The sequence below is a fragment of the Paramisgurnus dabryanus genome, chromosome 23 (assembly GCF_030506205.2).
Source record: "Paramisgurnus dabryanus chromosome 23, PD_genome_1.1, whole genome shotgun sequence".
Taxonomy (NCBI): Eukaryota; Metazoa; Chordata; class Actinopteri; order Cypriniformes; family Cobitidae; genus Paramisgurnus; species Paramisgurnus dabryanus.
In genome coordinates this window covers 23,323,992-23,612,349 of record NC_133359.1, presented here as the reverse complement: position 1 = coordinate 23,612,349, position 288,358 = coordinate 23,323,992, and the positions used below count along the sequence as shown (strand labels likewise).

The following is a 288,358-nucleotide window of genomic DNA, read 5'->3' as shown; positions in this document are numbered from 1 at the left end:
TTTCGTCTCTTAATGTGAAAATATGGGTGGCTCTTAAAAGAGCCGTTTGGATTTGTTTAGAACTTCAGGCGTTTAACCTCCGAAACCGTACAGAGTGCGACCCTGACGCTTCAGAGCATAGACGACATCCATGGCGGTGACGGTCTTTCTCTTGGCGTGTTCAGTGTAGGTGACGGCGTCACGAATAACGTTCTCCAAAAACACCTTCAGCACACCGCGGGTCTCCTCATAGATCAGACCAGAAATACGCTTTACTCCACCACGACGAGCGAGACGACGGATGGCGGGTTTGGTGATTCCCTGGATGTTATCACGCAGAACCTTACGATGACGCTTAGCGCCACCTTTACCCAGTCCTTTTCCGCCTTTACCTCTTCCTGACATGATTTCAGTCTGACTACAAACAGAGAGTGAAAATAATAGACAAATGAGACAATACTTTCAAGCTGCCTACAGGACCTAGTGGAAACACGCAGAAATGAAGGCGGCGCTTTGTGACGCGTCACAGTAAAAGGACCTAGAGGAAACACGCAGAAATGAAGGCGGCGCTTTGTGACGCGTCACAGTAAAAGCCCAGACATATCTACATTGACCTAGCTACAGCTGAATTTTAGTTTTAATCGAGAATTAATGTTGTGATTAGACAATTTTTAAACGTTTATTTTAGAAAATTTTATAGCAATTGCATAAAGCTGTGCTTACTGAGTGACTTTTAATTGAGATGAGTGCTGTGCATTATTTTAATAAACCTAGTGCATATACTGTAGAAAAGTGGTTCTCATTCCAGTCCTCGGGACCCCTCTCCCAGAATATTATAGATCTCTCCTTATATGAAACACCTGATTTCACTCATCAGGCTCCTTAACACTAACGAGCTGATCAACTGAATCAGGTGTTTATATATACACAACAGTAACGTGTATGGGATTAAATAAACATGAAATCTCTCGTTTAGTGAAATTGTGGTGGCTCTTAAAAGAGCCTTTGTGTTGATGTGAGTGACGTCGAGTTTAGGCGCGTTCACCACGAATGCGGCGAGCCAGCTGGATGTCTTTAGGCATGATTGTGACCCTCTTGGCGTGGATGGCGCACAGGTTGGTGTCCTCAAACAGGCCGACCAAATAAGCTTCGCTGGACTCCTGCAGGGCCATGACGGCAGAGCTCTGGAAACGCAGATCAGTCTTGAAGTCCTGGGCGATTTCTCTCACCAAACGCTGGAAAGGCAGCTTACGGATCAGCAGCTCAGTGGACTTCTGATAGCGGCGGATTTCTCTCAGTGCTACGGTACCGGGCCTGTAACGATGAGGCTTCTTCACACCGCCGGTGGCTGGGGCGCTCTTACGGGCAGCTTTAGTAGCGAGCTGCTTCCTGGGCGCTTTGCCTCCGGTGGATTTACGAGCGGTCTGCTTTGTTCTTGCCATGACTGCAGTGAAAGCTCCTCTACGCGCAACACGAAATGTGGAAAGGTTCTCTCACAGCGGTTTTTAAAGACTGGTCGTCCATGAGCTCAGGGGGCGGGATTAGATCGCTACCATGTGATTGGCTAATGGATGACGTCTAAGGGGCCAGTCACACCAATAGCGTTTATGGCAGTTGCAGGCGCCTTTTTTGAATGATATTCTATGGGCAGGGCGGGTTTGCGCGCTGTTTATGCGCGCCGAGCGCCTTGCGGTTTTTTTGCCGCCTGCCGCGCACGCGTTTTTGAAGGAGCGCTGAGAGCGGAGAAGCGCCCGACGTCATTCGTGTCTTTCCATTGTCCAATCGAATGAGGGGAGAGGCGGGCCTTACGTTGTGGCGAGGGAAGTTTACAGTTGCTTTGAAGAACCGAACACCACTCGCTCACTCTCACCTGTGTGTTTGTGCACCTCTCACCCTCAAACAAGGTCAGAGCAAGCGTCCTCTTTTTAAAGTTTCTGCTGATATGACAGTTAACAGCAAAAGAGCGCTCACGCTTCAATATTTGATTGACAAGACAGCTGACTCGGTGGTTGCTTAGCAATATGAAAAGCCGCGTCGCACTGCTCTTTTTTTAAAAAAGGCAGTGCGTCGCGCCTTGCGTTTGCAAGCGTTTAAAGCGCTTTTGGTGTGACTGAAGCCTAAGTAGACAGCTGACCAATGACTTTGAACGTTTTTCAAACAAGCAGAGGCGGTTTGTTTCCCGCTCGAGATCTTTTGTCACTCTTTTGTCATGTTTAACCTCACATTATCAGTTCTCCAAACAGAATCTTTTATCTAAAAAAATATTATAATGGCTACTTTTTTTAATTAAACAGAGAACGACCATTTATATATATAATTTACAACCACTATCTAACTTAAAGGCCAATTTAAACAGTCATTCTGAGAAATAATTTTCCAACAAAATTTAACACTTAAACTATAACACTAATATTAATTTTATAAGGTCATGTCACACCCTAAAATTTCATGAAATTAAATCTTGATTGATACTCAAGACCTCTAGAAAAGTGGTATTCTGATTATTTCTCTCTGGCATAAGAAAAGGGTAATAGCTAAAATATGGAAACAAACGCACACATGCGTTTCTAAACCTTTACATCAAACAAAAGAGACCAAGATTTCACTCTTTTATAGGTAAAGTTGGTGGCTCTTAAAAGAGCCTTTATCTCATTCTTGAGAAAACTAGGTTTACTTTGCCTTAGCGGGCTTCTCGGTCTTCTTTGGCAGCAACACAGCCTGAATGTTGGGCAACACACCGCCCTGAGCGATGGTCACGCGACCCAAGAGTTTGTTCAACTCCTCGTCGTTACGCACTGCCAGCTGTAAATGGCGGGGAATGATGCGAGTCTTCTTGTTGTCACGAGCGGCATTTCCCGCCAACTCCAGGATCTCAGCAGTAAGATACTCGAGCACAGCGGCGAGATAAACTGGAGCTCCAGCACCGACGCGCTCTGCAAAGTTACCCTTGCGAAGAAGTCTGTGAACACGGCCGACGGGAAACTGAAGCCCGGCTCTGGATGAACGAGTCTTTGCCTTTGCTCTGGTCTTACCACCGGTTTTGCCTCTGCCACTCATTTTCGGTTTGGGGATTCATCGCAGTGTTGCCAAAAACCACTGAATGAGGTGTGGCAGTGAAACAGCAGTTTACAGTTGCCTACAGGACCTAGTGGAAACCCACTAGGTGCATGGCAAGGAGTTACGAGCTCAACTGCTGGACAACCGGCAAATTGCACATTTAGTCCTGAACAATGTGACTTCAATGTGATTGACTGAACATAAATGAATAAAGCAATGTAGAAAAACTTGATTGTTAATTTCAAATTGTAAGGTTCATAATGAGCAAAGGTTGTGCATAATATCAATATGCATGCAATGTATAGAAAAGTGATGGTAAAGCAAGTGTACAATAAACATTTTGTCTGCACCTATAGAAATTCAGAAGCTACACAATACAAAGCACATAATAATATAAATGATAATATAAACTAGATAGGTACATTTCCTGAAGAAAATGTGAAGTGGTGCTTGCCGTGGCAAATTTCGGGAAACAATATATGATTATACTCTAAGTCACGAGTCAAACGGTCCAACCCCCGTGTCTCTACGATGTTCTGATGCGGAGATATAAGGCTTTGTTTACTCTGTTGCTAGGGTACTGTATTTGGTTGCTAGGGAAAAAATTGGCATCCCATAATGATTACACTCTGATTCACGAGTCAAACGGTCCAACCCCTGTGTCTCTACGATGTTCTGATGCGGAGATATAAGGGTTTTTTTTACTCTGTTGCTAGGGTACTGTATTTGGTTGCTAGGGAAAAAATTGGCATCCCATAATGAATACACTCTGAGTCACGAGTCAAACGGTCCAACCCCCGTGTCTCTACGATGTTCTGATGCGGAGATATAAGGCTTTGTTTACTCTGTTGCTAGGGTACTGTATTTGGTTGCTAGGGAAAAAATTGGCATCCCATAATGATTACACTCCGAGTCACGAGTCAAACGGTCCAACCCCCGTGTCTCTACGATGTTCTGATGCGGAGATATAAGGGTTTGTTTACTCTGTTGCTAGGGTACTGTATTTGGTTGCTAGGGAAAAAATTGGCATCCCATAATGATTACACTCTGAGTCACGAGTCAAACGGTCCAACCCCTGTGTCTCTACGATGTTCTGATGCGGAGATATAAGGCTTTGTTTACTCTGTTGCTAGGGTACTGTATTTGGTTGCTAGAGAAAAAATTGGCATCCCATATTGATTACACTCTGAGTCAGGAGTCAAACGGTCCAACCCCCGTGTCTCTACGATGTTCTGATGCGGAGATATAAGGCTTTGTTTACTCTGTTGCTAGGGTACTGTATTTGGTTGCTAGGGAAAAAATTGGCATCCCATAATGATTACACTCCGAGTCACGAGTCAAACGGTCCAACCCCCGTGTCTCTATGATGTTCTGATGCGGAGATATAAGGCTTTGTTTACTCTGTTGCTAGGGTACTGTATTTGGTTGCTAGGGAAAAAAATTGCATCCACTAGTGATTACCCTCCGAGTCATGAGTCAAATGGTCCAACCCCGTGTCTCTACGATGTTCTGATGCGGAGATATAAGGCTTTGTTTACTCTGTTGCTAGGGTACTGTATTTGGTTGCTAGGGGAAAAAATGGCATCCTCTAGTGATTACCCTACGAGTCACGAGTCAAACGGTCCAAACCCCATGTCTCTACGATGTTCTGATGCGGAGATATAAGGCTTTGTTTACTCTGTTGCTAGGGTACTGTATTTGGTTGCTAGGGAAAAAAATGGCATCCACTAGTGATTACCCTCAGAGTCATGAGTCAAACGGTCCAACCCCCATGTCTCTACGATGTTCTGATGTGGAGATATAAGGCTTTGTTTACTCTGTTGCTAGGGTACTGTATTTGGTTGCTAGGGGCGTGGCTTGGGAGTGGCCAATGATGTGCCCAGTGATTACACTCCGAGTCACAAGTAAAACGGTCCAACCCCCGTGTCTCTACGATGTTCTGATGCGGAGATATAAGGCTTTGTTTACTCTGTTGCTAGGGTACTGTATTTGGTTGCTAGGGAAAAAAATGGCATCCCATAGTGATTACACTCTGAGTCACGAGTCAAACGGTCCAACCCCCGGGTCTCTACGATGTTCTGATGCAGAGATATAAGGCTTTGTTTATTCCGTTGCTAGGGTGCTCAAATTTGGTTGCTAGGGGCGGGCTTGGGAGTGGCCAATGATGTGACCAGTTGTTACACTCCGAGTTACAAGTAAAACGGTCCAACCCCCGTGTCTCTACGATGTTCTGATGCCGAGATATAACTGTTTGAATTTTATGTTGCTAGGGTGCTTAAAAGTGGTTGCTAGGGGCGTGGCTTAATAGCTCCGGGACTATCCTGATAAATTTATTGGATGTCTGAGTAAAATGAGCCCACCCCCATGTCTCTATGACATTGTAAAGCGAAGATATCCCGTCTGGGCATTTTATAATGGCAGTCTATGGGAGATGTTGCTAGGGTGCTCAAAAGTGGTTGCTAGGGGCGTGGCTTAATAGCTCTGAAATGATCCTGAGAAACTGATTGGATGCCCGAGTAAAATGAGCCCACCCACTTATCTCTATGACACTGTAAAGCAAAGATATCCCATCTGGAACGGTTTTATTCCCTTATATGGGCGTGTTCCCTGCCCCATTATAAGTCAATGGGGAATTTCGGGGGCCTCTTACACCCCAGGGATACAACTTACACCCCAATGTGATGTATGTTCTTACAGAGTCTACCACCCTCTTCAAATGTTATAACCCACATGTTTCTACAAAATCCTTGAGCGGAGCTATGACCCGTCAAAGTTGGGCCCAATGTTAAGTCAATGGGATTTTTCGGGTGGTTTTTCGCCCCCCTTTCGGAAATCCTGCACCCGATCCCTTATAAAAGTCATAGCAGACGTGTCCTCAATGAGCCGGTCATTTTGAGCCCTGTTTCATTGGTCTACGACAAACCGTGTGGGACGAGTTACGCGCCGAAAAAGTGTCCAGATATAAGAATAAATAAATAAAGATATAATAAGTATGAGCAATAGTAATAGTGATGCCTTGCATAAATGCAAGCACCACTAACGAACAGCATAAACTTCATTTTGAAATAAGACGTAAACAACCCCAGGCTCAAGATGTTGAACATTTATTATGTTTGAAAACTAATATCAGCCATATTGACTATTGAAACACTGTAATATACTGAACTGTTTCATTGGGCCTCATGTCTTGATTTAACAAACACATGGACATTAAAAACATTAAATCAAAACAGATTTGAGAGATTTGAGCTCGTTGTTTGTTCCCTAGGATCTGCAAAAGACATTAAAACCTACAAAATGAATTCACATAGAAGAAGAAATGATTGAAACATGATCAGATATGAACACATGTCATTTGTTACAACTCCTGGTTGTTTGTATGTCTTTTGTTTGTTTACAGAACTGGAGGCTGTTCATTGGTCAACTGTTACTGGCCTCTGATTGGTTTGGCTGTTCTGTGGGCAGGCTTGTCCTAAACAATCCCGTCCTCTACATTTACTGCTAGTTTGCTTGCTAGCATGCACACTTTTTGTCTCAGGCCTGTGATTTGTCATTTTCTGTTATTTGTAAGACAAACTTCTTGTGTTTGCTTTAAGCTCTACCGTGAGAACATGTATGTGACTGTTGTTAAAAAAGTTTTTTGGGACAGTAGGGCTCTGATGCCATCCTTTATTTTATAGTTTTTCCTCTTATTCTTTGTTTATGCAGGTTAGGGATGCAGGGAAGTGTTTTTGTAATACCACTATATCTTTTCTCTCTGTTACAGGTTATGTGAAGGGCTGGATAAGTTGTAGGTTTTGATTGTAAGTTTGGTGTTTTCGCAGTCTGAAAGTCGTGCCCAAATCTTTTAACTTTAATAAACTTTTATTATTTTAAGTCTTGGGACTTAGACAATTTTTTTGCAAGACTGGTGTGTAGTTTCTTGCATATGTAAATAACAGACTATACTCCATGCTTTAAAATGACTTGTAACACACACTTATTTTAAATGTTTAACCTAATGATATTCTCCTGATATGCATGAGGTAATATTAATTAATGACTATTTTTTAATATTTTTATTAAATTGTGCCACGTGAAATAACCTTTTCCATAATTAGTTAGGACTCATCCCACTCATTGTGCAATGTCTTCTGTAGTCATATTATTAGTTTATATTATTATCTAGCTTATTGCCTATCTTTGTAACAACTAGGTAATGCTATGGTAATATATACTGAATGTAATTTCATGATACTGTTTTTAAACCACATATTATAAGCAGTTATACAGACAATAACATTGCCAATTGTGTTGATTTAAAGGTATAATACGTCAGACTTTTTCATTTCGTCATGTTTTCGTCACCTAAGAGCCATTTTTAGCTAGTCATCGTCGCATTATCGTCATAAAAAAAAGGTGCGTCAACGAAATAATTTTGTTAACGTCATCGTTGATGAAAACAACACTGTCTAACACATCCTGAGGTTTGACTTCTCTTAATTTTATAAAATTAAAGTAAATCAGGTTTAAATGTCAGGAGTTCATGTCGAGATAAAGTAACACTTTGTTACTTTTGTCCTGCTGCTAATGTTCATTCCACTCCCCAAACTTTACCTGGTCAAAAAGACCGTTAAGCTGGCCTTCCAGGAGCAATGGCCTAGGGCAGTGGTTCTTAATGTTATTCCTCGAGGCCCACTGCTCTGCACATTTTGTATGTCTCTTTTATCTGACAGACTCAGTTCAGTTCATGGAGATCTCTTCTAATGAGCTGATGATTTGAATCAGGTGTGTTAAATAAGGGAGACATATAAAATGTGCAGGGCAGTGGGCCTCCAGGAATAACGTTAAGAACCACTGCCCTAGGGGACCACAGTTTGTCTCCCACTCCTGTAAAGAGTTGTGCTATCAGTTCAGGGCCTCAACTTTTTACCCTCAAACCTATGGGCAGGATCTGAAGCACCATCTTCTACCTCACACCTCCAGGTGGAGTAGTTGTACAGTATAGTGGATTGAGTACGGCTGTAACTCTGTGCAAGTCTCATCCACATGACATTTCCTGTTTCATTGTTCTTTTGGTTTTCAAATCCCATGTTGGCTTCGCTCTGTTTCCTGCACAGCTCTCTTATTGGCTTTTATATAACGAAGTTGTCACATCTAGAAATGTCAGATCTGGAAAAAGCAATGGCGTGGGCTAATATAGAAGTAGATCTGGGTAACCTCATATAAGTTGGCTGGTGATAATAATATACTCTTTCTTGTGCTTTGTAACCATTATAAGCTTGCAGAGTAAACAATGCTAACCGAGTTAACTTTCACCAAGCAAACAGCCGCCTTGTTTCTCTCCATCTTGTTTGTTGCGTTATTATGTAGGCTAATCTCACACATGTGAGGATTAAGTGTTCTTTCTCTCAGTGAAATGACCGTGGTTGTGTGATGTTGGATTCAGTGAAGGTGTGGTTTATGTCAGCGCTGCCGTACAAATGGCTTGTCAATGCATCTTGATTTTGCCTCATACCTGGAGGATCTTAGTGGGGCCCAGTTTAGGGCCTTGGCTCGCACTGGTTTAATAATGGAAATGTGACTAATGATAGTTTACAATTATGTATTTGCCTGATGCTTTTTTACAAATCGACTTGAATTCAAGATATTCATATTATCAGTATTTGTGTTCCCTAGAAATTGAACCCATGACCTTCTGGGCTGCTATCACAATGCTTTACCATTTGAGCTACAAGAACACGGAGTTGTACCGCACATTCAGCACCTTTAAGTCATTTAACCCTTTAGTAGGCCTGTGCAAAAAACAGAGCTAAATTTCTGGTTTCTACTTTGAGTTATATGGAGCATATTTGTTAATGCTTGAATTGTAAGGATATAAGAAGGTCATTTAAATCATGTTGAATTACTGCAGGTTTGGAATAACCTGAGGGTCAACGGTGACTGAAATCTGAGGGTGGGTTTTGACATGATTCTGTTAAGTGTCTTAAAAGAATTTGGCTATTTGTATTTATCTATTGTCAGGATCCTGCCAAGGAGTCTTGTTTTGTATTTATATCTAGTCATGATGGCAGGGTTCTGGCAGTCCCATGCTCTATGTGGAGGTTTATGGCCTTGATTATTGAGTCATGTGCCTCCGGTGTCTTGTCTCTTGTCCCCGCCCCTTCGTTCTCCTGCTTATTAGTAATCATTGGTTTTCTCCCATCACCTGTTCCCCTTGTTATCTTGTTTGTTTGTTTTTTCTATATAATGTCATTGTGTCCTTAGTTCTGTGCAGGTTCATTTTGTTTTGTTCTCGTTTTCATGTGGTTATCTAGCCGAGTTATCTTGTCAAGTTTAGTGTTATCTGTCTGCTTACGGTGTTGCCAGTTATTCACTGTATTGTTATAGACACAGTACTATACTGGCATCACTGTTGCCAGTAAGTCACCGTTACAGATGCTGTACAGTAAAAAGCCTGGTAAGGTTTAACAGTGATCTTCAATAGTTTTTATAGTTGATGAAAAGGTTCATGTTGCAGTAAATGTAAAATCCATCTCTTGTGATGTGAAGATGATCTCTGGAGACAGAGCTGATCTATTCTGAGTCTCTTCATCCTGACAATGTAAATGTGATTTTCACTTCTCAATCCCAGTGTCACTGTTTGATTGGTTAAATCCTCTGAACTGAAACAAACCAGTTTCACTTCTCTTAAATGAAGGGATTAATCAGTTATGAAGTTATTTGCATACCATTTTATAATTCTCATAAACATTTTATATTTGTCTAATGGATTGTGCTAGCCATTTCATAACAAAGTATAAAGTTTTTCTTTCCATTGGAATAAACTGATTTTGTAAAAAATAATTTCCTCTCTTTTATTTTCATTTGAAGTGAGGAGTCTGCATATGGTTTGATGAATAAGCAGTGTGAACAGAGGGATGTTAAAATAATCTGTGTTTATCTTATCATAAATAAATACCTGTATAAACCTTAGCATGATTTCTGATGATCATAAGATGATGTTGTGTTATTTGTGTGATCAGTGTTGTGTTTTATTGTGTTGTATGATCATCTGCAGTATCTGTCAGGTGTATGAGTGCAGTCACTGTGCAGTCTGACTGACAGAGGTTTTTGTATCACTCTTTATCACTGTGTCAACACATCACCACTACTGTGATAACTCTGACAGTAATAATCTCCTGAATCTTCAGTCTGAACTCCACTGATGGTCAAAGTGAAATCTGTGTTTGATCCGCTGCCACTGAATCTTGATGGAGTTCCTGTGTAAAGTCTTGTTGCAATATATATGAGGAGTTTAGGAGCTTCTCCAGGTTTCTGTAAGTACCAGTGTAAGTAACTACCACCATACACTGCACTGCTGACTTGACAGTTTATTTTAACTTGTTGTCCTGGTTGAACTGCTGTTATTGATGGACTCTGAGTAACAGTGTACTGTCCTCTACACACTGAAAGAAACAACAAGAATGAAATATAAGACAACACTGAAACAAATCAATATTTCACTCTTCAATGAATTAATGATCATGATAAAAATGTTACAACACAAACCTTGAGTAAAGACTGTGAGTGTCCAGATGAAGATGATGATGAAAGTCATTGTTGTTCTTTTGGTTTGTGTGATGATGAAGATTCTGTTCTGTTCTGATCTCAGTCATGAAGTGTTAAACTCACAGAACTATAAACACTCACACATCACTGAAGCATGACAACACAATGCAAAGAAGATGACAGGAAACTTCTGCTCAGGGTTGCCAACTGTCCCGGATTATCCAGGACGTCCCGGATTTTAAGCGTAATTTATTTGTCCCGTACGGGACGACCGCGTCCCGTTTTTTGACTGCTACGCTTGATCTAACCAGCGACTGATTCAACAGGCTTCCACTTCATGTGGCGCCGCAACGACAAGCAGATAACATCAAAATCCCGTGAGAGGGATTCGAGAAATCCTACAGAAGCCATTATCGAAATGCTCTCGCAGTACTTTGATGTCATCCACTGTCAGTCCTTGCGGTGCCACAAGCAGCAGCAGTGCTGATCACAACACCTTTTATCCAATCACAGATCCCCAGCACATTCAGTACATGTTTAAGAGGGTCAAATAATACGATTTCATGTTTGCTTTTTATATAGTCGGTTACTTAGCTGTGCTTAAAACGCATCAATCTGAAGGATTTAATCATTTTCAACTTTACTAGGACATTTTGGCGCTTCTGGTTCACATACTGTACGTGTGTTTTAATTTATGTTTTTGATGTTGACCCTAGACCACATCTTATAGAATCTATGTTTGTCACAAGATTAAAATGAAGGGGATAATGTTTTATTTACCTTTAGTGCGGGAGTCACAAGTGTTTTGTTTTAGACATGTAAAGTTAACTTAAAGTAGCCTTACTGTGTTAGAAGTAGGCTACCTGCTGTAAATTAACAAACTATTAATAAACCTACCCTGTATGTTCCCAGGGCATACGAGTTATAAATTAATATTTAATTAGGAGATTAGCTATCATTTTGACAAATGACTTAAATACACTGTATACAAAACCGTACACAAAGCCATATACGCACTGCTGCGACAGGCCACATTTTGTCCCGTATTTCAGAGTGAGAAAGTTGGCAACCCTAGACTACTACACTATTATTATTCAATGGACTTTCATGTAAGGAATATTCTGAATAATACTATTGTATATAAATAACAAATAACTATAAAGTTTTGAATAAAAGTATAAACAAATGTCCAAAATCTTCAGAATTAATTTGTCTAAAGCTTCAGGTTTGTGTATGCTGGTTAAAGAGTTACAAAGTGTTCACACAACACAAGTAAATAAATGAAAACTAAAAGAAACAAAGTAAAAACTGCAGAAAAACATTGATAACCAACATAAAAACATTTTATAGTTTTGTGCTTAGCATTTGTGACAATATTTGTTTGTGTTGTGTGATGTTAGTGTTGTATATTCTGCTGTAGTTTGTGTTCAGTCAAGTGTGTAGAGGTTTTTGTACAGTCGCTCTATTAGTTTGTATCACTGTGGTTCACATTCGGCAGCGGCACCAGACTGGATGTTGGCAGTAAGTGAATAATCCAATAATAATTTAAATACAATACATAACTGTTTCTAAGTATATACATCAGATATAAAACACAATAAGTGATGCATGTTTTAGCATATTTATTTGTATTAGAATGATTGTGTATACAAGACCACCCTGAAATTTTTATTAATATTTGTTGGTGTTTAATCATTTGTACATATAGATACTTGGAAAAGGGTTGTTGATTTTCTCAAACTCAAAATGATTTCCAATTTTTACATTTATATGAACTCAACATTTAATCTTATTTTGTTTAGGCTCACACTATGTTTTGTTAACAGCTTAAGTGCAGCTCAGTTTTATTATTTGGTGTGTAGTTGCAACTAACTGGGTTATTAAGTGGAATTTAATTTAGGTTTAACTAAAATTCATTTATAAAGCGTTATCAGGTGCAAGACTTAATGTGACAAATATTTTTTTTATGCTAAACTTGTATTCTGTAAAAAATCTTACTTTTTAATATTATTTATAAATGTTATACATATACAGTATTACACAAAAACTGTGAAGACTTTGACTGCCCTTTATACAATATTTCAAATTTCTTAATATATTTTTTACAATGATGAATATTGGTCAGTTTCCTAGACAGAGTTTAAGTTTTGTCCCACGCTAAAATATATGTTTGAGCTGTCTTAACTAAACATATCAGTGCCATTGTTTTGTCTTAATGTGCACGCCGGTAATGTTTATTGTAAGGTTTGTTTGATAAAACTAAAGTCTCTTTACATAATTAAGCCCAAATCCTTTATATATATATATATATATATATATATATATATATATATATATATATATATATATATATATATATATATATATATATATATATAAACCCTGTCCAGGAAACCGAATCTATATTTTTTCATTTATATTTTTATTGAAGTAACAAGAATATTTCAGTGATTCAAAGCCTTCAGATAAACATGAGAAAAGTTATATTAGCCAATTAATGCAGCTATATGATTACAAAAACTCAAAATTCTTCACCTAACTTTAATGTTTAACACAGAGAGAGTGAAGTTATTTTTCTTTCTTGTGTGAGTTATTGACTATTGATGTGATTGTCAGGCAACAGTCCCCCTAAAGTGAGCGTCCTGCCGCCGTCCAGTGAAGAGATTTCCACAAAGCAAACAGCAACACTGATGTGTGTGGCCAACAAGGGCTTCCCCTCAGACTGGAGTCTGAACTGGAAGGTGGACGGGATCAGCAGCAGGTCTCAGTACAGCAGTGTTGCTCTCCTGGAGAAGGACGGTCTGTACAGCTGGAGCAGCAGTCTGACTCTCTCTGAGCAGGAGTGGAGCTCAGTGATCTCAGTCAGCTGTGAGCTCACACAGAAAGACCAGCGTGATAAAGTCACTGGAGAATTGAGGAGAGATCAGTGTTCACAGTAGATCCACTCACTCTCACATCAAGACTAACAGACTAACTGTGTTTCTCTTCATTTCTCTCTCTCATCAAACAACACAAGTCTATGTCTGCTTTATTCATTCACTCATGATTGTGTGACAATTCATCAAATAAAATCATATTCTATCTTTATGGCTTTGACTCATTTTGTCTGTTTTGAATATGAAAGCTCACATTTTATAAATAAACCTGACTCAATGAAGCATGAAAACACCTGCAGATGAAGTAAATTAACATAACTGTCAGTCAAATGAAATGAAGAACCATGAACATGAAGTGATCAAAGGAAATGTCTTAAAGAAATATTTAAGTATGAATTTGTGTGACAAAAACACAAGCACACTTCAGTTAGTGTTGTATAGATGCAATTAAAAGTTTTTGCACTAAAACTGGATTCAGTTATAATTTAACCCTGTAAAACCCTCGGTTGTAATATTACAACATCAGTTCAAAATGTAATAAATAATTCCTGTACATGTTTTATTCTTTTTAAAACCACATTTACACAACTTAAAAAGTCCTAATGTGTAACCCTGCAGTGATTTTGAATGGTATACTTTGTAAATAGGTTTGTTTTCCTGGCCGTGAACTTACGAAACCTGCAAATCTGCCTTGATGAACATATGTACCAGGGCAACGTGGGGGTAACATCACCCTTAGCGCTTCCTTTTCAAAGCATGGGGTTCTCCTCTGTCATGCCAAAATGGGCCCTTAGAACACACCTCACATTCTCACATTTTTGGACTGATTGCACCAGATACCAGATACAATACACTGTCATCTGGGACAATGTGTCATTCCACTGCCCTGCTTTGGTCCAGAACTGTATTAAGACAGGTGGTGTACACCATTTTTAATCGCAGTATGCGACCATGTAAACACTTTAATCACATCTATACCACACTAACTGAAGTGTGTGTGTTTTTGTAACACACCTTAAGCGAAAATATATTCGCAAATATATTTTAAACTAGAGATTAGGATATTTTCCTACTCTGTCAACACGCCTCGCTGTAAGCAGTCTGCCTTCATCCAGACAGGCATTCTTATAATATTTCTGTATTCATCACAGCATAACAAAATATGTCCATAAGAACGTCACCTGTTTGTCATTTAACATAACTAAACTTGTTACTCCCAAATCATACTAAGATTCGTTCAAAATGAATGATCTGTTAATGAACCACCCATCACTAGTGTTAAATCAGGTCTCTACACCAGACAGTGGCGGATTTAGCAAATTGGGGGCCCAAGGCGAAGGTATGTATGGGCCCCCCATCCGATCTATAAGAGTTTTTTTTTTTTTAGTTTTATAAAAAATAATACACCAAAATGAAGATGAAAAGCAAAGAACACAAATCAATAGAGAATAAGTCAATGGGCCAAAAACAGCCACGAACAGTAAATGAGGGAGAAAATAATTAATTCTGATGCTGCACAAAAACTAGCAATGCATCAAAGCCAATGTTGTTACTAGTCTTTCACATGCCCAAGAATGTGATAAAAGGTAAAAAAAAAATCCAGTCCACAATAACTTTTTATACTGAAAATAAGTAATTGTATGTGTGTTTACCCAAATGTGACCAATCAAGGAAAGTGGGGACACAAGTCGGATCTGGGCATTTTGAGTTATTCACAGATTCTGAAAGTGCAGTTTCTAAGCTTTCCAAAGATGTGTAACACATGGAAATCTGATAAGATTTGGAGAAGTTGTGGCCATTTGAATATAGGAACTCAGAAATACTCAAACCGAGAAAATCGAGATGAAAGGGACTCTTCTTTTCAGCTGGGGGAGACAATAGGGCTCATTTACATCTCATTTAGCTAAGCCATGCCCCCTGTAAAACCCTTTTTGAGATGTTCTAGCATCATATGTAGTATTTTATGACCAAATGACAACCCGCAAAAATAAACATGACTCTTTACCTTTGTGGGGATCACAAGTCGAATCCAGTCTGTTTCAGATTATCCAATGACCATATTTGTCCACAAATGCGTATAATCCGTGAAATATAGATTGTTTACATCAGATTTCGCATGAATGTCTGGTAATACAATATAATATATAATCTGAAGACTATTTAAATCGTAACATGTAAGGGTATATGAGCTTACACTCCGTTAAACACATGAACCCGCCTTCAAAGTTTGTATTTAAAATAGGGAAGTAGTATAATAGATCATCCAAACAGCGCCGTCGAAAACGTGACGTCCTTTAGAGAGGTTACCAATGGCTCGCTCGTTCCTCCATCAGCCAATGACTTTATGGAAAATATTGATAGACAAAACATGTAGCCAATTATATGAAGAATACAACGATATCTGTGTAACTTCTGTGTGTTTGGACTCATGCTGCGCTGCAAGAACTGACATACAGATGACGTCAAAGTACCGCGAGAGCGAGTCGAAATTAAACTACTCCGTAAGATTTCTTGAAGAGCTCTCGCGGTACTTTGACGTCATCCGACTGCGGCGCCGCATAAAGTCAGTGACGCGGCTGACGTACGATGAGGCTGACTGTTATTTGTTCCGCCCCAGCTTCTTTTATTTTTCCTTTGTTTTGTGCGCCCGAGCTTTACAGTCTGGGGAGACGCAGGCTATAAGTTTGGAAAAAAAAAAAACTTAGCAAACATGTCTGAGGAACAGGGCAGCGCGTCACTACAGTCACGTGACTTCACGCTCGAGCCGGAAGAGAAGACAATGCTGAATAAAGTCGTAATTCTGCTATTTTTGGACCAAACTGTATTTTCGATGCATCAACACAATCTTACTGACCCACTGATGTCACATGGACTACTTTGATGATGTTTTTATTAACTTTCTGGACATGGAAACCATACATAGATTTTCAATGAAGGGGAAAGCTCTCGGACTAAATCTAACGATAAAACATCTTAAACTGTGTTCCGAAGATGAACGGAGGTCTTCCGAGTTTAGAACGACATAAGGGTGAGTCATTTCTTACATTATTTTCATTTTTGGGCGAACTATCCTTATTTAGTAGTCACGCTGTTCCCTTTGGGGGCGGAGGCGAAAACGCTTAGGTTACTCACGTAACCCCGTTTCCCGGAAATAACGGGAACGAAGCATTGCGTCAGTTTGCTGACGCTATGGGGGGAAACTCCTGTTTACTCCGTGATTGAAGCCTATTGGTTAACTTCTGTAGAAAATACAGACCAATGACGTTTGAGCCCGCGCGGGGGCGTGGCACACGTCCCTATATAAGCCGGTGAAATACGTCAAGAGCTCATTATTATTCGACTGAAGCGCGCAGCCGAATAACACTTGCTGCGTAGACGTTTGTAGCACGGCCAGCGACGCAATGCTTCGTTCCCGTTATTTCAGGGAACCGGGGTTACGTGAGTTACCTAAGCGTTCCCTTTCAATACGGTTCACTTCGCATTGCGTCAGTTTGCTGACGCTATGGGGGAACGTAATCCCATCCCGCCGTGCATACACAACGGACTGAGGTGCCCTTACCGGAGAGACACTGCATGTGGCCCTAACCCAGCATATACATAGCTCTAGCGAGCGCAAGTGTAAGCACCATATATGAGACAGTAATACGCATACAGTGAAGTTTCTAAACGCACCATGATGCATATACAATAGAGCACGAGACGGCGGGTTCCCTGAGCGCGCCGCGAGCTGTGCATGATTTATTAATAGGTAGCCATGACGGTGAGCTAGCAACGCACCGTGAAGGCATACAGAAACGCGGTCGCGTGAATCATTAAGCCGATAAGACCTGTGCTTGTAAGGCAGGGACATCCAGGCTATAAAATCTGACAAACGTAGACGGCGAGGACCAGCCGGCCGCGTTACAAATGTCAAAGATAGAAATCCCCGTAGACCAAGCCCAAGATGAAGCCATACCCCTTGTGGAGTGAGCTTTTAAACCAACTGGACAATGTTCATTCAGGGAGGCGTAAGCCAAAGCAATGGCTTCGACGATCCATTTAGATAGCCTCTGTTTAGTGAGCGGCATACCTAAGGAATGTTGTGCGAAGCTTACGAACAGCTGATCTGACTTGCGGTATGAGGCAGAACGGTCCGTGTATATTCTTAACGCTCTGACGGGGCAGAGCGTGTTCGGGGTTTGTTCGCCGTCCGCCCGGCGGAAGGGCGAGAAGTGAAACCACCTGAACTCTAAATGGCGTGGTCAAAACTTTAGGAATGTATCCCGCTCTCGGTCTAAGGATCACTCTGCTATCGTTAGGACCGAATTCCAGACACGACGGGTCAATTGAAAACGCGTGTAAATCGCCCACTCGTTTAACCGATGCCAACGCCAGGAGGAGAGCGGTTTTAAACGAGAGAGCGCGCAGGTCAGCCTGCTCGAGGGGCTCGAAAGGGGGACCGCGCAGCGCTTTCAGAACCATGGACAGATCCCAAGACGGGACCGTGTTAGGTCGCGGTGGGTGTAGTCTGCGAGCGCCTCTGAGGAATTTAATGATGAGATCATGTTTTCCCACGGTGCGACCGGCGATAAGGGCGTGATTCGCCGTTATCGCCGCCACATACACTTTAAGCGTCGAGGGCGCGCGACCGCTGTCCAGCATTTCCTGCAGAAAGGAGAGAATATGCTCCACTTCACAGGTGTTTGGGTTTAAGTTTTTCGTCGTGCACCAGTCAGAAAAAAATAGACCACTTTTGAGCGTAAAGGCGCCTGGTAGATGGGGCCCTAGCTTCAGTTTGAGTATTTAACACTCGTCCTGAAAGGCGTGATGGTTGCCGTTCAGAGACCAAACGTGTAGATTCCATAGCTCCGGCTGTGGATGCCATATCGTCCCTCTCGCCTGAGATAGGAGGTCTTTCCTCAGCGGTACTGGCCATGGTGCTGATGTTTTCAGCTGCCATAGGTCGGGGAGCCACGGTTGATTGTGCCAAAACGGGGCGACCAGAATTATCGCGCATTTCGTCTCTCTTATCCTCTGAAGGACCTGTGGTAACAGAGCCACCGGAGGAAAAGCATATAGAAGACACGCCGGCCATGTTTGCGACAGGGCATCGTGATGTCTCGAGAAGAAGATCGGGCAATGCGCGTTCTCGTCGGATGCAAACAGATCGATCTCCGCCCGGCCGAAGACGGTCCATATTCTCTCGACCGTCTGAGGATGCAGTCTCCATTCTCCCGGCGGCGGACCGTTGCGCGAGAGAATGTCTGCACCCGTATTGGCTACACCCGGTACGTGAGTCGCTTTTAACGAATGTACGTTCGTGTGAGCCCATAATAAAAGCCGTTTCGCCAGCCTGGATAGGGAGCGAGATCTCAGCCCTCCTTGGTGGTTTATGAACGAAACCACCGTCATACTGTCCGACCGCACTAGAACGTGTTGATGTTGGAGTTTCGGTCGAAAGTGTCGTAGCGCTAAGATAACCGCCCACATCTCGAGGTGGTTGATATGTAGCTGAGACAACTGGTTGTTCCACGCACCAAAGGCGAGTTCGCTGTCACAGTGAGCGCCCCAACCCGTCGCAGACGCATCCGTAGTCACCACTTTCCTCCTGCTCACAGAGCCGAGCTCCGTGCCCGAGAGGAAAAGGTGAGGGGATGTCCATATCGAAAGCGCTTTCACGCAGCTGTATGTGATTTTGATTAATAAGCGGCCCGACAACCAAGCACGGGGCGGAACTTTCGCTTTCAACCAAAACTGAAGCGGTCTCATGAACAGCATTCCCAACGGTATTAGTGGGGATGCTGCTGCCATCAGACCCAGCATTTTTTGGAATCGTTTGAGAGGGAGATGTGAACACGATTTGAACGATGCCGCCTCGTGTCTGACCAGGAGCGCGCGTTCCTGTGTAAGCCATGCCGGCATCTTTAATGAGTCGAGCGTCATGCCTAAGAACGCGATTCGCTGCGTGGGGGTGAGCAAACTCTTCTGGAGGTTGATTTTGAACCCTAAATTCTCCAAATGCTGGAGCACAACGGTCTTGTGCGCAGTAATTTCCCTCTCTGACTGTGCTAGAATAAGCCAATCGTCGAGGTAATTCAATATGCGGATGCCGCTCTGTCTGAGAGGGGCGAGAGCCGCATCCGCACATTTGGTAAATGTGCGTGGTGCCAGAGATAATCCGAAGGGCAGAACTTTGTACTGGTATGCTGTCCCGTCGAACGCGAATCTTAGGAACGGCCTGTGACGTGGCGCTATCGGAATGTGAAAGTAAGCGTCTTTCAGATCCACTGATATGAACCAATCGCCCGGTCGAATTAACGCCATGATTCGTCTGGCTGTAAGCATTTTGAACGGCCGTTTGGCAAGAGCGCGATTCAAAACGCGTAGATCCAATATCGGTCTGAGGCCGCCGTCTTTCTTTGGAACGAGAAAATAACGACTGTAAAAGCCTGATTCGCTTTGATCCGCCGGGACCGTCTCTATCGCGTCTTTTAGTAATAAAGAACGCACCTCTTCCCTGAGGATCTGCATACGATCGTCTGGGACAGTGGTGTAGAGAACGCCGCGAAACCGGGGTGGTCTCCGAGCGAATTGAAGTGAATAACCGTGTTGGATTACGTTTAGAATCCAGCCCGGCATACCGGGGGTGGATTGCCAAACGTGCAGTTTGACGGCGAGCGTCGATATGCTTATGGACGTTAAGCCGTGTGTGTGTGTTTGTGTGTACAGAGGAGGAAATTTGCTCTTTTTGTGAAAAGGTAAAAATTTGTGTTTCGCTGTTACAGCGAGGGTGTGTCCAGCGCCCGAGGGGACTGAAACACGCAGAACTTTCGAGGGCGGGCCGGCCGAAGCGGGACCAGAGCCTCTTTTCCTCCTCAGACTCTCTTCAGGGAGGCGGCGCCGGCGTCGGGTCCAGCGTGATCCGAGGACGGGGACCGCGGCGTCGAGGCGGGCCAGCCGGTCGTGCAGGACGCTGGCGCTTGACCTCCGGTTCAGCTCTCTGCTGGGGCTGAGCTGGTGCTGGCTTAGGGCGTTGAGCTGGCGGCGGTTTTGGGCCGTTGAGCGCTGGGTGAACCCCTCCACAGCAGAGCCGAAGAGCCCCGACGGTGACACAGGCGAGTCAAGAAGGGCAACCCGATCCGTGTCCTTGATCTCGGTCAAGTTCAGCCACAGATGTCTCTCCAGAACAACCAGGCTGGCCATGGCTCTTCCTACAGCCTGAGTGGCGACTTTAGTGGCGCGAAGGGCCAGATCAGTCGCGCTGCGCAGGTCTTTAAAGGTCGACGGGTCCGGACCTGCCTCGTCCATGTCACGGAGGAGTTTTGTCTGGTATACCTGTAGCACCGCCATCGTATGGAGAGCGGATGCAGCGTGGCCGTCGGCGGCGTAAGATTTCGACGCCAGGGTTGATGTCAGGCAACAGGGCTTTGATGGATGGTTCATCTTCGCTCTCCATCCGCCGGCTGAAGACGAGCAGAGATGGGCGGCGACAGTTTCCTCGAGCGGTGGCATTTTGGAGTAGCCGTGTTCGTCGGCGCCGTCCACTACGGAGAGGACGTGGGAGACGGCGCTCTGAGCTTGGGTGGAGTGGGGAGCACGCCAAGATTTGGTGAGCTCTTGGTGAACCTCTGGAAAAAACGGCGCCTGCCGTTGGCGGGATGATTGACGGCGCCCGGGCTGCAGAAACCACTCGTCCAACCGGCTGAGTTGAGGCTCTGACGGCGGCAACCACTTGATGTTGAGCTCCGCCGTAGCTTGCGTCAAGATGCGGATGAGCTCAGAGTCGTGAGGACGCGACTCGGTTGGTTCTTCAGCGGGGGCTGTGTGGGCGTCGTCATCCGAAGCCGCCCAATCCTCTAACTCCTCAGAGGATGACATCATTTCCAAGTTGTCACCGGACCCAAAGGAAACCATGCCGCTAGCACTCGGCAGGGGGCGTAGGTCCTCATGGGCGAAGGTGACAGGATGACGGCGGGGAGACAGAGCTCGCGGGGGAAGAGCCGGCGTGGACTCGGTCTCAGGGCGTCTTCCAGCTTCACGGCTCCGCTGCTGTTTAGGCGGGAGAGCACGGGAAGCCTTCCGTTTAAAGATTTCGAGGCGGGAGCGCAGCACCGCGATAGGAAGGAGCTCGCAGTGGGCGCAGCCCGCCTCGGCGAGTACGGCCTCGGCGTGGGCAGGACCCAGACAGATGACGCACTCCTTGTGGAAATCCTCCACAGGCAAAGGGGCTCGGCAGGAGCCGCAATGCCGAAGCGACATTATCTCAACGCGCTTCTGCTCTTTTAGATAAACTCTCTTTTAGGCTCACCGGAAAGCGGCAGGGGAACACGCTGGTGTGTTGTAGTCCGCTGCAGTGCTTGGATCGACGGCGAGTAAGGGCTTCTTCTTCGGAGCAGCGAGAAGGTTCGCGCTGAAGGAGAAAAGTAATGAGCTCTTGACGTATTTCACCGGCTTATATAGGGACGTGTGCCACGCCCCCGCGCGGGCTCAAACGTCATTGGTCTGTATTTTCTACAGACGTTAACCAATAGGCTTCAATCACGGAGTAAACAGGAGTTTCCCCCCATAGCGTCAGCAAACTGACGCAATGCGAAGTGAACCGTATTGAAAGGGAACACAAGCTTATACAGTATGTAAATATACACACAGACAATGACGCCCCCCGCTGCACGCTAGAATCTCCGGAAAAACAAGCCTATTTTAACCGCAAAATGTACGCTTTTAAATATACAAAAACTGCTATCTCAAACATGGAGAGGCTTCTTCGTGATCTCAACTAACAGATTCTGCAATAAAACGAAAATCACAAATTTCGAAAAAAAAAACTTTGTTTCTCATTTTCTCGAAACTTGTGCTGCCGACTTGAGTCCCTGGTTTCCGTGACGGGTCACAAATCAGTTTTTAGTAAATGTTTTATTAAACATTTAGCAGTTTTAATCAGGACTAAGGTTGATTAACAGATTTATGCAAAAAAATTAAACCAAATATTTTTTTGATTTGTACAGCAGTTTAATTTAGTGGATGTTTTCTTCACGAACATAATGGAAGGACTGTGAATTTGCCCACCATGTACTGTTGAAAATATGTGTGAAAGTAAGATTTGTCACCAAAAATCATTCCATTTGCTGAATCACAGAGAAAGTTGTTGCCAAATTAAGACTCAACGGCACCCCACAGTGGACGAAAACATCACCAACATAACATAAGGGTTAAATTAGTTTATTCTGTAGTAAAGTTATTTACCTCACCACAAAATCATTTTTATTAGTGTAGGGCTAAGGCTATTAGCAGAACGGTCGGGTTACTTGACTGTAACCTTGTTCCCTGAAAAAGCAGAACGAGATGCTGCGCTGCTAAGCGCTATGGGGAAACGTCTTTATTTGTTGACCTGCTGAATATAGTGAGTAAACACGTCAATGGAATTGACCCGGAGGTATATAGCCTCTACTGTACGGCAATATAGGACATCTACTGTACGGCAAGACAGCGCAGCATCTCGTTCCGCTTTTTCAGGGAACAAGGTTACACTCAAGGACCGCAAGGAAATCTCAGACATAAAAAAGCTAAAAATAGTGGATGTGTGCGAAAAGAATGACCGGATGTGCAGTCAAAAAGGGAACCTTAGGCAGGTAATCCGAGTAAGGATGCAAAATCACCTTCACCATTCCTGGGGCAAAATCTAGACAGGATGGCGAGATCGCCAGAGCCTGCATATCCCCAATTCTTTTTAAAGAAGTTATCGCCATTAGAAAATGCATCTTTAGTGTCAGAACTCTATCAGATGCTGACTCTAGAGGTTCAAAGGGGGTCTGAACCAGACCCTCAAGGACTAAAGCTAGGTCCCACGAAGGAATCTTAGTTCTTGCTGGAGGCCTCAATCGTTTTGCCCCACAAATAAAGCGAGCGAGCAGAGGATGCCTCCTGAGCGGCGCCCGTCCACCAAAGCATGGCAAACTGAAAGAGTGGCCACATAAACCCTGAGAGTGGATGGGCATAAGCCTGCTGACAAGTTTTCCTGCAGAAAACTCAGCACTGTAGCAATCTGGCAGTTAACAGGATCTGCATTATGTGTCATGCACCATGCTTCAAAGACACCCCATTTAAAGGCATAATTCTTTCTAGTGGAAGGAGCCCTAGCACTCAAAATAGTGTCAATAACATCAGGCAACAAGCCTGTGTCCCTCAGTTGGTACCCTTCAGGGGCCAAACATGAAGATTCCAAAGGTCGGGCCTGGGATAATAATAATAATAATTCCTTACATTTATATAGCGCTTTTCTCAGTACTCAAAGCGCTTTACATATGAACGGGGGAATCTCCTCAACCACCATCAATGTGCAGCATCCACCTGGATTATGCCACGGCAGCCATATTGCGCCAGAATGCCCACCACACACCAGCTTATTAGTCAACCTGATCTCACGAATTTCCGTGGCATAGTCACGGAACTTTTTGCTCATTTTTCCGTGGCATTCTCACGGATCTCCGCATATTTCCGTGACCCTGCCACAGACTTTCTTTTCCGTGGCATTCTCACGGATTGGTTACTCAACTGTTTTGTCCTATTTTCTTACCATTGTCGCTTCGGTTTAGGGTTAGATTTACATAAAATGACATCCCTATCCAAACCCAACTCTAACCCCAACGCCAGGCAACAATTGATTAAAGTTTAGAAAATATAAAAGAATACATCAGAAAAAATAGTATAAACCAATACTTAAAGTGACAAACTAATGCAAACACCAAATCTAACCCTAAACCGAAGCGACAATGGTTTGAAAATAGGAAAAAGCAGTTGAGTAACCAATCCATGAGAATGCCACGGAAAAGAAAGTCCGTGGCAGGGCCACGGAAATATGCAGAGATCCGTGAGAATGCCACGGAAAAATGAGCAAAAAATTCCGTGACTATCCCACGGAACTTTGTGAGATCATGTTGTATTAGTTGAGAGAAGATAGAGTGATATAGCCAATTAGTATGAGGGATGATTAGAAGGCCAATGGGCAAGTTTGGCCAGGATGCCGGATCACACCCCTACTCTTTTTGAAGGATATCCTGGGATTTTTAATGACCACAGAGAGTCAGGACCTCGGTTTAACATCTCATCCGAAGGACGGATGAATTATCATACTCCCCGCCTGAGACAGAAGGTCCCTCCTCTCCGGACTCGCTTTGAGGAGAGATATTATCTCTGAGAACCATACTCTGTTCGGCCAATGCGATGCTATCAGTAAGAGGCAAGAGCCTTGCTGGCGAACTCTGGCTAGAACCTGCGGGAGCAGTGCAACTGGAGGAAATGCATAGGGGCACTTGTCCGACCATATGTGCGCCATTGCGTCCAGACCCAAGGGGGCTGGGGGACTCAGAAGTAAAAGGGACATTGCGCTATCTGAAAAGAGGCCAAGAGGTCCACTTCCGCTCTGTAAAATCTGGTCTGATCATATCTGAGACACTATGTCTGGGTGGGGTTTCCATTCACTAGTCGATAATGTCTGCCTGGACAGTAAATCTGTTCCAACATACAAGTTCTCCAGGATGTACACTGTTCTGAGTGACAGGGACTTGTCCTGAGCCCAGAGAAAAATCTGCCTCGCTAACCTGTTCAAATTGCGAGAGCGCAGACCTCCGTAGTGACTTATGTATGAGACTGTCGCTGTGTTGTCCACCCACACTAGGACATGACAGCTTCTCAGTTGGGAGAGAAAGTATTTCAGGGCCAGAAGGGCCGTCAGCTCTAGGCAATTGATGTGCCAACTGAGTTGATGACCCTCCTATTCCCCTTGAGCTGGACGACCATCTAAGATTGCACCTCAGCCCGCCAGGGAGGCATCTGTCATTAGCAGTCTGCGATGACAAGTCGCCCATAGTGTGGAACCCAAGGCAAGAAACCGTTGTCTTATCCAAATAGTTAGTGTACGAAGCCTGCGGCGCATCACTCTTATTAGCCTTGAGGGTTGACCCTTGGATGAAACCCTTTGATTGTGAGTCACACTGAAACGGCCTCATATGCAACAGCCCCAAAGGAATCACCGTGGATGCTGATGCCATGAGCCCTAAAATCCTCTGATATTGTTTCACAGTGAGATCCTGGCCTAGCTTGACTCTGCTCAGGTATGCTGAATGGTCGCGACTCGTGCGGGAGACAGATGTGCCCGCATCATAATCGAATCCCAGACTATCCCTAAAAAAGTCATTCTCTGGGCAGGAGAAATAATGCTTTTCTCTACATTGAGTCTCAACCCTAGAGAAAGTAGATGTGCTAACACAATGGCTTTGTGTTGGAGCGCCAACTCTCGCGATTTTGCTAGTATTAGCCAATCGTCCATATAATTTAAAATGCGGATGCCTTGGAGTCTCAATGGAGCCAGTGCTGCATCCATACATTTTGTGTATGTGTGGGGTGATAAGGCCAGGCCGAATGGAAGAACCCGAAGATTTAAGATTGGACCCAGCCCCCCATCCTTCTTGGGAACCAGGAAGTATCTGCTGTAATAGCCTGACCTTCTCTCTGGAAGGGGAACATGTTCTATGGCCCCTTTCATCAGTAGAGTTTGTATCTCTTGCAACAGTATGTGCGTTCCTTCCGGTCTCATGGAAGTGAATATAACGCCATTGAGGCGCGGAGGATGAATCGCGAATAATTGGAAGTTTTCACACTGCCAGACTCTCTGATAATGGTATTAATTGTATTATTTCCTCTTGGGGAATGCTAAAAAACCCTGCGCCCTGAATGACAGCAGGAAGACGAGGGGCTTTTAACATTGAAGACAGGGGGCCTTTAACATTTCGCTGACCGCATGCTCCTCCCCCAAACACACAATGCAGTAAGTGTGTGTGTCATCCTTCGCCATAGAGCGAGAACAAACACAGGACTTAGACTGCTCGTGGCTCTTCTTACTCATATTTTCCTTTTAACTTAAACTCTTTTTAAATCGGATAGAGAGATGCACCCTATCTTGTTGGAATCTAACTCCTAACAAAGATCTCAAGTGAAGTTCACAAGGTAAGAGAGAGATTTGTATTTCAGTGTAGCACACACACATTCGGTAGTGACCTGATGACACAGCTGGTCCTCATCTATTTTATAGCCTCGCATCGGGTGCGCATTGATGTCATCATCAACCGAGGCTATATAAGTCCGGGTCAATCCCATTGACGTGTTTACACACTATATTCAGCGGGACAACAAATAAAGACGTTTCCCCATTGCGCTTAGCAGTGCAGCATCGAGAGAAGCTTTTGAAAGGGAACATAATTGTTTAGGCTTTTGTATTTGCACTGAATTGTAAGGCAGTAGAGAACAGTTCACTCTATTGCAGATTTAAATAGGCTACTGAGGATTTAATTATATCATTGTAAAATAGTCAGTCGTGAATTAAAGTGGGCCGGTCTAAGGCATGAAATGCCAGGGCTGAAACTGAGTCCCACTCCAGCCCTGACCACATCTGCCTTGTGCGAGACGATGAGGTCTTATGCATGTTATATTTGGGCAGGATACAAATTCACAGCAGGTATAGTTTTGCCCATTGGCCTTGTATTTGACACATGTACACTATAGAAATAGCAGAGGTCAGCAGATGCAGTGATGTGTTTTGTTGGAAAACCTTGTGTTTTAGCATGAATGTGGATGTTGACTTGTGTCAAATACCTACTTTTGTTCAGTAGATCACATTCACAGCAATTGTGTTATCTGATAATAGTTTTCTTTCAGCATGATTATGCAGCCTGTCACCTTTAAAAAATATTTAGGAATGGTTTAAAGAACATGATGAAGAGATTAAAGTGTTGTCCTGACCACCAAATTCTCCAAATCTCAATTTGATTGAGCATGCATGATTAAAAGTCAAAATGATGACTTTAAAAGTAATAGTTATGATATAAAAAAGTCATAATTATATATGTCTGTGTTTATCTTCATAGGTACTGCTGAACTTATTTGTGTGTCCCCTCTGATCAGTGTTTTGTGTTATTGTGTTGTGACTTCAGCATCTGTCAGGTGTATGAGTGCAGTCACTGTGCAGTCTGACTGAGGTTTTTGTATCACTCTTTATCACTGTGTGTACACCCAGCTATTACTGATATAGTGTTGACCCTGACAGTAATAATCTCCTGAATCTTCAGTCTGAACTCCTCTGATGGTCAAAGTGAAATCTGTGTTTGATCCGCTGCCACTGAATCTTGATGGAATTCCAGTGTAGAGGTTTGATGCCCAATATATGATGAGTTTAGGAGCCTGTCCAGGTTTCTGCAAGAACCAGTGTAAACGATTACCATCATGCACTCTACTGCTGACTTTACAGTTTATTTGAAGTTGTTGTCCTGCTTGAACTGCTGTTTTTGATTGACTCTGAGTAACAGTGAACTGTCCTCTACACACTGAAAGAAACAACAAGAATGAAATATAAGACAACACTGAAACAAATCAATATTTCACTCTTCAATGAATTAATGATCATGATAAAAATGTTACAACACAAACCTTGAGTAAAGACTGTGAGTGTCCAGATGAAGATGATGATGAAAGTCATTGTTGTTCTTTTGGTTTGTGTGATGATGAAGATTCTGTTCTGTTCTGATCTCAGTCATGAAGTGTTAAACTCACAGCACTATAAACACTCACACATCACTGAAGCATGACAACACAATGCAAAGAAGACGACAGGAAACTTCTGCTCGTACAGACTAATACACTATCATTATTTAACGGACTCGAATGCTAAAAATATTCTAATAAAAAAAATCTTAAAGAAATAATAAAGTTTTGAATAAAAGTAAAACATTAATGTGCAAAATCAATTTGTCTAAATATTCAGGTTTGTGTATGGGGAAAGAGTTACAAAGTGTTCACACAACACAAGCAAATAAATGAAAACTAAATGATACTGAGAGAAAATTCAACCATCTAAAAGATTTTGTAATAGTTTTCTGTTCATTATTTAGACATAAATCATTCAGAGATCTTCACAATATTTGTTTGTGTTGTGTGATGTTAGTGTTGTATATTCTGCTGTAGTTTGTGTTCAGTCAAGTGTGTAGAGGTTTTTGTACAGTCGCTCTATTAGTTTGTATCACTGTGGTGGACTTTCGGCAGCGGCACCAGACTGGATGTTGGCAGTAAGTAAATAATCCAATAATAATTTTAATACAATAAATAACTGTTTCTAAGTATATACATCAGGTAAAGATGGGAGGTGCTTTATATCATATTACTTTGTATTAGAACGATTTTGTGTAAGAGCACCCAGAAGTTTTTACTTATATTTGTTTTTGTTTAACAATTTGTACATCTAGATACTTGAAAAAGTTTGTGGATTTCTGAAACTCAAAATTATTTTCAATTTTTACATTTATATGAACTTAACATTTAGTTTTATTTTGTTTGTCCTCACACTATCATTAACAAAGTGCAGCTTTGTTATATTATTCGATGTGTAGTTAAAACTAACTGGGTTACAAAAATATTTTTTAATAGCATACGGTAAACAGTAAGTTAGACTTTGAAGCTACTTTTTCTTTAAAAAAAAAATTATTAAAAAATTATTTTAAAGTGTTTGTTAAACTTGTATTCTGTAAACAAATATTATTTGAATATTATTTATTAATATTATTTATAGTTATACATTTCTATACAGTATTACACAACTATGAAGACTTTAATTGACTGTCCTTTATACAATATATTTTAAATATCTTAATATTTTCTTTCACATTAATTATTATGGGTCAGTTTCCAAGACAGAGCTTAAGTTTTGTCCCACGCTAAAATATATGTTTGATCTGTCTTAACTGAAAACAGTTTGCATTGAAATATCTTAACATATCAGTGCCATTGCTTTATCTCAATGTGCACGCCAGTAATGTTTATTGTAAAGTTTGTTTGTTAAAACTAAATTGTGTTCATATAATTAAGCCCTAATCCTTTATTTATATGAACCATGTCCAGGAAATCGCCTTTATAATTTTTTTTCATTTACTGTATATTTTCATTGAAGTAACAAAATGTATTTCAGTGATTCAAAGCCTTCAGATGAACCTGACGGAAGTGATATTAGCCAATTAATGCAGCTAAACTCAAAACTCTTCAGGACACCTAAACATTCTTCATTTATTATTATGATCTTTAATGTTTAAAAGAGAGAGAGTGAAGTTATTTTATCTTTCTTGTGTGAGTTATTGACTATTGATGTGATTGTCAGTCAACAGTCGTCCTAAAGTGAGCGTCCTGCCGCCGTCCAGTGAAGAGATTTCCACAAAGCAAACAGCAACACTGATGTGTGTGGCCAACAAGGGCTTCCCCTCAGACTGGAGTCTGAACTGGAAGGTGGACGGGATCAGCAGCAGGTCTCAGTACAGCAGTGTTGCTCTCCTGGAGAAGGACGGTCTGTACAGCTGGAGCAGCAGTCTGACTCTCTCTGAGCAGGAGTGGAGCTCAGTGATCTCAGTCAGCTGTGAGCTCACACAGAAAGACCAGCGTGATAAAGTCACTGGAGAATTGAGGAGAGATCAGTGTTCACAGTAGATCCACTCACTCTCACATCAAGACTAACAGACTAACTGTGTTTCTCTTCATTTCTCTCTCATCAAACAACACAAGTCTATGTCTGCTTTATTCATTCACTCATGATTGTGTGACAATTCATCAAATAAAATCATATTCTATCTTTATGTCTTTGACTCATTTTGTCTGTTTTGAATATGAAAGCTCACATTTTATAAATAAACCTGACTCAATGAAGCATGAAAACACCTGCAGATGAAGTAAATTTACATAACTGTCAGTCAAATGAGGAACCTCAGACATGGAGTGATGAAAGGAAATGTCTTAAAGAGATATTGAAGTATAAACATGTGAGACAATCAAATATGTTTGATGTGTTAGTGTATTTAGTTTGATTAGTTATAGTTATTCTCATGTGACTCCTTCAGTATCTGTGATTGTGATGGAGCACGACTGTCATCCACCCTGAGCAGGCAACACTGGTGCACATACACATCCATACACCGCATACACTAACTTTAATCATACTCTGATTCGGCGGCGGGTGCACACAAAGCCGATACACACAGACATTTCAGTCTACAACTTTTCCCCAGTTAATCCTGTTATTTGGCTGGCTAAACAAGCAAACCAAACAAAGTGTGTGCATGTGTCTGGGTGTTCACAGCTGTTGACTGAATGACTTCATTTACCAATAATCAGAGTAAGGACTTCATCACAGTAACTGTTCACATGCAGTCTTTATTTTCTGATTATTCACTTTTGATTGTGATTATTATTCACACATAACATATTTTAAATATTGAGTAGATTGCTGTCTCTAACTGTCTAGCGATGTGTGTTTATATTAAAACTAAAACAAAAGTTTGTCTTTATAAAAGTTTGCATTTCATGAAGTTTATTGAGTAGGCTCGCGTGATTTTTGGTTGGACGGCTTCAGAAAAGGTCACGTGATTTCCGGTAAGGGAGCATGTGGACCATCAATGCTCACTGGTTTTTGCATTGCATTGTGGGAATTTTTAGGTAACTAACATTTCAGTGCACTGGAAGGATTTTGGGATTGAAACAGCACTAAAATGGCCGACTCCCTAATCAGTGCCCTGACTACTGAACAACGGTGTTGATGAGAGCTCAGCTCCTCTTCTGCACCTGCACTCACTCCTGTACAAAATAAATGTTTAAATGATTGTTAAGTAAAATAAAGTTTAAGGGACGGTTTCCCGAACAGGGATTAGACTAGTCCTAGACTAAAATAAATGTAAGAGCTGTCCAAACTAAAAACAACTTAAACTGCCATCTTAAAATACATCAATGACCTTTGTTTTGCTTCAAAATGCACACACGTAATGTTTTAAGTAAGGCATGTTTGTTAAAACTAGTTATATTTCCTAAATAAACTAAGGCCTAGTCCTGGCTTAAACTAATTCCTGTAACCACCCCTATAATCTTTAAATATCATTTGTTGCCCTTTTTTTAATGTGCCCCTCTGGTTAAACACTGGCCCCTCCTTGGCCCCCTAGTGAAATTTGTCCAGAACCGCCAATGGGAAAGAAGAAGAAACCCAACATGATACAGTCAAACTGACCAGTGATGTGCGGGTCAATGTATAAACAACATGCACACGACCGTTTTCAACTAACCCGCCTGCAAAAAAAAAAAATATTGTACCCGACCTGCTTCCTGGGCCGCATTTTTAAATTGTTTTAAATAGTTAATTGGCATCTTTATTTCAAATGACCCAACCAACCGTGACCTGAATATCATTTAAAATATATTTGAATAACTCGTAACAGTGGGTGACCGCAGGCACCCACTCATTTTGGATCAACCAACGCGCATCACTGAAACTGACCAATCAGAAGACCACATTTAACCCGCGCTGTACTGGATAAACAACTCTGTCAATAATCTTTGATCTATCATGAGCACAGGAATGCAGATGGTACAGGACGGGGTTGTGACAGAATAATAAATTACTACATTTTTAATCTTACACACGAGGTAAACTATAATATTGCAAAAATCATATTATAATCCCATCATGAGAGTTTAAGTAAATGTGGTCAATGATTCTTACTGACGTTTCTTTATATGAGTGATTATCATTCGTTTCTTATATTGTGAATTAAACTGTAGTACAATAATAAAAATCATGCTGCTTTAACACAGCAGACATTAATAGACAGACAATAAATTAATAATACAATTTTTAAACTTTTACAAAAATAATCAATTACCTGTATAATTGTCTATAAAGTTGTCATTTAAATAAACTATAGTTCAAAATAAATCATCTGTAAGTTAAATAAACTATCAGCATCATCCTCTGCAGTATCTGTCAGGTGTATGAGTTCAGTCACTGTGAGTCTGACTGACAGAGGTTTTTGTATCACTCTTTATCACTGTGTCAACACACCACCACTATGGTAACTCTGACAGTAATAATCTCCTGAATCTTCAGTCTGAACTCCACTGATGGTCAAAGTGAAATCTGTGTTTGATCCGCTGCCACTGAATCTTGATGGAGTTCCTGTGTAGAGGTTTGTTGCATAATATATGAGGAGTTTAGGAGCTTCTCCAGGTTTCTGTAAGTACCAGTGTAAGTAAACACCATTAATGACTCTACTGCTGACTTTACAGTTTATTTGAACTTGTTGTCCTGGTTGAACTGCTGTTATTGATGGACTCTGAGTAACAGTGTACTGTCCTCTACACACTGAAAGAAACAACAAGAATGAAATATAAGACAACACTGAAACAAATCAATATTTCACTCTTCAATGAATTAATGATGATGATAAAAATGTTACAACACAAACCTTGAGTAAAGACTGTGAGTGTCCAGATGAAGATGATGATGAAAGTCATTGTTGTTCTTTTGGTTTGTGTGATGATGAAGATTCTGTTCTGTTCTGATCTCAGTCATGAAGTGTTAAACTCACAGCACTATAAACACTCACACATCACTGAAGCATGACAACACAATGCAAACTCACTCTCACTTCATGTACATCTTTAACCTGAACAGACTTTTTCATTTCATTTTTCAACGTGTACGGTGCATTCATTCCCCCTCACCCCCCGAAGAAAATGTATGACAAACAAACTGCTCTCCAACTTAACATTATAATCAAACAAAACATTAAATTATACAAAGTAGTGCTGTTGGTTAGTTGCCTTATTTTTTTAGGTTTAATTACACAGAATTTATGATAAATTAATGTATTTTATAAAATGTCATGCAGACCTGTGTAACGTCACACTTTCAGATCTCACACATCTCTACTGAACTCCTCTATCACAGATCAAACATATTTAGATCAATGACAATCAGTCGTATCTCATGCCTACTGAAGATCATACAGGTTATCATAGATGAGCGTTTGGGTAACATCAACAACCACTGGATTTCAGTATCGCAATCTGATGTTAATGTCACAGATATTTGGATACAGAATCACACCTGGACATCCATCGTTTTTACTACATTCATGTAATGTTTTCTTCTGACATCTGTTGTTTGTCCACGAGCTCCACCTTGTGGTTCCAATACAATAAGACACACAATTATTTTCATTGCTCTTCAGTTAAAGGACAAGTTCGGTATTTTACATTTAAAGCCCTGTTTTCAGATTGTTTAAATGAAATAGAACGGTTTTGACTGAAATTTCGACATATGATGCTGGCCCGAGAATTTTCAGGTGTTTCTTGTATCACCTCCCACCTCTACAATGGCTGCATAGGTGCACTGGAACAATCCTTCCTAACATGCATTAAACTTTCGTTTACAAAGACGTGAAACTCACCGAGTGGTCAGAGGTGTTCACTGATATGCTCACACAAAAATCGCTGCAAAAGATGCTTTCCAACAGGTTTTATCGTAGTTTTTGTCCAACTCCATTGACTTGTATTAGATGTGCTGTGAGATACGGTATTACGGTTGTTTGTATTCTTGCATTTGGCAAAGGCGGATTATCGCCACCAACTGGGCTGGAGTGTCTATTATTCAAGCTCTCAACAGAAGAATATACGGGTGTGAGGCGTTTGGAAAAATAGGTCCACAAGTTTACAACGAAAGCTAAAACACCTCCTGGAAAGCATCTTTTGCAGCGATTTTTGTGAGGGTGGGATATTAGGAAAATTTAAGTTTGTGTCAAATATGTGTACATAGTTCTCAACAAAATAAAAACAACACAGTTCAAAAGTTTACATACAGCTGATTATTAACACTGTATGATGTTAATGGACAATCTTTCTCACATCTTTTACTGTTTGCCCGTTTGGTCACAAGCTAGAGTTACAACTCTGAAACCACTGCAATCACTTAACAAACAAACTGTAAAAATTCTGGATACGAAACCGAACATTTTTCATTATTGTCCAATACTACAACAATATAGATTACTCAGTTGAGAAAACATGGTAAAATTCTCAAATCTATGTCTTGCTTATAAAATTATTCATGGTTTATCTTCCCCTCCCCTCCATCAGTTTATCAACATCCGAACAGCTGATTATAGTAAAACCAGAGGTGCAGTGAGGGGGGATTGTATCATTCCCCTTAGGAAAAGTGTTTTTGGTCAAACCGCTTTTTCTTTTCGAGCTGCGACTGAATGGAACCTTACTCCTATAAACATCAGAAACCTGAACACGTACAGTACATTTAAGATCCAGTTAAAGAAATTGTTACTTAATAACCAGGGGCCTAATTTATAAAGAGTGCAAAGGTTGGGATTTATAAAAAACACACTTGACAGGAGAATGAGCTTGCAGGGTGGGATATTAGGATGATTCAAACGCACACTTGCAGGTGATCTGTGATTTATAAAGGGAACGTTGCTTTGTTTTATAAGTCTTCATATTTTTTAGTGTATGTCATTTTTGTGCAAGTGTGTGTGTGTGTGTGTGTGTGTTCATGTATTTGGCTGATGTTTGTTTGATTGTGTTTTAATGAACATTCTTAGTTTAATAGTATTTTTAGTAAATATACTGAGGTTGTTTTATTGTTATTTTAATATGTACTTTTATCAATTTTCTTGTTTTTAGGGTGACTATTACCATCTGTCTAGGGACTACAGGTGAAAAATAGCCATTTGGCTAAATCTGGCATATTGGCTTAAATGTCTATTAATATGCATTGTCCCTGTAATAAATAAATAAATAAAATAAAAATCAGTGAATGTTTTTTGTGATAGTTTCTTGTGAGTCTCTAGTTTTTGCTAAAAGAAACGGTTCATTGATATTCAGAAAAATCCTCAAAGTCCTCCACAAACTTTTACTTTTCAGCATTTTCTATACATTTGACCCTTGCAGCAACTGATGAGATTCAGATTTTAAAACACAAAAGTGGTATACACATCACAGAAGCCCAAATTGGGGCCAGGTGCAGATTTGCAATTAAATAATACAAAGTGAAGTCCGCACACTGAAAAGTACGGCTCCTAACAAGTGTTTATTTTCACTTCACTTTGTATTATGAGATTCAGATTTGAACAGCAATGACAACACTAAATATAATAGTTGATGCACAAGACTGCGACATCAAATAATAAATGTATGATTTTAAAAATGAATAACTGATATTCTAATTCGTTAAAATTAACCAAATATTATAAACAAACCTTTAAATCACAACTAAGTGACATAAAAAGTGAAACTTCACAAAACATAGAAAGCTCTTTAACCGATAAAATGGGTGGCTCTTAAAAGAGCCTTTGGGGTGTTGAAAGCTTCAAGAGATTTATTTGGAGCTGGTGTACTTGGTGACGGCTTTTGTTCCCTCAGACACGGCGTGTTTGGCGAGTTCACCGGGCAGCAGCAGACGCACGGCGGTCTGGATCTCTCTCGATGTGATGGTGGAGCGCTTGTTGTAGTGAGCGAGACGAGAGGACTCACCGGCGATACGCTCGAAAATATCATTGACGAAAGAGTTCATAATCCCCATGGCCTTAGAGGAAATCCCGGTGTCAGGATGAACCTGCTTCAGGACCTTGTAGACGTAGATAGCATAGCTCTCCTTCCTGGACCGCTTGCGCTTCTTACCTCCCTTTACGGCGGTTTTAGTGACGGCCTTCTTGGACCCCTTCTTAGGTGCGGACTTCGCTGGCTCAGGCATGATGTCTCCAGACAAAACGACAGAGTGTGTACAGATCTGTTCTGGGGAAGAAGTATTTATTCTCTGTTCATGCTAATTTTCAAAGACAACAGGCTCACGGTGCTGATTGGGGGTCTTCATTGGACAAACACCATGAATGGATCTCATTGGTATGGCTAAGACATGAGCGAGCCAATCAAAGTGGCTAAAACGATAGCCCCACCCATAGCCTAATGTTTGAATTTAATACACCCACGCATTCTAGCGCGAATGTACTTTCCCGCTCATTTTTAAACTACAATTTCTGTGAAATATAATCGTTTCTTTAAATAGTTTTTATAAAAGTCGGCAGCCTTCTGCTCTTTATCTTCATTTTGCAAGAAAATGTTTAACTATTACAAGCGAGATCTCTTAAGTATGCGTATAAAGGCAGTATAACATTACTAATGCTGGGGACACAACACTAATAAATTGCGAACACATTCTAAGATTCTCAACACAAGAGTGTTTCTTACATAAATTATTTTTATCTGTGACTGTAAACAAACACTAACCACAACTGGGGCAGGCTAGGCATAATCAATCGTTATGATCAAATTACATAATCAGTGCGAAAATTATTAGGGGTCCCCAACTTTAAAGCACAGTTTTTGGGAACATTTTTCGTTTTTAGGGAGTTAGTAAAGCGAACTTTGTTATGAACATAAAACACTTTTGTATTTTGGAGAAGTACCTTAGTATTTAAAGGACGGCCAAAACAACGCAGCGCCATAACAGGTCTGTGTAAGATGAAAAATTCAAATAATCCATACATGTTGCTAACTTTAAAACACGGTTTACTCCTTAAAGTCGCAATGAAATTGAAATGAAAAACTATATATATTTTTTTAATATTGTGGTATTATTAACAAATGACTTATCTGTGAGCTTCATTATTTTTTAAAAATTCGTGTGTGTTCATAATCTTTAATCAAAAATGCAAATCTCCTCCCCTCCTCAAAACGATCTCTCTTCACTTCCGGTCAAAAGTATGGCAGGTGGGCGGGGTCCGAGAGAAGATCGCAGCGATTAGCAATTAGCAACACGACCCAACTTCAAACGATCCAATCAGATCTCGATGGACAAATTTAAATCCAGCCCTGCCTTATTTCATCTCAAAAGCCGTTTCATTCGGATATACGTCACCACAGGGAAAACAAGGCAATCGTTACTTCCGTTTCATGGCGACTTTAAAAGACGATTTAAACGAACACAAAACAGAAACACCGAGCAAGTATCGACTCCTTATCTGATAATGTGGGTGGCTCTTAAAAGAGCCGTTTGGGTTTGTGTGGCGTTTAGAAGTTTAACCTCCGAAACCGTACAGAGTGCGACCCTGACGCTTCAGAGCATAGACGACATCCATGGCGGTGACGGTCTTTCTCTTGGCGTGTTCAGTGTAGGTGACGGCGTCACGAATAACGTTCTCCAAAAACACCTTCAACACACCGCGAGTCTCTTCATAGATCAGACCGGAGATACGCTTGACTCCACCACGACGAGCGAGACGACGGATGGCGGGTTTGGTGATTCCCTGGATGTTATCACGCAAAACCTTGCGATGACGCTTAGCGCCTCCTTTACCGAGTCCTTTACCGCCTTTGCCTCTTCCAGACATGATTTCAACTTCGTGTAGCAATAATGCATAACAGAAGACTGCGAAACAGGACTTTACGGTTGTCTACAGGACCTGATGGAAAAACACAGAAATGAAGGCGGAGCCAGCAATGTACTTTTACGTCACAGTTAGAAGACCCGAGTCACCCGACCCTATACGACTCTGGCCCGACCCACCTCCAGTTCATATTATTTGGAAGCTGCAGTGCATTGTATATTCTGTCAATCATTTTAATTGTTACGTAAAAATCATATTTTAAAATATGTATTTTGTTTATTTACAAATGGGTATTTTGCAAACACAACACAACATACAGCCACACATTACAATCAAAATTTGCTATTTTACAACTGCATAGCCTAAGCTTGTTATTGCCTTATGAATTCAGTTTGTGATTGAAAATTGTCCCTTTTCTGAATGTGAAGAATAAAGCAAGGACAGTCATTCATCACTGTAAGGAGTGGTCCGAGGGAAGCTGCTTATACTTGAGCTTGGCCCAAAGAAAATCCTGCTTTGTGGATTGTTGTACTTCCTGCTATGCTAGGAGCACAGTTTGTCAGTGAGCTTCATCTTGTGGAGTTTTATAGACAAGAACCTAAACCCAAAAACACAGAGATGGTTAAAGCACACACATATGTTTCAGATATGTCATTATCTCATGTTATAAAAAATTAATTAAATTTTACTGATGTGAACTCAAAAGAACATATTATGAAATAAAATTACACATGCAAATGCTCTCTCTCAAATATAATTTACAAATTTATTTCCAATAATTCAGTAGTTACTAAAGGACAAAGACAAAAATTGTAAACTAAAATGTGTCTCTATGCTATGGATTACTACAGAAAGTTATTTACCACTGAAACATTTAACCCCAAAGATAGTTTATATTAAATAGTATACAAAAAGACAATGCGAGTTGTATTTAATCTATAATAAACTTTTAAATTTCCCTGTTGCCAAACAATTCAAAACAACATGAAAACCAATAATAATAATAATATAACTTACAGATGTATATAACAGTAAGATGCAGATGATTTCATTCTTCATATTTGATGCAGATGAAGTTGCGTAGTTCAGTTTGAGGAAGGCTGATCCAGCGCTGATCTCCTCCAGACTGAACTGCTCCAGATCTCACAGTGTCACAGCTCTTATCTACTGTACTGTTCACCCAATTCTGATAGCAAACCATCTGTCCATTCATCCAGAACCAAACGCCCAGAGCACAGGAGTGACGTAACCCCAACCACACCTCTGGAGTAGAGGCCTGTTGAACCAATCCTGACACCCGGCGCTGAATCTCCTCTGAATCAACCGAAACCAAATCCACATGATTCAGTCTACAGTAACTCAGAGCATCAGACCAGCTCAGATTCTGATTCATCAATACCAGATTATCTGAACACACAATAAACCACAATGACAACAGTCAAACACAAACATGAAGGGAAATAATGTGGATGAATCTGACACCCCGCATCATTCCATTGACCCTGATGATCCATTTGGACTTCTGTACACATTGGATAAGAACCCCCGTTAGCTTCACCAGACATCCAGTATCTGAAGGTGGAGTCACTCTTATCTGACCACTCCCATGAGTCACTGAACAGACCGATCCAGACAGATATCTGACTGTTATTAATGATCTGTTGAATCTGTTCACTTTCATTTTGATTCCTCACAGTCACCAGATCAGTATGATGCTCTCTGCAGAAGATCTGAGCATCTCTCCACATTTTATTAGAAGTTTCATAGACGTATCCTTTGCTTGTCTCTTAAAAACGAAAATAATAGTTTAATGTTTATTTATTACTACAGCTTGAATATGAATCTTCTGAAACTATTTTTTCCTTCTGAATGTATTGGGTTACAGTAGTATGTCTGTGTGGCTCGCTGTTAGTAGTTTACAGGATGGATCTTTTTTTAAACGATAGTGACCAAGAGCTTACATGTCATAGAATACCCAACTCATAAATAATTTCAAATGAAACTAAATTCAACCTGTTATAAATCTGGATATTATTTTGGAGATAAGCCTGAGTAAAGCCCTGTCCAGGTTACTCTAATAGCAAAAGGCCAGGAGGCTTACGCAGGGCACTGGAAGGGGCAGCACCTGTGGCATTTTGGTAGGATTTCCCAATTCGTCTTTTATTAGCATGACATTGAAGTGACCGACTGAAGATGTCACATCCCCTCGCCACAGTTACTGAACCACCGCTGAGGCGACCGCGTCTCTTATGCTCAGCACCTCAGCGAAAACCTAAATAATGCTGTGCACTCTCCATCTATTAATACTCCCCTGATGCAAATATTGCATGCTAATATTCATCGGCTGTTTTAGTTACACTCAAAGCAGATTGGTCTCTATAGCGACTTCCCATTTTCATCTGTTATCGACGTGACGTTTTTATTCCCTACCTTTAGGTAATTAGGTTTACATCCGTAACTGAGACGTTTCTTCACAGTAGAGTGAATGTGTCAAACATAAACTAGTATGCTGTTTCTTTTTCTGTTTATTCAGTTTGATTATTGTGATCTTCAAAAGTTGACACATGATGTTTGTAAACATTTGCCGTAATATTATGAAGGTCCACTCACCATTGAAGCAGATGAACTTTGACCTCTCATTACAGGCCTGCTCAAGCCATTTTCCATTTGTTTTAAATGCATAGCATTTATTTTGGCCTTTTGGTTGTCCTTTCATCCAGTTCGTATAGGTCACAGGGTCACCCATAGACCACTTCAGTTTACTATAAAGTCCAATCCAGACTTTCATATTTTTATTCAGTTGACTCATCAGCTGTTTCATGTCGTTCATGTTGTCGACTGTGGCCAGATCTGTGTACGTCTTTCTGCAGTATCTCTGAGCTTCAGTCCAGTTCATATTCCTGCTTATATAGTGATAGCGGTGTTGAATGCATTCAGATAATGAACAGAGAGCTATGAAAGAGAGGGATTGAGTATTTATTAAAACAGAGTCAATTCAAATGACACTTTAAACAAATTAGAAACAAAAAACAACTCACCAATGACAATGAGTCTGAAATATAGAGTTTGTGCCATTTCTAAAGGGTTAAAGACATTTTAAAACTTTAGATTCATCTGACAATTGTAAGAAACAAAAGTACTGTTGCTTATTACATGGCTGTCTAATTATACTTAATTCTGATTGGTCAGATCATGACCTTTTAAGTTTATTTATTAACCAATAACAACAACTCAACTTGATTATCATCCAGATACTGCAAATCATCTTGATGTGATATAACAAGTAAGGGATAATGTAGAGGCAGCCGGTAGTTATTGGGAAATAAGCCCCGACAGTGTGATCAGGACCTGGCGCGAAGCGGAGGGTCTTGTATCACACTGAAGGGGCTTATTTCCCAATAACTACCGGCTGCCTCTACATTATCCCGTTTATTACACGGCTACTTGCCACATAAGAAAAAAACTGGACATGAATATGAATTTGAAACATTTTATTGGCATATTTGTTTTAAAATTAACATTTTTATCCTTCCGCGAAACTTTGCACAGATGCATAAAATGACCGTAATACCTTATTAAGATCCTCTGCTTCATACTTGTCTGTCTCCATTTTTTTCTCTTTAACCAGTCTTTGAGAAGTTTTAATGCCCATTCTGTATTTTTGTGTGTGTTGGCTTCGTAGCTGTCATGCTCTATTTTGTCAAGTTCAGTCTCAGTAAGCTGTCTGTGTCTTGTCGTGGTTGTCGAGTGTTTGTCACAAGATGGCGCCAAACAGACAGTAATCTTTATTGATCTTTATTGGCGCGGAGCGATTTTACTCGTGCAAGTAGTCCGGCTATGCGTTATTATTTTGGAGCGGTTATTATTTGAAAAGAACGAACCTGCAAATGTCTCAACTGACCAATCAGAATCAAGCATTCCAGAGAGCCTTGTAATAAATATGTATAAAGTGTCTGTTTTCTCCTACATAAATACCTCCTAATCAAAAACACCTTTACAGTTTTTTTCGATTGCTAAACGACAGTGAGCACAACTGGAGTCACATGTGCAAAACTCTAACTACAGTCTGCACAGCAGCAGTTCATGTGGACCAAACTCTAGTTCGTTTTTCATTGCTTGAACACAGTTTTCAAAACTTTACACACTTATTCCATGACTTTAACCACAACCTGCACAACACTGTGGATTTACAGCACTTTGTTCAAATGCTAACACACTGCTGTCAAAACTGTGAACCACACATTCAAAACAGAAAAGATTTCAGCCTTGTGCCTTTCAAACACTGCTGATTGCAATTTCATATAAATATAAATTCCAATTTCATATATATATTTCATTTATATATAATATTACCTTTCATGTACTTTAAGTTTCTACCTTTTTTCTCATTACTGTAATTCCGTAAATTACAGTTTTTTTCGATTGCTAAACGACAGTGGGCACAACTGAAGTCACATGTGCAAAACTCTAACTACAGTCTGCACAGCAGCAGTTCATGTGGACCAAACTCTAGTTCGTTTTTCATTGCTTGAACACAGTTTTCAAAACTTTACACACTTATCCCATGACTTTAACCACAACCTGCACAACACTGTGGATTTACAGCACTTTGTTCAAATGCTAAAACACTGCTGTCAAAACTGTGAACCACACATTCAAAACACAATTGATTTCAGTCTTGTGCCTTTCAAACACTGCTGACTGCAATTTCATATAAATATAAATTCCAATTTCATTTATATATACAGTAATATTACCTTTCATGTACTTTAAGTTTCTACCTTTTTTTCTCATTACTGTAATTCCGTAAATTACTACAGACTACTGAAGCAAACTGCTAATTTTCATTTACCTTAAAAAATTATGATGTTCTAGAAAAAATAATGTGATAAATCAATCAATAAATCATTCTTTAAAGAAAACATTACTTGGTGTGACATCACTGAAATTGTTAAAACTGTAAAGATATAAAGTTAGTATTTTGTGTATTGGTGTTTGAAGTTAGTGTTTTTCCTCTCAGTGTGTTGTGAGTGACAGTGTGTGTTATCTCAGTGAGGGTTGTGTTTAGTGTTTGGCTGCACGGAGCTGTTTTGAGCCATATGTTAAGAGTTGTGCTCATGTGACTTTTGGTAGTGCAGACTGTAGTTAGAGTTTTGCACATATAGCTCCAGTTGTGCCCACTGTCGTTTAGCAATCGAATAAAACTGTACTACAGACAACTGAAGCAAACTGCTAATTTTCATTTACCCTAAAAAATTATGATGTTCTAAAAAAAATATTGTGATAAATCAATAAATAAATCATTCTTTAAAGAAAACATTACTTGGTGTGACATCACTGAAATTGTTAAAACTGTAAAGATATAAAGTTTGTATTTTGTGTATTGGTGTTTGATGTTAGTGTTTTTTCTCTCAGTGTGTTGTGAGTGACAGTGTGTGTTATCTCAGTGAGGGTTGTGTTTAGTGTTTGGCTGCACGGAGCTGTTTTGAGCCATGTGTTAAGAGTTGTGCTCAGGTGACTTTTGGTAGTGCAGACTGTAGTTAGAGTTTTGCACATGTAGCTCCAGTTGTGCCCACTGTCGTTTAGCAATCGAAAAAAACTGTAATAATCTTTAGCACGAGGTTAAATATTTTACAGACAAATGCTGATTATAAGGGATAATATTACATATAACCCAACCCCTGATCATCCTGTTTTGTTACACAAATGAACACATTTTAATAGTAGCAGAATAAACTGAACACTGACATTAAATACAAAAAAACATATACAAATGGTACTTGAATAGAAATAATAAAATAAGTTGCTCTTACTTTTGATGTTGTGTGTTTCTCTCTTGAATCTGCTGTGTCTCTGTCTGCACATGTGATGACCTGATATCTGCCCTTCATCACATAACATCATTTGTTTATTTCCTTTAAAAAGTTATTTTCATATTGTGTGTGTGTGTGTGTGTGTGTGTGTGTGTGTGTGTGTGTGTGTGTGTGTGTGTGTGTGTGTGTGTGTGTGTGTGTGTGTGTGTGTGTGTGTGTGTGTGTGTGTGTGTGTGTGAGACGAAGATTAAAGATGTTAAATAGACATTTAAGTGTCTTTAAGATGTTAATGGTTCAGGTGGTGTGTTTGTGAAACTCACATTTGAATACACAGTGTTGCTGGTCTCTGTCATGGCCGATAATGACAATTCCTTTCCGGTTGCCTCCTGAGGCAGGGATGGAAAAGTAGCCATCGATCAGTGCTTCAGAATCTGGGAGGACACAGTACGGCATCCACGGATTTCTCACGTACTCTTTATAGAAATAATGAGGATTTTCTCATCAGACATAGGCTACCATTATTTTCATGTACTGCTTTCTCCTAATATGTAGTGGGTATTCATATGCTAATGCATCACTAGTATACATACTTCTGAATCTCACAAGAAATGGTCCCAAATCCCAGTAATTCTCAAGTACCCTTTAATGAATACATTCGGACATATTTGATCACCTACTACATAGGGAAGTATGCGGTTTCAGACGCAGGGTGGTGAGTGCTATTCATGTAAGAACAAAAGATTTTCAAACACCTGAATACAGGTGACCCATCACAAATGTCCCAGATCATTAGCTGATCATCCACAACAGCCTGCAGAACAATGGATGTCCAACCCTTCCTGTCAACATAATACCAACATATAACCATTATAACGAACATTTAATTTACATATGCATGCATCTTCACAGTAAATAACAATCAGTGAAAATCATTCCTTTAATACAGAGCGATAAGTGTGAACACTAGTTGAAGTTTACACACCGTTTTATATTGGTTATAAACCCATTGAAGTTAGTCTTCTGTCATCACTTAAGTTTAGGAAATATAGAAAACAATATTTTGAAAGTTTTGTGATAAATGATGAAGAAAATCTTTTGATAAATGATTGTAAGCACACAAGTGACATAACCCATTAAATTCCATCACATTTTTATTCCTACTATGGAAGTCAGTGGTCACTTTCTGCTGTGTGTTTACCATAATTTCTCAAAATATCTTATTTTGTGTTCATCAAAAAAAAAGAAAGAAATTCATACAGGTTTAGAACAACATGACGACGAGTAAATGATGACAGAATTTTCATTTTAAAGTGAACTATTCCTTTAAGTAGATTTAATTTGTCCAGACTAACAGTGTAGATTAAGTACTCTGTATGTCATTAGCAATAACCAATGTTAGGTAAAAAAAGATACACAAAACAATTTATTTCAACAATTTTAATTGTTTTAACAGAATTTTAATCAGGTTCAATTTGTGCATTCTATGCAAACAACATCAAACAACAAAATGTCTGTCCAGATGGGGATGAAGCCAGGAAACTTGTGCAATTACATGTTTGAATGCAGTACATTTTGAGACAACATTAACAACTATAAACTGCTTTTAATGGCTGGTCGTAGAATGAAACGCTCGGATGAAAAAGAATAAACTGGTCCATAATCCAACTCGCACTCTTTCAAATGAAGAAGTAGATGCATGTTGCATGCTGCAAACACCAAACGTCTGTTATATGCTCGCCTTGTACTGCTATATGAGTCATGGCCATGTCTTCGCACGTGATTGGACGATGGCGAGAAGCTCGTCGGGCTCCTCCAATCACATGCGAGGTTATTGTTATAAGGAAGATCTCGCGAGACGTGCGCGCATACGTATGCTATAAACAAGCGCGGTGTGCCGTCAGTTGAAAAATGGAAGTCCCAAGGCTGAAGAAACGACCTCGGCGCTTCTGTGAACATTTCGACACTGAACTGTGTCATACACAGTATTTTGACCACAGAAAGCGCTATTTCAAAAATGGAGTTTGAAAAAAAACAAAAGGGCTTCGTCAGATAACGTACAGAGCCCGCTGATATCCAGTCATGAACCCGCTGTGAGTGTTGTACCGTCAATGTGGAAAGACCTGGAAGAAAACTTTACTGAAGTTAGAGAGATTGATGAAAGTGAAATGCACTCCGAGTATATGGCAGGACGGCGTCTAGCCTTCAGCTCCCCTTCATCTCCGCTGCATGGACGCGACCAACCCCTTTCATCCAGTCCGCTGACCGATGAGAGTAAACTGCTGAATGCTTTGAGTGGACTGTCTCGTCAGCTTGATCTGCTTACTTCCAATGTGAATGAGCAGTTTGCCGTAGTAAACTCCAGGTTGCTGTCCATGGAGGAGAGGTTGGCTGCTTTGGAATCGAAAAACTGTAACGTTACTGTGAAAGAAAATAACTCCAAAAAGAGAAGACTGGTGCACAATCCCAATATTGCGGTAAGAATAATTGTATGTTTATATTTTTTAAGTAGCCCCGGCTAAAAGTAACGTTAGCACAACCAGTGTGTGTTTTATAACTTAGTGTTTTTTGTCTTGTAATTTTCAGGAGGATGTACGGCGTCTCCATAACTCTGAGGTAAACTGCAGGCGCTATGAACCATAGCAAGGGTAACGTAACGTTACGATTTAAAGAATATGTTTTTATTCTTGTTTAAGGAAATAGATACGTTAATAGATCCGAGCTTAAACCCGCACATTTTGTTTTGACAGACTAAGCCTCATAACGAAGCCGTGACCTCCTATTTGCTACAGTGGAAGTGCGCCACCATAGATCTCATGTCTGATGAGGAAGACGGCATTGTTGACGGGGTGTCTGGATTGTGCGGCCACCGCTCTCTCGCAGCCTGGAACTCTCCGAGCTCTGTGCCTCGCTGCAATCCGGATTAGAGGCGATACCAAAGGACAGGGCAACTCACCATATGCGCCTGCTTAAGTGATTTTTTCCCAACGTTTTAGTGTTTTTTTTTTTTAACACTTTGAACATTTTTTTTAGGGATCTTTTCCGAGTGTCTTGGGCACTTTTTGACATGTTTGGAGGACAACATAAGAGACATTATGCTGCTTTGTACATAGTTGTGTGTTTATAAATAAAGCTCTTTGTTTTCTCTTATATGCCTCGATGGTGTGAATAGTGTAGTTCATAGCACAATGACAGTCATATGTAATAAATTATAACATAAATTATAAATTAATTATTGGGGTTTACATTTAAAATGAGCCAGGGTGCCCGATACCCTTCCTCTTTGGAGTAACGGCCGACTTGAATTTGCTCAGTGCAGTGAAACAGGACTTTGCAGTTGCCTACAGGACCTGATGGAAACACACAGAAATGAAGGCGGAGTCAGCAATGTGCTTCTAGTTTGACCCACCTCCAATTTACTTCAAAGCTGCATTTGTTATCACATAATATTTACGTTTACCAAATTATGATTTTTGCACATGCAGCCATGCTTGTTAATAGTAAATGTGATGTTTTACAGATGCAGCAATGTTAACAAGATGTAAAACCAAATGTAAAGCGAGGATCTTCATTTTTTGTGGTTTATCCCATTTTTAATAGGCACTTACGTATGGTAGTGTTAATAGATGCAATTTTCACGAAACGAATATTTGACCACTTTATACTTAAGCGAAAACGTCTCGGTTACTATCGTAACCTCGGTTCCCTGAGAAACGGGAACGAGACATTGCGTCAGTAGCTGACGCTATGGGAGAGGTCCTCCTCTCTTCCGATTCTGAAGCTTTTTTTATAGAACAACGCCAGTGTACTGGCTAATGCCTGTCATGACGACGTATAGAGGCGTGGCTTTCGCCGCTATATAACGACCGTCTCTAAGGCATATCGACAGATCATTTCGACTGAACAACAGAAGAGCTGATCTGAGCAGTGACACGGCAGCTTACGCAATGTCTCGTTCCCGTTTCTCAGGGAACCGAGGTTACGATAGTAACCGAGACGTTCCCTTTCGAGAACGGTCTCTCGACATTGCGTCAGTAGCTGACGCTATGGGAGACTGTATAGAACCGCGCAGTGAGAACAGCAAAGAGCAGCCCCAGTGGAGTTTACTCAAACCCATGCACCACAGCGCTTAGCAGTAGCACATAACACAGTCCTAGCCCAGTCGGCGTAAGCCCAGTCGGCGTGAAAAAGACTGGATGCCTGTAGGGACCCAATCAGAAACTCGCCCTGACCCAGGGCAGAGTACATACAGACACAGCCAGCATAAAGATCTTATCGCTGCACTACCCAGGGCAGCAGATAAGCACAATGCAACAAAAGACCAACGGTCAGGCTTAGCACAACGCAAGCTATAGCAAGCATACCTGCATTCGGCATCTGCTGGCGTAGCATAAGATGCACATCAGGATAGCTAGTGCGAAAGAAACGAAGATGAAGTGAATACAGCTCCATACCTCGACATCAGCAGTAACACAGTAGTACTGGCAACATGCGGTACACACTGTGAATACACATTAACCACGCGACTGCTGACACACACCACAACCTGAGACCGGAGGCGATGTGTCGCCCTCCCTCAGCACCCAATCAAGCAGCTGACTGCAAGATGGGGCGAGAGTAACTCACCGAGAGAGCTCGGAAAGCCCCAGCAAATGCATCCACATCCAAAGCAATATCCTCTATTTACAAAGAGTCTGCTCCAAACACTGCCGCTGTGGCACAAAGAGCTGCTCAGACTGCCGTGTCGGGGTCGAGCACTCAGATGAACATATAAAGCCTAGCCGGGCATAGCTCATTTAGAGCCATAAAAGAAGGCAGATTTTAACCGGCTGCGCTCTAACAGCGCTGCGGTTAGATTGAGGCACCTAATCCCTAACTGGTAAACATAAGGGGAGCGAGGTGACCGCTTCACTCACTTAATTCTAATACCCGATGGTGCCCAGCCACTGCGTGCCCAGAGGCATTGTGCAAAACGCCACAGGAGCAGTGGCAAAACCCTCGAGGTAGATAGCCTGTATCGCGGCCAACTACCCGCTGTTGTAAAGGTAGAACACTCGACACGGAACACCGTACCGGGTCATATGCATTCACTTCACACCCTTATGTGTACAGCATAAGAGGGGTGCTGAGTAGAAAGGGCTCGCGACTCTCGTATGCGTCTCAAAGCACAACACGACCGAGTCTAAACCATCACATAACACCCCCACAAACAGAGTGTACAGCGTGCTGGAGTGCCCTTACAGAACCGCAGCTGATTCGGTCAGCTCGGGGACCTGAATAACTGATCCTCTCACCAGTTCCGCGCTTACCGGCAGCAGAACCCAACTGGGGCACACAACTGCTGGCGCTTGGCCAAGCATAATGTGTTCCCTACGGAAGTGCAAGTGGAAGAAGCACAAAGAGGTATTCTCTCCTTGTTGTGCACAGATCCAGTAAGCCCGAACCAAACTCAAATCAGCTTACACCCTCAGCCGCATCCGTGCCGCATCTGTGGCGGGCGGGACATGAGATACCAAATGGGGAGCAGATAGGCGAGAGGCTCCCAACACCTGACCACTTAACAGTGTCAAAGGGGGGTCAGGGCAACATGAGGCATACTAGGGGCGTCCGCCGCCAGCACAATAGTGCCCCGGGTGGAACAGCTCAGAGCAAACACACAACTAGTGCGCGCTCCTGAGAGAGACGGGTTCGCATCGAGCCCGAGTCCAAACCACAACCAAGCACACAACATATAGCTGGCGTGCAGACTGTCCTCCTATGCCCACACACACAGAGAAAACCACTCAAGAAAAAGAGTGCTCCTGCAGCCGGTCGGCAATATCTAGGAGTATGAAGCACAGCTGCCCACTCTTAAATGAGAAAGCGCCGCAGCCAGTGAACATGTGCGTCCAAACAATACCATCATGAAGCACCACCATAAGTGCACTAAACCGTGCACTTAGGGCTTCGATCCCAACGGAACCATCGCCCTAGGCCGAGATAGTAGCAGCTATACAAGCCGCTCTAACCCACTCGTCAGGCACGTACTCCGATGCACAGTCACAATTGCTGGACCAGGTACCGGCGCACTGCACCGAAATTGTGACGTGACCACGCCAACTTGGGTGGTCTGACGTCAAATTAACATAGAATCCCGAAAAAAGTAAAAGGATTCAGCCAAACCCATACGGCTAGGAAAAAAGGGGGTAAACACTGCCGAATGATCGGAGTGTTGGGCCCCATAAGAACATGTCTAGCAATGGCTCGCCGCACGCATGCGGGTGCCCATTACATGCTGTCCGCTATATAAGAACCCACCGCTAAACACACGCATGTGGGGTGGGTCAGGGATGCTACGAACCCATGGCAGACTGAGCGAGGCATGTATGTGCCTGTAGCTACGGCTGAACCACAGAGGTTTATATGTCGGGCACGACCAGTCAAACCTGCCACCGCACACCACTTGGGAAGGCTGGATGCAGGATACAAACGTGGAAAGATTAGATTCCACGCATATAGGAACACTTAGCAACAGCTTGCCGCGCACACGCAGGGTGCCAGTTGCACACTGTGTTTGGGAAACTATGCTGCTGTGTAACGCAGGAGTGTGGGCAGAACGTCACCGTAGTGCAGGGACGTTATGAACTCCTGAACTGTACTGCACAGTGCGCAACTCGGACGTGCATGAACAATGTAGCGGAGCGATCCGCTATTGGGCACAGGATATGTGCTGTAGATACACAGAACTGTAGAAAGAGCCAGGGTCTGCAGCCGCTCGCTGTTGGACACAGCTGGATACAGAACTCAGCGGAAAGAGAGACATATTCTCATACACTGAAACACAAAGTAATGGCCAGTTACATACTGTGGAAAACCAAGTGGGTCTGCAGCAGCTCGGCGCTTGGACTGAGCTGTGCGCAAAACCCGAGCAGAAAGGAGTGACATCTCCTTATGCACTGAATACGTAGTAACGGCTCGCCGCGCGTCCGCCGGGTGCCAGTTACATACTGCGTGCTGTGAACTTGGATTACTTAACTGAAACGCACAGAGCGTAGCACCGCTGTGTATTAACAGAGAAGTGAGCGAACACTGTTGCACACAGGCTTACGTGTATTGACACACATAGCCCGTGCATAAATGAGTGTAATCTTCTTATGCACTGAAACACATTTAAAGGGCTCGCCGCGCGTGCGCCGGGAGCCCGTTTCATATTGTGTGCTGTGAACTTGAATTACTTAACTGAAATGCACAGAGCGTAGCACCGCTGTGTATTAACAGAGAAGTGAGTGAACACTGTTGCGCACAGGCTTACGTGTATTGATATACAGAGCCCATGCATAAATGAGTGTAATCTCCTTATGCACTGAAACACATATAAACGGCTCGCCGCGCATGCGCCGGGAGCCCGTTACATATTGTGTGCTGTGAACTAGCCGTGAGGAATGCAGGGCAGAACGTCACCGGCTGTACAGTGACGCTGTGAACTCCCAAATTGTACTGCACAGTGCACAACGTGGACGTGCATGACAAAGTAGCGGAGTAATCTTCCGTAGGGCGTATGCATACGTGTTTAGGTACACAGTGTAAAACCATAACCACAAATAATCATGGCTATGACACCATTGTTTCAAACACCCATGGGTAGTATAGTAATTATGGCTTGGTGATATTAATCAATACACCATAAGACCATGAATACACTTTACTACAATTTCATAGGGGTAGGGTCTGCAGCCGTACGCTGCTTGACGGGACAGACCCAGCACTCGGAAAAAGGAGAGACATCTCCTTTAACACAGAAACACTTGCAACAGTTGGCACGCGCACGCAGGGTGCCAGTTACCCATGTTTTTGCGGGGTGACCGCTGTATATCACAGGCGCGTGAGGTAAAATATCGCCGAATTACGGGGACATTGTGTACTTCACCTACTTCATGCATTCTGCACCGACGTGCAGTACATGGCAGCAACCCGCTGCTGCACAGCTGGGGCATAACGCTTTAAAAATATGCATCCGTATCAGCTCGTACTAACTAGACACAGAGCGAGGAGAGAGAATATCTCTCTCCTCGATGCAAGACTACATAACAGTTACCCCCTTCGTTATGTAGCCCGTGTGACGGGCATATTTGCGAGTAGGGTTTAATGTTATGTATTAAACATCGGAAAGGATCGCTACGCTGGGCGAGGGATCCCACTCGATATAATTTGCCTTTTTTCTCTCCGTAGCGCGTGTGTAACGGGCACAACGAGAGCGAGGCCGGGCGCTATGCGCTGTGTTTGTCCGCAGGGGGTTATAAATCGTATATATTACACATATTGGTTCCCCACGTACACATAGTGAACTGAATAAATGCTGCTTGAATCTACGACGGTCCGCTGTGTTTCAGCGGCCATCAGACGCAACACATCAGAGCCCAACAGCCAACACGAATTCCCGTCGTCACCCGGAACAGCCAGGGGGACGCGAAGAATTCCAGAGCATTGCTGCATGAACCACACACGCTGAGGGCAATGTTCACTCTCTATTCACGCTGTTTCGTAGCTGATAGCCAAGTTGCAAGCAGACCCCTCACCGTATTACGTCACGCTCGACGGCATACGTAGCCTGAGCGCGCGCAAGGAAAGCATGTGCTTCGCAAGGCAAACCGCTATAAACAGGCTCATTTTTGTCCGAAACCCGTGAGAATCGGCCAAAGTGCGCTTTATTGTACAAGCAAGACACCAAAAAATGATGCTTACTCTAGTAAATAACAGTGAATAGCAGCGCTTGTACAGGCAAAACGACTTGTGAAAGCGTTTTGCAATGTACAAGGGGGCGCGCGCGCCGTGCTCGTCCACGACCGGCCCCGCTGAAATGAGGTCTGTCATGTCCGAGCAGCGACCGTAGCGCGCAGGGAAGCGGCCAAAGCACGCTGTGTTAACATAATACCGAGAAACCCCGGGATTTAGTTTATTGTGAATGTATTGTGCACACTGTGGCATATTCCGCACTGCATATGTGGGGAAGGGATGCTTATGCACGTCGCCGCCCCGCTTCCATAGCCTCGGCTCGGGGGAAGCTTATAGGGCGGGGTGTCTCGCACTGCTCGGTCTGCCCTTCACTGCCTGCAGCTCGTGTGTGACGAGCACATTCAAGAGCGGACTGAGAGCTGTGTGCTGAGACGGTTCGTCGACGCACCAGAGGTTTGGGGGCACTTGGTGTTCTCTCCAGGTTGGCTGCGACCCACCAGCGGCACGCTGGCGGCGGTGGTCCGCGGCCGAGAACACAGTCACGTGCGAAAACCTCCGGCGATTCTCTTCGCTTACCTGTTTTCTCGAGGAGCGAAGCAATATTTCCGCGTAAATGTCAGCCGGAACGCGTATAAGGGACGCGCCTACGTCCGTTACGGGTGCGATATTCAACGGCGACGCTTCAGTATCACGAAGTGAAGAGAAATGATCTGTCGATATGCCTTAGAGACGGTCGTTATATAGCGGCGAAAGCCACGCCTCTATACGTCGTCATGACAGGCATTAGCCAGTACACTGGCGTTGTTCTATAAAAAAGCTTCAGAATCGGAAGAGAGGAGGACCTCTCCCCATAGCGTCAGCTACTGACGCAATGTCGAGAGACCGTTCTCGAAAGGGAACTGAATTTTTATCTGGTTAGACAACATCAAGCTGCACATTTTAATCAGTTAACCAACTTACCATAGTTAATGTTGCACAATACTATAGTAATTATTATATGCCATATTACCATATCATTATATCATAACTCTTATACCAGATCACTTCTGTAATAAAACCCAGTGACAAGATGCTGTTGGTATTCAGCAGGGCTGTGCAGAGATCTTCGGAGGGGCGATGCTTAAAGTGTAAAAGCACATTCCTCACTGAAGTCTGACTAATCCTGTTCTGAATTTATTATTTTTGATTATTTAAATAATAATAAAAACGGCAATTATGAGGATAAATCAGAGAATTATAAAATCAGTATGAGTCTGTCAACCATTGATGTGAAAATGTTTATGCCACTCTACATTTTTTATTATATTTATATATCATATATTTTCATGATAGTAATTTGAAGTATAAATAGTTTATAGTCAAAAAAACAAAGACCAGACCCCTCAAAGCATGTGAATCTTTTATTTCCCCCCACAAAAAAAAGAAGTGTGTGAACATGTATGGATCATTGTTTATATTTGTGTGCTGTGTGTAGACGTTTAGCTGCTGTGCTAATGTTTCTTGCATCTAATGTTCTCGAGAGGTTACACACAGCAATATAAACAAAAGCTGTGCATACTCTCTTTACATCTGGATCGTCCCGGAAGAGATTGTCCGGTGAAAGGTCAATAGGTCAACATGTGACTCGTTTTATTTACAGCATATTTTTTATTAGTAATTTTACCTATAGATAGATTGGACAGGCCTTCACAAAAGGTCATTTAATTACAAAAAATGCCTTGACAAAATGGGCACTTTGATCATCCAGGGGTAAAAGGGCAGGTGCTCGGGCACCCCCTGCATGTGCATGGTATTCAGATATAGACTACATCATACACTGAAGGCAAAACTAGTAGTCGTAACCTTAAATTGTGCTAATTTTTCAGCTCCCCTAGAGTTAAATACATTATTTTTACCATTTTGGAATCCATTCAGCTGATCTCTGGGTCTGGTGGTACCACTTTTAGCATAGTTTAACATAATTCATTGATTGTGATTTTCTAGGCAGATATTGCTAGGAACTATACTCTCATTCTGGCGTAACAATCAAGGACTTTTTCAAAAAGTGGAGTGTCCCTTTAATGTAAAATATGCAATCTAATGTGACATCTTTGAGAGAGAAAAAATAAAAGAAACTAACTGTAGAAGAGAACACACCTTAAAACTAACACGTTTTGATTTTAAAAGAGCCTGTTTAACCTTAGCACATCTTGCCAAAATGTTCCAGATCGGGTAATGTCATTGAAACTGTTTAGAATGGCAATGTTCTCATAATTTACAAATAGTTAAAACATTAGATATTTTTAGTAATCAGCTGAACAAAATATATAACACTGGCCTAGTGGTTTTTGGATATTTTACTGCAAACATCTTACAAATTGTACCTTTAAACAATAAAAGTAGTCTATAGACTTCACACAATATTAAAACAATAGAGAAAAAGTAGGATTTTAACAACGTTTTAAAACAGTAGAGGATATGGAGCGATTCTAATGTGACGGCAAGCTGTTCCATAATTTAGGGCCTGCGTGGCAAAAGCTTTGTCCCATCTGTTTATTAGCGGTGATCTGAGAATCAGAAGATTTTGATCTCTTGATCTATAGCCTACGAGTATAGACGTTCAGACAGATAAAGAGGTGTTAGATATTTAAGGATTTATAGACCAAAAGCAGAATTTTGAAGTTGATACTGAAATGAACAGGAAGCCAATAATGAACATAAGATGGGCGTATGTAAGAGAGAAGCTCGCGCCTACCACAGTATTGAGCTGTTTATCCATTTTTAGGTTACTATCAAGAAACCAGAGAGACCACGGAGACTGTGACTCTGTACTGTACATAGACTTGAAGCCAGATTTAAATGTTTCATAAATACAATTATAAAGATAGGTCTGAATAGGTCTCTATCACCTTAGACATAAAAGGTCAAGAGCCCAACGGCGCAGGGAATCTTGGATGACCAGTTTCCTGACTATTTTCTTCAACCGTTATACTTCTTTGTTAGTAAACAACCCTTCATAGTTTTGTCCATGAACTGTGTAATATCAGAAGAAAATGTTCAACTTGCACCCCTCTCTTGACGTCCCGGCCTGCTTTCCTTCATCAGCATTGCCCCCATCTGCCGCATTGTTTTTTCTTGGACAGGCACAAATTAAATGACCTTCACAATTGAAACATTTTATTTTTCAGTCGTAGAAAAATTACATAATCAAATTCGACCACTTTCAAATGCAACGATAACTCCAGTTCATCCTCTTCTTTCAAAATCATATAAACAAATCAAACAGATTCCACTCCAACTAAACAAGCTCATCATAAAAGCCTTGATTATTATAGAAATAATCTCAGTCCAAGCAATACAACCTTTAGTGATATTTTATTAATTATAGTATTGGAGCAAAAGTGAAACTTCAGGTCAAAGGGGGGTCTATGATAATTAAGACATCTGTTTACACATCATCCAATCATTGGGTGAGCGCTGTAGCCTAATCAGATCAATTGGACCATTTGATTAAGTACTCCTTTGATGATTGTAAGGCATTGAGCCATTTACATCTTTATTCATATGTTATAGGGGTACAGCATTAGCATTTGGAAATGAGTACAAAGAGTGAGAGTGACCATTTACATTATTATTCTTGGTTTACATCTCAAAGGGTACAGCATTAGCATTAAGGGTGGGAGAACATTTCTGAAGCGAACCCAGTTCAGGACAACGATACAAAGCACAAGAAAATCAGTGTGGGTATACAGAGGTCCTTGCACAGGAATGAACTCAAAATTTCACAGATCTAGGGGGAGACCGGGTATAGTTGTAACACGGGGAGAGTTGTAACACTACCAATTCCAGGAATCAGGGATAAGATAGGAGTCATGTGACAGTTTCAGTTTTCTCAGACTTCCTTTATGATCCTACATGGAGGTGTTGCCATCTGTATTGCCATCTCTCCTAAAGCTACAGCAGAAAATCTAATTCTGAGTTAAGAAAGTAAAAAAAACTAACAAGATAATATTTTTTTTAGCACTTCCACTGTTGTAGATAATGTTGTATGCGCTGTATCAAGTCAAACTTCAGTTTCTCTTGTAAAGAATGGTGTATCAACCTTCTGCTAATTTCAAAGCACCATGCTAATACAGCTAGCTAAACAATGGGTGACAGTGATGGGGTAGGTTGTAACACATGTTTGGAAACCATACCCTTACATACAAATAATATTTTTTTTATGATTTTCACACCATGTGAAAAGCCAAAACAAGAAGGTAAAAATAAACTGCCGGGAAAAGAGTGAAGGCTGATAACTCCTCTTCAGATGAGGAAGATTTCTGGGTCGTCTGCATGGAACTATTTAGACATTCAAGACAATTCATGCACAAACACATACAATATACACATGCACTCCCCATATTCACACATATTTTATTGTTGCAGCTATTCATTTAAAATAAAACTGTTGTTGTGGCATAACACTTGAAGTACTCTTAGTTTTTGGGCATTTTGTCTACCTGTTACAACTTACCCCAGTATGTGTTACAATCTACCCCAGTAGTGGGGTAGGTTGTAACAAAGGACCATCTTGTATTTGTCGTCATCTCAAAAAGTCTGTGACATAGTTGTAGAAATTTAAACTGTTTCTATTTGTAGCAGACAAATGTGGGTACATTGTCTAAAAGTTTCAGACATGTAGCTACAATTAAAAGGTAGTTTTGGTGTTGGAGAAAAAAAGTGTTACAATCATACCCGGTCTCCCTATAACTTTGAAAATATTTAAGATGACAAGAAGTCAAGATGTGCCAAGATGACGATGTTAATAGGCCGGTAAAATCAAAACGTGTTAGTTTTAAGATGTGTACACTTCTGCAGTTAGGTCGTTTGATTTTTTTTGCATATTTTACATTAAATGTGTAAAAGTTCTGAAATCATTTATCATTGTTTTATTCTTTTACCATAAAAACCTGCCTTCAATGCAAATGAAGAAGTCCCAGATTCTGTGTGTATTGCTTTAATAAATTCTTCACCATGCAAATAAGATAAATGAATATATGTTTTTGTTTCACAGCATCACAAATGAATGACAACAATGTCTTTAACAATGCAAATATCCTCTGACAAATAAAAGGCTCTGGTAAAGCTCATGCCAGAAAGATATATCACTATTACTCATACAAATAGTTTACACTTAGTATAACATTTTGAGGTTGTAAACAATTTTAAGGTTAAGCAGTTTTAAGGTTAAAGCAACCAGTTTTAATTAAGTGTTTGTATGATGAAGCCTATATCTGAATACCAACAGCATCTTTCCATTGGGTTTTACTGTATTACATAAGTGACCTGGTAAAACTTTCATTATATGGCAAAGAATAATTACTATAGTATTGTGTAGTATTAACTATGGTAAATTAATTAACTAGTAGACAGCAGCAGGAGTGTTTCATGCTTAAAATGTGCATGTTTGTTGTGGACCGGACAAAATTGAAACTTTGTCATTGCTCGGTTTTCAAAGTGCATTAACATTGCAAAATCATTGCACAACTCAAACTAAAGTCTATATATCAAAACTTCAGCCTTCTCATTTAAAAGATATCTGAACACCACTAGATGCTTTATAAACATGGAAACTCTTCAAATGAAAAAGTGGGTGGCTCTTAAAAGAGCCTTTGGGGTGTTGAAAGCTTCAACAGATTTATTTGGAGCTGGTGTACTTGGTGACGGCCTTTGTCCCCTCAGACACGGCGTGTTTGGCGAGTTCACCGGGCAGCAGCAGACGCACGGCGGTCTGGATCTCTCTCGATGTGATGGTGGAGCGCTTGTTGTAGTGAGCGAGACGAGAGGACTCACCGGCGATACGCTCAAAAATATCATTGACGAAAGAGTTCATGATGCCCATGGCCTTAGAGGAAATCCCGGTGTCAGGATGAACCTGCTTCAGGACCTTGTAGACGTAGATAGCATAGCTCTCCTTCCTGGACCTCTTGCGCTTCTTGCCGCCCTTTCCGGCGGTTTTAGCAACGGCCTTCTTAGATCCCTTCTTAGGTGCAGACTTCGCTGGTTCAGGCATGATCACTCTGTTACAGTGACACAATGAATGAGATTTGCGTGTGTGAAGAAGCATATATACACATCCCATGCAAATTTTCAGAGACCGTAGACGTACATTCTGATTGCGGGATGTGATTGGACAAAGAAGACGAATGGATTTAATTGGAGTAGTTGTAAACTAAGCGAGCCAATCAAATTATCTAAAATGTAACCCCACCCATGGCCTCATGGCCACCCATAGCCTCAGGGAAGTTTAACTTTCCCGCTTATTTTTTTAAATACAGTATCTTTGAAATATAACTGGTTCTCTAAAAACATGATGTTCGTGTTGCACAAAAGCGTTTATTTAACCAATAAAGCAACATCTCTAATTACGTTTGCAATTTAAAGCATGTATGGACATTAATTTGAGCACAGCTTTTTTTTAAACATTTAAGATATTTGAGTGTGATATAGGCCTTAGGTCAGTGCTTCCCAATCCTGGTCCTCGAGCACTCCCTCCCAAAAAGTTTTATGTCTCTTTTTTTAACACACCTGATTTAAATTATCAGCTTGTTAGGGAGCCATGTTAACCATTTTGGAAGGAGGTTGATCATTTGAATCAGGTGTTTTAAATGACAAATCCAAAACTTTTTGGGAAGCACTGCCTGGTCATTCCAGCAACCCAATGAAGGTAAAAACCTTTGTATTTGGGGGGAAAGTACTCATAAAATTTTAATTCTGTGTATACATCATTGTCATGAAAGCACAGCGCAACGACACGACCAAAGTGTAGCTTAAGATACATTGGAAAGCTAAAACAGCTAGTTCATCTGTACACCCTGATCTGTATAAAATACTTTGATAACTTGCAAGAAAGCAAAGATGGGTGTCTCTTAAAAGAGCCGTTTGTGTGGAGATTAGGCGATTAACCTCCAAAACCGTACAGAGTGCGACCCTGACGCTTCAGATCATAAACGACATCCATGGCGGTGACGGTCTTTCTCTTGGCGTGTTCAGTGTAGGTGACGGCGTCACGAATAACGTTCTCCAAAAACACCTTCAACACACCGCGGGTCTCCTCATAGATCAGACCGGAAATACGCTTGACTCCACCACGACGAGCGAGACGACGGATGGCGGGTTTGGTGATTCCCTGGATGTTATCACGCAAAACCTTGCGATGACGCTTAGCGCCTCCTTTACCGAGTCCTTTCCCGCCTTTGCCTCTTCCAGACATGATTTCAACTACTCGTAACAAAAATGCGTAATGGAGTGCTGTGAAACAGCACTTTACAGTTGCCTACAGGACCTGATGGAAACACACAATAAAGGCGGTGCTAACAATGCTTTATGTCACTGTTAGAAGGCTTCACCTACCTCAGTTCTTAACAGGATATAGCCTAGCTTTAAATAAACACATAAACACTCTGAAATTAATATTTACTGAACTTAAGTGTTTATTATTTACACTTATCTGAAATTTTGAGAAGCAGACTTCTTTGTTCCTGTATAAAAACCTTTATTTTGTCAATGCAGATTTTTTTTTTGCAAAAGTTTGTTTATTTAGTAGTCCCTGAATAAACTACACAATTACTGTTGTTTCTAATTATCTGATAAAAGCAGTTGCAAATGTTTTACAAAATACACAACAATGATTGCAACAATGAAATGTACAACATTTTACTACTAAAATATTTAATATTCATTTATTTAAAGGTTATTAAAAGTAAAGTTATTAATTTAACTTACAAATACAAGTTTCGCGACATCTCGCGAGGTCTGAGGAAAAGTCTCATGGTTTGCATCCTGAACTTGATGCATGATGGGATATGCCTAACCTTGAATACTGTTCCGAAGTGAAATTCCGGATAGGCTGTTTCTCATTTCCAAGAATGTAAAGAACGGACTTGCGTTCTCATGAAGACTGGTCTTGCCAGATGACCTTGGAAGAACAAACTCAGAAGGTCGCGAGAACACAGAATGCACTTGTGAGAATTGAGATGTGTGCGATCTTCCTGTTGGTCTGACCTCCCCAGATTTCAGCGCGCAAGTCCTCAAAAATCATCCTCAAAATCAAGAACACATCCAGGTATTTTCATGCGTCATCTGTACTTGTGTTCTTAAGAATTGGCATTGAACTTCGACAGTTAATGATGATATAGACCGAGAACACAAGGACGTAAGATTGCTGAAGAACGCAGAACAAACTCATAAGGTCGCGAAAACACAGAATGCACTTGTAACTAACTCTTAAGAAAGAGAAACTAAGGTGATTTTTCTAAGCTCCTTTTTATTTAGTCTCCTTTGTTAATGTAATGAGTGCTCTTATCCCGCCCCCTAGTGGAACGTTAATTTCGCACCTAGAAAGGTGGGCCCAATTAGTGAGACGCACGCACGGAAAAGGAAAGAGCGCATGCTGTTTGAAAAACGCTCTGAAATTATAAATATCGTTCTAAAAGGTTCTCAAATACATGAATGGATAATTTAAGCACCTAGCTGGAACGGGAACAAGGTACTGTGTTTGATTTGTTTAATGTTTATATGTATTAATACGTGTGTTAATCTATTTGACTGTGAAGAAGTGTTTAAATGTGTTATCATCACTTGTGTCATGCAAAGTTTGTTAACATAAGTTTTTAACATTGTTAATATTGACTGATGTAATTTATATCTTTTTGTAATATGTTTGTTCATGTTGGATAATGTTTATGTTCGTAAGAGCTGATTTTATGTTATTTATCTGCCCTGTAGCTCTTACGGTGTTTCATGAAGAAAAGGTGTAACAAAAGAAAGGCAGATTTGTGTTTTTAAAGGAAAGGCTAACGGCTGAACACAAAATAAAGGCTTTTTGAAACATCAGTACGCTTCACCATTGTCTGGCTGGGGTTTTGCTACAGTAAGAGCTTGACCCGCATCGATTCCGACGACTGTTGTCTACAACGTGCTACGGAGGGTCTTTACCGCGCCGGTTACCGCTTCGGTTACATCATCGTCATCGCGCCTGACCTATTTCGGACAACTGTCTCACAGATTCGGTGCAATGGTCAAGTACAGTCACATTTACGGACACTGATGCAGGACTGTGAGTATTAATCCACTATTATATAGACAATAGTACAACAATACGGCGAGCAACGGATGAACGGCTTCTCAGACTGAACATTTAATACTCACTGGCTTACCAACAAGAGCAACAAAATAAACTGTGATTATATTTGCACTCATGCCTCTATGCATCTATATGGACTCTTTCTAATTAAGGACATATAGATTTTTTGTTTTTGGACTTTGCATTTATATACCTAGTTAACAGTGTTTATTGAGGATTTAATATTTACATTTTCCTCACTTTGGATTTAAGAACGTTGATAACTTGTTCATTGTGATTTTTACACTGACATTTATAATTTTTCTGGGGTCTATATGTACATGCATATGTGTCAGCAACTAGACTTGATGTTTTGATATTTTATGTTTGCACATTCATATCCAGGGCTTTACCATATCTGCTAAACTGTCTTTTTCTGCCATTAGAGTTTACAAAAAAATTCTTAAGTGATAATGTCAGAGTTAGGAAATGAGATAGAGGTGGAGGAGCAGATGGTTGGTCATCAGCATGATGATTTACAAGATGAAACCCAAATAATGATAAACCCATCAGAGCAACCAAGTCTAAAGGAAACTAATGAAGGTAAACAACAATGTCTAACTGATCGCCAAGGCAAACTTAATAAGGAGGATAATGCTCTTGAAGGTCCAAGACGATCTGAACGCACATGCCATCCTACAGAGAAGATGCGCACATATCGTGATGAAGAGGCCAAGAAAAAGGAGAAAAGGTTGTTTGCCATGTACGAACAGTGGAAGCTCCACACACGAAAGGCAAGAGATCAGCTAAAGACTTATATGTCAGAGAGTCAGCTCTGGCCTCTCATTGAAGAGCTTAAGAAAAGTAAAGAAGATGTAATGAACATTTATTTTGAAATTCGAAATCTCACTACACCCTCCACCGACATAAGAAGAAGAGTTGATACGTGTGAATCTGTGACCACAGAAATCATCAACATTGCATACAGCAGAGCTATAGATGAGGAAAGTGGATTTAATGAGCAGCAGGAGAGACACTTCTTCTTCTTTCGTGTGTCCTCATCAAATGTCCAGCTCAGTAGAACTCAGCCATGTTCTCATCTCAGGTCCCACATCGAAGAGGCCGGCCTCCGAGGGTGGTTTATACAATGGACAGATGGTGATTATGTGCTCAGCGGTCTGCTCTGGCTCCCCGCACTCACACACTGCACTGTCCTCCAGGCCCCACTTCCTCATCGATGCTTTGTAACGTCCAACCCCAGTTCGCAGGCGGTTTAGCAGGGTCCATTGCCGGCGTGGCAGATCCTCTCCTTCAAGACCGCCTCCAGGGTCAAAGATATAATGGTGGATTCGTGAGGGCCCTGTTGACTCCCACTCCTGCTTCCAGGCTGCCGCGAGCCATGCCTCTGTGGACAGGTCCTCAGGGATAGACCTGAGCAGATCTTGTGCCGCCTTGTTGTACGGGTGGCGGGACTTCAGTCTATGAGGTGGCAATGCTGTTATGGTGGTATTGTGCAGGATATGCCAGTTGTATCTTTGGGCTTTCCTTGCAAGAGCGAGGGTAGCAGCCTCTCGTCGGAGGCCGGCCGGGGCAATTCCCGCTAGTATTGGCAGATGGTAAACAGGGGTGGATTTCAGACAACCAGTTATGATCCGAAGGGCAGTGTTTATGGCAGTGTCGACTTTCCTGACGTGTGGGCTTCTGCACCAGGCTGGAGCACAGTATTCAGCTGTGGAGAAAACGAGAGCTACTGTTGATATTCGAAGCACCTTGGCAGTTGCACCCCAGCTAGTACCAGCGAGGCGTCAAATTATTGCGACCCTTGATGACACTTTGGCCGTCACTTCTTCAAGGTGTTGTTTGAATGTTAAAGATCTATCCAGACGTACGCCAAGGTACTGTGGGGCTTGCTGGAACTCAAGGCGCTTGTTATTCACGAATATGTCCAGTTCCCGTCTGGCCTCACTGTTGTTCAAATGGTAAGCTGCTGCAACTGTCTTGCCGATGCTGAGCTGTAAACGCCACTCACGCAGGTAGGCTGCCAAGGTGTCCATGTCCTGGTTTAGGCTGGCCTGCATCTGCTCCCATGTTTGTTGTCTCGTCATAATGGCCAGGTCGTCAGCGTAACCATATTTCCGGGATGTTGTTTCCGGTAAGTCGTGGATGTAGATATTGAATAACATCGGTGCGAGGACAGAACCCTGCGGAACACCATTCCTCAGCCTTCTAAGCCTGCTGCATTGACCGTCACTGGTCTTTAAGGTGAAGCTGCGGTTCGTCACCATCTCAATGATGAACTTCACCATGTGCCGGTCGGGAATGATCTTTAATAGCTTTAGGTGGAGTCCGCGGTGCCAGACAGTATCATAAGCAGCTGTGAGATCAAGCAACACTACTCCAGCCTTCTGTTTTTCTTGAAAGCTGTCCTCAATGTCTTGGGTGAGCAGTGTCACCTGGTCAACCGTTGACCGACCGCGCCGGAAGCCGGCTTGTTCCCGTGGGAGTTGAGGGTCCACTATTGGCTCGATACGAGTATAGATCAGTCTCTCCATGATTTTGAATGGAACGCAGAGCAGTGAGATGGGTCGGTAGGATTTGGGGTCTTCAGCAGGCTTGTTTGGTTTTGGAAGGGCTATGACAGCAGCGCGGCCCCATATCCTCGGGAGCTTGGACCTTCGAAGGCATGTCGAGTAGAATGAGCAGAGCCATACAGATGTTCTTGCACTCTGGTGGATCACAAACTCAGGGTGGATGTAATCATGGCCTGGTGCTTTCCCTTGTTTGGTCTTACTCAAGGCAGTCTGGAGTTCAGCTATTGTGAATTCCCCTGACAAGTTGGCGTCCACACTAGCTGCTCTACACAGGGAAGTCACCTGGTGTGAGGTTGTGCGGGCAAAGTTCTTATCGGCATCAGGAAAACAGCTGTTCTTAAGGAGCTGGGATGCGATGGCATTTGCTGTTATTGGGCACCGGGAGGTCGATGGTGTTCTACCTGTCAGCTGATTTATTGTCCGCCACGCCTTACGGCTGGAGTGGGTGAAGTCAATTGACTGAACTACTTCTGTCCACCTTGACCTTCGGGTGGCATCTAGCTTCTGAAGAAGTACCGTTGCAGATTCTTCAACTTCCTCCCTGGAGCTCGCCTGCTGATGGACATGCAGGAGGTGGCTACATTCTCCATCCCAGCCCGGGATGTAGTTTGTGTTAAAGCCATGGGGGATGGTTTTTCTTGCTGCCCCAAGGAGTACTCTACAGTAGGCTGCATACCCAGCGTCCACATCGGCATTGTCTGGTTCTGGGAGACAGGATGATGCCTTTTCTGTCTCCTCAGTGAATAACTGCCAGTTTGCCTTACGAAAGTTCCATCTCCTGACGGGTTTCCCAGCAACTGGCTGCACCAGGGATGGGACCTTTATGATGGACGGTCGGTGGTGTGAGCGGGGGAACCTATCAAGGACACGTCTCTCTGGCTTTTGAGCCGTGTGCCACACAGCGAAAGCCAAGTCCGGGTTGGTGTAGGTGTTCCAGCGTGCTGAAAAGAAGCTTGGAGGTTCTTTGGGGTCAAACAGCAGCAACGCATTGGCACTGGAGGCCCATTGGCTTAATGTCTCTCCATTCGGTGTAGTATGACTGTAACCCCAGTCTATGTGTTGGCAGTTAAAGTCCCCTGCATAGATGGCGGGTGCAGGTGCCGGTGGAAGTGATGCCATGGTCAGCATTGATGGTGGGGGCTTGTAAACATTGACAACCGTTGTGGTTTGCACCTTAGTGGACAGCCATTCGATACTCGAGCCTGGTGGAGATTGGCCAGTGGCTGTCCAACTAAGGTTGTTCCTTACGAAGGTTGCAAGTCCATGCTGTTTGCTGTAGGTTGACCCAGCAAGCTGGAAACCAGGCAGTTTGAGGATGTTATCACTGTCGCGGTGTGTCTCCTGGAGAAGGACGGCTGCTACTTTGTGGGAGTCAACGAGATGGTAGATGACTTCCATTTTGGCGGTGGTAAGGCCCTCTACATTAAGTTGGAACACCGACAGACCCTGGTACTCGATGGTCGGGATGGTCACTCGTCCTGACCTGGACGCACCATGTCCCTTTGGTCTCTTGCACCTCGGCCTGCCAGCTAGATGATGATGATGATGACTGGTTGGCGACATTAGTTTTGCAAGCTGGTCTTGCACCATTTCTTGCTACTTACGGAGGAGGCCACGTGAAGGCTGTCGTCATCTCCTCCAGGAGAGACACCGCCTTCATGAACTGCTCCGCCACGACTATGCAAAGTCGGTCTATGGATCCGCAGCCTCTTTCATAAGTCACAGCCAGTCTGATCACTACTCCACTACTTCATCCATGACAGCAAAACGTGCGGAGGCAGCAGCTGAACTAGCAGAAAAGGAAGCAAATTATCAGATGCTGCTGGAGGAAGAAAAGCAAAAAGAATCTATAAGAGAGTTAGAGGAACAACAACGCAAGGCTCTAGAGGTACAAAGGTGTGAGTTGGAGCGATTACAGGCAGCGAAAGAGATACGGGCTGCTCAAGCAAAATTGAAGGTTTATGAAAGGGAGTCTGAACAAAAGGATGCTTTCTATCTCAAAAAGGAAAGGAACATGAAACCAAAGAAAGTACCTGTAACTACCGCGCCCCTCTCTCCAGTTGCAACGCCCCATCATACAGACCTACCCTCTCTCACTCAGCTCCTTCAAGACAACATACCCTTAAATAGGCTTCCTGTTCCTGAGCCATTTGTCTTCAATGGGGATCCCATACAATTTGTTGAATGGAAGGCAGCATTCACTTCACTCATAGACCAAAGGGCAATCACGCCAGCCGAAAAACTATACTACCTGAAAAAGTATGTTGGTGGCCCAGCACGGCAGGCTTTAGATGGCAACTTTTACCGAAATGACAATGAAGCATATCAAGATGCATGGGACAAATTAAATCGTCGCTTTGGCCAGCCATTCGCCATTCAGAGAGCGTTTCGAGAGAAGCTCAGCAACTGGCCGAAAATACCATCAAAGGATGCTGAAGGACTGAGACGCTTCTCAGATTTTCTGAATGCTTGTCAAGATGCCATGCCTCATGTGAAGGGTCTCGACATATTAAATGATTGGGAAGAAAATCGGAAGCTCGTTCACAAGTTACCGGACTGGGCAGCTTTGCGTTGGAACAGACAAGTCACGCAAAGCCTAAATGAAAATCAAGAATTTCCAAGTTTCAAAGAGTTTGCTAGATTCACGTCGGATGAAGCTGAGATTGCTTGCAATCCCATTACGTCATTTCATGCCCTTCATTCATCGGATTCTTACACTGAGAAGAGAAATCTCAGAGATGTGAAGAGAAACAAGGCTAGTGTGTTTACCACTCAAATAGTCACTGACAATGAAAAACACAAGTCGGAACAGAGGAAAGTTAAGACTTCATGCATCTTTTGTCAAGATAATAGACACCAGCTACACGCATGCTACAAGTTCACTGAAATGGTATTGGTTGAGCGACGCAACTATATAAAGGAAAAGAAACTCTGTTATGGATGCCTGAAACCCGGCCACAGCGTGAGAGACTGCCGTCATCGTCTTTTCTGTGACCACTGTAAAGGAAAGCATCCTACAGCCCTGCATGATGACAACTATAAAAGAGAAAGGACTGCATCAGAACCAGAGACAAATATAGGCGCTGCTGCAACGTCACTCAGTATAGCAGGCGTAGGCTCATCAAACACATCTATGGTGATACCAGTTTGGGTTTCATCTAAAAATGACCCAACCACTGAGAAACTCGTCTACGCACTACTCGACACTCAAAGCGATACTACATTCATTGACCAAGAAGTGAGTGATGGTCTTAATGCTGACAAGTATCCAGTGAAATTGAAGTTGACGACTATGAGTGGCAGGGATACGGTGCTCACAAGCGAAGGAGTCTCTGGGCTTCGTGTTAGAGGATATAGTTCTGCAGTTCAAGTTGATCTTCCTGTCACCTACACAAAGGACTGCATTCCTGTCAACCGCTCTCACATTCCCACTTGTGAGACGGCTAAACAATGGAGTCATCTGGCCGAAATACCTGATGAAATACAACCACTGAAGGACTGCGTAGTAGGTCTTTTAATCGGCTACAACTGCTCAAGAGCCATGGCACCAAGACAAGTCCTTTTAGGAGGAGATGAGGAACCCTACGCTGTAAGGACTGATTTAGGATGGAGTATTGTAGGGCGCTCACTACATACCCAGGATACATCTAGCTCACACCATCTGTGTCACAGAACTACAGTCAAGGAGCTACCTCCATTAACTCCTACTGACGTCATTCGCATTCTAGAGTCTGACTTCAAAGATGGCAATGATGACAGTAAAATTGTGTCACAAGACGACATCACATTCCTCAACATACTGGATGAGGGAATAAAGAAAAATGTGTACGGGCATTATGAAATGCCTCTGCCCTTCAAAACCAGACCCAGCCTGCCTGACAACAAAGGCTCCGCTATGACACGCCTCCTTCACCTTAAAAGGAAATTGCAAAGGGATGAAAGGTATAAGGAACGTTATGTTGAGTTCATGGAGGAAATCATCGAGCAAGGAGATGCTGAGCAGGTCAATGACGGTGGGAGTGAAGGGGAGAGATGGTACATTCCCCATCATGGTGTGCATCATGCAAAAAAGCCAGATAAACTTCGTGTAGTGTTCGACTGCTCAGCCAGATACAAAGGAACAAGCTTAAATGACCACCTCCTCTCTGGGCCTGACATGTTGAACAATTTAAGTGGAGTTCTCATCCGTTTCCGACAGCACCCTGTTGCGTTGATGTGCGACATTCAGAAGATGTTCCATCAGTTTCATGTGGTCGAATCTGATTGCAACTTTCTGCGCTTTCTTTGGTGGAAGCAAGGAGATTTGAACTCACAGCCCATCGAGTTTCGCATGAAAGTGCATCTGTTCGGTGCAGCCTCCTCTCCGGGATGTGCAAACTACGGGATGAAACATCTAGCTAAAGAGAATCGCAACATCTACACTCAGGGCTCAAGATTTGTGATGAGGGACTTTTATGTAGACGATGGACTCGCAAGTATCGAAACCACTGAAGATGCTATTCAGCTTGCCAGGGAAGCACGTGAACTCTGTGCCATGGGCGGTCTCCGACTACATAAAGTTGTGTCTAATGACAGAAAGGTATTAGAGAGTATACCACTCTCTGAACGAGCCAACAACGTAAAGGATATGGATCTCTCATTTGATGAATTGCCACTTGAGAGAGCTCTCGGGATTCAATGGGATGTGGAGTCTGACCGTTTCAAGCTTAACGTCAGCCTCAAAGAACAGCCTGCAACACGACGCGGCATTTTATCTACAGTGGCTTCTCTGTACGATCCTCTTGGGTTTGTGGCGCCAGTCGTCCTCAAAGCAAAGATAATTCTTCAGGAGATGTGCAGACGAGGTACTGGCTGGGACGATCTTCTCACTGATGAGCTTAGACCAAAATGGGAACAATGGAGAAGTGATCTTGCCCAATTAGATCATTTCACCATATCCCGTACCTACTCACCTGCTGGATTTGGAAGGGTCTCCAAGACAGAGCTGCATCACTTTTCTGATGCCAGCATGAAGGGTTACGGCCAGTGTTCATACCTGCGACTTCAAAATGAAGAGGGAGATATTCATTGTGCTTTAGTTGTAGGAAAATCACGTGTTTCTCCAACCAAGATCACAACCATCCCAAGACTAGAATTGACAGCAGCAGTTGTTTCCGTGAAGATAAGCAACATGCTTAAGGAGGAATTGGGATGTATTGACGCAGAGGAGTTCTTCTGGACCGACTCTAAAGTGGTCTTAGGATATATAAGAAACGAAGCACGACGATTCCACACGTTTGTGGCTAACCGGATACAGAAGATTCAGCTAAGCTCAGCCCCACAACAGTGGCGATATGTTCCAACAGATGAGAATCCTGCTGATCATGCTTCCCGGGGCTTGACTGCCAGTGAGTTTTTGTCATCTACCTGGCTCACTGGGCCTAAGTTCTTATGGAACAAGGAAATAAAGGTGGCTACAGACGAAGTGCCAGAGTTAACAGTCGGAGATCCAGAGGTCAGGAGTGTTCTAGCGCTCATTACCAAAACCTCAGAACACGTAAGCCTCGTTGATCGCTTGTCCAAGTTCTCATCCTGGTCGTTGGCTACACGAGCAGTTGCACGCATTCTCCGGCGCATAAGGAATAACAGATCAAACAATCTTACCACTGTAACAGAACGAGAAGAGGCAGAACATTGCTTAATCAAAATTCTGCAGAAAAATGTGTATCAAGAAGAGTTGAACCTGCTGAGCAAAGGAATCCCTCTACCACGGCACAATCCTTTACATGCTCTTGACGCTTTTCTCCACAACGACGGTGTTCTCAGGGTGGGAGGAAGGTTGTGCAACTCCTCTCTTCCCAATTTCATCAAGCACCCTGCAATCATTCCAAAAGATCATCACATCACAAGGATGATTATTGCCTATAACCATGAGAAGATGAAACATCAAGGTAAAGGTCTGACACTTAATGAAATAAGGCGCAGTGGCTACTGGATTATAGGAATTAACAGGGCTGTTGCATCCTACATTCGTCAATGTGTCACCTGTAGACGGCAACGCAGACCTATGGAGGAGCAAAAGATGGCCGATTTACCTCCTGAACGCTTGGAACCATCCCCTCCTTTCACTTTCTGTGGCATGGACTGCTTCGGGCCATTCCTTACAAAGCAAGGAAGAAAAGAGAACAAGAGGTATGGTCTTCTTTTTACTTGCCTAAGCTCCCGTGCCATTCATATTGAGATTCTTGAAGACATGACGACAGATGCTTTCATCAATGGCCTTCGTTGTTTCATCGCCATACGTGGTTCCGTTCGTCAGATCAAATCTGATCAAGGAAGCAATTTTGTGGGAGCCAAGAATGAGTTCAGAGAAGCTCTAAAGGAAGTTGATGCAGACCGTCTTGCTGTATTTCTTGCAGATAAGCAGTGCGACTTTATCATGAACGCACCCCATGCTAGCCATGCAGGAGGGGTGTGGGAAAGACATATAAGGACCGTGAGAAGCGTTCTAAGATCCACTCTTGCCCTTTCCTCTGATAGACTAAATGATGCTTTGCTGCGAGCCTTTTTCTATGAAGCTATGGCAATAGTCAACAGTCGTCCTTTGACTGTTGACAATCTCAGTGACCCCCATAGCCTCGAACCACTCACTCCTAATCATCTTCTGACAATGAAATCGGTCCAGGCCTTACCTCCTCCTGGTGAATTCGTTAGAGAAGATATTTATGGCAAGAAAAGGTGGAGACATGTTCAATACCTTGCAGAACAGTTTTGGAGTCGATGGCGGAAGGAATATCTGGCCAACATTGCTCTTAGACAACGCTGGCATGCTCCAAGAAGGAATTTACAGGTTGGAGATATTGTAATCCTGAAAGGAGAGGATTTGCACAGGAACGAGTGGAGATTGGGTAGAGTTTCAGAAACCACTACTGACAAAGATGGACTAGTACGGAGAGTTAAACTCCAGCTTGGTGACAGTAAGCTTGGAAAGAAAGGAGAGCGTCTTCACAAGTTGTCAGAAGTTGAGCGCCCCATCCAGAAGCTTGTTCTGTTGCTGGAGTCTAACTAAATCTGCTCCTTCCCTCTATAGTGCATAATATTACATAGTTGCCGTTAAGTTTACAACTTTGGCATAAGTTGTCTTTGTTCTTATACAGGCTTTGGGAAAGCAATTTTCAGTTGAAATCATTCGTGCTTAATGTTCTCTGTGTATGTTCCATTATTCACTCATGATTGGTGGGAGTGTAACTAACTCTTAAGAAAGAGAAACTAAGGTGATTTTTCTAAGCTCCATTTTATTTAGTCTCCTTTGTTAATGTAATGAGTGCTCTTATCCCGCCCCCTAGTGGAACGTTAATTTCGCACCTAGAAAGGTGGGCCCAATTAGTGAGACGCACACACGGAAAAGGAAAGAGCGCATGCTGTTTGAAAAACGCTCTGAAATTATAAATATCGTTCTAAATAAAGGTTCTCAAATACATGAATGGATAATTTAAGCACCTAGCTGGAACGGGAACAAGGTACTGTGTTTGATTTGTTTAATGTTTATATGTATTAATACGTGTGTTGATCTATTTGACTGTGAAGAAGTGTTTAAATGTGTTATCATCACTTGTGTCATGCAAAGTTTGTTAACATAAGTTTTTAACATTGTTAATATTGACTGATGTAATTTATATCTTTTTGTAATATGTTTGTTCATGTTGGATAATGTTTATGTTCGTAAGAGCTGATTTTATGTTATTTATCTGCCCTGTAGCTCTTACGGTGTTTCATGAAGAAAAGGTGTAACAAAAGAAAGGCAGATTTGTGTTTTTAAAGGAAAGGCTAACGGCTGAACACAAAATAAAGGCTTTTTGAAACATCAGTACGCTTCACCATTGTCTGGCTGGGGTTTTGCTACGGATATGTGCGATTTTCCTGTTGGTCACCTGACCTCCACCATTGTTTTGCTGCAATGACTTCTGAGTGGCGTAAAGCAAATTTCAACCTGCAAGTCTGCACTCAATGCATCGTTGATATCAAAAACAAATCTTGTTTTTTTTCATTCGTCCTCTGTACTTGCGTTCTTGAGAATTGGAAGTGAACTTTGACGGTTAATGATCACGTATAGCGAAAACACAAGGATGTAAGATTGCTGAAGAACGCATATTGAGAAACAGCCCAAGACCGCAAATGTGGGTATTTGGACGCAGCTCGAATTAGGTCCAACTTTTGTATTGGTGCTGAATTATTTGTACTGTGAGCTGCATTACCACTAGACTTATATTATATTTATTATATTTATCATATTTATTAGATTTATACATCCCTACATTTACTAAGTAGCCATTTCCACTAATGAACAGCAGTTAACTTTGTTGATTCTCCTTATAAACATCTTCATGTAAATACATTTATTGGTGTTGCAGTTGCATCTGTTTCTTTGGCAATAAAATATGTGAATGCAATTTCTCATATTCTCTAAAATAAAATAAAAATCTTGCTCCATATTTAGTTTTAAAAGTCTGAAACGTCTCTGTTGCTGCGTCATGCTGACAGGAGCGGTGGGTGGGGCCAGCAGTTGATGCAGCCACCAAAGACCGAGTCTCGTCTTCAAAGTACACGTCCTTCAAAGGATACAACCTTCAAATTGGGATGCACACTGCATTTCAATCAGCTCCATTTTCAGTAGTCAGGGAACTGATCAGGGAGTCGGCCATTTAAATGGCTGTTTAAATAACAAAATGACAATTCCCACAATGCAATGCAAAAATGAGTGCTTGCTCACTTGACACTGGGACAATGTTCACTTATTTTTCTGTAAAGTGGCTGCTTAAGCACGTTGTGATCATTCACAGATGTTATTCATCAGCAACCGGCAAAACCAACATCTCTCTGAATGCTTTATTCTGATTGGTTGAGAAATTTTCAACAGGTGTTGATTAATTTTTCTTTGAATCTATGAAAATCTATGAAAATAATGCACACCCGCTGGTGACAGAGGCACATAGGTTTATGAGACAAAATTCACAAATTTTCCTTTCTGAGTTTTCATATTTGATGGCATTCTGTAGAAGCACAGCCCGGGATTGTCTCCTCGTCACTTAGTTAATTTTATTGCACAACAACTATTCAGTTTTTAGGCTAAACTAAAGAAATCACTGTCTTCCTAACCTGAAGTCAATGGCAGATCGCGCTCTTTTACTTATCAGGGGACTTAGGTGCCCTAAGTGCATGACGACACATGAAAACTATGGACTGGAAGATTGAAAAACTGCAAACAATGTAGTAAAAACTCCCAGTAAATATGCTGTAAATATTCCCACTAAATACTAACAACTTACAGTATTAGGTTTATTCCAAAAGTACTACTCTCTGTCGTTTTATGCTATGTTTTTATAATATGCCTATTTTTTGGTCATGTTTTTGGAAATGTTGTCAGTAAATATTTTATTATTTAAAAAATCTATTAAAACTTTAATTAATGTTAAAAGGCATGGTTTGTATTTTGATAACACAAATCAACAGCCAACTTGTGAGCTTTGATAATAGATAACATTGTATTATTCAGACTAATTAAATATATTATTGCTAAAGTTTTGATATAATATGTAAAAAAGTTGACCTCTTGGTAACAGTACTGATAAAAATTACTGATTGAGGAGAGAGAGGTTGTGATATTAATACTTGTGTACAGTTTTATTATGGCTTTATTTTGTATTTAAGTCTTTAAAGTTTTTTTCATAAAAGTATAAAATTTTATTTTTATGAGTATCATTGCATAATCCGTAACAGACAATTCAGACATACTGTATGTCAGCACTGATTTGATTGATGCTTTATACTGGATGAAAAATCCTCAACAGGTTTCAACAGTTTGTGAGGAAGATAGAAAAACGACACACAGTAAGATAAATAGATCATAAAATAACTTTCCAATAAGGGTATACGGCTCTGAAAAACATGAATCAGCATCAAATAACAAATGCACACACAAAAGCAAGAAAAAAAGTTTTAGCTCAGAATCAGAGATGAAGTCACAAATGAACAGGAAGCTTCTGGATGATGCGTGTGCTTCAAGGTGTCCAGAATAACTACTATATATAACAATTCACAAGTCCTTTAATGATGTTCATGTAATGAAAATAATTTTCCAAGTGTCTGCTACAAATACTGAAGACGCGTTTAACCTTTAATTAAATGTAAAATATAAAAATCACATGAGAAACGAACGTGGCTTATCCGGTGGCTGAAGTTGGTCTTGGAATTGATCTGAAATTGGCAAAATGTTTTTTTAATCGTGGCGTATTTTAGTTTTAAGATATAGCGCTGGACCTCTGCTCTGTGTTTACGCTGTTTTCATCGCGCCCATGTATTTTACATGTCAGTTTTTGTTGTAAAAGTTAGAGGAGAAAACACACGCGTAGCCGACTCGTGTAGGCGCACAAACACGCAGCTGTCCCGGTTGAGTCTATACGGTTCTCATGTGCTGTATAAAACTGCCGCGCGCTCTGCTGCTCGCATTACTGATCTTGTGTTGACTTTCTGATAATACAGATTATTTCTGAGAAAATGGCAGAAACCGCACCAGCTGTTGCCGCAGCGCCGGCCAAAGCGCCCAAGAAGAAATCCGCTGCAAAGGCCAAGAAAACCGGACCAAGCGTGGGTGACCTCATCGTCAAAGCTGTTTCGGCTTCCAAGGAGAGGAACGGCGTCTCTCTCGCTGCCTTGAAGAAAGCGCTCGTCGCCGGCGGCTACGACGTGGAGAAGAACAACTCCCGCGTCAAGATCGCCATCAAGAACCTGGTCACTAAAGGTACCCTGGTCCAGACCAAAGGTACCGGCGCTTCCGGCTCTTTTAAGCTGAACAAAAAGCAGACAGAGACCAAGGCAAAACCAGTGAAGAAAGCCGCTCCTAAAGCAAAGAAGCCTGCAGCTAAGAAACCCGCCGCTGCCAAGAAGCCCAAGACTGCAGCGACAAAGAAGACCGCCGCTAAGAAATCACCCAAGAAAGCAGCGAAGAAACCAGCCGCCACCGCCGCTAAAAAGGCAACAAAGAGCCCCAAGAAAGCAAAGAAGCCAGCGGCTCCTAAGAAAGCAGCGAAGAGCCCCAAGAAAGCGAAAGCTGCCAAACCCAAGACGGCAAAGCCCAAAGCAGCTAAGCCTAAAAAGGCAGCGCCCAAAAAGAAATAGATTTTCACTGAAAATGTATTTCCACTAAAAAGGCTCTTTTAAGAGCCACCCACCAGCCCTTTAAAGAGCAATGTTTCAATGTGTGTAATTTTTTTGCAGTTAAACTCCAGAATTTATCTGATTTATTAAAACAATCAATACTTCATAAAATAGTACTTCTACTAAGAAGTCTCTAAAAGTTTTACTTTAGTGCCACGAAGATTTTGCAGCGTCTCTGCCATAAGAAAACTTTAGTATTAAAGTTAAAAACGCTTTGTTTTTATGAAATGCAGTAGAGTATAAAGATGTAAGTAAAAGTTATTGAAGCATAATTACACTGCAGTACAGATACTTGTATTTTGTTCCCGAGTAAAGTAAAAATACTTCACTACTTTCCACCTTTGCTATTAAATGTGATAACAACAAAAACAAACGTATTAGTAAATTTTTTTTGTAGTTTATTTCTCCTCAAGCAACACATACAGATATACACATATAAAGGCAGGCAGAAAGATAGAAGGGGGCGGGATTTGGTATTTGGAGGGAAGTTCAGTGATTGGTTTGAAGTTTTCACAGACTTCAACCAATAGGCAAATAAAGCAGCTCTTAAATACTGGAAACAACAACCTCGAGTCACAACTTTTTGTTTTTACAAAAGTGAAACGAAAATGAGCGGCAGAGGCAAAACCGGTGGTAAGACCAGAGCAAAGGCTAAGACTCGTTCATCCAGAGCCGGTCTTCAGTTTCCCGTCGGCCGTGTACACAGACTTCTTCGCAAGGGTAACTATGGAGAGCGCGTAGGTGCTGGAGCTCCAGTTTATCTCGCCGCTGTGCTCGAGTATCTTACTGCTGAGATCTTAGAGTTGGCTGGGAACGCCGCTCGTGACAACAAGAAGACTCGCATCATTCCCCGCCATTTACAGCTGGCAGTGCGTAACGACGAGGAGCTGAACAAACTCTTGGGTGGCGTGACCATCGCTCAGGGCGGTGTGTTGCCCAACATTCAGGCTGTGTTGCTGCCAAAAAAGACCGAGAAGCCCGCTAAGGCAAAGTAAACCTAGTTTGACCAAGAATGACACAAAGGCTCTTTTAAGAGCCACCCACTTTAACTATAAAAGAGTGAAACCCGTTTTTCATGCTACATGGATGCTATCAGTTTTCTTTTCTATTGTGCCCTTTATATTGGTGGTGTTTATTATATTTTTTGTAAAGCTGCTATGAAATCGGATTTCTGTAATAAAATCGAATTAAAATGTTTTTTTTTTCAGGTTTGTTCATCCAAAGTGCAACCAACTATTTAAGTCCGAACAGAGTGTCTTTATAAATATCACTTGCTATTCATTTAACAGTTTAGATGTCTTATAAATGTTTCTTTGTATATAAAGGTTCCTAACATAATATATAGACTCTAATGCACACTTACATGGTGTTAAGGGACGTCTGAGATCACATTGCGATTATATTATTTGTGTCGCTTTCATACTGGTGATGTATTTTGCTTTTTACGTTTTTATGTAAAGTATTTTTTATCAGAACATTTTAAATTATTAATTTCATATGACATTTAAATATAGCTGCTTAAATGTGGCATTAAACTAAACAAAGGATGTCGAGCGGGAACAAACCGCTTCTGCTCGTTTGAAAAGAGCCAATGGCCAGTAGACGTCACACATTGGCCAATCACATGTCAGTTTACTGTCTCCGCCCTCTGAGCTCGTGGTCTTCTTGTCTTTAAAAGCAGCCTGCTGAGCGTAATTCTGTATTCACTTTTCTACGAGGAAGAGTTTTGACTTCAGTCATGGCAAGAACAAAGCAGACCGCTCGTAAATCCACCGGAGGCAAAGCGCCCAGGAAGCAACTCGCCACCAAAGCTGCCCGTAAGAGCGCCCCAGCTACCGGCGGTGTGAAGAAGCCTCATCGTTACAGGCCCGGTACCGTAGCGCTGAGAGAAATCCGCCGCTATCAGAAGTCTACTGAGCTGCTGATCCGTAAGCTGCCTTTCCAGCGTCTGGTGAGAGAAATCGCCCAGGACTTCAAGACTGATCTGCGCTTCCAGAGCTCTGCCGTCATGGCCCTGCAGGAGTCCAGCGAAGCTTATTTGGTCGGTCTGTTTGAGGACACCAACCTGTGCGCCATCCACGCCAAGAGGGTCACCATCATGCCCAAAGACATCCAGCTGGCCCGCCGCATTCGTGGAGAACGCGCCTAAACTGTGAAAACTTCACCCACATCAAAACAAAGGCTCTTTTAAGAGCCACCACAATTCCCCTGAACGAGAGAATTTCTAATCTAAACTTTAACTCCTGAATAGTTTTAAGAAAAAAAAAAAACATTAACTTTACAACTATCATTAAAAGTAATGAAAAGAAGGATTGGTTTTAAATTCAAGATTAAAATTAATAAGTTTGGAGTTTTTTTCCCCTGACTTTATCTGTAGTAACTTTTTAGTGGTCATATAAACAACAATCCACTGACTATTTAACCACCAACTAAAACGTTATGACATGTGAGTACAGCCGGAAAATAAGACCCGTTTAATTATTCCCGAGCTCATAAGGTAATGGTCAAGCATTTATAGTTCCCTTTCGAGAACGGTCTCTCGACATTGCGTCAGTAGCTGACGCTATGGGAGAGGTCCTCCTCTCTTCCGATTCTGAAGCTTTTTTTATAGAACAACGCCAGTGTACTGGCTAATGCCTGTCATGACGACGTATAGAGGCGTGGCTTTCGCCGCTATATATCGACCGTCTCTAAGGCATATCGACAGATCATTTCTCTTCACTTCGTGATACTGAAGCGTCGCCGTTGAATATCGCACCCGTAACGGACGTAGGCGCGTCCCTTATACGCGTTCCGGCTGACATTTACGCGGAAATATTGCTTCGCTCCTCGAGAAAACAGGTAAGCGAAGAGAATCGCCGGAGGTTTTCGCACGTGACTGTGTTCTCGGCCGCGGACCACCGCCGCCAGCGTGCCGCTGGTGGGTCGCAGCCAACCTGGAGAGAACACCAAGTGCCCCCAAACCTCTGGTGCGACGACGACCCGTCTCAGCACACAGCTCTCAGTCCGCTCTTGAATGTGCTCGTCACACACGAGCTGCAGACAGTGAAGGGCAGACCGAGCAGTGCGAGACACCCCGCCCTATAAGCTTTCCCCGAGCCGAGGCTATGGAAGCGGGGCGGCGACGTGCATAAGCATCCCTTCCCCACATATGCAGTGCGGAATATGCCACAGTGTGCACAATACATTCACAATAAACTAAATCCCGGGGTTTCTCGGTATTATGTTAACACAGCGTGCTTTGGCCGTTCGTGTTGGCTGTTGGGCTCTGATGTGTTGCGTCTGATGGCCGCTAAAAAACACAGCGGACCGTTGTAGATTCAAGCAGCATTTATTCAGTTCACTATGTGTACGTGGGGAACAAATATGTGTAATATATACGATTTATAACCCCCTGCGGACAAACACAGCGCATAGCGCCCGGCCTCGCTCTCGTTGTGCCCGTTACACACGCGCTACGGAGAGAAAAAAGGCAAATTATATCGAGTGGGATCCCTCGCCCAGCGTAGCGATCCTTTCCGATGTTTAATACATAACATTAAACCCTACTCGCAAATATGCCCGTCACACGGGCTACATAACGAAGGGGGTAACTGTTATGTAGTCTTGCATCGAGGAGAGAGATATTCTCTCTCCTCGCTCTGTGTCTAGTTAGTACGAGCTGATACGGATGCATATTTTTAAAGCGTTATGCCCCAGCTGTGCAGCAGCGGGTTGCTGCCATGTATTGCACGTCGGTGCAGAATGCATGAAGTAGGTGAAGTACACAATGTCCCCGTAATTCGGCGATATTTTACCTCACGCGCCTGTGATATACAGCGGTCACCCCGCAAAAACATGCGTAACTGGCACCCTGCGTGTGCGTGCCAACTGTTGCAAGTGTTTCTGTGTTAAAGGAGATGTCTCTCCTTTTTCCGAGTGCTGGGTCTGTCCCGTCAAGCAGCGTACGGCTGCAGACCCTACCCCTATGAAATTGTAGTAAAGTGTATTCATGGTCTTATGGTGTATTGATTAATATCACCAAGCCATAATTACTATACTACCCATGGGTGTTTGAAACAATGGTGTCATAGCCATGATTATTTGTGGTTATGGTTTTACACTGTGTACCTAAACACGTATGCATACGCCCTACGGAAGATTACTCCGCTACTTTGTCATGCACGCCCACGTTGTGCACTGTGCAGTACAATTTGGGAGTTCACAGCGTCACTGTACAGCCGGTGACGTTCTGCCCTGCATTCCTCACGGCTAGTTCACAGCACACAATATGTAACGGGCTCCCGGCGCATGCGCGGCGAGCCGTTTATATGTGTTTCAGTGCATAAGGAGATTACACTCATTTATGCATGGGCTCTGTATATCAATACACGTAAGCCTGTGCGCAACAGTGTTCACTCACTTCTCTGTTAATACACAGCGGTGCTACGCTCTGTGCATTTCAGTTAAGTAATTCAAGTTCACAGCACACAATATGAAACGGGCTCCCGGCGCACGCGCGGCGAGCCCTTTAAATGTGTTTCAGTGCATAAGAAGATTACACTCATTTATGCACGGGCTATGTGTGTCAATACACGTAAGCCTGTGTGCAACAGTGTTCGCTCACTTCTCTGTTAATACACAGCGGTGCTACGCTCTGTGCGTTTCAGTTAAGTAATCCAAGTTCACAGCACGCAGTATGTAACTGGCACCCGGCGGACGCGCGGCGAGCCGTTACTACGTATTCAGTGCATAAGGAGATGTCACTCCTTTCTGCTCGGGTTTTGCGCACAGCTCAGTCCAAGCGCCGAGCTGCTGCAGACCCACTTGGTTTTCCACAGTATGTAACTGGCCATTACTTTGTGTTTCAGTGTATGAGAATATGTCTCTCTTTCCGCTGAGTTCTGTATCCAGCTGTGTCCAACAGCGAGCGGCTGCAGACCCTGGCTCTTTCTACAGTTCTGTGTATCTACAGCACATATCCTGTGCCCAATAGCGGATCGCTCCGCTACATTGTTCATGCACGTCCGCGTTGCGCACTGTGCAGTACAGTTCAGGAGTTCATAACGTCCCTGCACTACGGTGACGTTCTGCCCACACTCCTGCGTTACACAGCAGCATAGTTTCCCAAACACAGTGTGCAACTGGCACCCTGCGTGTGCGCGGCAAGCTGTTGCTAAGTGTTCCTATATGCGTGGAATCTAATCTTTCCACGTTTGTATCCTGCATCCAGCCTTCCCAAGTGGTGTGCGGTGGCAGGTTTGACTGGTCGTGCCCGACATATAAACCTCTGTGGTTCAGCCGTAGCTACAGGCACATACATGCCTCGCTCAGTCTGCCATGGGTTCGTAGCATCCCTGACCCACCCCACATGCGTGTGTTTAGCGGTGGGTTCTTATATAGCGGACAGCATGTAATGGGTACCCGCATGCGTGCGGCGAGCCATTGCTAGACATGTTCTTATGGGGCCCAACACTCCGATCATTCGGCAGTGTTTACCCCCTTTTTTCCTAGCCGTATGGGTTTGGCTGAATCCTTTTACTTTTTTCGGGATTCTATGTTAATTTGACGTCAGACCACCCAAGTTGGCGTGGTCACGTCACAATTTCGGTGCAGTGCGCCGGTACCTGGTCCAGCAATTGTGACTGTGCATCGGAGTACGTGCCTGACGAGTGGGTTAGAGCGGCTTGTATAGCTGCTACTATCTCGGCCTAGGGCGATGGTTCCGTTGGGATCGAAGCCCTAAGTGCACGGTTTAGTGCACTTATGGTGGTGCTTCATGATGGTATTGTTTGGACGCACATGTTCACTGGCTGCGGCGCTTTCTCATTTAAGAGTGGGCAGCTGTGCTTCATACTCCTAGATATTGCCGACCGGCTGCAGGAGCACTCTTTTTCTTGAGTGGTTTTCTCTGTGTGTGTGGGCATAGGAGGACAGTCTGCACGCCAGCTATATGTTGTGTGCTTGGTTGTGGTTCGGACTCGGGCTCGATGCGAACCCGTCTCTCTCAGGAGCGCGCACTAGTTGTGTGTTTGCTCTGAGCTGTTCCACCCGGGGCACTATTGTGCTGGCGACGGACGCCCCTAGTATGCCTCATGTTGCCCTGACCCCCCTTTGACACTGTTAAGTGGTCAGGTGTTGGGAGCCGCTCGCCTATCTGCTCCCCATTTGGTATCTCATGTCCCGCCCGCCACAGATGCGGCACGGATGTGGCTGAGGGTGTAAGCTGATTTGAGTTTGGTTCGGGCTTACTGGATCTGTGCACAACAAGGAGAGAATACCTCTTTGTGCTTCTTCCAGTTGCACTCCCGTAGGGAACACATTATGCTTGGCCAAGCGCCAGCAGTTGTGTGCCCCAGTTGGGTTCTGCTGCCGGTAAGCGCGGAACTGGTGAGAGGATCAGTTATTCAGGTCCCCGAGCTGACCGAATCAGCTGCGGTTCTGTAAGGGCACTCCAGCACGCTGTACACTCTGTTTGTGGGGGTGTTATGTGATGGTTTAGACTCGGTCGTGTTGTGCTTTGAGACGCATACGAGAGTCGCGAGCCCTTTCTACTCAGCACCCCTCTTATGCTGTACACATAAGGGTGTGAAGTGAATGCATATGACCCGGTACGGTGTTCCGTGTCGAGTGTTCTACCTTTACAACAGCGGGTAGTTGGCCGTGATACAGGCTATCTACCTCGAGGGTTTTGCCACTGCTCCTGTGGCGTTTTGCCCAATGCCTCTGGGCACGCAGTGGCTGGGCACCATCGGGTATTAGAATTAAGTGAGTGAAGCGGTCACCTCGCTCCCCTTATGTTTACCAGTTAGGGATTAGGTGCCTCAATCCAACCGCAGCGCTGTTAGAGCGCAGCCGGTTAAAATCTGCCTTCTATTATGGCTCTAATGAGCTATGCCCGGCTAGGCTTTATATGTTAGTGCTCGACCCCGACACGGCAGTCTGAGCAGCTCTTTGTGCCACAGCTGCAGTGTTTGGAGCAGACTCTTTGTAAATAGAGGATATTGCTTTGGATGTGGATGCATTTGCTGGGGCTTTCCGAGCTCTCTCGGTGAGTTACTCTCGCCCCATCTTGCAGTCAGCTGCTTGATTGGGTGCTGAGGGAGGGCGACACGTCGCCTCCGGTCTCAGGTTGTGGTGTGTGTCAGCAGTCGCGTGGTTAATGTGTATTCACAGTGTGTACCGCATGTTGCCAGTACTACTGTGTTACTGCTGAGGTCGAGGTATGGAGCTGTATTCACTTCATCTTCGTTTCTTTCGCACTAGCTATCCTGATGTGCATCTTATGCTACGCCAGCAGATGCCGAATGCAGGTATGCTTGCTATAGCTTGCGTTGTGCTAAGCCTGACCGTTTGGTCTTTTGTTGCATTGTGCTTATCTGCTGCCCTGGGTAGTGCAGCGATAAGATCTTTATGCTGGCTGTGTCTGTATGTACTCTGCCCTGGGTCAGGGCGAGTTTCTGATTGGGTCCCTAGAGGCATCCAGTCTTTTTCACGCTGACTGGGCTTACGCCGACTGGGCTAGGACTGTGTTATGTGCTACTGCTAAGCGCTGTGGTGCATGGGTTTGAGTAAACTCCACTGGGGCTGCTCTTTGCTGTTCTCACGGCGCGGTTCTATACAGTCTCCCATAGCGTCAGCTACTGACGCAATGTCGAGAGACCGTTCTCGAAAGGGAACGTCTCGGTTACTATCGTAACCTCGGTTCCCTGAGAAACGGGAACGAGACATTGCGTAAGCTGCCGTGTCACTGCTCAGATCAGCTCTTCTGTTGTTCAGTCGAAATGATCTGTCGATATGCCTTAGAGACGGTCGTTATATAGCGGCGAAAGCCACGCCTCTATACGTCGTCATGACAGGCATTAGCCAGTACACTGGCGTTGTTCTATAAAAAAGCTTCAGAATCGGAAGAGAGGAGGACCTCTCCCCATAGCGTCAGCTACTGACGCAATGTCTCGTTCCCGTTTCTCAGGGAACCGAGGTTACGATAGTAACCGAGACGTTCTATTTCCAGGTTAAATAAAGGTATCTGTTCTAAATTTACCTTAATTCAACACTTTTCAGGTTTTTAATACTCTTGTCAACATGGGAGTGCACAAATATAGATGCTTCATGCAAATGTAGGCTATGTTCAAACGAGCCTATTTACATTTTCAACAGAACAGCCATAGTTTTGTATCTGAATTTTCATATACAACATCAGTTTGCTGCTGAGCAAATTTTCAAAAATTATTTATTTGTTATAATATTTACGCATTTTAATGGAGATGGATCTTTGCATTAGGTGTATTAATGTATTAAGCATTTTTGACGGTAGAGCTCTCAAAAAAAAAAAAAAAACGTACAAATAAAGATCATTTTAGATGTCCAATGACCATTTAGAGCATAGGATTGCTAGACGACAGCTTAATGTTCTTATTTCTATGAAAACCTCTAACTCATTTAGACGACACAGGTCACATTTACTTTGCATTGCATTAATTGAAGTAAATAAAATTAGTGGCGTTAAAATAAATTTACGCTAACCCATTATTAAAGGTGGAATACGTAGAATTCGCCACTAGATGGGATTTTTGTTAGGTCGGACAATGATTACCAAATTTCTCTCCCGTATTGCTCCTCATAACCACTGAAAACATTCGAACCAAAAGTCAAATTATTATGGACGGAAGTTAAAAGTGGTGGGTACAAAATGACTCATGACGAAACTGTCACTGAAATCGGCGCCTATGAAAACATCCCCCCCTCCGTTTTTTTCACAAATCGCACCCTGGTTAACAGTACAATGCCTCTTGATGTGCATTATATCGTCCGCGGGAAGACGCACTGATTACACCCACTGCGCAAAGTGACGTCGGAATTACGTCTTTTTCATGTATTTTTGGGACGTCCGAATCCGGTCAATAAAAGGGGTTGTTTTGTAATGCCAGGCGACGTCTTTTTTTCGACGTGTTCTGCACGTCTAAAAATGTTGACAACCGTAGGACCGCCGTGTAAGGAAAAGAGACATGAAAAAAGCGAAAAGACATGATTGCCTCTGCACTTCACCCATCCACCGCAACTCTTCAGACATTTCCTGCCGGCTGTGGGATTTGAACTCACGATCTCCGGGTTTCAAATAAGTCTCTCTAACCACTCGGCCACATGGTCACATATATGAGAATATTTTCATGTTCAATTGTTAGTATGGTCATATATATAGACTATTTATATGTATTAATCATGTTGGTACAATATTGCTGATATTTGTTAATAAACACATTTTTGTAGGCCTAATCATGTAATATAGACATTGGCCTGTCATAGAAGTCCAAATGACGTCCAAAAATTACCCAGTTTAAACATCAAATGTTGCCCGTCAATATGACGTCCAAATAAGGTCATAGTGGGACGTCCAAATAGTGGACCTAGTTTGGACGTCGAATAGATGTCCAGAATTGGTCATGGACCGACGGACCCAATATAGACATGATCTGCACGTCTATCCGACGTCCTGTGTTTAGTGGGCAGTCTACACACTAATCTTGTGATCAATATAATAGAATAAGATTTTTGAAGGGTTACGAATCAAAACAACTCACCCGTTGCGTAAAACGCAAGCAAGATCAGCATCTATGTCTAGTTAAATGTTGTCGCAAAGCTCTCTCCATCCAGATAATGCAACACCGATATTAATCCTCATTCTTTCTCTCATCTTGTCCCAAACTCTTCTTGGGTCGTTTGGTTTGCACAACCAGCAGCAGATGGTAAAGAGTATTCGTAGTCCATAAACAAGCGCGTAGCCCGACAGCATAGATCAGGGGTTCTCAAAGTCCAGACTCCGGTCCGGATCCGGACCAGAAGGGAACTTGATCTGGACCCGCGTACACTTCATATTGCAAGTGCATTAATTTCTATGTGATTGATTAAATGTGTGCATTTGCAAAATTCATATATAACTTGTAAACCATTCGTTTAGTTTTTTATCTTTTTTTGATTTTAGAGTATTCCTGGTCCGAAAATAAAACGAGTTATTTAAAAATTTCCTGTGTGACGCGCTGTAGCCATCACACCCAGATATTATGCACAGCTACTTCATGTACTACGTCTTTTAATAAGTAAGTCCTAATCAATCTGAAATCACTGTTTGTTTGAGTCGTTTAAAACATGCATTTGAAAAAGCAACACTCATCAAACATAATCATTATTCTTTATTATTATGAAAATACCTGAAAAGGTTTGAAGAACAGCAACATAAATATATCCTTAAGAAATTTCCTGGAGCTGTGTGTGTATTGTTCTTCGTCTGCAGCGAAAATTGAGTTTCTGCACGAGAGCGCCCTCTGGCTTTTGGATGTAGTGGCATTTCAACGTAATTCATTGAGGGTCTACAGACCACACCTATTTTGTCATGGTTTATGCATCTGATGGAAAACAAACTGTGACATTTCTCTAAATATGTTGCTCTGTATTTTGCACCTGGTTACTTTTGGCATACTTCTCGTGTTTCATGTTTATTTATTTTTTTTTACTTTAAATGCAAAGCACACTTGTTATGAATGTACTTTAATAGAAAATACTTTTTCCCAAACTATCCCTACTGAAAAATCCAGCTAAGACCAGCATAAGCTGGTGAGCTGGTTTTAGCTTGTCTTCCAGCTTAGTTTTAGCAGGTTTTGCTGGTGTAGCAAGCTGGTCTAGCTGTGTTTTGGTCACTTTTTAAGCTGGTCTAGTTGGACTTAGCTGATCAGGCTGGAAGACCAGCTGATCCACCAGCTTAACCAGCTTTGCCAGGCAGGGAGGACCAGCTTAAACCAGCTACTGGAACCTGAAACCAGCTAAAACCAGCTACCAGCTTATGCTGGTCTTAGCTGGATTTTTCAGTAGGGATTTGTGTTGATTTGTTATATGAACAAGTGATTTACATAAAATTATTACCATGCTTCACAATTTTGTAATAACCAGTTTTTCCGGACCTATGGAAATGATGAGAATTCAGATTTGGACCTTTGAATGTAAACTTAGAGAACCCCTGGCATAGATATATACACTAGATGTCGCCTTGGGGTTCTAAGTATGCGTCAAAACTGCCGCCATCTTAGAACAGGGGGTCTTGTCATAGGAAGTAGCTAGGTAAAGCTGCTATCTCCGCCTGTACTTCGAATTCATGGACATTGCCGTACTTTTGTGCTGCGTATGGATGTTAGGGCTACTAGCACTATGCATTTTAGTTAGAAAAAGTAGATTTTCAAAATATCAAAACTTTATTTTTTTCTGTACTCAATGCTAAATACATGTCTGACTGTTGAAACGAACCAAAAGAAAACCAAGAAAATTGCATTCATGACGATTTATGGTGATTTTATTTCCGTTACACCATTGCCTACAATGACACTGATGCGGGGTTCCCCTGTTTCAAGATGGCGGCTCTAGTTGACGCATTCCTGCTGTAGCCAAGGCGACATCTATCTAGTGTACATATCCATGGCCCGACAGGCATAGATATGTATAAAGGCTAGATGGCTCAAGGCGGAGTCAGCTGTGTCGTCACTTGGCGGCCATCTTAGGTCATTGCTGCCATAGTGCTGCTCCCTGCTGCTGTGGACGGAAGGTGAGTGACATACGCCAACTAAAATGCTCGTAACTTGCTGAATTCTTGACGGTTTTTTACAAACGTTATTAACGTGGCTATAATTCTGGATGCTTTAACATGTTTCATGAATTTTTTATTTATTTTTAGTATACGTACTCAGTGTCATAGGTACATCTTTGACGTTTATAACAAACCAATCCGTTTGAAAATCGGTAAAAAATAAAGCAAGTTATGGTCATTTAAAAGTACCTGCATCATTAAAACTCAATGCTACGAGTGAGCGAGCGCCCTGCCGTAAGATGGCCGCCAAAATGCGGACGTTCCACTCAATTGGCCATCAGCGCGGACGAGACATCTAGCCTTTATACATATCTATGCCGACAGGCGCTTCTTTTTTCTTCTTTTATTTTTTTATTGTCGGTTGACTCTACTAGGTGTATTACCGCCACCGCTGGACTGGAGTATGGAACAGGTATTGCACTTTACCTACAAACTAGATTCTTTTTAAAAGCCCTATGTCCCTTAAAAAAAAGAAAACAAAAAAAGAAAAATATTTTCTGTATTTTTCTGTAAAATGTTTCTCAATTCAAAAACCACTTCATTTGCCTCTACCTGAGCTTTAAATATTTAAATATTCATTTAACTCTTTCACCGCGTTTTTTAAAAAAGTTGCCAGCCAGCGCCAGCGTTTTTCATGATTTTCACCAAAGTTTAATGCCTTCCAGAAAATGTTCTTCTTTAAATATATAAACATACAATATACCAAAGGAAAGAACAGACCCTCTGCTTTCAAACAAAAAAAAAAAAACGTTTCATCCTACCTTCAGTGGTTCTTTTGCAATCAGCTTTTGAATATGGGTAGGTCTCTGCAAAAACACCACATTTTGAGCAAAAAGCAGAGAAAATTCCATTTTTGTGACGGCATTTTCATAGAGATCCCATTCAGAGCGATCTTTAAAACAGACACGGACATGCTGCCGCTTGCCATAGGGAAATACTTCCGGGTTTAAAAAGTTGCGGAAGGGCGCCACCCGGTGGATAATAGCGGTATTGCGGAAAGACGGAAAATCTCGTCATTGGCGGGGAAGTGTTTTCTCTTAATTGACGAGATATCTCGTCAATGGCAGGGAAAGAGTTAATTATGCTGTTATGTTAAGTTATAGGATATTTATTGCCATATGAGATGTTCGTTGTCGTCATATGCGGAATAATGAGTGCATCTTTTAATAACTGTAAGAATGCAGTTCCTTTGAAAATAATTGTTGTCAAAGTTTTGAGAAATAATAATGTTGTGAGGATATTTATTGTCACGCAGTTGATTACTCTCGTCTTTAATATGAAAATCACATAGAAGGAAATATATAATGCGATACTGCAAAGTTACCCTTCTATTTTTTTATTATAATATAGCCATATGGAGATAAACATTTGCAAATGTGCTGATTTGATCCATTCATGTCCTGACCACCAGGCTAGAAATTTTAAACATCCTTAATCCACACTTACTACTGGTCTATCAAATAGTCTATCCGCTTGATGGATCCGACCGCATATGTACTGCAATAAACAAGCATTCGGCGGCTTTTTACATCAAAGGCCGACAGGCTATGCCATTTAGGGAGGGGCCGTTCACTGATCCCCATATATTTTTAAAATCCTAGACATGGTTGGACCTGCTGAACAGGCTGAGCACTTTTATATACTGTGTTGAGCAAAGAGGCTGCACAATTGGTCGCCGGGAAGCGGCCGCACATCAGGCCGCCAGACGGGGTTGCTATATAACTTGCAATGTAGGCTGCCCTCGCAGCCTCAAAACACTACCGGCCCACCGGGAAATGTCCCGACTCTCCCGATGGTCACTTCGCTACTGTGTGAGTGCTTATACTTAAGTCTTTCCTCAGATTTGATTGAAAGTAATGCCTGACAGGCGCTAACGCATACTTCCGCATTTGTCCACGACACTGTTGTCATGTGGTTTTTATGTCATTAACGTAGATATTAACGTCATTGACAGGAGACTGCATTGCCCCGTGTCACTGTTTAGAATGGCAATTTTCCCACTATTTACAAGTAGTTGAAAACATTAGAGATATTGATATAGATATCAGTTGGACAAAATATATAACACTGGCCTAGTGGTTTTTGGATATTTTACTGCAAACATCTTACAAATTGCACCTTAAATGCATTCATTTTGACACTACAAATATATATGGTAAATGGACTACATAGGGCTTTCAAAGACCAATGGCCGTCCAAAGAGCTTTTTACAAGTGTGTTGCATCACAGATTTATCATGCTTTTAACATACTAAAAACTTTTAAAAACTAAAATTGTACACATTTTTGATATCATTACACCAGTTTTGGTTTTCTCTTAAATATTATTGTGAATGAAAATGTTATGTTTCGCAAAGTGCTTGTTTGTTCTTCTAAAGGTTCTGGTTCAGTAACCAGCCGGATAACTGGACTGGAGATAATCCATCTGGAGAGGACTGTGTCTGTCTGGGATTTAACCGTGAATTTTTGAAATCTTGGTTTGATGCATCTTGCAAATACAAGAAAAAGTTCATTTGTGAAAAAAAATTCATTGCACTTTAATGATGACTGACAGTTTCTATCTTATATTGAGGATCTTCACACGTCTCTCTGTATTATGCATTTAAATCTTATTAAATAAAAGACGTTGTGTTTTATACCAAGGTCAAGTGTGGTTTTGCATTTACATTAGTATAAAAGACACTGTAATATGTTTATCATTTATAATAACAATTTGACAAATTAAAAAGCTCATATTTCTACAGTCAGTGGTTTAATGTTTTCAACATAATCGCATTATTACATTATGAGATGCCTGGGTCAGATATTGTGAACCTGATGAAGGATTCATCTGGAGAAAATTGTGCAGTCTGTGAGACGGGCAGCATTAACCACTTACAAACTTGGTTTGATGGTTCTTACTGAAGAGGTTTATCTGTAAAAATAAATATTATGTCACATCCACATTTGATGAAAATAAGTCTATTTTCTAAATCATGAATGGAAAAACAGAGATATACAACTTTTATTTGTGTGTAAATTAAGGGGCTGTTTACACTTGGTATTAAGATGTGTTTTCATCGATCGGATCACAAGTGGACGAGAGAGACACATTACGTTTACACCTGGTATTTAAATCCGTCTCTTTTGTCAACTTTCGACCACTTTTGTCCTGAATACTGTGAGGGGGTGGTCTGTGAGACGGTGGGCGAGTCTCTCTGCTGTCATTCAAACGCGAGCGGGAGTAATTATGAGTTTATATGGACGCAAACTAATATTATGTCGGAGTCCACTGCTTGTTTAGCAATTAAACATGGCTGCACAGTGTTTTGTACGTGTGTATGTAAGAGCTTTCTCTGAATTTTCAGCGCAATTAATGAATAGGATCGCGCAACTTTCATGCTTTCAAAACGAAACTACGGAGAACACCCGCAGTAGTTTTATCAATGAAAGGCTAAAAATAGCGCTGTTCACCGTATGTTCACGCCAGAAGTAAAAAAAAGACGTAAAATTTGACGTTTAATACCTCAGATTAGATAATGGGCAGAGAGAAGGCGGTCGCGTGTGGCTGTTCGAACACATTCAACCACATTGCGTTCCGCAGCTCCAAAGCGATCCGATCGAAAGTGGTTTCGACTACCTCTGAATGTGGTTGAAAGTGGTCGAAAGTGGACGCGTTCAAAACGTTTTGAACACCGTTTACACCTGGCATTAACGTTGTCCACTTGTGATCCGATCGACGAAAACGCATGTTTTGCCAAGTGTAAACAGCCTCTTAAATGCAAAGATTTTCTGCACCTTTTCTTTTGAAGTAAACATTTGCAGTCAGCCATGATTTATTCATACTATACTTCCTCCTCGTTGGTTGCATGACTATGTCACTTAGAGGCTGTTTACACTTGGCATTAACATGCGTTTTCGTCGATCGGATCACAAGTGGACGACGTTAATGCCAGGTGTAAACGATGTTCAAAATGTTTTGAACGCGTCCACTTTCGACCACTTCAACCACATCCAGAGGTAGTCGAAACCACTTTCGATCGGATCGCTTTGGAGCTGCGGAACGCAATGTGGTTGAATGTGTTCGAACAGCCACACGCGACCGCCTTCTCTCCGCCCATTTATCTAATCTGAGGTATTAAACACAAATGTTACGTCTTTTTTTACTTCTGGCGTGAACATACGGTGAATAAGAATAAACTCCAATAAGACAGAGATACTTATTATTGAACCGAATCGCTACAAACATAATATGTCAGATTACAAGTTGCCCATAGAAGGCTGCACGGTTGTGCCATCTTCCACGGTTAAGAATTTAGGGGTGGATGTTCGACAGCAATCTAGCTTTTGATAGTCATATCTCCAACGTCTGCCGCACAGCATTCTTCCATCTTGAAATATCTCAAAAATATGCTATATTCTGTCTGCATCAGATGCAGAAAAGCTTATCCATGCTTTTATGACCTCTAGAATAGACTATTGTAACTCGTTACTCGGGGGATGCCATGCAAATCAGGTAAATAAAGCTACAGCTGGTTCAAAACGCCGCCGCTAGAGTGCTTACTCGATCTAAAAAGTATGACCACATCAGTCCAATTCTGGCATCTTTACACTGGCTACCAGTTAAATATCGCATACAATTTAAAATATTACTAATCACCTACAAAGCCTTAAATGGTCTAGCGCCCTCGTATATTAAATGATGTTTTATTAACAAAGTTCGGGAGGAACATGTCAAGTAAAATACCTAAGTGACTTCAGCTGTTTTCAATCAGTAGTCAATGGCACCAGCCGCTTTCAATCGGTAATCAACAATACACCCAATCAGCTCGAAAGCAAGCCATATATAAATCACAGTTGAACTCACTGAAAATCCTTCGCATCTTTCAGAATGGCATCTTTCAGAATAGTAAGACCAAAACTCAGTCGACCTCCAGGTAAGAGTACGAGCCCCCAGCAAGCCTGGGTCGATCCCCAGTAATACCTGCTACACCGCAACCTGCTGCTCCACGTCATTCAGCGGGGGCTTCCAGCACTCCTCGCCCAGCTTTACCAGCCACCAACAGTTACCGTCGCTCCGCTAGCGTGAGGTTGCCTCCGCTGGCAGGGCAGGCGCGAACTGTTGCCACTAAACAGCAGCGGTCCGCGGCTCCTGACGGGAGGCTGCCTCCGCCAGAGCCGCGAGCCCGGAAAACTTTTCCGGGTTATTCTCCACCACAGGCTTCCACTCCAGATATACCGGCCACCAGCAGCGACCGTCTCCCCGTCAGCGTGAGGCTGCCTCCGTTGGCGGAGCAGACGCAACCTGCTGCCAATATCCACTGTTCATGGCCCGCGGCTCCTGACGTGAGGCTGCCTCCGCCAGAGCCGCGAGCCCGGACAGTTTTAGCCGGTCCTTCTCACGAAGCTAACCCTAACACTTTTCCTCAGCCAGGGCCTACGGCAAGTGGTAGCGCGATGATGCCTCCACTAGAGGCGCAAGCCCAGCCCATCTACTTTCCACCTCAACACTCTCTCTCCTTCCCGTTCGCTTCCCAAACTCCATCAGCAGCGAGCACAAGACCACCTCATTTTTTCTACACTGAACTGTATTCCACAAAAGTGGTTGTTTTGAAAACTCCAGAAGCGCTCAAAGCTGCGATCTACATGTAAAATAATCCACTCATAACAAATGAACGAGTTATTTGTGTTATTTTTATAATAAGCGCCAGTGAATCCACCGCGGGTCTGGCAGCGAATCTCTCTCTCTCTCCCCCTCTGTGCTCATGCAGCCGGTCTCTGACGGGCAGAGGTTTCTTGAGGCGTGCGCAAAAGGTCGCCAAATAAAGAGTTCTTCTCGCACATAATGCTAATAGTTGTAAGTTTCTGAACTTTAAGCAAGCTAAGACAAAACTCTCATTTATATCAGTGACACATGCGCCAATTGAGCGATGTAGTTTGAGGCCTGATTTGCTTATAGTACAAATATCTTTGATCAGAAAGACGAGAAAGAGACGCAAATGTTAAAGGGTTAGATCAGGATTTTAGACTTGAATCTCTATAGCTTCCCCATAAGCAGTGTGGTGCATTGACCATGACTTACCCGCGACAGCGTCCTGTGAGCCGAGCTCCGGTCCAGTTTTTGTCAAGATTAAGTTAGTCCGGCAAGTTTGCTGGGGTCACGGCAATAAAGCTTTTTTCTTCACAAATCAACATGTGTTCAAAAGAGTGATATATTTGAAGCACAAAACCGCTGTCTATGGAGAGGTCAGACCTCGTAATGGCTTGGCACTATTTTCTTCCCTGTCATATCACTGCGCGCTGCCGCTACCTACAGCCAGCTGGGAGCCGCGCACGTGTCACTTTGTTTACAACTCGTAAAGAGAACGATAACATGTCTGACTACAGCAGCGACGATGACAACATTGACTTCGACACACAGCCAAAAGGATATCTTTACGAACCTGAATACACAGATGACGAGTTACGCCAGATGGAGTTAGAAAGGACAGAAAGAGAGAGGATGGACAGAGAAGTTGAACAAGTTGAAGCTGGAGCCACAGCTGCTGCAGTGAGACATCGAGTGGCCGACAAATGGTGGTGTACTTGTTTTAAGTGTGAACTAATGCAGACAGAAGTGGAGTCCTACTGCTGCCACGAATTTGATCTTATCATGCCACAGATCCAAGACCTTTCTATTGATGAGGACGCCAGCGTACCAGCTTCGGTCTGCATCACAAATCACAAGGACTTTCCTGCAATCCTGAATGCTGGTGTCTTGCAGACCTTTTTCCACATTCCGAAAATTAACTGGAAGAAGCGTCCCAGGCCAGCAGGACCCAACGGTCAGTTGTCCTCAGAGTAAGTACTTTTTTATAGTATTTTACAGTCTTATAATGTACAAATTTCAAATGACTAATTAGGGCTTATTTTATGCATTAGTATGAGTGCAGGTAATAGGCAACTACTTATTTTTTACAATCCCAAAGTGTACTACTATATATATAAATCTATATATATAAATCTATATACATACATACATACATACATTATATACGCATCTGCCATTGCCATTTATGTTGATGCTATGTCCTTACAAAAGGCTCTGTCATTGTTATATCAAGTATGTTTATGTTGTGTTTACTATTTCAGACAATACAGGCTGGTTGCCTATCGCATCGTGATGGAATGGGCCCTGAAAGGAGAGAAGCTCGGCCCAGGCAACAGGAAAGTTCTTCCCTCCTGTGTAGTGGAGCTAATAAGAAAAACATACCCATCACCAAATGGACAATATGCAGGGTTCAAAGAATCAGAGGACGCACTGCAATTGTTTTAGACATGCAATACACAAAAATACTATTAGCAACATTTTGTTTCATTTACCTTTATATGGAAAATAATTTAAAAAAATAATTTGTTTACAAAACAAATAATTCTGTACTGCTCAATAAAACTATGTTCACTAAGAGATAGATGTGATATTTATTATAAATCTTACTGTTATACAAAGGTTGAAGGTAAGGTTATGTTAGCTTATAAAAGCACATTTATTACAACATAAGTTTACCAAAAGATGCTATACAGTACTTAAAAATTATTAGGAAATAAATACAAAAATTAAAGTGTAATGGAGTAAAATATATACAAGAAGCAATATGGCCTGGTAAGAGACTGGCCAAGGCTTCTTCTGTCTCAGACATCCTCTGTATGTTTTTGGAGAAAACGTGATGCATGTTGGGCAACCAAATCGTCCTTGTTTGGCTTTGGAGTAGGAGCAATGTTGGTTGGTATGCTGACTGGAGGATGGATGTGGAACGCTGGATCTCCAAGCCTGACACTCTTGTCAATTCGCCGTTGAATGACTTGTTGCACCAATTCTTTCCGAAAATCCTGAGATGTTGACTCATACAGCTTCCTTACAACCCACTGCTTTGATTGCTTGGAGTAAATAACATTGTACTTTTCTTTTCCTGTGAATGAGGAGAGGGAGGGGACACAAGAATCATGAGGATAGTACATCACGGTACATGCTATGAAATTGAATAAACTGAATTGTGTGGCATGTGACTTGAGGAATGTTGAGACAAATAAAAAGCTGGAACTTTAAAATACAAAGAAAACATAGTAAAATGGAAGATATTCATCTCAAAATGTCAATTCTCAGTAAAAACAGCTCTACATATTTTATGTTTTCCTGATATTGATTTTATCACTTGAAGAGTTATCACTTGGTGGTTGGACAGGGAGAGTATAATATAAACTAGTATTGTTTTCTCTGAACGCTCAAACTCCCAAAGTTGTACAATTACTGATTTATCCAGTGAATGTATGGCATGACAAATAGTATATGTCTGTGTCCTTCATACTTACCAGACTGAGTACGGTCCTGCTGACGGTCAACATTGAGGTTGTGGTCAATGACACTCAGTTGAAGCCTTGCCTGCATACTGACATATGTGAAGTGGCGCCTCTTCTCTGCGTACTTCAGCATAGAGCTGTGGAACACTTCAAGGTTCCCTGAAGTAAAAAAACAAGGATTTACACATTTTCAACGTTACATGTCTTCAAAACATCCTACAATTATTAGTATGATCGCATTTCATTTTTTATATATTTTGGTAAAACATAGTTTTACTTTCATAGCTGTAAGATGTTGATTTCTCAAAGGACAAGTGAACAATTCAATAACTCGTGTTGCCCTTAGAAGTGTTTATGGCTATTTGTTCTATTTATGCAAACTTACCGGTATGCTTGAATAAAGTCAACTGACTGAAGACCCTCAAGAGATTTTTATCTAGTACGACAGCCTTGAGAGCATTCCAGGAAGCAGACCCCTTCTTCAACCATTTCTTTCTTATTTGTTGGTCATCAATGAGGTCGTCATGGTAACACCTGTACTCCTGCCCATTTTCTTCCCATCGGTGAACACCACACACATGATACAGGATAGAGGTCCACCGGCGTCTCAACTCCTTTTTGAGGACATTTAGACACCGCTTAGCAAATTTCACAAATTAAATCTTTGCCACAAAGTATGCTCATTGTGTAACAAAAATAATTTACATAATCATCAATAAATAAGGACCAGACCCGTTGCAAGAAATTACAATACCCGTAGAACAAACGCGGACTAAACCTAGTCTCAACCAGGACTGAACCTGGACTAAACCAGGACTAAACCTGGTCTGAATCTATTTTATGTGGTAGTGCATTTTATTCATCACCGAAGAACCATGGAGATGACCACGGTTCAAAGCCTCAAAATGTTTGGTTCAAACGTTTCCCTTTTTCTTGAGGCTTCATTTTGCCCATCACTAGTTATGTATAACCAAACAATTCCAAGAGCATCACCTTCTCATCACCACCACAAGAACTGCATGACCACCAGAAGTGATTGCCCAGAGACTTGATCCAAGGCTGCAGATCCCGGTTTTCCTTCTTCCTTGCTGCTGCAGTTGCTTTCTTCTTTACACCTATAATGCACAAAGATAAAAATGAAAAATCATAACGTGAACAATAATTTTGCTAAATATCAGAACATGAAAGTAAACTCTGAATTCTACAACAACTTCACTGCTTTCTTTTTCATATGCAAAAGCTCAACCATGATGATTACTAAAATAAAACACAGTGTATAGTAAGCAATGCCACCTTTAGCAACATGCCATGGGTCAAACTGATGTCTGAGCTCCGGATAAGACTCCCTCATGATCTTCCGTATTGATGGAGCCCGGTCAGTCGTAACAACATCAACACTAACTCCAGAGTCCAGCAGACGATCCAGACCCCTCCGGAAACCAACAGACTCCATTGCTGGTGAACTCGTAGTCTCAGATACCTAAATTGTTCATTGAAGAAAAGAAGTGCGGGGAGGCTTATAAAAGTAGAACATAGGGATCAGGGACACTCAGTAAAAGGACAATACTGGATATATTTTACCTGAATTAGGTCTGACATAATTATCTTCTTTGTTGCATCATCCATGAAGCTGTAACAGGTGTACTTGGCACTGTAGCCTGGGGAGTCAGATCTGCAGATGACAAGTAAGGAAGTTACTTGTGGGCTGAAGGCAATCGTGATTTGACTGAATTATAATATAAGACATAATATTGTAACAGTAATAAGCACATATACTGTATGATATTTAACGGAAATATTTACCTTGCATCACCACAAATATCTGTGTGTCCACCATGAGACGCTGCTTCCTGGAGTTGGGCGATATTTTTTTCTTGCATGTCAGTGTAGGCTTTGTGAATTACAGGTATCATATAAGTGGACTGTAGTGAGTAGTACGATGTCTTCTTTGGAAGCTGTAAATTCAGAAGATCGGCCCACTCTGCAATTTCATTTTGTGTTGTTCCAGTGAAAATAATGGCTGCTGAGGACACTAGGTTATTCTCAGGGATTCCCCTGACATCTGGACATGACTGCCACACTCCTGTATGGTGATTGAGACAAGTCCATTCTATTTTGATCTTTGATCCACAGCTGGTGATTTTCTTGTCAGTAATGGATACACCACATGTGTGACAAGTTGAAAACAGTTCCATAAGGGCCGACTCGTTCACAATCCACTTCCTCTCAGACCAATCACCTCTCCTTTCTGCTCCCACAATGCTCACGTCTGAGGAAGATGATCTTGTGGATGTACATTCACTACTCAGAGGAAGAAATGTGCAGTCATCCCCTACACTAGGTGCCTCTATGGAACTCATGCTTGTCTCCAGTGTCTCAGATGCAACTGTTGAGCTCGGGTTCCCTGACTAAATGAGGAAAAAGAAAAACAGTGAAGTGTTAGTCAAAGTAAAGTGGCAGACTGACAGCATTTATAAGGACCTCATTTAGGATATGCAATAAGGCTCATCTTCAAGATTTAACTTTATGAAATTGTTCGATTTTTTTAAGTGTGTTTAAAATAAAATTATATTTTTTTGCTAACCTTTGACTGTTCACAGGTGGGAGGTAGGGCCAAGTATGTACCAGATGTTGATGGCTTTGTTTTTGGAACGGTTTCTGGTGGGCTGGTGAGAACCATCTTCAAGTGTTTATGGTCAAATCTGCACTTCAGAGGGGTTGACTGAGGGAGTCCAGAGAATGCGTGGTACACTTCGTCAGGGATTGAATCAGTACTGCACCCAGACTGGGCTGCTGCAGCCATCACAACAGGAGTGCATGCCTTTGAAAATATAAAAAAATTTTGATTGTAAATATCAATAATTTCAATCATGTTTTACAAGCCCAATAAAAATTACAGTATATCAACATTTTACTATCTACAAATAGTAACAGTAACAAAGTTTTCTTTAAAATTATTTCACTAAAACTAAAACTTTTAAAAGGTAAAAAAACCTGCATCCACTTTGCAGTCTTTCTAACAAGAATATTCTCCCACAAAGCATACGTTTCTTGATCTTCATGTACGTTTTATGGACTAATTTCAAACTTACACTGAGCACCCTGCATACAGCTGACTTTATTGACTGTAATCCTGGATTGCAAAGACAACATTATGTGCACATGGTCGACGTAATTGCTGATGATAGTAATAATATTCTACATAATGTTAGTAATAATATTCTACATAATGTTCTGTTTTATAGAGGCGTAACTGGAAACACCACATTGAGCTATTTGCTTCACACAACGTTACTTGTTGTTCGTGTATAGCCTGTTTTCTTGATAACATCGAGGCAAAACTTTATTACCCTTCGGTCTATTGAAAATAATCGGGGGCCAAGCAGGCTTGACGCCGTTGTCCAGTGTACTTACCCAGGGTGCTGGGACAGCAGTACTCTTCAAAACACGTTTCTTCCTCTGTCCTGGGCAGGGAGAAACATAGTCGTCGTCGCTGAAGTGTGCACTGCAAACGCGAAGCTTCTTTATCTTCGCCAGTTTAGTGTTCACATTGAAGCCCAGAGCAATGAGCCAAAGTCGCCTCAGAGCAACATCTGCCACAGGAAATCTTTGAAATGTGTGAGGAGAAAGCGCCACATCTTTGTTTGTACAGTCCGGATAGTCACAAGTCCGCACCATTTTGTACAAAGCTTGTACAAACTGATCGCTCTTGGTGAGTAGCTATGTTAGCTCGTTCGTGTAGCTGTTTTGAGCACGTAAACACACCTGTAAACACTGCCGAACAACTGAAAAAGTGGTGTGCGCCTGCGCAGCTCCCAGCTGACTGTAGGTAGCGGCAGCGCGCAGTGATATGACAGGGAAGAAAATAGTGCCAAGCCATTACGAGGTCTGACCTCTCCATAGACAGCGGGTTTGTGCTTCAAATATATCACTCTTTTGAACACATGTTGATTTGTGAAGAAAAAAGCTTTATTGCCGTGACCCCAGCAAACTTGCCGGACTAACTTAATCTTGACAAAAACTGGACCGGAGCTCGGCTCACAGGACGCTGTCGCGGGTAAGTCATGGTCAATGCACCACACTGCTTATGGGGAAGCTATAGAGATTCAAGTCTAAAATCCTGATCTAACCCTTTAAGGTCTAATAGAAAGTAAAGAGCGTTAAGACCTTAAAACAGACTTCATCACATAATAGCACCTGTCATATTTATAATATCTATATCTAGAGATCCGTCTCTCAAATACAGGTATTTAACCTGTCTGTAGGTTTGTGCATATACTTATACCTGTTCATTTTACATATTGCCTATTTAATGTAATGTATGCATAAATACAAAATACAATGCATACTATAGCTTCAATAGTCTATAAAATTAATAACTCAAGACTCTGTCTATCAAGACTTAATCTGTATAGACGAAGGCTTGTTAGCCGCAACGCGTAGGTGTATTTGTCACCTGTTTTTAAATATTAAGCCATGTGAAATAAAGGCTTTTTAACTATTTCTACACTATTCGAGTGCCTTGGATTTTTCTTATAAATTGATTATAATTATCTCTTGCATCCAAAGAGCACCGAGAAGAGCTTTTTACACCCCATGCAGCACTTCGTTTGCATTTCTTTGCTTTGAAGACTTAATCTGTTGTTAGCATCTGGGCATTTTCACTTTAACATTATTAACTTTAAATTGTCCATATTTTAAAACTGGTAAAACTGAATCATTCCGTGGAATAGATTTTTGGTCATTCTGCCCACCCCTATCTGGCACCATTTCATGCTTTTTCAAAAACACGTATCTAGATCCCAAAGATCGGATCAGATCAGATGGTATCAAATCGAATAATGATAATCGATTCAATATCTGGAGAATCGGAATCTAATTGATTCTTGAAATTCGAATCGAAACCCGGCCCTAGCCAGTACCTCAGTATTCGGAATTAATCTTCCCGTAAACCATTCCTTGAGAACATTACTCGACGCTTCTCTCAACTCAATTTTCCAAGCCTTTTTCACCACTCTCCTATCATATCTAACAACCTGGAAATGTTTTTAAACCATTCCATCAATACAGCTCGCACATTGGATGCTATGTTTATTTTGCTTTTTCGGGTTTCTCAGATCCTCGGAACTCACCACGACCTAAAATTTTAACCCAAAGATTCATCCCACAACTTCAGATCTATCCCTAGTAGACGATGAAACTATCTCCTACTTTATTAAACAGAGGAAGACAGACAAATTCAAAAAAGGCCATTTCATTTATATTTTCAACCTCCATTCACCTATCCAACCTTACCAAACTCTCAAGTCCTACCTTCAATTCAGGAAATTAACAAGTAAAGACCCCTCAGACCCACTTTAGCAGATCCAAGCATTTGGGCGTTGGTCATCTGAAGCACCAAACCCTTATCAGTTAAATTAACTCCAATCACAAAGGGGGGCTTAACCATCCGATTGCAGCGAGTATTGAACTCCTGTCAAATTTCGCAAAACCCTCCCAATATGAAACAAACAGAAAGCCTTCTAATATAAATGATTCAATTTCCTCACCCATTGCCAGCGAGGCTACCTGTCCGATCGCAGCGAGTATTGAACTCCCGTTGGACACCACTAGAAAGCCTCCTAATATAAATTGTCATTGGCCATTTCAACGCCAGCAAGGCTACCTGTCCGATCGCAGCGAGTATTGAACTCCCGTTGGACAGAAAGCCTCCTAATATAAATTATCATTGCCCATTTCATCGCCAGCAAGGCTACTTGTCCGATCGCAGTGGGTATTGAACTCCCGTCGGGCAGAAAGCCTCCTAATATAAATTATCATTGCCCCTCTCATCGCCAGCGAGGCTACCCGTCCGATCGCAGCGAGTATTGAACTCCCGTCGGGCACCACTAAGCCTCCTAAATGAGCAAATTCCCTATTACCAGTGGGGGGCTACACGTCCAATCGCAGCGAGTATTGAACTCCCGTCTGACCCCGCTGAAGCCTCCCAAATTCAAAACGTGAAACAAACCATCAGCGAGGGCTTACCGCCCGGTCGCAGCGAGTATTGAACTCCTGTCGGGCTCCATAAGAAAGCATTCTTATTTAAATTATTAATTGCCCACCATCAACGGTGCTTACCCGTCCAATCGCAGTGAGTATTGAACTCCCGTCGGGCACTATTAGAAAGCATCCTAATATAAATATTTAAATTGCCCTCCATCAACGGGGCTTACCCGTCCGATCGCAGTGAGTATTGAACTCCCGTCGGGCACTATTAGAAAGCATCCTAATATAAATTATTAAATTGCCCACCATCAACGGGGGGCTTACCCGTCCGATCGCAGTGAGTATTGAACTCCCGTCGGACACCACAAAAGCCTCCTTTCATAATTTAATCAAATTACCCATCCGACCGCCAGCAGGGCTTACACGTCCGATCGCAGTGAGTATTGTACTCCCGTCGGACGCCGTAAAGCCCCTCCAAATCGTCCAGCTCATCGGAGGTGGCAGGCTCACCCATCCTACAGCGCAGCATATATTAATCTTCCATCGGAAACAGACTCAAAACTCCCGATTCCAGACTTCTCAGCAAACATCAGCCTCATCATTTCTACGTTTGGGGGGCACAGCTCCCGGCTGCTGTCCGAATAATCTATTTTGCCTTTTGGGGGGATACTCTGTGTTTCAGGCTCATTCCCTGCTCAGAGCCCTCTCCCCGGACAGCACGCCAAATACGTTTACTAATTTAATTCTTTTAACTTATTTGTAAGTGTGAACTCGTGAAATGATGTTTTATTAACAAAGTTCGGGAGGAACATGTCAAATAAAATACCTAAGTGACTTCAGCTGTTTTCAATCAGTAGTCAATGGCACCAGCCGCTTTCAATCGATAATCAACAATAAACCCAATCAGCTCGAAAGCAAGCCATATATAAATCACAGTTGAACTCACTGAAAATCCTTCGCATCATTCAGAATCCCTCCTCCACCCCGTCTCCTCTCACTTACCAAGTTATTTCCTTAAGGGGGGGATACTCTGTGTTTCAGGCTTATTCCCTGCTCAGAGCCCTCTCCCCGGACAGCACGCCAAATACGTTTACTAATTTAATTCTTTTAACTTATTTGTAAGTGTGAACTCGTGAAAGAACTACTATCAGAATACAATCCATCACGTAAACTGCGATCACAAAATTCTGGTCACTTAATTATCCCTAGAATATCAAAAGTGTCTAAAGGTGGTAGATCCTTTTCCTACTTAGCCCCTAAGCTCTGGAATGATTTACCAAATAATGTTCGAGTATCAGACACAGCCGATCAATTTAAATCTAAACTTAAGACATTCTTCTTTAACAAAGCATTCACATATATTGTCCAGTAAATGTACTTTTCCCGCAGTACACTGTAAAAAGTAAAACATGGCTGTTTTTCGTTTGATGTAATTTTTTTCATTCCAATAGCCTAAGCTTATTAGATTGTTAAGTAAAATTAAATTTTGTAATTTGTATGTGTCTTTCCATCTATTTTATTAGATTGATACAATATACATTATAACAATGAAATTCAAATTATAAATTCGATCAAACTACATTTATTAGATTGATACAATATAAATTATAACATAACAATTGAAATTCAAATTATACATTCGATCAAACGACTTTTATTAGATTGATACAATATAAATTAAAACATAACAATGAAATTCAAATTATACATTTGATCAAACTACTTTTATTAGATTGATACAATATAAATTATAACATAACAATGAAATTCAAATTATACATTCGATCAAACTGCTTTTATTAGATTAAGCACGGTTTGCGCATGCGCACAGATGAAAACTCGAGAGAGTTCTTTAGGGAGAGACTGAACGCAGTCGACGGTTATCTGCTGAACAACGCGAACAGGACCCGTTTTTCAGGTAAGGGGGAATTAACCAAAATTGCACGTCTGCGTTATCCTTTCCCTTTATTTCAGCACTCACACTATAATTTTTATAAGGTAGTTCGGTTTTTATAAGGTGACTGTCACCGTTTTACCTATAGCCAGGTTTACAGGCTAGCGTGACCTAGCATAATGTAATGGGGATAATATTATATAGACTGATTGAACAGATATTATGAAAGTAAAGAATATTTTCTCGCTCTGAATGTTGTAAAAAAGTTGTTTTCATGACTAAGGCTTGAGTATATTGCATTTCTCTGCCGACAATTAACGTTAAATGAATCACCTCAATATGTGACATGTAATGTTACACTGATTTTGCCGCTCGGAGTTCAGGCTAAATGCTCCGGGCGCTCAATGCCGATATGAACGTGGATTTTATATGCTTTATGTTTTACATTTGCGAAGGCGGAAATGAATGTGAGGGTGGTGTACTCATTTATTTACTCATGTGGGTTATTTATTGTCTCGCCAGGATATGCCAAGTGATGAAGAACTGGAGCAAAGGTCCTCAGTAACGTGCCCTCAACCGCAGCTGCTGTATCATGTTATTTGGACTGACATTTTCTTATTTGTTCTTATTTGATATATTCATTTTATTATGAAATTGAACTTGAAATGAACTGATTACTTGAACTGTCTTGGAATGCTGTATTTGTAAAACGTTTGTTTTGCCAAAAAAGTCTGTAAAAACAGTGATTTTCATGGGATTTAATAAATATTTAAAAGAACGTTTGATCTGACTCATTTAAACATGTATTTATATATTGAGATAATTTAAACATTTTAGATTATGTCAATTGTGAAGCCTTTTATATTGGAATGAATACATATTTCAGATTGAAGGAAACTGAATTTAGATCAAGTCTTTTAAAAATCTTTTTTTTAATTTAAGCCAATTTAAAATATTTGATTTACCCCAAAATCAGAAAAGAGATTGCATGAAATGCAAAAAAATAGTTTGAACTGAATGGTTTCTAAACATTAGATCAATGTAAAATCTTTATTGTGAATGGTTACTTCAATTTTATTAGGTTAATCCAATGTTTCACTTTTTACAGTGTAGTTATTTTTGTCTAGAGCAAAGCACTCACATACCTCATATGGGTAATATGCTATTGCCGCAATAATTAGCCTGTCTGGAACCGAGCTGAATTAAACCACTATAATGTATGACCCTTGCATTACATGCGAACGGCCCCTACGCTAATAGAATTCTGTTTTTGTCTCCCTGTCTCGTCCTCGACCCCGAGGACAATGAGACAAACAGACCCAGTTCCTGCTGCTGTGAAGGTCATCGCACACTGATCTACTGGCTGTCCTTCAACGTGATGCCCAGCTGATGCGCGACCAACGACCACCGGCTGAACCAGTTTAATCCACTTACCCGCTTCCTATCCTTACAGTGTCTATATATATAAATATATATTAATTTCTCCCTAGGGTTTTTTGTCCTTCTTTGAGTTTTTCCCACCGGGTTTTCTCCTAAGGGGTTTTTTTAGTCCCAGGGAGAGTCAGCCAACTTTGGCTTAACTTAGCACTTTACTGTATACGTTACATTATTAATACGCTCGCTTGTATGGTTTTAACCTTAGCCGCTATATTCTACTTCTTATACTATCTATTGATTTTCTGTGTTCTCCTCTACATCTTCTCATGTAAAGCTGCTTTGCAACAATTAACACTTGTGAAAAGCGCTATATAAATAAATTTGAATTGAATTGAACAGCGCTATTTTTAGCCTTTCATTGATAAAACGACTGCGGGTGTTCTCCATAGTTTCGTTTTGAAAGCGTGAAAGTTGCGCGATCCTATTTCATCAATTGCGCTGAAAATTCAGAGAAAGCTCTAACATACACACGTACAAAACTCTGTGCGGCATGATAATTGACCATGACTCCGACATAATATTAGTTTGCGTCCATATAAACTCATAATTACTCCCGCTCGCGTTTGAATGACAACAGAGAGACTCGCCCACCGTCTTACGGACCGTCCCCTCACAGTATTCAGGACAGAAGTGGTCGAAAGTGGACAAAAGAGACGGATTTAAATACCAGGTGTAAACGTAATGTGTCTCTCTCGTCCACTTGTGATCCGATCGATGAAAACACATCTTAATACCAAGTGTAAACAGCCCCAGAGTTCTAAAGACATTCTTTCTGATGTGCTAAATGAGAAATTCGTTATAGTTTAATATGCATGATATCAGAAGGTAATATATGGTTGCATTTGAATTCATTGAATTGGGTATAATTATTGAATTGAATTTCTATGGCACCAAAAATGTATGGGGGAATGTTGTGTTGTGTATTTGTCATTAGATGGCACTGTAGGCTGTATGTAGGGTTGCCAACTTTCTGAAATGGAAATAAGGAACGGGGGGGGGGGGGGGTTGCCTGGGTCTGGTGACATGCCCCCATGGAAGAGAATTTTGAAAACAAAAATAACCCCTGAAATAAAGACTTCTGGTGAAAATAGTGGAAACTAATTAATACATTTAGATAAATATATTTCATACAACTTCTTAGGCCTAAATATTTAATGAATAGCAAAGTATTACTAATAAGTATACAAGACTGAACCACATAGATGTGAAATATAAAGGCTATCATGATCATTTTGCCAACAATGAACCATGGTTTTATTAAAGTTTAATACGCCCTTCTTCAAAGACCCCACCCCTTTTTAAAACGTGAGCTATCTAAATCCATAATTATTTAATAAGAAACCCATCAGAAATGATTGACACATTATGAGACGGGAGGGAGCGGAACACAGGAACAGAGGGAGAGCACTGGAGAGATATATATGTGGATTGTTAGGCTAAATCTGTACTATCTCTTTTAATATAATCACTTTCTTATCAACTATATTTGAGTTTTAAAAATCCACATTATTACATACCATATGAGCCTCTGGAGACGACTGACGGACAATGAACCTTAACATTGCTCCCTCCTGTGCCCGCAGCCTCTCGCTCCTCTTGTGATTGTCTGCTCATGCGTGCTGCTTTATATCACACACTCCGCCGTGACAAACAGAAAAAACGCGAAGGCATATGGTAATTGGCCTTGTATTCATTGTCCCTCATGCATTCCAACCACGGGTAGTCATTTTCCCATTCAATTCTAAATTTTTGTGCTCGTTTCTTTTTCGCCGGCTGCTTGGATGCAGTCATTTTTACATTTCCCGCTGTTGTCACTTGTCGTCATCGTTGCTATGAGACGTGACATCACAATGACTGAAACGACCAATTAAAAGGGCATTCCCTGATGGGGCTGTAAGATGTTAAAACGCTACGCTGATCATAGACAAACAGAGGGAGAAATGACCGCACTGTCAGGGTTTTCTTATACAAATGACGCGGTCTTCGTTCATGGCTGACATATTATAAGCTATGTGTCTGTCATGTATTTGCACTGAATTAATTTTCATAAAATACGGAACAAACTGCGTTCCGTATCAGTTCAATACGGAACAAGAATTTTATGTGGCAAATACGGGACGATTCCGTATTATACGGAACGGTTGGCAACCCTAGCTGTATGTTATCTATTGGGGTGGTTGTTACACCTGCTGACAATTATGTAATGTATGGCGTGCTTGCCTCGTGAAGTGCTGGAATAAAACTTTAAGAATGAAGAACTTTCTTGATATTTTGGTTTATTTGAATTGAAACATAACAGATTGCTGTAGCACAACTCTGCAGTCTCGTTAAATTAACAAGGAGGGACGGCGGATGATGGTTTACAATGGCTATGATCCTGCAGAATATTGAGCAAATAAAAAAGGATAAAAATATCCTGACTAAATCACTAATATGAATGACAGTAAGGATAACTTACATACATATCACATCATATGATTCTGATCATTTCGGACGAATCCAAGAAACACCAGAGAATACATTGCAAAGTAAGCATCCAATCTTTAAAACATTCCACATTTATTCCAAAACAACAAAAAATATGGAAAAATCCTAAAAGATCCTCCTTTGTTTACTTTATATACGCGCTTCCAGTTAGTATGATCGATCATGTTTATTTTCCAAAAGATATAGATTCTTATAACTGAAAAGTCACGTCTTCCTGCTCTGTGTTAGAATCTTCCGACAAAACTACGGCTGTGTCCGAAACCGCATACTGTTTGTGACGTGTAACAGTAAGAGCAAAGAGCTACATACATTTTAAAGCTGAATTTTAGCTTTCCATTATTGACTGATCTAACAGACATCTATAAAAAAAATAAACGTTATTGTTTATTGTAGAAAAGTATATGAATTATATGAAATCAGCTGTGCTTGCTGAGTGATTTTAAATAAATGGGGTGCATGCTTCTAATAAACGTGGTGCTTATAATGAAGATGTTATTCTAATATCAGATCAATATCAATATCATTTTGTCAGTAATTTTTTTTATTCACAGAATTTTAAACAACAACTTTGACAAGTGCTTAGTTTATAATGGTCTTCCTTTTGCGATGCTTCTGCCATTACGTACCGGTCAAGATATTCAAAACTTTACACTACATTTCCTTATTAAAAAACTGGAGAAAAGTAAATTGATGTTAAACAATATGCCCATGATACCTATACAAATAAAAATCGGTATTATTTGAAAACAAAAAGATAATAATTAATTAACAATTTTATAAAGAACACATCCTTAAAAAAAAAAACACAAAAAAACTTTGTAATTAAATAAACAATGGGAAATTTCTCATTCAATGGAGTTGTGGTGGCTCTTAAAAGAGCCTTTGGTTTTGATGGTGAAGTATTGAGTTTAAGCGCGCTCTCCACGAATACGGCGAGCCAGCTGGATGTCTTTGGGCATGATGGTGACCCTCTTGGCGTGTATGGCGCACAGATTGGTGTCTTCAAATAGGCCGACCAAATAAGCTTCGCTGGACTCCTGCAGGGCCATGTGAATCTTGAGTGCATTTGTAAATGTCGTTTGCATTTCTGAATTGGTTGTGTATTCATGAATTTTGTGTGCATTTCTGAATTTTGTGTACATTTGTGAATCTTCTGTGCTTCTTAAATTTTGTGTGTGCATTTGTGAATTTTGTGCACATTTGTGTATCCTGTGTGTGTATTTATGAATCCTGTGTGTGCATATGTGAATGTAGTGTGTGCATTTATCTTTATTGAGACTCTTCTAGCTCCATACTGATCAGTCTTGAAGTCCTGGGCGATTTCTCTCACCAGACGCTGGAAAGGCAGCTTACGGATCAACAGCTCAGTAGACTTCTGGTAGCGGCGGATTTCTCTCAGCGCTACGGTACCGGGCCTGTAACAATGAGGCTTCTTCACACCGCCGGTGGCTGGGGCGCTCTTACGGGCAGCTTTAGTAGCGAGCTGCTTCCTGGGCGCTTTGCCTCCGGTGGATTTACGAGCAGTCTGCTTTATTCTTGCCATGATCACAAGGAAAACTTTGCCTTTCGACACAAAAATGCATCTCTGCAGGCTGTTTTTAAAGACAAGTCTGCTATGAGCTCAGAGGGTGGCTACAGTGTACTGGCATGTGATTGGCTAATAGGTGACGTCAAAGTATACAGCTGGCCAATGACTGTGCGTATCCTGAATGTATCCATATTGTACGGAAATAGAAACAGTGAAGCTGGTACTTCTGATATGAAGGCAGTACTCTGAAAAGAGAGAAAATTTGAAGAATGTAGCAAAGAGCTCTGTAACTTTGAGCAACCTGTTGAGTTTATCTGGAACACAGTCTATAAGCAAAGCAGTGATAGAGTATCTAAAAGAAACACAACTAGCAAAAGACTTTAGCCCAATTTAATTATTTATTTATGTTACTTTTATACACATTTATTTTTGACTTCCCAATGTGACCACACTTTAATCCAGTAGATGGCGATAATGCACAAGATTGTAAACTGCCAAAAATAATCACTGAAGAAGACGACTGTGCTTCTCCTGTTTTCAAACAAGCGGTGTTTCCCGCTCGAAATCCTTTGTTCACATACAAGCAGCGTTTCAAGCGGTTTTTATGCATCGACGTATTTTATAATGGTTCAATATTAAATACCTTACTGGTTTGGAGAGATTACGCTTAAATAATATAATAAAGCATTAGACAAAATTACCAGTATGACTGCATTCACGAGACGATTTTATTTGTTTTAATATAGGCATACGTTATATTATCATATGCCAGCACTGCATGTGAACTTTAAAAGCTACAGTTAATTTTGTGATTAACTCAAACACTGCATTGCACATTCGGGGGATTTTTTCTTTTGTTGTTTTCCTACAGCATATCATCCTACACACTGTAAAGAACATTAACATGGCCTTACAATAATTTTTTTTAAAGACTACATTAAAATGAAATCAACAACTTAAATGAAACGTTAGTATTATCAGTGATTCTCTTTTCCTGGAGGCCCACTACTCTACACTTTTTTTCGTCTCTCTTATCTGTCCGACTCCGTTCAGTACATAAATCTCTACTGAACTGATTGTTTTAATCAGATGTGTTAGATATACAAAATATGCAGGGCAGTAGGCCTCCAATAGATGCTGCCTTTAAATTCAGACCAGCATAAAATAACTAACAAATTTCACTCTTTTACAGCTCAAGTGGGTGGCTCTTAAAAGAGCCTTTTATTTAATCTTGGAGAACGGAGTAGTTTACTTTGCTTTAGCGGGCTTCTCGGTCTTTTTTGGCAGCAACACAGCCTGAATGTTGGGCAACACACCGCCCTGAGCGATGGTCACGCGACCCAAGAGTTTGTTCAACTCCTCGTCGTTACGCACTGCCAGCTGTAAATGGCGGGGAATGATGCGGGTCTTCTTGTTGTCACGAGCGGCGTTTCCAGCCAACTCCAGGATCTCAGCAGTAAGATACTCGAGCACAGCGGCGAGATAAACTGGAGCTCCGGCACCAACGCGTTGTGCATAGTTACCCTTGCGAAGAAGTCTGTGAACGCGGCCGACGGGAAACTGAAGCCCGGCTCTGGATGAACGAGTCTTAGCCTTCGCTCTGGTTTTACCTCCGGTTTTGCCTCTGCCGCTCATTTTCAGTTGAAGGATTTGCTGCTTTCTTGTAGAAATACAAAAATTAATGTAACTCCATGCTCTGCTGTTTTCAGTATTTAAGAATGCTTGCCACTCGCCGATTGGTTAGATTGTGTAGAAAGTTTAAACCAATCACTGAACTTCCCTCCAAAAGACAACGCCCACCCTTCCTTTTCCTTCTCTCTCTGATGTTGTTTGTATTACAGATATATTAATAATGACAAATAAACGACAAAATCTCAAAGCTCATGCCACAGTTTCACAGCCCTTCAGAAGCAGATCAGATGCAGATGTTAGACAGACACACATCAGCTGGGGCCCGTACCATGAAAATGGTTAAACAAACTCGGGGTTAGAGGATTAGTTTCAGATTGACAAAACCAAGCCAATGTGCAGGCCTTGTTGGTAAAAGCTATTTTCATGGTACCCAAAACCCAGGATTTGCACAAACTAATCCTAAACAAAGCTGGCTAACCAACTAAACCAGCTTCATGGTATAGGCCCCTGATGTTTGATCAGTTAAACACCTTCAGAAACAAAAAGCAGGTCTGTTCTGTACACTGCGTTTATTCAAACTTTCATGTGTCTTTGTGTAAAATGTAAATTTATATACTTGAAATGTTCATATTTCAAAGTAAATTTTATAATTTAAGTAACATATTATATTCAGTGCTTTATCCATCACCCAGCACCTTGTTTAATTCCACTTAAGTGTTTGTCATTGTGTTATTTTGTTGTTTTATGTACACGCTCATCCCAATAAAGCACCATTTCATGAATTCAAATATATGTGGCAGACAGTGCATTACAAATTGTATTTAATATGGTTTTACTACAAACATCTTGGCTAGTTAAAGACATTTGTGGCTACTGTGGTTTCACTACATATACTGTATCATGACACTTAAACAAGCTGTCTTAATTGTATTTATACACATGCAGATTGTTTGTTGTTAATAATTGCTGTTATCTTTACGCTTTGTTTCAATTAAATATAACTTAAATAGCATGAGCCAATCATCTGGGCTGTTAGGAAAAATATAATTAGTTTGATTTACTGATCAAATTCACCCCTGGGAAAGCTCTAAAATGCTGCTAAAATGCTGCTTTACTTCCTGTCTCCTGAGATACTTTTATCAATTAGATTTTTGAAGCCAGCGTGGTGTGCAGTGGGAATGTGATTGGTTAAGCATGGTCGAGTTTCCAGAAAATAAATCAGCAGCCAAGATAGCGGCTGGAGCACAGTTTTAGGTTAAATAAATGTATATTTTAACTTTTCCAGCAAGAAATTAGTATTGTAGTTTTTAAATATTCGATTAGTTATCACAAAGCTGCTCTCTGTTTATATTTCAAACAGAATTCCATTACGTTGCATATGAAGGCTGTCCGAATGCGTTTCCTGGGGCTGCCTTCATGTTAGGCAACACGTTAACTCCCTAAGCTTTGAATGAGACTTGAACTTCTCATTTGTGAACAACATCAAATGTCAAAACATGAAGTGCTGCATGCATGTATTTGAGGGTAGTGGACCCACCATTCCCTTCACAGACACAAGTTGGGAGAAATTCATTAAATCTGTGTTTCTGTGGAAAGACCTTGAATGCAGAGAAATCATTATAGCAGAAGAGGCACTTCAGACATACTAGTTACAAAGACAGGAACCTACAAACCAGTTAGTCAAACCAGCTAACACTGGTTACCACATAGAGTGCTACAGCCAATCACAAAGATAAAATGCACAAAAGGAGAGAGGAAGTTTTTATTGAAGAAACTGCAGAGGAAGGTTGGTATTATATTGTATAGACATGCAATGGAGACAGTAGTATACAGTAAAGAAAGTAGTATGTTTACAGTAATATAAATTAAATATGCAGTGTTTTAGCAGTAGCCTTTTAATAGCAGAGCAAAAATGCATCATAAACAAATGGTTTAAGATTATTATACACAAAAAATCGCTGTTGAGTGGCATATATGTATAAATATTCACACATGTGCAGTGAAGTAAAAGTATGAGAGTACAAATATAGATACAATGTATTAACAGTAATATAATTAAAACAACCTACAAAAATGTACCCTTGTTTTGGTCCTGATCAATTTTTATTGACTTTGTGTAAAATAATGGAAAGTTTTTCATAAGATCCTCTCAATGTGTTAGCATGACTGAAGCTTGATGCTGTCGTGTGAGAACAAGCAACAGCCAACATTTGTCCGTCTCCAAAAGTGCCTCTCGCGTAAATTATTTAATTTAGATGGCTTACATTTATTTCCCCTCACAGAAAACCACCACAGGTTTATCAATGCCATCAAAGTATTATTTTGTTTTTGTTTGTTTGTTGATCACGAAGTACAAAGTAGGAATCTGTGTTTATTAAAAGCGCCGCCATTGTTGTGGGGCCCACACCTGCTTTCAGTACAATGCATTATCTGCAAACATAAGATAAGATTCAGAAACACAGCAGGAAAAGTGTTAAAGAAAAATAAACACAGTGTGAAACTGTACTTCAACTGTCAATTTTGCTTTTCAAAAAAACTGTGTAAGAAACAGAGGGAGTAAAGATTGCAGCTTATAAAGTTTGTAATACTGTGAAAAGCATAAATTAAATCGAAATGTAAATGTTCGCTGCTCTAGTTATACCCACCCAAGCAGCTGTAGTGTACTCAAGTGTAGCTTGCCCATCGGTCATTTTCAAGCGCTAACTTTCTGAAATATCACCGGAACAACCGGCTGGGGGTGTGTCTCTCTTAAACAGAGATGGATGAGTGAGAAATGAAGACGACACCGATACATATTTTGTATTTATTCAGCGATCGGCGGTAAAAGTGAATCTGTACGGAACATCGTTGTTGTACGGAACATGGTTAGTCTACGTTAACCTACGTAAAACGACACTAATGAGACACATAAACGTTTGAACAAAACAGTGTACACAACAAACATTTTATATAGATATAATTTTCTAATTAAATGAATCCTTACAATCACACAAAGAATGTCCTTGGCGATGGTCAATGTGCTTCCACTGCAGCTTGTGTATGAATCCATGTAACAGCTGTTCTAAATAACCTACATCTGATTGGTTAATAATAATCCTATGTCAGTATCTTGCCGTCATATTGGTTTGACTGATTTAGTAGGCAAACACGTTTTTTTTTTTTTTAAGTAGGCAATGTTTGCCTGCATAGTTACAGGGAAATTGTGTCATTTCGGGGGGAAAAGTGCAATAAATGGGAGTGGCAACACTTTTCATATTGTTGAGAATCAAACAGAAGGTTCTCCCTCCATGGGGATCATCCATTTCAAAAGTAAAGCAGATACGGACCCTCAGACCACCCGTCTTTAAGGAAAACAGATAAAAATACAGATAAAATGACATATACATGACATTAGTTGGTAGTCAGAAACTGTAAAGCAAATAAGTCACAATGACAGTTTAAGTGAACGGAAGTGCAAATAAACATATGTATGAAATGTACATGTTCAACTATATTTCTTGAATGTATAAACACTAAAGATACAGAAATAAAATAGTATAAAATAAACATCTGTAGGTCTGACCAAAACCTGGCAGAGCGCTCCTTCTGTGCTCCTCTTTCTCTCTTTTGTCATTTTTCCCTTGGCATCTTTTGATAAGAGGTACGTCTCCAGAGGTTCGTCTCGGACCGTTTTCGTTTGTTTAGATTGGACGTTATCACGGCTGGTTCTGGATGATCGTGAAGACGTGCGTGCTGGGGCCTGCACACTTTTGCTCCCATCATTTTTAGCAGGAAATATTGCTGTAAACACTGTAAAGATAAATTTACTTTTCATTAGAAAAAATCTTTCACACTGAGGGCCATGCCACGATATCCATGAGGTCAATATTACACGGTTTTGTTTGTTTGTTTGTTTGTTTGTTTGTTTGACGCGCGCATTAAAAGCTGGCCGACCAATAAAATTGGCACTTTTGTTCACGTGCCTGAAGCTGCTGAAGCTACAATAAAACATGACTTGGTGGCGCTTAAGCACAAAATGGTCTTGCAGAGCAAATCATGTTAAAGAGGTAAACACAGACCAAGAAGATGCATCGAGGCAAGATGAGGAGCTGATGTCTTATTGTTTTATATAAATACATTGCTTATAAAAATATAAATATATATTGTTATAAAAACAAGGAACTTTATGACAAACGCGACATGGACTACAAAAATCTAAGAGAGAGTTGTTATCAAATGGGATTTGACGGTTAGTTTAAAGTCGCAATGAAATTGAAATGAAAAACTATATATATTTTTTTTAATATTGTGGTATTATTAACAAATGACTTATATGTGAGCTTCATTATTTTTTAAAAATTTGTGTGTGCTCATAATCTTTAATCAAAAATGCAAATCTCCTCCCCTCCTCAAAACGATCTCTCTTCACTTCCGGTCAAAAGTATGGCAGGTGGGCGGGGTCCGGGAGAAGATCGCAGTGATTAGCAATTAGCGACACGACCCAACTTCAAACGATCCAATCAGATCTCGATGGACAAATTCAAATCCAGCCCTGCCTTATTTCATCTCAAAAGCCGTTTCATTCGGATATACGTCACCACGGGGAAAATAAGGCAATCGCTACTTCCGTTTCATGGCGACTTTAATTTCTCTTATTACCTTAACCATGGTTTGGAAACAAAATAAAATCGTTGTGCTTAACCTGTGTACTGTGTGACCTCCTGTTGTGGGTCAATCACATTGTGTCATGTGGTGTGAACAGCTCAAGAACTTCAACACAACTTCTACAGTCATGTAGTGTGAACAGCTGGGGAATAGTTGGGGCCCACACTTAAAAGTCATGTAGTCTGTACGAGCCTTTAAAGGCTCCCAATGCTGCCTTTAAGTCCAGAGACAAAGACCTTTACAAATCTGTGCAGACCATCAGAGATGCAAAAGCAGAGTACAAAAGAGAGATGGAGGACCACTTAATAAACAATGACCCACAACGACTCTGGCAAGGGAATTCAGCACCTCATAAACTACAAAAGCAACACTCACAAGACCTTTGATGCCAAAGTCTCCCTAGCAGAAGAACTCAACTGCTCTTTGTTTGATTCGAGGTAAAATCGTCAGAGACCGTCACACCCACCCCCAACACGGAAAATGCATCCAGGATTTGTCCGGGATTGATTGATTTTGGGTTCATTCACACTGTCAATGATTTTTCAGAATCTGTTTGTGCGTTCACACCGTAAAGATCCTGTAAAGACACCTCACGTATTTAACCCTTATGTTCTGGGTCAATTTGACCCTTTTTGATTTTTAAGCTGTCGGATAAACCAGTTAACCTGTGATTTTTTTCTTGAAATTTTGTGACTTTTTCTCATTTACCGCCATGAACATGCATGGAAAGTTTGGACATGCTGATATGTTTTGAAGTACCAAAATAATTTTGTAACGATTTTGAGGTTTTGTTTTGTTCCAAAGCAACTGTATAGACCTAAATGAAATATATATTTTTAGTGTTTGTTGCTATATTGGTGTTTTACTATCCTGAAATGGGGGTAAAAATGCTTCTTCTCACTTTTATAGTACTGAAAAAGACTTTTACAGACACAGTTGGTAAAAGTGAGCTATCATTTCTATTCACAATGTATATGAAATACTACTTAAGTTACAGTTTTCTTCCAGACATTTTGTGACTTTTTCTCATTTAGGGTCATGAACATGCATGCAAAGTTAGGATACACTGATGTGTTTAGAAGTGTTTTTTTTTAAATAATGCATTTTTTTTTACAATTTTGATGTTTGCGGGTCAATTTGACTCATATTTGTTTGTTCCAAGGCAACTGTATAGACACAAATTAAAGACATTTATTGCGTTTATGTTGGTGTTTTACTACTCTGGAAAGGGAAAAGTGAGCTTTTTCTTACTATTTTCAGTACTACAAAAACTTCCTCAGACACAGAAAAGTAAATGTGAACTATCATTTCTGTTTAAATGTATATGAAATACTATGTAAAGCAGATGAATTCAGACCCACAAAAAATCCAGAGGTGAACACAGGTGATGCCAGCTGTGCCCCACAAAATATGACACCAAAATAAGCACCATTTGTGTAAAATGCAAGAAGTCAGAAAGCACATGCTTGATGTGTGCACATCATATAAACAGGGATTTCTTGAATTTGTACAATGAGCCTCAAGAAAAAAAGATGAGCATATTTAGAAAAATAAAAGCTTAATTTAATTTCACAGCAATATTAAATTGTTTATGTAGGATGTTTTAAACATAGGTATGTAAAAAAAACATGTTGAAAAATTAAAAAATTAAAATGTTGCAACAGTTTTTGTTAAAAATTGTGGTTAAATGCATTTTTTTAAATCATACTTTTTAATTTTAAGTGTTTGTAATGTGTGAGAAATACTGATACTAAAATGGTCCTGTTCATACCAAATTCCTTCTTGTTTTTCATAATTTGATATGTAAGGAATTGCATTGAATCCAATGCGGGTCAATGTGACCCGCTCCATCAAAATCGTCACGAAAATCGAACACAATACAAGGGTTAAAGTCCTGCACTTGGTAGGTTTTTTCTGCAGCATCTGAAGTTTGCTTATTATCCGTTATTTCTCTCTCCAGAAACCACTTGCGTGCATTTTTGTTTATGATAAGACTATAAAGGAGCGTGTGAAGTGCTATTTTTTATGCTGCTTAATAATCTTAGCTTTAGACACTTTTATGGGTATTTGCTGTGTGAATGAGGTTCATGTGAGGATGCTCTGTACTGACCACAGCTCTGCGTTCAATGCAGTCATCCCTGACAGACTACTAGCCAATCGGCTATACTAAGGTCTCTCCTCATCTTTCTGCCAATGGATCTTCCTGACCAACCGCCCCCAAATGGTTAGATTATTTCTCCTCCACCCTAACATTCTGCACATTGTGTGAATATTCCCGCCGTACCTTACTGTATAACACATCTATATACAGTTTAACACTTGAATTCCACTGTACAACTTGTAATATTGGGTTAAATGTTTATGCAGTACATTACTTTGTATTATGCAATAACACTTATGATGTGCAATAAGACCCTGCTGTATATATTTATGTCTCCCACAAACACTGAGACACTCCGCTATGTCCCAGCAGACAGAGATTTGATCCCATGGCCTACACGCTATGCCACTGCCTGAATCACTTCAAGCTTTTCATTGATTCTGATGCATGAAATCCTGCAGCATATTGGGGCAATGACAAACCTACATGGGATTCACTCATTTGCTGAATGGAAAGATCTTGGGACAATTTGATTGACAAACACATACACAAAGAAAATTATATCAACTTATATCAACTTATCATAGACAAAGTAACAGGAAGCCCCTGGATGGCGCGTGTGCTTCAAGATGATCAAAACAACTACTTTATATAACATTTCACAAGTCCTTCAGTGATGTTCATTTAATTCAAGCGATTTAACAAAGTGTCTGTTGAAAACACAGAAGACGCGCTCGACCTGTCAATAAACATTAAACGAGAAAAACTCATGAAAACCATAAGCAGCTTCATCCAGCGGCTGATGATTATCTTGAATTTTATATGAAGATGCCAAAATAACCTTTTGTTCACACGTGTTTAAGTTTCAATATATAGCTGTGAGCCTCTGCTCGGTGTTTACATTGTTTTCATCGCGCCAATGTGTTTTAATACTCCAGTTTTATTGTAAATGTTAGAGGAGAAAACACACGCCAGCGGCTCATGGAGGCGCATAGACACTGAGCTGTAACGGTTGAGTCTATATGGTTCTCATGTGCTGTGTAAAAGCGCCACGAGCTCTGCTACTCATCATTACTGATATTTTGTTTACTGTGTGATCCTACATACGCGTAAAGAAATGGCAGAAACCGCCCCAGCTGTTGCCGCAGCGCCGGCCAAAGCGCCTAAAAAGAAATCCGCTGCAAAAGCAAAGAAAACCGGACCAAGCGTGGGTGATCTCATCGTTAAAGCCGTCTCGGCTTCCAAGGAGAGGAACGGCGTCTCTCTCGCCGCCCTGAAGAAAGCGCTCGCCGCCGGTGGTTACGACGTGGAGAAGAAAAACGCCCGCGTCAAGATCGCCATCAAGAACCTGGTCACTAAAGGCACCCTGGTCCAGACCAAAGGGACCGGCGCTTCCGGGTCTTTCAAACTGAACAAAAAGCAGACAGAGACCAAGGCAAAACCAGCGAAGAAAGCCGCTCCTAAAGCAAAGAAGCCCGCAGCCAAGAAACCCGTCGCTGCCAAGAAGCCCAAGACTGCAGCGACAAAGAAGACCGCCGCTAAGAAATCTCCCAAGAAAGTGAAGAAACCAGCCGCCACCGCCGCTAAAAAGGCAACAAAGAGCCCCAAGAAAGCAAAGAAGCCAGCGGCTCCTAAGAAAGCAGCGAAGAGCCCCAAGAAAGCAAAGGTTGCTAAACCCAAGACAGCAAAGCCTAAAGCAGCCAAGCCTAAAAAGGCAGCGCCCAAGAAGAAATAAAGTCAATACTTTATTTTTTTTACACTCAAAGGCTCTTTTAAGAGCCACCCACCAGTCCTTTAAAGAGCAATGTTTCAATTTGTGCAATGGTTTTTGCAGTTAATTTTCTTAATTTGATTTATTAAAACAATCAATACTAAATAAAATAGTGCTTCTACTAAGAAGTCTCTGATATTTTTTACTGAAGTGCCACACAGATTTTGCAGCGTCTTTGCCCTAAGAAAGCATTAGAATTTTAATGAACTTGAGTATTAAAGTTAAAGAAACTTCGTATTTATGACGTCCAATAGAGTAAAGCTGTAAGTAAAAGTTATTGCAGCATAATAACACTGATACAGTACAGATGCTTGTATTTTGTTCACTAGAAAAGTAAAAATACTTCACTACGTTCCACCTTGGCTTGTTAACTTTTGTTCAGTTTCTTTATTTCAGTTTCTGCCAGTTTAAACATCTGTCCTCAGGTAACACATACAGATAAACACATATAAATGTATGCATTATAATGAACTGTAAGATGGATTAAAGCATCTGCCAAATGTATAAATGTGAATTTAAGCGGCAATTGTAAAACAAAGGCAGGCAGAAAGATAGAAGGGGGCGGGCTTTCGCGTTTGGAGGGAAGTTCAGTGATTGGTTTGAACTTTTCACAGACTTCAACCAATAGGCAAATAAAGCAGCTGTTAAATACTGGAAACAACGTCCTTGAGTCACATATTTTTGAAGTTACAAGAATAAAGCGATAATGAGCGGCAGAGGCAAAACAGGTGGAAAGGCCAGAGCAAAGGCTAAGACTCGTTCATCCAGAGCCGGGCTTCAGTTTCCCGTCGGCCGCGTTCACAGACTTCTTCGCAAGGGTAACTATGGAGAGCGCGTCGGTGCTGGAGCTCCAGTTTATCTCGCCGCTGTGCTCGAGTATCTTACTGCTGAGATCCTGGAGTTGGCTGGAAACGCAGCTCGTGACAACAAGAAGACTCGCATCATTCCCCGCCATTTACAGCTGGCAGTGCGTAACGACGAGGAGTTGAACAAACTCTTGGGTCGCGTGACCATCGCTCAGGGCGGTGTGTTGCCCAACATTCAGGCTGTCTTGCTGCCAAAGAAGACCGAGAAGCCCGCCAAGGCAAAGTAAATGCGGTTTCTCCACAAATAAAAAAAAGGCTCTTTTAAGAGCCACCCACTTGACCTTAAAGAGAGCGAACTTTTGTGAGGTTTTTTGTATAGATCATTTATAAGTGTTTCATACAATATGTAACACAAAAATGGTTTAAGAAATATTAATATTATGCTGAAACTGGTTTAAGCCGTAGTTTTCAAACTGGTCAGGGGATGTCCTGTTTTTTAGTACAAGCCTACTTTCAAAAATTATTAATTTCTAGTGTTTTCTACTTTGCTCTTTATCTTCGTGATGTAATGTTATATTCTCTGTAAAGCTGCCGTGAAACAGAATTTCTGCAATAGAATTGAATTGAAAATGTCTCTTCAGGTTTATACGTCCAGCGTTAAGTGCTATTTAAATTCAAACAGTGTTTTTATAGATTAGATTCCTTGTGTTTCTTTTTACATAAAAGCGGGTTCCTCACATAAACCTTAACCATATTTGGTGATTCTTGGCACCATAGTTCGAAAACCCCTGGACTAAAATCACTGAAGGCTCAAAAATACACACTGAACATTATATGCTGTTAAAGAATGTCTGAGATCACATCGCGATTGTGATTTGTGTGTCAGGGGCGCTTTCATACTGGTGATGTCTTTTACTTTTTATGTAACACATTTTTTTTTTTATCAGAACACTCCAAATTAGTAATTACACATGACTTTAAACTTAAATGTGGCGTTAAGCTAAATAAAGGATATCGAGCGGGAACAAACCGCTTCTGCTCGTTTAAAAAGAGCCAATGGCCAGTAGACGTCACACATTAGCCAATCACACGCCAGTTTACTGTCTCCGCCCTCTGAGCTCGTGGTCTTCTAGTCTATAAAAGCAGCTTTCTGAGCGTAGTTCTATACTCACTTTTCTACGAAGAAGAGATTTGACTTCAGTTATGGCAAGAACAAAGCAGACCGCTCGTAAATCCACCGGAGGCAAAGCGCCCAGGAAGCAGCTCGCTACTAAAGCTGCCCGTAAGAGCGCCCCAGCTACCGGCGGTGTGAAGAAGCCTCATCGTTACAGGCCCGGTACCGTAGCGCTGAGAGAAATCCGCCGCTATCAGAAGTCTACTGAGCTGCTGATCCGTAAGCTGCCTTTCCAGCGTCTGGTGAGAGAAATCGCCCAGGACTTCAAGACTGATCTGCGCTTCCAGAGCTCTGCCGTCATGGCCCTGCAGGAGTCCAGCGAAGCTTATTTGGTCGGTCTGTTTGAGGACACCAACCTGTGCGCTATCCACGCCAAGAGGGTCACCATCATGCCCAAAGACATCCAGCTGGCCCGCCGCATTCGTGGTGAACGCGCTTAAATTCAACGTCATCCGCATCAACACAAAGGCTCTTTTAAGAGCCACCACAATTCCACCGAACGAGAGAATTTCAGAAGTTAAACTCTTATGGATAACTTTAAGAGAAGTTTATTAACTTTAAAACTGTTGTTAAAAGTAACTGAACGGAAGTATTAGTTTGTAAATTCAAAGTTGAGTTCCCCTTGGTTTAAACTGTAATTCATTTTTAGTAATGTAAGCACTACAATCTACTGACTATGTAACCACTAACTTGAGGGTTAGTGACGTCTAAGCACAGCAAGAAAATAAGACAAATAAGAAATTGTCTCGTGCTCCGGGTTTACGAACTCAAAATGTAAAAGTTAAGGATTCACGGTTTTCGCTTGAGTATAAAATGGTTAAATATTAGTTTCTAGACAATTGCATCTGTAAACACTACCATACGTAAGTGACTATTAAATATCGGATAAACCACCAAAAAATTAAGTTCTTTACATTTGGGTTAACATTGCTGCATCTGTAAAACAACACATTTACTGTAAACAAGCATGGCTGCATGTTGTGTTGTGCAGGTGCGAAAATCATAATTTGGTAAACGTAAAAAAAAATCAAATGTGATGTCTTGTGTGGCAATAAATGATTGAGAAGGTGGGTCGAACTAAAAGTACGTTGCTGGCTCCGCCTTCATTTGAGTGTTTCCATCAGGTCCTGTAAGCAACTGTAAAGTCTTGTATCACAGCACTCCGTTGTGCAGTTTTAATACGAGAAACTGAAGTCATGTCTGGTAGAGGCAAAGGCGGGAAAGGACTCGGTAAAGGAGGCGCTAAGCGTCATCGCAAGGTTCTGCGTGATAACATCCAGGGAATCACCAAACCCGCCATCCGTCGTCTCGCTCGTCGTGGTGGAGTCAAGCGTATCTCCGGTCTGATCTATGAGGAGACTCGCGGTGTGTTGAAGGTGTTTTTGGAGAACGTTATTCGTGACGCCGTCACCTACACTGAACACGCCAAGAGAAAGACCGTCACCGCCATGGATGTCGTCTATGCTCTGAAGCGTCAGGGTCGCACTCTGTACGGTTTCGGAGGTTAAATGATTAAATCACGCAAACCCAAACGGCTCTTTTAAGAGCCACCCATTTTCTCAAATAAAGAGTTAACGTGTCCGTTTTAGTATAAATCAAGTTTGTTCTTTAAGATTAAGCTTTCTCATCACGGTCTTTCTTGGTATTGTGTATCTATTTGGACCGTTTTGGTCGTGATACTTTAGTTAATTTCGGACATTAGAAATAATGTGTAAGCCAAGCATTATGACACGTAAAGCCGGTTACAGAATTTTACAACTGAAATAACAATCCAGTTCTAAAGTTTTCTTCGTAGTAATGCTACATACATACATACTTTATAGATCTTGCTTACAGACGCTAAATATCATAGTCTAACTTTGTCACATAAGCTTTACATGCTATCAGTTTATTACACAAATGTAAAATGAAGGACAGGACAAGATTAGCATACAAACTTCATTACATGTTTTTCGACTAAAAGTGGTGGATTAATTTTTGTTTTCTTTGAGTAAATAAATCTTGGAATAGAATTGTGCATAAAATCTCCTTCATGCTCATAGTAAGTGTCATGTCAGTCTTATGAACACGCCTTCAAGTGAATTGTAACCAAAAACTTTATAGTATAATAAGCAATAGCATTGTGTACAAAATTGAGCGGGAAAGTAAAACAACCCTCAAACGCATATGGCGATTCAAACATGAGGCGGTAGGTGGGACTTAAGCTTCGAAGACACTGATTGGCTTACTTGGTTTACAGCTACTCCAATGACATCCATTCGTGTTCTTTGTCCAATCACATACCGCAATCAGATGGTACGGCTACAGTCTCAAAAAAATTTGCATGGCCAGTGTATATATGCTTCTTCACACACTCAAATCTTCATTCATTGTGTTAATTTGACATAGTGATCATGCCTGAGCCAGCAAAGCCCGCCCCTAAGAAGGGATCTAAGAAGGCCGTTACTAAAGCTGCCGGAAAGGGAGGCAAGAAGCGCAAGAGGTCCAGGAAGGAGAGCTATGCCATCTACGTCTACAAGGTTCTGAAGCAGGTTCATCCTGACACCGGGATTTCCTCTAAGGCCATGGGGATCATGAACTCTTTCGTCAATGATATTTTCGAGCGTATCGCCTGTGAGTCCTCTCGTCTCGCTCACTACAACAAGCGCTCCACCATCACATCGAGAGAGATCCAGACCGCCGTGCGTCTCCTGCTGCCCGGTGAACTCGCCAAACACGCCGTGTCTGAGGGAACAAAGGCCGTCACCAAGTACACCAGCTCCAAATAAATCTGTTGAAACTTTCAACACCCAAAGGCTCTTTTAAGAGCCACCCACTTTTTCATTTGAAGAGTTTCCATGTTTATTAAACTCTAGTGGTGGTCAGATATCTTTCAAATGAGAAGGCTTAAGTTTTGATAGACTTTAGTTTGAGTTGTGCAATTGTGTTTGCAATGTTAATGCACTTTGCAAACAGAGCAATTACGAAGTTTCAATTTTGTCCGGTCTACAACAAACATGCACATTTTAAGCATGAAACACTCGTGCTGCAGTCTACTAGTTAATTAATTTACCATAGTTAATGCTACACAATACTATAGTAATTATTCTTTGCCATATAATGAAAGTTTTACCAGGCCACTTGTACAAATGCTGAATGGAAAGCTGGTTGTTTTAACCTTAAACTGCAACATTGTTTACAACCTCAAAATGTTATACTAAGTGTAAACTATTTGTATGAGTAATAGTGAGATATCTTTCTGGCATGAGCTTTACCAGAGCCTTTTATTTGTCAGAGGATATTTGTATTGTCAAAGACATTGTTGGCATTCATTTGTGATGCTGTGAAACAAAAACATATATTCATTTATCTTATTTGCATGGTGAAGAATTTATTAAAGCAATACACACAGAATCTGGGACTTCTTCATTTGTAATGAAGGCAGGTTTTTACGGTAAAATAATAAAACAATGATAAATGATTTCAGAACTTTTACACATTTAATGTAAAATATGCAAGAGAGATAAAAAAATCAAACGACCTAACTGCAGAAGTGTACACACCTTAAAACTAACACGTTTTGATTTTACCGGCCTATTAACATCATCATCTTGGCACATCTTAACTTCTTGTCATCTTAAATATTTTCAAAGTTATAGATCTGTGAAATGTTGAGTTCATTCCTGTGCATGGACCTCTGCATACCCACACTGATTTTCTTGTGCTTTGTATCGTTGTTATTCTGAACTGTGAAATCTCTCAAAAATGTTTCCCCACTCCTAATTCTAATGCCCTACCCTTTGAGATGTAAACCAAGAATAATAATGTAAATGGCCACTCTTAAAGGCGATTTATAGTCATGCGTAGGTCCTACGCAGATTGATCTGATTAGGCTCCAGTGTTCACCCAATGACTGGATGATGTGTAAACAGAGGTCTTTAATTATCATAGACCCCCCTTTGACATGAAGTCTCACTTTTGCTCCAATACTATAATTAATAAAATATCACTTAAGGTTGTATTGCTTGAACTGAGATTACTTCTATAATAATCAAGGCTTTTATGATGAGCTTGTTTTAAGTTGGAGTGGAATCTGTTTAGAGTCCGTCTGTAATTCTTACACGTCATTTCATTTAGATGATTTGTTTATATGATTTTGAAAGAAGAGGATGAACTGGAGTTATCGATGCACTTGAAAGTGGTTGAATTTGATTATGTAATTTATAAAAATATTTTTAATTTTATAAAAATTATAAAAAAATGAAATGTTTCAATTGTGAAGAATGGGTCATTTAATTTGTGCCTGTCAAAGAAAAAACAATGCGGCAGATGGGGGCAATGCTGATGAAGCAGAGCAGGCCGGGACGTCAAGAGAGGGGTGCAAGTTGAATTTTTTTTTCTGATATTAAACAGTTCATGGACAAAACTATGATGTTTATGTTGGAAGGGTTGTTTACCAACAAAGAAGTATAACTGTTGAAGAAAATAGTCAGGAAACTTGTCATCCAAGATTCCCTGCGCCGTTGGGCTCTTGACCTTTTATGTCTAAGATGATAGAGACCTATTCAGACCTATCTTGATAATTGTATTTATGAAACATTTAATTCTGGCTTCAAGTCTATGTACAGTACAAAGTCACAGTCTCCGTGGTCTCTCTGGTTTCTTGATAGTAACCTAAAAATGGATAAACAGATCAATACTGTGGTAGGCGCGAGCTTCTCTCTTACATACGCCCATCTTATGTTCATTCTTGGCTTCCTGTTCATTTCCGTATCAACTTCAAAATTCTGCTTTTGATTTATAAATCCTTAAATAACCAAAATAACCTCTTTATCTGTCTGAACTTCTACACTTGTAGGTTATAGATCTAGAGATCAAAATCTTCCTCTGATTCTCAGATCACCGCTAATAAACAGATGGGACAAAGCTTTTGCAATGCAGGCCCTAAATTATGGAACAGCTTGCCGTCACATTAGAATCGCTCCATATCCTCAACTGCTTTTAAAACCTTGTTAAAATCCTACTTTTCTTTGGATTTTAATATTGTGTGAAGTCTATAGACTGCTTTTATTGTTTAAGGTACAATATGTAAGATGTTTGCAGTAAAATATCCAAAAACCACTAGGCCAGTGTTATATATTTTGTTCAGCTGATTATCTCTAATGTTTTAACTATTTGTAAATTATGAGAACATTGCCATTCTAAACAGTTTCAATGACATTACCCTTTGTTACCACCTTTACTGATGTAGAAAGCACATAACAATAGTGTCGTGGACAAATGCGGAAGTATGGTTTAGTGTATTTAGTGTCTGTCGGGCCACTCGCTTGTTTATGGTAAATTTGTTGATCTGAACATTAAGTGCCGTGTTAACACACAATTGAATTGGGCTAAAACAGTAACATCTATGACTAACAATTTAGTTGTAAACATTACATGAAAGCTTACATAATGAAATAAAACAATGTCATCAAACGCAACATTTATATAACTTAACATGATTTCTTGTTCCTATCTGATTGATTGCTGTAGGGATTGAGTTAAAGACAACAAATCCCATCTGGAACATTTTGGCAAGATGTGCTAAGGTGTAAACAGGCTGTTAAAATCAAAACATGTTAGTTTTAAGGTGTGTACTCTTCTACAGTTAGTTTCTTTTATTTTTTTCTATCAAACATGTCACATTAGATTGCATATTTTACATTAAAGGAACACTCCACTTTTTGAAAATATGCGCATTTTCCAGCTCCCCTAGAGTTAAATATTTGATTTTTATCGTTTTGGAATCCATTCAGCCGATCTGTGGGTCTGGTGGTACCACTTTTAACATAGCTTAGCACAATACATTGATTTTTACGCATAATCCATTGATGATAATATGCAGCAGCACCTGAAAATAGTCCTCTTGGACTTTCAATAGCAGGGGTCTATTTTCGGGGACTGCGTAGTATCATTGTGCCTCCTGCAGCCATGTTACATCAGCAAAGTCCTTGATTGTTACGCCAGAATGAGAGTATAGTTCCTAGCAATATCTCCCTAGAAAATCACAATCAATGGATTATGCTAAACTATGCTAAAAGTGGTACCACCAGACCCAGAGATCAGCTGAATGGATTCCAAAATGGTAAAAATAATGTTTAACTCTAGGGGAGCTGAAAAATTAGCACATTTTAAGGTTACGACTACTAGTTTTGCCTTCAGTGTATGATGTAGTCTATATCTGAATACCATGCACATGCAGGGGGTGCCCGAGCACCTGCCCTTTTACCCCTGGATGATCAAAGTGCCCATTTTGTCAAGGCATTTTTTTGTAATTAAATGCCCTTTTGTGAATGCCTGTCCAATCTATCTATAGGTAAAATTAATTTAAATAAAAAATGCTGTAAATAAAACAAGTCACATGTTGACCTATTGACCTTTCACCGGACAATCTCTTCCGGGATGATCCGGATGAAAAGAGAGCATGCACAGCTTTTGTTTATATTGCTGTGTGTAACCCCTCGAGAACATTAAATACAAGAAACATTAGCACAGCAGCTAAACGTCTACACACAGCATATAAATATAAACAATGATCCATACATGTTCACGCACTTCGTTTTTGGGGGAAATAAAAGATTCACATGCTTTGAGGGGTCGGGTCTTTGTTTTTTGACTCTAAACTATACTTCAAATTACTATCATGAAAATATATGATATATAAATATAATAAAAAATGTGGAGTGCTATAAAAATGTTCACATCACTGGTAGACAGACTCATACTGATTTTATAATTCTCTGATTTATCCTCATAATTGCCGTTTTTATTATTATTTAAATAATCAAAAATAATAAATTCAGAACAGGATTAGTCAGACTTCAGTGAGGAATGTGCTTTTACACTTTAAGCATCGCCCCTCCGAAGATCTCTGCACAGCCCTGCTGAATATCAACAGCATCTTGTCACTGGGTTTTATTATATTACAGAAGTGATCTGGTATAAGAGTTATGATAATGATATGGTAATATGGCATATAATAATGACTACAGTATTGTGTAACATTAACTATGGTAAATTGATTAACTGATTAAAAGGTGCAGCTTGATGTTGTCTAATCAGATAAAAATTCAGTTTTCATTGCTCTGTTTGTAAGGGGTGTACGAATACTTCAAGTACAACACCATCTAAAAAGTATATGCATCAAAACATCTTTGAAGGAGAAGAATTTACACATTTTTAAAGAAAATTGATATGGCATGTTTCTTTTAAGCATAGAAACTCTTTAAACGATAAAGTGGGTGGCTCTTAAAAGAGCCTTTGGGGTGTTGAAAGTTTCAACAGATTTATTTGGAGCTGGTGTACTTGGTGACGGCTTTTGTCCCCTCAGACACGGCGTGTTTGGCGAGTTCACCGGGCAGCAGCAGACGCACGGCGGTCTGGATCTCTCTCGATGTGATGGTGGAGCGCTTGTTGTAGTGAGCGAGACGAGAGGACTCACCGGCGATACGCTCAAAAATATCATTGACGAAAGAATTCATGATCCCCATGGCCTTAGAGGAAATCCCGGTGTCAGGATGAACCTGCTTCAAGACCTTGTAGACGTAGATAGCATAGCTCTCCTTCCTGGACCTCTTGCGCTTCTTGCCGCCCTTTACAGCGGTTTTAGTAACGGCCTTCTTGGATCCCTTCTTCGGTGCGGACTTCGCTGGCTCAGGCATGATTTCTCAAGACAGAACAACCGAGTGTGTAACAATCTGCGCTGGTGAAGAAATATTTATTCTCTGTTCATGCTAATTTTCATGGAGATCAGGCTCACGGTACTGATTGGGTGTCTTCATTAGACAAATAGCACGAATGGATTTCATTGGAGCAGCAAACACGTAAGCGAGCCAATCAAAGACGCTTAAACGGTAGCCCCACCCATAGCCGAATGTTTGAATTTAATACACCCACGCATTCTAGCGCGAATGTACTTTCCCGCTCATTTTTAAAATACAATTTCTGTGAAATATAATCGTTTCTTTAAATAGTTTTTATAAAAGTCGGCAGCCTTCTGCTCTTTATCTTCATTTTGCAAGAAAATGTTTAACTATTACAATCTCTTATAAAGGCAGTATAACATTACTAATGCTGGGGACACAACACTAATAAATTGCGAACACATTCGAAGATTCTCAACACAAGAGTGTTTATTACATAAATTGTTTTTATCCGTGACTGTAAACAAAGACTAAGCACAACTGGGACAGGCTAGGCATAATCAATCGTTATGATCAAATTACATAATCACTGCGAACATTATTAGGGGTCCCTAACTTGAGCGCACAGTTTTTGGGAAAATCTTCCGTGTTTAGGGCGTTAGTAAAGCGAACTTTGTTATGAATCCAAAACACTTTTGTATTTTGGAGAAGTACCTTCATATTAAAAGGACGGCCAAAACAACGCAGCGCCATAACATGTCTGTGTAAGATGAAAAATTCAAATACTCCATACATGTTGCTAACTTTTAAACACGGTATATTTATAAAAGACCATTTAAACCAAAACAAAAACCCCGAGCAAGTATCGACTCTTCATGTGATAATGTGGGTGGCTCTTAAAAGAGCCGTTTGGGTTTGCGTGATTTAATCACTTAACCTCCGAAACCGTACAGAGTGCGACCCTGACGCTTCAGAGCATAGACGACATCCATGGCGGTGACGGTCTTTCTCTTGGCGTGTTCAGTGTAGGTGACGGCGTCACGAATAACGTTCTCCAAAAACACCTTCAGCACACCGCGGGTCTCCTCATAGATCAGACCGGAAATACGCTTTACTCCACCACGGCGAGCGAGACGACGGATGGCGGGTTTGGTGATTCCCTGGATGTTATCACGCAAAACCTTGCGATGACGCTTTGCGCCTCCTTTGCCGAGTCCTTTACCACCCTTTCCTCTTCCAGACATGATTTCGATCTTTAGAAATCAAGAGTAATGAAGTGGGGCAGTGAAACAGGACTTTACAGTTGCCTACAGGACCTAGTGGAAACACACTAGGTGCATGGTAAGGAGAGTTACGAGGTCACCTGCTGGACAACCGGCAAATTGCACATATTAGGTCCTGAACAATGTGACTTCAATGTGATTGACTGAACATCGATTAATAAAACAATGAAGAAGAAAACAACACTGGCAAGTTATTGGTGGGGACAAAAGGACAAAGGGTTGCTTGTGACTGCTGCTGCATTTCAGGGCCAATAAAAATTATATAAAAAAGGAAAATAGCTAACATGTGTAAAACTCAAACAGTGTCCATGACAGCTACATCATAAACCTGATGTCTTTCTCTTACTCGCAGTTGAAAAACACTGTAGTGCACCCATTATTTCCTGTACTGAAGTGTAAACTACTACTACAAGACTACTAAAGTGTAAACTTCACAACAAACTATCATTTAATTGTGTAGAGCAGTGGTTCTCAAACTGGGGGCCGCGAGAAGGTGCCGGGGGCCCCAGTTTTATGACATTTTATCATGAATTCTGTGGAACTAAACCTAAAAAAAAATAAGGCTACTAACCAACAGGACTACTTTGTATCATTCAATGTGTTTTGTTTAATTAAAAGTTAAGTTTTAGAGCAGTTTTTTGTCATACATTTTCTTTGGGGGGGCCGCAAAGGAATGCGGCATACACAAGGGGGGCCGCACGATGAAACGTTTGAGATTCAGAAGCTACACAATACAAAGCCCATAATAATATAAATGATAATATAAATAAACAATATAAACCTCATTTTGAAATAAGACTTAGACAACCCACTTCCAGACTCAAGATGTTGAACATTTATTATTTTTATTATTTTTGAAAACAATTAACATTAGCCATTGACTATTGAAACACCGTAATATGCTGATTTCATTCGGCCTCACTGATTTAACAAAAACATGGAAATTAAAAACATTAAATAAAAAAATACAGCGGCTCTGAATAAACTTTACAAGCGAGCGTATTAATAATGTAACATATAGAAGAGGGTGCTAAGTTAAGCCAATGTCGGCTGACAATCTTATTAGAAAATGCAGCCCTAAGATTCCAACTAAGCAAAATATTTGACTGTTATGCAACTGCAACATAATCTGACGACCAAGCTAGGATTGTGAAAGTCTTTTATATGTTGCCACAACATCATTTCATAACAACAATATTTCATGATATTTGCAAATTACAATACCTTGTCATTTGTACTATTTACAGTAATAAAATTACAGTTTATTTTATATAAGATATATTATAACAATATATGTGTCATAAAGGCTTATATTATAAAAACTATGTAACATGTACATGTACATGGACATTTGGGAGAAACATGTTGATAAAATGTAAGAGTTTTATTAATAAAGCCTAGGGAAAATAAACACACAAAAAATTAAAAGCAAGAGATTATGTTCTTGGGATCACATTTGGAATTAAATGTGTTTATTTTGCTGCCTCTGGGTTGTAGGTAAGCAATAGCATTCTGTTAGACAGCAATTCAACGCTGCATAGCTCAAACAACAATGAAGGTCTCACAATCCACCCGACACTTCATCAACAGCATTGTCTTCTTCATCTGACATCATGTTAGCGGTGATTTCTATCAGACAGACAGACAGACGGACAGACAAACAGACGGACAGACAGAAAGACTAAGAGACGGACAGACAGAAAGACTAAGAGACGGACAGACAGAAAGACAAATAGACAGACGGACGATAGATAGATAGATAGATAGATAGATAGATAGATAGATAGATAGATAGATAGATAGATAGATAGATAGATAGATAGATAGATAGATAGATAGATAGATAGATAGATAGTATCTAGACAGATATAGATAGATAGATAGATAGATAGATAGACAGACAGACAGACAGACAGACAGACAGACAGACAGACAGACAGACAGACAGACAGACAGATATAGATAGATAGATAGATAGATAGATAGATAGATAGATAGATAGATAGATAGACAGACAGACAGACAGACAGACAGACAGACAGACAGACAGACAGACAGACATATAGAAAGACAAACAGACAGACGGACAGACAGACGGACAGTCGATAGAAAGATAGATAGATAGTATCTAGACAGATATAGATAGATAGATAGATAGATAGATAGATAGATAGATAGATAGATAGATAGATAGATAGATAGATAGATAGATAGATAGATAGATAGATAGATAGTATCTAGACAGATATAGATAGATAGATAGATAGATAGATAGATAGATAGATAGATAGATAGATAGATAGATAGATAGATAGATAGATAGATAGATAGATAGATAGATAGATAGATAGATAGATAGATAGATAGACAGACAGATAGATAGACAGACAGACAGACAGACAGACAGACAGATAGATAGACAGATAGTATCTAGACAGATATAGATAGATAGATAGATAGATAGATAGATAGATAGATAGATAGATAGATAGATAGTATCTAGACAGATATAGATAGATAGATAGATAGATAGATAGACAGACAGACAGACAGACAGACAGACAGACAGACAGACAGACAGACAGACAGACAGACAGACAGACAGACAGATAGATAGATAGATAGATAGATAGACAGATAGTATCTAGACAGATATAGATAGATAGATAGACAGACAGACAGACAGACAGACAGACAGACAGACAGACAGACAGACAGACAGACAGACAGATAGATAGACAGTCAGATAGATAGACAGACAGACAGACAGACAGACAGACTGATAGATAGTATCTAGATAGATAGATAGATAGATAGATAGATAGATAGATAGATAGATAGATAGATAGATAGATAGATAGATAGATAGATAGATAGATAGATAGATAGATAGATAGATAGATAGATGAACGGACGGACGGACAGATAGATAGATAGTATCTAGACCATGGGTCTTCAACCGGGGGTCCGTGACGGAACTGCAGGGGGTCCGCCAAATGATGTTCAACAACAAGCTATTTTTTGCTTAAAACGTAAAATATATGTACAAAACGTTACATGTCCCCTTTAAGTTGTGCACGTGCATGGCCGAATAGGTTTGAAGGCGCACGTTCCGTTTAGCCAGCGGACCAAAATAAAATATCTAAAGATTATAAATGTCCACTCAGGAAGCAGCAGTAGCGACAGAAAAGTCATCATAAAACAGGTAAATCTTATGTGTGTCTTTCTTTCAGAATGTAATTTTAGAATCAGTGCGACATGATGTCTCATCTATATTTCTGAACTTGGACGGCTGTTTCACGCGGTTCAGATTTAAAGAACTAATTCAACAGGCAAATGACACCACAACCCGTCTGCATTTTAAACTGTGACAAAACTATCGCTCGCATTTAAAATTAATGAAACGCGCGCCGTGATGGAGCTTTTATGCAAGAATCATAGTCAGGTTGATATTCAATTCAATTCAATTTTATTTATATAGCGCTTTTCACAATTTGGTAATTGTATCAAAGCAGCTTTACATAATAGATATAGTGAAAAGCACAGAAAATCGACAGATAGCATAACATAATACATGATAACACAAGCAGCTAAATTTGCTGCGGCTATAAATCAACATTATAAGCAAACGTATTACTAATGTAACGTATAGAAGTTAAGCCCAAAAAGGCTGTCTCCCCGGGTTGAAAAACCCCCTAGGAGAAAAAAACCCCGGAATTTTAGCCGGGGAAGTAAAAAAAAGTCCTAGGAGGAAAAAACCCTTGGGAGATATATATATATATACACATTGAAACGGAAGGAGATTAAGCGGAGATTAAGCGTGTTCTGCCGGTGGTCTTTGGTCAGGCATCAGTTGGACATCACGTTGAAGAACAGCCAGTAGATCAGAGGTGTGCCGACTTTCACATTTACCGGAGCTGGATCTGTTTGTCTTATTGTCCTCGAGATTGAGGACGAGACAGGGAGAGAGAAACAAAATCTTATTAGCGTAGGGGCCGTTCACATAAAAAGCAAGTGTCACACAGTAATGTGGTTTTAGTCAGCTCGGTTCCGGGCAGGCTAACTATTGCTGGTTAAGTGTATTACATATAGTTGATGATTTTAGAAACAGAAACAGAACTCGTTTGACTAAGGCCAGAGGCCCCACTGCCGTCGTTAATACTAACGTACAGTGGCAAACGGTTCTGTATGACATACTATTTTTAAGGCCAGGGGAAAAGGCCAAAAATTGCAAACCGACCATATTTGGCAATTAAGACTCAATCGACAACCAATGCAAAGTTTCAGCATATTACTAAAGAGTATTAATGACATTTACCATGCTTTGGAATGTTGACGAAAAAAAGGTTTTAATTTATTCATTAATTTATTTATTTATTAGGTTGTACAAGCTAGCTATTGGGAGATAAGTACTATTGCTTAAACAAACTATGTGAATGCCTTGTTAAAGAGAAAAGTTTTAAGTCTAGATTTAAAGTTATCTACTGTCTCTGATTTTCAGACGTCGGTTGGTAAATCATTCCATAGCTTAGGGGCTAAGTAGGAAAAGGATCTGCCACCTTTAGACACTTTTGATATTTTAGGGATAATGAAGAGGCCAGAATTTTGTGACCGCAATGCACATGATGGATTGTATTCTGATAATAATTCTCTAAGATATGAGGGTGCTAGGCCATTTAAGGCTTTGTAGGTGATTAGTAATATTTTAAATTGGATGCGATATTTAACTGGTAGCCAGTGTAAAGATGCCAGAATTGGGCTTATGCGGCCATACTTCTTAGATCGAGTAAGAACTCTTGCAGAAGCGTTTTGAACTAGCTGAAGCTTGTTTACCTGATTTGCATGGCATCCTCCGAGTAGCGAGTTACAATAGTCTATTCTAGAGGTCATAAAAACGTGGATAAGCTTCTCTGCATCTGATGCAGACAACATATGGCGTATTTTTGAGATATTTCTAAGGTGGAAGAATGCTGTGCGGCAGACATTGGAGATATGGCTATCGAAGGATAAATTTCTGTCGAACATCACACCTAAATTCTTAACCGTGGAGGTTGGCACCACAGTGCAGCCATCTATGGGCAACTTGTAGTCTGTCATATTATATTTGTAGCGATTCGGTTCGATAACAAGTATCTCTGTCTTATTGGAGTTTAGCATAAGAAAGTTATGTGCCATCCAGTCACTTATATCGCTTATATAGCTTAGAAAAATTGTGTGTTTCGCTAGGATGTGAGGAGATGTAAAGCTGTGTGTCATCTGCGTAGCAGTGAAACTGTATGTTATGATTCCTGATAATATCTCCCAGAGGTAACATATATAACGAGAACAGGATAGGACCTAAAACTGATCCCTGCGGTACGCCGTATTTAACCAGGGAGTGATGTGACTCCTCCTCATTTACATAAACAAAGTGATAGCGATTGGTTAGATACGATCTGAACCAGGCTAGCGCTTGACCACTGATGCCAACATAGTTTTCTAGCCTATTAAGTAAGATTGTGTGATCTATTGTGTCAAAGGCTGCACTAAGGTCTAATAATATAAGGAGTGATATTTCTCCACAATCGGATGTTAGGAGAAGGTCATTTGTTACTCTAAGCAGCGCTGTCTCTGTGCTATGGTGGGGCCTGAATCCTGATTGGAACTTTTCATACGTACTATTATTTGCTATGTATGTACGTAGCTGGCTTGCCACTACTTTTTCTAATATTTTGGAAAGAAAAGGGAGTTTTGAGATTGGTCTAAAGTTATTTAGATCTCCCTGGTCAAGGTTTGGTTTTTTAATGAGCGGTCTAATAACTGCTAGTTTGAAAGCTGTTGGAACGTAGCCTAATTCTAGTGATGAGTTAAATACATTTAGTACTGGGTTAGACACTACCGGGAATACCTCTTTGAGTAATTTTGTGGGAACGGGGTCTAATATACAGGACGATGATTTGGATGACGTTACTAATTTAGATAGCTCTTCTATTGTAGTAGGTTTAAATGACTCAAGATGTTCGTATGGTAAGCTAGCGTTAAATATATTACTGGGTGGAGTGGTGGCTGCTTGGGGACCTACAAGGTTTTCCCTAATAATCATAATTTTCTTAGTAAAGAAGTTCATGAAGTCGTTACTATTGTGTGGGAGTTTATTAGTGGGTTCTGTTTGTTCTTTATTTCTAGTCAGTTTCGCAACTGTGCTAAAGAGGAAGCGAGGGTTATTATGATTTTCTTTAATAAGATTGCTGAGATACGTAGATCTGGAAATTTTTATAGCCTGTCTGTAGTGTTTAACACTCTCTTTCCATGCTGCACGCCATACCTCTAACTTTGTGCTTCTATAGTTTCTTTCCATTTTTCTAGCAACCTTTTTAAGGGCTGCGGTATGATGGTCGTACCATGGAGCTGGCGTTTTTTCTTTGATTCTCTTTTTTCGAATTGGAGCTACGGCATCCAATGTGTTAGAACAAATACTGTTTAGGTTTTCTATTACAATATCTAGATCTTCAGGATTATCTGCTACATGTTTCATTTGGGACAGATCTGGAAGAGTGCTAATAAAGTTATCTTTAGTGTTGTTGAAATTATTGTTCTGGCTAGTCGGTAGCATATTGTGGATCGAGTGATCCTATCTAGAAGTACCGTGTATGAGACAAGGCAATGGTCTGAAACTGCATCGCTCTGAGGTGATATCTCGATTTCATTAATATTGAGCCCGAGTGACAGAATTAAGTCTAATGTGTGCCAACGAGTATGCGTGGGCCCTGTCACGTTTTGTCTAATATCGAGAGAATTTAGAATATCTATAAACGCTAATCCTAATGTATCTGTTGGGTTATCAACGTGTATATTAAAGTCACCAACGATAAGAGCTTTATCTACAGTGACTACGAGGTCAGACAGGAAATTTGATATTTCTTTAAGAAAATCTGCATGATGGCCCGGAGGTCTATAGATTGTAGCAAGGACAAAAGAGAGCTGTTTATGGTTACGATCAGTTATTTCCATATTTAATAGCATTATTTCAAATGAATTAAATTTTAGTTCAGATTTTTGGTTAACTTTAAAAATTTTGTTGTATATTGTAGCTACACCACCCCCTCTCCCCGTTAATCGAGGTTCATGTTTATAATAGTAGTCTTGTGGGGTGGATTCGTTTAAACTAATGTAATCGTCTGCTTTAAGCCAGGTTTCTGTTAAAGAGCACCAATTATGCTAATAAATTAGCACGTTAGCACGTTATTGTAATATCCCATAGTACATACATGTTATTAAAACTTGAACTAATGCACTGTGAGTCTTATAAATTGCTTACATACCTCACCGATTTCTGCATGTCTGGAAAACGCTCGGTTTAGTTCCTGTCTCCGCCTCCCAAAATGTCTAGTGTATTCGGATTGGTCAGATGACTACTCAACTGTTATTGGTCAACTGGGTTCGGCGTGTGTTTGAAAGGTTACGCCCCTGACTACGCGTGGATTTTCCGGTTCTGACTGAGAGTCACAGGCAACGTAAACAAGCGTTATATTTCTCTATAAACGATGGTGTCTGTACTGCCTTACCACTTCAAGCTCGATCCAGAGAGTTCAGACGGCCGTTACGATATAAACGATCTCCGTCAATGAACGCGATTGGATTTAACTTTTTTAGGTGTCCTTAGCTCTGCCAGAATGCTAAACGAAGACGAAAATGTGTTGCAAAGACATCCAAAAGGTAATTATAACGTACTACATTACTTTGCAAACTATATGGAAACACCAAATGTAGCACATAGAAGGTTTTATTTGAAATGATTATAAAACTATTTCACTTATTAACATTATTTTACTATAGTAAACTTTATTATAAAAGACCGCTTACATACTATATTACTGTGCAAACTATATGGAAACACCAAATGTAGCACATAGAAAGTATTTGTTGAAATGATTATAAAACTATTTCACTTATTAACATTATTTTACTATTGTAAACTTTATTATAAAAGACTGTTACATACTATATTACTGTGCAAACTATATGGAAACACCAAATGTAGCACAAAGAAAGTATTAATTGAAATGAATGTTCTACATTATTTCACTATGGTAAAGTTTATTATGAAAAACTGCTTACTTATAAGTGCTATGTTTTTACTTATTAGGTTTTAAGGAGAATGCAACAGGTTCCAGGGCCTCTTACCTGCGTGATTCATCATCCAGGTTTTGCACAAATTGTCTAAATCCCTACACACAGAACATTTATTGTACCGACTATAAGCCTTTGAGGTGCAGGACTAGAGTAAGTTTTATTACATTTTTAAACCAATAACACTAAAGTATCATTATAGTAACAAAGTACCCAAAAGAACAAAAGATGCAACTTAAAAGAAAATATAATAGTCAGTCAAAAGTTTTATTTATTACAAATATATATTTAAATGTTAAACAATATACAAATAAACATACTTTAGTAACCATATTGTGCTCTTGTTTCAAAAATTGTTCAATTCATTTCTTACAGCTATCTATTCAGATAAATGGCATATCAAAGCTTTGTCAGCTGGTGCTATCTAAGACGACACTATAAGGTTATCATCCTGTCGTGTGTTGTTCTCCAGATACGCTTGGAGCTTCCTGATCAGATCGGTCACAATTTTGGCTTTCGACGACCCCTGCACTGAAGATGGCATGCAATCACGTCCTCCTTTGAAGGTCTCTCAAACTGTGATGCCAGGTCCATTGGAATCGGGGTTTCCTTCAGCTTATCTTCAAATACCTCATCAAACACAAGCCTGATCACATCCTCCACATAACTGTACAAATATTGCAGTCAATAAATCTTTTGTTTTGATAATTTATTTCCCTGCTTCATACATTAAGTTTTTAATTATGAATGTATTTGAAATAAAACATTACTGCTTACAGGATGTCATTTGTGTTTTGGGAACATAGCCTTGTACTTTCCCTCTCCTGCTTTTGTTACGGCTTGGTGACATTGTAATGGATGGCTGCAAGGTACAAATACCTGTAAAATATAAACAAGCAATTAATTTATTGTAAAAGTAAATACTACTTTATTTAACACAGTTACTAAAATACTTAAATACCTGCACAGCATTCCAATAAATGAGAAAATCAATTTTTTTTGCTGCAAATCTGAAATCTCAGGCTACGGACGGCAAAGGCATCCACTGATGATGATGATGGAAACATTGTGAAACGATGCTACTGCGTGGGTTCCTATTATTATGCAGAGAAAAAAAACTTTGTCATCATCAGTTATACATTTAAGACTGGTAGTGGTTTCACTAGGTAAATACATAATATGTGTTAAACACCTTTGCTCCTCATATGCCAGTCTGACTCCTTGTACTGTGTGTAATGATGTTGCATGTTTGCATACAGTGTAGAAGGATGTGTACAGCTGCGAATCTAGGATATAGACAAATAAAACAAACATGTATTCAGTCAAAAAGACATATTATAACAATAGAGTACAACGACTATAAATCGTTAGACTATTCATTAAAACGTAAATGTATTACATATTACATGGCCCAACATTAGCAACACACATTACGTGTTTACTTCGTTTCAAAATCTAAGAAATCTTCAAGTAAATACAACAGTAAAATACATATAACTTTAAACAAATCATCTGTACTTAGAGTTTCTTGAGTTTGATCATGAGAACAAATTTTACCGGTAACAGTTTAGCTGGCATTTGTATTTGTATTTATCTTAGCAACTTAGCAAGTTTGTAAACATGTCTAAACCAACATCGATAAAAAAAACGATAGTCTGCATAATTCAACATACACGTGTGTAAATATGGTACGTTGTTTATGAAATACAGTATTACAACACAAAACAATTAGCTTGCAAGCTTAGCTCTACATGCACATTTATGTTAATCTCCGGTTACCGGTTACGTAATGTACAGTAAAAGGCAAATAATAAACATGAATACTTACAGTCTGTGATCCAGAAGTGCACAGTAATCCAACTTTCAAGAGGAGACGTCGCGCAAATCCAGCTTCGGTTCATGAGAAGCAGTTATTGTGAAAACTCCGTGAACAACTTCTGACTGGAATTTTCCGGAACCGTATTAAACATGATGTCCTCTGTGTAAGTCCATAAAGTGCTATTTTGCCCTCGCATCTAAAGAGACAGCGTCTACTCGAGAGATTTAATCGCTTAAACGATGAAACAAGAGTTTGCAAACAGAGGCAAAGCAGGGACTCCCAACCTCCGCCATTTTAGCTCTCTTCTGACTCGGCGCTCCCCACCCCACCCTCGTCTTTGAGGGCGTACCCAAGCAAAGCAGAGAGGGCTGAACTATGATAATGTTGGTCTTATCTACGTCACTAATCCCAGGAAGTAAACTGTTGCCTTCAATCCGAGTGTTTTTTGTAGTCCTCGAACGTTAGAGACGATAACTCGCGTCATCGTTTTCTTTGAGGTATGTACTTTTTGAATATCGTTAGCATGTACTAATGCACACTTACACACAAAAGGATGTTTAAAAACGTGTATCCCATAATAGGTGCTCTTTAAAGAGAGTGCATCTAAGTTTTGGTCAGTAATTATTTCATTGACAATGGGTTCCTTATTGGTAAGCGATCTAATGTTAAGAAGGCCGAATTTTAACATTCGAGGTTCATCTGTAAACGTATTGTTTTCTAATTTTATGTTAGTAAGATTTGTACGAGACGAGGTAAACGGTGCTCTGTATTCGTTTGTTCGAGGAACGCACACAGTTGAAATGTGTTGATACTCTGGTAAGTTAGACTCTAAGTTCTGGGATATATGTGATCTTGACATGTCAGAGCAGCTAACAGATGGACGGGTAGGCCGATCTATCTGTTTCCTGACCTATCTGTATCCGCCTCTCAAAAAGTTGCCCTAAAGAGATGCGCTCGGACTCGTTGCATGTTGTTCTCCTGAGTCTGATATGAAGCTATACAGAAAATAAACCTGCGTTACTTAAACTCGTGACAATGATGATACACGAGAAAGGCAACAGACCTCAAAGTTATAAAGTAGCACAACCTCTATCTCCACCAGAATAGACAGTCTTTGTGCCATTCACCATGATCAGTCTTCTTTATAAACTGAAAGCCCTTGTCAAATTCACAGTAAAATGAAAATATATTACACTGCAAATACCTTAAAATAATATATTATTATTATTATTATTATATTAATATAAAAACTAAATCTACTTTAACAAAAAAATATGCATTTTAATATAGTATGGCTGTGTGACAATATGGTTTGTTTCTATTTATAAAACAGTTCCAGTCCTTGATTCTGATTGGTCATCAGTTGTACTTTACTCAACTATGCGTTGTGCCTAATACGAAAAGGCAGACTCTCGTACCTTACTGCTTACTTAAATATCTTTGTTTAACACATTTAGTATTAGGGGGTCCCTGCTCAATGCCTCTCTAATCTAAGGGGTCCCCGACCCAAAAAACATTGAAGACCCCTGATCTAGACAGATATAGATAGACAGACAGACAGACAGACAGACAGACAGACAGACAGATAGATAGTATCTAGATAGATAGATAGATAGATAGATAGATAGATAGATAGATAGACAGACAGACAGACAGACAGACAGACAGACAGACAGACAGACAGACAGACAGACAGACAGAAAGACAGACAGACAGACAGACAGACAGACAGACAGAAAGACAAACAGAAAGACAAACAGACGGACAGACAGACAGAAAGACAAACAGAAAGACAAACAGACGGACAGACAGACAGAAAGACTAAGAGATGGACAGAAAGAAAGACCATCAAACAGACGGACGGTCGATAGATAGATAGTATCTAGACAGATATAGATAGATAGATAGATAGATAGATAGATAGATAGATAGATAGATAGATAGATAGATAGATAGATAGATAGATAGATAGATAGATAGATAGATAGATAGATAGATAGATAGATAGATAGATAGTATCTAGATAGATAGACAGCCAGACAGACAGACAGACAAACAGAAAGAAAGAAAGACAGACAGACAGACAGACAGACAGACAGACAGACGGACAGACAGACAGAAAGACAAACAGACGGACAGACAGAAAGACTAAGAGACGGACAGACAGAAAGACTAAGAGATGGACAGACAGAAAGACAAACAGACAGACGGACGGTCAATAGATAGATAGATAGATAGATAGATAGATAGATAGATAGATAGATAGATAGATAGATAGATAGATAGATAGATAGATAGATAGATAGATAGATAGATAGACAGACAGACAGACAGACAGACAGACAGACAGACAGACAGACAGACAGATAGATAGAGTATCTAGACCAGGGTTCTCAAACTCAAACTGGCTTGGGGCCATTTCTGAGACTGACATTTCATCAGAGGGCCGCCTTAACCCAATGTGAGGCCCTGGAGCTGAGATGTTTTGGAGGCCCCCCATACCCTCAATTTATAGTCTCATTTAAAAAAAAATAAGTGTAATATCTAGGTAATCTACATCAAAAAATGCATTAGTTTCTTTCAATACATAAAACAGTGAGTTTTCCCTCTTTGACCCAGAAAACACCATAATATCATTATTAACATATCACTGAGCCCACTTGAGCATAAACACAAGACACTTTGTTTAACAACCACACACAGCAACTTGTGGTGAAAATAAAACCAAAATGTGTGAGAGTATATGTTTATAAGCTTTATAGTTTTTGGAATATACTAATTTGCAGAAAATTGCCACTCACTAACTAAATGCTCACCACAGTTTTAAAAATATAAGAAGTTAAAGTTAGTTTTAAAGTGAAAATGCATTAATGTTTACAAAAGATACGTCTTTATAGACAGAATCTTGTTTTTTAATCAGTTATTTATTTTGTAGGCTATTGAAGATATAGTATGCATTGTATTTAGTATTTATGCATACTACGCATATAAAACGAACATGTATGAATATGCACAAAACAGACAGGGAACATACCTGTATATAAGATCTTTAGATAAGGAGATTATAAATATGAATGGTGCGATCAGGGGATGATCATTTGAGATGGTCTTGTCGCGCTTTGACTTGCACATTTACCGTTGCGTCGTCTTTCTAAACCAACTGATGTGTACTGTGAGCTAACATCGCGTCAAACTACATCGCTCTGGCTGCGCACGCGTCACTGATATAAACGCGAGTAAACTTAAACGTTATAACAACGAACAGCATTAATATGTTCGGGAACTCCTTTCTTTATTTGGCGGCACAGTATCTTGCGCACAGTTGGAGAGACTTCTGCATGCCAGAGACTCAGACAGCTGCACGAGCACAGAGAGAGCGGGCGCGCGCACGAAAGAGAGAGAGAGAGAGACCTGCAGTGCTTATTATGAAATTTCAGAAATTACTCTTTCATTTGTTGGTGGATTATTTCCTGTTTCTCTGTCACACTCAGTCTAACATGCAGGAATGCCAAGTTGACAACGCGCACTTAATTACATTACGCGGAATAGAAAAATCTGTTACGTCTCATATTTTATTTCACGGTAAGTTACCACGGACCAATCAGCAGCCGTGACGTGCAGTTAGAGTGATTGACAGATAACCTGACAAGTTACAAAACAATATAAACGTGAACTTGGGAGGCCCCTGAACTTGGGAGGCCCCTGGGCTTCAGCCCGTGCATTAAGGCGGCCTTGGCCGTGACAGAGGGAAGCCGGATCAACGCTGATCAAACTCTTGGATTAATAACTTTAATACTTCTCTTTACTTTACTTCATATACTCCAGAGAGGACCGCGGCTGCAGCACATCGTCATTTTAACTACTTTTGGTACTGATTTTAATTTTCGCAATAAATAAGTTGTGTGTGATTACACTTGTCTGTCTGTTATGATTTTTTAAACAGTAACGTTAAATGATTTTAATAAACTGTTTTGCGTAGGACTGTAGCACCTTAAAATATCTTTTGAATGCTATATTGTTACTAATATGTTCCTAAACATATCTGTCCATTACGTTGCATAATATAAAAAGAATACATTACGTATTTAAACATTTTGTATAAAAAGAGTTTGGGTTTAGGGTAAGGTTTGGCTTTAGGGTAAGGTTTGGGGTAGGGTTAAGGTGGTAACATATCGCTAAAGTGGTTAAAAGGAAATTATACAGTAATCTTTATGGAATGTAAGATACGTAAATGTTTAACGTTTTTTAGCTGTCAAAACGTAATAATGCTAGGTTTAAATGTTGTAAATACGTCTACATTGTACGTTTTAGACGTATTTAAATGTACAAAAAATACGTTTTTTGTTTTTAAAAGTTACGTGTAAATACTACGTATTAACAGTGAGACCAGGCTGGTTTTTGAGTGGTTTCAATTGCCAGATGTGTTTTGTATTTTGGATACATGTGTTTTCCAAATGGCACCCTGAGATTTCATTTTTGAATGAAGTGTCTTATGTATGAAATAGAGTGTAGTATGCAGGATCAAGTGTGTTCCATAAAGGAGTAAGTGTGTTGCAGAATTGCAACTAGAGTGCAAAGCAGCGCTTTGGTTTAAGGTATGAGTACATGTGTTTGAGGTATGGTAACAAAAGTTTCAAGTTGTGTTACTTTAGTTTAAGCATTTTAGTTTAAGTGTTCAAGCAACGGGCAAAAACTGTAACAGTACTGACTGCTTTACAGTTTTACATTATCACAGAAACAAAGGAATTTGTGAGATGCAGGGTACAGTAATGTAAAAATAGGGGTAAAAATCTTTAGATCATCTCTCAAAAGTACATGCACTGTTCATGAACAAGACCATGTTGTCAATATACCAAGTGTACACAATTATATGTGTCAGTATTTTTTTATGTAAACTGTGGATGAGTTTACATTTTCACCTTTCTTTCTGTAAACAAATTACACAAATTGTGATTTTGAAAAAAAAATGTTTACTGTACAAATAAAAAATATTCAAATTTCAGGATTCACTTGACAGGAATTTATCAATTCAGTTCACATTTAAAAAAAAAAAAACATGCTTCATGCTTATAGTAACAGATTATGACACATATGGTCAACAATTTTGCATGACATGCTTTGCACGATGAACTAATTCCTAAATGTGTTGATGTGTAAGACTATTCAACAGAAACCAGTATAATGTATTTTCATGAAAATTAAATTGAAAATCGAAAATCGAAAATGTATAAAACAGCAGACAATTGTATATAATCATCTGCTTGATTGTATCAATGCATTGGCAATTTGTGCAGTCAATGAGAATTAAACTGTACAAATGTACTTCTCCCTGAAAACTATGTTTTGAACAATATGTTTTCTATTTTTTGGTGAAGTGTTTACTCACTGTTTGGTTGTGTATATCATTATGATCACTTTGTTAATGGATTTAGAACAGTGTTTGATTTTGAACACAGGTAAAACTGTTTTGGGGCGAAAGTTTCATTTTGCAAGAGTCGTCAGAGGTTTTGCAAATAGTGCTTGATGAGGTTTTTTGTTTAATGTTTTCAGAAAATGGCGCAAGGTTTCAGAAATTGTGTTTTAGCAATTGAGAAAAACTGTAATATATGCTTGTTTCCAGTTATTTTCGGGCAGTATAAAGTGTTTCTGGTTGCAACTTTTTATTAAAAGGTTTGATTAAAAAAAAATCACCATCTAATTAACTTCATTCATGATAAAAAAAGAAACAGCGCACACGTCACTATGGCAAGCAGCATGTGTCTGGTTTGACGGTTCCATCTTTAGCTCCTCCCTTGACTGCAAGCGGCAAACCTTGCCGATCTGTCTGCGCATAATTTGGTCATCTCAAACAAATCTAACAGTGAGGGCTGCCATGACCCTGTCACATGAAACAAAGACATACAGGGCTGACAGGATCATGACGGTGAACAAGATTTCTGAAGACAGAGCTGATTTGATCTGAGACTATCTGAGTCTCTTCATCCTGACAATGTAAATGTGATTTTCACTTCTCACTCCCAGTGTCACTGTTTGATTGGTTAAATCATCTGAACTGAAACAAACCAGTTTCACTTCTGCTAAATGAAGGCATTAGTCAGTTATGAAGTTATTTGCATACCATTTTATAATTCTCACAAACATTTAAAATGTTCCTAATGGATTGTGCTAGACAATTCATAACAAATTATAAAGTTTTTCTCTCCACTGGGATTAACAAATTTAAGAAAAAAATTAAAAAAATGGAAATATTCTGTTTTATTCTCATTTGAAGTTGAGGAGTCTGCATATGGTTTGATGCATAAGCAGTATGGACAGATGGATGTTAAAATAATCTGTGTTTATCTTATCATAAATACATAACTGTATAAACCTTAGCATGATTTCTGTTGATCATAAGATGATGTTGTGTTATTTGTGTTATCAGTGTTGTGTGTTATTGTGTTGTATGATCATCTTCAGTATCTGTCAGGTGCATGAGTCACTGTGCAGTCTGACTGACTGAGGTTTTTGTATCACTCTTTATCACTGTGTCAACACATAAGTGCTACTTGGATAGTGAAAACTCTGACAGTAATAATCTCCTGAATCTTCAGTCTGAACTCCACTGATGGTCAAAGTGAAATCTGTGTTTGATCCGCTGCCACTGAATCTTGATGGAGTTCCTGTGTAGAGGGTTGTTGCTCTATATATGAGGAGTTTAGGAGCTTCACCGGGTTTATGTAAGTACCAGGCTAAAAAATCACTATTATACACTGCACTGCTGACTTCACAGTTTATTTTAACTTGTTGTCCTGGTTGAACTGCTGTTTTTGATGGACTCTGAGTAAGAGTGTACTGTCCTCTACACACTGAAAGAAACAACAAGAATGAAATATAAGACAACACTGAAACAAATCAATATTTCACTCTTCAATGAATTAATGATGATGATAAAAATGTTACAACACAAACCTTGAGTAAAGACTGTGAGTGTCCAGATGAAGATGATGATGAAAGTCATTGTTGTTCTTTTGGTTTGTGTGATGATGAAGATTCTGTTCTGTTCTGATCTCAGTCATGAAGTGTTAAACTCACAGCACTATAAACACTCACACATCACTGAAGCATGACAACACAATGCAAAGAAGACGACAGGAAACTTCTGCTCATACAGACTACTACACTATCATTATTTAATGGACTTGCATGCTAAAATATTCTGAATAATAGAATCTTGTATAAATAATCAATAAATATAAAGTTTTGAATAAAAGTAAAAACAAATGTTCAAAATATTCAAAATTCAATTGTCTAAAGCTTCAGGTTTGTGTATGCCGGTTGAAGAGTTATAAAGTGTTCACACAACACAAGTAAATAAATGAAAACTAAAAGAGTGAAAACTGCCGAAAAACATTGATAAGAAACATGAAAAGATTTGATAGTTTTGTGCTTAGCATTTTTCACAATATTTGTGTTGTGTGATGTTAGTGTTGTATTTTCTGCTGTAGTTTGTGTTCAGTCAAGTGTGTAGAGGTTTTTGTACAGTCGCTCTATTAGTTTGTATCACTGTGGTGGACTTTCGGCAGCGGCACCAGACTGGATGTTGGCAGTAAGTAAATAATCCAATAATAATTTTAATACAATAAATAAATGTTTCTGGAATGAAACACAAGAAAATAGGTACTTTATATCATATCATATTTATTTGTATTTATTAGATTTTGTGTATACAAGAATACCCAGAAGATTTTACTAATATTTGTTTGTGTTTAATCATTTGTACATATAGATACTTGAAAAAGTTTGTGGATTTCTTAAACTCAAAATTATTTTCAATTTTTACATTTATATGAAGTGAACATTTAGTTTTATTTTGTTTTGGCTCACACTATCGTTAACAAAGTGCAGCTATGTTTTATTATTCGATGTGTAGTATATTTTTTTCATAGCATTTGGTAAACAGTAAGTTAGACTTTGAAGCTGCAGTTACTTAAAAATTGTTACTTAATTTTTTTTTAAAGTGTTTGTTAAACTTGTATTCTGTAAACAAAAATTATTTGAATATTATTTATTAATGTTATTTATAAATGTTATACATTTCTATACAGTATTACACAACTATGAAGACTTTAACTGACTGTCCCTTATTCAATATTTTAAATATCTTAATATTTTCTTTCACAATAATGAATATGGGTCAGTTTCCAAGACAGAGCTTAAGTTCCACACTAAAATGTATATTTGAGCTGTCTAAACTGAAAACAGTTTGCACTGAAATATTTTAACATATCAGTGCCATTGTTTTGTCTCAATGTCCACACCGGTAATGTTTATTGTAAGGTTTTTTTTGTTTAAGCTAAAGTCTCTTTATATAATTAAACCCTAATCCTTTATTCATATAAACCCTGTCCAGGAAAGCACCTCTATATTTTTTCATTTATATTTTTATTGAAGTAACAAAGAATATTTCAGTGATTCAAAGCCTTCAGATGAACATGACAAAAGTGATATTAGCCATTTAATGCAGCTTTATGATTACAAAAACTCAAAACTCCTCAGAAGACCTAAACTTTCTTCATTTATTATTATTATCTTTATGATCTGTTTAACACAGATGGAGTGAAGTTATTTTATCTCTCTTGTGTGAGTTATTAATTATTGATGTGATTGTCAGGCAACAGTCCCCCTAAAGTGAGCGTCCTGCCGCCGTCCAGTGAAGAGATTTCCACAAAGCAAACAGCAACACTGATGTGTGTGGCCAACAAGGGCTTCCCCTCAGACTGGAGTCTGAACTGGAAGGTGGACGGGATCAGCAGCAGGTCTCAGTACAGCAGTGTTGCTCTCCTGGAGAAGGACGGTCTGTACAGCTGGAGCAGCAGTCTGACTCTCTCTGAGCAGGAGTGGAGCTCAGTGATCTCAGTCAGCTGTGAGCTCACACAGAAAGACCAGCGTGATAAAGTCACTGGAGAATTGAGGAGAGATCAGTGTTCACAGTAGATCCACTCACTCTCACATCAAGACTAACAGACTAACTGTGTTTCTCTTCATTTCTCTCTCTCATCTCACATCAAACAATACAAGTCTATGTCTGCTTTATTCATTCACTCATGATTGTGCGACAATTCATCAAATAAAATCATACATGTATTCTATCTTTATGTCTTTGACTCATTTTGTCTGTTTTGAATATGAAAGCTCACATTTTATAAATAAACCTGACTCAATGAAGCATGAAAACACCTGCAGATGAAGTAAATTTACATAACTGTCAGTCAAATGAAATGAAGAACCATGAAGTGATTGGTGTGTTTAGTTTGATTCTCATGTGACTCCTTCAGTATCTGTGTTACAGCTGTTGACTAAATGATACTGACTGATGTTTCTCTATATGAGTGATTATTATCAGTTTTTTATATTGTGAATTTAACTGTAGTACAATAATAATAAAAATCATAAATGTTGAAGCTGTTTTAACACAGCAGAAATTAATAGACAGACAATAAATTAATAATATGATTTACAACTATCAAAAATAAAATAAATAAAATAAAAAATAAATAAAGTTGTCATTTAAATAAACTATAGTAAAAAATAAATGATCTGTAAGTGAAATAAACTATCAGCATCATCATCTGCAGTATCAGTCAGGTGTATGAGTGCAGTCTGACTGACAGAGGTTTTTGTATCACTCTTTATCACTGTGTGTACACATATTTACTGTCGATATAGTGTTCACTCTGACAGTAATAATCTCCTGAATCTTCAGTCTGAACTTCACTGATGGTCAAAGTGAAATCTTTTCCAGTGTTTGCTGTTCCACTGCCACTGAATCTTGATGGAGTTCCTGACTGAAGAGTATTTATGTAATATATGAGGAGTTTATGAGCTTCTCCAGGTCTCTGTAAGTACCAGGCTAAGTCGTTGCTATATATTCCTTCATCTATATGACACTCTATTGTAGCTGTTTGTCCTTGTTGAACACTTTTTACTTTAGGTTGAGTCAGAGTTATTCCTCTCGATTCTATAAAAGACAAAATAAAACAATTAGTTCATAAAACATTACTATCATATAGTACAAAACACAACTACACCAGAAATATGTGTAACAACTCTGGTTAATTCTTTCATTTCTTACCCAGAATAAAAACTGAAAGAGTCCAGATGAAGATGATGATGAAAGTCATTGTTGATCTTTTGGTTTGTGTGATGATGAAGATTCTGTTCTGTTCTGATTTCAGTCATGAAGTGTTAAACTCACAGCACTATAAACACTCACACATCACTGAAGCATGACAACACAAAGAAGTGGGCAGGATTTCAACCAACTTGTGCTAGTAAACTAATATTTAAGGGATAATCCACGGCTAGCCATGCATTAAAGGGTTTTAATGGATGATGTAGAGAGGCGAAGAACCACCCGGCGTGTAGCCTCTGCGAAGTGCATTAAAACCCTTTAATGCATGGCTAGCTGTGGATTATCCCACTTATACCTTGGTTATTTGCCAAGGTAAAGTTATAATTTATGTTTACAGTGTCATTTTTTAACAGACGGGTAAAAATGACGTTCATTTTCTTAAGTTACACAGCTCGCACTCCGTCCGCTTCATATAAAGTAGTGCCATTGTATTGCTTTTATTTAAATGAATTATAACATTTATTTAAATTCATTATTAAAAGAGAGAGACGGAGAACTGAAATAGAGAGAGAGAGAGAGAGAGAGAGAGAGAGAGAGAGAGAGAGAGAGAGAGAGAGAGAGAGAGAGAGAGAGAGAGAGAGAGAGAGAGAGAGAGAGAGAGAGATGAAAGGGCGAGTTACCTGTGGCTGTGTACGTCTCTTCTTTAAAGTCTATTTCCTCGTTGCTTAAGCACAGGGGCGTCGCCAGGCGATTTTCCCGGGGCTTCAGCCCCGAATGTTTTGAGTTTAGCCCCGAATGTATTTTGAAAAGTTTACTGACAAATATGAAACCGGACAATAGCCTATGTAAACCTTTTAAATCAAGTTATTTCATTGTGCTTTGGCTTTACTGCATACACATATTTAAATCAGATAATTTAACGCATTATAACATTAAACGTAATAATAAAAAACATAATACCATGAAACCAAATAATATTTATAAAAACATTCCCAAAATAGTCCCTGTAATCTTTTCTTACACTGACCTCATTATTTATTCAATTACAACAGCCAATAGCAAGTCTCCAGCAGCAATACGTTTATATTTAGTTTTAGATGTTCTGTTTATATTATGTTTTAGACGTTCTGTATGTTAAATACATAAAATGGTTATACAGTAGGTATACAGTACTGTAGGTTTATTTATCACTTGATCGTTATTCCTTCGGCGCAGCAGTTTAATAATCTAATTTTGGCGGTTCTGTCACATCATCAGCTCATTCAGGTCATGTCTGAGTAAAACTCACGTGCAAAAATCTACTTCAGAGGAAAGATTAAAGTTCTTATAACATTTTACTCCTGCGACCCGCCGATATGCTACAGATCACGTTAATATTCTTATTATACACTTTATACACTCTTTGAGTGATCCCTGTATTTAATATGGTCTGGGTTAAGCCCCGAATGTTCTTCAATGCTGGAAACGCCTCTGCTTACCCAGCTAACACACGACGTACTAGTTACGTAATTTATTGGTCATTTTTGGTAATTTCGTGACTTACCAGCTGGCGACGTAACTGTTACATCACAGGGAGGTAATTTCATTACCATTACAAAACCAAATCACCACGTCGCCAGTACGGACTCCTTACGTCGCAAGATAACCAAGTACGTCCCAGTTAAGTAATAAATTGGTAATATTTTGGTAATTTTATAACTTACTGACCACGTAACTGTTACGTCCTAGGGAGGTAATTTCATTACCATTACAGTACCAAATCACCACGTCGCCAGTACGGGCTCCTTACGTCGCAAGATAACCAAGTACGTTCCAGTTACGTAATAAATTCGTACTATTTTGGTAATTTCATAACTTACTGCCAACGTAACTGTTACGTCCCAGGGAGGTAATTTCATTACCTTTAATTATATAAACATTCATTTCCTTTTCTATTTAGGTTAGCTTATTAACCCTCTAGGCGCCACGGTCGACTTTTGTCGACAAGATGCGTCACTGAATGTAACTGCCGATTTTGTCACATAGGGTGTCAAATTTCGTTCATCCGCCCCCTCCACTACACTGTAAACCCGAATGCTCAAGTAATTAATTGTATTTAGTACTGTTAACTTAAATCATTACAATTAGTTCAAATTAATTAACCTTGTTGAGTATTTAGAACTTTCAGCTATTTATGAGTTTGTAAAAATGAAACTTTTTAAGTTAGATGAATACATGTCGTTTTTTAATTTGCACGAACTGTCTCTTTAAATGTGCTCCTACTTAAACTCCCTCAGTATAGAGATTTTGCGTCTGACGTCATCTGTGTTCTCCGTAAGTTGCTTGCATTGAGTTCTTCGCATCAAGATGGCAGATCGGTCGCTTCATGCGGTGCTGTAAGTATCACCTTAGTGATGGCGAAGTGAAGCTTTCTTGAAGCAGTGAAGCTTTCAACCCAATTCTATCGGAAAAAGGTTCATTACTCGAAGCTTTTCAAATCAGAGCTCAATGAGGACCTCTGCTGGTGAAAGTGCTGTTTCACAACATGTTCCACAACCAAACAACGTATTAATTATAAAAGCAAAACTTAATGGATTGACAAATTAAGGATAGATTAATAAATAAATGTAACAATATATTTAATACATGACCAAAGCATGTTCCATTTCATGCAAATGGTACTCCAAACAAAAAACAAAACAAATTAAGGATAGACCATGTCTCAAAAGTATAAAGTAATCGATTCCGTGTAATGCAATACTCCAATACAACCAATGAGGGCGCGCAGCGCATCGCACAATTCTAAACCTTTGAATCAGATAACGAAGCAGTCACGTGGGTGTGTGTGAAACGAAGCTTCGGACGTCATTAGTCACGTGATTTTGCCAGAACGAATCAAGCTTCGATACAAAGCTTCAATGAAAATCGGTTCGTTTTTTTTTTTTACACACGCTTCGGAGCTTCGGTGTCACTGGTAACATCACTATATCACCTTTAAACTCAATATATCAATTCTAAGGGCCATTATGTTTACTTTTCATGTATGTAATTGTGTTTAACAGTTAATGTGATGTAGATACAATACTTTTAGATGCGTTGCAGGAAAGAAAACATGTGCTTATCCTGTTGCTAGCTGGCTACCTAGCTACTGTTTAGGCGGATTAGATAGCCAGATTGTGTAGTTATAAAATATCAACTTTTAATTCGAACCTTATTAAATGGCACAAATTATTTATTTGTTGAAACTGTATACAATTATAGTCCATACGAAGATATGGATATAGAACTTCATTTTTTATGTGGTAACTTACGTGTTTTTGTGACTTCATATCACTACATTATGACCAACAGTGATTATGTTTTATGAATGTTATTCCTGTGACGGACAAAATTATATTAATCATATTTAATAATGAATTAACAATTTCAATGCCCTTTCTGTGTTTGTGTAATGTTGAGATTATGCTGTAATTAAACACTTTTGCACAACGTGTGCGAATCAGTTCATACCTTTTAACTTTGTTCTTGCATCTAATTTGCTGTTACTGCTTAAATCATAAACCGGAACAGTTTAAATGTGACCCTCACATGGCATGTATTGTGTGCTTAAAATAAGGAGTAGAATGTGTGCACATCCAAAAATATTTTGAGACAGGTGCTCGCTCACAAAAACACTAAATCACGAAAAAACAAAGAACGGCACACTGCTACTATGGCTCTCAATATTTATTATTTAAAAGACAACGTTTCGACCAAAAAGGTCTTTGTCAAGTCAAACACATTTTGTATTGTGTGCTTAGCATAGAATGTAAAATTGTTTAATTTGAGCAGCATTTTGCATGGTGTGTATCTGTTTATTTTTTCACACCCTGCTTACAATTACTGTTTGAATTATGCTGTTTAACCATGTAAATGTTTGCTTTTCAGATTTCAAATAAGATGATGGACTGGGAGTGCAGGGTGTGCAAAAAGATTCATCGTTCAAGACTCCACCTCCTCAGACACTACAGACTACAACATAGACAGTGCTCAAAAATAAGTCCACTTCCATGTATGTATCCTGATTGCCCCTGCATGTTTCAAACATTCGGTACTTTCAAAAGTCACCTGAGTAGAAGCCATGTAACGGTTGGTAGCTGTATTACCAATCATACTCAGAAAAGCATTTCATTTAAATGTACTCTGTGCAGATGTGAACAGTCTTTTTCTGAAGGTGCACTTTTTAGTCACCTCAGAGGACATCTTAAGAGCCATGAGACTGTTGTTTGCCCATATAAGAACTGCAGATACACCACGAATGTGTATTCATCATTCAACGCACACAAGAGTAGGGTACACAATGCTGATAGTCTGTCAGATCTCCATGAGAGTGTTGCCTATCCAGAACCTGAGCCCTTCGCCTCTACTTCTGATGCAAATGATATTTATGAACTTGCAGATAATGAGGATAATGAACGTGTAGATACACAAGACAGATATGATATTGATGCACTGAGACTTCAGCTGAAACATAATGTTGCATCTTTATTTCTGAGGATGCAGGCAATTCTTCACATATCTAACAGTGCTACAAATGAAATCGTCGAACACCTAAATGACATACACTCATTGTCACAGCCATTGATAAGAGAAACGGTAAGTGATGTTTTGCAGAAACATGGCTACAATGTCAGTGAAGTTACATTGGATGAATTAGTCAGTGCTGTAATGAATTGTAATGTTCTGTTCAGTGAAACCTCTGAAGGTGCTGAGTTGTCCTCATTTAAACGCAGAAATGGATTCATTGAGCACAATTACCCACTTGTAATGCCCCTGGAGTATAGCTTGGCACAATCAGGACATTTCAGTATGTATGTTCCCGTTCTAAGAATGACTCAGTCTTTGTTTCGAAATTCTGACATTCTCAACAAAATTACTACAGAAAAACTAGAATTTGGTTGCTACAGTTCTCACACTGATGGAACTTACTACCAAGCAAATGAGTTACTGGCTGCTGAAGAACTAGGACTGTCACTGCAGCTATATATTGATGATTTGGAAATTGCAAATCCTCTAGGGACATCTCGCAAAATTCAGTAGCTGTGTGCGGTTTATTGGACCCTAGCCAATTTGCACCCTAAATATCGATCAGCATTACATTTCATTCAGTTAGCTATGCTTTGTAAAGTAACAGACATTCAGACGTATGGTTACTCAACAGTACTTGCACCACTGTTGCGTGATATCAAAGTTCTTGAAGAGGATGGGGTCTTTATTGACTCACTCGGTCGAAGTATTAGAGGAACAGTGTTTTGTGTTTCAGCAGACAATTTGGCTGCTCATGGACTGGCAGGCTTTGTCGAGTCCTTCAGAGCAGGGAATATTTGCAGGTTTTGTATGGCTACAGTTGAGGAACTGCAAGTAAATGCAGTGAGTGATGGTACATTTGTCCAAAGAACTAAAGCTGAACATGACATTCTTGTCCACAGTGTAATGCAGAACGACTTGGTTGCCAGTCACTATGGAGTAAAGGGAGAGTGTGTTTTACATGCATCACTAACACATTTCCATCCCAACTGGTTTCCCACCAGATATACTTCATGATCTTTTGGAGGGTAGAGTGCCAACAGAGTTGTGTCTTTGCATTAAGAAGTTGATCCATTGCAAACACTTTACACTGGAATGGCTGAATCAAAAGATTATGTAATTCCCTTATCAGTTCACAGATAAGGTTGATAGACCTAAGTCCTTACCCAAAACATTCATGTGTAAAGGCACCATAGGGGGAAATGGGCATGAAAATGCCACTTTGCTTAGATTGCTTCCTTTACTTATAGGAAATGCAGTGCCAGAGACAAGCGGTCCATGGGCAGTGCTGATGGAGCTAAAGGATTTGGTTGAATTGGCATTATGTCCATTGTTCACAAAGGAAATGATAGACTATCTGCGATGCAAAATTGCTGACCACAGGCAAGCATTGCAAGAAGCTTTTCCTGAGTATAGACTGCGGCCGAAGCATCATTATGTCGAACATTACCCTGACCTTATAAGGTGCTTTGGCCCCTTGGTACACCTATGGACAATGCGGTTTGAGGGGAACCATCGCTTTTTTAAAAGGGTGGTTCATGATGCACAGAACTTTAAAAACATTCTCAAGACAATGGCAGTCAGACATCAGTACATGATTGCTTACCATCTCAGTTCAGACTCCTTCTTCAAACCAAAAATACATACATACAATACATCCTTCTTCAAGTGCTGTTAAATCGGTTTCTGTGTCAACCTTACCAGACATTGCCCAAATTAGGATAAAAAATCAGACAATGAGTGAATCAATTTTCACCACCTCAAAAGTCACAGTTGATGGTACAGATTATGTAAATGGAATGTTTGTATCAGTGGGAGACTGTGGGGGATTGCCAAAGTTCTGCAAAATACCACAGATCTACTTGGTAAATAATGAGGTTTCTTTCCTCTGTACTGATTATGACTGTTGGTATGTGGAACATCTTCGATGCTACGAACTGACCCCTACAGTATTAGGACATTGTCTGTCTGTCCACTTGCACTCACAGTTAAATGACACAATGACACTGTGTGTGTACAGAGTTGAAGGACGCTTACTGCTGAGTCCAAAGAGGTTCATACCAGTTACACATAATGGACAGAAGTGAAAGGTGGGTTAAATATGTATTTTATGCTGTGTCTGCAAGCAGTAAAATTTCAGAATTACTTTGAAGCTTTGCACTGAAAATGATCCCATGATTTTTTTTCACCACCAATCCATTCTATGTGTATATTACTTTTTTTCTTTAGCCGAATCAATACTATTTAGTTTAATCTCCTGGTTTCTCCAAGGTTTATAATGGAAGGAAATGGTAAAGAGGCTTAATAAAGGCCTTCTGAAGTAAAGCATTGCATTTATTATGACAAATATATTTGTAAAACTTTATCAACAGCAATTTTTTGCTTACGGTAACAGCCGAATGTGCAAATGTGAGAAGTTATGCTGAACTGGTAACCTCTGACCCAACGTATGATTTATTCATCATCATCATTTCTTCGACGGTATCTGACTTTTTTTTATAAAAGACCTTTCATTAAACATTGGTTATGAATTGGAAGTGTACAGTTTCAGCATGTGCTTCCATGTTTCTCAGTTCTCGATAGAGTTTATTCTAGAAGTATAAATGATTTTCTTAAAAAAACACAGCGCTTTGCTTCAGAAGAATTGTATTAATCCTCGTGAGCAGTGGGGAGTACAGTACGTTTATAATGGATAGATGTACTTTTTTGCACTCAAAATATCCCATTCTCTTCCATGATAAAACTGTGAAGAGTCAGAATGTTATTTAAACTAACATGAGACCCTGTTCATCTGAAAGTAACAAGTGTCATATACTTATGGTTGGAGGGCGAGTAAATTATGGTATAATTTTCATTGTGGGGTAAGCTTTTCCTTTAATAATTGTAATGTTGGCTTTTTTTACACAGCACATCTGTAAGCATTGACTCTTGCGCAATGATCCTACGTGTTGTTCTGATCGTGCAAGGAAAATTAAACTTGATGCACGACCATCCTCTGTCAATGCTCTCGTTCAAACTCTTAAAGAACAACTTCAGCTGGACCTTGAGTTCAGACTACAATATGAAGACCCTGATTTTGATAATCAGCTAACTTATTTGGATGACATTTCTGACTTGCCTCAAAAGGCAGTTGTGCATATCCTGCCAGTGGAATCGGTTATCTCCACTACATCAACTGTCATTCTCTCAGATGTGTCAAACCCTGAGCGTAATAAGATATGGCCACGTGATGATTTTCCAATTCCACAGTTTTCTTATGATGTCGAGCTGAGACTCAGACAGGGAAATGCTGATTTTGAAAAAAACGGAAAGAGTCTAAAGTTGACCAAAAACATGACATTTTAGAGAAGCTTGGCTCAGCCCTCTATGATTTCAAGGCATACCCAGATGACCGAGAAGTAGGAAAGGTAGCAGAGGCCCTCATTAAAAAACACCCCTGTTTAAAAGAGCCAGGCTCTGACACTGGTTGGAACGGCTGGAAAACAAGCATTAAGTTTAAGATGGGCAACTTGAGGAGCAAAATGAGGAAAATTGGGTGTCTCGAAGTTGCTGTGAATGCTGGGAAAAGAAGCCAAACCCACCCTGAGAATGAACCATCACATTCCAAAATAAAGAAACCAAGGCTGTGAGGGTTTGAGACAGGAGACAAGAGAACGTCTCGGTTACGTATGTAACCCTCGTTCCCTGAAGGAAGGGAACGGAGACGTCACGTCGTGACCGACGAATTGGGAACCGCTCCGCGGGTGACCTATCTACTTTGAGAAACTATAAAAACGCCAATGAACTTGGCAAGCAGGTATTTGCATAATGCCGGCGCCGCCCCGCCAGGTGCATATATAAGCCGCAGGTGCACAATACCAAATTAGCTATATTATTGCTGAGTAGCCGAGCAACAGTGCCCGGCCTGAAAAACAGCAATGGAACAGCAAACTGTGGCGACGGGACGTGACGTCTCCGTTCCCTTCCTTCAGGGAACGAGGGTTACATACGTAACCGAGACGTTCCCTTTCAGTCGGTCACTACGACGTCACGTCGTGACCGACGAATTGGGAATCCCTACCAAAACGCCACTGCAGCTGAACCCTTCCAGTGTCTGTAAAAGCCCTCCGCCCTCCACATAGGGGGCGGAACCTAAGGCGAAATGCAGAAGGCCGGTCACTACCTGTTCCTTAACCCACGATAGTGAAGCAGCGAACTGGGGAAGCGTCTAAACTGAGCGGAGCTAGAACACTGCGGAAGCCATCCCCTAAGAAGGTTGAATGGATGACATAAAAATATGAAACAACCGATAGGTTGCTCATAAAAAGTCTCTGAACAAAACATAGTATGCAGAGAGATGCAGAGCAGGCTCTGCTAAGGAAAACGTGGAGGATTAGTACCCCACGGAGTATACACACAAATGAACCCCACGTAGGGGACAAATGTGGACGCCTAGCCTACACAGGTTTACAGAGAATACATCAGTGATAGGTTGACAGCGGATGCTCCGCAACACCAGCTATCAGGGCGGTGGAGGAGAGGCAAAAACAGTTTTTTAGACGTTTTTTCCCCGATGGCCTTCCATATTGGTGCAGATATGCAGCACCAAAATAGAGGCTCCAAGCCGACACACGAGCCGACCCTCGGCATTCTTAACTAGTTAGTAGAAAGAACCCGAGTGGAAACCGGTTCGACACGAACACTATAGAATCTTGTGAACGTATTAGGTGTCGCCCAGCCTGCAGCTCTACAAATATCTGTTAGCGAGGAACCGCGAGCCAGTGCCCAAGATGATGCCACACTGCGTGTAGAGTGGGCACGTAAATTAAACGGACAAGGCACATTCTGCTTTTGATATGCAAGGGCTATAGTATCCACAATCCAATGGGACATCCTCTGCTTGGTGACAGCTTTTCCTTTCTGCTGACCACCGTAACAAACAAAGAGCTGGTCTGAGGTCCTAAAGCTTTGCGTCCTGTCTATATACACACGTAGTGCACGAACAGGGCATAACAAAGCCGTGGCTGGGTCTGCCTCCTCCAAAGGCAGCGCTTGGAGGTTCACCACTTGATCTCTGAAAGGAGTGGTGGGAACTTTGGGCACAAAGCCGGGCCGGGGTCTCAGTGTTACGCTGGATGCAGCCGGCCCGAACTGAAGGCACGATTCGTCGACCGAAAATGCATGAATATCCCCTATCCTCTTAACAGAAGCCAAAGCAAGGAGAGTTAATGTTTTCATAGTAAGAAATTTAACACTCACACTATGCAGAGGCTCAAATGGGGCTTCCTGGAGTGATTTCAGCACCAAGGACAGGTCCCAAGGAGGAATAGAGGGAGGACGCGAAGGATTCAGTCTTCGAGCGCCTCTGAGAAATCTAATGACCAGGTCGTGCTGACCCACTGTCCTACCGTTTACGGGTGAATGGTGAGCTGATATCGCAGCTATATCGACCTTAATAGTGGATGGTGACAGCCTATTCTCCAAACGGCGCTGGAGATATAAAAGCACAACACTAATCGGGCATTCTCGGGGGTTTTCACTTTGGGAAGAACACCAGTCGACAAACAGGTTCCATTTAAGCGCGTAAGCCTGTCTCGTAGACGGCGCTCGCGCAGCAGCAATAGTGTTAGATACCTCTTGCGGTAAATCACTCAAATCCTCCGTGCCCCGTCCAGAGACCACACATGGAGGTTCCACAGGTCGGGGCGCGGGTGCCATAATGTGCCCTCTTGTTGAGAAAGAAGGTCCTTCCTCAGGGGAATCTTCCACGGAGGGGCTGTCGCGAGGAGAGAGAGTTCTGGAAACCAACTCCTGGTTGTCCAATACGGTGCCACCAACAGCACGCTCTCCTCGTCCTCCCGGATTTTGCATAGGGTTTGCGCAATGAGGCTCACCGGAGGGAACGCGTATTTGCGCATGTTTCGCGGCCAGCTGTGTGCCAATGCATCCACGCCGAGCGAGTCGTCGGCTAGTGAATAGAACAGGCGACAATGGGTCGTCTCTGGGGAAGCAAACAGATCTATCTGCGCTTTGCCGAAACGTCTCCAAATCTGCTGAACCGCAATGGGGTGGAGTCGCCATTCGCCGGGATGCGCAGCCCGAGAGAGCGCATCCGCCTCTACATTGAGCGTGCCCGGGATGTAAATGGCACGAAGAGACCTCAAATTCTTCTGACTCCAAGTGAGGAGATGACGGGCGAGATGCGACAGGTGACGCGAGCGTAAACCGCCTTGACGATTGATGTACGCCACGGTCGCAGTGTTGTCTGTGCGAACTAATACATCTTTGCCCTGTAACTCGTTGCTGAAACGGACGAGCGCAAGATATACAGCCCACATTTCTCGGCAATTTATGTGCCAATGCAGCTGGGGTGCCGTCCAGACCCCCGAAGCCGCAAGCCCATCGTACGTGGCCCCCCACCCCGTGTCCGAAGCATCTGTGCATACTATTGCATGCCTGGAGACCTGTCTCAGAGGCACACCGGCTCGGAGAAACGCACGGTCTGACCACGGAGTGAAAGTGCAACGACACGCAGGTGTAATGATAACACGGTGAATGCCGCGCAGCCACGCTCTCCTCGGGACTCGATCGTGAAGCCAATGCTGAAGCGGTCGCATATGAAGCAGTCCGAGCGGAGTTACAGCTGCGGCTGCTGCCATATGCCCCAGGAGCTTCTGAAATTGTTTCAGCGGGACCGCGCTCTTGCTCTTGAATGTATTCAGGCAAGTCAGAATCGACTGTACACGCGCTTCTGTTAGACGAGCTGTCAAATCGATCGAGTCCAGTTCCATCCCGAGAAAAGAGATTCTCTGCACGGGGCAAAGCTTGCTCTTTTCCCAGTTGACCCGAAGACCCAAACGAGCGAGGTGTTTTAGAGTTAAATCTCTGTGATCGCACAGCGTCTGACGTGTTTGAGCTATTATGAGCCAATAGTCTAGAGACGCGAGAATGCGCACACCTTTCTCTCTCAGGGGTTTTAAAGCCCCCTCCACTACTTTGGTGAAAACACGGGGAGACAGAGAGAGCCCGAATGGGAGGACTTTGTACTGGTATGCTCGCCCCTCGAACACAAAGCGGAGAAACGGCCTGTGCCGGGGGAGAATCGATACGTGGAAGTACGCGTCCTTCAGGTCGATGGATGCGAACCAATCGTTTGGACGAATGCATGGAAATATGCGCTTGGGCGTCAGCATCTTGAACGGCATTCTGTGAAGTGCACGGTTCAGCGAACGCAGGTCCAGGATCGGTCGCAAGCCGCCGCTTTTCTTGGGTACAATAAAGTAAGGGCTGTAAAACCCCGACCTCATCTCGGCTGGAGGGACCGGCTCGATCGCGTCCTTCGCCAGTAGGACAGCGATCTCCGCACGGAGGACGTGCGCATCGGCAGCTCTCACCGCAGTGAAATGAACGCCGGAGAATTTGGGGGGACGCCGGGCAAATTGGATCGCATAGCCGAGACGAATCGTGCGTAAAAGCCAACGCGACGGGCTGGGAAGCTGTTCCCACGCCCCCAGACACCGTGCGAGAGGGACTAAAGGCACGATCGGTGTACCCGCGGCGGGCGCAACGGAGGTGATCGCCGGTGTGTGCGTATTGGCCGCACCGACAGCAGTGTTGTGCATGATAACACTCACCTGAGTCCGCTGCTGGGTGGGTGAGTAAGGGAGGCTCTGCTGAAGACACCTCACCCCACTCGATGCACCCTCTGGCGAAGGGGGAGGAAGACGATGGGTTATGAGCCCGTGATTGTCTTCTTTCCCCTGAGAAGTCAGAGAGCGCGATGGGGTTATGAGCCCGTGCGTTGCTCTCGTACTCCTCTGATGAGTCGGAGAACGAGGGGGGGTTATGAGCCCGCTTGTGTCTCCGGCGCTCATCTGAAAACCTAGAGATGGAAGTGGAATTCGCTCTTTTTGTGGAATTGTGGGTGCCGACTGAAAAGTCGGCGGAACAGAAAATTGAAACAAAGGATTCCCCAACCGGCCCTCCTCCGGTGGGGGGAGGGGTGCTTTCACCATCTCCCGAAGAGCGATCCCCTCCATCTCTAGGTCGCCCGTCTCAGGGCCGCTTCGATTTTCTTTTTCCACCCTTTGAAGCGGGCTGAGCGGGCAGGGCGGGCTGCTGACGACCGGTTCCTCGCTTCTTAGAAGAGCCCCGGGGAGGAACGGAGGCGGCCGCCGCAGGACGCCCTCGGCGAGGAGCAGGCTGAGGTGCCGACGTGGACTCAGGACCATTTTAAAGAGGAGTCAATAGAAAAGCATGATGGACACATGCACAAATAAATAGATTAAAAAAATGTACACAGTAAGGAAGAAGTTACAGGCGCAGGACGCTTCCGACGTGGCATGATCTGAGCGATGGCCTCAGTCTGCTTCTTGGCTGCGGAGAATTGCTTGAACAGGCCGGTCTGGGAAACCGGAGCATTCAGGAGCCGGGTCTTATCAGCATCCTTCATGTCCGCCAGACACAGCCAGAGATGGCGTTCCTGGACTACCAGGGTAGACATCGCACGCCCGACGGCGCGTGCGGTGACCTTGGTCGCACGGAGCGCCAGATCCGTAGCCGCACGCAGTTCAGAGAACTCCGCCGAGTCGTGACCTCCCTCGTGCAGGTCTCTCAGAGCCTTAGCCTGGTGGACCTGCAGCAATGCCATGGCATGCAGGGCAGAGGCTGCCTCCCCACAAGCCTTGTAAGCAGCACCGGACAGCGCCGAAGACTGCCTACAGGCCCGTGAGGGGAGAGTAGGCTGGTCCCGCCAGGAGGAAGCGACACCGGCCGGACACAACTGCATCACGACCGGCCGCTCCACTGACGGGATACCAGTGTACCCCTTGGCATCTCCACCCTCGAGAGAGGTGAGGGGTGAAGGCTGAAACGGTCGGTTCCGGGCGGAATACGGGGTTTTCCACGACCGCGTCAGCTCTTCATGCACCTCGGGGAAGAAAGGCACTTTCACTGAGAAGCCCTGGCACCCCCGAAGAACCAATCATCGAGGCGGGACGGTTCAGGTGGGGGAGGTTTAGTCCACTCCAAGCCGACCGCCTCCGCCGCCCGGGCGAGCATGGCTGCCATCTCGGGGTCGAACACAGAAGCCGCAACCTGGCCCGAAGGCGGGAGCGACACCCGAGAAACGACACCCGTCTCCGCAAATCCGCCATAGTCATGCCCTCACAGATGGAGCATGAACTATCACGCAACGCTGTCTCTGCGTGCTGGAGCCCCAGACACGAAAGACAACGCTGGTGGCCATCCCGGGGGGCGATGAACACACCGCATCCAGAAACCGAACACGGACGGAAATCCATCTTTAAAAAGACGACCCCGACCGTGACACGAATGAGTGGCTGTCTTTAAAAAGACACAAAGCTCAAACGTGCTGCTCTTTTAGGGAAATCACTCTTTTGTGCGAGCTGGTGAAACACACAGGGAGAGGCAACGCACTCACTCGAACTCAAGTCCTAAATTAAAGAGACAGAGAGAGAGAGAGAAAGGGTGGAGAAAAAACACTGCGAGCCTCCGCTGAGGTGTCTTTGCCCAACCAACTTCAGCAAGCTGAGATCTTATTTTCTTCCCTTCCAGAACAGGATCTACGAAGATCAGATAGAAAGCTTCTCGAGAGCAGATGTCTGCCGGCTTCGAAGCAATAAAAGCTAATTTGGTATTGTGCACCTGCGGCTTATATACGCACCTGGCGGGGCGGCGCCGGCATTATGCAAATACCTGCATGCCAAGTTCATTGGCGTTTTTATAGTTTCTCGAAGTAGATAGGTCACCCGCGGAGCGGTTCCCTACGAGAAATAACGATAGCAAAGCAAGTGTAGAAAAGAACACGGAAAACTTTTGGAAATGGGTAGAAACTAATGACACGCGAAATAATAAAAGCAGTGGAGTAATGTATTACATAGTTAGAGAGCCAAAAGTTAAAGAAAAAAGAACCGTCTCAATCAGAAATTGGTACAGCGAGAAAATAGAAATATACGAGAGCAACAGTTATATCCAAGAATCCGAAAGGGAATAGAACGAGAAATTATTTCATCGGAAACACTTACCGAGCAGGGGTGAATGAAGAATTGGAAGGATGTTGGGTATTTAGGTCTAGTAAAAGGTTCAACCCGTGGGAAGCAGATGGCTGCGGAGTCAGAAAGAATTCCAAGAGACGTAAACGGGAAGAAAACGTAGAAAGACAAAAATACGCAGGAGAAATCCGTAAGAGCGTAGAAGAATGGATTAAGTCAAGCAAGATTTTAAATCCAGAAGGGGAATTCGTATTGCTAACCACCGTAAGGGACCGCTATTTGGGGTTCAACGGTTGGGATTATAAAGAATACGAGCGGTATTTCCCTAGTTCGTTAAATGTAGATTTATATAAAACAGTACCATGGATCTGGAGAGAAAAAATGAAACTACCCAGAGTCAAATACAATCATAGGGTGGGATTCTGGGAGATAGAGGAAAATAAGAAAGACGAAGACGTATATTTAATTAAAATGGAACTAACCGAAGCGCCGTCAACAGAATCGGAATTCCGGGATTATTATGAAAAAGAGGTAAAAGAAATGGATAGGTGCATAAGGGCTGTGCTAAATAAAAGACACGGAAAGAAATACTGGTATGTGAAGAACGATTACAATGATTTTTCATATAATAATCTATGTGACAAAGATAACGAAAGAATGGATTGCAGAGATATCGTAAACGGTACCGACCCAATAACGGGAAACCAAACAAAAGAAATTATCTGCGTAAAAAGAAAGCTGCTTATTAAAAGGGTTAGTCTAAAGAGACAAAAAGGTAAAGACGGGGTGTATAGACGAAACCTGGTCTTTCACGAAGACATCCTGTATGGGTTAACAGGAAAAGAATGCGGAGAGTTAATTAAGAGTTGTTCAGAGGGACACGACTCTGTGACCATTAACCAAATAGCCGCGGTGCTGTGTTACTGGAGTAAGGGTATGGTCCCACTACCATGGACGTTCCGAGAAGGTAAGACACCGAATCGGTACGAGATGACTTACGGCCTAGGAGGGGTGGTAAGGATAATAGACAAAAATCTGAGATGGAAATTATTCCACGGGCCCGCACGAATCAGCGATAATAGTAAAATAAGGTATAATTTCACATATGGAGGAGAAGCGGGCATTATGCCAAACTTAGACGCAATAGCTATTGATGACTTAAGTGACACCATAGAAAGAAAGAACTGGAAGAAAGAATGGTGTAATGGAAAGGACGGAACATACTATTTAGGTCTGAGCTGGATGAGAAATGTAAGCTGTGGTACTAGTAGAGAATTAAGAGTAGAAGATGATGGAGGTCCAAAATGGTATGAAGAACCGGTGAAATTTATGGAAGAAGGTATTAAAGGAGTAAAAACCGCAGCTACGGCGGTAGGTAATTTTCTTACTAAGGATATATGGCATGGGTTTGTTAATGCATTAATTACTGTAGGATGGTATGCCCTGTACATAACCCTAGTAATGATAGGGATAGGACTAATAATCATAATGGCAAAACGATGGCCCGTAAGAGCGCCCCAGCCACCGGCGGTGTGAAGAAGCCTCATCGTTACAGGCCCGGTACCGTAGCGCTGAGAGAAATCCGCCGCTATCAGAAGTCCACTGAGCTGTTGATCCGTAAGCTGCCTTTCCAGCGTCTGGTGAGGGAAATCGCCCAGGACTTCAAGACTGATCTGCGTTTCCAGAGCTCCGCCGTCATGGCCCTGCAGGAGTCCAGCGAAGCTTATTTGGTCGGCCTGTTTGAGGACACCAACCTGTGCGCCATCCACGCCAAGAGGGTCACAATCATGCCTAAAGACATCCAGCTGGCTCGCCGCATTCGTGGGGAACGCGCCTAAACTGTGAAAACTTCACCCACATCAAAACAAAGGCTCTTTTAAGAGCCACCACAATTCCACTAAACGAGAGATTTCATGTTTATTTAATCCCATACACGTTACTGTTGTGTATATATAAACACCTGTTTCAGTTGATCAGCTTGTTAGTGTGTTAATTAAGGAGCCTGATGAGTGAAATCAGGTGTTTCATATAAGGAGAGATCTATAATATTCTGGGAGAGGGGTCCCGAGGACTGGAATGAGAACCACTTTTCTACAGTATATGCACTAGGTTTATTAAAAGAATGCACATCACTCATCTCAATTAAAAGTCACTCCGTAAGCACAGCTTTATGCAATTGCTATATAATTTTCTAAAATAAACGTTTAAAAGTTGTCTAATCACAACATTAATTCTCGATTAAAACTAAAATTCAGCTGTAGCTAGGTCAATGTAGATAGGTCTGGGCTTTTACTGTGACGCGTCACAAAGCGCCGCCTTCATTTCTGCGTGTTTCCACTAGGTCCTGTAGGCAGCTTGAAAGTATTGTCTCATTTGTCTATTATTTTCACTCTCTGTTTGCAGTCAGACTGAAATCATGTCAGGAAGAGGCAAAGGCGGTAAAGGACTCGGTAAAGGAGGCGCTAAGCGTCATCGCAAGGTTCTGCGTGATAACATCCAGGGAATCACCAAACCCGCCATCCGTCGTCTCGCTCGTCGTGGTGGTGTCAAGCGTATCTCCGGTCTGATCTATGAGGAGACTCGCGGTGTGTTGAAGGTGTTTTTGGAGAACGTTATTCGTGACGCCGTCACCTACACTGAACACGCCAAGAGAAAGACCGTCACCGCCATGGATGTCGTCTATGCTCTGAAGCGTCAGGGTCGCACTCTGTACGGTTTCGGAGGTTAAACGCCTGAAGTTCTAAACAAATCCAAACGGCTCTTTTAAGAGCCACCCACATTATCACATTAAGAGACGAAATCAATGTAGTATTACTGTTTTGTGTTTCTGGAAATGGTCTTTGCGATATGAGGATTGTTTAATTCTAACTAACTCTCTAAATACAGCTAGGTTAATTTGTTGGTCTCGTAGCGCTTTGCTTTCATGTTTGTTTCAAAAAGAGTCTTCACGTACTGCCCAAATGGAAAGTTATAAACATAAAACCTTTTTTATACTATAAATCTTGAAACGTTTCTTATTTTTAAAGTAAAATCTAGAAATAAAATACTTGTATTTTTATGCCACTATATCAGATAAATGAGCATTCAATTTGGTTTAATTGTTTTAAAGCGTATGTTATTGTTTTTATTCAGAATAATAATTGAACAATGGGTTGCTGTGTGAAATTTATTTAAACACGACTCTTCTCAAAAACTCATCTTGTATTGTAATATTTGCTTCTATTCGTTTAATAAACGTTTTCCTGCTAAATAATTAACTAAATAGTGCCTTAAATTTGCGCATTCAATTACCAAAGGAACTATATTTCAGAGACATTGTATTTTAAAAAGAGCGGGAAAGTAAAACCGCCCTACAATACATGGGTGCATTAAATTCAAACATTAGGCTATGGGTGGGGCTACGGTTTTAGCCACTTTGATTGGCTCGCTCACGTCTTAGCCACACCAATGAAACCATTCAGGGTGTTTGTCTAATGAAGACACCCAATCAGCACCGTAAGCCTGTTTCCTTTGAAAATTAGCATGGACAGAGAATAAATACTTCTTCACCAGAGCAGATCGCTACACACTTTGTTGTTCTTTCTTGAATCATCATGCCTGAGCCAGCAAAGTCCGCACCTAAGAAGGGGTCCAAGAAGGCCGTTACTAAAACCGCCGTAAAGGGCGGCAAGAAGCGCAAGAGGTCCAGGAAGGAGAGCTATGCTATCTACGTCTACAAGGTTCTGAAGCAGGTTCATCCTGACACCGGGATTTCCTCTAAGGCCATGGGGATCATGAACTCTTTCGTCAATGATGTTTTCGAGCGTATCGCCGGAGAGTCCTCTCGTCTCGCTCACTACAACAAGCGCTCCACCATCACATCGAGAGAGATCCAGACCGCCGTGCGTCTGCTGCTGCCCGGTGAACTCGCCAAACACGCCGTGTCTGAGGGAACAAAGGCCGTCACCAAGTACACCAGCTCCAAATAAATCTGTTGAAGCTTTCAACAACACAAAGGCTCTTTTAAGAGCCACCCACTTTATCGTTTAAAGAGTTTCTATGTTTCATAAAAACTAGTTCTGTCATACCAATTTTCTTTTAAACGTAAATTCTGTTTTAAAAGACCTTTTGATGCAGAAACTTTTTTGATCGTGTTGTTCTTGATGTGTTCGTATACTTTAGGAATAGAGCAATTAACTTAATTTGAATCTGATTAGACTTCAAGCAGCACCTTCATGCATGAAACACAAGCTGCTGTCTGCTACAGTTAATTTACCACAGTAATTGTTATTCTATACAGTAGTAATTATTCTATGCCGTATAATTGAACTCTTTACCAGATCACTTCTGTAATCCAATAAAACTCTTTGACAAGATGCTGTTGGTATTGAGGGATGTGCAGAGACTTTTGGAGGGGCAGGTGAGGTGCTTAAAGTATAAATAGGTCACATTCCTCACTGACATGCAAGCACACAATTGAAACAAATAATAAAGCAAAACAGAATAGAAAAGACTATTTTAAATCTAATATTTTTATATATTCCTTGCAAATAGAGTGAAACAGAAACATCTATATAGACAGAGTTTTGTATCTATATATTTATGCATTTGGCAGACGCTTTTCCCAAAGCGACTTACGGTGCAGTACAATAAATTATCTGTGTGTGTGTGCACAGTATGCAGTTTTGATATTATAGGATTGCATTGTGACATTAAGATATTAGGTGTACAGGATTGTTTTTTTTATATATATGTAAAAGTCTATTCTAATCCTGTTCTGAATTTATTCTTTTTGATTATTTAAATAATAATAAAAACAGCAATTATGAGGATAATTCAGAGAATTATAAAATCAGTATGAGCACTCTACATTTTTTATTATATATTTATATGTTTCATGATAGTAATTTGAAGTATAAATAGGTTATAGTCAAAAAACAAAGACCAGACCCCTCAAAGCATGTGAATCTTTAATTCCCCCCCCCCAAAAAAAAAAAAGTGCGTGAACATGTATGGATCATTGTTTATATTTGTATGCTGTGTGTAGACGTTTAGCTGCTGTGCTAATGTTACTTGCATCTAATGTTCTCGAGAAGTTACACAGCAATGTAAACAAAAGCTCTGCACGCTCTCTTCACGTCTGGGATCGTCCTGAAAGAGATTGTCCGGTGAAAGGTCAATAGGTCAACATGTGACTCATTTTATTTACGGCAAAATTATTATTATTATTATTATTATTTAATAAATTTTACCTATAGTTAGATTCAGATATAGACTATAGATCATACAATCACTGAAGGGAAAACTAGTAGTTTTAACATTAAAGTGCAACATTGTTTACAACCTCAAAATGTTATACTAAGTGTAAACAATTTTTATGAGTAAAAGTGATATATCTTTCTGGCATGAACTTTACCAGATCCTTTTATTTGTTAGAGGATGTTTGCATTGCTAAAGACATTGTTGGCATTTATTTGTGATACAGTGAAACAAAAACATATATTAATTTATCTTATTTGCATGGTGAAGTATTTAAACAATACACACAGAATCTGGGATGACTTCATGTGCATTCAACAAAGATTTTTATGGTAAAAGAATGAATAAATGATCTCAGAAGTTTTACACTTTTAGGGGACACTCCACCTTTTTTTGAAAATATGCAGATTTTCCAGCTCCCCTACACTTACAGTTTTAAAATCCATTCAGCTGATCTCCGGGTCTGGCGGTAACACTTTTAGCATAGCTTAGCATAATCCATTGAATCTGATTAGACGATTCATCTGGCTCAAAAATAATAAAGAGTTTTGTTATTTTTCCTATTTAAAATTGCACTCTTCTGTAGTTACATCGTGTACTAAGGCCGACAGAAAATTTAAATTCTGCCTAGATTTTCTAGGCAGATATGGCTAGGAACTATACTCTCATTCTGGTGTAACAATCAAGGACTTTGCTGATGATATTACGCAGCGCCCAAAAATAGTCCCTTGCTATTGAAAGTCCAAGGGGACTATTTTCAGGTGCTGCTGCCTATTATCATCAATAAATTATGCGTAAAAATCAATGTATTGTGCTAAGCTATGTTAAAAGTGGTACCACCAGACCCACAGATCGGCTGAATGGATTCCAAAATGGTAAAAATTAAATATTTAACTCTAGGGGAGCTGGAAAATGAGCATATTTTCAAAACAAGGTGAAGTGTCCCTTTAGTGTAAAATATCTAATGTGACATGTTTGAGAGAAAAAAATTTAAGAAACTAACTGTGGAAGAGTACACACCTTAAAACTAACACGTTTTGATTTTAAGAGCCGGTTTATACCTTGGCACATCTTGCAGAAATTTAACATTTTAAACACGCACAGGCTGACCAAAGTTATGTACAAGAATTCATAAAAAGATAGAGATAAGAAAGATAATATTTATATTAATAAAATTAAAAGATAAAAGAAGAGCCACTAGAGAGCACATGATCAAAACAATAACACTGACGTAGATTAATGACGCTCTGAAGAAGTGTGGAATGATGGGATTTGTTTTTAACAATTTGTCTTTAACTCAATTCCTGATGGTAATCATTAAGACGATAACGAGAAATCATGTTAAGTTATATAACTGTTGCGTTTGATGACATTGTTTTATTTCATTATGTAAGGTTTCATGTAATGTTTACAACTAAATTGTTAGTAATAGATGTTACAGTATTAGTCAGTGTTCAGTTCAACAAACTTACCATAAACGAGCGAGTGGCCCGACAGACGCTATATACACTAAACCATACTGCCACTATTGTCATGTGCTTTCTACATCAGTAGCAAAGGGTAACGTCATTGACAGGCGACTACACTGCCCCGTGTCACTGTTTAGAAAGGCAATATTCTCATAATTTACAAATAGTTAAAACATTAGAGATTATCAGATGAACAAAATATATAACATTGGCCTAGTGGTTTTTTGATATTTTACTGCAAACATCTTACAAATTGTACCTTTAAACAATAAAAGCAGTCTATAGACTTCACACAATATTAAAACAATAGAGAAAAAGTAGGATTTTAACAAGGTTTTAAAACCAGTTGTGGATATGGAGCGATTCTAATGTGACGGCAAGCTGTTCTATAATTTACGGCCTGCAGTGGCAAAAGCTTTGTCCCATCTGTTTATTAGCAGTGATCTGAGAATCAGAGGAAGATTTTGATCTCTAGATCTATAGCCTACGAGTATAGAAGTTCAGACAGTTAAAGAGGTGTTAGATATTTAAGGATTTATAGACCAAAAGCAGAATTTTGAAGTTGATACGGAAATGAACAGGAAGCCAATAATGAACATAAGTTGGGGGTGTGTAAGAGAGAAGCTCGCGCCTACCACAGTATTGATCTGTTTATCCATTTTTAGGTTACTATCAAGAAACCAGAGAGACCACACGTATCCCGACACATTTTTCTTCTCGACTTGTATCTTTGCCAATATGATTTCACCGGACATAATTTCCCATTGTAACTCATAATTCAATCTCACAGTCGTTAATGATAATGTTATTATTCCAAATATAAACCATAAACATATACTTATCCATCTGCTCCATTGTCTCAGTTTTTTCCGCTTCTGGACGTTTTCCTCGGCCGCTCCTACTCCGTCCATTTGGCCTCTTTTGTCCGGTGATTTTCCCATCTCTGCAATTATATGTTAGTCTTAGGCTCTTCCACGAGCCTTGTTTTCTTCTTCAAGAATCCACATTTCTCTATTTTCAAATCAGAGGCTTTATGGTTTAACCCCACCTCTATGCCGCCCAACCAATCGAAATCGGGATGTGCGCATTTCAATACATTCAATTTGATGTGCATGACCACTTCCACTTGTATCTTTGGTTCCTCAGTAATTTGTTCATCATGATAAGGGACACCTGTTATATATTTCTTTTCTTCCTCAGACCACACCTTATGCTCATTCGTCGGGTTAACTTTCGACACAAGCAGCTCGACAAACTTCTCTTTTTTCTCTGACTTCCTCTTTTCTTTTGTCACGTTTGACCTCTGCTGATTGCCTCTGAAGTCTTTCTTATATTCTGGAGTGTCTATCCACTCCCCTCCTTGGGCTAATTCTATTGCTAATGAGCACCAACTTCTGACTTGCCATTTGTCACCCCTTTTAACGTAAATCCACGCTAGTGCTCCCTTATAGCCTAGTTTAGGGTTTACTTCGGGAAAGCATCTCTTTATCGGCTCATGCCATAGAGTGAGATGCCATTTCATGGTTTCATAGTCTGCTAACGAGAGGTCGCTTTCCCTGTCTTTATTTTTTATCTCTTCTATTAATTTCTCCCTCTCTTGGTTAGCTTTATCCCTAGCTTCTCTCCCATCACTAAAGAAGATCGGGATTCTTGCATCTAGGAATGCGCTCTTTTCGCATTCCCTCATCCCTAGGTAGGGATGTCTGGAGAACCGGAGTAGTATTCCTTCTTGGAATAGGCCTATGGGTTTCATGACCCTCATACTCTCCCATACAGCTCGAGATGATTTCAGTTCTCGGCCTTTGCTCCCACACGCTGCGCACTGCCACATTAGTTCGCCGTCCCATTTACAGCTACATTTTTCACCGCCATTTCCGGATACCTCATACGAGTCCACCCGTACTTTTGCGTGGTTTGACCTACAACTCCCGCATATTAGTACTCCACCTACTTCAATATGGCTTTGTTCCGTTACCAGCCATTCAGCTCCCATTTCTTTTCTTTCGAACGGGCTGATGTTTGGCATAGCTCGGACCTCATTGCATATTATGCACTGGTATGGTCGTACAATAACCTCTACCGGCGTGGCCGGTACCGCTTTTAGGCCCATGACCCTTTCTAATTCCGGGCCTAACCAAAGCATCGCTCTCGATCCGTGCTTACCGTGTTCTACCCTGATCAAACCCCTTCTGTTACACGTTTCGATGACCTCCTGCATGGTTTACACTTTAATCAGATCTTTATTACTGTATATGCCGTTGTTTTCCAACTCTACAGTATTAGTACCTGTTATTGTTTTTACTGTGTCAATGGTCCCTAGACCTTCACAGAATCTTCCTACCTTCCTTCTTCTAGTAATTATCACTTCGTCACCAGGTTGGAACTTCCAGTTCTCTTTACTCTCTTTCTCTCTGGGTCCCACTCTATTGCACCTGTTAAGATTTAAGAGACACTTATCAATAAGCGTATCCCACTCTCCTAGACTTTGATTCTTACTAAAGAATTCCTTAATTTCCCTTATCGATCTCTCTGCTATACCGTTCGTTTCAGGCCTATACGCGATACTTTTTGTTAGTATTATTTTATTCTCCCTGCAAAAATCCTCTACTAACTTTCCGCTTACATTGTGGGCCCCGTCCGCTCTTAAGCTTTGCATCTTTCCCTGCCACTTTATCCATTCCTTTAGGCAATCTACCACATTTGACTCCAATGCCGTTCGCATTGGCCAAATCATTTTCTTCTGTGTACAGTTATCGATGGCTAATAGAAAATAACAATTTCCTAATTTTGTTTTTGGCCTCAGTGGGCCTGCAAAGTCGATGCTCACTTCCTGCCCCTCATATTCTTGTGGCAGTTTGCTCTCTGCAGCAGCTTTTGCGGTCATGAATTTCCTGCATATTTCACAGTTTATTTTTACTTCCCTGTAACGAGTTCTCCAGTTTGGTATCTTTAAACATCTCAACCTCAGCTCCATCTGAATCATATTGTAGCTAGGATGGTTTAACTCATCGTGCATTCTTTTGAACAATTCGTTGATTTCTTTTCGTTTTACCTGACCTATCAACTTGTCCACCTCTCTGTTCCCCGTTGCAGCTTCAGTGTTCTGTTTTGTATGGCTGACCTGGTGGTAACAGTGAGTTTTTACCTTGGTCAAAAGTTCAGCAATCTTTTTCCACTTCTCTTGGTGGGCCATCGGTTTACCACGCACTGTGTAATACCCGTTAACCTTCCACGTTTCTAATTCTTTATTTATACCATCTGCCACATATTCTGAATCACATGTTAAAACTATCTCTTCGTGGCCTAGCTCTACGGCTTTTTCTAAAGCCATTTCGGCTGCCACTACTTCTGCTAATTGAGATGTTCCGGATATTTCACCGCTCTGTGATGTTAACAGTTTTCCATCTTTTTTGACTAAATATCCCCATTTTATCCTTCCTCCTCTCTCGCTACCGTCTGTGTAGTATTTTGGGAGGTTTTGATGGGTGTCATGATATTTGGTCATTTTGTCTTTTCTGTTTTGTTTAATCATTCTCCAGTCTAACTGGTTATCCATTGATCAATTCCATTGATCCCACCTATGTGAATGAATCCTTGCCTGATTCATCACGAGGTTTTTCTTTAGTCTTGCTAGTTCTCCTGCCATTGAGTGTATTATTATAGGTTGTTCTTTAGCCAGTGCTTTTAGTTGCAGTAATCTTTTAGAAACTGACGCTAAAACTCTCTCTGGCCCATTCTGTTCATATTTACACATTGCTGGCTCTTGTGTGTGGGTGAGAAAAGCAATGGGGCTCTTTCCTTTGTGGTTAGAGACTGTGAGAGTGACTTCCTGCTCGTCTTCTAATACATGCACACACAAAGCCACTTGTTCTGCTCTCCTCTCTAACTCTCCACTATCCAAAGCCATTCTTATCAATTTCAGCCGGGCTTCTTCCATCTGCTCTGTCCACTTCCACACGTTCCCTCTTGTGCCTTGATATAATACCCTAGCTTCCCGAGAATATTTGGGTATTAATTCTCTGACATAATTTAAAGTCCCTAACAGAGACTGTAGCTGTCTGCGAGATTTAGGGGGGCCGGACTTTTCTAGCTCCTCTAGCTTTTTTCTTGTGTTTGTAGTTAAGGCCTTCGTGTCTTTCCCTAGTTTAAATCCTAGGAAGTCCACCTCATGCTTCCCAATTTCCATTTTCTTCAAACTGGGTTTTAACCCTGCTTCTGTCAGCCTGTCTAGCGTTCTTTCTAACAGTTTCATGTGTTCTTCTTCCGTCTCGGTCGCGATCAAGATATCGTCAATATACACTGTCACAGGGATCCCTTCCAGTATTTCCAGCATCATACTCTGGAAAACGTCGGCAGCATTTCGATAACCTTGCGGGAGAAATTTATATATATATATTGTTTCCCGTTATACGTAAATGCGGTTTTACCCTGGCTTTCTTCGGCTAACGGCACGCTCCAGTATCCATTAGCTAAATCAATTTTTGACAGCCAGCTTTTGTCTTTGCCGATTTCCCCACTCGCTTCTCCACAGTTAATCAAATACCTGGTGTCTGGTATTGTAACTTTATTTAGTGCTTTGTAGTTTGTCACTAATCTCCAACCTCCGTCCGGCTTAGCTACTGCCTGGATTGGAGAGTTTGTGATAGCAGCTTCATTTTTCTTTAATTCTCTTATGACCCCCTGGTCTTTTAATTCTTTAATTGTCTCGTGAATGTCTTTCTCTGCTTTGGCATTGATTTTATATTGCCTTTGGGGGCTTGGAACCCCCCCCCTTGTATTACATGTTCATATTTTGTCTGCAATCTTCCACAGTCATTTTTGCTTTTTGCATATGAATCTTTGTATTTATGTAACAGTTTTTCCAGCCCCTCTTTGTCAGACATTTCAGATTCCGCCACGATTCTTTTTATTTCTTTTCTTTGTCTACTATTCCTAGTTTTCCAATCAGTATTAAATCTTCCGGGCAGAGTAAGTTATCGCTACCCATGATCACCTCGATTTCGCCTTTTTCCCAAACACTTTTTTCTCTAGCTTTACCTTCGAAATCTTCCACGGTTATTGAATCTACTAATTTACCATGTTTCTCTGTTTGTTTGATCACTGAAAAATCGGCTCCTGTGTCGATTCGGAACGTGGTTTCATCATACGTTTTGTATAACTTTTTCTTCCTGTCATATCTGACCAACGCCTTCCATAACTCTTCCGTCGTTGTTTCGGGACCGAGCAATAAAAACTCTTTCGCCCCTATTATGGTTTTCCCTTTGACTGCTTGCACGATTCGTTTAAGCGTCTTTTCCATATTTGCACCTTTCTCTGCCAGCTCACTGCAGGCCGTGACGGCTCCTATTTCGTTCCATCTTTCTTCTAAATTTCTCTGTTCTATTTCATCGACATCTAAGGGTATAATTGAATCTAACCGTTCTGCCATCCTTTTTCCTCCCTCCATACCATATTCGGTTAGGATGTGGTTGTCCACCGCTTCTGCAGATATCCCTACTCTCTCAGCATATCTCACTATTTCCCTGATTTTTCCTTTGACGGTGGTGTTTTTCAATTTAGTGCCTTGTAACATTTTCATTTCATGATCTAATCTTATGAGTTTTTTCCCACCCACCACTAGTTCCTGCCTGTGCTGTTCTCGCTTCGCTTTGCACCCTCTCTCGGCTCTGCGGTGTTCTTGGTGTTTGTGCCGGTGTACCTATGCATAGTGCATTTAATCGTCTACTAAACTCTTCGCTTTCTAGTGGTTGGTTTCTATTTGGGGTCTCTTGAAACATTACTTCTGGAGTCCCCTCTGCGAACTGTAATCTTCTAGGTCGCTGTGTTGTTTTAATGGGGGTTGGGGGCCTAGCTGGTGCTTCCACCACCAACCTTTCATAGTCAGGGTCTGTCTCTTCTTCGTCTTCTGACTCTTCGTCTGAACTCTCGCTTTCTGTAGCAGCGTCGGAATAATATTCATCGTAGGCTTCTTTGCCTACGGCTGCTTTTATGATTTTTGTTAATGCGGCCCTGTTTGTTAAATCTTTCTGTGCTAATATTGCTTTTTTAGCTCTCTGAGTTAGTGTGGTGTCCTCTAAAATTTTAATCGCGTCCCCGCCATTCAGCAGGCTCCACACTTGACCGCACGTTATGCCTGGTACGTAATCGGTGTACCATTTGTCTTCTCGATCAAGGGCCGTCTCCTCTTTCTCGCTCTTTGCATGTGTGGGTCTATACCACCCGTTATCTAGCCAGAAGGTGTCATAACCCGCCCCATGTTTAAGTTTGGGAAAAGGATTCTCTACAACCTCTTTCCTCCCCCGTGAGGTCTTTGTTCTATTTAACACTGGCCATCTCGGCCCGGGTTGATATTCTGTGGCCTCCGCCCTAAGGCTGTGGGTTTTCTGACTTTGCCTTATTGCTTGCTGTGATCTCCCTTCACCTGCTCCTTCATCTCTGTTAACCATGTCGCTTATTTTGTACAGTAACTCAGCACTTGGGTGGCAAATCATCCACAGCGCAGGCCATCCTGTTCTAACTGCCTTTCTCAGAAGTGTCTGTACTAGGTTTTTACCCATTTCAGCCTCCCCGAAACCGAAAATCCCTCCTGATATTATGGGCATTGCTATAGATTGATATCTATAGTCCTTAGCTACATCACAGATTTTATCTACTAACCTATCTAGTGTGCTAATCGCCTTTAATTCTTCCTCTATGTTTCTCCCGTGCCCTCTCCGGTGCCCTACAGCGTGAATCACTGGTTTCCCATTTGGGCCATACATCTTTTGTACTAAAACATCTCCCTCTTTTAGTGGGTATTGTCTTTGTTTTATCAACCTGCTTGATTCTCTTTGGAATTCTTGCCCTGCCTTTTCTCGGAGACTTGCAGCTACCCCTGCCCCGTGGTCGAGGTGTTCGTTAGCCGCATTCACTAATGCATCTGTTTCCTCCTCTTCCTGCAAGAGGCCTTGTTTCAGGACAACTAAATTTTTCCCTTTACCAAAATACAGTCTCACCGGCGTTTCGCCTTCGAGATCATATCCATTTACCGGGCTCCGTGGGTTATCGGGTATTGGTGCACTTGGATCGGGAGTATTTTCGCACCCCTCCGTATGAGCGGTTAACGCAGGGACTACTGACCCCCGTTCGGACCCTTCCTCAGGATCGCTTTCACCTAAGGTTGCCCAACTTTTAGTTATCACGTTTTTTATTTCGGATCCTTCATCATTGAACACTCTCACTCTGGGAGCTCCTAAGTGGCCTCCTTTATCAGAGTATATGAAGGTCGGGGCCTCTGCCCCTTCCTTCACTATTAAACTTACCACGGGAGCGATCTTTCTGATTTCTCCCCATGGTATATAGCCAAAACCACATCTGATTCGTGTGGATGATTGCCATTCTAGTTTTTCTCCCGTGTCTACGGGAACTAGTTCAATGGTCACCATTTGGCTCATTTTCCTTTGAAACCGGTTTCAACAAAAGTAACTCACTCCTCGCCTTGGGAGATTTTGAGTTTCTCTTTTCTCTGACAGGTCTTTACAAGCCTGTGCGCGCTTATTCAGAGATTCCGTCTATTTAGACCGATTTTTTGTGGCTGCAGTGTGTGGAGCTCTTCTCGCTTGTTATTGTTTTTGATTCTAACTTTTAAACCTTTATCGAGCCCCTTTACGTTAGGGCGCCATGTTGTATTTGATATACCGCCTGTATTCCCTGAATACCCTGCATTTACCTCATTCAACAATAAATTATCCCCCAAACACATGAATGAATGTACCCTTTATTACATCAACATCACAGCGTCAGATAATAGGTCTTTCTTACCGTTGGGTTGAGTGCGTTGGTAGGTATTCAGTAACCTTGGGCGGTGCCAGTACCAGCTTCAGCTGGATTCAGCCCCGGAGCTCAGGTTTAAAATCTTGCTTAATTATGAATTATAATCTTAAAATGAATAACTTCACTCAGAGACTCATTTAAAGAATATTTTTCGAATCGCCATTAATAGCTGGCTTCGGTTTAATGAACAAACTTTTCATAACAAACAATGAATCAAAAACAATAAAGCGATAAGTCTTCACCACGGGGTTCGGCCTCGATCATTCTGCAACATCCGTATTTATTCACTTTGGTCCAGGCATAACCGCAGAGAGGTTTCTTACACCTCCCCACACCCAGACGCTTGCTCTTTTCACCTTGCAGTTCTCTATGTGGCCGAAACCACACTTCACACTTTCTTATAATATCAGCAAAAATTAATAACTGAACTTCATTTCACCCTCATGTGGGTTTGGCAACTCTCCCGCCCAACATGTCAATTTAACTACCCCACAGTTTAAAGAGACTCATATGTCTCATGTTTACATATCTTAGCAAAGCAAAATCAGCAGAAAAATATACATGATTGGCATAAATGCTTTTCACACTCTTGCTTCTAAAAGCTTCTTTTCACTCTTCTTCTATATGCAACGCGTATCTGTTAAAACCCACAAACACAACTACATTAACACTCTTACATTTTTGTATGTAAAGCGTATTTACTGAAAACTACAGACCTCATCTTAAATTCAGCCGGCGTTGCATCTTTAAATTATTAAAGATGCAACCTCGTCTGTTACAATGTTCACTTCTGTCCCAATAGAGAAATTAGTTACTGACTTGGTCAATTCTCGTATCATCCTTATCAAAACCTTGTTTTGTTGTTCTTGTTTCTTTATTACTTGAATCATCAGGCTTGTTGTCTTGATGAACTCTTCTTTGTTTATAAAAGCGTTTTCTTCCCTTCTTGTCTTTTCCCTGCTCCTTTTTAATCCGTCTGTTTTTTTCTTTTTGCAGACCTTGATTGATCAGATCAGTGACATTAATTTCAGTCTGCTGTGGGCGATTAGTATATTGCATTTCATCTTGTATGTCATCTGATACAACAGTTTGTTTGTTTAACGTAAAAAGTAATACGAGGAGGCTGTTTTCACATTTAATTTCTCACACATGGGTAGCGTTATGTGGAAAGCATGATGCAGATATTTGACAGTTTTTGAAGGTACCTATACTCCCAGCAACATCGTCATTTTTGCAGTGGCTACTGACAATTTGCAGGCATGTGTTCATAATCACTTTAATGTTGATGCAAATTGCTTGTAATGTCTCTATAATAAATCATGTTTCATATCTGCAGTTGCCAGATGATATTCTCCAGAGGGTCTTTGTTGTTCTAGAAGACACAATCTAGCAATCCGGCTGGCTTTAACATGACAGAGATTCAGCAACATTGACAGCCAGGAGCATTTTCAGCAGGAGGAACACTTCAGCTGGCCTAGTTAAGTAAGTGTGGTTGCTCATTTTTTTTTTTGTGGTTATAACAATTAGGCTATTATGTTAATCATACTTCCTTTCATTTCCATAACATGACATTTTTGACTGTTAAAGATGTGTTAATTTATTGTCTGAATTGTGTGACTTAATATGCTGTTATGATTGTGTTTTGATACTAAACAGGTGTAGTGAACTGGAGTAGAGTAGACTGTCAGAGAGACACTGGAGAATTTACAGAGAACCGTAAACCATCTCTGAAAACTTGCCGCACTGTAGGCGGCTGCAACCAAAGACTATGGGACTGGCTTCTTTGGAAATGAACAACGTGGAGTGCTTTTGGGGTTTTACTCCTCAGATGACCACCCTGGCTACTGGGATTGCTTCATAGACAGAAGTGTGTGTGTGTGTGTGTGTGTGTGTGTGTGTGTGTGTGTGTGTGTGTGTGTGTGTGTGTGTGTGTGTGTGTGTGTGTGTGTGTGTGTGTGTGTGTGTGTGTGTGTGTGTGTGTGTGTGTGTGTGTGTGTGTGTGTGTGTGTGTGTGCAGGCACAATGTGTCTTTCCTTTAACACTTGTGGTCACTTAAAGTTCTTGTATGTTGTTAAAAAAGCATAAGATGGTTTTTGTATTTACTCAAAAACAATTAAAATTGTGGAAATTGTGGATTCTTGATTATTTCACTGTAGCTGATTTGTATGAGCAATTCCTTGCAAATGTCAAACTTATCACGAAAAGTAAAGTTTTTAATCACACTGGTATCTCATATGTCAATATATGCATGGTTTAAATACCCATGCAATGTCTGTTAAAAAGTATTAACCATGTTTTCCCATATTTTGATATTTTCAAAGAAAATGTCATAATTGTCATGTCTGTAAATCTTTTTATTCCTTATAAATGTGCATACAAAAATTAAAAAATATATATAGTTTGTTCATTGAAGATCCATCCCTTCCCCATTTCGGGGGGTATTATTGCTCCTGGGTAATTTTAATTTATAGAATTCTTACAGTGTATTGTCTCCCAAAACCAGTTTCCTTTTTGTCACAACCAAAACGCATACATGATATAAAATAGAAAATTTGAGTATAGACTGATAGCGGTTGTCTGGACTCTTAATATTAGATATTTAGAAAACTTTAAAAAGGTTGTTAAATGTATTGGTAATGACTGCATTCTATTGAGTTTTCACTGCAAATGTCACATCCATAACCCTGGGATGACTCATGTTGTTATTTAGCTTTAAATGCCAAATTCTGATTTCTAAATTATTTTTGTTTATAGTTTTCATTTTAATACAAATTCATTCATTTGATGTTCACATCTGAATATCACAACATAATGTTTACTATATAAAATGTGTGGAATACATTGCATTGGTAGTTGAACTGTATAGTTAAAAACAAACATGAACAAAAGGCAGAGGCACTGAAAGTACAGGTTTTATTTCCACTGCTATGTTTAAATGTCTAGTGCAAATTGCTGGAGAGAAAGCATTCAGCCCCTTCGTGTCATAAAAAACATAAAAGCTTAGTATACCGCCAACACTGACATTTTGTGACTAAAATGTTATGTTTATCATAATTTTAAATGTACATTCAGAAATGTTATTTTTGGCTTTCATGAATGTGAAAGGAAAAATTATATTTCATAAACCTTATGTTTCTGTTAGCCAAATATCACATTCATAAATGTACATTTTCAAAGTGCAACCCCTTTTTTAAAGATTTAAACATGATATGTATTTTAACACTATTGAATTTTCTAAAAACCTGAAAGATATTAGAACAATGGCTGTATTTTAGGACTTGGCACTTAATCTGGACTGAAACACTGTTGGACTCTGGCATATTATTTTATTGTTATATGACAATGATGACAATTTGTGTTTGTTTCTTTTTCTGTTCTTTCAAGCATTTAATAAAAACCCCGATTATTTTAACTACTTTTATTATGCGTGAAGATTAGGTGACGCATTTCCGCTCGCCCGCTAGTGGAGGTCATATGTTTCCTGTGGAGCTCCATTTGCCCGTAGTCGGGTGTGCCTCATAAGTCTTGAAAAGTGAAGCCTCTGGCTCTTTGATCGCCCCCTGGTGGCTGGCTGCAGTACAAGTCATAACCCCGCCCTCTCCATTCAAACAAATGGGACTCTGCTCTAAATAAAAAAATTATTTACACTTCCAATAAAAGTTTCCGAAAGATAGTTTTAGTCCTTTTAAGTAGTTGTATCACATTGATATATGTTCAAGTGTTCATTTTTGTGATAACTTTCATTTTAGCTAGTTATTTGATGCTATAGAAACGGGGCGTGTCGTTAAGATTGGCGTGGTTTAATTGGTCGCGTGAGCGTTAGGGCGGAAGTTTGATACCGCAGCTCCGCCTCTGGCTCCACGGACGATTCCTTCTGCGCATGCCCTGGCTCCAAACTGGCGTTTTTACGTAGCATGGCGGCGACCGTGGACGGACATTTTTGGCTTCAATTCATTACAATGGAGGGAGGCGACTTCGCGTCCTCCATCTTTTTTTACAGTCTATGCCCGTAGTCTGCAGACAGACTCTTTTCTCTTTTGTCATGTTTAACCTCACATTATCAGTTCTCCAAACATAATCTTTTATCTAAAAAAGTATTATAATGGCTACTTTTTTTTAATTAAACAGAGAACGACCATTTATATATATAATTTACAACCACTATCTAACTTAAAGGCCAATTTAAACAGTCATTCTGAGAAATAATTTTCCAACAAAATTTAACACTTAAACTATAACACTAATATTAATTTTATAAGGTCATGTCACACCTTAAAATTTCATGAAATTAAATCTTGATTGATACTCAAGACCTCTAGAAAAGTGGTATTCTGATTATTTCTCTCTGGCATAAGAAAAGGGTAATAGCTAAAATATAGAAACAAACGCACACATGCGTTTCTAATGGTACGTTTACACCAACCGCGGTAGAGGCGTGAAGCGCGAGTGATTTCAATGTTAAGTCAATGTGCAGACGCGTTGACGCGCGTCAGGAGGTCCCGCGGCGCGGAAGAGGCGTTCGGCGCGGAAGACGCGTTTCCGCCTCTTTCGCGCGTGAAGCTCGGGCGAAAGACGCGAATTGAGCGTTGTGCGTGGTACGCGCGGTAAGCGCGAATGTTGTTTTTGTGCATCTTGCGGTTCACGCGAATTTGCGGCTGACGCCCGAGTTGAAAAATTTGAACTTTGCCGGAATTTCGCGTCGCGTTAACCAATCAGGAGCCTGCCTGCTGCTGTGGTGGCAGCCCCGCCCGGAGTCACTCATTCAAGCAGTCACTCGGAGCTATATGACACAAGTTGTTATTTCTATAGAGGAGACAGGGATAAAAAGGACCTCGCTTGGAAGAGTGTCAGTAAGGACTTTGGGCAACTTGGTAAGTTGTAATACACGCTTCACTTTTGAGTCACGTGACGTTTATCTGCCCGCGCCGTTTATTTTTCCCCATAGTAAGGTTAACCAATACAAAACTGGTAACTCTCTTGATAAATGCACAAGTAACATCAGTCATCTTGCAAACAGACACTCGCACAGCAGTTGCCCCTCCCACAAGAAGCGGAGTTTGCCTCGGACGCGCGTCAAATGCTTGCTTTTTCCGCGCGTCTACTCCGCTCTACACGCGCGAATGCATCCAAAATGTTCAAGCGGCAAACCTGGCGCGGTAGACGCGATTTTGACGCCCAAACCGCGTTTGGTGTAAACTCAGCATCAGGCTTCAGTCACACCAAAAGCGCTTTAAACGCTTGCAAACGCAAGGCGCGACGCACTGCCTTTTAAAAAAAAAGAGCAGTGCAACGCGGCTTTTCATATTGCTAAGCAACCACCGAGTCAGCTGTCTTGTCAATCAAATATTGAAGCGTGAGCGCTCTTTTGCTGTTAACTGTCATATCAGCAGAAACTTTAAAAAGAGGACGCTTGCTCTGACCTTGTTTGAGGATGAGAGGTGCACAAACACGCAGGAATGAGTGAGCGAGTGGAGTCCGGTTCTTCAAAGCAACTGTAAACTTCCCTCGCCACAACGTAAGGCCCGCCTCTCCCCTCATTCGATTGGACAATGGAAAGACACAAATGACGTCGGGCGCTTCTCCGCTCTCAGCGCTCCTTCAAAAACGCGTCCGCGGCAGGCGGCAAAAAACCGCAAGGCGCTCGGCGCGCATAAACAGCGCGCAAACGCGCCCTGCCCATAGAATATCATTCAAAAAAGGCGCCTGCAACTGCCATAAACGCTATTGGTGTGACTGGCCCCTAAATCTTTACATCAAACAAAAGAGACCAAGATTTCACTCTTTTATAGGTAAAGTGGGTGGCTCTTAAAAAAGATTTATCTCATTCTTGAGAAAACTAGGTTTACTTTGCCTTAGCGGGCTTCTCGGTCTTCTTTGGCAGCAACACAGCCTGAATGTTGGGCAACACACCGCCCTGAGCGATGGTCACGCGACCCAAGAGTTTGTTCAACTCCTCGTCGTTACGCACTGCCAGCTGTAAATGGCGGGGAATAATGCGAGTTTTCTTGTTGTCACGAGCGGCGTTTCCAGCCAACTCCAGGATCTCAGCAGTAAGATACTCAAGCACAGCGGCGAGATAAACTGGAGCTCCAGCACCGACGCGCTCTCCATAGTTACCCTTGCGAAGAAGTCTGTGAACACGGCCGACGGGAAACTGAAGCCCGGCTCTGGATGATCGAGTCTTAGCCTTTGCTCTGGTCTTACCACCGGTTTTGCCTCTGCCACTCATTTTCGGTTTGGGGATTCGTCGCAATGTTGCCAAAAACCACTGAACGAGGTGTGGCAGTGAAACAGCACTTTACAGTTGCCTACAGGACCTAGTGGAAACACACTAGGTGCATGGCAAGGAGTTACGAGCTCACCTGCTGGACAACCGGCAAATTGCACATTTAGTCCTGAACAATGTGACTTCAATGTGATTGACTGAACATAAATGAATAAAGCAATGTAGAAAAACTTGATTGTGAATTTCAAATTATAAGGTTCATAATGAGCAATAATGTGCATAATAGTGTGCATAATATCAATATGCATGCAATGTATAGAAAAGTGCTGGTAAAGCAAATGTATAATAAACATTTTGTCTGCACCTATAGAAATTCAGAAGCTACACAATACAAAGCACATAATAATATAAATGATAATATAAATGAACAACATAAACTTCATTTTGAAATAAGACGTAAACAACCCCAGGCTCAAGATGTTGAACATTTATTATGTTTGAAAACTAATATCAGCCATATTGACTAATGAAACACTGTAATATACTGAACTGTTTCATTGGGCCTCATGTCTTGATTTAACAAACACATGGACATTAAAAACATTTATAAATCAAAACAGATTTGAGAGATTTGAGCTCGTTGTTTGTTCCCTAGGATCTGCAAAAGACATTAAAACCTACAAAATGAATTCACATAGAAGAAGAAATGATTGAAACATGATCAGATATGAACACATGTCATTTGTTACAACTCCTGGTTGTTTGTATGTCTTTTGTTTGTTTACAGAACTGGAGGCTGTTCATTGGTCAACTGTTACTGGCCTCTGATTGGTTTGGCTGTTCTGTGGGCAGGCTTGTCCTAAACAATCCCGTCCTCTACATTTACTGCTAGTTTGCTTGCTAGTGTAGCAGGACGAGGGGGATTGCCTAACTTTGACGAAGGCAAAGATTTTGCATAATATTCCGACTACGCCACCCCGGGACTTACACCTAGGGAAATATTCCTTACACCCAAAAAGGCAGTAAGGCACACAAGTTCGTTCCTCTTTAAGAGGAAGATTGAGCAAGAGACGTGGGTATAATACAAGAATAGATTTTTATTTACACATAATCTTTGTAAAAGGAGCACTCTAAAACATACACTCTCTCCACTTCAAAATGCACCACAATCAACACACACTAAAAAAAGTAAAATTAATAGAAACAAACAAACACATAGTAATCAGCAGGGCTGAGGTCCCCAGTGGGAGGGATCACTTAATCACGACTTGTTTACAAAAAGGCACACACAATCACCCCACTGTGCACTTAGATCACACCACACACACTTCAAGTGTTACACAGCACGCACTGAGGAGGAAGCACCACCACCGGACAGATCCATCCACCCATGGGACCCCAGCTCCTGCAACAAATTAAAACAATGTAAATAATTAGGTCACTCAAAACAAAATGGTGGCGCCTAGCCTTACTCACAAGGCTGATGACCACCACAAACAATAAAAGAAAAGAATCAAATAGAGAATCAACGACAATTAAACCACATCCATACAATAAGGCAGTATACAAGATGTAGGTACTAACAATGTAGCAGTCAGTATAATAAACAGGGCACAGTCCTCAAGAACCCACTGCAATGAGCAATCTTACATATTAGTACCTTGGATCATATGGACAGAGACAAGTTCACAGACAAATTGTTGTCTACTTAGACAATAAGAGAAAAAAAAGTAAACAAACCAAGTAAACAGATACTCGATGCATTAAAAACAAAGCTGATGGAAAGCTACTCGTTCACACACCGAGAGCGAACCTTGGCTTTGTAATAGTCACGTTAAAAGTGGAGCGTTACTTCTAGATGCCCAGCAGAACCAGACAGTGTACAGTTCAGATTATAGCAGTGCAGATAATGTCATGGTTAACAGCGGGGCAACACTGCAGCGCAATAGTTAAAAACAAAGCGCATGGAGAGACACTGAATGGAACGAAAGGGAGAAACCGAACAGTGGTCACCCCAGACGAATTAACATTTTACCGGCATATGTTAACCAACATCAGGTCAACCTAAAGCCAACTGAGGTTCAACAGTCACGTAACCCACTATAACAGCACAACGAGGGCACCAGCACGCTGGACAAATGACAGACTGCCGCTAACATTGCAAACACCCAGGGGGAAAACAGGACATGACGCATCCCGGGCAGCAGCCAATCGGCTCTTAAAAAGGGACTGCCCCTTCCTAATAGGTGAAATCAGCTGTCAATCACAGCTCACCTAATCCTGCTACAATCCACCCCAAGTTTCTGCAACGTCGCCCCGACGGTGAACTAACAAAACCCACCTCAGGGTGCTCAGCCCCAAGGTCGGAAAAAGGCACATTTACGATCCACTCTGCAGACACACTGTGCCCGCCATTTACAAGAAGTGGTATCAATTGGAGTACTAAACTGACATACTCTAATAATGCATAACTAAAACAAGAGCTTCCCGGTGCAATAAATCTCCGATGGTTTCACCTCAGACTCTGAGGGACCCCATCAAAAAATGACTGACCTGGGGAGAAGGTACATCTCCTACCAAAACCTCATCGGATGGTTCTACCCCAGACTCTGAGGGACCCCATCCGACCACAACTGGCATGGGACCGATTTGTACCTACCCACCCTTAAATAAAATTAACTAACACTGGGATACATCTCCTGCATAATAAAATTCGTCAGATGGTTTCACCCCAAGTGCTGAGGGACCCCATTTGAAATGACTGACCTGGGGGTACGTATCCTACCAATAAAATTCATCCGATGGTTCCACCCCAGACTCTGAGGGACCCCATTCGACAACGAATGACCTGGGACCGATTAGTACCTACCATTCCTTCATAAAATTTAAGTTACAGACATAAACCTTCCTCAGTAATACCCAAACTTCAGACAAAACTGTACAGATCATACAGATTGGATTACGACAACCAATTTTATGGTGCCTTTAATGATACGCCATGTCCAACATCCCCAGACTTTCACAACCCTGCCCATACAAACCCAGCTGGCCCTCTACGTGACAATACATTCAGATTCTCCCTTTCGTTCTTAAACCAATAACAAGTTCCACCTACCATAGGGCTACTGAATTTCTTACCCCAGATAACTTGTCCCCCATTAAAATACCCCAGGACTGCTTACCACAAACGATCGAACGCACAAACCCTGCAACAAATTGTGCTGGGGTCGCGACACGAAAACTGCCTCTGTCTGGTTCCTGCAAAAGATAAAAAAAACAAACCCACATGCACACGAAAACACAATACCCACGTCTTTGCGCTCTAAATCAGAGGGCCCTGCCGACTACGCCAGAATGTAGCAGGACGAGGGGGATTGCCTAACTTTGACGAAGGCAAAGATTTTGCATAATATTCCGACTACGCCACCCCGGGACTTACACCTAGGGAAATATTCCTTACACCCAAAAAGGCAGTAAGGCACACAAGTTCGTTCCTCTTTAAGAGGAAGAGTGAGCAAGAGACGTGGGTATAATACAAGAATAGATTTTTATTTACACATAATCTTTGTAAAAGGAGCACTCTAAAACATACACTCTCTCCACTTCAAAATGCACCACAATCAACACACACTAAAAAAAGTAAAATTAATAGAAACAAACAAACACATAGTAATCAGCAGGGCTGAGGTCCCCAGTGGGAGGGATCACTTAATCACGACTTGTTTACAAAAAGGCACACACAATCACCCCACTGTGCACTTAGATCACACCACACACACTTCAAGTGTTACACAGCACGCACTGAGGAGGAAGCACCACCACCGGACAGATCCATCCACCCATGGGACCCCAGCTCCTGCAACAAATTAAAACAATGTAAATAATTAGGTCACTCAAAACAAAATGGTGGCGCCTAGCCTTACTCACAAGGCTGATGACCACCACAAACAATAAAAGAAAAGAATCAAATAGAGAATCAACGACAATTAAACCACATCCATACAATAAGGCAGTATACAAGATGTAGGTACTAACAATGTAGCAGTCAGTATAATAAACAGGGCACAGTCCTCAAGAACCCACTGCAATGAGCAATCTTACATATTAGTACCTTGGATCATATGGACAGAGACAAGTTCACAGACAAATTGTTGTCTACTTAGACAATAAGAGAAAAAAAAAGTAAACAAACCAAGTAAACAGATACTCGATGCATTAAAAACAAAGCTGATGGAAAGCTACTCGTTCACACACCGAGAGCGAACCTTGGCTTTGTAATAGTCACGTTAAAAGTGGAGCGTTACTTCTAGATGCCCAGCAGAACCAGACAGTGTACAGTTCAGATTATAGCAGTGCAGATAATGTCATGGTTAACAGCGGGGCAACACTGCAGCGCAATAGTTAAAAACAAAGCGCATGGAGAGACACTGAATGGAACGAAAGGGAGAAACCGAACAGTGGTCACCCCAGACGAATTAACATTTTACCGGCATATGTTAACCAACATCAGGTCAACCTAAAGCCAACTGAGGTTCAACAGTCACGTAACCCACTATAACAGCACAACGAGGGCACCAGCACGCTGGACAAATGACAGACTGCCGCTAACATTGCAAACACCCAGGGGGAAAACAGGACATGACGCATCCCGGGCAGCAGCCAATCGGCTCTTAAAAAGGGACTGCCCCTTCCTAATAGGTGAAATCAGCTGTCAATCACAGCTCACCTAATCCTGCTACAATCCACCCCAAGTTTCTGCAACGTCGCCCCGACGGTGAACTAACAAAACCCACCTCAGGGTGCTCAGCCCCAAGGTCGGAAAAAGGCACATTTACGATCCACTCTGCAGACACACTGTGCCCGCCATTTACAAGAAGTGGTATCAATTGGAGTACTAAACTGACATACTCTAATAATGCATAACTAAAACAAGAGCTTCCCGGTGCAATAAATCTCCGATGGTTTCACCTCAGACTCTGAGGGACCCCATCAAAAAATGACTGACCTGGGGAGAAGGTACATCTCCTACCAAAACCTCATCGGATGGTTCTACCCCAGACTCTGAGGGACCCCATCCGACCACAACTGGCATGGGACCGATTTGTACCTACCCACCCTTAAATAAAATTAACTAACACTGGGATACATCTCCTGCATAATAAAATTCGTCAGATGGTTTCACCCCAAGTGCTGAGGGACCCCATTTGAAATGACTGACCTGGGGGTACGTATCCTACCAATAAAATTCATCCGATGGTTCCACCCCAGACTCTGAGGGACCCCATTCGACAACGAATGACCTGGGACCGATTAGTACCTACCATTCCTTCATAAAATTTAAGTTACAGACATAAACCTTCCTCAGTAATACCCAAACTTCAGACAAAACTGTACAGATCATACAGATTGGATTACGACAACCAATTTTATGGTGCCTTTAATGATACGCCATGTCCAACATCCCCAGACTTTCACAACCCTGCCCATACAAACCCAGCTGGCCCTCTACGTGACAATACATTCAGATTCTCCCTTTCGTTCTTAAACCAATAACAAGTTCCACCTACCATAGGGCTACTGAATTTCTTACCCCAGATAACTTGTCCCCCATTAAAATACCCCAGGACTGCTTACCACAAACGATCGAACGCACAAACCCTGCAACAAATTGTGCTGGGGTCGCGACACGAAAACTGCCTCTGTCTGGTTCCTGCAAAAGATAAAAAAAACAAACCCACATGCACACGAAAACACAATACCCACGTCTTTGCGCTCTAAATCAGAGGGCCCTGCCGACTACGCCAGAATGTAGCAGGACGAGGGGGATTGCCTAACTTTGACGAAGGCAAAGATTTTGCATAATATTCCGACTACGCCACCCCGGGACTTACACCTAGGGAAATATTCCTTACACCCAAAAAGGCAGTAAGGCACACAAGTTCGTTCCTCTTTAAGAGGAAGAGTGAGCAAGAGACGTGGGTATAATACAAGAATAGATTTTTATTTACACATAATCTTTGTAAAAGGAGCACTCTAAAACATACACTCTCTCCACTTCAAAATGCACCACAATCAACACACACTAAAAAAAGTAAAATTAATAGAAACAAACAAACACATAGTAATCAGCAGGGCTGAGGTCCCCAGTGGGAGGGATCACTTAATCACGACTTGTTTACAAAAAGGCACACACAATCACCCCACTGTGCACTTAGATCACACCACACACACTTCAAGTGTTACACAGCACGCACTGAGGAGGAAGCACCACCACCGGACAGATCCATCCACCCATGGGACCCCAGCTCCTGCAACAAATTAAAACAATGTAAATAATTAGGTCACTCAAAACAAAATGGTGGCGCCTAGCCTTACTCACAAGGCTGATGACCACCACAAACAATAAAAGAAAAGAATCAAATAGAGAATCAACGACAATTAAACCACATCCATACAATAAGGCAGTATACAAGATGTAGGTACTAACAATGTAGCAGTCAGTATAATAAACAGGGCACAGTCCTCAAGAACCCACTGCAATGAGCAATCTTACATATTAGTACCTTGGATCATATGGACAGAGACAAGTTCACAGACAAATTGTTGTCTACTTAGACAATAAGAGAAAAAAAAAGTAAACAAACCAAGTAAACAGATACTCGATGCATTAAAAACAAAGCTGATGGAAAGCTACTCGTTCACACACCGAGAGCGAACCTTGGCTTTGTAATAGTCACGTTAAAAGTGGAGCGTTACTTCTAGATGCCCAGCAGAACCAGACAGTGTACAGTTCAGATTATAGCAGTGCAGATAATGTCATGGTTAACAGCGGGGCAACACTGCAGCGCAATAGTTAAAAACAAAGCGCATGGAGAGACACTGAATGGAACGAAAGGGAGAAACCGAACAGTGGTCACCCCAGACGAATTAACATTTTACCGGCATATGTTAACCAACATCAGGTCAACCTAAAGCCAACTGAGGTTCAACAGTCACGTAACCCACTATAACAGCACAACGAGGGCACCAGCACGCTGGACAAATGACAGACTGCCGCTAACATTGCAAACACCCAGGGGGAAAACAGGACATGACGCATCCCGGGCAGCAGCCAATCGGCTCTTAAAAAGGGACTGCCCCTTCCTAATAGGTGAAATCAGCTGTCAATCACAGCTCACCTAATCCTGCTACACTAGCATGCACACTTTTTGTCTCAGGCCTGTGATTTGTCATTTTCTGTTATTTGTAAGACAAACTTCTTGTGTTTGCTTTAAGCTCTAACGTGAGAACATGTATGTGACTGTTGTTTAAAAAGTCTTTTGGGACAGTAGGGCTCTGATGCCATCCTTTATTTTATTGTTTTTCCTCTTATTCTTTGTTTATGCAGGTTATGGATGCAGGGAAGTGTTTTTGTAATACCAATATATCTTTTCTCTCTGTTACAGGTTATGTGAAGGGCTGGATAAGTTGTAGGTTTTGATTGTAAGTTTGGTGTTTTCGCAGTCTGGAAGTCGTGCCCAACTCTTTTAACTTTAATAAACTTTTATCATGGCAGTCTTGGGACTTAGACAATTATTTTTGCAAGACTGGGGTGTAGTTTCTTGCATATGTAAATAACAGACTATACTCCATGCTTTAAAATGACTTGTAACACACACTTATTTTAAATGTTTAACCTAATGATATTCTCCTGATATGCATGAGGTAATATTAATTAATGACTATTTTTTTATATTTTTATTAAATTGTGCCACGTAATAACCTTTTCTATAATTAGTTAGGACTCATCCCACTCATTGTGCAATGTCTTATGTAGTCATATTATTAGTTTATATTATTATCTAGCTTATTGCCTATCTTTGTAACAACTAGGTAATGTTATGGTAATATATACTGAATGTAATTTTATGATACTGTTTTTAAACCACATATTATAAGCAGTTATACAGACAATAACATTGCCAATTGTGTTGATTTAAATGTATAATACGTCAGACTTTTTCATTTCGTCATGTTTTCGTCACCTAAGAGCCATTTTTAGCTAGTCATCGTCGCATTATCGTCATAAAAAAAGGTGCGTCAACGAAATAATTTTGTTAACGTCATCGTTGATGAAAACAACACTGTCTAACACATCCTGAGGTTTGACTTCTCTTAATTTTATAAAATTAAAGTAAATCAAGTTTAAATGTCAGGAGTTCCTGTCGGGATAAAGTAACACTTGTTACTTTTGTCCTGCTGCTAATGTTCATTCCACTCCCCAAACTTTACCTGGTCAAAAAGACCGTTAAGCTGGCCTTGCAGGAGCAATGGCCTAGGGCAGTGGTTCTTAATGTTATTCCTGGAGGCCCTCTGCTCTGCACATTTTGCATGTCTCTTTTGTCTGACAGACTTGGTTCAGTTCATTGAGATCTCTTCTAAGGAGCTGATGATTTGAATTAGGTGTGTTAAATAAGGGAGACATATAAAATGTGCAGGGCAGTGGGCCTCCAGGAATAACGTTAAGAACCACTGCCCTAGGGGACCACAGTTTGTCTCCCACTCCTGTAAAGAGTTGTGCTAACAGATCAGGGCCTCAACTTTTTACCCTCAAACCTATGGGCAGGATCTGAAGCACCATCTTCTACCTCACACCTCCAGGTGGAGTAGTTGTATAGTGGATTGAGTACGGCTGGTGGGGCCCAGTTTAGGGCCTTGGCTCGCACTGGTTTAATAATGGAAATGTGACTAATGATAGTTTACAATTATGTATTTGCCTGATGCTTTTTTACAAATCGACTTGAATTCAAGATATTCATATTATCAGTATTTGTGTTCCCTAGAAATTGAACCCATGACCTTCTGGGCTGCTATCACAATGCTTTACCATTTGAGCTACAAGAACACGGAGTTGTACCGCACATTCAGCACCTTTAAGTCATTTAACCCTTTAGTAGGCCTGTGCAAAAAACAGAGCTACATTTCTGGTTTCTACTTTGAGTTATATGGAGCATATTTGTTAATGCTTGAATTGTAAGGATATAAGAAGGTCATTTAAATTATGTTGAATTACTGCAGGTTTGGAATAACCTGAGGGTCAACGGTGACTGAAATCTGAGGGTGGGTTTTGACATGATTCTGTTAAGTGTCTTAAAAGAATTTGGCTATTTGTATTTGTATTTATCTATTGTCAGGGGTGTATTCCAGAAAGCAGGGTTAATTTACCATCAGATTAACCCTAAACTTTGGGTTGATCAACCCCAAACTTGCTTACTCTGGGTATGTCGGTTCCAGAACACAGTTTAAGAGTTAGTTCAATCAACCCGCTGAAAGTAACCCAGAGTTTACGCGCGCTCACGGTAACAACATAAAGGCATTGTCAATGGATCACAGATTTCACGAGTCACCATGGAAACGTCAGATAACTTAGAAGTTTTTAAATGAGAAATAACATACAACGTTTTTTAACGTTATATAAGTGCGTGATTACAAAACAGGTAAAATTAATTAATTAATACGGACCTATTTTACCCCATTTAAGTCCAATATTATATGTGTCTCAACAAAAATACACATTATTTATATATTATTTAAATATATTAATTATATCGAATTAGATTTTTCTCTTACAAAAATTAACAATGGTTTTACTACAGTTAAAACAAAAAAAACATGGTTATAGTAAAACCATGGTAACCACAAAATAACCATGGTTTTGACAACCATGGTTTTCAAAAACCAGAGTAAAACCATACCTTTACACCAGTAAAACCATGGTTAATTTTCGTAAGGGTTGTGGCACATAAAGTGCATAAATCTGTCATAAGGCTTATTTACCGTTTTTTTTTTAGATATGATTGTGTTGTGTATGCATAAAATGCACTATGATTATATTCACTATATTGTACTTATTTCACTTCTGCTCCTTTGGGTGACCCTGTTTAGTTTTTGGACTTTCCACACTGTATCATCATTTTAACATTTACTGATAGCTGATAGATTAATGCACCCTCTTTTAATATTTTCAATAATTTTGTGTAATGCTTTTCAGTACACTACACTAAAAATTATCATTCATTTGCATTGGACGATTAGGATCTGCTGTGACAGAAGTGAAGAATAGAAATGTTACATCAGTGCTCATAGTAACATGTTCTAAAATGTCCTGTATTATCTAATATAACCAAATATCTCAATTTCCCTTTGGCTCAAAAATGATAGCTCAGGAATGCACAAAAGGCCAATTTTAAAGAAAAAAGGTGATTTAGAAAAAGACCAACTATAGATCAAATGTAGAGAGGGGGCTAAGGATCTGAAGTGCATGTTTAAGAAATAAACATTATACTATGAAAAATATATTTATAATTTCATTTCATTGTGTACATGATTCTAACTGATAATAGAAAATATCTGACCACTATGCCATGTCTGTGATTCAATGGTGTTTCACCTGATGAAATCTGTGCTTCACCTGTGTCACTCTGTGGGTCAGTGTTAAATCGTGCCTGTGCTTCATGGGTGTCATTCTGTGGGTCATGCACAAGCCTATCAGACACTGCAGGCAGGGGTAACTTCTGTCCCTCAGTAATTATTATTATGATCATGTGTTTCTATTTGTTATACCCATTTACTGTAACATTGCCACATTGTCACTTAAGTAACATAGGTTAAGATTTCTGGCTCAATAATGACAATGTATTTGCACACACATTTATTAGCACTTTAGATTCATCTCAAATTATCTAGTAAGTGAAAGATGAGGTTATTTATGAATTGACAAAATTGATATGGAAATGTACTTTATTGTTAACATTTATTAACTGATGGAATTGTGTTTCATACATCCACTGATATTTGGAGAAATATTAATAATGAACATAATTAAATGTATAGTATTTAGTCCGAACACAAATATGAATACATTTTTATTAATAATGGACATAATTAAATGTATAGTAATTAGTTCAATCACAAATATCAATCCATGTTATTAAAAAAAAAAATATTTAAAGAAATATCATACATTTTTGAAGACAGCAATAAATATTCGCGATTGTAAATGTAATAAAATAAATGCTTTAACATTGTAATATTATGCAAAATATATGCTTCCACGCCTGCTGCAAGCTCATCATAAGTAAACGCATGCGCAGACATCCTCCGGAGCCTCGTTTTATTATCTAAAATGAACTTACCCTGCAACATAACCTGCTCCGGAGCAGGTTATCTTCAGAGAGTCAGTTGCTATGGTTACTTACATAACCCGAAAGTTACCTCAGTTTTTGGAACCGAAAGCAGAGGTTATCCGCTTACTTACTCCTAAACTTACCCGGGTAAGTCACATAACCTGCTTTCTGGAATACACCCCAGGATCCTGCCAAGGAGTCTTGTTTTGTATTTATATCTAGTCATGATGGCAGGGTTCTGGCAGTCCCATGCTCTATGTGGAGGTTTATGGCCTTGATTATTGGGTCATGTGCCTCCGGTGTCTTGTCTCTTGTCCCCGCCCCTTCGTTCTCCTGCTTATTAGTAATCATTGGTTTTCTCCCATCACCTGTTCCCCCTTGTTATCTTGTTTGTTTGTTTTTTCTATATAATGTCACTGTGTCCTTAGTTCTGTGCAGGTTCATTTTGTTTTGTTCTCGTTTCCATGTGGTTATCTAGCCGAGTTATCTTGTCAAGTTTAGTGTTATCTTTCTGCTTACGGTATTGCCAGTTATTCACTGTATTGTCATAGACACAGTACTATACTGGCATCACTGTTGCCAGTAAGTCACCGTTACAGATGCTGTACAGTAAAAAGCCTGGTAAGGTTTAACAGTGATCTTCAATAGTTTTAATAGTTGATAAAAAGGTTCATGTTGCAGTAAATGTAAAATCCCTCTCTTGTGATGTGAAGATGATCTCTGGAGACAGAGCTGATCTATTCTGAGTCTCTTCATCCTGACAATGTAAATGTGATTTTCACTTCTCAATCCCAGTGTCACTGTTTGATTGGTTAAATCCTCTGAACTGAAACAAACCAGTTTCACTTCTCTTAAATGAAGGGATTAATCAGTTATGAAGTTATTTGCATACCATTTTATAATTCTCATAAACATTTTATATTTGTCTAATGGATTGTGCTAGCCATTTCATAACAAAGTATAAAGTTTTTCTTTCCATTGGAATAAACTGATTTTGTAAAAAATAATTTCCTCTCTTTTATTTTCATTTGAAGTGAGGAGTCTGCATATGGTTTGATGAATAAGCAGTGTGAACAGAGGGATGTTAAAATAATCTGTGTTTATCTTATCATAAATAAATACCTGTATAAACCTTAGCATGGTTTCTGATGATCATAAGATGATGTTGTGTTATTTGTGTGATCAGTGTTGTGTTTTATTGTGTTGTATGATCATCTGCAGTATCTGTCAGGTGTATGAGTGCAGTCACTGTGCAGTCTGACTGACAGAGGTTTTTGTATCACTCTTTATCACTGTGTCAACACCCAGCTACTGCTAGGATAGTGTAAACTCAGACAGTAATAATCTCCTGAATCTTCAGTCTGAACTCCACTGATGGTCAAAGTGAAATCTGTGTTTGATCCGCTGCCACTGAATCTTGATGGAGTTCCTGTGTAGAGGGTTGTTGCTTTATATATGAGGAGTTTAGGAGCTTCTCCAGGTTTCTGTAAGTACCAGTGTAAGTAACTACCACCATGCACTGCACTGCTGACTTTACAGTTTATTTGAACTTGTTGTCCTGGTTGAACTGCTGTTATTGATGGACTCTGAGTAAGAGTGTACTGTCCACTACACGCTGAAAGATACAACAAGAATGAAATATAAGACAACACTGAAACAAATCAATATTTCACTCTTCAATGAATTAATGATGATGATAAAAATGTTACAACACAAACCTTGAGTAAAGACTGTGAGTGTCCAGATGAAGATGATGATGAAAGTCATTGTTGTTCTTTTGGTTTGTGTGATGATGAAGATTCTGTTCTGTTCTGATCTCAGTCATGAAGTGTTAAACTCACAGAACTATAAACACTCACACATTACTGAAGCATGACAACACAATGCAAAGAAGATGACAGGAAACTTCTGCTCAGGGTTGCCAACTGTCCCGGATTAGCCAGGACGTCCCGGATTTTAAGCGTAATTTATTTGTCCCGTACGGGACGACCGCGTCCCGTTTTTTGACTGCTACGCTTGATCTAACCAGTGACTGATTCAACAGGCTTCGACTTCATGTGGCGCCACAACGACAAGCAGATAACATCAAAATCCCGTGAGAGGGATTCGAGAAATCCTACAGAAGCCACTATCGAAATGCTCTCGCGGTACTTTGATGTCATCCACTGTCAGTCCTTGCGGTGCCACAAGCAGCAGCAGTGCTGATCACGACACCTTTTATCCAATCACAGATCCCCAGCACATTCAGTACACATTTAAGAGGGTCAAATAATACGATTTCATGTTTGCTTTTTATATAGTCGGTTACTTAGCTGTGCCTAAAACGCATCAATCTGAAGGATTTAATCATTTTCAACTTTACTAGGACATTTTGGCGCTTCTGGTTCACATACTGTACGTGTGTTTTAATTTATGTTTTTGATGTTGACCCTAGACCACATCTTATAGAATCTATGTTTGTCACAAGATTAAAATGAAGGGGATAATGTTTTATTTACCTTTAGTGCGGGAGTCACAAGTGTTTTGTTTTAGACAGGTAAAGTTAACTTAATGGTTCAAAAGTAGCCTTACTGCGTTAGAAGTAGGCTACCTGCTGTAAATTAACAAACTATTAATAAACCTACCCTGTATGTTCCCAGGGCATACGAGTTATAAATTAATATTTAATTAGGAGATTAGCTATCATTTTGACAAATGACTTAAATACACTGTATACAAAACCGTACACAAAGCCATATACGCACTGCTGCGACAGGCCACATTTTGTCCCGTATTTCAGAGTGAGAAAGTTGTCAACCCTAGACTACTACACTATTATTATTCAATGGACTTTCATGTAAGGAATATTCTGAATAATACTATTGTATATAAATAACAAATAACTATAAAGTTTTGAATTAAAGTAAAAACAAATGTCCAAAATCTTCAGATTTGTGTATGCTGGTTAAAGAGTTATAAAGTGTTCACACAACACAAGTAAATAAATGAAAACTAAAAGAAACCAAGTAAAAACTGCAGAAAAACATTGATAACCAACATAAAAACATTTTATAGTTTTGTGCTTAGCATTTTTCACAATATTTGTTTGTGTTGTGTGATGTTAGTGTTGTATATTCTGCTGTAGTTTGTGTTCAGTCAAGTGTGTAGAGGTTTTTGTACAGTCGTTCTATTAGTTTGTATCACTGTGGTGGACTTTCGGCAGCGGCACCAGACTGGATGTTGGCAGTAAGTAAATAATCCAATAATAAATTTAATACAATACATAACTGTTTCTAAGTATATACATCAGATATAAAACACAATAAGTGATGCATGTTTTAGCATATTTATTTGTATTAGAATGATATTGTGTATACAAGAGCACCCTGAAATTTTTACTAATATTTGTTGGTGTTTAATCATTTGTACATATAGATACTTGGAAAAGGGTTGTTGATTTTCTCAAACTCAAAATGATTTCCAATTTTTACATTTATATGAACTCAACATTTAATCTTATTTTGTTTAGGCTCACACTATGTTTTGTTAACAGCTTAAGTGCAGCTCAGTTTTATTATTTGGTGTGTATTTGCAACTAACTGGGTTATTAAGTGGAATTTAATTTAGGTTTAACTAAAATTCATTTATAAAGCATTATCAGGTGCAAGACTTAATGTGACAAATAATTTTTTATATGCTAAACTTGTATTCTGTAAAAAATCTTACTTTTTAATATTATTTATAAATGTTATACATATACAGTATTACACAAAAACTGTGAAGACTTTGACTGCCCTTTATACAATATTTCACATTTCTTAATATATTTTTTACAATGATGAATATTGGTCAGTTTCCTAGACAGAGTTTAAGTTTTGTCCCACGCTAAAATATATGTTTGAGCTGTCTTAACTAAACATATCAGTGCCATTGTTTTGTCTCAATGTGCACGCCGGTAATGTTTATTGTAAGGTTTGTTTGATAAAACTAAAGTCTCTTTATATAATTAAGCCCAAATCCTTTATATATATATATATATATATATATATTTATATATATATATAAACCCTGTCCAGGAAACCGAATCTATATTTTTTCATTTATATTTTTATTGATGTAACAAAGAATATTTCAGTGATTCAAAGCCTTCAGATGAACATGACAAAAGTGATAGCCAATCAATGCAGCTATATGATTTAAAAACTCAAAATTCTTTAGGAGACCTAAACTTTCTTCATTTATTATTATGATCTTTAATGTTTAACACAGAGAGAGTGAAGTTTTTTTCTCTCTTGTGTTAGATATTGATTATTGATGTGATTGTCAGGCAACAGTCGTCCTAAAGTGAGCGTCCTGCCGCCGTCCAGTGAAGAGATTTCCACAAAGCAAACAGCAACACTGATGTGTGTGGCCAACAAGGGCTTCCCCTCAGACTGGAGTCTGAACTGGAAGGTGGACGGGATCAGCAGCAGGTCTCAGTACAGCAGTGTTGCTCTCCTGGAGAAGGACGGTCTGTACAGCTGGAGCAGCAGTCTGACTCTCTCTGAGCAGGAGTGGAGCTCAGTGATCTCAGTCAGCTGTGAGCTCACACAGAAAGACCAGCGTGATAAAGTCACTGGAGAATTGAGGAGAGATCAGTGTTCACAGTAGATCCACTCACATCAAGACTAACAGACTAACTGTGTTTCTCTTCATTTCTCTCTCACATCAAACAACACAAGTCTATGTCTGCTTTATTCATTCACTCATGATTGTGTGATAATTCATCAAATAAATTAATATTCTATCTTTATGTCTTTGACTCATTTTGTCTGTTTTGAATATGAAAACTCACATTTAATAAATAAACCTGACTCAATGAAGCATGAAAACACCTGCAGATGAAGTAAATTTACATAACTGTCAGTCAAATAAAATGAAGAACCTTGAACATGAAGTGATTGGTGTGTTTAGTTTGATTCTCATGTTACTCCTTCAGTATCTGTGTTACAGCTGTTAACTGAATGATTCTTACTGACGTTTCTCTATAACTGATCAGTTTGTTATATTGTGAATTAAACTGTAGTACAATAAAAATATAAATCAAAAAGTTGAAGCTGTTTTAACACAACAAAAATTAATAGACAGACAATAAATTAATAATACGATTTACAACTATCAAAAATAAAATAAATAAAATAAAAAATAAATAAAGTTGTCATTTAAATAAACTATAGTAGAAAATAAATTATCTGTAAGTGAAATAAACTATCAGCATCATCATCTGTAGTATCTGTCAGGTGTATGAGTGTAGTCACGGTGAGTCTGACTGACAGAGGTTTTTGTATCACTCTTTATCACTGTGTGTACGTGGGTTCATTGTGATAACTCTGACAGTAATAATCTCCTGAATCTTCAGTCTGAACTCCACTGATGGTCAAAGTGAAATCTTTTCCAGTGTTTGCTGTTCCACTGCCACTGAATCTTGATGGAGTTCCTGACTGAAGGTTTTTTATGTAATATATGAGGCGTTTAGGAGTTTCTCCAGGTCTCTGTAAGTACCAGGCTAAGTAGTTGCTATATATTCCTACATCTATATGACACTCTATTGTAGCTGTTTGTCCTTGTTGAACACTTTTTACTTTAGGTTGAGTCAGAGTTACTCCTCTCGATTCTATAAAAGACAAAATAAATACAATTAGTTTATAAAACATTACTATCATATAGTACAAAACACAACTACACCAGAAATATGTGTAACAACTCTGGTTCATTCTTTCATTTCTCACCCAGAATAAAAACTGAAAGAGTCCAGATGAAGATGATGATGAAAGTCATTGTTGTTCTTTTGGTTTGTGTGATGATGAAGATTCTGTTCTGTTCTGATCTCAGTCATGAAGTGTTAAACTCACAGCACTATAAACACTCACACATCACTGAAGCATGACAACACAATGCAAAGAAGTGGGCAGGATTTCAGAGATGGTTCTCACTGCGGAACATAACATCCAGGGGGCGGGTTTTTTTTACTGGGATTTCAAGCAACTTGTGCTAGTAAACTAATATACAGCAAATAATAAACATAATGTACTAAACTGAGAAAAAAACTCTTTGAACAGATTACAATTTTAAAACAATTTATTCTTTATTATGCTCATGAAGAACAGAAGAATCGTTATAAAGTGAGAAATCACAGCTCGAACAAACAACTGACCTTATTTCAACCAAATTTCAACGTTGAAGGTCAGTCATATGCCTGCTGGAAAAGTTTGGCTCAATCAAGTGTTATGAAGTTTTATTTTAATGGTGTGTTTTACGTAAGCAATAAGGTACGAGAGGCTGTGCTGTAGCCTCGGGCGTTGTTAGGCACGACGCGAAGCTTATTCGTTACTTATTCACGATACAGCACTTGCCTCGAGTACCTTATTGCTTTTATAAAACGGTTACCACACAATATTAAAGTAAAAAAAATTAGTGCAACTTTAATGAAGTTAAATCAATAAAAGCATTCCTTCCGCTAGAAAGAAATAGTTCCTGACCAGAACAACAACATTCTAATGTGTAATATGCATGAAATCTCAAATAAAAACAACAAACCGTTCTCAAACTTTGTTTCATTTTTTTTACAACACAATATTTGTGAAATTTCATCACACAAATAGGCATAGCTTATCTCTCAGCATAAGAAAACGTTTATTTTTTTGTTTATTCTGCACTAAACTAAATATTTACATAGCCTAAATAAAAACACAAGGGCACATATTTTGAAAGATAACAGTTAGGTCTTTAATCTATTTTATTAATGTTATTAATTTTGTTGCTAAAATGCTGCCTAACAAGAGATACTTTTTTATTGTTGTTTATTTAAATTTATTTGAACATCTCCGTTATTGTGCACGCATTAAATATTTGTCTCATCTCAATCGGCTCCACTGTGGTGATATTTAATGCCGTTCTCTTTAGTTGGGGCTCAGCACTATAAGCAGTGAATGTCGCTCCAGTGCTTTCTTTGTTTTAAGTTTGGCCTCCAGTAGCTCTGTAGTGAACTTTCACACTTATGTCCACTCACAGACATAATTTCCTTCTCTAGAGTGGCAACGGGACAAAGCGGGTTCCCAGTTTGTTGGAACATGAAGCTACGCCTGCTCTCCTTATGTCTGTCATGTGGGTCCTTATGGTTAGTTGTGTCTTCATTGAAGCTGATTGTGACCATTTTCGTTTGTTAAAATGCGGAATGAGTCTGGAATGAGTTCTCGGTTCCCCTCTTTTCCTCTACGTCCGAAGTGTAACTGCACGTCAAACCAGACTTTGTTTAAGAGCCCTTCAGGTGTGTTGGGATTAACCCTCTGGGGTCTAAGGGGTTTTTAGGGCCCTTGGGAAGTTTTGACATGCACTGACATTTGTGCTTTTTTCAGTTGCTTAAAAACATATTAATGGCAAAAGTCTCATAACACTGTGTTCATCACAAACTGGGCTACAATATCATATAATCAACATGTATGTACATGTTTGTATTTTTGAGAGAAAAATGTTTATGCGTGGTTTTTGAAAAAGCAAAATTTTTAAGTCACTGATATAACTCCACAAAACTCATTCTAAACATGTTTTCCCAAGACTTTCCAAACTGGATCTAGTAGTCTAGAGTTTTTTCTTCAAAATGATGTGAAAATCGTACGGCCTACTCAATCACATAAAGCAAGATATTGATTTACAATTTCTAAGACACTTTTGCTTGGGAAAGGCTGTATGCATGGAGGCGGGAAAGCTCCTGAATAATCAGTGATTGACAGCTGAGAGACAAAAGAGTTGAATAATGAGCCACTAATGAGCCTTGTGTGGATGTTCAACAGGAATAACTTTCTCTGTAGTAAAACCATGATTTACTTTTCAATATAATGTAAATACACACACACACACACACACATTATATATATTTATATATATTTCTATTGAAATATTTTCTATTAATTTCACAAGTATAAGGTTACCTTTTAAAAACCATAGTAGCTTAATCATGGTAAAGATACTGTTTGGCCATCTTAACATGAACACACTTCAACCCAGGGTTAGTGTTTGGTTGGCCAGCGAGAGGTTTACTTTTGTGCAGTAAAAAGCTCAAAAGAACAACTGCCTATCGTTGTCTGGACTTTTATTTGTGTATTTGTAATCATTATAGTAGAAACACAACAAGGGACACGCGTGGTAAACGTATCAATGTTTGTTTACAACCGCCGCCATTACCTCACGTGTTGATCATGAAAGCAGTGAATGTGTGCACACGCGAGTGATCCTGTGTTTAATAAACTTGCTGTGCGGAGATATGCGCTTAGACGCAACTAAATAAGGATTGTACTGTTTGGAATCGCGCATTATATAAGAATACCAAAAAGCGCGTCGAGTTTCCTGACTCGCGTGTTTGTGTATGTGTGTTCCAATCGCGTGAACTGTTTGACGGAAGAACAAAGAAAACACTCGCGTCTGGAGATACTGACACACATACGCAAGGAAATAAGGATTTATGTCATGTTTGGTGCAATCGGATGGAACAACAAGGAATGGAGAGACTGGATTGTGGATTGCATATCCATTGACTGCAGGAGGCACGAGTCATGCATATGGATGTTTCTGCTCATTCACTTCAATGGCGCGGGGGTGTGGCGATCCGATCTCATTACAGATAATGAGGTAACTGGCGAAATACGGTACTTCTCCTCCTTCTCATACAGTTTACACCGAATGACAATATCTGTTTTCAATTTCACTTATATCATTTAAAAGGAGACATTCCAAGCATTATGTAGACATTTATCTTTTGTTTCTACACCAAGTATTCGTTAAGTTACAGTTTATTTTTCTGACGCGTTTCTGAAAGGACTTCACTGAGGGAGAGAGAACAGAACGTGCATCATGTTTATTTTCTTAATTTTGCGAAAAGCACAACATTCTGTTTTTATTGGGAGTGGACAGAAAAAAACTAGACACTTTAACGTTTGAAATGATGTATAAATCATATCTGTGTGTCAAAAATCAGCAGAGTAATTTAAGTCTCTTTGCGGAGTGATTGAAAAATAAAGAGTTTGCGGCGCCCGCGCCACCGTCGACCCCAGAGTGTTAAGCGCATCGGACAGTTTTATGGTGCTGAAATCTTCAGTAGAAATTGGTGTGTGATGCTCCGTTTTATCACGACCCTCTCTTCTCATTGTCTGTACGATTCCAACGAAAACATTATTGGATGAGGTGAATTCGCTGTCTCTCATCAGACACCAGGACAAACTTAAAGGTGGATCATTCAGGAATCTGTTCAGACCAGCACGTAACGCTACATAGCTACTGATCCCATATTTTTCCAAGTAGTCCTCGCTGCAGACTGTAGCGCGGTGACATCACATACTGATGTCACGTATGTCTTCGGTACGCATGCGCAGAGTGACGCATGGTATGTCTTTAATATTCATGTGTTTTAACGACGTGTGACACGCCTCTGAGACGCATAAATACAATTATAGGGAATTACAGAGCAAACTCAGCATTATCGGTTGTATTTTGAAGTTACTTTTTTTAAACGTGTGAGTACAGAGCAAACTCTATTTTATAGCGGAACAGTGAACATTAATGACACCTTATATATATATTAATTTATGGTAAAGTACTTTAAAGTTAAATCAACTACGTACAGTATGTTTTCAGTCTCCGCATCCTTTATTTTGGAAGACACATCAAAATCTCAGTGATAACACAATGTTGCTTCGTTTTATAAACAGGACACATGAAACGATATACAAGGTATAATACACAGCGTTCCTATCGTAAAAAAGCTAATTATTTCGTATAACAATTTCTATTTGGTGGACCTAAACAGAAATCATTGAACTATTATAAGATTCATGAGTGATTCACAGTACAGAAAGATTTGACTATAAGACTTTTTAAAATATATTTTTAAGAAAATATTAGAAAAGGGCATCATTAAAAAACACAGTTAAGAAGCAAACATATATTTAAACCTGCTGGTGTCGCATATACTGGAAACAGGGCATTGCTTGATTGGCATTAAGTCACATTTGAGGACATTAAGATGGAGCCCAGAAGCATTAGAGAATGTTTTGATAATATTAAGAGCCAGGGGAATCTGATTTGAATTTTTAAGGAAAAGGATAGTATCATCAGCTAACTGACTAATGATGATCTCTTTTCCCAAGATACTAACGCCTTGCAGAGCACTATTTTTTATGTAGGTGGCTAATAATTGAGTAGTTAATATGAACAAATATGGCGAAATGGGGCATCCCTGGCGTATTCCCCGATGTAGTTCAAATCTCGGGGAGGTACCATGTTTGAGCTTAATAGAGTTTTAATCGCTTTGATGAAGAGGTCTCCAAAGCCGAATTTTTCCAAAGTTTTAAATATGAAGCCATGCTCAATAGAATCAAAGGCTTAGTAAAAGTCCAGAAAAAGCATATATCCATCATCCTTAACTAACTCTGAATAATCCAATAGATCAAAGACCAACCGAATATTGTTCGAGATGTGCCTATTTTTTTATATTGTGTCTCATCGATAATATCCTCTAAAATTGTTTTTAAACGTTTTGAAAAGATTGTAGCAATAATTTTATAATCATAATTTAAAAGACTAATTGGGCGGCAATTGTCAAGGAATAGTAAATCTTTTTTAGGCTTAGGGATAAGTGTTACTAAGCTTTGAGTTAGAGTAGAGGGAAGAGAACCCAAATTAATACTTTCATAAATAACTTCTAATAAAAATGGGGCTAAATCTTTAGCAAATGTTTGGTAAAACTCACAAGTAAGGCCGTCTACACCTGGAGATTTATTAACCTTCAAATATTTGATTGCTTCAAGAACCTCAGCTAATGTAATAGGACGATCACAGAAATCTTTATCTTGATCGCTAATGCATTTAGTGTTATCGACCGAGCATATAAAAGATGAAACACTGTTATAACAAAAATGGCTGCTATAAAGATTTTTATAAAATTCTGAACAGTGTTTGGCTATTTCTTTTGGGTCATCAGAGATAGAGTTATTGATTTTTAACTGATGAATGTTGATTGTAGTCATAGCTTTTTCCAGCCTAAAAAAGTAAGCCGAGTTTTGTTCACCTTCTTCAAGCCAACGTCTTCTGGATCTTACAAAAGCACCTTCAGCTTTAATTTTATAAAGCTCATCCAATTTTTGCTTACATTCAAAAAGAGTTATGTTTTCTTCCATAGAAAGGCTATCAGGGCATCTAGAGGAGAGGTGTGTTATAGTAGAAATAACGCTTAGGTTACTCACGTAACCCCGGTTCCCTGAAATAACGGGAACGAAAGCATTGCGTCAGTTAGCTGACGCTATGGGGGGGAAACTCCTGTTTACTCCGTGACTGAAGCCTATTGGTTAACGTCTGTACAAAGTACAGACCAATGACGTTTGAACCCGCGCGCGGGATGCACACGTCCTTATATAAGCGTGGTTCAAGCGTCAGGAGCTCATTATTATTCGACTGAAGCGCGCAGCCGAATAACACTCGCTGCGCAGACGCTTGTAGCACGGCAAGAGACGCAATGCTTCGTTCCCGTTATTTCAGGGAACCGGGGTTACGTGAGTAACCTAAGCGTTCCCTTTCAATACGGTTCTCTTCGCATTGCGTCAGCTAGCTGACGTTATGGGGGAACGTAATCCCATCACGCCATGCATACACAACGTACTGAAGTGCCTTACCAGAGAGACACTGCGTGTGGCCCTATACCCGGCATATTCACAGCTTTAAAGCAAATGTGTAAGCACCATATAAAATGTTGACGCGCACATGTGGGGTTTTAAACGCACCGGGGGCACATAAAAGACGGCGAGATACCGAGCGTGCCGCGGGTGTGCGAGATAAGTAAATTCAGGGTCACGTTGGTGAGCTTGCTGAGCGCACCGTGGTGTACACATAAAACGCATGAGCGTGCATGATTGAGCCGAGAGAACCTGCGCTCGTAGGGCAGGGACGTCTAAGCTGTACAATCTGACAACGTAGACGGCGAAGACCAGCCGGCCGCGTAGCAGATATCAAATATAGATACCCCTGTAGACCAAGTCCATCAAGAAGCCAAACTCGCACAGAGTGGGCTCTATATAGGACATAGCTCATAGAGGGGCGTGAGCCAGTGCGATGGTTTCAACAATCCATATAAATAACCACTGTTAGCAACAGACATACGTAGTGAGTGATCTGCGAAGCTCACGAACGGCCGATCTGACTACAATATGCGGCAGAAGGGTTCGTAGCGTGGGATTATACAGATACCACAATAGTGTGAACCCACGTGAGCCGTCAGCTCGGGGCGGGACCTTTGCTTAGTCAAACTGAAGTGGACAGAATGCCACGATATTCAGCTTTCTGAGGCTCGTTAGAGGGGTACGTGAGCCCGTCTTAAATGAGATGCCGCGCGTCTGACTGTGCGCGCGCTTTGAGCTTTGAAACTTATTGTGGCGGGTAGCAAGCTCACTTGAGGTTGATATTACCCTTAATATCTCCGAGTATTGGAGCGGAGCGGAGGTGTGAGCGTCTTCGAATCCGCTGATATAAATCAGCTATATGGCCGAAAAACGTCATAAACCGCTTGGCTGTAAGCCTTTGAGTGGCCGTCCGGAGAGGGCGCGATTCAAACGCTTGGAGCCATGCAAAAGTCTGAGGCTGCCGTCTCTCTAGGAAGAGAGAATAATCGCCGTAAGACCGTGCTCGTTTACGCCGTCAGCATCGTAGCGGAGAAACTGAGGTGGGCAGCGAGCGAATTTGGCAGAAAGGTGTTAGAGACAACATACAGCCGTGGGGTGTCAATACATAGTATATGGCCAAACCGGGGTTTTTTCGGCAAGCGTCGATAGAATTATGGACAGCGGGCCGTGTGTGCGTATTACTGATTGCTTGTCAGTAAGGCGAAAAAGTGTTTAGAGACACCGTTCAGCCGTGGGGTGTCAATACACAGTATAGTAAGCACGGAAATTACTCTTTTTAGAGGAATTCAATACCGTTCGCTACTATAGTGAGGTCGCATAACCGACAGTATTACACAGTATGTTTGGATAAACAGCACACAGAAAACATTTCAGGGCAGTCCAGCCGAGGCACGACTTAACCCCTCTTCTCCCAGACAGTTTCGTTCTCTGTTGATGCAGCTGTGCTGCGAAGACCAGAGCTCAGCCGTTCAGGTGCATGAGCCTCAGTAATGACGGTGACCCGAACAGCTCACGGAGCAGAGCAGTATGTCTAGGTGGTTTAATGTCAGACTGAACCCATCGCAGAGAGGAAGTCTGCCGTGAGGCCCGTGGTTTTGCAGTTTATTAAAAGGGCAGAAAAACCGGGTATATAAGAATGTACCAATATTCAGCGCACTGATATAGGACGGGACTGAATAAAGGGAGGTATTCGGGCCTCAGTATATTATAAACAAATTCGTTCTGCCTCTGATTCCATCTAAACCAGAAAGAAATGACCGGGCAGACGAATAGTGAGCTCTCCGAAGTGAGATAGACTCAGGCCGGTTTATGCTCTATAATAAGTGTTTTAGCGCTCCAATAGAGGCGTGTCCGCCTTATCGAGCAGACGAATGAGATCGCGCCGCTCCAGGAGGGGAGGGGCATGAAGCTCTGTATAGACGAATAGTGAGCCGGTTAGCTCTTATAATGAGTGTTCTTGGTTCTCCAATGGCGACGAATCCGCCCTATCGAGCAGACGAATGAGATCGCGCCGCTCCAGGAGGGGAGGGGCATGAAGCTCTGTAATTGTTGAACACTAGACAGCTGCATTTAGAGGCAGCGAGCCGTAAGACCGCGTGCTAACTAAGCCGTTAAGAGACCTCACCACTGTGGGGAAAGGAGCGAGGGACTCCGCGAGCGTGGAGCACGGGTGGCTGTGCTATAACAGGGAACAGGGGCAGACACGCCCGTGTTTGCTTGTCATATGCATCTATCTAGTTCTACGGTTCCCCCGCTTGTTCATCTCAACAAGAGAGGAACGGCAGAGGGGAGCAGCAACACAGACAGAACAGCCATGCGTCGTATGAACGGTATCACCCGATGCACTCGGGGGAATCATATATGTGCCAGAGATCTCGCCACTGAATGTGAGAGGAGCGAAGGGACTCTGTAAGCATGAACGGTTGCGGTGTGACAGAACACAGGGGGGGTTAGTCCGTGTGTGCTTGTCTATGCATCCATCTAGTCTCATGGCTCGCCGTGTGTTCATCCCGGCGAGAGAGGAACAGCAGGGGGAGCACGAAACATGGATAAGACAACCGAAGCATATAAGCGCGGTCCCGGCGTGGGAGGTGCCAGACCGGTGACGCGCTCGGGAGAAATTCATAGCAGGGAGGCTCACTCAAGGTGCTGTGCTGGACGCTATTACAACAGCGCCTGCTCTTTTAGCTTATAGCTTTATATTAAAAATATTGATCTTACCGGGCGGCCGCAGGGGAGACCTCATCAGGCATGTGTCCGCTGCACAGGGCTCGTACCACGGCAAGCGAAGGCTATCTTTGGTTCTCGGCCGGAAAGCGGCAGGGGAAGACGCCAGACCTGGATTCTGCTGTCTTCGGTTCTCAGCCGGAAAACGGCAGGGGAAGACGCTAGGCCTGGACTCCGCTGCAGGGCTTTTGTCGACGGCGAGGTAAGGCTTCTTCTACTTCGGAGCAGCGAGAGGTTCGCGCTGAAGGAGAAATTAATGAGCTCCTGACGCTTGAACCGCGCTTATATAAGGACGTGTGCATCCCGCGCGCGGGTTCAAACGTCATTGGTCTGTACTTTGTACAGACGTTAACCAATAGGCTTCAGTCACGGAGTAAACAGGAGTCCCCCCCATAGCGTCAGCTAACTGACGCAATGCGAAGTGAACCGTTTTGAAAGGGAACAACTTCTTCTTGGGCTCTTTTTAATTTGGCAACTTTACTGCAATAATTTCTGAAAAACTTGCCCAGTTCAAATTTAAGTAATTTCCACTGTTTACCATAAATACGTTCTGTTTTGGCTATAGTCCAATAACAACTAATTAATTTCTTTACCTCAAGAATAACAATCTCATGTTTCAGTACTGAACTGTTAAGTTTCCAGTAAGAGTTACAAAATTTAGCAGAGGACATTGGACGTAAATCAATATTAATTTGGATTGCTTTGTGATCAGTTAATGGGGTAGCTAAAATATCTGTACTTATATTATCTTTAAGTGTTTGAGACACCAACCAAAAGTCAATTATTGATTCCTTCGACCTTGAATTATTACACCAGGTAAAAACTGTTTCATGAGGGTGTTTAACTCTCCAGACATCGATAAGATAAAATTTTTGCATTAGCAGCTTTAGCTTTACATTTAAATTAGAATTGTAACCTGGAGGCCATCTATCAACCAGGTTTTCTAATGTGATATTAAAATCACCACCTAAAAGTATATGTGCATTAGGAAACTTGGATAACCAGTGAACAATTTTTTCTTCTATCTTGTCTAAAAAAGTATCATTTGGTGTAAAACCACATTGTGCGTTGTGTTCACTGCTGTTCGCTGACGCCATTTTGGTTGCACGTGCCTGTGAAAGACAAAAAGAGAGAGAAACACGTGAATGGACAGGCCAGGTTTTTTCCTTTTGTATGAACATTCCTTGAGCTGGATTTTCCTAATTGATGGCGAGCCTCCCATTTTGACCTGATTGGATCACGAATCTAGAGGAAAGGACAATTTCCTATTTTAAATATTTTTCTTCAGACAAATAAGAGGATACATTTCAGAAACTGTTTCCTTATTTTGTTTGTTTACTTTATTGAACTGAAACATTTCAGAAGCACAGTTCTGACAATTTAAGACTGGTCAATACTCCAATTGATAAGAACTTTGAACTTGAATACTGATTTCAGTGTGTTACATGTGATGATATATCATTTGTACCATCTTTGTACATTGATTGTGACTGTGATTTCTGTAAATGAGAAGTAATTTAGAGGGTGTACCCAGAGTGTATATATATATATATATATATATATATATATATATATATATATATATATATATATATATATATATATATATATATATATATATATATACAGTATTGTTCAAAATAATAGCAGTACAATGTGACTAACCAGAATAATCAAGGTTTTTAGTATATTTTTTATTGCTTCGTGGCAAACAAGTTACCAGTAGGTTCAGTAGATTCTCAGAAAACAAACAAGACCCAGCATTCATGATATGCACGCTCTTAAGGCTGTGCAATTGGGCAATTAGTTGAAAGGGGTGTGTTCAAAAAAATAGCAGTGTCTACCTTTGACTGTACAAACTCAAAACTATTTTGTACAAACATTTTTTTTTTCTGGGATTTAGCAATCCTGTGAATCACTAAACTAATATTTAGTTGTATGACCACGGTTTTTTAAAACTGCTTGACATCTGTGTGGCATGGAGTCAACCAACTTGTGGCACCTCTCAGCTGTTATTCCACTCCATGATTCTTTAACAACATTCCACAATTCATTCACATTTCTTGGTTTTGCTTCAGAAACAGCATTTTTGATATCACCCCACAAGTTCTCAATTGGATTAAGGTCTGGAGATTGGGCTGGCCACTCCATAACATTAATTTTGTTGGTTTGGAACCAAGACTTTGCCCGTTTACTAGTGTGTTTTGGGTCATTGTCTTGTTGAAACAACCATTTCAAGGGGATGTCCTCTTCAGCATAGGGCAACATGACCTCTTCAAGTATTTTAACATATGCAAACTGATCCATGATCCCTGGTATGCGATAAATAGGCCCAACACCATAGTAGGAGAAACATGCCCATATCATGCTCCATGCTTCACTGTCTTCACTGTGTACTGTGGCTTGAATTCAGAGTTTGGGGGTCGTCTCACAAACTGCCTGTGGCCCTTGGACCCAAAAAGAACAATTTTACTCTCATCAGTCCACAAAATGTTCCTCCATTTCTCTTTAGGCCAGTTGATGTGTTCTTTGTCAAATTGTAACCTCTTCTGCACATGCCTTTTTTTTAACAGAGGGACTTTGCGGGGGATTCTTGAAAATAGATCAGCTTCACACAGACGTCTTCTAACTGTCACAGTACTTACAGGTAACTCCAGACTGTCTTTGATCATCCTGGAGGTGATCATTGGCTGAGCCTTTGCCATTCTGGTTATTCTTCAATCCATTTTGATGGTTGTCTTCCGTTTTCTTCCACGTCTCTCTGGTTTTGCTCTCCATTTTAAGGCATTGGAGATCATTTTAGCTGAACAGCCTATCATTTTTTGCACCTCTTTATAGGTTTTCCCCTCTCCAATCAACTTTTTAATCAAAGTACGCTGTTCTTCTGAACAATGTCTTGAACGACCCATTTTCCTCAGCTTTCAAATGCATGTTCAACAAGTGTTGGCTTCATCCTTAAATAGGGGCCACCTGATTCACACCTGTTTCTTCACAAAATTGATGACCTCAGTGATTGAATGCCACACTGCTATTTTTTTGAACACACCCCTTTCAACTAATTCAACTAATTGCCCAATTGCACAGCCTTAAGAGCGTGCATATCATGAATGCTGGGTCTCATTTGTTTTCTGAGAATCTACTGAACCTACTGGTAACTTGTTTGCCACGTAGCAATAAAAAATTTACTAAAAACCTTGATTATTCTGGTTAGTCACATTGTACTGCTATTATTTTGAACAATACTATATATATAAAGTTCATTGTATTTTCATTGTTGTTTACTATTTTTTGTGATTGAGGAAAGAAAAAGGTTTCTCAATACTCAAAGTAAAATAATTAATTAATCAACTTACCTTCTGTGTCACGATCGGTTAACACCGGAAAGTGGAAACAAAAGGATGAACCCAAACGCAGAGGAAATGTATGAAAATATAACTATGAATTTATTTGCAGAACATAAAAGAAACACCCACGATGGGGTAAAACAAGGAATAACAAACAATGTGATGAAACACAAATAAACACGGGAATATATGAACAGGTCACGGAACACATGAACACTGAACAACGACAATGCACGCCCACCACACAGAGAACACAAGGGCATTATATAGACAGCACATCAATGGGGAACAGGTGAACATAATTAATCACTTAAGACACGAGTACATAAGGGAGTAGGGTAAAAGTGACAAGACACTGGGAACACGTGTCACACATACATGATGTGAAAACACACGTGTTCCCACATAGACACAATGCTGCCATAATCTTGCCAACATCCGACCTGGACTATAACCAAAGTCAGGCAAGACCATGACAGCCACAAAACACTGGGAACACGTGTTACACAGACATGATGTGAAACACACGTGTTCCCACGTAGACACCATGCTGCCATGATCTTGCTCTCTAACACAGACCTGAACCTATACTAAGGTCTGGCAAGATCATGACAGCAACAAGACACTGGGAACATGTGGAAACCACGCACACAATGTGATTCCACATGTCCCCACACAGAACATAATACTATCACGGTCCTGCCAGATGCACTCAGACCTACATCTAGCACAGATGTCTGACAGGACCGTGACAGTACCCCCCTCTTTAAAGGCGGATACCAGACGCCATGAACAAAAAAAAACAAAACATTAAACACGAGGAACGAAAGACTGCACAACAGAAGACAACCACGACAACATTACCACAAACAACAAAGGTAAACAGACATACGTAACAAACGGATTGGGGTGATTTAACAAAAACAATATATGATGAAGGGGTGGTGGGGCAAAAACAGGGGAAACAAAATGTCCATGGGGAACATGAGTCTTAAAGTCCCGCGGCTGAAAAGCCGACTGGTGACGTGTCTCCGGCTGCGCCGGCGGGTGACGTGTCTCCGGCTGCGCCGGCCGGTGACGTGTCTCCGGCTGCGCCGGCGGGTGACGTGTCTCCGGCTGCGCCGGCGGGTGACGTGTCTCCGGCTGCGCCGGCGGGTGACGAGTCTCCGGCTGCGCCGGCGGGTGACGTGTCTCCGACTGTGCCGGCTGCGAGACTTTCCTTGTTCTCCTCCTCCTTCGTCCAGACACCGGGAGCTCTGAAAGGCCACTGGTCACTGGGGTAGTCTCTAGCGTCGGGGAGACGGAATTCGACCTCCCCATCCTTATGGCGCCGGTCATAATCCCCCTCACGCTGGACTGAGTCTGGCGGGGTCCAGCAAGCCCAGTTGGTCGCCGCCTGGCATTCACCTCGGGTCCGCATACGAGTGGGTCATAAAACTCGTAACCCGACTCGTATGCGGGACGGGATCCTCTTCCCCGTATCACCAGGCGGCTGCCAGCAAACATCCTCGCTGGGTTCAGTTTTGGGGCGTGCGTTCTGTCACGATCGGTTAACACCGGAAAGTGGAAACAAAAGGATGAACCCAAACGCAGAGGAAATGTATGAAAATATAACTATGAATTTATTTGCAGAACATAAAAGAAACACCCACGATGGGGTAAAACAAGGAATAACAAACAATGTGATGAAACACAAATAAACACGGGAATATATGAACAGGTCACGGAACACATGAACACTGAACAACGACAACGCACGCCCACCACACAGAGAACACAAGGGCATTATATAGACAGCACATCAATGGGGAACAGGTGAACATAATTAATCACTTAAGACACGAGTACATAAGGGAGTAGGGTAAAAGTGACCAAGACACTGGGAACACGTGTCACACATACATGATGTGAAAACACACGTGTTCCCACATAGACACAATGCTGCCATAATCTTGCCAACATCCGACCTGGACTATAACCAAAGTCAGGCAAGACCATGACAGCCACAAAACACTGGGAACACGTGTTACACAGACATGATGTGAAACACACGTGTTCCCACATAGACACCATGCTGCCATGATCTTGCTCTCTAACACAGACCTGAACCTATACTAAGGTCTGGCAAGATCATGACAGCAACAAGACACTGGGAACATGTGGAAACCACGCACACAATGTGATTCCACATGTCCCCACACAGAACATAATACTATCACGGTCCTGCCAGATGCACTCAGACCTACATCTAGCACAGATGTCTGACAGGACCGTGACATTCTGTCTCCGCTTGTTGCTCAATATCACCGCTACCTCCTCCTTCGTACCGCAATTATATTCCTGTGTTTGACCTTGTACTCATCCACTACTCATAGATTGTACTCATAGTGGATACATTTTCAATTTTTCCACTGTAGAACAAATTTTCTAAATTCACATTGTAAATTCTCAGTTGATTCACTGTCAAACCTCAACAGACATTTGCTAAGCTCTTGGAACATCAATGGTGGAGGACGTATTTAACTGAGTGAAGTTCCTGAGGTCTTGAAATGCAAGGTCAGCATAGAGTGTTGCATGACCCAGAAACCTCATGTGCAGTGTCTCAGTAGCTGTGTCCATCATCTGATTATGGACTGTAACTTCATAAACCTTTTCTGGATTTGTGACAGTTTCAGCATGAGGAATCTCTCCAGGTCTGGACTTCTTGGTTGACAACCAGCTCTATTTCTTTGTCTTGCTACTGCAATTTTTCATTTGGCCACAGAACAAATTTACCTGCAGCTGCATTGACTGAGGGAAAGTCTCTTGACATGTTTTTCAGGCTTTCATGTGTTGCCATAACTATTCTGTGGGCAAACAAAATATCCATCTGTTGTGTTTGGAGGTATTTGGACAGTGGTGATGTCTGTTCAAATATCATGAGGAAAGTTTGTGCTATCAATATCATCTCATACTTGAGCAGAGCACCAACAAATCCTTGTGCTTGAATCTGAGCGGTTGTTTTTATGGTCATATCCTCTTGTATCACCATCAATGCAAGGAAGACATCCACATACAGACAATTATCTGGATTTGCAAATGATCCAAACACTTTCCTGAGAGCATTATCTTTGGCCCACCACCTTGTCTCGCCAAATGGTGAGAGTCGCCTCTGTTGCTTACTCTGGCACTCACTTTCCCACACATTCATCCTTTTGTAAGACTCACGAAAGAACACAGCAATATCATTGAGAACTGCAAACAGTAAACCACTTTCTATTACTGTTTGGGTTGTGTCAGCCAGAACTAGGTTAAGTACATGCGCATAACACCAAACATGCACTTGATTTGGTGCCACTTTGGACATCTGAGTATAAAAGCCTTTGTATTAGCCTTACATATTAGATGCACCATCTGTAGCATGTCCATGTGACTGAAATATTGTCCAGTCGATTTCTTACATTTGAAAATGCTGAAAAGCCTTTCATGAATTTTGACTAACATATCATACAACAACAGAACATTGATCTTGTAAGAACATTTCAGCATTCTTTATGTCTCTCACAGTGGTATCCTGGATAAGCTGCTAAATGGTGTTAATGACAGAATTAATGGTTCTTGCAGACAGTAATGAAACCATGGAACCTCTGCCTTTTGCCCCAGATTGATGAATCTTCTTGGATTTTTCGATACATTCCTTTAAATGTTCTTTTAGACAGATGTCATACTTGCTTTACAGGACTATAACCTCCAAGAAGTTACCATGATCAATATTGAAGTCATCAAGTATGTATGCAGCCTCATTCTCTGACCTATAGCTAAGGCTTCTTTTGCCAATCATTTTTACAACATCAACTACACGGCCAGTACTTGTAGGTTCTTTCGGATTTGTTTCCTGTGTGAGGACAACTGACTTCCAGTAATTAAGTCTTTCACATCAGATTTAGAGGCATTTAAAAAGTATTCTTCTGCACAAGTTTTGTGAGCCATGCTCTTTTCATGTTCCTCTAAGTGCTAATACACATGTTTCCAGTTGACTTGACAAATGCTAAGCAGACAGAGCAATGTAATGCATGCAAATGGCTTGGTGCCAGATACCACAGAGGTCTTGTAAAGTTCATGTCTTGAGCACACTGGGGGGACGTACACAATATTAGACAGGTGCATTTACATAGGTGTCATTTACACTGGGGACGCTGGGGACATGTCCCCACCACTTTTTGAAATGGTTGATTTTAAAGCATTTGGTTAAATTGTTCTGAAAAATCAAACAATACATGTGGGACGTGCACTGTAAAAATGACTTTGGAATAAGAAAAATGCTCATGATTTAAGTGTTCATGAAAAATGATACTTATTTCAAGAAAATTTTTCTTATTGCATTGGCAGATTTTTTGCTTGTTTTAAATGGATACACTGCAAAAAATTATTTTCTTTTTCTTATTATTTTGGTCTTGTTTTCAGTAGAAATATCTAAAAATTCTTAAATTAAGATGCTTGTTGAGCAAAATGACCTTAGAAAATAAGTTTAGTTTTTAGACCAAAAATATACAATTAAAGTGAATTTGTGATTGAAACAAGCAAAAATATCTGCCAATGGGGTGAGAAAAAAATCTAAAAATATTATTATATTTTCTTAAACAATTAATTTAAGCAAAATTTTCTCACCCCATTGGCAGATATTTTTGCTTGTTTTAAGCACACATTCACTTAAATTGTATAGTTTTGGTCTAAAAACTAGACTTATTTTCTTACATAATTTTGCTCATCAAGAAAATACATCTTGATTTAAGAATGTTTAGATATTTCTACTGAAAACAAGACAAAAATACTAAGTAAGAAAGTCAGATTTTCAAGAAAAAAAAATCTCAATAAATTCTAAATTAAGATGCTTTTTCTTGATGAGCAAAAATCTAGTTTTTAGACCAAAAATATCAAATTTAAGTGATTTTGTGCTAAAACAAGCAAGAAAATCTGCCAATGGGGTAAGCAATTTTTTTCTTGAATTTTTCTTGAATTTAGTGTTTAAGAAAAATGTTCAAGATTGTTTTGCTTACCCCATTGGCAGATTTTTTTTGCTTGTTTTATGCACAAATCACTTACATTTGGTATTTTTGGTCTAAAACTAGACGTATTTTCTTGGTCTTTTTGCTCATCAAGAAAAAGAGAATTTTTAAGAATTTTTAGATATTTTTACTGAAAACAAGACAAAAATACTAAGAATTTTTTTTCTTGAAAATCATTTTTTTGCAGTGTACGACCAGGATCACATATGTTGTGTTGTATGCTTATGGTGTGTTTTCTTTTACATATGTAATGAATTTCATTGTAACCATTGACTTAAGGTGCTGCTGTTTTCTACAGTATGGGGCTTTGGCACTATTCGGTTGAGCTGGTGTTGCAGGAACTGTTATTTTTGTGTTGTTGACCGGCCTACACTATGCCCATTTTTGATGCGCCATTATTCAATATTTTTCCCGTCCTGCTTTAATGTTTTTTCATCTGATCTTTTGTCCCCACCACTTTTTAACACAAAGTGACACCTCTGTGCATTTAATATTGTGGCTGATGAATGTATACTGACCACTATGAGGAGCTGTGAGTGTTTGTTTATTCAGTGAGATCAGGGGCCTCATATGTAAAATGCTTCATAGAAACCTCCTACATTTGATCTTACGATCATTTCTCAAAAGCACAAACGTGTGATTCACAGAACGAATGTACACACAGACAACGCTTGCAAGCCTTACTTGCAGATGTGAAATCTTTAATTCACAAATGATTTTGAAATTGTGCATAGCTGCAGTTTCAAATCTCCACCTCAATGCATAATTAATGTAATTGACGTATAAAAGAGCATCTGTCAATGTTTAAATCCTCGTCGAGCAGCAAGAACAACTTTATTTTCCAAAAATCTGCAGCACTTGGATAAGCAAAAGTGTGTGCTTGTATCCTGACGTGGCGCTAAATACTTTTCCATGTCAAAGACCGTTTTCATAAATAATGTTATATTATATTATATCATAATGTTGCAGTGGATTTTTGTGTGATGTATATGTGTATATGTGATTTTCACTTCACACTCTCAGTGTCACTGTTTGATTGTTAAATTACCTGAACTGAAACAAACCAGTTTCACTTCTCTTAAATGAAGGCATTATTCAGTTATGAAGTTATTTGTATACCATTTTATAATTCTCATATACATTTAATAGTTTCCTAATGGATTGTGCTGGACAAGTTTTGTTCTCATATTGGTATGAACACTGAACTCACTGAAGAAATATTGTCATTGCAAACATCAACTGTTGATACATCTGGTCATAATTACTCAAAGATCATCAGATCGCTGTAGTGCTGTTCCCTGAATTACAAGAACTGACGAAAAATAATTTCCTCTCTTATATTCTCATTTAAAGTTAAGGAGTCTGTGTATGTTGTGCTCTTAACAGCTTCATTATTTAATGGGGGGTTTGAAGCAAATAAAGCAGAAATGAGTTTGATATTAAACCTAAAATATGATTATATGGTCAAATAAATTTAAGCTCCTGCACTCCCAGTGGCATCAAAAGCAGTTTGGATGAATGGTTATTAAAATTGTTTGTATTTATCATCATACGTAGCTAAGTTGAAGCTGTTTTAACACAGCAGAAATTAATAGATATACAATAAATGAATGATACGATTTATAACTATAAAAAAATGTTATTTTATACATATTAAATGTATAATTATCTATAATGTTGTTATTTAAATACTATAGTACAAATGAATAATCTGAAAGTGAAATAAACTATCAGCATCATCATCTGCAGTATCTGTCAGGTGTATGAATGCAGTCACTGTGCAGTCTGACTGACAGAGGTTTTTGTATCACTCTTTATCACTGTGTGTACACATAGCTACTGTGATAACTCTGACAGTAATAATCTCCTGAATCTTCAGTCTGAACTCCACTGATGGTCAAAGTGAAATCTGTGTTTGATCCGCTGCCACTAAATCTTGATGGAGTTCCTGTGTAGAGGGTTGTTGCAACATATATGAGGAGTTTAGGAGCTTCTCCAGGTTTCTGTAAGTACCAGTGTAAGTAATTACCATTATACACTGCACTGCTAACTTGACAGTTTATTTTAACTTGTTGTCCTGGTTGAACTGCTGTTATTGATGGACTCTGAGTAAGAGTGTACTGTCCTCTACACACTGAAAGAAACAACAAGAATGAAATATAAGACAACACTGAAACAAATCAATATTTCACTCTTCAATGAATTAATGATCATGATAAAAATGTTACAACACAAACCTTGAGTAAAGACTGTGAGTGTCCAGATGAAGATGATGATGAAAGTCATTGTTGTTCTTTTGGTTTGTGTGATGATGAAGATTCTGTTCTGTTCTGATCTCAGTCATGAAGTGTTAAACTCACAGCACTATAAACACTCACACATCACTGAAGCATGACAACACAATGCAAAGAAGACGACAGGAAACTTCTGCTCGTACAGACTAATACACTATCATTATTTAATGGATTGCATGCAAGAAATATTCTGAATAAAAACTTAAATCTTAAATTTAACAATAAAGAAATAATAAAGTTTTGAATAAAAGTAAAACATTAATGTGTAAAATTAATTTGTGTAAAGTGCATGTGTATGCAGGTTTAAGAGTTACAAAGTGTCCACACAAGTAAGAGAAAACTGGAGAAAATACATTGATACAATAACAAACATGACAAGATTTTGAAATAGTATTCAGTTTCTGTTCATTATTTAGACATAAATCATTCAGAGATCTTCACAATAGTTGTTTGTGTTGTGTGATGTTAGTGTTGTATTTTCTGCTGTAGTTTGTGTTCAGTCAAGTGTGTAGAGGTTTTTGTACAGTCGCTCTATTAGTTTGTATCACTGTGGTGGACTTTCGGCAGCGGCACCAGACTGGATGTTGGCAGTAAGTAAATAATCCAATAATAATTTTAATACAATAAATAACTGTTTATAAACAGTTAAATTGCCTTTAACTTGGCAAATGACCATAGAAGAAGCGAGATAATCAATGGCCTGCATTGTATTAAAGAATGTAATGCACTCCACTTCACGTCAGGCGTTTGTGCAGTTAAAATCATTTAATGCATGACAGGTCATTGATATCCCTTACGTATTAACCCTCTGGGGTCTAAGGGGTTTTTAGGGCCCTGGGGAAGTTTTGACATGCACTGACATTTGTGCTTTTTTCAGTTGCTTAAAAACATATTAATGGCAAAAGTCTCATAACACTGTGTTCATCACAAACTGGGCTACAATATCATATAATCAACATGTATGTACATGTTTGTATTTTTGAGAGAAAAATGTTTATGCGTGGTTTTTGAAAAAGCAAAATTTTTAAGTCACTGATATAACTCCACAAAACTCATTCTTAACATGTTTCCCAAGACTTTCCAAACTGGATCTAGTAGTCTAGAGTTTTTTCTTCAAAATGATGTGAAAATCATATGGCCTACTCAATCACATAAAGCAAGATATTGATTTACAATTTCTAAGACACTTTTGCTTGAGAGAGGCTGTATGCGTGGAGGCGGGAAAGCTCCTGAATAATCAGTGATTGACAGCTGAGAGACAAAAGAATTGAATAATGAGCCTTGTGGGGATGTTCAACAGGAATGTAACTACCTCTGTAGTAAAACCATGATAAGGTTTACTTTTCAATATAATGTAAATACACACACACACACACACATATATATATATATATATATATATATATATATATATATATATATATATATATATATATATATATATATATATATATATATATATATATATATACATATACATATATATATACATATACATATACATATATATATATACATATACATATATATATATATACATATACATATACATATACATACATATACATATACATATACATATACACATACACATATACATATACATATACATATACATATACATATACATATATATATATATATATATATATATATATATATATATACATATACATATATACATATACATATATATATATATATATATTTCTATTGAAATATTTTCTATTCATCTCACAAGTATAAGTTACCTTTTAAAATCCATGGTAGCCTAATCCTGGTAAAGATACTGTTTGGCCATCGTAAAATGAACACACTTCAACACAGGGTTAGTGTTTGGTTGGCCAGCGAGAGGTTTACTTCTGTGCAGTAAAAAGCTCAAAAGAACAACTGCCTATCGTTGTCTGGACTCCTATTTGTGTTTTTGTAATCATTATAGTAGAAACACAACCAGGGACACGCGTGATAAACTTATCAATGTTTGTTTACAGCCGCCGCCATTACCTCACGTGTTGATCATGAAAGCAGTGAATGTGTGCACATGCGAGTGATCCTGTGTTTAATAAACTTGCTGTGCAGAGATATGACGCAACTAAATAAGGATTGTACTGTTTGCAATCGCGTATTTTATAAGAATACCAAAAAGCGCGTCGAGTTTCCTGACTCGCGTGTTTGTGTATGTGCGTTCCCGTCGCCTCAGCTGTTTGACGGAAGACAAAGAAAACACTCGCGTCTGGAGAAACTGACACACATCCGCAAGTAAATAAGGATTTATATGTCGGACATCGATCCCGTCACACTGATGAAGGACACACACTCGCGTCTGTCTGGAGATTTAGGCGCGAGTAAACAAGTATGTGATGTGTGCAATCGCATCTTTTATAATGATACCACAAAGCGCTTCAAATATGAGGCATTGTGTGTTTGTGTGTGCGTTTGGACGTCGATCGAGTCACACTCGCGTCTGGAGATAACTTTAGTTACAGTCACGAGTAAACAAGTAGATGTCATGTTTCCAGCACTCGAATTAAAACTCAACACAGCAGTGAATGGCTGGCTGCAGAGACGGAATGGAATGTCCATTGACTGTGGGGTTGACTAATGAATATGGATGATCTCTGCTCTTTTCTTCAATGGAGCGGGGCGTGGCTCATTATAGATAATGAAGCAACAGAAGAAAGACGGTACATCTCTCTCTTCTAATACAGTTAACAACGAATTACAATATTTGTTTTCGATTTCACTTACATCTTCCAAAAGCAGACATTCCAAGCATTATGTAGACATTTATCTTTTGTTTATATGACAAATATTCGTTAAGTTACAGTTCATTTTTCTGACGTGTTTCTGAAAGGACTTCACTGAGGGAGAGAGAACAAAACGCGCATCATGTTTATTTTCTTAATTTTGCGAAAAGCACAACATGCTGTTTTTATTGGGAGTGGACAGAAAAAAACTAGACAATTTTACGTTTTAAATGATGTATAAATCATATCTGTATGTCAAAAATCAGCAGAGTTATCTAAGTCTCTTTGGGGAGTGATCGAAAAATAAAGAGTTTGCGGCGCCCGCGCCGCAGCCGACCCCAGAGTGTTAATAATACATTGTTGTGATCACCTTAGAATTTTGACTGTAGTGTTTTGGTATAATGTAATGATGTGACTAATATTCATTTGTACATAAACTTTGTCAAATTTTCCAATCTGTTTCCAAGGTTTGTTGCAAATCTTATAATATTAATTTGGACCCTGACAACTAATCTTATTCTGTTTGGACTCAATATTTTTTTAACAAAGTACAGCTTCAATTATTATTGAGTTTATTATGAAATTTTAACTTTATGGAGCAACAAATGTAAAATTGAGTTACAAAAACATGATTATTTATTAATAGTTTATGGTGAACTGCAAGGTAAACTCTTTTAACTGCACTCGTTTATAAATGTGTTCATGTGTATTTAGGCAAATAAAAAAAAAATTGGTTGTTTTATCTGTAATATGAATGAATTTAAATTCACCTACAACTAAAATTTAAGTTAAAAAGTGTTGACAGAAGCACATCTCAAACTTGTTTTCTGTACAACATGTTTATATTATTTAGATTTTATATATTTATATTATTTACATATAATACATAGGTATTACATATAATTAAACTATAAATATGTGATAACTGCTATTTGTACAATTTTACTTTATTTTACAATGTCACTGGTACAATGTAATTATACATTTAAGTACTGAATAATAATGATTAACAAAATTTACTTAGTACAGGATTGGGGTTTGGTTTAGGGTTAGTTGAATGTAGTTATGCATAATTTACTGTAAGAATTACATGTAATGTGTAAGGCACTGTAAAATAAAGTGTTATCATTATTGTTTTTACAATAACCAATCATTTTCAAACTGACATATAGTATTTTAATGAAATAAAATACTTAATGCAATAATGTGAATATGAACTTTCACCTTAAAAGAGATAAATTATATTAGCCGTATAATTCAGCCATATATGATTAAATAACCTTAAAATTATTCAGGAGACCAAAATATTTATTATTTATTATCAAGATATTTTATGTTTAACACAGATTCTTGTTTGAGTTATTGATTATTGATGTGATTGTCAGGCAACAGTCTTCCTAAAGTGAGCGTCCTGCCGCCGTCCAGTGAAGAGATTTCCACAAAGCAAACAGCAACACTGATGTGTGTGGCCAACAAGGGCTTCCCCTCAGACTGGAGTCTGAACTGGAAGGTGGACGGGATCAGCAGCAGGTCTCAGTACAGCAGTGTTGCTCTCCTGGAGAAGGACGGTCTGTACAGCTGGAGCAGCAGTCTGACTCTCTCTGAGCAGGAGTGGAGCTCAGTGATCTCAGTCAGCTGTGAGCTCACACAGAAAGACCAGCGTGATAAAGTCACTGGAGAATTGAGGAGAGATCAGTGTTCACAGTAGATCCACTCACTCTCACATCAAGACTAACAGACTAACTGTGTTTCTCTTCATTTCTCTCTCTCATCTCACATCAAACAATACAAGTCTATGTCTGCTTTATTCATTCACTCATGATTGTGTGACAATTCATCAAATAAAATCATATTCTATCTTTATGTCTTTGACTCATTTTGTCTGTTTTGAATATGAAAGCTCACATTTTATAAATAAACTTGACTCAATGAAGCATGAAAACAACTGCAGATTAAGTAATTTTACATAACTGTCAGTCAAATGAAATGAAGAACCATGAACATGAAGTGATTGGTGTGTTTAGTTTGATTCTCATGTGACTCCTTCAGTATCTGTGATACAGCTGTTGACTAAATGATTCTTACAGACGTTTCTCTATATGAGTGATTATTATCAGTTTTTTATATTGTGAATTTAACTGTAGTACAATAATAATAAAAATCAGAAATTAATAGACAGACAATAAATTAATAATACGATTTACAACTATCAAAAATCAAATAAATCAAATAAAAAATAAATAAAGTTGTCATTTAAATAAACTATAGTAGAAAATAAATTATCTGTAAGTGAAATAAACTATCAGCATCATCATCTGCAGTATCTGTCAGGTGTATGAGTGCAGTCACTGTGAGTCTGACTGACAGAGGTTTTTGTATCACTCTTTATCACTGTGTCAACACCCAGATACTACTGATATAGTGAGCACTCTGACATTAATAATCTCCTGAATCTTCAGTCTGAACTCCACTGATGGTCAAAGTGAAATCTTTTCCAGTGCTTGCTGTTCCACTGCCACTGAATCTTGATGGAGTTCCTGACTGAAGGTTATTTATGCGATATATGAGGAGTTTAGGAGTTTCTCCAGGTCTCTGTAAGTACCAGTTTAATTCGTTGCTATATATTCCTACATCTATATAACACTCTATTGTAGCTGTTTGTCCTTGTTGAACACTTTTTACTTTAGGTTGAGTCAGAGTTATTCCTCTCGATTCTATTAAAGACAAAATAAATACAATTAGTTTATAAAACATTACTATCATATACTACAAAACACAACTACACCAGAAATATGTGTAACAACTCTGGTTAATTCTTTCATTTCTTACCCAGAATAAAAACTGAAAGAGTCCAGATGAAGATGATGATGAAAGTCATTGTTGATCTTTTGGTTTGTGTGATGATGAAGATTCTGTTCTGTTCTGATCTCAGTCATGAAGTGTTAAACTCACAGCACTATAAACAATCACACATCACTGAAGCATGACAACAAAATGCAAAGAAGTGGGCAGGATTTCAAGCAACTTGTGCTAGTAAACTAATATGTAAGGGATAATCCATGGCTAGCCATGCATTAAAGGGTTTTAAAGGTGGAAAAGAGGATGTTTGTTTAATACATTTTTGCAATATTACTTGAAACTGTCTTTACTAAATGATAAAAGACTATTTATTAGCTGCACTGAAAGTAATAATATTAATATACTTCATCTGTGCACAAGATAGGGCCTTAAAAACATCAGCCAATTGCTCATGCGGTCATCGCATAAGCGATTGGCCCTCTGGCTTGTCAATCACTGCCATTACGATCCTTGTGAGAGACGTGTGCGCTCCAGTAACTAAACACAGGCGAAGCATGCGCATAGCGCATGAAACTCCGTCTTAAGTTTCGTTTTGTTTTCATTGTCGATCCTGCTTTCCTCCTCGAATTTGCACCACGGTAGAGAAGAAACTCAAAGGAGGACGCAAAAGAAAGACTTTTTTAGGCCGTTGGGAATAGGAGAAAATTGTCAGAAGAACGTAATGTAAACAGAGTGGTTATTGGAGACACATTTTAACTCTTGAGAGCAATGAAGGAACAGAGAGACAGACGCGCAGTTCGCAAAATTCTTCCCAACAGGTAACAGTGATTATTCTTTCTTTGGGGAATAATTATTGTTGTACCTTTATTCAAGTATATTGACGTTGTTCTTGTACTGTAGCTGTAAGGCAGTGACCAGTCTGCTACATGCTGGTTGAAATGGGAGTAGCGTAGACTGATCTAACGTTTTAACGTCTTATGTGTTTATTATCATCATTTCACATAATGAATCCACTGACGCAAGTCACGCGACACAGCATATGCCGGTGTTAAACAAACACTCGTGTTCAAATATTCGTGCACGAGTTTTGGAAGGCGTTCCCTAGAAATGAGCTGTGAAGGAGGGAGGCTGTTCTTACGCATGCGCTCATTTAAAAAAACTCAGTTACCGTTTTTGGATTCTCAGTCGGCGAAAAACATCCTTTTTGCACCTTTAATGCACGATGTAGAGGCGAAGAACCACCCAATGCGTAGCGTCTGCGAAGTGCATTAAAACCCTTTAATGCATGGCTAGCCGTGGATTATCCCACTTATACCTTGGTTATTTGCCAAGCTAAAGCTGTAATTTATGTTAACAGTGTCATTTTTTAACAGATGGGTAAAAATGACTGTCATTTTCTTAAGTTACGTCCGCTTTAAATAAAGCAGTGCCATTGTATTGCTTTTATTTAAAGGAATTATGACATTTATTCAAATTCATTATTAACTCTTTCCCCGCCATTGACGAGATATCTCGTCAATTAAGAGAAAACGCTTCCCCGCCAATGACGAGATTTTCCGTCTTTCCGCAATACCGCTATTATCCACCAGGTGGCGCCCTTCCGCAACTTTTTAAAACCGGAAGTATTGTCCTATGGCAAGCTGCTGCATGTCCATGTCTGTTTTAAAGATCGCTCTGAATGGGATCTCTATGAAAAGTCCGTCACAAATATGGAATTATTTTTGCTTTTTGCTCAAAATATGGTGTTTTTGCAAAAACCTACCCATATTCAAAAGCTGATTGCAAAAGAACCACTAAAGGTAGGATGAAACGGTTTTTTTTGTTTGAAAGCAGAGGGTCTGTTCTTTCATTTGGTATATTGTATGTTTATTTATTTAAAGAAGAACATTTTCTGGAAGGCATTAAACTTTGGTGAAAATCATGAAAAACGCTGGCGCTGGCTGGCAACTTTTTTTAAAAACGCTGGCGGTGAAAGAGTTAAAGGTGCTCTAAGCGAATTGAAGCGTTTTAGACCATAAAACATTTTTTGTTACATACCGGAAACATCTCCTCACTATCTGCTTGCTGCCTGTCCGCTGATCAAACTGTAAAAAAACTCGATCTCTGTAGACAGCCCAGGCTTCACAAACGGCAATATCAACAAATGGCCAAACCTAGCATCACAAAACAAAACAAAGTAATCCAGCCAATAAACGACAAGAAGGATTTGGGGGTGGGGGTTGGGCGCGTTCATGAAAGCACGGAAGGGAGGGGGAGGGGGAGGAGTTAGCTACGCTCTGTCTGTTTGAAAACAGTTCAAACATCAACAGGAAGTGACGTCGCACATTATTCGCTTAGAGCGCCTTTAAAAGAGAGAGACAGAGAACTGAAAGAGAGAGAGAGAGAGAGAGAGAGAGAGAGAGAGAGAGAGAGAGAGAGAGAGAGAGAGAGAGAGAGAGATGTGTGGGCGAGTTACCTGTGGCTGTGTACGTCTCTTCTTTAAAAATCGCCAGGCGATTTTCCCGGGGCTTCAGCCCCGAATGTTTTGAGTTTAGCCCCGAATGTATTTTGAAAAGTTTACTGACAAATCTGAAACCGGACAATAGCCTATGTAAACCTTTTAAATCAAGTTATTTCATTGTGCTTTGGCTTTACTGCATACACACATTAAAATCAGATAATTTAACCCATTATTACATTAAACGTAATAATATAAAACATAATACCATGAAACCAAATAATATTTATAAAAACATTCCCAAAATAGTCCCTGTAATCTTTTCTTACACTGACCTCATTATTTATTCAATTACAACAGCCAATGGCAAGTCTCCAGCAGCGATACGTTTATATTTAGTTTTAGATGTACTGTTTATATTATGTTTTAGACGTTCTGTATGTTACATACATAAGATGGTTATACAGTAGGTATACCGTATTGTAGGTTTATTTATCACTTGATCGTTATTCCTTCAGCTCAGCAGTTTAATAATCTAATTTTGGCGGTTCTGTGACATCATCAGCTCATTCAGGTCATGTTCAATTCAATTCAATTCAATTTTATTTATATAGCGCTTTTCACAATTGTTAATTGTTGCAAAGCAGCTTTACATGAGTAGATGTAGAGGAGAACATTGAAAATCAATACATAGTATAAGAAGTAGAATATAGCGGCTAAGGATAAAAAACCGTGTAAGCGAGCATATTAATAATGTAACGTGTACAGTAAAGTGCTAAGTTAAGCCAAAGTTGGCTGACTCTCCCTGGGACTAAAAAACCCCCTAGGAGAAAACCCAATGGGAAAAAATCCTAGAAGGACAAAAAACCCTAGGGAGAGATTAATATTTATATTTATAATATATAGACACGGTAGGGATAGGAAGCGTGTAAGCGGATTAAACTGGTTCAGCCGGTGGCCGTTGGTCGCGCATCGGTTGGGCGTCACGTTGAAGGACAGCCAGTTGATTAGTGGTGCGATGACCTTCACAGCAACAGGAACTGGGTCTGTTTGTCTCATTGTCCTCAGAGTCGAGGACGAGACAGGGAGACAAAAACAGAATTCTATTAGCGTAGGGGCCGTTCGCATGTAATGCAAGTGTCATACATTATAGTGGTTTAATTCAGCTCGGTTCCAGACAGGCTAACTATTGCGGCAAGAGTAAATTACCCGTATGAGGTATGTGAGTGCTTTGTTCTAGACAAAATAACTACTGCGTGAAAAGTACATTTACTGGACATTCTATGTGAATGCTTTGTTAAAGAAGAATGTCTTAAGTTTAGATTTAAATTGATCGACTGTGTCTGATACTCGAACATTATTTGGTAAATCATTCCAGAGCTTAGGGGCTAAGTAGGAAAAGGATCTACCACCTTTAGACACTTTTGATATTCTAGGGATAATTAAGTAACCCGAATTTTGTGATCGCAGTTTACGTGGTGGATTGTATTCTGATAGTAGTTCTTTTATATACGAGGGCGCTAGGCCATTTAAGGCTTTGTAGGTGATTAGTAATATTTTAAATTGTATGCGATATTTAACTGGTAGCCAGTGTAAAGATGCCAGAATTGGACTAATGTGGTCATACTTTTTAGATCGAGTAAGCACTCTTGCGGCGGCGTTTTGAACCAGCTGTAGCTTGTTTACCTGATTTGCATGGCATCCCCCGAGTAACGAGTTACAATAGTCTAATCTAGAGGTCATAAAAGCATGGATAAGCTTTTCTGCATCTGATGCAGACAGCATATGGCGTATTTTTGAGATATTTCTAAGATGGAAAAATGCTGTGCGGCAGACGTTGGAGATATGACTATCGAAAGATAGATTGCTGTCAAACATTACGCCTAAATTCTTAACCGTGGAAGATGGCACCACCGTGCAGCCATCTATGGGCAACTTGTAATCTGACATATTATGTTTGGAGCGATTTGGTTCAATAATAAGTATCTCTGTCTTATTGGAGTTTAGCATAAGAAAGTTATGTGCCATCCAGTCCCTAATATCACTAATGCAGTCTGTTAGCTTAGCAAACTGGTGGGTTTCGCTAGGATGTGACGAGATGTAAAGCTGGGTATCATCCGCATAGCAGTGAAAACTTATGTTATGTTTCCTGATAATGTCTCCTAGAGGTAACATATATAACGAGAATAGGATAGGGCCTAGAACTGATCCCTGAGGTACGCCGTATGTAACGGGGGAGTGATGTGACTCTTCCTCATTTACATAAACAAAGTGATATCGATTGGTTAGATACGATCCAAACCAGGCTAACGCCTGACCACTGATGCCAACATAGTTTTCTAGTCTATTGAGTAGGATTCTGTGATCTATTGTGTCAAAGGCTGCACTAAGGTCTAGTAATATAAGGATTGAGATTTCACCACGATCGGATGTTAATAGGAGGTCATTTGTAACTCTAAGCAGCGCTGTCTCTGTGCTATGGTGGGGCCTGAATCCTGATTGGAACTTTTCATATGTATTATTATTCGCTATGAATGTGCGTAGCTGGCTTGCCACTATTTTTTCTAATATTTTAGAAAGAAAAGGTAGATTTGAGATTGGTCTAAAGTTATTAAGATCTCCCTGGTCAAGGTTTGGTTTTTTAATGAGCGGTCTAATAACTGCTAGTTTGAAAGCTGTTGGAACGTATCCTAATTCTAGCGATGAGTTAAAGATATTTAGTACCGAGTCGGACACTACATGAAATACCTCTTTTAGTAATTTTGTGGGAATGGGGTCTAATATACAGGACGATGATTTAGATGACGTTACTAATTTAGAGAGCTCTTCTATTGTAGTAGGTTTAAATGACTCAAGATGTTCGTATGATAATCTAGTGGTAAATGTACTATTGGGTTGAGTGGTGGCTGCTTGCGTAGTTTCTATGTTTTCCCTAATAGAAATAATTTTGTAAGTAAAGAAGTTCATGAAGTCGTTACTATTGTGTTGGAATTTACTATTGGTTTCTGTTTGTTCTTTGTTTCTAGTCAGTTTCGCAACTGTGCTAAAGAGGAAACGAGGGTTGTTATGATTTTCTTTAATAAGCGTACTGAGATAGGTAGATCTGGCGGTTTTAATAGCCTGTCTGTAGTGTTGAACACTCTCTTTCCATGCTGAACGCCATACTTCTAACTTTGTGTTTCGGTAGTTTCTTTCCATTTTTCTAGCTACTTTTTTAAGGGCTGCAGTATGATGGTCATACCATGGAGCTGGCGTTTTTCCTTTGATTCTCTTTTTTCGTATGGGAGCAACGGCCAGAGCCGGCCTTAAGCATCTGGTGGCCCGTTTCAATAACTAATACGGGGCCCTAAACATAAGCATAATAGAGCAAAAAGCAAGGATTCCTGTTGGTTTGCATCAATGGTATATTATTTTATTACGTGCACTTTCAGCTTCACGAACAGGCAGCTCAACAGAAATTTTCCAACCTTATTTAATTAACTATACAATTATATTTGGAATAAGCCTCGCCCTTACCCTTCATGGACGCTAACTTCTCTGCTTAATTGATTTGCGCAGTATATTTTCAGCTGTCTGGGCTGACTTAAAAAAAAACATCTCAAACATTCCCTCAACTTGAATTATTTAACAAAAGCAAAGAAGAAAGGGTGTCTGACTGACACTGAACCGAACTTATAAATAACGATGGGCTCCGCGTTTTTTCAGCACCATAGACAGCTCACCTGGCGGCGGGCGTAGATTTCACCTGAACCCTTTTTAGAAATCCACCCTTCTGTGTTTGAGTGTTAAGAATGCCCTGATAAGTTAATCTTTGTCCAGCGAATTTGTCACCTCGCGCTCAGTTGAAATCTGAACAAGAGCTGACGGCATATGTTCAATAGGCTATTATAAAAACAGTTTACATACTGTGATGCGGGAGCAAAAAAAATAGAAGATTTCCAAGCCACAGTAAAAAAATCAACCTCGTTTATCTAAAGTTCTTGGTCATTATGTTCATTTAATGGAACGTTGTGTGGATGTTGCGTTAGAGGAAAATGCAGTCATGTACAAAATATATTAAAGGCAGTCAGTAAATGCACACAGATGTTATACGCATATTTTAATACAATTAAATACTGCATTAAGGTTAGTATAAATCCAATCATATTATTTTTTAAAAAAACACCATTGAAATCAGCCCCTAAAACAATGTATTATTAAAAACCTGGAATCGCACTTGCACAGACAACCCAGTCTCACCCCATGGCGTCAATATTTGACGACACTTGACCATGCGTCAATATGTTGACGCGGAGGGTATACCTTTCGCGTCACTTTTTGACGAACTGGGGACTTCAATACTATCAGGTACGCGAAATTCTCTTTCCTATTTTCTTACCATTTTCTACCATTTTCGCGTCGGTTTAGGGTTAGATTTACATAATGACATCCCTACCCAAACCTATCCCTAACCCCAATGTCAGTTGACAACTGTTTAATTTCGCGTACCTAATAGTATTGAAGTCCCCAGTTCGTCAAAAAGTGACGCGAAAGGTATACCCTCCGCGTCAACATATTGACGCATGGTCAAGTGTCGTCAAATATTGACGCCATGGGTGTGAGACTGTGTTGGCACAGACAAGCCTGATGAGAGAGAGCATGGTCGAATTCAAAACTGCGTTTTTGCGCCCTTGAAGGGCACTTCGGTAAGGGAACGCCGCTTAAACTCACTCCAGATAAAATGAAAATGACGTTGCTTTCATTGCTCTATTCTCCAAATGTATTTTAACGGTCACAGTCACGCAATGAGACACAATTGCGCAACTCTCTGCACAGCTCTGATCTTCTAAGGGAATAAAAAGGGCATAGGGATGAGTACTTCCAATTGGAATTCTCTCCATTTGTGACGGAAAATTTGTCGGAATGAATGCGCACGGGCTAACTACGAACACATTTAAGAAATGTCGGTTTTCACAAAAATAAGGCTATTAAGCTCTCGTCTAGTGATCCCGATGCTAAAGAATAATTAAACCTCTAAAATTATCCACATGTGCACGTTTTCTGATAGTTTTTATGAAGCACTGTGATGCTGCTGTAAACGTTCTACATTGATTTATAAAAATGAAAGAATTTACTTTAAAAAATAATTTAAATGACATATAATAAATATTAATGCAGTTCTACAGTTTTATTGTAGACTAAATAAAATACATTCATTTCATATTAATAATCCGATTTCTATCGCAGGCTAAAGCGCGTATGAACGTCCGAGAGAAAACAAAGAGCAGAAATTAATTGATTTAAAATGAAAGATATGTGATTGCTTAACATCCACTGGCACAGCTACCCGTTCTCACCAAGATGCGTACAAATGACGCGCAGTGTGATTATCGTGCAATAGATACGCCAAATTCCGATTTTGCGTGCATATGATACGCCAGTCCTTCCCATTCACTTATATGGCGAATCGTTTCGTGACGTTTTATTTATTGTTTTCTCATTTGTTTTCTGTTTTTTAACCCATTTTCGCTTGGGTTTAGGGTTAGATTTCACATTTGTTTAAGCAGGTTATTTAATATACAGGTTTCTCTAAGTTTTTATCCATATTTAAGCCATGGTCGCTTGGAGTTGGGGTTAGAGTTGGGGTTTGGGTTAGGATGTCATTTTTATATAACAAAAAGTTGTTCTAACCCTGTCTGTTTACACTTGGCATTAACATGCGTTTTCATCGATCGGATCACAAGTGGACGAGAGAGACACATAACGTTTACACCTGGTATTTAAATCCGTCTCTTTTGTCCACTTTCGACCGCATCTGTCCTGAATACTGTGAGGGGGTGGTCTGTGAGACGGTGGGCGAGTCTCTCTGCTGTCATTCAAACCCGAGCGGGAGTAATTATGAGTTTATATGGACGCAAACTATATTATGTCGGAGTCCACTGCTTGTTTAGCAAGTATACATGCTGCATAGTGTTTTGTACGTTTATATGTTGGAGCTTTCTCTGAATTTTCAGCGCAATTAATGAAATAGGATCGCGCAACTTTCACACGCTTTCAAAACGAAACTACGGAGATAAGCCGCTTAGTTTTATCAATGAAAGGCTAAAAATAGCGCTGTTCACCGTATGTTTACGCCAGAAGTAAAAAAAAAGACGTAAAACTTGTGTTTAATTAAACGCATGTTAATGCCAAGTGTAAACAGCCGAGCTCCCCCGTGCTGGAATCATAGCCCCCCGTTCAAACATTCTTGCGCCAGGCTGGGGCCCTCCTTGGAGGGCGGGGCCCGTTTCAATTGAAACGGTTGAAACATAGCTAAGGCCGCCTCTGGCAACGGCATCCATCGTGCTAGAGCAAACGTTGTTCAGGTTTTCTATTATAATATCCAGATCTTCACGGTTATCTGCTACATGTTTCATTTGAGACAGGTCTGGAAGAGTGCTAATAAAGCTATCTTTAGTGGTGGAAATTATTGTTCTGGCTAATCTGTAGCATGTTGTAGACTGAGCGGTCCTATCTAGAAGTATTGTGTATGACACAAGGCAATGGTCTGAAACGGCATCGCTCTGGGGTGATATTTCGATGTCATCAATATTGAGTCCGAGTGACAGAATTAAGTCTAATGTGTGCTTACGAGTATGCGTGGGTCCAGACACGTTTTGTTTAATACCGAGAGAATTTAGAACATCCATAAACGCACGTCCTAATGCATCTTTTGAGTTATCCACATGGATGTTAAAATCACCAACGATAAGAGCTTTGTCTACAGTGACTGTAAGCTCAGATAGGAAGTCTGCTATTTCTTTAAGAAAATCTGTGTGGTGGCCCGGAGGCCTATATATGGTAGCTAAAATGAACGAAAGCTGTTTGTTGTTACGATCAGTTATTTCCATGTTTAACAGTATTATTTCAAACGAATTAAATTTTAGTTCTGATTTATGGTTTACTTTGAACATTTTGTTGTATATTGTAGCTACACCACCCCCTCTCCCTTTTAGACGAGGAACGTGTTTATAATAATAGTCTTGTGGGGTGGATTCGTTTAAACTGATGCAATCGTCTGCTTTAAGCCAGGTCTCTGTTAAACAGAGTGCATCTAAGTTTTGGTCAGTAATTATTTCATTGATAATAGGTTCTTTATTGGTAAGCGATCTAATGTTAAGAAGGCCGAATTTTAACATTTGAGTTTCATCTTTTAGTGTATTGTGTTCTAATTTTATGTTAATAAGATTTGTACGAGACGAGGTAGACGGTGCTCTGTATTTATTTGTTCGAGGAACAGACACAGTCGAGATGTGTTGGTACTCTGGTAAAAAAGGCTCTATGTGCTGGGATATATGTGATCTTGACATGTCAAGGCAGCTAACAGACTGATGGGTAGGCCGATCTGTCTGTTTCCTGACCTGGGCCCTGGATAGTCAGACTATATCAAAAGTAAGACTATTGGTCAGATTTCTAGAGAGTATAGCACTACCTTCCGGAGACGGATAGAGGCCATCTCTCTTTAGCAGGTCAGGTCTTCCCCGGAAATGCTTCCAATTGTCTATAAACCCTACGTTATGCTGAGGGCACCACTTTGACATCCAGCCATGAAGAGACACTAATCTACTGTAAGTTTCATCTCCCCGGTAGGCGGGGAGGGGACCAGAGCAAATTACATTGTCTGACATTGTTTTTGCAATTTCACACACCTCTTTAATAGTATCTTTGGTGATCTCCGACTGGCGGAGTCTGGTGTCATTCGTGCCGGCGTGAATAACAATCTTAGAAAACTTACGTTTAGCATTAGCCAGCACTTTTAATTTGGATCTAATGTCAGACGCTCTGGCTCCCGGTATACAATCGACTATGGTGGCTGGTGCCTCAATGTCAACGTTCCTGAGTATAGAATCTCCAATAACCAGGGCACTTTTAACAGACGTCTCAGCCGGTGTATTGCTGAGTGGAGAAAATCTGTTTGATATTAAAACAGGAGCGTGATTTGGGTGCCGAATGTGACTATGCCGCCTGACAGTCACCCAGTTAGTCAGCCGCCTTGACTCTGAAGTCGGAACCGAGCCATGTGTATTACGCTTAACACTAGGCGCACCCGAAACAGTGTTTGAAACAATAACATTAGCGGTCTTACTGTCCTCAACTAGCGTTCGGATGCGCGCTTCTAGTTCAGCAACCTTCTCCGTCAGCCTTACTACTTCAATACACTTAGCACATGTAAACCCCTCTATGCTGACGGAAGAAGCTAAACTGTACATGTGGCAAGTAGTGCAGGTTACAATGACAAGCGGAGTCTTACCGTGTTCATGCTGGGCGATGGCGTCTCCGTTCGCCTGAACGCGGTCCGTGAAGCTGCATCGAGACGGGTGCTGGCTCGCAGTACGCCTCGGCCGCCTACGAGTGTCTGTGGTCAGGGTGATGTGAGGTATGCTGACTCTGCGAAGGCCGGGCAGCACCTCCTTCACAGCTTCCCGATCTGGTGTGGACAGATCAGAAAAGCATACCTCGGATGAATCCGCCATTAGATCGCCAAAGAAGGCAGGTTTAAGTAAACAGACGGTAAGAAATGCTAGAGGGCTATATGCTAAAACTGGGTGTTACAAGTGATAAAATCGTTTCGCTTAGTAATACAATTCAGTAATCGTCAAGGTAAAGTATTCCTAAGATAAACTAATAAGTTATATTATATAGATAGGAATAAGATAGTGAAAAAATAGGATTTAGCTGATAAGCTCAACGGAGCTTCGGGCTTGCGACTCCTCTCTTCGTCTTTCTCTCAGCGTCGAAGTAAAACTCACGTGCAAAAATCTACTTGAGATGAAAGATTAAAGTTCTTATGACATTTTACTCCTGCGACCCGCCGATATGCGTCAGATCACGTTAATATTCTTATTATACACTCTTTGAGTGATCTTTGTATTTAATATGGTCTGGGCTAAGCCCCGAATGTCCTTCAATGCTGGAAACGCCTCTGCTTAAGGATATAGCTAACTTAATGATTCTTGAATTGATTTATTAAAATTATTTATGAATGACAGGCAACACTGACAGTGATAAGGCAATATTTATTTGATCTAATCATGTCATGTATTTATTTATGTAAAGTGTGAAATAAAACCGGCGCACTTTAAAGAGAGACGCATTTACGTCTCTCTCGCTCTCTCTCAGGGCCGGTTCTAGATATTTGGAGGCCCTAGGCAAAATTTATGTTGGAGGCCCCTCACACCCCTCTAATTTTCAGAATAATGTGAGAACGTGTTTTTCTACTGCGTAAGAAATCAGATGAGCACTACTAATAAACATGTTTTTTCCCATTACTTTTACTTTTTATTAAGTTTTATCAACAAATTGATTAACTATATGCTAAAATGTAATTAGAAATTATGCAAAACCACATGTGTTAAAATTTTTAAGGCAGTCAGATTTTGTGACGAGACTGACAGGTTAGGTTCTATTTGCAACTCTTTATTGATGTATACAACAGCAAACAGTAGTAAACAGAGGGCACATCCAAGTAAGCATAAACGTATAACAGACCAGGTTCGGGGCAGGCGGCTATCACTCGTAATCGTAATACAGTCCAAGATCGGGGCAGGCAGAAAGCAGTCGTAAGAGTAATCCAGTCCAAGATCGGGGCAGGTGGCAGTAATCAGTAAACCAAAAGACAGTCCAAATCACACCAGGAAAACAAACACGGGTATACACAAGGGAATAACGCTCAGAAATGCTGCAGGGCAAACAAGACTTCGCAAAGTTCAGGTGGCAGAGTCCCAGGTTAAATAGACCCGCTGATACGCTACAGCTGATGTGTAATCAGCGGGTCACAGTGCATGATGGGGAATGTAGTCAGAACTCGGGTGAGTGAGAAGTACCGGGAGCGTTGACGCTGACATCCGTCACACATTTATTAAAAACACCACCTTTTTGGGATAACACAGGATAACAGTTTTGCTTTCTCCAAAGACTAAAATTAAAAAGACAACAGTACATTGCAAAAACCCTAACCTCAAAAAAATTACAGGTGAACACCTCCTAGAAAACTTTTATTGTTTTTTATTTTAACTTGGTATAAAGAAGAATTTCCCTCTTACTTATCCAATACAGTATAAAGTTATCTATCAGACTATTGCAATACCTTTTTATAAACTACCTTAAATATCCATACAAGTCAGCTGCCACTGGAAGTTAAACAGACAAACTACTTTCATGATTTGAAAACTAAAATAAAGTGTAGAGGACTTACAAGATATACAGACAGTTTACTTTAGGTAACGCCAGTTTTGTTTGTTGTTCGACTTTAAATACAAACTTTTTTAGATACAAACTTAATTCTTGCAGTGGTGGCACCACATAAAGTTGAACTCACCTTAAAACTTTATTTAATGCTGTCAGTAGTAGTGATTTTCGAACCAGCGCACGGACTTAGCAGTTATGGAGGCCCCCCTTTCAAGCTTGAGGCCCTAGGCACTTGCCTACTCTGCCTATAGCTAGCGCCGGCCCTGTCCACGCATATCATTATATTAAAGGCATCTGTTTCTGCTGCTTTTACATGAAAAAAAAACTGTTTGTGAATCCTCAAAGCAGTTTTCTCTGTCCCAAAATCCAAACATCGGCCGTTTCTCAAACAGAAGGCTGCATCCTCTGGAGGTCAGCAATTTACTGGTGCAACCTCCCCTGTTCGTATTTTTTTCATAAAATAGGTTTTGCAGTTATTACTCATACAACATTTACTTTAAGCCTAAATAGAAAAAGTAATTATTTTTTTATTTAATAAACATATTTTTGTATTAATAGAGAGTATTAATTTAATAACTCAACAGCACTGAAGAAACATATTGTAAGCATATTCATTTAAAACAAATAAAACTCCGTCTGACGGTGGTGACACTAATCTGACGGTGGTGACATTGGCCTCATTATTCCAAAATGTATACCACTCAAGTCAATGGCTTCTTGCTTAAACTTTATGTAAATATTTGGCCCAAAAAATAACAATCCTGAGCACTGTGATGAACAAATATCAAATCATAACTTCCTAAAATACATAAAACCTGACAGAAAAGACAGAAAACCTGACGGTGGTGACAAAAAACTAAAAATTTCTTAAAAATGATACATTTATTTCATAATCTAATCTAAAAAAAAATACAAAGATGACGGTGTTGACATGTTAAGGTTGTCACAGTAGCAGTGTCCAAAAATATGAACAAGTTAACAAGAGAAAATACCAAACATACAGGAGCTTGAGTGATCTTAAAGCATGCAGTAGAGCTGAAGGTTTGAAAATGGGGTCCTCGGGAATGCAGTTGACCCTGTAGTTGTCTGATTTTATTACTTTTTATAAATATCAGACGGTGGTGACGAATATGTGGGACACATTTTGAGCAATTACAAAATAATAGTAAATATTGTTAAAAACTCACTGTTTATAGTTTTAAATACATATAACAATGTACCCTTTCATGTGGTAAATCTATTATTCAATCCAATTATTACTTTTGGCTTTTTTAATCAAGTTGAAATGATTATCTCTTAACTGAGGACAGCTGATTTTGTAGGCAATGGGCCAGCATATAATCATGAAATTAATAAAAAATATATTGTTGATATTTGCTTGTGTATACGTTTTCATCATTATTTTGCCTTTTTTGTTTATTTATTTGGTATTTTGGTTTTTTTGTCTGCACTTGTAAATATAAATATATCACTTTTGGTTATCTTCTCATACACTGTAAATAAACTTCACCTTGTACGAAAGTACTCTTACGGTTTGGGCCATCTTTATTGTGGTATTTTGGGACATACCCACGTCTCAAAGCAAACTGGTGGTGTTCGCTTTATCACACTGTACATCAATATACTAACGAATATATTTACGATTAATCATGGGCGTAGAATTAGGGTGGGACGCTAGGGACATGTCCCTACCAATATTCAGGGAAGACTGAATTGTCCCTAGAAATAATTTCGACCAAACAATTAATCTGTATTTATATATAACCACTGATGTCCGTCTTATTCTTGTGTTTTCTATTTTTTACTTATTATATTTTTTTCAGGAATCATTTAAATGAGATTAGAAATCTTTTGCAATCCCGTTCTGTAAAAATAAAAATGTGGTACACAAACGGTTAACAGCTTTTCGTTCTCTGCAATGCCCACCTCCGTAACTCACATCGCTAATATGATTGGCTTTGCATTTCTTTAGTCCTGCCTCTCTAACTCACAATGCTAATATGATTGGATTACCATTTCTTGAGTCCCGCCTCTCTAACTCACATCACTTTATGATGGGCTTGTCTTCACTCGCTAGTCGCTACGTGTGATAGGATGGTTTCACTTTGTACAACGCGCCAAAGTTCACTCAACAAGACGCGTGTGATTATTCGGGCTACAGCTAAGTGAGGAAGAAAGTATTATTATACCCACTGTAACTGTTTCATGCACAAAACACTGAACAAGTTGTGTCACATAATGATTCAGGACAGTGTTTTCACCAATACACGACAATCCCATGTTAACCTTGAGGAGTTGCAAACTTGTGTCAACCTTTTATAAATGGGGTGGCAAGGTTATTTAGGGGGTCCCTAATCCATAAAAGAAAATAACCCCAACATGGTAAAAACATGAATTCATGTCATGATTGCTGAATACTTTACATTACTGCACTGTGGTCATTACTTGTACAGATGTAGACATAATATAAGGTTGCATTTTAAATTAAAAAAATTTTTTTTTACACTGATTAACTGTCTGTTAATGAAAAGAAGATTTAATGTGAAATACAGAAACGTTAATAAACGTTATTCAGGAAACAGCATAATATACATACCTACTTCAACAAGTTTTTTTTGCAAAATTAAATTAAGAATTAAATATTAATTACATATTATTCAATGTTATAAAGTAAATACGGATTCATATTACAATGTGATTTTCTTTTTTTTGACAAAGACTTAAACAGTTAGTGTTTATTAGGCTCTAGGACATAACGAATAGGTTGGTTTCACGTGACGTCACATTGCTGCGTCGCGAAGGCGCGAAATTCAGATGGATGGCAGGAAGTAATGTAGCTGGATCTGCTATCTGTAAAAATGCCAATGTTTTGTGTAGTTTACGGCTGCTCCAATCGTTCTAACCGAGAAAAAGGAAAGGGGTTTTACAGAGTTCCAAAGATTGTCGTTCACAAAGGTGAGAAATGTAAAAAGCTCACAGAACAACGACAGAAAAAATTGATTTTAAACCTACGTCTGCGGTCGGGAGGAGCAGAGTCTGCTAATGCCCGTGTCTGCAGCGACCACTTCGTTGGAGGTATGTTAGCTAACTTATTATTTTTTTTGTGGCTGTGTTTATATAACATAAGGTTGTCGTTGAATGCTCGTTACATTTACGTAGTAATGACTTAAGTTACCGGTAAGTTAGTCTAATATGGACTTCATTGTGACTTTTCAGGCTGCCCTAGTGCTTTGGGTGACGTTGAGTCAGTAGACTGGGCTCCGACGGTCAACCTCGGTTACCAAAAAACTAAGCCCAAATCAGAGGCAACGAGAGCAGAGGATGAAGCTCAAGGAAGACAAACAAAGACGGTCGGAATGTGCAGAGGCTATGTTGGATATTCAGAAAATCACCGTTTAATTGAACTAGAGAACTTGAATATTTTTAAAATGTATTTCACCAATTCAATTTAATAGGTTAAACTTGTATATTATATAGAGTCATTACATGCAAAGTGACATTTCAAGTCTTGATATATTTGTGATGATTATGGCTTACAGCTTATAAAAATCCTAAATTCAACATTTGAATATTGTTAAAATGTTTCACCTCATAAGTTGAATTTCTGAAATGAACTTTTGCACAATATAACATTTTTTGGAGTGTCACCTGTAACTACTTATGCTCCCCACGGTATATTGCAGGCTATGTAGATGCCGGGTGTCAGACTGAGCTAACGATGGATGATATTGAGAAGATGGAGGATATTCTGAGACAGAACACAACAGAGCTGAGAGATCTTCGGACCAAAGCACCAAAAAAATGAAGAAAAGACAAAGTTCTACACAGGGCTCCCCAACTTCTTGGTTTTATTTTTTATTTTTGAGTTGTGCGAACCCTATATCACATGTGGTCCTATGTCTGTGCTGTCTAAATTTGAACAGTTCATTTTAGTTCTGATAAAGCTGAGACTAAATCTCTCGCTGAAAGATTTGGCTTTCAGGTTTAAGATCTCTCTGCCCACTGCTTCTAGAGTTTGGCATAAAGTAATTGACATACTTCATGAAAGGTTAGAATTTCAACTTGAGTGGCCAGAACGACATGTACTTCAAGCTACAATGCCAATGGCATTCAGACAGGCATTTGGATGTAAAGTTGCTGTGATAATTGATTGTTTTGAAGTTTTTATTGAGAAGCCCTCTAATTTACTAGCCCAAGCTCAAACGTGGTCGAACTACATGCATCACCATACTGTAAAATTTCTGATTGGTGTTGCCCCCCAAGGCTATGTCACTTACATATCTTGTGCCTGGGGAGGGAGAGTCAGCGATAAACAGATCACAATAGAGAGTGGAGTCCTAAAAAAACTGTTACCTGGAGATATTGTTTTAGCAGACCGTGGGTTCAATATTGGCGATAGTGTGGGATTTTACTGTGCTTCACTACAGATACCTGCATTTACCAAGGGGAGAAAACAGCTGTCAGTGTATGAGGTGGCAGAAACTAGAAAAATAGCGAATTTGCGTATTCATGTTGAGAGAGTCATCGGTTTAGTCAGAAGAAAATACCAGATTCTGCAAAGCAGGGCCATGCCCATAGAGCACATGGCATCAAAACCAGGTGAGGCACTAGCAATGATTGACAAGATTGGGGTTATTTGCTGTGTTTTATCTAATCTTTGTGAGTCTGTTGTCCCATTAGAGTAAGGAGAAGAGAGGAGGGAGGGACATCAGTCTGTTTAAGGGATAGTTCACCCAAAAATGAAAATTGTCCTCATTTACTCATGTTGTTACAAACCCGCATACATTTCTTTGTTCTGATGAACACAAAGGAAGATATTTTGAGAAATGTTTGTAAATAAAACATTCGTGGACCCCACTCACTTCCATAGTAGGAAAAAAGAATACCATGGAAATGGGGTCCAATTGTTTGGTTACACAATTCTCAAAATACCTTCCTTTGTGTTCATCGGAACAAAGAAATGTGGGATTTGTATTTTTGGATGAACTATCCCTTTAATGTTTTCAAATGAAATAATTGTATCCAATAATCAATTGTACTGGTGATATGTACTATATGTAATGAAACTGATTCCAATTTATTATTGAACACCATTTTCTTGTAGTTATAACAATTGTTGTTCTTGTAAATCTAATAAATAAACCACCATGTATTATTCTGTATTCTCCATTGCATTTAATCATAACTATTCAACATGTCATCTTATCTCATACAACAGTATTGATAACGGCAATATATCACACAGCCCACTTTCACAGCCCAGTGCCTAGACCAAGTTTCATATTACACATGTACGTTTGTAACTTGCTGTCCCAGTATTTCTGGAAGTAAGCAGTTTCTAAAAAAAAAATTAAACTTTAGGAACCACATCATCCCACAAATCAAAATCAGGCAAAATCCTTTCAACAAAAATATCATTAGAGGTCCACACAACAAAGTCACAGTACTCAGCATCTACAATGTGGAGCTGTGCCTGAACTTGGTAGTAGTAGTCATGACTTCGGTCCAGCGTGACATTATCCCCATCATTGATGAGGCAGAAGCCCTTTCCCCCAGCACACATGCGCAGATTGGCTTCATCTTGGTGAGAGTGTGGGCACTAAAATCACAGTGAGAAGGACATGTGAACAAAAGATCAACAAAGATATTTTCTGCCTTTTTGCTAAGTGTAATTAAATTTTATTTAGATTGCGCTTTTCACAATTGTTTAATTGTTTCAAAGCAGCTTGACATTATTAGATGCAGAAGAAAACGCAGAAAAATCGATGGACAACATAAGGAGCACAATACAGAGGCTAAGATTAAACAATACTAGCGAACGCAATAATAATCTAACGGTATAGAAGAGGGTGCTAAGTTAAAGGGACAGTTTACCGAAAAATGAAACTTCTGTCATTCATTTACTTACTGTCATTATGTTGCAAACCTGTATTAGGGCTCGAAATTGCGACTGTTTTGGTCTCATATGTGACCGAAAATTAATCTGTGCGACCTTAAAGGGATAGTTCACTTTAAAATGAAAATTCTGTCATTATTTACTCATCCTCATGTTGTTCTAAACCTGTATGAATTTCTTTTTTCTGATGAACACAAAAGAAGATATTTTGATAAATGATGGTAAACACACAGCAGTTAGTGACCATTGACTTCCATAGTAGGAAAAAAATATTTTGTAAGTATTGTGATAAATGACTAAGAAAATATTTTGATAAATGATGGTAAGCACACAGTGGACGCTACTCATTAAATTCCTTCATATTTTTTATTCCTACTAGGGAAGTCTATGGTCACTTACTGCTGTGTGTTTACCCTCATTTATCAAAATATCTTATTTTATTTTCATCAGAAAAAAGAAATTCATACAGGTTTAGAACAACATGATGATGAGTAAATGATGACAGAATCAAATTTCACCATAAAGTTCTTGTGTTTAATGAAGACCGCAGATTGGCTACTATGAATGTCAATCATTCCTTGTTGCCGTGCTATGTTGGTACGTAAAGCGTGAAAATGTGAAAAAACGAACCGCGAGTTCGACTACAGCAAATGTTACTACTGTATTAATTCATAACGACGGTCCCGATTTAAATGCAACTTCACCACCGGAAAATAAGGCTTAGCGCTAAACCTTTCGGAGAGAGTGGCTTAATGATAACGAGTGGCTCCGCTATGAAAATCCTGGCCATAGGATGTGTAAAGCCCAGTTGTGGTGTTTCATTTTTAATAAAATAAATCTATTAACTTATACATTGTAGTTGTTGTCATGGCTCACAGAACGAGGACTCAATTGCGGGTGCAGAGAATGAAATTTATTAATCACAAAAGAGAGGCACACAGTTATATCCAGATGAGAACAGCCGGCAGCCTGGTGATAAATCCACTGGCCAAAGGAAGCCGAGTCCTAGAGAGCAGCAAGCGTGATGAAGATCGCGCACCAAGGGGTGCGATGCTGCAGCTGTCCGAATCGGGCAGAAAGACTCCAACAGGAGAGCTTCAGGCGGCTGGCGGTGATTGAGGATACAGAGGTGAAGTGCACTAATAGTGAAAGAAACCCTGGAGCCTGGACGAGACAAGATACGGTGAGTAATAAAAGTGCATAACAGTCTTTAACATGGATACCTCGTGAACTTGGTCTTGACAATACTTAATCACTAAGGCTATGGGGATCAGCGAATCCACTAGATATTGAAAACCCCTGCCACGACGGCTATCCACCAAGGATCTGCCTCTCCGGGTTCCTTCTCGTAAGCTGGCACCCAGATTCATTGGTCCATACCACATCACTAAGATAGTCAACCCGGTGGCTGTGCGGCTTAAGCTCCCCCCTACTCTTGCTCGAGTTCACCCTGTTTTCCATGTGTCCAAGGTTAAACCTGTGTTCTCTTCCCAGCTTAATCCTGCCACGAATCTCCCCGCCCCCCCTCCCCCTCGTCTTGTGGATGGTTCTCCCGCATACACTGTCAGGAGATTACTAGAGGGGGAAACATCGGAGGTTTCTTGACGTGTCTCCGTGGAACGCCAGTTAGACCTGGAGCGGAGTTGCCGACGAAGCGTGAGACGTCCCTCAATCCGCAGCGCAAGACTGATGATATCCTCTAAAGCTCTTGGAATCTCGGTAGCAGCGAGCTCATCAGCGATGGCAAAACTGAGCCCCTCGAGGAACCGAGCCCGAAGGGCGGCCTCATTCCAACGGCAAGCAGCAGCCAGAGTTTGAAAACGGATGGCAAAATCGGTCACGGATGACCTGCCCTGTGATAATCTTGATAATCGGGCGGCAGCCTCATCGCCCTGTGCAGATCTATCAAAAATTCGGGACATTGCATGGCGAAACTCTTCAAATGTCCGGCAGCACGGAGCCCGGGCATTCCAGACAGCCACCCCCCATTCCTGAGCCTTGCCGGAGAGGAGGGTTATTACATAAGCAACCTTGGTCTCTTCTGACGCGTAGCGCCGCGGCTGGAGAGAGAAGACCAGCGAACATTGTGAGAGGAAAGCCTGGCATGAATTAGGATCTCCATCGTAAATAGGTGGGCTGTTGGCATGGGGTTCAGGGTCTCGACTTCTCTCGTGGTCATCTGGGTAGATCGGCCGCCGACCAGCCGCTTCAAAACGTAACTCCTCGACTGACGTTAAAAGCGCCGCAACCTGGGCGTTTAAAGCCCCGATCTCTTGGGTGGTAACATTAAGTTGAGTAGCCTGTTGACCAAGCATAATGCCTTGCTGGATTAGGGCTGACCGAAGGGGTTCTGGTCCCGCTGCGCCCGCTGAGTCCGCTGTATGGTCAGTCCATTCTGTCATGGCTCACAGAACGAGGACTCAATGAAATTTATTAATCACAAAAGAGAGGCACACAGTTATATACAGATGATAACAGCCGGCAGCCTGGTGATAAATCCACTGGCCAAAGGAAGCCGAGTCCTAGAAAGCAGCAAGCGTGATGAAGATCGCGCACCAAGGGGTGCGATGCTGCAGCTGTCCGAATCGGGCAGAAAGACTCCAGCAGGAGAGCTTCAGGCGGCTGGCGGTGATTGAGGATACAGAGGTGAAGTGCACTAATAGTGAAAGAAACCCTGGAGCCTGGACAAGACAAGATACGGTGAGTAATAAAAGTGCATAACAGTCTTTAACATGGATACCTAGTCGTGAACTTGGTCTTGACAATACTTAATCACTAAGGCTATGGGGATCAGCGAATTGAGCGTAAAGCTACAACAACGGACTGACAACATGGAGCGAGAGTGAGAGAATTAAATAGAGAGGAAGATTAGAGTAAGGGCTAACAGGTGCGGAGCTAAACAGGCTAATGAATGAGGGAGGGGGCGGGTGCGCACTGACAGCTGAGCGCGTGGCGAGCTGTCAAAACAAAAACCCACGTGCAGACAACAAGCGAACACACACACATAAAACGTCAGACAGAGGACATGACAGTTGTGGTGCTTCATAATTTCTGGATGGGTGCGCTTTAATTTTGGCTGGTGCTCCTAACTCTAAAGTTGGGAGCACCAGTGCTACCAAATAAAAAAGTTAATTTTGAGCCCTGCTGTATACAGTTATTTTGAGAAATGTTTGTAACCAAACCATTCTGGGACCCCATTTGCTTCTATAGTGTTCTTTTTTTCTACTATTGAAGTGAATGGGGTCCACGAATGGTTTGGTTACAAATGAAGGATCCTACCTTAGATCCTCACGTGCAGAATGTTTTATTATTGTTTTTTATGTTTAATCATTTATTTACATAATCATCATAATCATTTTATAATCATTAGTTTTTATCCATTTAATTATTGTATTTGATTATTTAATATTATTTTATCATTATCAATTTCATTATTATCATTTTTATTACTACATTATTGTTTATTAATTCATTAATTCATTGTATTTCTATATTTTACATGTCTCTTGGTGGTTCAGTTTCACATTTGGGAAGTTTCATAGAACTGTTCTGTCTGTGTGTAAACAAGATAGATAAAGAGAATGTTTATGGAAGCCCAAGGTCTAAGGGATGATGCAGCTGAGCAATTTTGGATATAACCGTGCATGCTGTATTCCTGGGGGAGACGAGGTTTGAACATTGAGGCATATGCAACTGAAACTGCTGTCCATCAATAAAACTCTGTTCTATTTTATCATCTAAAACCTCCGTCTCACGACTCTGTTTATGCTCTCCAGCAACGATTGATCAGCCTTCTGACAGATACTTTAACAAAGTAAACTTATATTTTCTGACGTGATCTGGTGTCCGGGGCTGGATCGTTCTTTTTTTATTTTGTCTGTGGTGTGGAGTCCAGATCTTACACAAACATTTCTCAAAATATCTTCCTTTGTGTTCATCGGAACAAATAAATTCATACAGGTTTATAACAACATGAGAGTGAGTAAATGACAGAATTTTCATTTTTGGGTGAACTATCCCTTTAAGCCAATGCCAGCTGACTCACCAGGGGTTTAACCCCCCCACCCCCCCCCCCCCCCAAAGAAAAGAAACCCTCCCGGCTTTTTTTAGTACGCTGATTCTAGAGGATATACTATATTTTAGATACTATTTTATCTAATATTAGAACTTGAGACTCCACGCATACTCAAGATTTAGGGAATTAACTACAGCAGAGACTATAATGTTACCTTAATCTCACAGATGCCAGTTCCCTGACAGTCACAAGCGACAATCCCATCAGGGGAGGACCCCATGTATGGCCACTTGGGGTTCAGCCAGAGACTGTCCATACAGGAGAAGCCTGCATGCTCCCGAACCATCAGCTTCTCATATACTCCTCTGGCTTGTGCTTCATGTTTGCATCCATAACTGTACACAGTACACATGGAAACAAGAAAAGGAAATTATTTGTATTGCAGGTGTAGAGCCTGTTCAGTAATTTAAATGCCATTACCCTAACCACTATACTTAGTTCCATTTCTGCATAACCCTAGCCTTATAACTCTATAACTAATGTTAATCCTTCAGGGCTGTCCATATGAATCAGCTATGAAAACAGTAAACATTTGTTCATCCCCATTTGTTCTTACCTCATACCCGAAAACTTACCTCTGCCTTATCCTAATTCAAACCCTAAATACCTTGTAGCAGCTGTGGTGAACCTATATGCTTCTGGGTAGCATATGCCCTTCATCAAGCTCTTGGATGGTTGCTCTGGGTTGGTTTACAGAACTTGTTTCAGCTTAGAGGCCGTTACGCGTCCTGGTCTTTGCCTACACCAAACCCTGCTTGCACTCTGACTTCGAGTTGCCCTCTCTACAGCCTGGACCTGAGACAGGGTGAGCTCTTCTAGCTGGAAATCTTGACATAGCTCTCCAAGCTCTTTGAGGGGTAGCTGCAGAGTCTCTGGTGTTCTGTATTCAAGAACAGTTTTAGGAAGCATGCAAGATTTGGGGATGAATTCTTTGTGGTAAGGCTCCCTAGACATCAGTGCTGCACTCCTTGGACAGTTTTTACTTAATGTTTCAAAAAACCTAGAGGCTATTTTGGGGATTTTCGCCTGGATTTGGCCTACCCAATTTCAAAAGCTTCTCATACCCACAAGCAGAGGTGCACATACAAAAGTTTGGTATCATTTTACAGGAAACCCTTTGAAATTACATAAAACACTGTTAAAAGTGCTCAACATGGTTATATGTGTTGTCAGTCCTCTAATAAACACAAAAATAAATAGGCGCTTTTTGATGTTTTTTTTCTAAAGTCTGTATTTAAAAGTGTATTACTCTGGCCCTGAGTGGTAACAAAACCTGCAGACAGTTTTGTTTGATAGGGAAAAATGAATTTTATTACATAATAAATGCAAAAGTTATTTTACTCCAACTGATGGGAGGAATAATAACCTTTTTGTATACAATTTCTGCCTAAAAACATTTGAAGTGCTCCCATAACCACATACAGTGGAATAAATGCAATTTCTTTATATCATTTTAAAGAAAACCCTTTGAAGTTACATAAAAAGCTGCTGTTTGTGACAAATTTTGTTATTTATGTTGTTTTTCATATGATAAAACACCAAATTTTCTTTTTTATGTTGTAAATACTGTCTTTGATAGTGTATAACTCTGGTTCCCCTTCGAGGGAACTCGAGCTGCGTCGCCGAAGCTACGCTATGGGAACGCCCTCTGCGTGATTGCGTCTGAAGCACGTATGTCAAATCAGTCCAATGGTCAAGTGACACGTCATAGGCGGGTGACGTGGGAACCAGGAAGCTATAAAAAGAGCACCCAGCAAGCCAACTTCAGCTCTTTGTGCCTCAGCAAGCGAGTGTGTGTCATTATCATGTCTAAGTCCAAACAAAGTTTTAAGGAGTGTGCTTCCCCGTGTCCTCGTTTCATTACGAGCGAGGACTCGCATCATCTCTGTGTTATGTGCCTCGGGGCACAACACGCACGATCATCTCTTGAGAGGGGTGGTTGTGCACATTGTGATAGGATGCCGCTCCGTACGTTGCGCTCGCGGCTCGCACTCTTCGAGGAGGGTGGGGAGCCACGTGTTCCCCACGGTTCTGGCCCCGCTGCTGCCGAGGCAGAGCGGGAGCTGCGATCGTGGGGATCACAACTAGATCTCGCGGACGAGCTTGAGACGGGTCTCCCCCTTTCTCAGCCTTCACCCGCGGGATCTAGTGCCCCGTCTCTGGATTCGGAAGCACGCGCTGCGGTTTCTTCCGCCCAGGGTGGGAGCCCAGATTTGCATTTATCGTCGTCCGAGGAAGTCGATATTATGTCTGTGGACGTGGTGGACGCTGAGGAGCCTTCTCATTCGTCCCCCGCGTTCGATGATTTGATGGAGGTTGTTACTAATGCCGTGGCTCGCTTAAAATTAGACTGGCCGGCGGAGACTCAGAGCGCGCGTCCTCAGAGTATGTTAGATGAGCGCTTTTTAAAACAGAAACCTCAACCTTCGCGGCGCAACATGCCTTTCTTTCCTGATCTCCACAGCGAGCTGTCGAGATCATGGAAAGCTCCGTATTCAGCCCGTGTTCATACCCCTCACGCCACCATGTATTCCAACATTGTGGGGATGGGTGAGCACGGATATTTAACGATGCCCCGGGTGGAGCAGACGCTTGCGAGCTATCTCTCCCCCGCTGCGGCGTCATCATTAAAATCGCCTTCGCTTCCCACGAAACCGGTTAGGTTAACCTCATCTTTAGTGGGTAAAGCTTATAAGTCTGCAGGGCAGGCTGGGGCTTCACTGCATACCTTAGCTGTCTTACAGGCGTACCAAGCAGAACTACTTAAAGATTTGGATACCGAGGCGGGGGGTACGTCTGATGTTTTTAAAGAGCTTAAAACCTCAGATAGGGCTTTTCTCTTAGACGCGCCCGTTGCGCCCTCCGGTCTCTTCGGCGATGCCGGTAATACTGTCGTCGAGAGATTTGCGGAGGCTCGTAAGCAGTCGGCGGCGTTCGAACGCTATCTCCCCCGCCGTGCTCTTGATTATAGGGCTGCTGGGCGGGAGCAGCCATCGACATCATATAGAGCATCGCAAAAGCATAGTGTTGCCACTCGTGGTCCCCCTCAAAAAAACTGGGGTTCGGGCGGTCGCGCTCAGACATCATCCAAGCCGAGGGCAGCCCCCAATCGGGGAGAGCCGGCAGTCACCTCACAACACGGTGCCCGTCTCTCCTCGATGCCCTCGGGATGCCAGTGTGTTAACCCCGCCGCAGTGTGTGTTTCGGGGCACAGCGGCTTCATATTCTTGTGTGACTCGTGCGCGGGGCACGCAACACCTCTCTCCGAGGAGGGAGGCATTAATATCACCCAGGTTGAACCCTGCCAGTTTGGTTCAGGGCACCGGGAAAAGTTTAAGCAGTACACAAAAAGCCAGTCTCGAGAGGCTGGTCCCCCTTATAGAAAATTTGGCAGCGTGGAAACTCCTGCCAAACGTGTCTCAGTGGGTTCTGCAAATAATAGAAAAGGGCTACAAAATTCAGTTTTGCAACCAGCCACCCCAATTCAATGGCGTGTTATCTACCATAGTGGGTGCTGGGCAGGCTCTAATAATGGAACAAGAAGTAGAAACTCTCTTGTGCAAGGAAGCCATAGAATGTGTTCCTCCTCACAACAGGGAGTCAGGGTTTTACAGCCGCTATTTCATAGTTCCAAAGAAAGACGGGGGGTTACGTCCGATTTTAGATCTACGTCATCTGAACCGGTCTGTTGCAAAACTAAAGTTCAAGATGTTAACTATAAAGCAGATCGTCACACAAATCAGATCCGAGGACTGGTTTGTGACGATAGATCTAAAAGACGCGTATTTTCACATATCTATCCTCCCGCAACACAGGAGATTCCTGAGGTTCGCCTTCGGGGGCGTGGCTTACCAATATCGGGTTCTCCCTTTCGGTCTATCTCTGTCACCCCGTACATTTACATATGGCAGCGCAGCATCGAGATGCTGTGCTGACCCACATGAGAGAACTGGGGTTAAGGCTAAATGCAAAGAAAAGCATGCTCTCTCCAGTACAGAGGACAGCTTTTCTTGGCGTTATATGGGATTCAACGACAATGCAGGCACATCTGTCCCCTGCTCGTGTGGAATCCATTCTTTTGGCTGTAGGCAGAGTGAAGTTAGGCCAGTCACACACTGTAAAACAATTTCAGAGGTTGTTGGGGCTCATGGCAGCAGCGTCCAAGGTGATACCCCTTGGGCTGCTTCACATGAGACCGCTACAGTGGTGGCTCAAAACCAAAGGGTTTTCCCCGAGGGGCAACCCGTTCCGTCTGATCAAGGTCACGCGCAGATGTCTTCGTGCCTTAGATCTTTGGAAGAGACCATGGTTTCTCTCCCAAGGACTGATGTTGGGGGCTCAGTACCGTCGAGTTACACTGACAACGGATGCTTCCCTCACAGGCTGGGGAGCAACTATGGGGAGCCATCTGGCTCATGGATTATGGGGGGCCAGACAGCTCAGCTGGCACATAAATTGCCTAGAGATGATGGCAGTGTTTTACGCCCTGAGATGTTTCATCCCTCACCTGCGGGGCCATCACGTGTTAGTCCGGACAGACAACACGTCGGTAGTCGCGTACATCAACCACCAGGGGGGTTTGCGTTCACGCCCTTTGTACAAATTGGCGCGGCATATCCTTCTGTGGACACAGGGGAAGTTGCTGTCCCTCAGAGCAGTATACATTCCCGGGTGTCTGAATCAGGGAGCAGACGTCCTGTCGAGACAGGGGCTGAGGCCCGGGGAGTGGAGGCTCCACCCTCAGGTGGTGGAGTCCATCTGGACGAGATTTTACCAGGCGGAAGTGGATCTGTTTGCGTCCAGAGAGACGACACACTGTCCGCTATGGTTTTCTCTCACACATCCAGCACCGCTGGGACTGGATGCCATGGTTCAGCCATGGCCGAGGCTACGGCTGTACGTTTTTCCCCCGATCGCTCTGCTCCCGGGAGTTCTGGAAAGGGTTCGTCGCAACAACGTCCGCTTGTTGTTGGTTGCCCCACTCTGGCCGAACCGAATATGGTTCTCGGACCTGGTGTCCCTCCTCGACGGCTCACCTTGGGAAATACCCGTCAGGAGGGATCTCCTCTCTCTGGCGGGTGGCTCGATTCTTCACCCCCGCCCAGAGTTATGGAAACTGTGGGTCTGGCCACTGAGGGGGCCAGACTCATAGAATCTGGTCTCTCAGCTGAGGCTGCTGAGACCATTCTTCACTCCAGAGCTCCCTCCACGAGGAAGCTTTATGCCTTTAAATGGAGAGTCTTTACTTCCTGGTGCAGCAAACACCTGCATGACCCTGTGAACTGCCCAATTGGTACAGTCTTGGAGTTTCTGCAGGAAAAGTTCACCGCAGGGTTATCTCCTTCTACACTGAAGGTGTATGTGGCGGCCATCTCGGCTTACCATGTTCCTTTGGTCGGGCAATCCCTTGGGAGAGACCCGCTGGTGGTTCGCTTCCTTCGTGGCACTCGGAGGCTGAGGCCTGTAGTCCGACCCAGGGTCCCAGCTTGGGACCTGGCCGTTGTGCTGGAAGGTCTGTTCATGGCTCCGTTTGAGCCCATTGAGACCGTTCCAGTCAAGTTTGTGGCACTTAAGACAGTACTTCTGTTGGCAGTCACTTCTCTGAGGAGAGTGGGTGACCTTCAGGCCCTGTCGGTTTCCCCTACGTGCCTTGAATTCGCACCGGGGATGGTTAAGGTTTTCTTGTACCCAAGGCCCAGCTATGTGCCTAAGGTACCGACTAATGTGCCACGACCTGTCGTACTTCAGGCCCTCTGTCCTCCCCCATTTAGGGATAGGAATCAGGAAAAGCTTAACTTGGTGTGTCCAGTGCGAGCACTGGATGCCTATGTTCACAGATCTTCTTTGTGGAGGAGGTCTGAGCAACTGTTTGTGTGCTTTGGCTCGCCCAAGAAAGGCCTGCCGGCGACCAAGCAGACACTCAGTAAGTGGATAGTTGAGACTATCTCTCTGGCTTATGAGACCACTGGACGGCCTTCACCTATCGCCGTCAGGGCTCATTCTACCCGGGGTATGGCAGCCTCTAAGGCCTTGTGGCTAGGGGCTTCAATGCAGGATGTCTGTGATGCGGCAGGCTGGTCCTCTCCTTTCACATTCGTTCGGTTTTACGAGTTAGATGTTGGTGCTACGCCTGGAGCCCAGGTGCTCATGTCTTAAGCTGTGCGCGTTTTTACACACAGACAGGCATTTGGTAGTATGGTGTTTTGGTACATCGTTCCCATAGCGTAGCTTCGGCGACGCAGCTCGAGTTCCCTCGAAGGGGAACGTCTCGGGTTACGAATGTAACCATTGTTCCCCGAGAAGGGAACGAGACGCTGCGTCTCCCTGCCATACTCCCTGCATCCCTGTCTCGCCTTGCTTCGGCACAATTTAGCTGAAGTTGGCTTGCTGGGTGCTCTTTTTATAGCTTCCTGGTTCCCACGTCACCCGCCTATGACGTGTCACTTGACCATTGGACTGATTTGACATACGTGCTTCAGACGCAATCACGCAGAGGGCGTTCCCATAGCGTAGCTTCGGCGACGCAGCGTCTCGTTCCCTTCTCGGGGAACAATGGTTACATTCGTAACCCGAGACGTTCTGTGTGCTCTAGCAGACTGCAGACAGTTCTGGTTGTTACCAGCAGCAGACAGTAAACACCCAAAAAAAGAATGAACTCTTTAGCATGTCGCATTCAAAAGTTATTCTTATTTTACTGAAGGGTGCGAAAATACATTTTTCATATAAATATTAATTTTTTGTTTTGCACATATAATAAATAGCAAGGGATTAATTATGCACACAACCAAAGAAAATGCTGTGAATGGACTCATTTTTAGAGTAGGACCTAAGATAAAAGATGGTGTATCATTTGTGGCTATCTGTGCTATCTGAGGCAGTTCACACTCAAGTTTCCCATATGTTTACAAAATTTTTTTTTTACCTCATTATTAATTCGAAGATTGTTGGATATGTGTTAATAATAGAACAAAAATAACGATGTAGCCTTATTCCTGAGAGTGAGAGCTTTCATTTGATATAAGACATGTTTGTCATACTTGAAAAATATGAAATATGTGAATATTAAATCATATAAAAAATTTGTGGGGGGGGGTGATAGTGTAAATTAAGTGTAAATAACTTTCTTACAGTAAAACATATCTCAAAGTGATGCATATCTGCAGAAAGTAGAGACTCTAAGATTTCAAACAGTATCTCATATGTGGTACTGGGTCCATGACAGACCATTAAAAATTAAAGGAATAGTTTATATTAAGTCAAAATAAGATAATTCTGGAACCGGTACAGGGTCCACAGAGTCAAACAAGATATGTTTCTGACCCTCTCTTCACTCTTGGGCATGGAAGTGATTTCCCAACCTTGTTTTCAGTTGTCCTGCCATCAATGGAACGGTCAAGCTTTATTTTTTTGGATTTTGCTGAAGAGAAGTCGATCAGAGCTACTGGAGCAGCAGCAATCTGACAATACGTTAACACAAAGAAGACATTATTAAGTACACATTTCTGTGCTCCATTAAATATCTATATGCAGTTTAAATCTGCCGCTTATCCGATGGCTGTGAGGAAAACGGGTAAGGCTATCATCACAGGATTGAGATGCCAAACTGTATTTATGTGGGTCTTTGTTGTTTTAGCTCCTCTTTGCCCAACAGGGAAATTGTGACAAACCACAATGTCACAAGATACACAGATATAGGCAGAATATAGAATAGAAATACTTTAATAATCCCCGACATTAGGTATGATGGAATATAATGAAAATCCCCTCAGAGAAGAAGAAATGTAGATGAAGACAAGCAGTCTACTGTATCTTGTTTGTTGATGAATTAACCAGACCAAATACAAAACTAAAGGGCACAGTATAAACATTAATTTACTAACATCATATTTTGGCCTACTATTAAACAGTGTCCCCAAAATAACATTCTCTGTCCCACATTTGGTTTGCTGTGAACGTGTCACCTTACCTTTTTTACATGTGATGGCATCAGCCACTTACTCTGCTGTTCAGGTAGCTGTATCTCGCATCTTTACCCCAACTTCAATGGAAAAAATAACTGCCCCTACATGAGAACACGATTCTGATAGTCTGTGAATAGAATTTAAACCTCAAATGCAATCTACACCAGGGGCAAAGTGCAATCTATATAAACACATTTTAATGATGTGCAATATAACCTAATATGGATTAGCACTTTACATTAAATAACATGAGTATTCATTAACACTCTCTCTTCGCTTGTTCTGAAGTAAGTTACACTGGCAGTATGCTAGCAGGACGTTACGTGTGTGTGTGTGTGTGTGTTCTTGTGGTAAACATCCTAGCCTACATAAATTACTTACCCTGCCATGCAATTGAAATGAGCTGCAATGACTTCTCCATCCTCCTTCGCAATAATCCATGTCTTCAAAGGTGTTTAGTTTGATCTCTGAGAGTGGTTTACCTTGAAACATAAACAACTGTCAGACTAACGTCGCATTCAAATGTGTTGCGCTACTGCTAGCATCTTCACATAAAACAATATAAGAACAAACACTTACTCTAGCGAAGACCAAACGATGATCATCGCGGAGCCATTTGACACCGAGGTTGTGGACCCACCGGTTGACAAAAAAGTTATATGCCTCCAGACTTTTATAGGCCTTCATTTGCTGTCTGGTGTCACTCATCTTCATGAGGTACGGGTCACGCCCAACATATCTGTTAATTAATTCCTTGTCTCTTTGTTTTGAAACGGGATCTAAATCCGTAAAATACCGACTCTCTGCAATGCTTTCCACTATAGACGAATTCTCCATTTTTTCTTCCTGCCCTCCATCTGCTCTTCTTCCCGCCCACGCGCGTCATCATAATCACATGACTGAAACCCGGCTTTTGTTTATTATAGTACATTAAATTTGAGATGGCACTGGGGGTGGCGAGTCAGATGTCACTGAGTAAAGTGCATACTGAGTTGTCTGTTGTTTATGTCAAGTAAACGGTGATAAACTGTTTTTGCAATGCGACCATTTATTTATGTCCCCACCAATGCCAGAATCAAACCTACGCCCTTGCGAGTAATAATGATTTAAAAACAAAATACTTAATGCACCAGCCCAAGTTAATTTTCCAATTATATTTGACATGTTTAAAATTGAATGAGCCAAAAAGAAAGAATATAAGTGTTACAGTCCCAGTCTTTCTGCCTGCCTGTTTCCTCGTTCATTATCTATTTGGACTTTATTTTCCATCATCCACTTCACTCCCTCACCTGTACTGTGTTTGTGTTTGTCCTCACCTCCCATCAATCATCATTATCATGTCTATATACTCTGTCTGTTCTCCACATTGTTGTCCGTTGTCAAATGTTATGTGTGTGTTTGGATTTACTGTTTATTGGTTTATATTTAAAGTTTATTTGTTGATTATGTTTATCCGTCATATATTTCCTTCATCCTCCACCGCATCAAGTTACAATAAGATTAAATCTTCTGGTTTTCTTTAGGGTCAAAAATAAGTCATATAAACTTGCATCTGGCATGAACGCCCTGCTTCAACTTTCCTACTTTTAAAAATTGTCTAACTGACTGTCTGCTCGCTGGCTAACAGGTTTCTGATAATAAGGAACACTGATGCTGCTTAAACCGTTTTTACTTTCACTAATGCTGGAATCCTGACAGTGCGCTGGACCACAGCTGTCTCAGGAAAGATGATGAGGTCTTATGAATGTTATGTGTGGGCCGAATACAAAATCACAGCGGGAATAGTTTGGAATAGTAATGTACACTATAGGAAGTGTTTTGGGAAAACGATTAGGAACTTTTAGAAGACTCATCCAGAAATACATGCAAAGGTAAACATGCACGCTAAGGTCATTTTATCAGATAAACCACCATGTTTTCGCTAAACTTGGAATAACGTTGAAACTAAAGGAATACACATCTGAACTGTATTGATTGTATTGGATTGTTTGAATTAATACTGAGTATAAATATTCAGTGTCCTCAAATTGAATGAAATGTGTAACGTTACTATTATAGTAGATGTTGTGCTGTTACATGACTGGACAAAGTTCGTGCGTAAGTGTGTGTGTGTATCTCTGTCTGTGTGTGCATGTCATTTAGAGAGAATGCATATCTTTTTCAGGGACCATGTATATTTTTAGGTAGAGCGGGCCTTATGCTTATTTTATGTGAGATTATCTTTGGTGAAAAAGCCACGGTCAGATTTTTGACATTAAGAATAAAATAAAATACGTGTTTTCAATAACAACCATTAAATCTGTGTCTGTACTGCATATTCAAACCTTAATACCATTCCATAACAGACTAAAAAACTTAAGACTAAGACTAAAACTCTTAGGGGCAGTTTCCCGGACCAGGATTAGCTTAATCCAGAACTAGGCCTTAGTTTAATTAGGAAATATAATTAGTTTTAACAAACATGCCTTACTAAAAAACATTACCTGTGTGCATTTTGAGGTAAAACAAAGGGCACTGATGTATTTTAAGATATGTAAGTGTAAGTTGTTTTCAGTTTGGAGAGCTCTTAAAACTGTTTAAGTCTAGGACTAGTCTAATCCCTGTCCGGGAAACCGCCCCTTATGATATTTCGTTGACTACTAAGACTAAAATATTTTAGATGACTAAAATAAGACTAAAACTGAATGGTGTGTTATTCAAAAGACTAAGACTAAATCAGAATTTGCTGCCAAAATTAACACTGCCTTACTTGCAGATGTGAAATCTTTAATTTACAAATGATCTTGAAATTGTGCATAGCTGCAGTTTCAAATCTCCACCTACAATGAATAATTTATGTAATTGATGTATAAAAGAGCACCTGTCAATGTTTACATTCAAGCAGCAAATATTATTATTCAAAGATCATCAGATCTGCTGTTTTGCTGTTTTCTACTGAATTACAAGAACTGACGAAAAATAATTTCCTCTCTTATATTCTTGAAGTTAAGGAGTCTGTGTATGTTGTGCTCTTAACAGCTTCATTATTTAATGGGGGTTTGAAGCAAATAAAGCAGAAATGAGTTTGATATTAAACCTAAAATCTGATCATATGGTAAAATAATTTTAAGCTCCTGCACTCCCAGTGGCATCAAAAGCAGTTTGGATGAATGGTTGTTAAAATTGTTTGTATTTATCATTATAAGTACTGATGAAATTTGTGTGTCTCCTCTGATCAGTGTTGTGTGTTATTGTGTTGTTTGATCATCCGAAGCTGTGTTTAATCACTATCAGTGAGTACAGGAAAGCAGATGGTACAGGACGGAAATGGTGGTTGTGACAGAATAATAAATTACTACATTTTTAATCTTACACAAGAGGTAAGCTATAATCGCAATATTGCCAAAGTCCCATTATAATCACATTATGAGGGTTCATGTAAATGTGGTCAATGACACTTACTGACGTTTCTCTACATGATTGAGTATCATCAGATTTTAAAATGTAAATTAAACTGTAGTACAATAATAATACAAATAATCCATATTACAGCTGTTTCAACACAGCAGAAATTAATAGATAGGCAACAAATTAATAATAGGATTTATCAACCTAAAAAAAATAAAAAATAAAAAATAAAATAAATGCATAATTAGCTATAAAGTTGTCATTTAAAATGAATTATAGTACAAAATAAATGAGCAACTATCAGCATCATCTGCAGTATCTGTCAGGTGTATGAGTGCAGTCACTGTGGAGTCTGACTGACAGAGGTTTTTGTATCACTCTTTATCACTGTGTCAACACCCAGCTACTGCTAGGATAGTGTAAACTCTGACAGTAATAATCTCCTGAATCTTCAGTCTGAACTCCACTGATGGTCAAAGTGAAATCTGTGTTTGATCCGCTGCCACTGAATCTTGATGGAGTTCCTGTGTTGAGGGTTGTTGCATAATATATGAGGAGTTTAGGAGCTTCTCCAGGTTTCTGTAAGTACCAGGATAAGTAACTACCACCATACACTGCACTGCTGACTTTACAGTTTATTTGAAGATGTTGTCCAGGTTGAACTGCTGTTATTGATGGACTCTGAGTAACAGTGTACTGTCCTCTACAAACTGAAAGAAACAACAAGAATGAAATATAAGACAACACTGAAACAAATCAATATTTCACTCTTCAATGAATTAATGATGATGATAAAAATGTTACAACACAAACCTTGAGTAAAGACTGTGAGTGTCCAGATGAAGATGATGATGAAAGTCATTGTTGTTCTTTTGGTTTGTGTGATGATGAAGATTCTGTTCTGTTCTGATCTCAGTCATGAAGTGTTAAACTCACAGCACTATAAACACTCACACATCACTGAAGCATGACAACACAATGCAAAGAAGACGACAGGAAACTTCTGCTCATACAGACTACTACACTATTATTATCATTGTGGACTTGCATGCAAGAAATATTCTGAAGAAAAACTAAAATGTTACAGAAATAATACATTTTTGAATAATAGTAAGACATTAATGTGCAAAATTAATTTGTCTAAATCAGGGGTGTCAAACAAAGGTGTCCAATCCAGCCCGCGTGATGATTTATACAGGATTATTAAATATTAAATACATATTTTAAAAACTCTTTTAGGCGGGTGTCTAGTTCGTTTTTAATATGAGAGACTTGCGGAAAGCAGCAAAATGCGGAACATAGACTAAACACGGTGCCCAAAAATCTTGCCGTTTTATTGTTACCGCTCCGCTAAAGATCCACTGATTCCAGTAATCCACTTTGTGTTTTCCCGCCCGCTCCGCAGCATCTCTGTGCTCTCTCTGCCTGGAGAGCGAAGACAACAGTTTCCGAAGTTTGTTGCATTAACAGGTAGATTCATTACATTATATCAGTTTTTAAACCGCAGAATTAGTAATTTGTAAGTATGTTTATGTATTTCTTCCGGTAATGATTTGCTGTCAGTGTTCTAAAAGTGCTAACAACTTAGCAAGCAAACAACAACAAAATATCCACAATCTTATTAACGTTACAATGCTTGTCTAATCGATTTAATGTTCCCGATCAGATCTAAGTTAATATAAACACTAAATTTGCTGTTGTTGGCACACTTTGTAGACAAAAAATACAAAAAACACCAATGCCTTCACAAAATAACGACAGAGAACGGAAAGAGAGGCTTTTAGCAGCAATTCAACATTGCAAACATGGATTCAAAGCTCCATCAAGCCAGCAGGTAAATCATATTGAATATTTAGCAGATTGTCACACTTTAATTCTTATTATATTTCTCATTATAATATATATATATACAGTCTTGTTCAAAATAATAGAAGTACAATGTGACTAACCAGAATAATCAAGGTTTTTAGTATATTTTTTATTGCTACATGGCAAACAAGTTACCAGTAGGTTCAGTAGATTCTCAGAAAACAAACAAGACCCAGCATTCATGATATGCACGCTCTTAAGGCTGTGCAATTGGGCAATAAGTTGAAAGGGGTGTGTTCAAAAAAATAGCAGTGTGGCATTCAATCACTGAGGTCATCAATTTTGTGAAGAAACAGGTGTGAATCAGGTGGCCCCTATTTAAGGATGAAGCCAACACTTGTTGAACATGCATTTGAAAGATGAGGAAAATGGGTCGTTCAAGACACTGTTCAGAAGAACAGCGTACTTTGATTAAAAAGTTGATTGGAGGGGGGAAAACCTATAAAGAGGTGCAAAAAATGATAGGCTGTTCAGCTAAAATGATCTCCAATGCCTTAAAATGGAGAGCAAAACCAGAGACGTGGAAGAAAACGGAAGACAACCATCAAAATGGATAGAAGAATAACCAGAATGGCAAAGGCTCAGCTAATGATCACCTCCAGGATGATCAAAGACAGTCTGGAGTTACCTGTAAGTACTGTGACAGTTAAAAGACTTCTGTGTGAAGCTAATCTATTTTCAAGAATCCCCCGCAAAGTATCTCTGTTAAAAAAAAGGCATGTGCAGAAGAGGTTACAATTTGACAAAGAACACATCAACTGGCCTAAAGAGAAATGGAGGAACATTTTGTGGACTGATGAGAGTAAAATTGTTCTTTTTGGGTCCAAGGGCCACAGGCAGTTTGTGAGACGACCCCCAAACTCTGAATTCAAGCCACAGTACACAGTGAAGACAGTGAAGCATGGAGCATGATATGGGCATGTTTCTCCTACTATGGTGTTGGGCCTATTTATCGCATACCAGGGATCATGGATCAGTTTGCATATGTTAAAATACTTGAAGAGGTCATGTTGCCCTATGCTGAAGAGGACATGCCCTTGAAATGGTTGTTTCAACAAGAGAATGACCCAAAACACACTAGTAAACGGGCAAAGTCTTGGTTCCAAACCAACAAAATTAATGTTATGGAGTGGCCCGCCCAATCTCCAGACCTTAATCCAATTGAGAACTTGTGGGGTGATATCAAAAATGCTGTTTCTGAAGCAAAACCAAGAAATGTGAATGAATTGTGGAATGTTGTTAAAGAATCATGGAGTGGAATAACAGCTGAGAGGTGCCACAAGTTGGTTGACTCCGTCTCCATGCCACACACAGATGTCAAGCAGTTTTAAAAAACTGTGGTCATACAACTAAATATTAGTTTAGTGATTCACAGGATTGCTAAATCCCAGAAAAAAAATTTTTTTGTACAAAATAGTTTTGAGTTTTTACAGTCAAAGGTAGACACTGCTATTTTTTTGAACACACCCCTTTTAACTAATTGCCCAATTGCACAGCCTTAAGAGCGTGCATATCATGAATGCTGGGTCTTGTTTGTTTTCTGAGAATCTACTGAACCTACTGGTAACTTGTTTGCCACGTAGCAATAAAAAATATACTAAAAACCTTGATTATTCTGGTTAGTCACATTGTACTGCTATTATTTTGAACAAGACTGTATATATATATTTATATATATATATTCCAAAGAAAAGTGAATGGTTTATAAATAATTTTGGCATTAAGGCAAAAGAAGTTAAATTAAAGCTTTTCAACCTATAAGGCCAGTGGGTTTTGTTCAGATGTAAATTTGTGTGTATAATATACAGTATGAGTGTGACCTTATGAAATGTAGTTTTTTACAGAGCTGTGTGTTTCTCTGGTTTTTTTGCTAAACAAACTAATTAATTGGTTTGTTAAGTTAATTTTAACACAATTATCAGCACACTAAGGTTTAAAAAAATTATCCGGCCCGCACTTCATGGTGTTATTTACCATCCGGCCCTCCGCCTAAAATGAGTTTGACACCCCTGGTCTAAATATTCATGTTTGTGTATGCAGGGGAAAGAGTTACAAAGTGTTCACACAAAACAAGCAAATAAATGAAAATTAAATGACACTGAGAGAAAATTGGAGAAAATACAACCATCTGAAAAGATTTTGTAATAAAAGACATAAATCATTCAGAGATTTTCACAATAGTTGTTTGTGTTGTGTGATGTTAGTGTTTATATTCTGCTGTAGTTTGTGTTCAGTCAAGTGTGTAGAGGTTTTTGTACAGTCGCTCTATTAGTTTGTATCACTGTGGTGGACTTTCGGCAGCGGCACCAAACTGGATGTTGGCAGTAAGTAAATAATCCAATAATAATTGTAATACAATAAATAACTGTTTCTAAATATAAACATCAGGTATGAAACACAAGATGGGAGGTACTTTATATCAGATTTATTTGTATTTGAGTGATATTGTGTATACAAGAGCACCCAGAAGTTTTTACAAATATTTGTTTGAGTCAGTATTATAGTAAACGAAAACTATCACGAAAACTGAAACTATTAGTGAAAAAAACATTTAAGTTAACTGAAATAAAATAAAAACGAAGATTTCTAAAAAAAACTAAAACTAAACTATAACTAAAATGTGGACCTGCAAAACTAACTAAAACTAACAAAAATTTTGGAAAACAAAACTTGCGTTTTCGTTTTTTAAATGTTATTGGATCAGCAGTTGAACCCGGAGTCACTCATATTACCGGATCATAAGCAAATGTTCAGCAGATGTCGCTGAATCATTAATGACCAATAGGTGGCAGATGAATGTCTATTAGAACTCCTGACCTGCACAGCAGCGTCACGTAATGTGTATGACGGCTAGTTTATTAAGACCACGTGTCTTCTGCTGGCAAACCATTACAATAACTGAAGAAGGTTTAATTACTGTACACGGAAGCATTTAAATGTTAAACATGGCTGAAAACACTGACGGCAACTGCTTGCTTGGCAGTGTTAGCTGACGCTTTTTGGTTGCTATGATAAAGAATGTCCGCTGAACTTATCTGAAATTGTATATGCTTTTGCGGATAATCAACAAATAATATTATATATTAATATTAAGTCAACAAATAATTGTTAGTACAACGATGTCTTCTGGTACAGAAATGGACACTCATAGACAGAACATTAAACTTTGCATTGATTTTCAGTTGTTGTGCACAGACATAAGTTTGTACAAGTAAGATGTGCTGATTCAATCTAAATAATCTGGGTTATTTTTAACCCAATGCTGGGAAAATATTGGGCAAAACACACATTAGATTATAAATAAACATATGCTGGGTTGTTTCAATGCAATGCTGGGTTGTTTTAACTCATGTTTGGGTTAACAACCCAGCATATGATTATTATGATTATAACAAAACATGTATATTTATATATTTATATTATATATACCCATCTTAAATAACCTAACAGAATATAGAGTGTTGGTTGGTGTGGTATTTGTCCTGCCCTTTGATTGACAGGACTAAATAAAAAAAAACTTATTTAAAAAAAATGTATTATCTTATTTTCAACACGACCAGATTTGGCAAGGTGTATGTACACAACCATGATAATATGCTAAAGACTAAACTATACTAAAACTAAATAAAAACTAAAAGTAATGATTTTTGAAAAATAGAAACGAAATCAAAACTATTTATACACCACTTAAAATAACTTTTTTTTAACAAAATTTTTATTTAGAAAACATTATCAGGTACAAGGCATGTGTGACAAATGATTTCTTAAATGTGCATGCTAAACTTGTATTCTGTAAAAAATTATATTAATTATTAATATTATTTATAAATGTTATACATTTATGTGCAGTATTACAGTACACAAAAACTGTCAACACTTAAACTGACTGACCGTTATACAATATTTCAAATTTCTTAATACTTTCTTTCACGATAGTTTAAGTTTTGTCCCGCGCTAAAATGTATATTTGATCTGTCTTAACTGAAAACAGTTTGCATTGAAATATCTTAACATATCAGTGCCATTGTTTTGTCTCAATGTGCACGCCGGTAATGTTTATTGTAAGGTTTGTTTTTTTTAAACTAAAGTGTGTTTATATAATTAAGCCCTAATCCTTTATTTATATAAACCCTGTCCAGGAAAGCGCCTCTATATTTTTTTCATTTATATTTTCATTGAAGTAACAAAATGTATTTCAGTGATTCAAAGCCTTCAGATAAACATGAGAAAAGTTATATTAGCCGATTAATGCAGATATAAGATTAAAAAAACCTCAAAACTCGTCAGGAGACCTATTTTTTATTTTTTTATTATTATGATCTTTAATGTTTAACACAGATGGAGTGAAGTTATTTTCTTTCTTGTGTGAGTTATTGACTATTGATGTGATTGTCAGGCAACAGTCGTCCTAAAGTGAGCGTCCTGCCGCCGTCCAGTGAAGAGATTTCCACAAAGCAAACAGCAACACTGATGTGTGTGGCCAACAAGGGCTTCCCCTCAGACTGGAGTCTGAACTGGAAGGTGGACGGGATCAGCAGCAGGTCTCAGTACAGCAGTGTTGCTCTCCTGGAGAAGGACGGTCTGTACAGCTGGAGCAGCAGTCTGACTCTCTCTGAGCAGGAGTGGAGCTCAGTGATCTCAGTCAGCTGTGAGCTCACACAGAAAGACCAGCGTGATAAAGTCACTGGAGAATTGAGGAGAGATCAGTGTTCACAGTAGATCCACTCACTCTCACATCAAGACTAACAGACTAACTGTGTTTCTCTTCATTTCTCTCTCTCATCTCATCTCACATCAAACAACACAAGTCTATGTCTGCTTTATTCATTCACTCGTGATTGTGGGACAATTCATCAAATAAAATCATATTCTATCTTTATGTCTTTGACTCATTTAGTCTGTTTTGAATATGAAAGCTCTCATTTTATAAATAAACCTGACTCAATGAAGCATGAAAACACCTGCAGATGAAGTAAATTTACATAACTGTCAGTCAAATGAAGAACCTCAGACATGCAGTGATCTTGATCAATGATTATAAAGAGATATTGAAGTATAAACATGTGTGACAGTCAGATATGATTGATGTGTCAGTGGGTTTAGTTTGATAGTTATTCTGTGTGTATGGATCTGAGAGAAACACAAACACTCACACTGATGATGTAAATATGAACTAAAGTCACTCAGTTTCACTGTTTAACACTTTGTTGTTTGAAATGAGACTCAGTTGAGTTTGATTCATGGATAGATTTGGAGTTTTGTTTTATTCATCAGTTTACACTGAGTCTCCTCTCAGCAGTCATACTGAACTTATGATTGTTTTATTCTCATGTGACTCCTTCAGTATTTGTGATTCAGCTGTTTCTCTGCATGATATCATCAGTTTAAATATCATGAATTAAACTATAGTAAAAAACTAAAATAAAACTTATCCACGGTGAAGTTGTGTGTTTAAAACAAATGAAAACAGACAGACAATAAATTAATTATACAATTTACAACTATCAAAAACAAAATAAATAAATAAATAATCAAGTAAATGTATAATTATCTATAACAATGTGATTTAAATAAACTATAATAGAAAACAAATGATCTGTAGGTGAAATAAATTATCAGCATCATCATCTGCAGTATCTTTCAGGTTTATGAGTGCAGTCGCTGTGAGTCTGACTGACAGAGGTTTTTGTATCACTCTTTATCACTGTGTCAACACCCAGATACTACTGATATAGTGATAACTCTGACAGTAATAATCTCCTGAATCTTCAGTCTGAACTCCACTGATGGTCAAAGTGAAATCTGTGTTTGATCCGCTGCCACTGAATCTTGATGGAGTTCCTGACTGGAGGGTTGTTGCTCTATATATGAGGAGTTTAGGAGCTTCTCCAGGTTTCTGTAAGTACCAGGCTAAAAAATCACCATTATACACTGCACTGCTGACTTCACAGTTTATTTTAACTTGTTGTCCTGGTTGAACTGCTGTTATTGATGGACTCTGAGTAAGAGTGTACTGTCCTCTACAAACTGAAAGAAACAACAAGAATGAAATATAAGACAACACTGAAACAAATCAATATTTCACTCTTCAATGAATTAATGATCATGATAAAAATGTTACAACACAAACCTTGAGTAAAGACTGTGAGTGTCCAGATGAAGATGATGATGAAAGTCATTGTTGTTCTTTTGGTTTGTGTGATGATGAAGATTCTGTTCTGTTCTGATCTCAGTCATGAAGTGTTAAACTCACAGCACTATAAACACTCACACATCACTGAAGCATGACAACACAATGCAAAGAAGACGACAGGAAACTTCTGCTCATACAGACTAATACACTATCATTATTTAATGTGGACTTGCATGCAAGAAATATTCTGAATAAAAACTAAAATCTTAAATAAACAATACATTTTTGAATAAATGTAAAACATTAATGTGCAAAATTCTTTTGTCTAAATATTCAAGTTTGTGTATGCAGGGAAAAGAGTTACAAAGTGTCCACACAACAAAAGCCAATAAATGAAAATTAAATGACACTGATAGAAAATTTAACCATTTGAAAAGATTTTGTAATAGTTTTCTGTTCATTATTTAGACTGAAATCATTCAGAGATCTTCACAATATTTGTTTGTGTTGTGTTAGTGTTGTATATTCTGCTGTAGTTTGTGTTCAGTCAAGTGTGTAGAGGTTTTTATACAGTCGCTCTATTAGTTTGTATCACTGTGGTGGACTTTCGGCAGCGGCACCAGACTGGATGTTGGCAGTAAGTAAATAATCCAATAATAATTTTAATACAATAAATGTTTCTAAATATATACATCATGTGTAAAACGCAATAAGTGATGCATGTTTTATTTTTATAAGATATTGCGTATAGAGCACCCTGAATGTTACACCCAGAATGCACCCTAATATTTGTTCGTGTTTAACCATTTGTACATATAAAAAGTTTGTGGGTTTTCTCAAACTCAAAATGATTTTCAATTTTTACATTTACTGTATATGAACTCAACATTTAGTCTTATTTTGTTTAGGCTCAAATTATGTTTTGTTAACATCGCGCAGCTCCGTTTTATTATTTGGTGTGTAGTTGAAACTGGGTAACAAAAATATTTATAGCATTTGGTAAACAGTAAGATAGACTTCTCAAACTTGAAGCTTGTTTATTGTTTATAACAGATTTTTATTGGGCTGTTTGTTTGTAATGTGATTGATTTTATATTAACTGGAATTCAATTTAGAAAGCGTTATCAGGTGCAAGACTTCATGTGACAAATTATATTTTTTTGTTTAAACTAAAGTCTCTTTATATAATTAAGCCCTAATCCTTTATTTATATAAACCCTGTCCAGGAAAGCGCCTCTATTTTTTTTTTCATTTATATTTTCATTGAAGAAACAAAACGTATTTCAGTGATTCAAAGCCTTCAGATGAACATGACAAAAGTTATATTAGCCAATTAATGTATCTATATGATTAAAAAACTCTTTTCTTTCTTGTGTGAGTTATTGATTATTGATGTGATTGTCAGGCAACAGTCGTCCTAAAGTGAGCGTCCTGCCGCCGTCCAGTGAAGAGATTTCCACAAAGCAAACAGCAACACTGATGTGTGTGGCCAACAAGGGCTTCCCCTCAGACTGGAGTCTGAATTGGAAGGTGGACGGGATCATCCAATAATAGATTTATTTATTTATTTTATTTAATAATAAAAGATATTGAATTTCAAACTGAACCAATCATATTAATAAGCACATAAGCTCATATTGTCTTTGTGCATATGGATCAATTAGATTAATGAATAGAAACAATACAACTTTAAATTCACACTTCCCAGCCGACATTGCAAGGTGGGGCCCTTATGGGCTTCCTATGTGGGCCCCACCTGGGTTGCCCACATGAATTTGATATAGACACTGAGTGGGGCTTATATGGGGCCCAGGTGGGCAACACACATGGGGCCCATATTGGCCCCACCTAATGAAGCCCACATTATTTACCAGGGCCCAGTATGGGTTTTTAATGGTTACTAGACTGGTCCCTTAATATGTAATAATTATACTTTTAATGCTTAATTGTAATTTACTTAGATAACATATTTGTTTTAAATTGAAAACTAATAAAAGCTAAATAATTTCAGTTCGGTAAATATCAGTTTTCAGCATAAATATTTAACAGTTCATTTATCTGTAACATCACAAAACATGAAGGAGGTGCAATCTGAAAAAAGAAATAAAAAACTGTAACGGTTCGATATATCAAAATTCTTTATTGTCAATTTATAACAATACAATGCTAAAATAATCATGAACATTTCAAAACTGCTGAGGCAGGTAATGACTAACAATTTAACATAACACTTAAAATAAGCATTGAAAGAAGTCAAACTCTTAAAATACTTCAGACTCAAAAACAACACAAATATTGCTCACTGTTCTGTAGATGGTCTTAATTCTGATCATCAATTAATCTTTGCTCAAATGTTTGATGAAGAACTTCCAAAGCATCCACAGCCAAACTCATTAAATGTCCTTGCACGTTTGCTTTGATTCATTGCTGTGCAGTCCGTGAACTTGCACCGTAGAATAAAATGTTCTAAAAACACAACTCAGAATAAATTACAAGTTTAACAGTTGTGAGAGACTCCTGCTGCTCCGGTAGAAACCGTATCCTTGCGCCTGAGCGGAAATTCTTGTAGTTAAATGTTTATCATCTTTATAGTTGTAATTTTAAAAGTCCGCCTATTTAAGCAAAGATTATATAAAATATATTATATTGTGTGAAAAAATCACAATCAAAAACATTTGAAGCAGGACTACTTTGTCTAGCGTAATGTGTCGTAGCAATGAGCAGATCGTAATGAGGTCATCTTATATGAATCACCTGACTCCACTAATCAGGCTTCTTCCAGAATGTTTGAAACATTTCTTTATTTAACACAACTGATGAACTTTCTGACATTTCTTATTTTCACTCATGCTCAACTGTGCAATTTAAAATTAATAATTGGCAGGTAAACATTATAAATATCACAATTAAATGTAAACAATAATGCATTTTTATTTTAAATGTTTTATACTGATCATATGCTATCTGTGATATTATTTGCTCTTTGTATAAAAGTGACAACATCAACCAAAAGTAATAATTTTAAGAGTTTAAATGTATATAAAATGTATTTTAAGCATGAAATTATTTTGCCCACAAAGGTCCCATATGGGTCCCATATTACCATCCAACATGGGCATACCTATATGGGACCCCACATAGTCAACCCACATGGGACCCATATATATTGCCCATGTTAAGCCCATGGCCACATGAAACCCATGTTGCCCATATGGGACCCATGTGAGGCCCACATATCAATGTTAATTAAAGGCCAGCACTCCTGTGCCTTATCAGTGCACATCTTAATGCGCGTCTACAGCCTATATAAAAAACAAAGATTCTCCAGCCAATGAGCACCCGACGGGGGCAGGCTGCAGGAAGACTCAAACTCCTCGCGCATGTTTTATAAGACAATACCTACTCAAGATTTTGCATCAGTATAATTTTCAGGGAAATTAGAGCAGGATTCGGGATTAAGATTTTGCTTCTGTATAATTTTTGTGACAATTAGAGCAGATTTCGGGATTCGGGACAGCAGCTTAGATTTCGGGACTGTCCCAAATTTTTCGGGACGTCTGGTCACCCTATGGAGTGATCAAAGGAAATGTTTAAAATAAATATTTAAGTATGACTTTGTGTGACAAAAACACACGCACACTTCAGTTAGTGCGGTATAGATGTGTTTAAAAGTTTTGGCAACTGGATTCAGTTATAATTTAAATTGGTTCACTATAAATGCATTGAAATGGTAAATACTACATCTACAATTAACTGTTTCCAATGTGTCTGAGATATTACCTGATAGGATAGAGAACAGAGAAAGGAAGAAAGTTTAGAAAAAAGAGAGTCACCATTGAGAACTGAAATCTTGGCCAAATGGCCTGAAACCCAGAGCTCAGGTATTGAAGAAGAGCGTTAGAGATCAAAGAGATAAACCAAAGAAGAAGAAACTCAACATGATAGATTCAAACTGACGACATTTAACCCCTACTGTACTGGATAAACAACTCTGCCAATAGCAAGGGCGTAGGTTTGATTCTTGGATTGGTGGGGACAAAAATAAAATTGTTGCATTGCAAAAAATATTTATCACCGTTTACTTAAACAACAGACAATTCAGTATGTACTACTTTTCTCAGTAACATCTGACTCGCCACCCAGGTGCCATGATCCCAAATTTCATGTACTATAATAAACAACTGGTTATGTCCTAGAGCCTAATAAACAGTAACTGTTTAAGTCTGTGTCAAAAAGAAGAAAAGAAAATCACTATGTAGCACATATGAATCCATATTTGCTTTATAACACTGAAGAATATGCAATTAATATTTTATTCTTAATTTAATTTTGGCAAAAAAAAAATCCCAGTGTTGAAGTAGGTGTATGCATATCATAGAGTTTCTTGAACAACTTTTATGAACATATCTGTTGTTAATATTAAATCTTCTTTTACTTCATTAACAGACAGTTAATCAGTGGGAAAAAAACAGAAGTTTAAAATGCAACCTGACATTATGTCTACAACTTTGCAAGTAATGAACACAGTGCAGTAATGTAAAGTATTCAGCAATAATGACATTAATTCTACCATGTTGGTGTAGCCTAATTTTATTTCATGGATTAGGGACCCCCTAAATAACCTTGCCACTGTTGGACTTTAAGGCGTCCATTGCATGTTCATAATTAGAGGAAAGGCACAGTATTAAAATTAAACTATTTATTGATCAGATATGAAAAAGTTTTACAGTGCGCTGGGTAGTCTCAAGGCCACAATCGGCAATCGACTAACCCCCAGCATTTGGGGAAGCAATTATTTATAGAGTATGTGACGTCGATCTTCTTCTTAGAATCTCCACCCACAAAGGCTGCTTTTCCTCGTGAATCTGACTCCCTCACCACGCCCAGTTTCAGCCTGTAGGCGAAGATGGACACACACAGACAAAGAAAAAACAAACTGTTCTCCGCACAACTTTGAGAGTCCTGCAATTTGTCACTTTCCCCCCAGTACTTTTCCACTTCACATATGATTGACTTCACATAGCATATTATAATGCTTTCTTAAAAACAAATCATTAATAAAACATTCATTTATTCATAAAAGGACATAAGCTGTAAGATGAAAATGATTATTATGTAAAACACATTTCAATATCATAACATCATTTCATTATTCGTAAAATTGGTTATATGAATAAGGCACACATTAACTTCTTTAGATAGATAAACACATATTAAATCTTTTACTGCAATACTACGAGATTCTGTTTTTCAAGGTTGAACTGCCCTGCCCCCATTAGGTTATTCTGTATGCAACCTTCATTTCATTGGTTAATACACATTTATCAAAGACAACATCTTATATTTATTACATCAACTATTCAGTGATTAATACTGATTAAGTAAGAAATACATTGCATATTTTATCCTGTGAATATTAAAACATTGGTTAATAACATGGATGTCTGTTTGTTTTTCTCCCTCAGGCCCCTTTTATCTTGACTATTACCAGATGCACATTCCTAACTAATCCTTCTTGCAGCTTTTACACACACACAGATAACATTCTTGTATTCAGCACAGAAATCATTGTTGTATCAATACACATGAATTAAGATTATAAACAGCACGATTAATAAAACAAAATCAAATCCCACACCACCCAATTTATAAAAGGTTTATTTATACTAACACAAGTTTGCAACTCCTCAGGTTAACATGGGATTGTCGTGTATATGGGAAAACACTCACCGTTTCTCAATCCAGTGCAGCCTGCAGAGGTTGCTTATGCAGGGTGCATACGTCATCAAGCCTGGTTTATTAATTGACCATTACATTCGCAATTCGTAAGCATATTAAACAATTTACTGTTAACTAAGAATAACAGTCAACTTTTTATTTGTAAATATTCTGAAACAAGACAAGCTTGATGACGTATGCAGCCTAGAAATGCGACCTCCGGAGGCTGCAGCCTTCAAATTGAAGCACGGCCACTGACTTGAATCATTATGTGACGCAACTTGTTACCTATTTTGTGCATTAAAGAGTTACAGTGGGTATAATAATGCTTTCTTCCTTAATTACCTGTATCCCGAATAATCCAACCCTATCTCACGGCGAATTCGTAATAATTCAAACGATTTAACCAAGTGGCTAAATCGTATGAAATCATACGAGCTGGCTCGTACGAAATCGTACGATTAGTTCATCGCATTTAACACAGCCCTGTGTTGCAGGGATTTCGTGCTAATTAATACGAATAGATTAAATCGTACTATACCATACGATTTTGTTCATCGCATTCAAGAAGCGTGACCCGTAGCCAGAAAAAAACTCTGGGTGTGCATCTGAAAATCTGCGTGTGTCACAGGCAAGATAAGCAGAAACGCTGGGGAATTCAGGTGCTGTAAATCCGGTGGACAGGACTCATCTCGTTATAGATCAAGATAATTTATAAAGATCTTTAAACGAAGGATTGGAGTATCAGATAGTTGACATGGTAAGCAAGTTAGTTAATATTTTAATTAAAAAAGGAAAAACGAAATAAAACGAATAGAATACATTATTGTTGTTGCGGTGTGTCACGTGACAATCATGACCCGTCGCCATGGACACAAGGGGTCAGATAAAATATTTTTAACTTACGCGTGAAAGGGTTGATTTTAAATATATATATATATATATATATATATTCTAAGTAAACAACAACAGCCCAAGTTTAGTACAAAAAAATATTGAAACTATAAATAAATATTCTGCATCAATTTTAGGTGTGCTACTGTGGTTGGCTCCGGCACACCCGTGGCTACGCCCCTGCCGTGACCCAAATCTCGTTCGCACATCATCGCGATATGTATCATCTGTTTACAAACGTCGCCACTCGGTGAGTATACTAAAAGTGTCTGTTTGTTCGATATTAAATTCATTATATGTTCTTTATTAATCCAGATCGGCTTCTAAATGTTATCTGAATTGTATTGGTCATCTATATTACATTCTTTCTTTTTGTTCAAAATAAGTTCAATCAACACATAATCAAGCAGTGGGTGATTGATTAGCGCGTGATTAAAAGCTAGTCACGTTATCCTCGATCATTTTATTATATTCATATTTTTGGAATTAACTACTAATGTACTACTGTGGTATTGTGTGTTTATAGTACACAAATCGTACCATGTTTTTACCGCAGTTAGTCTACTTCTACTGTGGTATTTTGTAGTGCAGTAACAGCAAACCTTATGCTTTTACCACAGTAGTTCAGCCTTTTTATACATAGTAAAAAAAACAGTAACACCAACAACATGCTTTTAATACATTTGATGTACAAATCTGAAATCTTTAGACATTCAGATCTTTCTTTTTTTGGTCAGTTTTATTATATTGCCGTTTTATTTATTTATTTATCTTATTATATAGTCTTATGATAGTGGGCGGATCTTGGGGTTTGTTGTAAATAGTTATACACATACAATGTTTAGTAAATAAAGAATTTAAAAAATATCCAAAATTTGTAATTCACAAATTTTTTTGTCTTGCAGTTTCTTCACATACATCTCATGCTCCTCCATCTACACGCTCCACAACATTTAAACCAACGGCTCTTTTAAGAGCCATCACTTGCAAAAGCTCTCGTACTCGCTCTCCTACTCACTCACTCACTCTCCAACTCACTCTCCTACTAACTCACTCACTCTCCAACTCACTCACTCTTCTATAGGGCTGTGCAAAATAATCGTCTGCGATTCTCATGCGTGTTTCCAGTGTTGGGAAAGTTCACTTTCTACATGAACTAGTTCAGTTCACAGTTCACAAATTTTAAAATGAACTAGTTCAGTTCATAGTTCACATTTCCAAATTTTGAACTAGTTCACAGTTCCAAAAATGAACTAATTTATAGTTCTTTTCCCCATATTATTTTTTTTTTTAAATATTGCCATTATAGCCCATATAGAATCACAGACAGCAATTATTTTATCAGTTTTAACACTGAAGGTAAATGCATCAGATTTCATCTTCATATCCAACTTTAAACCCTTATCCAACCAGGGTTTACGAGCATTGACTGTCTTTTAATTTTTGTATTTGCTTGCACATACCTTGAAATGCTAGCCGGGTGCTTCAAGGGGGTTTTCCAGGCGAGAATCACTGCGAGGCGTTGCGTGTATGACAACTCGCAGGTATTGCACACCGCACGTGCACGTTAAATAGCGTGAGCTTAGTCAAAGTCTATTTCAAGATCCAGAATATGCGTAAGCAGCCTTTGTTAATCGTTAACGATTTAGGACAAATATGATGTTATTTAATGTTAAACTATGTGAGTGGCGCGGCAGGGATTTGGATAGCAGTGTCCAGTCAGTGTTGTTTTGATGACGTATGCAGCCTGGTGGCAGTGTTGCCAGATTGGGTGTTTTTTCCGCTACACATTAAGGCCTGTTACAGTGTGTTTTAGACGGGTTTTCGCCTGGAAGACTCTATAGAAATCTGGCACCCTACTGAATGACGTTAAACTGAGAAAACGTGCCGTTCACAAGCCCCAGAATGAACGAGTTCACCTTGCGTTCATCAGGCAGTAATACAGTACGTTCAGTTCACGTTCACCCAAAATATGAACTAGTTCATGAACTTTCGTTCAATGAACTCGTTCAGGCACAACACTGCGTGTTTCATCAGTAAAGCCGGTTCCGTGATTAGAAGTAAATCGCCATCAGCTGCTTTCAGATGGAGCGGCATTTATTACACAGACCCGTAGTTCACAGAGAAGCTAGGCAAAATTGCATAGATTGTCGGAGTCGATTTTCCTCGATTTTAAACCCGGTTTTGCCTAGCTTCTCTGTGAACAACGAGTCTGTGTAGTAAATGCCGCTCCATCTGAAAGCAGCTGATGGCGATTTACTTCTAATCACGGAACCGGCTTTACTGATGAAACACGCATGAGAATCGCAGACGATTATTTAGCACAGCCCTACTCTCCTACGTATACACACACACTCACTCACTCACTCACTCTCTCTCACTCTCCCCCCTCTCTCTGTTTGTCCCTCTTTCAATTTGTTTTGCCTATTTCTCTTTGCATTCTTTCTTTTCTTCAATATGGCATCTTCAGGTTTTGACCAGTTATGCCAGGAAGCTGCAACTATTTCAAAGCATCTTGACATGAAAGCTGACAATGCTGAACTTGGAGCAGCTACCAGAGAGGCTGAAGAAATTCTACAAATGTTCAATCCTCCACTGGTAAAGTTAATTATATTTCAGTTTTCTTATTCATTTGGTTAATTTTTTATTTACACTTAAGTTGCTTTAATAAATGTGTATTTTTATCTGTTCATAGATTTCCAAGTCCTTACTTTCAATCACTTTTAGCATTTTATTTTAACATGTTTATTTCCAATTTTTTTCAGCTGAAAAAGATGACCAAACGAGCGATTTCCTGGACTCAACAGACACAGTGAACTTTGCACTGCATTTCAAAGGTAATATTGGTTATATAAAATATCCGTATATCCACATAAATGGACTCAGGTCTGTAATAGTGCCTATATACATAATATAGTTTTATAAAATTGATTGTTGTCTGTTGTTACATCTGTAGCCAGCTCCTCAGCCGCAACACCGAGAACCAGAGTTGAGGTCAATGTACTGCTGAGAAAAGTGCAAGATCTGTTTAACCAAAATTATAGTAAGCATATGTTCAAACACTTTTTAAGTCTTGATAACCTAATATACCTTCATGATTTCATGGCATTATTATCAAATCAATAACTTATTTGTGTCCATCAACCATAAGATTATGACACATTACCAAAATGACTGTTTACAGCTGATACACTGGCTCTTAACAGGATAGGAGAGTCACAATTGTCCGACTGTGTTACAATGTGTAACATGTACATGCATGTGTTTGCCCGTGTCTTTCAGAGGATGCCGGAGGTACTGGAAGGCTCCCCTGGTAAATCAAGGCATGACAGTTAAAGTTGCAGGACTGCCCAACAGCCTTACTTTCAAAAAGCCATCATATTGTGGAAGGAAGCAGTTGGAGGCCATTTTGCAAGCGGCTGAGGAGATTTCATTTGAAATCAGTAAGTGAGATTAACAGTGGTTTTGTTTCTCCAGCTGAGTTTCGGCCAATCATTTGGCTCTATGCAAAGTGGGAAAAATAAGTTAACTTAACAATAATACAGGCCTACATGTGAGTCTTTGTATAGTGCAGCACTGGGTGGGTTAAGTTTTGACCCATAACGAGTAAATATTGAAAAGAACAAATGCTGGATTGTTGTTATGCAACCATGGGGTATAATAACCCAGCAGTTGGGTTAAAACAACCCAGCATTGGGTCAATATTAACCCAGTAGTGTGTTCTGTCCAATATTTACCCAACATTTTTGAGCCCAGCCATTTTTAGAGTGCTGGCCACTGTATTTCTCCATGTCTCCTCACCCCAACCAGTCGAGGCAAATGGCTGCCCATTCTGAACCATGGTTCTGCTCGAGGTTGCTGCATATTAAAAGGAAGTTGCCATTGCACTCTCAGAAAAAAAGTATAAAAGTTGTACCTTTTTGTCACTGGTACACTACCTTTTGAAAAGGTCCTAAAATGTACCAGTTAGGTACAGATATGTACCTATGAGGTACCAGCATGTAGCTTGGCGGTACCAATGTATACCTTTTAGGTACAAAAGTGTACTTTTTGAAAAGGTACTGCCCCAATGTCAACTTTTGTATCTTCATGTACCTTTTTTCTGAGAGTTTGTAGCCTAATAATATAAAGAGTACAGTATGGTCTAGACCTACTCTGTTTGAAAAGTGCTGTGAGGTCACTTTGTTATGAATTGGCACTTTAAAAATTAAATGTAATTCAATTGAAACAGATTCAGGTTATAGATTCTGTATGTGTGTATGGCAGTTTGTAAGGGATGTAACACTATTTCTCAGTTGCAGTTTCCTCATTACAGTGGACACATTTTTTAAAAAGGCACCTCTCCAGAATATCCTATAGCTGTTTAGTTGAATTTGACTAGTGATTGTGATGGCCCTTGGCAACAGTTGAATTTTATCTATAACATTATATTTCTCCATTAATACTGCTGTGTGATGCAGAAAGACCAGTTATTTGTTATGCTTCTAAGTGTTTCTTTTTTTCCCTATACATAATTAGATGCAGCACAATGCAACTCCACTGACAAAGCAGAAGGAATGTCAGAGGCAATGGACGCAGAAGGTACGCTGAGATGTTTTTATTTTATCTTTAAATAAATATATAACATTAAACTTAAGAAGCATAAGGGGACATTTAACATCTTTTATAGACCATTTTGCAAGATGTAAACAACACTGGTCCAGAAGCACTTCCTGTATCAGTTTTTTAACACAACATAAACGTTGGGATAAAATACAACCAACAGGACATATAAAACTTAATCAAAAAGTTAAAGAAACATTTTTAAGATGTTTTCTTTATGTGTGAAATAAAGAAAACAGTTACAAACTGAAACAGGAAGTGTTTCTGGACCAGTGTTGTTTACGTCTTGCAAAATGGTCTATATGGTTGGTATTCTGATAATTTTACACTTTGAATTGGATGTTGATATTTAGATGCAAACAATGAATGGTACTGTATCTGTATTTAACCTACAATTTACTAATTAACTATTGACAGTATAAATGTTGACACATTGCATTATGAATTTGTATTTTAGATTCAAATGTTGTATTAAGAAAGTTGTTATTATGTTTTATGTTCTTTAGGTACAGAGCTGGAAGAAAAGTCCTCAGAAACAGCCACTACTGTAGCTATCGTGATGACTGCAGATTAAGGTATCTTTTCAAATTGTGCTGATTTTTATGTCCCATTGTGAATAATAAGCTCTTCCTCATAGTAGACCAGGGCAAGTAGACCTGGTTTGGAGGCAGCAACATGTATAAAAACAGGTAGTTTCAACAGATTACAATACTTTAACAAGAACAGATATTGGAACAGAACCATAGACCAAAACATTTTAAAAGGGAAACAATCCACTACACAGTGACACATTGTGACAAATCAGCCTCCAAATTTTTCATTTAGGATCTAACAGCATTAAACTAGATTCACTTTGTAAGTCTTTCAAGGGGCAGTTTCCAGGCAGAACGTGCAGAATACATAAACAGAGTTCTGTACATACATTTGGGACCTAATGTATAAAAACATCTTAAAGGGTGTTGTCCAGGACATTGTCTTAAATTACAAACAGAGATAGAAGGTGAACACACCAACAATTGCTTTTAAAATGATGTTCCCTATGAATGGCTAGAACAGGCCAACCTACGACTGTATGAGGTATGGCATTACAGTTAGTTATGCTAAAGTGGTGGTGAGATTTTTTTGAATTGATGATTCTTCTGAATCATGTTTGATTTACATACATTTCTGAAATGGAAAACCCAGAGTTTTCCTTGTTTCCGCTTTCTAAAATGTGCCCTAGGTATTCTTCTTTGTTGACCTGGTTGTATCTTATGATTGAGCGTCAGCAATACCCACATTTTAATTTGGCAATAGTTACAAATGAATAAACTGCCTTTGAAATGTTACTTAAAATATGCTCATGAGTATTAATTTCAACTAACTGGCTTGACTTAAATATATTTGTTTTGATAGATGGAGGCCATTTGTGCTGTAACTGCCACGTCCTTTCGATGACAGGAAGAAGAATGCTTCAGAGAAGTGGCGTTCATGGTCACAGTGCACAGTGTGCCAATCATGTTCACACACTGCATGTCAAGACACCATGCAAACAGCCTGTAGCACTGCATCAGTGATAGGAAACATGCTAGTTACACAAGATGTTTTATGTTTTAACTTTGAGTTGTTTTTACTTTGTTTATGACCCCATCCCTACAAACACACACACACACATTTTTTTTATTTTTATGTATTAGGTGCCATTTAATCTTTTTCATGCAAATGTATTGTAATGATTACACTTATAAGAATAAAACAGATTTTTAATTCACTCTAATTTGTATTTATTGTTGTCATTTGTTGGCACCATAAGTGTGGTCCCTTTACCTGGGACATGTGGGGACCAATTCATATCTATTGTACTGAATTTAGGCCACAGGTTGTAAATGATAAGTAGCCTGATGTTTTTAATCTTTTATCAATGGTTCGGTATGGTTGGGTGTTGGCAAGGACCTCACCATACTTTTCAATACAGTGAGTCAAAGTTCGATTTCATGTTATGATTAAATACTTTACATAACTTTCACTTCTTTTTCGCAGTCTTGCTGTATCGAAAAGTTGGTTTATGTCAGAGCAGTAGTGATACTCGTGGACACTTTGATATACAACTGAACAGTACAATTTAAACAACTTTAAATATAATGATGAGGATGATGATGTTATGTGTATCTGCTTTATCAAAGTGATTTTCCTCCATCATACAGATGAAGTTGAAGCAAATCTCTATGACCACTTTTAATGTTATGAATGAACCATCATGACAGAAATATATATTTATATATGAATTGAAAGTAATACAAAAAATTGAGACCAACAACAAAGAGTTAAAAAACTAGCTATGCTCAGTTGTAAGGAATTTTTTGGAATGATTAAGTAATTTCACATTTTGTGTTAAAATTAAAGTGACAACACAAGTAACAAAATGTGGTGTTCCTATAATAAAACTGATTGTGTTGTTTTAACACATCTGTTTTTAAAGTGTATTTATTACTCTGCAGTATGCTGTAGCATTCATTAACAAAGTTTTAAATAATATATACTGTATACTACACTTTACTATAGTATGGGTATTTACTATAAATTACTTTAGTACTTTTATGTGGGCAGAATTTTTATGACTGGACTGACACACCTGATCCACATACATTCATGGTACAGTTTGCATACTGCTCAGGCCTGTCTTTCTGCTTAGAAAGAAGGAACATGAAGCAATACATAGGCTTCCTATACTGTACACATAGCTGAAGCATTCAGTTTCTCAAAGTGACAGGTTTGGAAGGAGGGGAATGGTACTCTAAAGGATAAACTTAATAGGCCTGTTTACAATTTTTAGTTGAGCTCAAAAGAAAACATTTAAACAAAAATAAATAGGCTACAAAAGATGCAAGAGAGCAAACATTATGTACATTATGTAGCAAACATTGTGTATAATGTTTGCTAATTTGGGTTTTGACAACCAATAGGCCTAATAATCATACTAGCCTACAATCGGAGACAACTACCCATCAGACTATGGTCTTATTTATTAATGGTATGTTTTTAATTATCATAGCAGCATTAACATAAATAGATAGTCTATGTGCATATAAGCCCAAACAGAAACGCACAGTTTGTGTGTGTGGCCAAGGTATTCATCAAGGTGTGGGGTCTGTTTACACAGCCAGAAACAAACAAACAGCTTTATTTTATCTAACCGTAACCTTATTGAGCCTTCAAAGTGCTCTCTGAAACTACACCTGAGGCTTGTGTACTTGAAATGAGAACATGAAAAGTTTGTTGTAGAGCTAAGCCAAATAGATCGTTAGAAAGGTCTTGACCTGCAGAATAACATATGTCAGTATGAAGAATCTACATGGCACCTGCTTTGAAATACGGCCCTTTAAAACATCACCTTGGTGCATTTTTGAATGCTTATAATTAGGCAACAAAAGGGGCTATAGACATGGGACAAACTCTTAATGAGAGCTCTTGACCTCAGTTATAATGTCAATATAGTCAACAACTTGGGACTCTATCAAATATGGTTAAAATTTATTTAAACCTATTTAACAATTAAATATTTAAAATCTGAAGTGTGTTAACAATCCCCCTAAACACCTTACTCTGTACTCTCAACTCACTATTTACAACCTCCAATTATAAGAAAAACACAAATGTTTTTAAAAAACTACAATTCCCTACATGTGTGCAATGCAGCTTGATACAAATCAGCACTAAAATTGTAGTTTTTCTGGTTTGCAAAGTAGGGCTGTAAAAACATATATCAACTGAATATATAAACACCTAGTTCAGGCAAACTATTAATTAGGCTGCATCTAGATGATCTACGTTAAGAAAATGTAAAAAAAGTTGTTTTTTAAAGATATTTTAGCAGAAACAGTGTTTTTTGCTAGATGGGATACAGCTACGCGATTTAGGGTTAAGTTTGGGGTAGAATTCGGATGTAAACAGCGAATCTGTCTAGATGTGATACAACTTGTCTTAAATCGCGTGAAATGTTTGGTTTAGGGTTAGGTTTTGGGGATAGGATTAGGATAATAACAGCGCTCATCCGCGAGAGTTTGCTGTTGCTGTATCCCCTCTAGCCACAACGCCGAAACAGCAGAACACGCAAACCCCGCCTTCAACACAATGCACTTCTGTAACCTTCTGCTACCAAAAAACTAATTTCTCAGATCGAAATAGAAATTGTTCAAAATGATTTTATTGTTGAGTTATCAAGTTTTTGTTTTGTATGTCATTTAATTTTGAATGTCATTTAAAAAGAAAACACGTCATGCAAGCTACGTGGTTTCAGTGATAGCAGCCTCATAGCAACCACCATAGCAACGAACTAATACTAAATATAATGGGAAGAAAAAAGTATTAATCCACATCAACTTAGTTCGGGAGAATTTCAAGCCAATATGGTTATGTAAGAACCTACTGTATGTGGCAGTCTGTCTTGTGGATTATGACTGTAAAATCATTGTATAAATCATTTATTAAGTTCATCACTATTCATTGACCTCTAAAGTGTGCTGTGACAATAGCTGAAATCATGACTATAACTCATTCTGGAAAACATTTTATTTTTTACAAACTTTAACAGTATTTGTTTCAAAGGATTCAAGATTCAATACTTTGTCATTTCAACTTAGCTCACAAAAACAAAACACCTTACACACATTGACCACATTTGTACATTACAGTAAATAAGTAACATCACAATGGTAAACACACAATTTTGTCCTCACACAGACTAGTGTGAATATGTGTGCTTAAAAACAGTACCTACGTTTTAAAATAAATCAGACCTAGTAAAACATCATGTTTGCACAAGTAAGGCGAACATTATATTAAACCACCATAAAGGTTTCTATGATATGCTCCAACATATACTATACATTTTACATCATTCTTTTTACAGAATACAATATCAGACTAGAAATTAAAAAAATATGTAGTGCTAGTTATCATATTTATCCACATTGTCATCATTATCACTCTTATCATTGTATACCAGTGTCTGTATGCTTGGCATGGGGAGGGCCTGACACATGTGGGGGTTGTCTGCAGGAACAAAGTCTGATACATGTGGGTGAAACATCATAATGGCTTGATGTAGTTTTCTTTCCAACTGTTGGATGCGTTGAATGAGAGCAGCTTTTGCATGAGTCTTCATATGTAAGGTATCAATCCCTCGCCTCCTCGAAACATCATCTTCTTCAATCTAGAAGACAAAAGAAAACAAAATGCTATGTTATGTTACCAGGTGGTTTCTAATATGATTTGCAGGTAGTTAGTTTGTCAGATGGTTACTAGAGTGACTGCTGTGTGGTTACTAGGGTAAAGTAATTATACTTACAGTGTCATCAAAGCAGAAGTAGACATGCCAAGATGGATCACATGATTCCTGAAAATCAATTGTCGCTACCTGCTTGGAGAGTCTAATGGCAATGTCCTGCCCATCTGAAGCAAAGCTAGGAAACAAGCATGCAGAAAAATAAATGTATTAGTTTGTATTATAGTCCTTTTTAAGTTCAAACCTAATGTCATATTGTATCTAATTATCCACTTATAAGTAGATATACCTGGATATATTCTTCTCAGGTGGAGGAGGACTGCTCTCTCTCCCTTGATTCAGTTCTAGCCACATCTTTAAGGGTAGACTGGAAGTTTGAATCAGACTCTTGCCATATTCTCCCAATACGGTATTTTTTCTCAATGTTCAGCAGAGTCCTCAATTCTAATATCTACACATTACAAAAAGTACAGCACAAAAGTTCAGTTGCTAGCAAGCAGAAAGCATTACCGTGGTACACCTGACCAAACATATGTTACAAGTAAGGCCTTGGTGGTAATAGATTACTAATTACACCACATGAAGATTTGCAATAATGCTGCAATATTTTAATTTATAACCACTGGTGACAGTTTCCTTCAAAACTATGCCATTACTATAATCACACGTTTAAGCACATCAGCAAGGCACTTAAAGGAAAACACCACTGTTTTTCAATAATTTACTACAGGGCTATTCAGATCTTACCCTGGAGGGCCAGAGCACTGCATAGTTAAGCTCCAACCCTGATCAAACACACCTGAGCAAGCTAATCAATGTCTTCATGATCACTAGAAAATCACAGGTGGTTAATGCTACATAAACTCTGTAGTGCTCCAGCACTCCAGTGTACAATTTGAATAGCCCTGTTTAACTATGTTCTTACCTCAACTTATACAAATTAATACATACCGATCTTTTTTCAATGCGTGCACTTTTAATCTTTGTACAGCGCCTTGTGAATGTATTAGCGTTTAGCCTAGCCCCATTCATTCATATGGCTCCAAACAGAGATGAATTTAAAAGCCACCAAACACTTCCAGGTATTTAGACGAGTAAGTATGGTGGCAAAAAAAATAAAACTTTTGTTTGGAGCCATAGGAATGAATGGGGCTAGGCTAAATGCCAACACATTCACAAAGTGCTTAACAAAGACTAAAAGTGCATTCATTGAATAAAGATAGGTATGTATTAATTCATCTAAGTTGAGCTAAGGACATAGTAAAATATTGAAAAACGGTGGTGTTTTCCTTTAAAGACGTCTGTAATTACCATAGTCTTACATTAAAACATTAAACTCTTACTTGAACTTGTAGAACTGAATCAGTCTGATGATGTAGTCCCTTTTCCATCTATAGACAGAGTCTCTGAAGAAAAGACGACATCACTACCATGCTAATAAAGTCATTAATTTCATGTTACTTATAATAAAGTAATTTATTTCATGTTACTTCTATTTCTTTGTTAATAGTATTCATGACATTCTTACAGTATTTAAGACTTTAACTTCAGTTCCTTACTTATTGGTTTCTGTTGGGCTAGCTTTTTTCCATCTCTCCATGTCTCCTTCAGAAATCAACACTATACAACAACAATAACAGAAAACAAGACACACATCAATCCTAAATACTCTTGTGCAAATTGCACTTATAAATGGAATGTAATATTCTCCCATCTACAACTAATTGTTACCTGCTTCTTATGTGCATTGTTTACCTGGTGCCTCTCTGATGACATGAGATATCTTCTTGAGCAAGAATCAATATTTTCTCTGCTTTGTCTACTCTTTGCAGGAGCTGCACCTCTGAAAAGATGAAAAGACAGTTTAATCTACTTATAGTATGCTTACCATTTTGTGTGAGATCGGCTTCACTCCAGAAAATATGAAATGTATAAACAGTGAACCACCAGCACAGAATTTTGAAAGGTTATACAGCAGTAGACACACCTAGGTCAGTTGATTTCCTCCGTCCATAATGCAAAAGGGCATCAGTCAGTAGGTCAAGGCGATGAGATGGAGTCATCTCCTTTGTGACTCTGGCAAATCTTTGGAGGAAAGACCACAGCCTTTCCATTCCTTCCCCGTCTGTGAGCCCAAACCCATCAAGCCATCTGGTACTGTACTTGATCTATGATTAAAGCAAAGTGGTAAAATATCACATACTGTACACAAAGCATGACCCTACTGCTTATAGTGATCTTATGGTATTTTATCTTTTAATTTGTAAAAATAGCAAAGCTGTTCTTTTTATTACTTTATATTAATGTAATTATTATACAAATTAGTTAATCTGCATAAAAAGAAACAAAGGAAACCAATTTGGTTATAACAATCCTCTGCTTATAGTGATTAGTTTGACCCAGACAGATTTGAGATAAACGGTTTCCACTGTATTGTTTACACATTGCATCTCTGAAACAAGTTTAGACAAACGTCAGGTTGGAAAAATGTTAGATTAAAGATTATTTTTAGGCATTTCTGGCTAATTTCAGCTTTGCAGTGCATAGACAGGACAAATTGAGGCCAAACAGGGAGTGAATGATGTGTGTTATATGTCCTGATATCCCTATAAAGTCCTTGAATTACCTGGCAGGGCAATTTGTGTCCATCAACATGAAATGCTGGTAAGTCTAGGAGATGTTGTGTGGTATGCCCTCCCCTGATTTCTGATTGAACACAGTATGACATAATTTTGAGTTAAAGGTCTTTTCTCAAAACAATAATTCAGTTTTACACACAAAAAGGGGTACTTACCTGCAAATGTAAGGCAACAACACAGGCAATGTCTAAGACTACTCGCAGGTGTATGTTCTTGTCCTCACATCTTTGAAGTAGTGCATCAGTGACATACAGGGGATAGGCTAATCTATTTTAAAACAAAAATGTGAATGATAAAACACTTTATACTGAGGAAAAGTGAAAAATAATTATACAATCTCCAGCATCACATTCAATACCTAAATACTCAATAAGGGCACTCAGAATAATTCTAAACATTTTTCATGTTTTCTTGTATAAGTGAATATTATAAAATTGCTGAAAAGTTTCACAATTATATTTGGTGACTAAAAATTTTAATAAAATATGGCTTATGTTAGAGTCATGCTATTTTTGGCATTTTATGAATAGCTAGAATCAAACAGGGGAATTATCATTCATATATATAAACATAAATGTTGTAGATTTACCATGTTAATAACTGTGGAAATGCATCATCACAGTCTGTGAAAAAAGACCATTATAATTCAAAGAGCTTTTCAATTGGTAAATGCATGTGTACAAATAAATACCTCTTACAACAGCCTCATAAAGTTTCTGCATGACTGGTACTGAGTGATGCCTCTGAACGTTGACGTTTTTAA

General features: G+C 40.0%; 22 protein-coding genes, 4 long non-coding RNA genes and 10 gene segments (V, D, J or C); 18 read left to right on the top strand and 18 right to left on the bottom strand.

Annotated features, from left to right (window-relative positions):
* Nucleotides 1-4: 4 nt before the first annotated feature.
* On the bottom strand, nt 5-384 carry LOC135780803 (histone H4). Its single transcript, XM_065291084.2, has one exon. The coding sequence runs from the start codon at nt 382-384 to the stop codon at nt 73-75; it is 312 nt and encodes a 103-aa protein (XP_065147156.1). The 3' UTR covers nt 5-72.
* Nucleotides 385-1,010: 626 nt separating this feature from the next.
* LOC135781040 (histone H3) lies at nt 1,011-1,505 on the bottom strand. Its single transcript, XM_065291354.1, has one exon. The coding sequence runs from the start codon at nt 1,419-1,421 to the stop codon at nt 1,011-1,013; it is 411 nt and encodes a 136-aa protein (XP_065147426.1). The 5' UTR covers nt 1,422-1,505.
* Nucleotides 1,506-2,649: 1,144 nt separating this feature from the next.
* LOC135787883 (histone H2A-like) lies at nt 2,650-3,148 on the bottom strand. Its single transcript, XM_073813324.1, has one exon. The coding sequence runs from the start codon at nt 3,034-3,036 to the stop codon at nt 2,650-2,652; it is 387 nt and encodes a 128-aa protein (XP_073669425.1). The 5' UTR covers nt 3,037-3,148.
* A 7,855-nt stretch (nt 3,149-11,003) lies between these two features.
* LOC135781081 (Ig kappa-b4 chain C region-like) lies at nt 11,004-13,600 on the top strand. The segment is given in 3 exon segments: nt 11,004-11,111; nt 12,036-12,087; nt 13,183-13,600. Coding segments are annotated over 3 exon segments (483 nt in total).
* A 14,901-nt stretch (nt 13,601-28,501) lies between these two features.
* LOC135780806 (Ig kappa-b4 chain C region-like) lies at nt 28,502-30,016 on the top strand. The segment is given in 2 exon segments: nt 28,502-28,534; nt 29,617-30,016. A coding segment is annotated over 1 exon segment (249 nt).
* A 5,642-nt stretch (nt 30,017-35,658) lies between these two features.
* On the bottom strand, nt 35,659-36,051 carry LOC135781088 (histone H2B-like). Its single transcript, XM_065291398.1, has one exon. It carries the CDS (start codon nt 36,031-36,033, stop codon nt 35,659-35,661), a length of 375 nt encoding a protein of 124 aa, XP_065147470.1. The 5' UTR covers nt 36,034-36,051.
* A 1,306-nt stretch (nt 36,052-37,357) lies between these two features.
* Nucleotides 37,358-37,676, bottom strand: LOC135780808 (histone H4). Its single transcript, XM_065291086.2, has one exon. It carries the CDS (start codon nt 37,667-37,669, stop codon nt 37,358-37,360), a length of 312 nt encoding a protein of 103 aa, XP_065147158.1. The 5' UTR covers nt 37,670-37,676.
* Nucleotides 37,677-38,714: 1,038 nt separating this feature from the next.
* Nucleotides 38,715-40,741, bottom strand: LOC135780809 (putative C-type lectin domain family 20 member A). The gene is made up of 4 exons (XM_073813271.1): nt 40,705-40,741; nt 40,273-40,618; nt 39,225-39,445; nt 38,715-39,073 (listed from the first exon to the last, which is right to left on the bottom strand). Exons 1-4 carry the CDS (start codon nt 40,739-40,741, stop codon nt 38,715-38,717), a joined length of 963 nt encoding a protein of 320 aa, XP_073669372.1.
* Nucleotides 40,742-57,791: 17,050 nt separating this feature from the next.
* Nucleotides 57,792-58,228, bottom strand: LOC135787911 (histone H2B-like). The gene has a single exon (XM_065297830.2). The coding sequence runs from the start codon at nt 58,220-58,222 to the stop codon at nt 57,848-57,850; it is 375 nt and encodes a 124-aa protein (XP_065153902.2). The 5' UTR covers nt 58,223-58,228; the 3' UTR covers nt 57,792-57,847.
* An 882-nt stretch (nt 58,229-59,110) lies between these two features.
* Nucleotides 59,111-59,422, bottom strand: LOC135780810 (histone H4-like). The gene has a single exon (XM_065291088.1). It carries the CDS (start codon nt 59,420-59,422, stop codon nt 59,111-59,113), a length of 312 nt encoding a protein of 103 aa, XP_065147160.1.
* Nucleotides 59,423-74,391: 14,969 nt separating this feature from the next.
* On the top strand, nt 74,392-75,067 carry LOC135781743 (histone H1-like). Its single transcript, XM_065292318.2, has one exon. It carries the CDS (start codon nt 74,398-74,400, stop codon nt 75,016-75,018), a length of 621 nt encoding a protein of 206 aa, XP_065148390.1. The 5' UTR covers nt 74,392-74,397; the 3' UTR covers nt 75,019-75,067.
* A 595-nt stretch (nt 75,068-75,662) lies between these two features.
* LOC135788203 (histone H2AX-like) lies at nt 75,663-119,558 on the top strand. Its single transcript, XM_073813363.1, has 2 exons — nt 75,663-76,048; nt 119,153-119,558. The coding sequence occupies exons 1-2, from the start codon at nt 75,666-75,668 to the stop codon at nt 119,556-119,558; spliced, it is 789 nt and encodes a 262-aa protein (XP_073669464.1). The 5' UTR covers nt 75,663-75,665.
* LOC135781034 (histone H3) lies at nt 76,705-77,216 on the top strand. Its single transcript, XM_065291348.2, has one exon. The coding sequence runs from the start codon at nt 76,796-76,798 to the stop codon at nt 77,204-77,206; it is 411 nt and encodes a 136-aa protein (XP_065147420.1). The 5' UTR covers nt 76,705-76,795; the 3' UTR covers nt 77,207-77,216.
* On the top strand, nt 92,885-93,961 carry LOC135781014 (uncharacterized). Its single transcript, XM_065291326.2, has 2 exons — nt 92,885-93,486; nt 93,778-93,961. The coding sequence occupies exons 1-2, from the start codon at nt 92,885-92,887 to the stop codon at nt 93,959-93,961; spliced, it is 786 nt and encodes a 261-aa protein (XP_065147398.1).
* Nucleotides 94,309-99,020, bottom strand: LOC135781002 (uncharacterized). Its single transcript, XM_065291315.2, has 9 exons — nt 98,398-99,020; nt 97,568-97,804; nt 96,787-97,391; nt 96,565-96,655; nt 96,277-96,463; nt 95,977-96,098; nt 95,369-95,597; nt 94,996-95,142; nt 94,309-94,595 (listed from the first exon to the last, which is right to left on the bottom strand). Exons 1-9 carry the CDS (start codon nt 98,659-98,661, stop codon nt 94,318-94,320), a joined length of 2,160 nt encoding a protein of 719 aa, XP_065147387.1. The 5' UTR covers nt 98,662-99,020; the 3' UTR covers nt 94,309-94,317.
* On the bottom strand, nt 109,566-184,716 carry LOC135788197 (uncharacterized). The gene is made up of 2 exons (XM_073813362.1): nt 184,334-184,716; nt 109,566-109,977 (listed from the first exon to the last, which is right to left on the bottom strand). The coding sequence occupies exons 1-2, from the start codon at nt 184,714-184,716 to the stop codon at nt 109,566-109,568; spliced, it is 795 nt and encodes a 264-aa protein (XP_073669463.1).
* LOC135781028 (histone H1-like) lies at nt 117,707-118,505 on the top strand. The gene has a single exon (XM_065291340.2). The coding sequence runs from the start codon at nt 117,812-117,814 to the stop codon at nt 118,427-118,429; it is 618 nt and encodes a 205-aa protein (XP_065147412.1). The 5' UTR covers nt 117,707-117,811; the 3' UTR covers nt 118,430-118,505.
* On the top strand, nt 120,468-120,910 carry LOC135781035 (histone H3). Its single transcript, XM_065291349.2, has one exon. It carries the CDS (start codon nt 120,475-120,477, stop codon nt 120,883-120,885), a length of 411 nt encoding a protein of 136 aa, XP_065147421.1. The 5' UTR covers nt 120,468-120,474; the 3' UTR covers nt 120,886-120,910.
* On the top strand, nt 121,640-121,957 carry LOC135780811 (histone H4). Its single transcript, XM_065291090.2, has one exon. It carries the CDS (start codon nt 121,642-121,644, stop codon nt 121,951-121,953), a length of 312 nt encoding a protein of 103 aa, XP_065147162.1. The 5' UTR covers nt 121,640-121,641; the 3' UTR covers nt 121,954-121,957.
* Nucleotides 122,839-123,262, top strand: LOC135781058 (histone H2B-like). The gene has a single exon (XM_065291373.2). It carries the CDS (start codon nt 122,839-122,841, stop codon nt 123,211-123,213), a length of 375 nt encoding a protein of 124 aa, XP_065147445.1. The 3' UTR covers nt 123,214-123,262.
* Nucleotides 127,750-128,124, bottom strand: LOC135781071 (histone H2B-like). The gene has a single exon (XM_065291386.1). The coding sequence runs from the start codon at nt 128,122-128,124 to the stop codon at nt 127,750-127,752; it is 375 nt and encodes a 124-aa protein (XP_065147458.1).
* LOC135787879 (histone H4) lies at nt 128,807-129,730 on the bottom strand. Its single transcript, XM_073813412.1, has one exon. It carries the CDS (start codon nt 129,348-129,350, stop codon nt 129,039-129,041), a length of 312 nt encoding a protein of 103 aa, XP_073669513.1. The 5' UTR covers nt 129,351-129,730; the 3' UTR covers nt 128,807-129,038.
* Nucleotides 138,048-139,907, bottom strand: LOC135781096 (uncharacterized). Its single transcript, XR_010545063.1, has 5 exons — nt 139,327-139,907; nt 138,691-138,784; nt 138,460-138,592; nt 138,276-138,377; nt 138,048-138,165 (listed from the first exon to the last, which is right to left on the bottom strand). It is a non-coding gene; the product is annotated as an uncharacterized lncRNA (long non-coding RNA).
* Nucleotides 145,235-148,448, top strand: LOC135781082 (Ig kappa-b4 chain C region-like). The segment is given in 3 exon segments: nt 145,235-145,240; nt 146,854-146,905; nt 147,971-148,448. Coding segments are annotated over 3 exon segments (381 nt in total).
* Nucleotides 151,753-156,920, top strand: LOC135781098 (uncharacterized). Its single transcript, XR_010545065.1, has 4 exons — nt 151,753-151,806; nt 153,338-153,461; nt 155,997-156,066; nt 156,884-156,920. It is a non-coding gene; the product is annotated as an uncharacterized lncRNA (long non-coding RNA).
* Nucleotides 166,381-166,712, top strand: LOC135781020 (histone H4). The gene has a single exon (XM_065291330.2). The coding sequence runs from the start codon at nt 166,385-166,387 to the stop codon at nt 166,694-166,696; it is 312 nt and encodes a 103-aa protein (XP_065147402.2). The 5' UTR covers nt 166,381-166,384; the 3' UTR covers nt 166,697-166,712.
* Nucleotides 167,562-167,954, top strand: LOC135781069 (histone H2B-like). The gene has a single exon (XM_065291384.2). The coding sequence runs from the start codon at nt 167,562-167,564 to the stop codon at nt 167,934-167,936; it is 375 nt and encodes a 124-aa protein (XP_065147456.1). The 3' UTR covers nt 167,937-167,954.
* A 1,074-nt stretch (nt 184,717-185,790) lies between the features above and the next one.
* LOC135781094 (uncharacterized) lies at nt 185,791-191,797 on the bottom strand. Its single transcript, XR_010545061.1, has 2 exons — nt 191,617-191,797; nt 185,791-191,021 (listed from the first exon to the last, which is right to left on the bottom strand). It is a non-coding gene; the product is annotated as an uncharacterized lncRNA (long non-coding RNA).
* A 5,370-nt stretch (nt 191,798-197,167) lies between these two features.
* On the bottom strand, nt 197,168-197,645 carry LOC135781090 (Ig kappa chain V region 120-like). The segment is given in 2 exon segments: nt 197,168-197,493; nt 197,597-197,645. Coding segments are annotated over 2 exon segments (375 nt in total).
* Nucleotides 197,646-197,750: 105 nt separating this feature from the next.
* LOC141281482 (Ig kappa-b4 chain C region-like) lies at nt 197,751-200,532 on the top strand. The segment is given in 3 exon segments: nt 197,751-197,840; nt 199,052-199,103; nt 200,185-200,532. Coding segments are annotated over 3 exon segments (465 nt in total).
* Nucleotides 200,533-220,492: 19,960 nt separating this feature from the next.
* LOC135781085 (Ig kappa chain V region K29-213-like) lies at nt 220,493-220,961 on the bottom strand. The segment is given in 2 exon segments: nt 220,493-220,809; nt 220,913-220,961. Coding segments are annotated over 2 exon segments (366 nt in total).
* Nucleotides 220,962-221,066: 105 nt separating this feature from the next.
* Nucleotides 221,067-225,496, top strand: LOC141281481 (Ig kappa-b4 chain C region-like). The segment is given in 3 exon segments: nt 221,067-221,108; nt 221,508-221,559; nt 225,102-225,496. Coding segments are annotated over 3 exon segments (417 nt in total).
* A 35,365-nt stretch (nt 225,497-260,861) lies between these two features.
* Nucleotides 260,862-261,339, bottom strand: LOC135781091 (Ig kappa chain V-III region PC 4050-like). The segment is given in 2 exon segments: nt 260,862-261,187; nt 261,291-261,339. Coding segments are annotated over 2 exon segments (375 nt in total).
* Nucleotides 261,340-264,623: 3,284 nt separating this feature from the next.
* LOC135781079 (Ig kappa-b4 chain C region-like) lies at nt 264,624-267,132 on the top strand. The segment is given in 2 exon segments: nt 264,624-264,670; nt 266,743-267,132. A coding segment is annotated over 1 exon segment (249 nt).
* A 548-nt stretch (nt 267,133-267,680) lies between these two features.
* Nucleotides 267,681-268,525, bottom strand: LOC141281505 (Ig kappa chain V region K29-213-like). The segment is given in 2 exon segments: nt 267,681-268,373; nt 268,477-268,525. Coding segments are annotated over 2 exon segments (375 nt in total).
* Nucleotides 268,526-274,568: 6,043 nt separating this feature from the next.
* Nucleotides 274,569-276,206, top strand: LOC135781095 (uncharacterized). The gene is made up of 3 exons (XR_010545062.2): nt 274,569-274,957; nt 275,229-275,341; nt 275,997-276,206. It is a non-coding gene; the product is annotated as an uncharacterized lncRNA (long non-coding RNA).
* The last annotated feature ends 12,152 nt before the right edge of the window (nt 276,207-288,358 follow it).

What these genes read in the sequence shown, in the direction of transcription:
- LOC135780803 (XM_065291084.2), bottom strand. Translation starts at nt 384, where the DNA reads ATGTCAGGAAGAGGTAAAGGCGGAAAAGGACTGGGTAAAGGTGGCGCT.
- LOC135781040 (XM_065291354.1), bottom strand. Translation starts at nt 1,421, where the DNA reads ATGGCAAGAACAAAGCAGACCGCTCGTAAATCCACCGGAGGCAAAGCG.
- LOC135787883 (XM_073813324.1), bottom strand. Translation starts at nt 3,036, where the DNA reads ATGAGTGGCAGAGGCAAAACCGGTGGTAAGACCAGAGCAAAGGCAAAG.
- LOC135781088 (XM_065291398.1), bottom strand. Translation starts at nt 36,033, where the DNA reads ATGCCTGAGCCAGCGAAGTCCGCACCTAAGAAGGGGTCCAAGAAGGCC.
- LOC135780808 (XM_065291086.2), bottom strand. Translation starts at nt 37,669, where the DNA reads ATGTCTGGAAGAGGCAAAGGCGGTAAAGGACTCGGTAAAGGAGGCGCT.
- LOC135780809 (XM_073813271.1), bottom strand. Translation starts at nt 40,741, where the DNA reads ATGGCACAAACTCTATATTTCAGACTCATTGTCATTG. An exon ending in TTCATCTGCTTCAATGGTGA is followed by an intron (nt 39,446 to 40,272) that starts GTGGACCTTCAT and finishes TTAAGAGACAAG; the next exon opens with CAAAGGATACGTCTATGAAA. An exon ending in CTTCAGATACTGGATGTCTG is followed by an intron (nt 39,074 to 39,224) that starts GTGAAGCTAACG and finishes TTGTGTGTTCAG; the next exon opens with ATAATCTGGTATTGATGAAT.
- LOC135787911 (XM_065297830.2), bottom strand. Translation starts at nt 58,222, where the DNA reads ATGCCTGAACCAGCGAAGTCTGCACCTAAGAAGGGATCTAAGAAGGCC.
- LOC135780810 (XM_065291088.1), bottom strand. Translation starts at nt 59,422, where the DNA reads ATGTCTGGAAGAGGCAAAGGCGGGAAAGGACTCGGTAAAGGAGGCGCT.
- LOC135781743 (XM_065292318.2), top strand. Translation starts at nt 74,398, where the DNA reads ATGGCAGAAACCGCACCAGCTGTTGCCGCAGCGCCGGCCAAAGCGCCC.
- LOC135788203 (XM_073813363.1), top strand. Translation starts at nt 75,666, where the DNA reads ATGAGCGGCAGAGGCAAAACCGGTGGTAAGACCAGAGCAAAGGCTAAG. An exon ending in GAGAAGCCCGCTAAGGCAAA is followed by an intron (nt 76,049 to 119,152) that starts GTAAACCTAGTT and finishes ATATTTTTGAAG; the next exon opens with TTACAAGAATAAAGCGATAA.
- LOC135781034 (XM_065291348.2), top strand. Translation starts at nt 76,796, where the DNA reads ATGGCAAGAACAAAGCAGACCGCTCGTAAATCCACCGGAGGCAAAGCG.
- LOC135781014 (XM_065291326.2), top strand. Translation starts at nt 92,885, where the DNA reads ATGGAGAGGTCAGACCTCGTAATGGCTTGGCACTATTTTCTTCCCTGT. An exon ending in AACGGTCAGTTGTCCTCAGA is followed by an intron (nt 93,487 to 93,777) that starts GTAAGTACTTTT and finishes TTACTATTTCAG; the next exon opens with ACAATACAGGCTGGTTGCCT.
- LOC135781002 (XM_065291315.2), bottom strand. Translation starts at nt 98,661, where the DNA reads ATGGTGCGGACTTGTGACTATCCGGACTGTACAAACAAAGATGTGGCG. An exon ending in TTATGTCAGACCTAATTCAG is followed by an intron (nt 96,464 to 96,564) that starts GTAAAATATATC and finishes TGAACAATTTAG; the next exon opens with GTATCTGAGACTACGAGTTC. An exon ending in CCCATGGCATGTTGCTAAAG is followed by an intron (nt 96,099 to 96,276) that starts GTGGCATTGCTT and finishes TGTGCATTATAG; the next exon opens with GTGTAAAGAAGAAAGCAACT.
- LOC135781028 (XM_065291340.2), top strand. Translation starts at nt 117,812, where the DNA reads ATGGCAGAAACCGCCCCAGCTGTTGCCGCAGCGCCGGCCAAAGCGCCT.
- LOC135781035 (XM_065291349.2), top strand. Translation starts at nt 120,475, where the DNA reads ATGGCAAGAACAAAGCAGACCGCTCGTAAATCCACCGGAGGCAAAGCG.
- LOC135780811 (XM_065291090.2), top strand. Translation starts at nt 121,642, where the DNA reads ATGTCTGGTAGAGGCAAAGGCGGGAAAGGACTCGGTAAAGGAGGCGCT.
- LOC135781058 (XM_065291373.2), top strand. Translation starts at nt 122,839, where the DNA reads ATGCCTGAGCCAGCAAAGCCCGCCCCTAAGAAGGGATCTAAGAAGGCC.
- LOC135781071 (XM_065291386.1), bottom strand. Translation starts at nt 128,124, where the DNA reads ATGCCTGAGCCAGCGAAGTCCGCACCGAAGAAGGGATCCAAGAAGGCC.
- LOC135787879 (XM_073813412.1), bottom strand. Translation starts at nt 129,350, where the DNA reads ATGTCTGGAAGAGGAAAGGGTGGTAAAGGACTCGGCAAAGGAGGCGCA.
- LOC135781020 (XM_065291330.2), top strand. Translation starts at nt 166,385, where the DNA reads ATGTCAGGAAGAGGCAAAGGCGGTAAAGGACTCGGTAAAGGAGGCGCT.
- LOC135781069 (XM_065291384.2), top strand. Translation starts at nt 167,562, where the DNA reads ATGCCTGAGCCAGCAAAGTCCGCACCTAAGAAGGGGTCCAAGAAGGCC.
- LOC135788197 (XM_073813362.1), bottom strand. Translation starts at nt 184,716, where the DNA reads ATGAGTGGCAGAGGCAAAACCGGTGGTAAGACCAGAGCAAAGGCTAAG. An exon ending in GAGAAGCCCGCTAAGGCAAA is followed by an intron (nt 109,978 to 184,333) that starts GTAAACCTAGTT and finishes TATTTCTACAAG; the next exon opens with AAAGCAGCAAATCCTTCAAC.